We start from the raw sequence: 279851 nt of genomic DNA, 5'->3' as shown, positions 1-279851 counted from the left end.
TGTCAATCTAGAATACCCAAACTAACTTAACCTGACAGGTAAGCCTTTTTAAAAAAGAAACATTTAAGCACTTGAAGAGTATCAGCTGGAAATTGTAATATTAACAGCATAGAAAGGGTGTTAACATAAAACAAATATTAAAAGCTTAAATGACACAAGTAATTACTATGTATGGCAAGCCATTTTAACATTTGATCACTCTAGCTAATACAAAATATAGATATCCATAATTAATTTATGACTAGTGACATTTCCAGGAATATCATCCCGCTGGGACAGCATATTCTTACTGGAACTCACTCTCTTGGATCTCCAAAATCAGTGCAACTCAGCTATGTAAACTGAACATTCATCCCACCACCATTTCTGCCCATGCTAGCTCAAGTCTTTGTACTAAAACTACACAAATGCTGGTATAAAATTAAAATTCTGCAGGCAGATGTGTCAAATGATATTTGATGGGGCTGCCATCTGCATTTATCAAGATATATCTCCAGTGGTGCTTCAGAGACAGAAGCCTTTTGTGAACATAAGTGCGGAAAGGGGGTTGGATTGGATTGGTTGGATTAGTCTTTTTGGCTTGTCTGGTTGTACAAGACAAAGATGGATACCATTCTTTCAAAACTGCTGCCACAACTTGACCCAATGCTTCAATGGGGAAGGTTTATGACTGAGCAAATGTCGACAACTCGGAGAGTTTACCTGTTAGAAGAATGCTAAACTCACAAGAAGACGTATGGCTTGACAGCAAAGTGGATTGAGAAGCACAGAGTGACAGCTTGTTAGTCATCAATGCTGTTTTGGATATACCACAATTTTTTTCATTCATATGTAAGCAGATCTTTAAAAAAATGTGCTTTTGTGTTTTTGCGCTTATATACCTGACCTGGGTCAAATATGTATTTATTGTATTTGAATTATTTTCAAATATAATTTGAAAGTGGTATATAGTTTGTTTTTGGAATGTGTTTGACAATACATTTGGAAAAACATTTGCATTTTCTGGACAAACATGAAAATAGTTACAATTCAAAAAGTACTAACATATTACATTTCAAAGTCATAAGGGTTTGTCTAACATCAGCAGCAGCAATTTGGCCTGAAGAAACAGCTGCAGAGGTTACATGCTGGTATATAGCAACACTTCTGCTCAGTTTTGGGTATGCACTACAGTGTGTCTTACAGAATTGTAGAGGATCAGCAGTTAGTGACGGATGTCAGTTGATGACTAAATTATGATTACATCTTGGTTGATAGCACATCCAGTTGAGCTTAGTTCATTCAGGAAACCACATAGCACATTCAATTGACTTTTCTTTGCTGGTGGCTCCCTAGATTGGACATTATCTGTTGTGTTGCTTTAACAGACTGTCTACAGTAAGGATAGCCTTCTCAGGGATCTTGTACTATGCCAGTGTTGAAATATATATCCAAAACTGAGATTATTTGGTATAGCTTCTTATGCTTGTAAACAGGTGCTAATCAGATACATCCTTTAGGCTTTTCGCAAACTTGTCATTTTGCCTGGTAGGACAATGACTGACATTATTAGCACGTTGTCTAATGTATGGGATGATGTAGCTGGTTATGTCAGGTCCTTGCACAGAACTGGTGACAACCTTGAAGGAGACATTCATAGCATCAGTGAGAACATATATTTATCATAGATGGACAGCTTGAGGATAGACAGTGTGTCCAACCTTGCTTCATCAGCATTGAGAACTGAGCAAATAATTCATAGTTCAGAGTACCACCTTGTGATGGCTGTAGGTAAGATGCATGAAGTTGAAAAAAAAATCATATTCCAATGTTTTTGCAAAATATTTCAATAGCAATATGACTAGTGATATACCTAAACACTTATGTGAAGGTTTATTTTAGCTATTTTTATATGAAATATTTTATGCCAAAATAGAAGACAGCACACTTAGGATTAAAGATAATAAATAATCTGCTGTACTGAATTAGTGCTGACATTATTTTATTGAACTATTTGGAATCACATTGAGAAAGTGTCTATTTCTAATATCACAGCTGCCACCTTTTTTTAATATAAATTTCCTTGGCTATGATACCAATGTAAACTGAGAGTGAAATGATTTTGAACTGTTTGTTTATGCTTTTTTAAATGTCCTCATCCAAATTCCTTATCGTGTGACAATGCAATGTTGGCGATATGGCAGCAATTTCATTTGAGCAACAATCTGTAATTGCAATCTTTTATGATTGGTTGCAGCATTTGCTGTGCACATGGACAGGTAAAGCAACTATTGAAGGGTCTTGTGATACAGCTGTTATATACCCCTGTCAGTTAATATCAGTAGTTATATTTAGTTTTGCAGAAATGCTTTGGCTTCTGTAAGTTAAAATATCTGTAAGAAATTAAATTAAGAATTATTGCAACTGATTTGGCTACAATAGAAAATCACAGTAGTTAAAAACCACATTGTCTCCCCTTCAATGGGGGCAGCAGAAAAACCTCACAAAAGCAAGCAAATCACACAACTATGTAGCAAAAGTAACTGCCACTGAGAATGATGACATGATGACACGTGTGGTGAGGTGTCAGATTCTTCTAGGGTACAGATGATAAAGAATATTTTTGTCTTGTTGAGGTCGTCTGAAAGTTAACCTTTGACAAGATTAGGTCTACACATGACATACGACTACTTATGTAAAACCAAATTCTGTTTTTTGTTGTTTGTTTTATGCCAAAAAGTAGGATGTTTTTGGCTCAAATGTTAACACAGCTGTCTAAACAGAATTTCCACTTTGCAAAATAACCAAAATCCACTTCAAAATGAAGAATGAATTTCTGATAATACCTGTCAAAACTATAAAAAACCTATTGAGAAAATTGTACATTCATCTATATCCACACAGGAAAACTAATGTTAAAACATGTTTATCGGAATGTTCATCAGTCCCATCTCTTAATTGTGTGTGTGTGTGTGATGAAATTTTAGGTTTTGCTATATGTAAAATATAACCCATAAATTTTTCATCTCAGAAGTTTGTTGATTTCAGGAGGGTGGCCATGTGATATTTTTAATTCTGTTGACCCTACAGTGAGAGAATGAACAGTACCGATGATTTACACATGAAATTACAATATACTTCAAAAAAGACCACTAAACATGTTTACTGTAGTAAACAATGAGACATAACAGTGTGCTGATTAATGAGCAATTCAGCCATTTTAACAGCTGACCACTTTGCTCACCCACCTGACATCCCACCAGACCTGATATGATGGACATTTAGCATGTGACATTATAATGTGACAAGGCCAAATTTACTTGAATTTTTAACTTAAATCTAGAATTTAGTTTGAGGTGCTTGGTAAAAATTCTTTATTTTTAAAATTTTTTTAGTTTTAAATTTGTCTGAAAGCAATGAAAATGTACCAGTAGTACTGAAAATGTACTGTTCTGTGAAAAAAAAAAATTATCAAGATTTTAGACTGTTAACTTTTCCGAGCAAGGACTTCAGTTCAGAAATGTACTAAATCAATTGAGAAAAACTAAATGCAGAATTTGATAGAGCAAATATTTAACAGGGAGATTTTACCATCATTCCATTGTCAATCATTGTGCATAGAGTTGTACGTGGTCTTAAACTTTTCAGTCAATGGTTTTTGCTTGGCACACTTTTGAAAGTTAAAACCTGGGTCTCAACATAATTCTATTACTGCAGACAAAATAAATAAATAAATAAATCAATAAACAAACTTTTTTTGAAAACAGTTTGAAATTTCTTTTAAGGAAGTACTTGAATATAATACTATTTGGTGGAATATATATAGTTTAACCAGACGTTAATTTACAAACACTTATATTCTCAAGTGTCAGATCCAGGTCTGTTATAATCAGAAGGTCTCGTAATTATTCTTTATGGCAAACTAAAATCTGATTTTAATGCTTTTTCTTCTTTATGAAAATGCCTTGGGAATAATGAATTTTCTACTCTTACTCTAATTCTTTGTGTTGTTTGTGTGTAAATATGTAAATATCTAATTGGGAAAGAGCAAATCTTGACAGCCATACTTCAAACTTCAGATAACCATGAGAAGTATTTAATGTTAACAGTGTTATACTCTTGTAATGTCTACATTTTGATTGGCCCAGTTTGCCAAAAAGATGTTAACATTGATTTTAAAAATGTAATGCAAATATAGTTTAACTTCAAGAGACTCAACTGACTGCTTGGGGCATACCAAGTACAGAGAGACTGGGTATCTTAGACTTTCCAATCCTCTGATGATGAATTAAGAAGTCTGCTTCCTCATTAAGTAAAAAAAAAAAAAAAAAAAATTCACAACTAACATAATTGCAGACCCTAATGTCATTGCAGGAGATATTTCTGAAAAGTTACTTTAAATCATTTTTAAATACCAGGTTCAATTGTAATTGTGTGTGACAGACATTGTTTTAATGGAGGCAGATGTGTTCTTGAGCTGTCTACCTACAAAAGACATGTTCATACAAATACATCAGAAATCACATTCACATGATCACATGATTTAGATATGAAACATCTAAATCATTGGCTTGATCTGGCCTGACTGATGATTTCTGAATACTTCATGTCTGGCAAGTGATGCATCTGGGGGGGAAGGACTTCACATTCCTTTCACATCCACATAAATAACTTTCTCACATTGTCTACTTGTTTGTTAATATACTTTTATTTCCAGTGTTACTAGCTGATAAGGTTGTAGGATTTCTGTTCCTGGCCATTCCATTGTTTTGTTACATTGTAACTCCCTAACTTAGTTTAAAAATGAAAAACATGGTGGTAAAGCCCTACAGCACTTGGACCCAACCAAATATTTGGGACAGTTTTACCCAGCTGTGGGAAGAATTGAAGAATTGAGTCTCAAGACATTTGCCATACTTTTAAAATGAATCAAATTTTTGGTAAGAAAATGTCACATAATGTTTTCTTCCTCTTTTCCCTTCAGTCACTCCAGTGTCAGCAGATCATATGGCATGTTTTGTAATGTAATCTTCTAATTTAATAAAAGGATTCATTTTTGTACCTTCACCAGTGGATTTTAACTTGTGTTACCTGTGTTTAGCTAATGTACTAAACTTTCATGTTCAAGTTCTTCTTGACATTTAAACTAATTCTCCTTGTCCTGAGTAGCTGAGTTGACAAGGCGCTTACTTTGAACACAGGCTAGGAACTGGGGCCAAAACCATTGTCATTTGGTGACAGTGACCAGGACAGCACATAGAGGTGGATAGGTCCACCATGGTTTCCTCATCGCACTGCTCCCAGTAACTCTGCTATTTGTGAGATGCCTGCAAGTTGCATGGAGGTCAGTGAAATTGTACCTATCCTCCAGAAAATACTATTCCAAGTAACACCCAGGCAAGATATAGCATTAGGCAGTAACATTTTAGAACTGGCTAGTAGAATTTGGTATTGTATAAAGGAATTTATTTTGGCTTAGATTTTTATTTTCAGGGGCACCCTTAATTATTACAACCTTACATATCAAACACATCATTTGTGGATTACAAATCATTATTTCTCAAACAGATCATTCTTCAGAAAATTCAATTCCATCAAAAACCTGACCTACTCAATTGTTTTCCAGTTACAAATACAGACACAGTATCATTTATATATTATTTCTTAAACACAGGTGCATACTATAAAGAAATTTGTTGTAAGTACTGTAAGTTATTGTAAGTACTTTTAAATAAGAATTCTCTTACATTGTGCAAGCTCTTGTTAGTAGTTTCCTTATTCATTACTTACTTAGGTCCTGATTCAGACTTGAGATAGATTTGTGTAAACCCCACTTAAGTGCTTCCACAGAGAGTTACACACCTCTGTTGCCCCTAAGTGCATTCAGACATTGACCACTTAAGCATCTATGTGGGAGATGTGCGTTTTGGGTAGAGTTTGCCCAGAATGAGGGGATGTTGCTAAAAATAAACCTTACATATTCTGACTTGACACTTGCATCTGTATTCTCTTTGCAACCCTTCCCTGGAGAAAAAGGACAAAGTCTTGCAGACACAGCGGTGATCATGTGCAGCAACAGCAGTGTTGGTGTCTAGACAGGCAAAGCCAAGTTTCTATTTTACACATACTGAATTTTACATTTGAGTCAATTCACCCCATTTGAGAACCCTGCATTATTTGTTTATCAACAACATGTTGAGTGCTTACTTTCTTTAAGCACAGCATAATATATTCTCTGTCATTTGAAACTTGGAAGCCCAGATTGCAAGATACATTCATTCATGAATGTTTGACTCAACCAATGTGATAATTTGGTTTCCTTAAGGTGCTCATTGTTCATACATGCATGCACAGATAAACACCTGAAAATAACAACTCCTGGTGTTCTAGAACAAATCTCAATTTTCCCTGCAAGTCAGCTTAGGTATGTAGTACCTGAGGATCCTGAGATCAGTGAGGGTGCACTGAGGTTTGTCTTGGGGTGGAATGCACCCTTAAGCACCCCCTCCCTGACTCCCTCTCTCTACAGTAGTTCCACCTCAGCCTCTTATAAGCCTGAAGCCCCTCCCACATGGAAAAAACCTCTTAAGAAAATAACAAAAAGATATGGAAATAAAATAATAATTTAAAAAAAATTAATATAAATTCAAATATTTAGATTCTTAACCAAATTCACCAACAGAATAGTTAGTATACACATTTTTAACCACTACTTATCTTCTCTAATCAAAAAGAAACTACAAATAAATAGAGTGTGCCATACAATTTCTGTCTTTACAACAATAAAAAAATAAGAAGAAATTCACTGACAATACATAAGTATCTATTTGCCTTGATAGAGGTATGCTACCAGTATGCCTTACCCAGGAGAAAACAGGTAAATACAGTGCACATTCAGACACATAATGGCAATAGCTAACATGCACTTCCTCACACAACACACACAACAGTCTTTGCCAGAAGTTTTTTTAAATGCACTTGCATTGTGGAATTTTCAGTGTTATTGCCACACAGTGTTAGCCTATGACATTACCCACCTCCCTTCCTCAGACACCGCTTATGGTGTCCTAGACAGAAAGCCTGCCATACAGTTAGGCTTTCCTGATCTGTAAAGGACATCAAAATCAAGGCTAAAAACCATCTTGTTATTATCAAATTTATATCACACATTTGTCCCAGCCATGATAATACCTGATGGTCAGTCTCCAGCAGAAGTTTTCTCCCCATGAGGTAGTAACACAGGGAGTCCAGTGTCCACTTTATAGCCAGACACTCCTTGTCAACAGTTTTGTACCTTGTTTCGCAAGAAAAGAATTTCTGACTGATGTCGTCTTCAGCTGACCAGGCTCCCCTTACAACAGCGCAGCCCCCAGGCCGTGCTCAGATGCATCTGTCTGGATGGTAAAAGTCTTCTCAAAGTCTGGACTCTGCAGAATTGGCTCCCTACAAAGAGAATATTTCAAATCATTGACAGTCATAGTTCTTAATTTCCCACTCCCCATTGTATAATTGTTATTGTTGCCATCTCGCTTGACCAAATTGTTAAGGTATTGGCAGAGGTATGGACCATCCTGTTGGGGTCTCTATGATCTCAAGCCCTTTGGGATGCTGCAGCTATTCAAATTAGATCATGCCTGGTGGAATACACATTCTGGGGCAGAATGCTGTAATTTCTTACAAGGCGCATGCTTTTAGTCCCGTGAAGCCCATTCACTCACATTTGTTTGTTTCCTTTCTTGCCACTTCTTTTGAAGAACTCATTTTCCCAGTATGCTCGTTTTTCATATTACCCTTTAGTTTTTATGGCAATTGTAGATTACTCTCCATGCAAGCCTCTCCTAAGATGTACAGCCCAACCTTTTAGTGGAAGAGCCAAAGGTGTAGCTTCAGTGTATAGTCTCATGTACGACAGCTGCACAAGTTTAGTTTAGTGTTATATGGTTATACCATATACTGCACCATAAGAATTTACTAATGTATCTATCCATTTTAGAATTCAACCTCTACTTGAATGAGAAATTATTACGCAAGGTAATTTAACATGCATATATGCCTGTATATCTATTGCTACCTACCTTAGTGCGCTTTAATTTATTTATCTATTATTTAATTTATTAATTTCACCCTAGAAGCGCATTTTCTGTAGTGTAAATCCACCCGCCTGGCATGCCTGGTAGGCAGACAGATGGGCATAATCCATTAATCACTTGTTTTAATTATGCTTTGTTTTTGTGTTTTGTTGTTTTGAATTGATTTTAGTGCTGTTAGTACGTTTTCTTTGAGCGACGGTAGCCACTGATAGCATTTGGCTGTATTTCTACACAATGTATGGGATGTGGATTGAACAAATTACTTGGTTACCCAAGGAGTTGAGTGAGGTATTAGGTAGGCCCTAATTATATTCTATCATTACAGGGCCTACTACAGTGCTGGGTCATTGTGAGACACGTAGCCACTGTTTTTCCCACTTAGTATTACAGTTTTTTTTTTTTTTTACCAATGCTTAGACACAATTTCTGAAACTATGGCTCATTTTGTCAAATCATTTTGTATTTTCACATATATACAGGCTATGTGTGCATATTCAATACATGTACACTATAAAACACAAATATAAGGGGAATGTTTTTTTTATTTTTTTTGCCATGAACAGTAACAGACAACATATGCTGTATATACTGTAATAGAAGATAACAAAATTAGGCTTGTTACTATGAACTAAAGGAAAAATTAGAGTGCATCCTGTCTCCTATTTGGGTCTGGCCACAGCACTTCATCGACATCACAAGCAATGTTCTCTCTGGCCAGACAGTGGGGGAAGTACTGTCTGGAGTGGACGTATCCAGTCCTGGCTGGCATGCTCCCGCATCAATGTCACCACAGGCCTCCTCCATCACCTGGAGAAGGGATATGCATTGGTGAGGTCAGCGATCATAGCCCTTCCAATGCCAAGCCGAAAAGAACTCTTCAAATGGTTTGAGGAATGGAGACTATGGTGTCAGGTGAAGTACCAAAAATTGTGGGTGGTCAATGAACCAATTGCATACCAGAGCAGCCCAGTGAAAACATACATTGTCCCAGACGACAACAAACCTGGACTGCTCTGGTCCATTCCCCTGGTAACTGGGAATAAGTACAGTTGTCAGGAACGGGGATCGGGACACAAGCGCGGACCACCGGGTAAGCGAAACCAAGCGTTTAATGGAAATCGTCAGGCAGTTCGTAGTACAGGGGCAGGCAGGGTTCAGAGACACGGGAAGGCAGTCTGGGGGCAGATCCAGGATCAGGAGTCGGGGCAGGCAGAGTCGGTAACCAGGTGGTCAAGAATCAGGCAGACGGAACCAAAACGGCAGGCGAAGGGCGAAGTCGAGAATCAGGCAGGAATCCGAGAACAGCGATCAAACGTCAGGTTAGCTAGAGCGGGGACGAGACAGGAAACAACTCACTGCAACGAACAAGCAAACAGACAGGGACACGCAGAGGAGATATAGGGCAGGGGTGACGAGGTGATGGAATACAGGTGAGCAGACAGGCAGCGGGGCGGGGCTAAAACACAGGGGAAACAAACGAGAACACCGCGGCTAAGGGGGCGGAGCCCTGACAACAGTATGTTGTGTAGTGTGTCGAGGAAGGTGATGATGTGGACAGTGTTGTAGGGACCAAGAGTGGCATGATGATGAATGACACCATTCTGGTTAATGGCTGCACACATTGTGATGTTGCCACCACACTGCACAGGGACATTGATGATGGCACGATGTCCTATGATGTTCCTTCCCCTGCGCTTTGTTTTGGCAAGGTGAAGGCCAGCTTCATCAATGTAAAGGAACTCGTGGTCCACTGCAGCAACATCTAGCTCCATCACTCTCTGAAACAGGCAAGACAAAACATTACAGTATTGTATGACAGTATGAATAGACATGAAGTAGTCAATATTGTATTGCACAGTACACTGGAACAATAAGATCATAGCATAGCTTACTTGCACATATTCATAGTGTAGTTTCACTCTGTCAGAGTTGCACTGAAATGGTACCCTGTATAGCTGCTTCATGCGTAGGTGATGCCTTTTCGGGAGACGGCCCAGTGCAGATAAGCTCACCAAATGGACGTTGCTGAATGTTATGTTGTCAGTAATTATGTGCTGTTGCAGTTGTCATAGAAGTACACTATTGTCTGCTCTGACCACCTCCGTGAAGCTAGCCCCCCATGTCATCAGAAAATTAATGAAAGTATTGCTGTTCGTTTGTGCTGGTTTGTGCCATAAAATCATCGTTTGTGCCATTAAGGGTTTAAAGTAGCCTAATTAAACTTTACATTTTCTGGTCAGTGACGTCACTCAGCCCCCCATCATTGTCCAAATCGCTCCAAAATGGTCTCAGTCGATTGTGCTACGTTTGTGCTGATTTGGGCCGTAAAGAGAACCTCCGTGAAGCTGGCCCCACATGTCATCAAAAAAGTAATGAAACTATTGCTGTTTGTTTGTGCTGTGTTTGTGCTGGTTTGTGCCGTAAAAATCATTGTTTGTTCTGTTAAGGGTTTTAAGTAATTAAACTTTACATTTTCTGGTCAGTGACGTCACTCAGCCCCCCCATCATTGTCCAAATCGCTCCAAAACGGTCTCAATCGTTTGTGCTACGTTTGTGCTGATTTGTGCCGTTAAAAGAAACATTTGTGCTACTAGGCTTCTGATGCAATAAATGCATTTCATCCACAACTTCACATATTTCCTTTAAAATAAACACACTGCAGGATAAAATTGACATTGGTAGCACAAACTCCCCCTTTCGTTTCAACAAATGGAAACTACGTTACACGTAGTTCTAGCCTATATAATTCCCATGACTAGCGTTTGCACCCCTTTTGCCTGTTTGTTCCCGGCAGCAGTTCTAACCCACAGGCGAGTCGTTTAAACTTTTAATTACAATTATCACATTTCGTCAAAAATGACTTTTTTGCTTCCACTCAACAATTTTCAGATTTTTGGTTATTTTGCTTTGTCTTCTGCAACACTGTTGTATTAAAAATGTCCAAACTGCACACAAATGTTTATTTTACTACATTTTGTCTACTTGAGTCCTCTAATTTTTTGTAACGTGAGCCAATGTTAGCATTTTTGAGCACGATATAGCTCCGTGATCTTTCATAAAACCATATAGTGTAATACCTCGTTGCAAAGCTCATGTCCTGAAGCACGATGCTGGCTGCTCCATATATGGTCATTTTCCTTCTAGTGACTCATAAACAAACTGAGTGATGAAATGGCTGCTTCTCGAAATATCATTGGCTCATGAAGTTTGAAGATCATTTCTGGCTACGTGATTTGCTGAAATCCATCACCTGCTCAGAACTTCCGCCTTTGCGTTCGACACCAAATTTGCAACCGGGAAGCAGAATGGGCAAAACACGCAGAATTCGTGTTAAACCTTCTCAAAAGAGACGTGATCAATTATCAATTGCCAGAAAAAGCATAACTGCCAGGCTAAGTAAGCCTGATCCTAAAATTGATGACGAGTCTGCCAGAGAGTCACGAGGGGTTAGCGTATCAAGGCGCAAAATTCAACAAATGGGGACAGCTCAGGATGATGACAATGTCAGACCAGCCACACAACAGTGGCCTGTAATGCATATGTTTAAATGAGCTGCTGGATGGATTGCTCTGTCCAAATTGGCAGACGGTCTACATATAAATACAGATCCGCAAAACCAAGGGTTTTGTAGCAGTCTTCAGTTAGAATGTAGAGAATGCAAGCAGCAAGAAAATGCGTACAGAAAAAGCGCGTTCTCATCCACACGACTTCAGGAGTCAACCAGGGGCAATGTAGCTTTTGATGCTAATGTCAGAATGGTCCTGTTGGCACATGAGTTAGGACTGGGATATGCCGCCCTGAGGAAGATCAGTAAAGTTTCAGGCATTCCATCACTCCACCTAAAGACATATCAGAGTCACGACAGGAAAGTGACAGATATAGTACAGAGATCTGAGAAACGAACAGCTTTAAGAAAGTGTCAGGCAATGCAATACGATCTTTTTGCTGCATGTATATTTGTGCTGTATAATGAAATGAAGTTCCGTGGCAGAATAATAATTTCATGAATTCAGCAAATTCTGCTTAATTAATGTCGATACCTGTTTGTTGTATTGATACCGTATAGTCAACTTTTCCTTTTAGTAGCATAGACAGAGCCAATATTGGTGATATTGATATTGATACATCATTTTGACACAGTGCACAATTTGTCCTAGTGGCAGAGATAGAGAGGACTGGAGTCATTGGAAAGGACCAGGGAGCAGATCAGAAAGGCATATGCTGACATCGATCCCGATGTAGCAGAAATTCTGAGAGAGGATAAAGATGCAGTCATAAACATCAGTGTCTTTTGATGGAATATGGCACAAAAGGGGCTGCACATCAAATTATGGAATTGGTGTGTGTATTGACATCCTTACAGGTCTGGTAATTGACTTTGAAGTTTTATCTTCATATTGTCACTCGTGTGTATTGAAAGACAGTGCAAGGAGAGAGAATAGGATCACACAGGAAGAGTACAACAACTGGAAACAATCCCATGATGATTGCGCCAAGAACTTCCTTGGTTCAAGTAAAGCAATGGAGCAGGAGGCAGCTAGACGAATATGGGCTCGATCAGTTCATTGCCACAACTTACGCTACACTGAAATGCTCTCTGATGGTGACAGCTCAGCATATAAGGGGATTGTTACTTTGAATCCATATCCAGGTTTTGCAATTACAAATTAGAATGCATCAACCATGCTCACAAGCGCATGGGAACGGCACTACGGAAACTCAGTGCAGATGGAAAATTGTGTGGCAAAGGGGTGGGAAGGCTCACTGCCTTTAAATGTAAAAAATTACAGAACTACTACAGAGGGGCAATAATTGACAACCAGGGGTCTCTTGAACAAATGAAAACAGCGATATGGGCTGGTCTCCTCCACTCAGTGTCAACTGATGAAAATCCACTCCATACGAGGTGCAAATCCTCCTGGTGTTGGTACCTGAGAGCTGTAGAAAATGGTGAAAATCCAGGTAGTCACAAAGAACACTCAGGGACCTTTTTATCTCGTGAGGTTGGCAAAAAACTTTTGCCCATCTACCACAGAATGTCAAGTGACAGCCTGTTGCAATGCAACATGGGGGCACCCAAAATGCAAATGAATGTCTGAATTCAGTTATATGGTCTAGATGTCCAAAAACTGTGTTTGTATGCAAAGGCAGGGTTGAGGCTGCAGCCAGTATGGCTATTGCCACTTTCAATGAGGGTGCCTCTGCAATGGCAGCACTGATGGAGAAGTTGTGGCTTGAGAGCACTGCCATCACAGTTGATGCAATTACAGACGAGGATGATCAGAGAATTGCAAAAGCTGATGCTGTCACTACGGCGTGTGCCAAGCATAAGAGAAAGTCCTCTGATACAATTAAAAAGCTCAAAAGACACCAGCAGGAATTAAAAGAAGGTCTTACATATGGGGCAGGCATGGCAAATTAATTGGGGGATAGAACAAAGATAATGCAGTTCAGCATGAGAACATGTGATAGACAAGACCAGAACAAAAGGGCTGTGCAGTAATTTGAAGGTCCTGTGCCTATGATCCTTAGTTGTAGTTAATATAATAATACAAGTATATATACAATTTAAATATATTTAGTTGTTTGATGGGCAGTTGGGGGTATCATTGAATGGGTTGTTGTTGCTATAATCATTAAATACTACTTATTGAATATATGAATTCACAACATATATCTTTAACGCTCATTTTCTCAAAATTAGTTTTTTCCATGCTCTGAACCAAAAATCTCAACTTCTAGAGCACTTATATAAACCAAACTTTTCATATGCATTCATAACCGTATTCTTGCGGATGTACAGAAGGATTTGTTTATACATTTCTTATTTTCTGATTTATTAGACATTTTGTTCTTAAAAATGTGCCAAAAAAGCATTTTTAATACCTGTACATAGTATTTTCTAATTTATAAAATGAAAAATGGATGTATCCAAAATCTGTTCTGTAAAAACTTCAGTCTACACCATGTTGTCAAAATGAAATAAATATTTTAAGTCTGGCTTTATTCATTATCTAGATTTCTGGTTTTTAAATATATGCAAATTAGCGCATATTTAATGAGATACTGCCTAATTTGCATATTTAAATGTGAATTTCTGGAAAACTTAAAGTAATCAACTGGCAAAGTTTCATGGTGATACCTTTTAGTTAAATTTTTTCCCCTATTCACCTGTAGTGTCTCGCCTTAAAGTGAAAATCTAAGTTACTTGGTTGTTATATTGGCTAACACAACTGGTTGTTTTCGTGTGCACCCGAAAACAAAGCGGTCATGTTCACTCCGTTATAGTTTTAGCCTACACAATCCAAACAACAACAAAACAATGCTACAGGCCTACATTGTCATATCATATCTTCTCTCCTTCTACATGACTGAATACAACACAGCTAGCCAGGCTGATTTGCACCAACGAAATAAATGGATGCAATTTAAAACTGAGTCTGTATAGGCTATTATTTTACAACTTGCGCAAATAAATCTATTGCCGCACTCCCCCCGCTTCCTCATAGCGAGGCGAATGCGCACGTTTGTGCAGAGTTCTTTACTCGTTAAAAGAGTCCCCAATTATTATTTTAATAATAATAATCAAAAGTGTATTGTAATCACGTACACACTTATGAATAAGTTAAAGCCTCATGTGACATCTGAACTCAGCTGGTCACATATACGCCTAACACTCTGTAAGTGACAATATCAACAGCAAGTAGCCTAACATAAAATAGCCTACATGCCTAACTGTACTGTGAAGTAAATACAAATCAGTCAACTTATGTCAACTTTGTCCATATTGTGTCTTGCCTTTCCGTTCCAATTTCTTTATATTACTGAAATGACAATTAATAACTTGATGTTTCACCAGTCTGATTCGCCTCGCTAGGAGGAAGCGGGGGGAGTGCGGCAATGGATTTATTTGCGTTGTAAAATAATATACAGACTCAGTTTTAAATTGCATCTGTTTATTTCGTTGGTGCAAATCAGCCTGTAGCCTGCTCACTCCCAACCCCTTACGGGCAGCGTCGTTGTCAGATGAGCTAAAGGCAAATTGCTCTTAGCTTGTCGGCGACGCTAGTTAACCAGGTCTCAGGGAGTGACGTAACCATTGCAACCGCTCGGCTCCTACTACCCACTATCAAGGCTTTTACGCAGGGCACACACAAGCTACTCACATCAGCTCTGCCACATTAGGGTAAAAGTTGGGCAAGTTCCAATAATTAATTTGTCTTCCAACAGAGCTAACATAACTCGTTCAGCTCTGATTCAGTCTCGGCAACACAAATCTAAAATCTACATATAGAAGGAAAAGGCAAAACATTAAACCGGTAGTGCCCAAACAGAATTTGGAAGGCAGGCAGCTAATGGCTTTCCACTGTCAAGGGGACCTACCAGTACCCCTTACATAGATCTAGAGCACTGAGGTACATCCACAGCTACTCCATCAGGTCAACCACTGAAGCACAGTGTAAGGGCTCAGGCAGGGACTCAGTCGCAGACCAAGAGATCTTCAGGTTGCAGGCGGGTTTATAAATGACGGCAGGAAAGTAGCGAAACCAAAAGCAGGCAGGGTCGAAAACCGGAAGGCAGTCCGTGGACAAAAACAGGGTCAGTAACAGAAGCAGGCAGGATCAGGAACCGGGCAGGCAAACAATCAGGCAAAGGGACAAAAACGGCAGGCAGGAAACGAAGACGAAGGGCAGGCAGAGTCAGGCACGGAGAATACAGAAATCCAAAAAACTGCGGGAACGAAACAGGTACGGAAACGCTGAGACGAACTGGCAAACAAGACAGGAACAAGCAGGGTAGAAGTAGGGCTGGGCTGATGAGGAGATGGGATGCAGGTGAGCAGGCAGGCAGGTGAAGGTAATGGGGCAATCAGGTGGGCGGGGACCAGGCGGGGAGCGGGGCGGGGCTGGAACACAAGGAAAAACAAAAGCACATGGACAGGGAAAAACAAAAACACCACAGCTAGGAGGGCGGAGCCCTGACAGTACCCCCCCCCTACGGACGCCCCCAGGCGTCACAGCGGGTTCGCCAGGGTGCCGGTGGTGGAAGTCCCGGATGAGGTCGGGGTCCAAGATGTCCCTGGCAGGGACCCAGCACCTCTCTTCAGGACCGTAGCCCTCCCAATCAACCAGGTACTGGAGTCCGCGCCCCCGTCGCCGAACTTTAAGCAGGCGGCGCACGGTGTACGCCTCCGATCCGTCGATCAGGCGGGGTGGCGGGGGCGCCCGGGGTGCAGGACAGAGCGGGCTGCGGAAGACGGGCTTGATCCTTGAGACGTGGAAGGTGGGATGTATGCGGCGGAGCGAGAGCGGCAGCTTCAACCGGACCGCTGCGGGACTGATCACCTTAGCAATGGGGAACGGCCCGATGAAGCGGGGGGCGAACTTGCGGGAGTCTGTTCTGAGGGGAAGGTCTCTGGTGGAGAGCCACACTCGCTGACCCTGGCGATAACGAGGGGCTTTGGAGTGGTGGCGGTCGGCGAAGCGCTTAGCCTGGGCTGAGGCTCGCAGCAGGGCGAGCCGTGCACGCCTCCAGGTGCGGCGACATCGCCGGATGAATGCAGCTGCCGAGGGGACGCCGACTTCCTCCTCCTGGGCAGGAAACAGAGGGGGCTGGTAGCCCAGGCAACAATGGAAAGGGGACAGCCCCGACGAAGAAGATGGCAGGGAATTTACGGCGTACTCCACCCAGGGCAGGTGCTGGCTCCACGCCGACGGCTCCTGGGACGTCAGACATCGCAGCACTGTCTCCAGTTGTTGGTTCGCCCGCTCGGTCTGGCCGTTGGACTGGGGGTGGAACCCCGACGACAAGCTGACTGATGCGCCCAGCAATCTGCAAAATGCCCTCCAGAAGTGGGAGGTGAACTGGGGACCCCGGTCAGACACCACGTCAGAGGGCAGGCCGTGCAGCCGGAAAACGTGAAGAATAAGCAGCTGCGCTGTTTCTTTGGCGGAGGGAAGTTTGGGCAACGGAATGAAGTGGACAGACTTGGAAAAACGGTCGACGACGGTGAGAATGGTGGTGTTACCATCTGACGAGGGCAAGCCAGTGACGAAGTCCAATGCGATGTGGGACCAGGGTCGTTGGGGAACTGGCAGGGGTTGCAGCAGACCGGCAGGTGGCTGGTTGGACGTCTTATTCCGGGCGCAGACCGAGCAGGCGGAAACGAAGCGGGGAATGTCCTCCCTCATGGTGGGCCACCAGAACCGCTGACCGATGAACGCCGCAGTACGTCGGGCGCCAGGGTGGCAGGCAAGTCTAGACGAGTGCCCCCATTGCAGGACCTGGGATCGGACAGACTGAGGGACAAAGAGGCGGTTAAGGGGGCAGGAGCTAGGACCCGGCTCGGTCCGGAGGGCGGCGCGGACGGTGGTCTCGATGTCCCACTGCGCTGCCGCAACCACGCACCGGGTAGGCAGGATGGTGCTGGGTTCTGGGGTCTCGCCTGCTGACGCGAACTGGCGAGAGAGAGCGTCAGGTTTCCCGTTCTTGGTACCCGGTCGGTAGGACAGGGCGAAGTCGAACCGGGAAAAGAACAGGGACCAGCGGGCCTGTCGGGGGTTCAGACGTTTAGCCGACCTGATATATTCCAGATTTTTATGGTCGGTCCACACCAGGAACGGCGTCTTTGCCCCCTCCAGCCAATGCCTCCACTCCTCCAGTGCGAGCTTCACCGCCAGCAGCTCCCAGTCGCCGATGTCGTAATTGCGCTCGGTGGGCGTGAGGCGGTGGGAGAAGAACGCACAGGGATGGAGTTTGTTGTCTGCAGCCAAACGCTGAGACAGGACGGCCCCCACTCCTATGTCCGAAGCGTCCACTTCCACAATGAACTGACGGGCAGGATCAGGCTGTGTCAGGATGGGCGCAGAGGTGAAGCGGCCTTTCAGGTTGCGAAATGCTGCTTCGGCTGCCGGGGTCCAGGAGAATGCCCTGCTGGTAGATGTCAGAGCCGTGAGGGGAGCTGCTACAGTGCTGTAGTCACGGATGAAGCGGCGGTAAAAATTGGCAAAACCAAGGAAGCGCTGCAGCTCCCGACGAGAGGTGGGGCGGGGCCACTCCTCCACCGCACGGACCTTCCGCCGGTCCATTTGTATGCTGCCCGCTGAGATAATAAAACCCAGGAAGGAGATGGTGTCACGGTGGAACTCGCTCTTCTCAGCCTTGACATAGAGGTGGTTCTCCAGCAGGCGCTGGAGAACGCAACGGACATGCTGGACGTGTTCGGGCAGGGAGCGAGAAAAAATGAGGATGTCGTCTAGGTAGACGAAAACAAATCGGTTCAGCATATCCCGTAGGACATCGTTCACCAGTGACTGAAACACAGCAGGAGCATTAGTTAATCCGAATGGCATAACCAAATATTCGTAGTGACTGGTGGAGGTGTTGAAGGCTGTCTTCCACTCATCCCCCTCCCGGATACGGACCAGGTGCTAGGCGTTGCGGAGGTCGAGTTTTGTGAAGACGGTGGCCCCCTGCAGCGACTCAAAAGCAGAGGACAGGAGCGGGAGGGGGTAGCGGTTCTTCACGGTAATGGCATTGAGACCCCGGTAATCAATACACGGACGAAGAGAGCCGTCCCTCTTTCCAACGAAGAAGAAGCCGGCCCCGGCAGGTGAGGAGGATGGGCGAATAATTCCAGCTGCTAGGGACTCCTGGATGTAGCGATTCATGGCCTCAGTCTCCGGCAGGGATAGGGAGTACAGACGCCCCCTAGGTGGTGAGGAGCCGGGCAGGAGGTCGATCGCACAATCATAAGGACGATGAGGGGGAAGCGAGGCTGCACGGGACTTACTGAACACGGGCTTCAGGTCCAGATACTCCGGCGGCACTGCCGAGAGGTCCGGAAACTCCTCTGGTGTGCAAGCGACAGGTGACACAGGAGCTAGGGCCTCATGCAGACAGTGGGAGTGGCAGAACGGACTCCAGCCCAGGATCTTGTTGCCCTGCCAGTCGATGTGGGGGTTATGTCGCGCCAGCCAGGGATGACCCAGGACTATGGAAGCTTGCGGGGTATCAATGACGTGCAGTACTATCTCCTCGCGATGGTTGCCGGAGATGAGGAAGCCCACGGGGGGAGTGGCGTGGGTGATGCGGACCAGCGGGGCCCCGGTGATGGCATGGGCCTCCAGAGGCGAGTGCAGCGGGACCCAGGGCAGTTGCAGCTGGGCCGCCAGGTTGGCATCGATGAAGCTCCCATCGGCCCCCGAGTCAATCAGGACGGAGACCGGGTGAGGCTGATCCTCGACGAGCAACGTGGCAGAAAACAGAGGGCGGACTTCAGAGGACTGGCTTAAGGGGGTGACGCTCACCTGTAGTCCCCTTGCTACAGGTGAGCGCTGGCTTTTTGCTGGGCAGGTTGCCACGAAATGCCCAGGTTGACCACAGTACAGGCACGCCCCGGCGCTGATCCTCCTCTGACGCTCAGCCGGGGACAGGCGAGTCAGGCGAGTGCGGTCGACTTGCATCAGCTCCGGGAAAACAGGCGGCGGTGTAGCAGGGCTGCGCGTTGCTGGTGTGGGTAGGGCCTCACGGGAGGGGCTCCGTGGTTCAATGGCTCCTCTCTCCTGCTGCCGCTGTGACAGGCGCTGGTCAACGCGGATAGCCAGATCCACCAAGGCGTCAAAGCTGACCGGCAACTCCCGAGTGGTCAGCTCGTCCTTGATGGTCTCCGAAAGGCCGTGGAGAAAGGTGTCATACTGTGCCTCCGTGTTCCACCCACTGGAGGCAGCGAGGGTGCGGAAATCGATCGCGTAGTCAGACACCGACTGGCGCCCCTGGCGGATCAGGAGCATCTCCCTCGCGGCTTCACGACCGTGTTTGGAGCGGTCGAAGACCTTCCTCATCTCCTCGGCGAAGGTGGCGAAGGAGTGGCAGAAAGGGGCGTCGGCATCCCAGACCGCAGTGCCCCACTCCCTGGCACGTCCCGTCAACAGGGTAATCACGTAGGCGATCCTCGCCCGGTCCGTGGGAAACGTGGAGGGTTGGAGTTCGAAAACCAGGGAGCACTGGGAGAGGAACGACCGACAGGTTCCGGGATTCCCCGCGTAACATTCTGGAGGTGGCAATCGGGGCTCCCGGCATGGGAGAGCTGGCGGGGCAGACGGGGGAGCTGCCACAGGCGGTGCGGGGCGGTTCTCCTGGCTCAGCTGCTGCAGTTGCAGCAGCTGGGACGTGACGCCGGCAAGGTTGGTGGCGAAACTCTCCAAGGACCGGCCTATGGCTTCCAGCTGGCTTTGACGGTCCCCCAGTAATGCGCCTTGCAGCTCCAGCGCAGTCCTCAGCTGGGGCAGGTCTGCTGAGTCCATCGGGGCCAGTTCGTACTGTAAGGGCTCAGGCAGGGACTCAGTCGCAGACCAAGAGATCTTCAGGTTGCAGGCGGGTTTATAAATGACGGCAGGAAAGTAGCGAAACCAAAAGCAGGCAGGGTCGAAAACCGGAAGGCAGTCCGTGGACAAAAACAGGGTCAGTAACAGAAGCAGGCAGGATCAGGAACCGGGCAGGCAAACAATCAGGCAAAGGGACAAAAACGGCAGGCAGGAAACGAAGACGAAGGGCAGGCAGAGTCAGGCACGGAGAATACAGAAATCCAAAAAACTGCGGGAACGAAACAGGTACGGAAACGCTGAGACGAACTGGCAAACAAGACAGGAACAAGCAGGGTAGAAGTAGGGCTGGGCTGATGAGGAGATGGGATGCAGGTGAGCAGGCAGGCAGGTGAAGGTAATGGGGCAATCAAGTGGGCGGGGACCAGGCGGGGAGCGGGGCGGGGCTGGAACACAAGGAAAAACAAAAGCACATGGACAGGGAAAAAACAAAAACACCACAGCTAGGAGGGCGGAGCCCTGACACACAGAGTACGTGATGAACATGCTAACACTATTCAGTTTCCGGATGTCCAAGTGGAACCTTAGGCTGCCACCCTTTTTGGGCACCATAATGTCTGGACCGCTTCGTTCACTGGTTGACGGTTCAATGACCCCCTAGGTACAGCATTTTCTCCAACTCCTCCTTCAGCACAGGAAGGAGACTTTCTGGAACATGGTATTGGATGACAGATTGGTTTAGTCTCTTTCAGGTTAATGTGATGCCTGACCATTTCTGTGCATCCTGGTCTCTCCATGAGCAGCTGACTGGATAGACACTGCAAGAGCTGTCACTTTTTCTCTTCTAACAGATGCTCCAAGTCAAGCTCACCCCCCAGCTGAACTTTGTGACTTCCTCCTTTTACATATATAAGTTTGCATTCAGGAATGAAAAATCTGTTTTGTGACTTTTTTGGAGCATTCAACATTGTGCAGCTGTACTTACTTTTATATGATAAGATATTTCCAACACAATTCTTGTTTTTCAGACTATAGTCTGCATTAATTATTGTTATTGTTAATATCTTTGCCATTATTGTTCTGTTTTTGTCTGAGTGGCAAATTTGGAAGCCAAGGTGGGAAACAGCACACACATACACACACACACACACACACACACACACACACACACACACAAACACCCTCTTTGTGTTTTCTTTTTTCTCCCTTCACTTCTCAATCTAAGACTTGTTTCTCTCTGACTGTCTACTTTCTTTCATGCAAACATTCACTTTCCTGAAACTGATCTAGTTTAGTTAATAAAGATGTTTTGTTTTGATGAATTTTTTGACTGTTGAATTTAGCTCGAATTCTGTCTTCTTTTTTGTACATTTCTGTGAATTTAAATTTACATTCATGCAGGCATATGGAGACAATTTCCTAACGTACACATTCAGACTAAAAACAGAGGAGGTGGAGGTATATTGCAACTTAGGTTCATAATTTTTAATAGTCCGTTTCCAGACTATACATGAAATAGATGCATCACAATCTGAAGTTGCATGACAGAGTGGTTCCCATTGACAACTTTGACATCACTTGTAACTTTGTGCTGGTATGCTTCATTGCTTTTTTTCTTATAGGAATTACTCTAACACCATATGCTAATTTGGGACTGATGACTGAAGATGGGAAAGGTAATTTGGTAGCTGGTCATGAGCACATGCGGTATTGTTTCAGTCATTGCTTCATTTTAATAATGTTTTGTGGCCAAATACACATAAATTTTGCATTTTTTCCAAATAATTTCACTCATAGCCCTGAAATTGTTTGGATGGGTTAATAAGGAAGGTATAATTTTGTAATTGTTCTCTCCCTGAGTTTACACAGAACAATGTCAGTTCAGCCTACACAGGGTTGTGTTGGATACTTTCTATTGATGTAATTTCATATCAGGACTGACACGTTAGCTTAACTTGATTTACATTGGATTTTTTTTTTGGCTGTGAAAAATAATTGGCAATACACTTGTACACTTGATTTCTTTCTGTAATTATTTCTAGTTATCAATTTGTGTATGCTGTAGAATAAGATAAATATGCAAAAAACTTGAATCAATGAAAACTAGCCTACTGTCCTGCTTTAATTAAGTTTACACTTTACTTTGACTTTGTGAATGCTAAAATAAGTCAAGATTACAATGTTACATGTATAGGTTGATATGGCATTTAGTATATCATTATAAAAACATTATCCCAATTTTCAAAACACAGTTAACACTACCTACTATGTGTTATGGAAAAAGTAAGCGTGACCATAAAAACAGGTTGAGACTGGTATTATAGCGCAGTCTTGGCTATCGTAACAGGTTCCTGGTTAAACAAGACCTCTGAAAATGATGTGTGCCTATTGTTAACTAAAAAAACAAGTCTTTTTTTTTTTATTTTGCTACTGCTGCACTGTTTTTGCCATCCAGACTCCTATGTGAAATGCTTTCAGACATGATTGTAAATTGCGCTATATGTAGGAATACAAGCTAATTTACCACAAATCCCATTAATATTCCTTTTTGGAGATGTAGCTATTGAAACAGGATCTGCAAGTTCAATTTTGTAAATATTTTCACCTTAATTTTCTTAGGTCTGTTAAGGTAGATGAGTACCTTGTTTTTGTTTTGAAAATTCAGTATCTTTTGACATGTTTAATGCCAATAAGCTGGAATACAATGTGTTTATGCGTTGTTTTAAGATATGGCAGTAAACTGCATTTCTGTGGCATCTTGGACATTATACTAATATCAATTTGGCTAGGATCTGCTTTAATTTCCTCCCCAACTTTTAACACTTCTAGTTCTCAATCAGTATTTGGTATGCAGTTTCCTCAGACCATGTGTCATAACATACTGAAAAGGGGTAAATTCAACGTTTTTTGTGATGTTACCTATTAAATGTCAGAAACACTTGCAAAGTGCACTATCAATGTGACTCTGATATTACTTTCGGAGAACTTCATTATGGACCTACACATCAATTATATGTGTTTTAACAGCTTCTTTTATCTGCAATAAATGACTAAATTCAAGGTTGCAGGTGGCTCACATGAAGTGGCGGCACTATGTTAAACAACCTTTCACCAAGATCAAGGACTGCACCTTTGACGCACTTTTTGACAACTACACACCACCACTAAGCCAATAATATAGAAAAATGTTCATGAACACGCAGCTAGCAGATGTTTCGTAATAGCCAACATTTTAGCGGCTAATGTTGAGGTTTTGCTCAACCGTTACTGTTCGTTTTGCTTAATCGTAACTGTTCATTAAATAGTCAAACTGATTGAGGTTGGTGTCATTCTTTCGTCAACCTAAGTGTACATTATATTTGCGTTTGTAACATAGACTGTTATTGAAACGTGACCGGTAAGTTTCAAATTTGTCCGGTAGAATAAATTCTTTCCGGACCGGCAAGAGAAAATCCTAGTGGAAACCCTGAAAAATTAAATAAACATCATGGATGAGTTAAAACAAAAATTAATTAACTCCTTACCGCTATGTGGGCCGAGGCCAAAACTCTGGCACCGTTTCTGTGTTTTAGGGTGTTCTGACCCCAGTTACCTGTCATCACTGCCTTTTCTTTTTTTGCAGAAGGCAAACGTAACAGCTCACACACGTCTTATGACTGGCACTGTTGCTTGCTCCACAATTAGGGCAGCTTCTCAACTTGGGCTTCGTATAGAGAGCAAAATGGATGAAAATGCAAATAAGAGTGTGACACATAAAAAGGCATAGTGATGATGAGCTAAGTTACATTTCGGGCAAAAGACTGTGTCAATTCAGCTAGCAAGCTAGATAGCATGCACCAATTGCCAATTAACTTGCATAACACCAGATCTAGCATGCTTTAGTTAGCCAACAGTAATGTTACATTTTAGCTACACTTTTAATGTGTTATGCATTTATATACCACAAAATAATACTACTGCATCTCTAAACGTAACAAAAACCTGTTTGTTTTTGGTTTTTTACATTTTATTCCAACTACATGCTCAAAATCTGCACCCAGTCTTTCTTACCGCCTTCAAGTACCAAGTAGCAGGTGCACCACAGATTGTCGCATAGAATGACGTCGACACTTTCTGCGCTCGCACTGTTTGATTACAGCAAAATCGTTTAAAATAAATTAAACATAATCGAATCGAACATTATCGTAGCCTACATATCATACGTTATCAGTTTGAACTCCAGGAACTGTCATGGTTATGGCGCAGCTGGTAACATAACACCATGAAACAAGTAGGTTGATGGTAACCTGCTGTGCTGTGTACGCCTAGTAGCCTAACTAGAACAATAGCCTATGTACAAGCGTTCGTGTTTCTTTGGTCTTTGTTACTAGTTTTTTTTTTTTTTTTTTTTTAGTAATAGGCTGCCAGCAATTATTTAAATATGGCTAGACTACTTTATTTTATTAATTAATTTATTTTTACATCGACTAAAGGAACGCTCATAAACTACATCAACCATGATCCTGTGCTGTGCTAGCACGTATCCGCATATGAGCACAGTCTAAGAATGACGTCAAGTATAAATTTGGTAAATATGTCTTAGTGGTAGGAAAACACAAAATGCCATGATATGTGAATGAAGAAAAGCATCATTTCATATGAAACTTGATGTCATTCTTATGTGAATAAAAGCATCATATCATTTCTATTAAATTTGATGTCATTCTTAAGTTAAAAAAGCATCATGTTTAAAAAATCTGTCAAGAAAAGCATCATATTGACTTAGATGAAACATCATTTTCCTTCAACCTGAGGTCAAGTATTTAAGAAAAAGCTCAGTTTAGTTAAACTTGACATCAAATTGAGTTATGTAGCCTAATGTCCCTGCCATTGACTTACATTGCCTACAATAAACATTAAAAAAACTTTGTATAAATTCAACAGAGCACAGCATGGTCTTGATGTTTTGCACATGTCATCTCTGGTTCACATAGTCTTTGTACGCCAGGTTTGGGAGCCGTAGCTCTTTTGCTTCCCATGTCCAGGAACTTACAAATGTCTTTGTGACTGTCCCATTGAAATTGCCTACTGGATCAACTAATGTTTGATTGCATCTCCTGAGAGAAAGGATGAGCACAGACAGCCCAAAGTATACGCATGGGAGCATATCAGGACTCTCTACCACATATCTGAAAAGCGCATCCCCCTGCCTGTTTTTGTCTGGTGCTTTGAACTGAAACAGGCCCTAGAAGACTCTAACAGAGACAGGAGGTCATCTTTTGTCAGAGGGCAAACATGACGTCGGCACCTGAATGTCCGAGGACCACGAAACTTGGCATGCAAAAGTGTCCCGGGAGGCCAAAGCAATCCGCTGAGTTTCAGGCGGCTGGCTGCAACAGCCAGCCTGTAGCGCCCCCTAGAAATGCTGGTTGTGCGCACATTTGGAAGGTCGCCACGTGAGCTAGGAAAGTTCGATCGGGCCGAAACTGTAGATTCTGAGTCGCCCCCATGACAGGTCCAACATAAGTGTGAGCCAGATGCGTAGCTCCCTTGTGAAGTGAGTTATAAATTCTGACCACAGGGGGCGCCATGCTGAGCTGAGCTGGCACTCCAATATGCGGTAGCCCCAGCCAAGCCGAGTCCAGGGAGGTTTGTTCGGTGTCAGTTGGACACTCAGATTGACTGCAGCGAGGGTTTGAGCTAGTAGGCCCGAAAGCCTGTTTCGTAGTACTTTCCAAGCCCTGTTGGCCTACCGCATGCCATTTTTGATGAAGACGACCATGAGGGCCACCTGACCTAGGAAACGTCAAGGAAAATGCCACTCAGATGAAATGGGGAATTTTTGACCTTTGCCTTTTAACTAGAGTCCGCTGTATAGTTGGCAATGCAGATTTTTTTCCCCCCAGTTTCGTCTTGAACATACTGTAGATTAAAAGCTTCATACCGCGTTGATGTATAAACATCATATTAGCATTGACAGAAACCTCAAAGTGTTTTCTTTTAAAGAAATCTAATGAAAAAACTAATAATCGTTTGAAAACTATCTAAAATAAGAAAAATATACAGCTATGCAGATTCCACAGACAAAGTTCCGTCAGGACAGCACAAACCCAACCCCCCTATTTGCAACTCTATTCACGTGTTAACGAGTTGCAGATTTGTTTCGGTAATGTGGGAGGAGCTAAGTCACGCTGGAGAACACCCATGATGAACAAGATAAAATGCCAGGTAAAATGCAGGTTCAAGCATAATTCATTTGGAGACAAGCTTTGCGTTTTATGTAATTGTAAACATTTCTCACTGTCACACTCGGAGATTTGCGTATTGGGTAGGCAAACGTTAGCTGAAATTAGCTAAGTTAGCTGCGTCTTGTGTGGGCTAACGTTTATTGAAATTCGCCAAGGTGCTGTGTAGTTGGAACTCTTGGGCTTTTTGAGTGAGAATTCAGCATATAAACACTGTAATTTGAATAGCCTTAAAGTTGATCGTGTTGAAGTGACAAAATTGTACTCTCCAAGTCTAGCAGCAAGTCTAGTCCAGGTGGTGAAGTAGGGGTACTGCAAGAGAAAAATATAAATTAGTTAAGAAATGAGTCAAAATTTTAAAAATGATGTCAATATTTAAGAGCAAATTTCCTGCATGCACGTAGTTAGACCATGCGCCATGCACCCATTTTATCCTCTGTTAAAATGGCAAAATTGGTGTAACCATGCCCTAAACGCACTTGCACCATGTGCATTAGACCATGTGCTTTGAATTGTTAAAATAGAGCCCATAGACCCTGTGGTCCCACCTAGGAATGTAATTTTTCCAGTCTTTGGCTCCGCCTCCTGGTAACAAACAGCCAGAGGTCTCAAATTACACGAATAAGTTTATTTTCATCACGTGTTATTTGGTGGTTTACGTAAAAATGACTGATATGACCCAATGACGTTAAAAAGTATGGACAGCGTAAGCTCATTTCAGAAGTGAAGCACCCGGAAGGAACTAAAGAATGGAGATTTAACCAAATATGGGTTGATCAGGTGGACCTGACCAATATTCTGTTTACTACGCATGCCTTGGCTCCAAAAAAGCATTTATTGTGCAGAACCTGGCTCCAATTTGAACATATGGTAGCTCTCATTTTGATGAATTTTGTCTTCATTTCTGTGTAATAAAAGGGTATGTGCTGTCCATGCTTTTTACAGTCATTGATATGACCCCTACCAAGGCATATCTAGCCCATGCAATTCATGGATACAAACATAAGCTTATCCTTTGGGTCAGCATTTCTAACAGGCACACGTCATAGAACAATGAAATTTGGCATAGAATATCTAACTGTGATGGAGAATACTGGAGAAAAGTGAAATCACACCTCACACTCTCACAGAGCCTGTAGTGCCCCCTTGGAATGTAATTGTTCCAATCTTTACATAAATAAAGACTGTTCGCAAGTTTAATTTATTCAGTGATCTCTTCAGATACAATTTAATCAAACAATTACAACACAGGTGCAATGAAACAGAATGAGGACAATTACATTACATTGAGTCAACATCTGACTCTGAACTTTCAGAGGTAATCTCAAGTTCATCTGAACTCTCCATTGTGTCCAAAACATGACTGCCATCTGCTGATGACAGGACATGCAAGTATAATTTCCTTGCATGCCTCTGCAGCTGTCTCATTTCCCCCTGCCTTCTGCGGATGAGGCAGGTGAGACCCTTCCTCGCATTCTCTGTGAGATATCCTTAAGAAGGGACACAATGTGTCACTATACAGGTAAGCAACAAGTCTTAACATAACTTGGTGAAACATATGATATAAAAACTTCAAGTAGAAGTGCACATTTACTTTGCAGGGTGTCTTCACTCTGATGGAGAGACAACTCGGACAAGACACTGACACGGGCCTTGAGAGAATCCCAGTGCTGCTTCATCTCTTTCACAAGGAAATTTAATTGAATTGAAAAGTATGTAGCTTCAGAGATAATTTCTCTGATTCATGTGCAATCTTTGCCAGTGTGCAAGCATGCACACCGGAACACCCACATGGAAGAATACACACAAGTACATAAAATGTGTACCACTTCGTGTAATTTGCCAAGGCCAGGGATGTTCTGTGTCCAGGATACGATCCATGCACACTGCTTGCTCGGGTGGAACGAAACTGTCTTACTCTGCTACCATGGCCTTCAAAGTGGTGTTCTGTTGCCTTATTTTCTGTTCTGTTGCGAATTCTATGTTGACCTTTGTTGCTGTTTGTTGTTTGTTGTGGATCATAACAGATTCACTAATTAAATGAACGCTTATGATTGTGGAGAATCTACTTAGGGGAGGTACAACACATGAAACACTACTTTTTAGAACTGTATGGACATTGTAATTGTAACGTGAATATGGAAACGTTTCGGACTGTGGCCTTAATGGGCCTAAAATGTTAACATACCATTTTTTCGGTAGAGGCGTTGAGATCTTGTCTTAATACTGGTCGTGAGGGTCTCAATCTTCTGACACAAAGCCTGCGGCATACCTTGATGGTCAGTTTCTCCTGCCAAAAAGTGATTAACACAGTGTCAATTTTGTACAAAAGACAAAAATGTTTCTTCATGTCAGATAATGTTTATCATTTTCTTACCATCTGCCCATTCTTTCACTTCTTCCACAAATTCTTCCACGGTGTTTTTTTCTAGTTGAAGCTGGGCTTTCAGGGTTTCCAGGTCCCTCAACTGGATTTTGAGAGCTTTAGAAGTCTAAAATGTTAAGCAAAATCATTACAAAAGCCTGCAAGCCATTAGAATGTGTACAGTGTATAACAGCAACTCAAGTCATGCAAAAGTTGTAACACGTGTGGCAAGGCTATAATCATGTGCACAAAGCTGTACATGCATTTCATTTACCCACACCAGGCCATAGCAGCAAAATAATATTGCTTCTATCTAACTTATGGTATCTCTGGGAAAGTAAATTAGCCAGGTTTTGACATTTCTGCTGGTTCCATCTCATGGACAGAAGTGTCAGCATGTCATTGCGTCCTGCAAGTACACAGAGATGAGTTCTGCAAAAATTCCCTTGAAATTATAGTAATGTCATTCATTCTATATACAAAGGCACAATTATATAGCACCTGCTTTTGACATGTGCTTAGACGTGACTGCTATCCTGGAGAGAAAAGCATTACACTGTTCCACTTCCTCCCCTAGTGTGGAACCAGCACCACCTTGATTTGCTCCACTCCATTTCACCTGGACAGAGGGACACAAACCTGAACATCAAGGGTATTCAGTACAGCGAATACCTCCAACAAGGCACAACAGTCCCCTTTAATTCAACTAAAGCCTAATCAAACTTCAAACTGCCACAATATTTAATAGGTTCTTCCCTGGCCGATGCCCCACCCTTCCACCAAGTTATGTGCAAATTAGTGCAAACCCTTACGAGTAATCCTGCTTACACACATACACAGACACAGACAGATAAACACAGGTGAAAACATAACCTCCTTGACAGAAGTGGATATATCAGTTACTCAGGTATATGATAGTTAAAGATCATGCAGGATTGCATGTCATTTGATAACAATGTATTGCACTACACCACCCTCACATCTGAAGTCATGGGCTTTAGCATGTGCAACTGACAGGAAGGGCCTCATGTTCTGAAGGGGCTGGAGCTCTGGACAGTCAGTACAAACTGTTTGTAGGTATGGCTAGTATTTGCAGGCAAAGTCCATACAAAAGAAGGTGATGTCATGCTTGGACGCCAGCTGGTGCTGTAAAAACATGGGGTATGCAAATATTTCACCCCTAAACATATTGAGGGCAGCCAGCAAGACACCGTGCCTGCAGACTGCCAGCTCCAGTCCCTCCACATCCTCCTTACTGCAGGATCTGTGGGAAGTCTCTCTGGCTGCCGACCACTCCCCACAACAAATGCCCCTTCCAGTGACCTACATTGTAGAAAATCATAACTGACAAATAATCTCCTCGACAGTCATTGCTGGGAACAATTCTAAATGACTGAGGACAAGGAACAGATTAGCGTTAGTAGATTTTTTGAGCTATTAAGTATACAGGTAGATATCACAATACATGTCAGTATTGATAGACTATGAATTATAATGTTATTTACTTTAAATATTCAGATAGAAGTGCAAATCTGCAATTACATGTTTGGTTTTGCTGTGTATGTGATCCACAAATCTGGTCACATCTTCATCATTAGCAATGAAGACACCATCAAAGATGGCCCACTCCTCAGATCTAAAAAAAACAACATCAACAAAAAAAGAGTTAACAGTTTAAGATGTGGTACAGTGAAAGGTTACTTGGTGTAAAATACATAATTGTCTATTTTGCCATTCATTGATATAAACAGTGTGAATGTGTACATTCTTGAATACCTTGCTGTACTCTTGAAACGGTAATGCTTGCGGTTTCCGTCAACTGAGACCACAAGCATTGCCAGGGTGCAGGCAGGACAGCTAAATTGCTCCTCCTTGCAGATGGAATCAACTTCATATTGAACAGCAGCCCATTCAAAAAAACTTTTTGAAAGCTGTCTGACGAGATCCTCCCAGTCTATTAAAAAAAGAAACAACAGCACAAAACACATTTTTAACAAAGAACTTTTCATATCAAAACACCAACAAATTTACGATGCTGCAGAATGAAGAAAAATACTGACACGGCCAAAGTGAACAGTCCGCTTCTCAAGCATTTGTAGAAATGCCTGACAGAACATCCTTGGCGATGCCATCTTCATGTCCTCAAAAGCATAAAATAAGTCTGCCTCATAAATTGTTGAGTTGAGGGTGGCAGGCCAGTAGCCACTTCGTATAAGGTCATCCACTTCTGCATTCCAAGTAGCCTGGCATCCCTCACAGGTCAGCTCTGGCATGTTGAGATCATACCGTCCTACAAAGTAACATTTACATCCACTGTACTGTTATGACTGACAAGATTAGAATGCTATGTAGTATGTGCCATATATATCTCAGTGGTTCAGTAAAGCCCGCTGACTTAGTGGGCACTATCATGAATCAGTCATTTATTCATACCATTTACAAATAAGTGCCAACTCTCCATTCCCCCCCCAAAAGTTTGCATGACAACCCTGATGTGTTCATTTCTTTGAGACATTAAATTCTTGTGGGAGTTGTTGAATAGGGATACATCTTTTCTGAAACTGGACAAAGGAAATCTTTCACATCATTACCATTTATTGTGACCAAAGCAACTGCCTTCCCTTGGATGACCCTCAATGCCTCTGGTGGACAGCCACAGATTTGGACAGGCATCTCAATAGGCAAAAGTCGCATTGAAAGACATTACACATGTGAGTTAGGATAATTGATCATTAGTGACACATATACATACACAGCGGTCCCCCTTATTCACGGTTTCAGTTACCCGCAGTCAGCCGCAGTCTGAAAACATTAAATGTAAAATTCCAGAAATAAACAACTCCTAAGTTTTAAATTGCGTGCCATTCTAAGCAGTGTGATGAAATCTCACGCCGTCCCGTCCAGGACGTGAATCATCCCTTTGTCAGGTGTATCCACGCTGTATACGCTACCCTCCCGTTAGTCACATATGTATAGGAAAAAACATAGCATATAGGGTTCGGTACTGTCTATGGTTTCAGGCATCTGTTGGGGGACTTGGAACATATACCCTGTGGATAAGGGGGGTCTACTGTACACACTCACATAAAGCAGTCCGTAACTTACCACAGTGTGTAAGAGCCTTATCCACAACACAACTGGTTGGAGGCAATGGCTGGGAGAAACCAGCACACACGGCCTCCCGGTTGTGGAGGACGTACGTTTTGTTGTGCCTATTGATGTCGCATTCAGCACAGAGGAATGGACTCGGGAGGCAGTCTCGGCATCTGACAGCCGCCCAGTTGTTCCCACACTGGCTGTAGATGTTTGCTGCCACGTTCCCCTGTGCCAGCATACTGTTGACAAGGCAAGGTCTCACTGCCCTCCATCTCTCAGAAAAGAGAGCATTACGAGTGCTCCAATCCAAGGAAGCCAGAGGAGCTCTTTGGTCTGCCGCTGCTTCTCCTAACTCATCATCAGAGCCACTGAAGGAGTGCTGCAGATCTTGCAGACAACATTCTATTGCAACTGTAAAAGAAACACATGGAGTGGTTATTAGAGGAGGAGAAGAATGTTTTGCCCACTGTTTGATCATTTGTATACAAACTAGCCAAAAACATGGAATTTACATTGTAACACAGTGTTAGATAACATACAATTGCAATTGCTGATCAACAGCTTCAAAATCTCATATCTCAAAAAAAGTTCTTTCAGTGGTCATACAGGTGCTGCTGCCTCTGTCCAAAACCCCCCAAGGAGGTCATTAAATTCTTGGTGGACAACAAGCTCATCCAAGCTTTTGAGGTCATGGCCACTCATACTGACAAACATAAATACACACAACAGCCTCTATAAGAAGGGGTGGAAAAATAAAGGTTTAGCTTGCTAGCAATGCTGCTTGCTGTGCTAATGCAAGGGAATGGTTATGGCTAGCTGATATTAGGCAACTTTGGGGGTGCAAAACTAACGTTAGCTAGCTAAGTTACTTCGCTGTGACTAGAGTTAGCTCACTAGTAGTATAAAATGGCATAAGCAAAACAACTAAGAATCGTCGTTCCGAAGTGTTTGATTTGTGGCTGAATTTTAAGCGAAAAGTTACCTTTCACCTACCTAGTAATGTTAAATCAATTCAAATCACAGCAATGAGCTTGTCGCAGAAGATGACGTCAACACATCAGACGAACTAACGAGGATCCTACATATTGTGTAGGATACGTAATATTACAGATGATATCTATTGAACAACACAATTAACCAAGTTTAATCCCAAATTTTCAATTATATTGATCAACGTTTCTGGTAGGCCTTTTCCCAGTTGTATCCTGCACAGCTGTAAAGCCAGGAAAGGACTCCTCTATCTTTACTTCTTTATTTTCATTCTAACAAGAACAAGCACATCACCCCAGTACAAGCCATCTCCATTGGCTACCTATCAAATACCACATTGATTTCAAAATACTTCTCCTTACATTCAAAGCTTTAAATGGGCTTGCCCCTCCCTATCTTAAGGACCTTCTTCACCCATATTCCCCAAAATGAACTCTACATTACCAAAGTGTGGGACTTCTCAAAGGTAGAGCCCCTCTTTTGTGACACAATTTACCCACTGAGGTTCAGGGAGCAGACTCTCTCTCCACCTTTAAGTCTAGGCTAAAAGGATTTAGTTGAGGGACACAGCACGGTGCTGGCATGGATTGTCGAGTCTCTGGCGGACCAAGTGGTCATTGCTGTCACTACATCATGACCTGGTTACTCTCTGTTCAGCCGATCTGGCTGTGGTCTGGTGTTCACTGCCTTAGGGTCGTCCTGATGATTGTGCTGGCCCCTTGCCTCTTGTCACATAGGTATGCTGCCATAGCACTTATCTGCCGGGATTTTTCCTTATTACACATAGGCATTGCTTTTCCCCCCTTGCCTTTATGTTTTTCATTCCTGCAATTAACATCCACTAATCACTATTTTCATTTTGTTTCCTGTCCCTGCTCTGGGCTACTGCCTGGAGCTGCAGCCCAAGTGCCACATCCCAATTCCCTGTCAGTACTCCGGCCCCCTAGCTGTGTGTGCTGTCATGTTGGTCCATGTGCTTTTGTTTTTCCTTGTGCTCCAGCCCTGCCCCATTCTCCGCCCTGTCTCCGCCCACCTGATCATCTCCACCTGCCTGCCTGCACACCTGCTTCCCATCACCTCATCAGCCCAGCCCTATATCAACCCTGCTTGGCTCTGTCTTGTTTGCCAGATTGCTACAGTGTTTCTGCATGTCTTGGTCCCGCCTGTGTTTTCCTGTTTGATTTTCTGGTTTTGCCTTGCCTGCTCTTCGACTTCGTCTTTGCCTGCCGTTCTGCCCTGATTGCCCAATCTGCCTGCCTTCACGGTTTGACCCTGCCTGTTCCTGTTTTGATCCTTGCTTTGCCTTTGGACTGCCTGCCTGGTTATTTAACCCTGCCTGTTTACGACTGCCCGGTTGTCTGACGATTCTGTTAATGAACGCCTGGAATCAGAGCACTCGTGGTCTGCGTTTGAGTCTGTGCCTGAGCCCTGACATTCCCAGTTTAGCTACCTCGCTGCCCTGCTTATCAAGCCAACTGTTTGCCAAGGACCGGACATTCCAGGAATACATTTATAAGTAATCTGTTGCGTAATTACTATTGTCTATAAAATTCAATTGTCTTAAGCACGTTATACAACTTTAGTATTCTCTGTAATTTTGTTTCCTGTACGCACGCACGCATCGTAAGATGGAGGCGCCCTGTGGAGTGCAGCTACTCTAACAAAAACAAAGCGAAATAAACGAAACCGAACAAAACGAAGACGAAAACGGAACGAAAATGCCACCGAAGAAAGCCAGTACTGCAGTTGAAGAGTTGGAGATCAAAAAATCTCTGAACTTTATGTCGGATGAGCTGAGCAAAGTGGTCAAACAAGCTATTGCTACTCGATCTGATGGATGAAGTTAAACAACTGAAGAACCTTGTTAAAGAGAAGGATAATAAAATTGATGCCCCAGAGCAGCGTTTCTCAAACCTCTCCTGGAGTACCACTTGTCCTGCATGTTTTAGATCTCTCCCTGCTCCAACACAGCTGATTCAAATGATCAACTTGTAATGAACTCCTGAAGCTGCCTAATACAAACTGATCATTTGAATCAGCTGTATTGGAGCAGGGAGAGATCTAAAACATGCAGGACAAGTGGTACTCCCAGGAGAGGTTTGAGAAACGCTGCCTTAGAGTGAAGAATTGATGACCTGGAACAATACACAAGAATTGAGGATTTGATCATAAGCGGACTGGATACGACACACTGAACTTATGCCAGGACTACGGCCGGAGGTAAAGACGGGGAGGATGCCCCGACAGAGGAGTTACAGACGCTGGAATGGCAAGTCATAAAGTTCTTTGGAAGTAAGAACATCAGCATTAATAGTAACAATGTCGCGGCTTGCCATACCCTTCCCCGAAAGGATAGCAAAACAAAGCCTGCCATAATAGTTCGGTTTGTGAACCGAAAGCACAAGACTGAGCTACTGAGGCAGGCGAAGAAGCTGAAGGGGACAGGGGTGTACCTAAACGAGCATCTTACAAAAAAGAACGCCGACATTTCCAGACATGCACGCATCCTAAAGAAACAAAACAAGATACAAGCAACATGGACAAGAAACTGCAAAGTGATGATACGGCTAAATGGAACACCTGACGAAGCCAAAGTAGTCACGATAAAAGAACTCAAAGCCTTAGACCAATACAGATAAAGAACTATGAACTCTTGCCTGCTTGTGCGGATAACATGGGATTTTTTTCTGTTTGGAGACGCCGATGCATGTGGATTTTGCGGTCATTGGTTTGGACTATTGTAAAATAATGACATCTTGATGAGGACTATTCGTTCCCGTTCAGAGACTGTGATGACGAGGAGTTTGAAGACATTGGTAAGGACTGTGTGGGTGATCTTATTCACGGACTATATCGTAAGTATTAAAATTTGAACTTTTGACCACATAGACCACAAAATGTATGAGATTGAAAATGATATTGACCCGGAAAAGCACTTTTGCAATAACATCAGTAACAATTGCGAGTACTACACAGATGAACAATTCAACGCACTTCAACAGTAGCCTCTATAGAAACTTCCCTAAAATTAAGAATTATTTGTGACAGTTCAATAAATTTAATATAATCGCTATATCTGAGACTTGGCTTGACAAAGAGAAAGTTTGTGATGTGGAACTGGAAGGATACGAGTTATTTAAGATTAATAGGATCAATAAAAAAGGAGAGGAGTTGCCCTGTATGTTGATCCATTCAACCATGCTGCACCTTAAAGCTGTATGTCAAACACCATAGAAAATATTTTGGAATGTTTAACTGTAGAAATTTGATGTTGAAAAATTTAAAAATATAATTATTAGCTGTGTATATAGGACACCAGGAACCTGCCTTGATACATTCAAGGATAAATTAGCTGGTATGTTTGATAAATTGAATGACAAAAAGGTGCTAATTGTATGTGGTGATTTTAATATTGATTTGTTAAACCCAAATGATCATACTTATTTAATACAATGTACTCCAACAGCCTATTTCCTGTGATTATAAACCCAAGCAGAATAAGACACTGCTACACTGATAGACAACATATTCACAAACAAAATCAAAAGCAAAATAGTAGGTGGACTACTTATAAATGACATAAGTGACCACCTTCCTGTTTTTGCCATTTTTCAAGATTTTTTTTTTTTTTAAGATAAAGAAAATGGGTCTAGCACTTGCAAACTGATTCGACACAGAACACCAGACGCCATCGCTCAAGGTGGACCTAAGGAAACGCAACAGGGATGAGGTTTATGCTAATGATCCTAACAAAGCCTATGAGGCTTTTTTGTCCACATTAATTGTGCTATGTGGGGGAAAAAAAACTGTCCATTAAACTCACAAAGAAGCAAAAATATGGATTACCAAGGGGATAGAGAACACATGTGAAAAAAGAAATGTATTATATAGGAGATTTTTAAAACACAGAACAAAAGAAGCAGAAAACAAATATAAGATATATAAAAAATAAGTATTAAAATATTTAACAAAAAGGAGCATTATCACAAACTATTGGACCAGTATAGGAACAACACTCAAGGAATATGGAGAGTGCTTACCAGCATAATTAAAAAGGGTACTGGAAAAGCAGACAGTTCAAATTACTTTGTAAAAGACAATACAATTATAAACAAAATAAGACATTGCAAATGAAATTGATATGTTGTTAGTGAAAGATATTCTAGAATGTATAGTGAAACCATTGGCACAAGCACATCTGCAATCAATCCTTCCAAACAGGTATATTTCCCAGCAAAATGAAAACGGCAAAAGTCATTCCTATTGAAAAAAATGGGGATAGACATCTATTCTCCAATTACAGACCAATTTCTCTGATTTCCCAGTTCTCAAAAATTTTTGAAAAACTATTTGTAAAAAGGCTTGACAATTTCATAGAAAAGCACAATTTATTGAGTGACCATCAGTATGGCTTTTGAGAAAATAGGTCCATTTCAATGGCAGTGATGGAACTGCCAGGAATATACAACAAGGAATATACTGTGGGGCTGTTTATAGACTTAAAAAAAGCATGTGATACTATTGGTCATGGCTTATTAATGAAGAAACTGGAGAGATATGGTATAAGAGGGATAGCATACTCATGACTAAGAAGTTACCTTGATGACAGATCATAAATGATGTCAAATCTGATTTGCTGAAGGCCACTTGTGGGGTTCCAGAAGGTTCAGTGCCAGGCCCTAAACTGTTTATATTGTATATACATGATATTTGTAAAGTGTCTAAATTGTTAAAATTTGTTTTATTTGCTGATGACACTAACTTATATTGCTCTGGGAAAAGTTTGGAACGAATTCTGAATACAATAGAAAGGGAATTGAAAGTACTAAAGAAATGGTTTGATATTAACAAGTTATTATTGAATTTAAGCAAAATGAAGTTTATTGATTGCTGATTACCAAATATAATCAAGCTAAAATTATGATCAATGATGTTGAAAAAGAGTGTATGAAAATAAATTTCTGGGTGTAATGATTGATCATAGATTATGTTGGAAACCACATATAATGTAAAATCAAAAATGTCTAAAACCATTGCAACATTAAATAAAACTAAAGATATCTTGAATCAGAAATCACTATATATACTGTATTGTTCTCTCATAGTTCCATACATTACCTACTGTGTGGAGGTATGGGGAAACGCATACAAAACCAACACACAAATTTTCATGCTACGGAAGAGAGCCATAACAATTGTAAGTCGATCGGACTATTATGAACCAACCAACGCATTATTTACTAACTTACATACTTTAAAATTTTGTGATCTAGTTGTTCTTAAAACTGCACAGATAATGTACAATGCACAAAATATTTTTACTTCCCAACTGTATTCAGAGGTTGTTTGAAATTCGAGAGCCAATATGAACTTAGGGGAATATGTATATTTAAAAAAATAAAGGTAAGAACAAATATAAAAAATAGATGTATATCTGTCAAAGGGGTAAACTTGTGGAATAGTTATGACGAGTTAAGAATGTGTAGCTCACTTTGCAAATTTAATAAAATGTTTAAAAATAAGGTGGTAAACAAATATATAACTGAGATAAACCCAGCAGAGAAAAGGGGTACGTGAAAAGGGTAGGTATAATAAGCTAAGGCTTCAGCCTACACCTTTTTGGTCAATATTTGTTGTTTTCCTTTTAATTTAATGACTTATTGTTTATTTCAATGTGTATTCATTTTGTAAAATTAAGAACCAAAATAAACTATTACTATTCCTACTAATTACTACTAATTCTAAATGCCCAGCAGATGGGCCCCCCCTCTGAGCCAGGTTCTGCTCAAGGTTTCTTCCTGTTAGTTAGGGGCTTCTTCCTTACCACTGTTGTCAGGGGGTCTCAGGCCTGGTAACAGCTGCTTTGTGACAACTTGTTGTAAAGAGCACTATACAAATAAAATTGAATTGAAATTGAATTGAATTGAAATTGAAATAGCTGAGTGTCCTAATTCAGTTTTCATGGCAAATTTCTCTGCATGAAAAAGCATGCAGTCAGTTACTCAAATCAGAACTTGTTTCCAGCGTTTTTTCTTCTGCTGTGATAGCATTTTGCAATTCTTTGTCACTTTTCCCCCAGCCGCAATCGAGTGTGTAATTCCTTCCATGACAGGTAAGCATCTATGTGTCATGTTTATTTGAAAGGGACCAGTTATTGTATCTTAGCACAAGACATCTGTCACGTGCTTTAGATCATCCAAATAATTTGCAAGAAAAGCAGTAAACTTTTTGTGTACACTAGCCGATCACGTTTAACATTTGCTCCCCATTTGATATGATGCAATGGCAGTACGCTTTAGAAAAGTGTCTATTACTCTTGTCTGATCTCAGTCACCATTTGCCTGAATGAGTAATTTATTTCATTGGGTGATGGCCAGTCCGATGGATCAGAGTACGGTGCTGCACATCTCCCCTCTCCTTCACTATTCTGGACGAGGCTGACAATATCACAGTGCTCGCTATACTCCTCTGCCCTGACGTCACTCTGTATTGCCTTACTATCCTCCTTCCCCAACACTGGAAATTAGCAAGGCACGTGTAGCTAGTCAGTGTCATATCCTACTTCAATTTGCTACCTAGCTATATTTGATTTTTAATAAACTTAAGCTATATTTGATTTTGGTTGAGTGTGGGCTTACACGTACCTCTCCACCTGCTCTGAAGTCCACTAACATAGCCTCTCTGTTGCTTGTTCATCTTCACTTCTGAGAGACCTCAATAGTAAGTCAACATCATGTAGCAGCTAACTGCTCATGTATATAGTTAGTTAACTAGTCAACTTCCTACCTACCTATCAAGCTAGTTAAAAACTAGCCACCTACCAGCCTTTGGTACGACCCAACAAATTTTAGGCTACACTAGCTAGCTAGCTAGCCATTTAGCTAGGTAAATCTATGCCCTGCCCTCAAGAAAATTCTTAATGTTTTCCTACCTCTTTTAAGATGTTTCGTTTTGCATAAGCCAGCTATCAAATGTTTTCCACTTCAACTGGTTGAGTGTTTCACTGCTTGTCTTGCAGTTGCTCCAGGTCCATGGAGCGTTACTTTGTTTTCTGTCACCATTGTCACCCAGGCACGCTTTGTCCCATCCTCTTCGCCAATCTTTGTTGCACACTTGAAGAATGAGGCCATTCCTGAGCTACAGGAATTTCTGGCAGGTGCCGGTCACTCCTTGCATGTGACCACCATCTCTCGTATTCTGCACATGTCTGGGCTATGGGGTAGGGTGGCAAGACGGAAACCCTTTCTGACAAAAAGGAACGTCCAAGCCTGTCTAAATTATGCCAAAAGATTCATTCAGGCACCCCAAACCATGTGGGGAAAATGTGCTATGGTCTGATGAGACAAAGGTTGAACTTTTTGGCCTAAATTGTAAAAGATATGTTTGGCGCAAAGCCAATAAAGCTCATCATCTAAGGAACACCATACTGACTTTGAAGCACGGTGGTGGTAGCATCATGCTTTGGGGCTGCTTCTCTTCAGCTGGGTCAGGGGCTCTTGTCAATATAGTTGGGTAATGAATAGCTCCAAATATCATGATGTTTTGGCACAAAACATGCTGGCCTCTGTCAGAAAGTTGAAGATGAAGAGGAATTTCACATTCCAACATGACAATGACCCAAAGCACACATCCAAGTCGACCAAGGCATGGCTTCAGAAAAGGACAATCAAAGTCTTGGAATGGCCCAGTCAGAGCCCAGACCTCAATCCCATCGAAAACCTGTGGAATGACCTAAAGAGAGCTGTACACAGGAGATCCCCTCGCAATTTGAAGGAACTTGAACTTTTTTGCAAAGAGTGGGATAAAATTCCAAAATCTAGATGTGCAATGTTAATAGAGACTTATTCACAAAGACTTGTTGCTGTAATAAATGCAAACGATGCTTCCACAAAGTATTAGATGGGTGGGGTGTGCAGACTTATGCAATCAGGGTGTTGTAGTTTTTTAAATTTTATTTTTCCTAATAAATAACTTTTCTTTCTCTGGATTTTTGTTTGATGGAAGGTCGCATTAAAGATGGAAAGTGTGACATACTGTTATTTCTGTCTTTACATTTCAAAAATCTGCAATTTCATAAGGGTGTGTAGACTTTTCATATCCACTGTAAGTAAACAGCAACATCAGGAATGAGAGGATTGTAGAAATGCTACTGTAATGTCAAACATCCATACAAAGCCATAGCTAAACAACCTCTCTGTAATTCAGATACTGAACACAATACTGTTCCCCTTATTCCCACTTACTGAACAGCCCTAAAGAACAGTAAAACTAGAATTAATAACTGTCAATACATGGGATGTTTTCTATGCACTGATTGAGATATGTTCATTAGTGAGCCAAACTTGGACAAAGCAGAGTTTATTGCAGACTACATTACCTCTTGTGTTGATGTTTTTTTTCCTGTTGAATTTCACAACATACTTGACAGCATTGCTGCTGAAGTGGATAAGGTTGATACTGAACTTGTAAATGGTATGAGACTCTTTAAAACCTCCAATGTCATTAAGACATTGCATACCCTAATTGCATTTATGTATTTCTATTTAAAACACATGCAGAGGAATCAACAACTGCCTGGTACTCTGTTTTCTGGAGGTCCATGGATTCCCTCATGGTCCCAACTCTATGGAAAAGGTCCATAAGTGTGACACTGATGACGCAGTCCACAGCACAGTGCACCTGGTGGTTAAACATCTGGAGACCCCATTGGCCTCTGCCAGGTTGTTTCAGTTCAGTTCTGCATTTAATACCATGCATCCACATCTCCTTTAAGACCCTCCATTCAGTGGTACCATTCATTGCTAACCATTTGCACCCACCAAGTCAAAGTGAATAGGACCTTGTCAGAGCCTATTCACTTTGTGCATCAATGAATGTACTAGTAAATGCTGACCACAACTACACAGTGAAGTGGTCTGAAGATACAGTGAAGATACAACTTTTGTGCTACTGTGTACGAGTCTGTTATCCAGAGCTTTGTTCAATGGTGTGATGAGCATTTCCTCATTCTCTGTCAGTAAAACTGATGAAATGGTGTTTGACCATTGGTGACCATTTACCAGTGGGTGTGCATATAGACAAAAAACTTGACATGGAGCCTCCAGGGATACCGCATTTGTTCAAAGGCCCAACATCGCTTATATTTTCTCCAAAGGCTGAGAGTATTTGGTATGAGCCAAAAGATGCTCCTCTTCTACCATGCTGTAGTTGAGAGTGTACTACAATATGGCATTTCAGCTTGGTTTGGTAAACTCTCTGTCCAAATGAAGTACTGTGTGTGTATTGTTTTAATGTTAGTATGATGGGCAATGTGGAATTTGTTGGTATGCTGCACTGGTGAGCTACTAACTACTACCTATCTAAATGTTCTGTTCTCTTCACACAGCAAGCACCATGTGCCTAAGACAGATTTTCTTTAGGACAACAAAGCAACAACAAAGCAACATAGCAACATAATACCACTGTCTCACTGTAACACAATGTAAAGTATTTTACCTTGTGTTACAGTGTTACAATATTTTTTCATTTTTTAATGATATCATTTACTTAAATTATATACCTACTCCTACCAGAGAAAAATATGTGCCATGATGTAGCTATTGGTTCTAGGTCAATTGTAACAGTGTTACATTTTCTCCCTACCCCAGCAGCCATGACAAAGAATGACCTGCTAACTAGCAACAGCAACATTGACAAATGGCAATCATGTCCATTTTTATCTAACAGAACAGTGATCAAAATGAGTATTTTTAGATTCATTCAAAGGCCTAGGCAGCAACCAAGTAGATAAAGAGATTTGCTTCTCTTTCAGCAACAGAGGGAGAATGGGGCATGTGCAGAGCAAGTGTCATCATTCTGTCTTGTGTCTGATCTGCTAAGTTTTATGTAATAACTACAGACTGTACATTAAGTACAGACTGTAATTAATTACGTACATATTCCTCTGAGGACTAAATACCTTGCCGTTTGAGATAAAAACTTACATGATATGTGAAGTAACCCAATATAACTAAAGTGCCATAGCATGCATCTAATTAGTATGCTGAATAACCTTATCAGTGCATAGGCCAAGTTTAATGCAGAGGTAATATCATGAGCTCACCAAGCCCAGCCCTCCCACTAACACAGGATGAACTCACCTCTAGCCTACCACAACACTAGAACAGGTAGGTGGCAATGAAACCAGCTTTATTATCACAGGAAGTTGTGAGACACCAGGAAATAATGCTCTCCCCCTTACACTGCCCTGCCCCATCCCCAGTGTGTGCACTCCATGCACATGCCACACTCTAACTCGAACAAAAGAAGTGTCCATGCTGCACCCACGTCTCTCCCCTCCCTCTGGGAGGAAGGCACTACTCCGTCTTCCTGTCCCTATCGCATGCTTCACCTCCTGTAAATGGGAAATCAAATCAGGCACACTGTCACTCATCCCTGCGTTTCACCCACACTAAAGGCCATTACTGGAGTTGCGTTCCTTAGTTGACTGGGGATGACTCCCTGAAGCCGCACACCACCTGCTCAGCCTATCTGCCAAAATGCCAACTTAAGAAAAAGGAAAAAAGAAACAAACACCCTGCACTCCCTGCTCAACCTTATAAATGCAGCGGCCCAACTCAATGAAATTAAACTCCAGTGCAACTCATTAGCTAAGCTGGTGACTATTATTCGCACGTGCCATGGCCGGTGCTCCCCGGCAGATTCATGCCTTACGTGACTTTTGCCAGCATTAGTCTTGAACTCAAAAGCAGTTTTTTGTTAATGCTTATTAAAGGCTTTGACTGGCTGACTGGCTGGTTTAGCACATTCTGGCTTAGTGCATGCACTCTGTCATGCATACAAATAGTGGCCTAGTGACAAAACAGTTCTTGGTTACAACTCATTTAATGGCTGTCAAAATGAAGGAAGACTTTTTTTAGTGTCTCCACTGAGTGATGTCACTGTTGCTATCAAAGAAGTATCTATGTTACCACAACATAGTTTCTCAAGATGATGTCCTTTTAGCATGCATACTCCTTCCTGAATTCCCTACCAAAGAAAAAAAAAGATATCAGTAGCCTAGCCTCACCATGACCTCAAAAGTCTAGCCTAGTCTAGCATGATATTTTAAGTGTTTTCAACACCTCACAGTAAACCCTTGATTCTGTTGCACCTCTGAGGAGCAAAAAAACGCATTAAGAAATAATGGGCCCCTCCTATAGCAAACATGCCACAAATATAACGCCAGTAGTGCTCATTCCAAAACTTTTTTTGAGTGCATGGACAGCCTTTTGACCTACAGACATGCCCCTTTTCAGCATATGTACCTTAACCTAGGAAAAAAAGTCATAGATCCTTTTTTAATACCAATTCTAAATTAACTAACACCCTATCCACACTGTGTCCCTTCTTGAAAAACTACCCAGTATCTTGAGTCTTTCTCTCACAATGAGCCGAACAACCTGGAGAGAGTGATTACATCATCTAGTAAATCATCCAACTGTTCACTTAAACAAATACCAGCTAAGCTTATGAAAGGTCTTCCTGTGCTTCTTCAGGTCATGATAAATAGTCAACCCTATTTTGAAGGAACCAAACTGAAGCCTAATAATCTTAAGAACTATAGGCCTCTGTGAAATCTCCCTCTCCTCACGAATCCCTCCTGGCCTCACAGGCATTCCTAAATTCTTACAATTTCTACAAGGTCTTTCAATCAGGTTTTAGACTTAGTCATCACACTAAGACAACTCTCATTAATATTTTCAATGATATACTCTTGTCCTGTGACTGTAATTGTTTCCCTACAATTGTTGTGTTTTTTTTACACTATTACATTATCGGCACTTAGCAGACACTCTTATCCAGAGCAACTTACATCAGTTACAGTTTTTTTTTTTTTTTACAATATTATCCATTTATACAGCTGGATATTTACTGAGAAAATTGTTGGTTAAGTACCTTGCCCAAGGGTACAACAGCAGTGCCCCAGCAGGGAATCAAACCAGCAACCTTTCGGTTACAAGTCCTGCTCCTTAACCAGTATGCTGCACTGCAGCCTGAGTCCTGCTAAAAGGAGGCACTCTGTCTTAGTTCAGATCATACTTATCTGAAAGATTTCATTTTGTACAATTTAATGAAGACAATTCTGGTTTATGTAAAATTAAGTATGGCATTCTAGTTTGGCTTCAGGGCCTTTACTGTTCTTGCTATACATGCTGCTGGTTGGAGATGTCATCTGTGAACATGGACAACACACAGCCATATGTGTCAGTGAATCGTGATGAAAATCTCCAGATCCCCAGACTAGGGCATGTCTTAAAAACATAAAATCTTGTGTAACACCAAACTTCCTGCTTTTGAATACAGACAAAACCGACATGGTGGTCCTGGGTCCAAAAAACCTTTGTAGCACCATGTAAATTTCTGTGCTTGACACAGATTGTCACTTAGCAACTCCAAGTGTGTGACTGGCATTTTCAGCCAAAATTAGGCCTTTTCTTTACCAAACATATGCAGAAAATCTAGTTCACACATTTATTACATCTATACAAAAAACTGAACTCCATTATATCACCACTAGAATCACTCCACTGGCCACCAGTAACACAGAATTGATTTCAAACTGTAATGCTCCCCTACAACTCCCTTTGATTTCTTTGTTCCCAAAAGTCTGACTTTCTGGTGAATCCAACAATATGAAAATTGGCAGTAGAACTTCATCACACAGAATCCCACTACTTTGGCTTTTTTGTATATATGTGTACATAAGACAATATGGCTACCAGCCTACTTATTCACTATTTAGGTCCTGCTGCGGGGCAACCGATCTAATATGTGTAGAAATGGATGACTTAATGGTCATCCTAATCTTTGAATGTGTGCTAAAGTATTTGTTCCAAACAAGGTCCTAAATGGCTGCACCTCAATTAACTTAGGACATTAAAAAATAATACTTCCTACTGAAGAATGTAGTTTCTATAACATTAAAATGTAACATGATTCCCATTTTGTCTCACTTATCACAAGTTCACCAATATTTTAAATAATGTAAGAATGAGTCTAATTTGCCAAATAAACTAATTTCCTCTGTAACAAATATGTAAATATTTCCATATTGAATAAGGTATTTTGATTTAATTATAACGGTGATGTGCGAAATTGACAACGTAGGCCTACTATTCACTTACATAGTAGTTTGGTATATTCTGCATGCACATGTGCGTGTCAAGCTTTGCAAATGTCAACGTATTGTTCTTAAATTTTTAAAAAGGCACCACATCAGCAACATCCTGCAGATGGCACTCGTAACCAGAAATAGTAAGGCACAAATGCCCGACTCCTTGAAACCGAGATATGATATCCAAGAACGGACATTTTTAATACAGATTTAAGTATTGTGAAACATAAACTGCTGTGGTTGTATAGGAACTTTTTATACAGATGGATACATTTAATAACCCAAACTGATCCTGAGCATTTTGTTCCAGCAATACCTAGATTTAAATACCACGATGTTTTCGTTTGTTATCAATTTGGAAAATGTTGGGTATATGAGGTCAACGCTATGACATAGCTGTTCATTATAAATTGTTGCGCTGTTTTGAGGTGCAATTTAGTCAAAATTCTATCTCTACATGTGTGCCGCTTGTAAATAACGTTTTGAAATATCTTATGAAACAGTACCATGTTCGGCACTGAAATAAAGTAGCCTAAATGTTTTCGGTGGCGTTGAATATTCGTTTTTCATACTGAAAGCAAGGTTTAAAGCCATAATATTCGCTGCAGCTTTAAGACTGATTATTTCAGTCTAGACTTCAGACAAGCACACACACCTGTCACTGTCTAGACAGAGGTGGGGAAAAAACAAAAACCATAACCCCAATTGCTTTAACTCAGTGTCATTCACGGTATGCTATAAAATTATTGGAGAATATAGCGATCCAGTTTCAGTTTTCTCAATCTGATTGGCTCGCTAATCTGTCAGTACTTTTTTTAAGTTGGCTTGAGGTCAGGTCGGGTCGTTGTCTTAAAAAATAAATAAATGAGAAAATAGAAATGCGTAGAAAGTAAAACGCTTGATAGGCAATCTAGCTTGATAGTATTTAAAAATGATAGACAGTGATGTCACCCAATATGAGAACGATATGGAGCCTCCTGTTGTAACTGACAACGTGTCTGCCCAATGCAAAGTGACAATAAATGATCGACATGTTAAGTTTACAATGAACTGCTAACATATGAGTAGATGGGACATACAGAGGATCATGGAGTTGGTTCAACAATACTGGTATTTTGGAATAAAAATATAGTATGACACACTAGCCGAACAGCTTTAACGGCAAAGTCGGATAAAGACAAAATCCGATTCCAATACATTGCTGTACCGGACCAGTACAGAATTTCCCAGGCTGAAGTAAGCGAAGCTTGTGGATTCTGCTAGGAAACTGTAATACTTCGATCTCCATGTTGGTTACTGCTATTCAATCCGCTTTGCTTAGAAAGTCCTTTCAGACTCGGAGCCCCAATGGAGTCTGTTTCAACGCTCCTAACGTCTATGCAGAGTGGGTGTGCGATGTGACGATTGGGTCGCTGTTCAGATGAACGATTTATTTCCCAACCTACATGTTTAGAGAGACCTGTTTTTGTTCCAATCGTCGAAGAAAAGGCGTGTCTATAGAAAATATTCAGCGAATGGTGAAAAATGGGCGGGCATGGAGGAGAGCTGGTTGAGGTCCTTTACGAAGGTAGGCTGCAGCGTGTGTTTATTGATGAGATGAAAGAAGATGGAAGTGAGAAATGAGACAAAGTAAGGGAAAATATTGAAAAACGCAAAATTCTGCCGGTGAAAGAAGTGGAGTGGCTGTGAACCCCAGTCGTCACGAGAGCACGAGACCAAGAAGAGAGTAGAAGGTAAGAAATTATTAAAGGAAGAGGAGGGGGCGGGTATTGGTGGAGTGTCTGTGTTATTTATAAGAACAGAAATGCCTGTTATTCCCCCCAAAAAGGGAAAAAAAACTTTTCAATAAGTCTAATCAATTGCTAAAATCAGGACGCAGTGGCGAGTGTTCAGCATGATTCATGTGACGTATGCCAGAAGTACTGTTTTCAGAAACAGAGTTATGACAGTTTGTTGTATTTTTAATAGATTTGGCATAATTTATAATAGCTTGTAAGTAAAAATGTTATATATTCATTGCAGAATAGCCGTGTCAATCGCAAACTATCGATAAACTTGAAAAAATGATGTGTAGCTGATTGAAGCAGCATTTTGTATGGGTATTTGGGTTTAAAGGTAACGTTTAAATGGGAGTAATGGTTCTTTTTTAATTACTTCAAGCCTGCATGAAACATAAACTAATGGTTCAGCGAAACATACTGATTTAGGCTATTGATGCGTTAATAATTTTGGCCATTATCAGTTAGCTAAGTGCGTAAGTAGTCTTGCCCCTAGGAAGTCTGGGACTGGCTCAAATCAGAAAAATGTCAAAAAGAATTTCCCCCCTGAAGCGGTTAACTAGGATAAACTCGAGGTTTTTATAAATGCATTCTGTCAGACTGATACATTAATCAGGGACGAATGTTTGAAGTAACAGAAGGCGGCCTATAATAATTCTTGCTACCTCTTCATTGCCAGGGGTTGTGCTTACCTGGTTGTAGCTCAATTTTTACACTCTGCTTGCAATTTCATAGACTGTTGTTTGTTAAAAAGAAGAAGAAGAAGAGAATGAAACTTTATAACCTTTAACAAGATGTAAACCTTTCATGTTATAGGCTTGTGACAGTAGGGTATATGAAACTACGATTCATCTCTTTCACCGCCATAGTTCATGTTTGTGTCTCAAACTGAAAAATAAGTCATTCTGTTTTACCCAGAGAAGTGGTGCATGTTGCATAAACGCAAAGACGTATTCACAGAACTGCTATATGGGAATATGATTAAGTTAAGACGTACTTGTAACTGTTAAACATAAAGCAGTTTGCCTTTCGGTATGTATGGGCACATGGAGAGGACAAAACACAAACTAATAAACCCATATTGTTTCAGCAGTGAAAGTAAAGGTTCTTCCAAACGCCAGTGATTTGTGCCATTTTAACAAAATGAATGCCCTCTTTTTGTCACAAGGTAAGTTGTTGCGCAAACCTCGGCTTTGCCAACATAAACGTTATATTCTTGAGCCGAGGCACTTTGAAACTGCAAAGCCCTGTCGGTTCTTGCGGCGGGGGGCGCTTCACGTTCTGTGACAGAGAGCTACGGCATAGGGTCAGATCGGTGTAGTGATTCCGTTTCGGTACTTCGCTAATACGCAGTCCGTCATTCTCGCGCAATCTGTTGACATTAACCAAATAGGAGAGAGTCTTATATCGGCCAGTTAACATGCATCGTGCTTTGTTTTGCCCTATCATAAATTAATAGCTCGTGGAAAACGGAGAGCTAGCCAGCTTCTTTTATCACCATTAACCAAGGATGTCATTTTCTTACAACACTCAAAGTTAAATGGGCAGCATTGAATTCATACATTTAACGGAGACGTAAAAATGTGAGGATGAGTTATGGCAAAAGCTGATTTTAGACAACAAACAAAGTGAGGTATTTTAGAGTCCCATGTTTATGATTTTATGAATCTTCTATTTTAATATGTTATTATCATTATCACGACTGAACGATTGATTATCTTACCTCTGTGAGACACAGGTGGGTCTGGAGTTTTCTAATGAGCCAATATAGCACTGTGTCCGGGCATCATTATTTAACCATTCCTGTGCACTGCTTTCGAGTGCAGCCTGCTTTGGCAAACAATTACCATTTGCCTCTCGGTACCTCACAAGCATTATTTGTATTTTGGCACGAAATGGCGGAGTGTAGGACAGGAATCTGGTGTAAATATTTAAAGTCACAGCTCAGATGAAGAAATTGTAGATAATCTTTCGTGGATGCCTATCTTTCTTTCAGGTAACTGCTTTATTCAACTTGCGTGTTTATAATTTCTGTTCTTTTTAAAAACGTTTTAAATAACCTATAGTTTAATGTCGGGTTCATATAAAAGTCGACCAGAAAGTTTACTTGATTTTATTTTATGTTACTTTTTGAATTTCATATGAACAATATGACCCCAGTTATTGGTTTAACATGGGATTTTAAAGCAAATGATTAGTTCATTCGAATATCATTTTAATTTGATGGGATTATCAGAAATCAGAATGATAATTTCTTCGATTTTCTGCAAGACTTCGCTACGTGTATGATTAGATACACAATGTGAAAGAATGACGATGTGGTGTTTTTTTTTAACTTTATACCGTGAAGCACGCATAGTATAGCTTATATGCGTTTATAAAGTACGGGGAAAAAGACTAACCACATTTGCACACAGATAAAGACTTTGTGCAAGGTAAGGCTTTACTCAAGTCAAGTAAGCTTCGTGTGACTACTTATTCTCTCAGTGATTTATTTTGAAAGGCCGCACATACGATTACAAGTATGAAACCGTTTTAAAAAGAAAATACGATTTGAGAAATTTGGTAGTGTCCAAACATGGTTTAAATACAACTTATTGCCAACCCGATTTTTTCATGCTCACTCCGAAGTGAGCTCCTTAAGATGCAGACGGGCCTTAAAATTTGCGCTAAACCCATTTTTTGCATCACAGAGGACAGGATACGCATAATGCGATTGAGATCTCACTTTTATTTAAGTCTGTCTCTAAGACAAAAAATCAGCCCCTTTTAAACTGAAATATTTTGCCATGCTTGCTTTTTGTCAGTTTTTGTTAGTGAGAGCTGATAAATTTATCTCCGTGAGCTAAAACAGAGACCGTTTCGTCTTGTCTCACTTGCAGTATTTAAAAATGTTTTAAAATGAGATAGCTACGAAAACTGCTCTTTGAAACCTGGAAGATCTCAGTTTGGTCTTGAATCAGACGTTTGCTTTGCTTTTTTTAATTCAGAAAAAATACTTGACATACTTGACATTGTGATCTGAAACAGTATGATAAAACTGATGAAATGTGACCACATATCAATCTGCCAGACAAGAATACATACTGAATAAGGCTAGTTTATCAAAAAGTAATTGACAACAAGCTAGTTTTGATAAACTTTTATTTGTAGTATTGATATTTTGCAATAAAAAAGACAGTTTTTGTTAACTAGTACAGAACCTTAGAGAATCACAAAATGACATGTAGCCATGCTTTTACAGTTTATTATTTTTGGCTTTATAGCTTCAGTTGTTTTACAACCCAAAATCCATGTCAGGTTTATAAAAAGTTTGTCTTGGAAACATCAAAACAGGTGTCAGTAAATGATCTGCCTGTTATGTTACTGTCTATGCCTTTTTAGTAAAATGTTTGTGAAGAATTTAATATTTGGAACTGAATGTACCACATTTTCCTGAATACATCTACAGTGGGTTGCATGAAGTTTTCAGTTTTTGCACAGAGACAGCTTTAGCAAGACACCAGGGTAACAGTTATCCATGCAGTTGTATAGCCAACACTAAAATAACCCAAATACAAAAAAGAACAATATTTTGCTTCATGAAAATATCTGCAGTTTCACTTTAACTGTATGATTCTTTGAAGTAAAGAATATGGAGCATTTCCACACTGTTGTCTTTTGTAGGTGAGGATCTGATTTGTTATTTTGGATCTAGCCCATTAAAGCAATATGAAACATGTTATGATGTCTGAATGATTCAGAAAAATAATTGTGTTCAGCTGCTGACACGGTTTCTCAAGTTTCATTTCTGCCCCAATATCTGTTATAGGATATATAAATCAGAAGTATGAAGCTTTCACTAGATTCAATGAAAATGTCATATTGTACTCGAGAAAGAGAAGATAACGTTGAGCTGTTTTTCTAAAAAAAAAACAAAAAAAACAAAAAAAAAAAACTTTTAACTCATTCCTACTGGCATGACAGCCTTGTTGAATGGCTAAATGTGTAACGTGAATAGGGGATTATACTATTGTCTAACTTTGTAACAATCCAGAGGTCTATCATTTTGCTTTCTTGTAAAAGTATAAATAGGAACAAAAATATGCTGCATGCCTGTTTTGGGTCATTTTTCTGTGTAAACATGTTACACTTTCATCTTAAATGAAAGTAGTCCTATTGTTGATAAATAATTTTGTTTCAGAGAACAAGCAGGTTAAATTTATTTACACCTATGTGGATAGTGTGGGGCATGGATTTTGTATGGTTCTGGGGAGGGGCTGGTTTGGGTGTTGTTCTTTCCTTCAGTCTGGATCTAGGTCCCTCTGGTCTTTTGCTTTTGATTATGAACTGCTGTCTTTAGTTTGAACCACAAATATTCAATTGTATTGAGGGTTGGAAATTGAGATGGCCAGTTTGGAATGTTTACTTTTGCAGTCATTAAACTATTTATTTATAGATTTGGATGAATATTTTAGATTACTTGATTGTCCATTTTGGCTAAGCTTGAGCCTACTGGCAGAGGGAACAAGTTTTTGTCCTGGTGTGTGTGGGAGTTTATGAATACTTTTATCTTAACAAGGGCACCAGTACCCATAGATATGAAATAACTGACAAATTTAATGGACACAATTGACATCAACTTTACCTTTGTCATGCTAAAAAGAATGGTGATGCAGTATATTCTTTTTATCTGACCTAAAGAAATTCTTCCTGTTGCCATTCAGATTTACTTTTCCAAGGAGGCTTCTCTCATGCCACCCAGCCATGAATGCCTTGTCATGCAAGTGCCTTGTCATTTGGCACTTTTTATCTTGAGCATGCCAGTTTGTACTGGTGATCTCCAGCTTTTGACTTTGGATTCACATTTGCTCTTGTACAAATGTTGTTTTTAAGCTAAAAAAAAAACCCCAACTTTTTTCCACAGTGTCACAGCCCTGGTGGCAAGAGACACTAATAGATACACTAGTGGACATATCCTCAACCTGGCGTTTCCTGGAGTTTCCACTGTATCAGTTGCCCTAAGTTTTCTTAATAATGGATGCTACAGTATTGGCTTCATGTTCTTGCCTCAACTTGTGGAAGTCCGTATTTGTTAATTTGCAGTTTTTGGAGGGCTCCCTGACCTTAACCATGATGATGCATACTACTAATTAATTTCTATGTCACCTCCTTGAATACCCAGCAGAAACAGGAAGCCTTCAGAAGCATATAGTTTCACAAGCTCCTCCCACTGAACTTCAGACATCTGGTGTAGATTTGTTTTCGTTAGACCCTACACAAGAGATCATGTTAATGTGTGAATAAATGTGACCTTAATTTATATAATGCACAAAATAATAAGACAGCTATAAGACTTGTCATTTTATGTATATAATATGATATTGGGACAGATAATATATATGAATTATTCCATTATATTGTGATTTTTATATAATTATTAGTAATTATACACATGATATATTGTTTCCTTTTGTTACATTTTAAATCATCAACCCATTGTGATCAAATTCTGTCAACATGGAAACTCAAAAATGTATAAAATGTAAAATTTTCATCTTCTTTTAGTATTGAATCAATTACAAGGGAAGAAAAACTTGATTGTCTATAAACATAAAAAAGATAAATATGTACTGTATAGTATAATGTGAAGGGTCATGTAACCCATTATTGTAACATTGTAACAATTTGCTTAAACATCATAGTTTGTCATATTTTACATAACACTTTCTTATTACTCCAATATTTACAGTTCTCTAGACTGTGTTACATGAATGTTGTTCTTGGGGGCATCAGGATGAATTGTTTGATTCACATCTGAATTTGAATGATTTGTGTATGCATGCATCCTTTTTCAAACAATGATTGCACTGGGGTTACTTTATTTTATTTAAGGAAAGGTTTGCATTTGTGGTGAATTATATTGGTGGAAAGTTTTAATAAGTTCTCTCAACATGGAAGACTTAACCTAGGTTAACCTAGATGGTGAGAGCTAACCATTGCCCTGTCTTTGCAATTATTATATTCTCTAATCTTACCATGACACTGGTACTCAGAGTAGTGTATTTGAAATATCTTCATGGTGAACTTGGGCTGAATTGTGTGAGGCACTCATAATCCTATAAATAAATTGAAAATTTACCAGTGAGAGTGTATGACATTTATAGCATAACTAACATCCTAGTTTGCCTCACCTTATTCAAATTATGAATCTACATCAGTTTTATAAAAATGTGTGCTGGGAAGGTTCCACTGACAACACATCTAACTAGAGGGTAAACAGTAAACCTACTAAGATAGTCAACTGAAACAATTTAAAAGCATTCTTTTTTTGTAAAACACATTTTTATGAACCCATCAGCATGAAATTTGGTGTTGTGTAATTCATGTTTGAAGCTATATGAAAATTGTGTAGGAATGATTGCTACATAAAATGCATGACTGTCAACTATCATCTAAAAAAATCAATTAAATTGTGATGTTTGCAAGAAAAAGAGGGAAGGGTCATTCTGATGTGGGTCGACTGCTGTAAAATTTTCTGAACATAACACCATGATCCGTACCTCAATAATGTTCCAAATGGGGAAAAAATATTGTAGCAGCGATTGGAAAAAACACTTTACAGTTGTTTTGCAAGACCCATGAGTTTGACTAGAGTGAAATTTGGTATGTGGTGTGTTCTGAACTCTAAATCTAATCTAATGTAAATTTAAACTCGATCTAAATTCAGAAAGAAAAGTTTTGTAAAAACATGGCTGCCATGGGCCATATGACATATTTATGCAGATCAATGATGTATCATCACATGTTGGCATATTACAGTTAGTGGTAATTGGATATGTGGGTCCAGTATTGGGTAGAATATTATATAACTGGCTTCTATCTGGGTTACAGTGGCCACCATTTAAAAATCTACAGCACCCAGTTTTTGCCACAGTAAATCTGGAAGTAATCTAGTAGTTTGCAAACATTCCAAAATTATGTCAGCATTACTTGCTTTATATACTTATATAAAGTAAGTATACTGTGAAAAGTTCCATCTATCAGCGAGTTAAATTAAACTAGTAAAAAGAAGGGGGGTAAACAAGGGGGAACAATGAAAAGAACAACCCTACCCACATGTTATACCCAAATAAACACAAAATACAGCACAAACATGCAAAGAACTCACTAGCAACTCCTACATTTGTGAGGGCGCACATCTTTTTGCTTTTGTTATGCAAAGTCATAGTAATATATGCAACACTGTTTGCTTATATGGCTGTGCAAATTGTTGTGTTTCTGGCATTTTCAACAAGTGTTTTTTTTATGGTGTTACACCATGACAGTGTCATGTGTTGAGAATTTTCTCCCTTTATGGAACCAAGTCGGGACCGGCAAAGTTACACACTGATGACCACTTTTCAATTGAAAAGATTTATTTCGATGTGCAAAGGGAGACTCGCAGGGGTGCAGTGACAATGCATTCCAACCGAATCTCGATATAATAGCCACAAGTGAGGGTTTAAGTAGCTTGTCCGCGGTATACCAAATGGCAGGTGTGAACATTCCCATCGGGAAGTGCATATCACACCTGGGTGTCCTGGAGACACCCATTTGGTCAGCTACCGGGGACATTCCTTTGAACCCTACATGTGGCTGGCTGTCTCTAAGGGTGTACTCACACTAGGCCCAGGTGCCTTGTACCGTGCCCGAGCACGATTGTCCCCCCTCCCCACTCCCGCGCTGGTCTATGCTCACATTGCGCTTAACGCTCTGAGCACGTTTACGTCATCATGATGCAACTTTTTGTGTTGAAGAAAAGCGCTCTCGCACAGCACAATGGAGTTCATGATTGTACTTACTTTGTGGCTTATTTGGAGTGACACACGGCCCTCTCACATGCCTTATAGATTTATCGATTATGCAATGCAGCGGTTTTCATTTAATCGTGCTGCATGTATAAGAACATTTTTACAGAGGCTGCTGACGTTTCAGTGATTATACACAGGGACAGACCAATATTTTGTGTCAGACTACAGTAGCCTAATCATAATAATGTTAGCTAATGTTAACCAGTTAGGGCTACTACTTGTGTGTGCACTACTGTCATCATTAGAACAACAAGCATCTTCTGTAGTACTTGGATACTACACTTTTCAATTCATTCGAGAATATTTGGGTTAATAACGGATCTGGTTCTCACCTTATTGGTGAATGTGAATTGTAGTGTGCGAGTAAAGCAGCTCCAAATTCCTCCCTCAACGTCAGCTGCCTCCGTAAAAAATCTTCTTATACATGCAGCACGATTAACTTAAAATCGCTGCGTTGCATAATCGATGCTAACTGGCTGGGGAGCTAACATTAGCTATCTAGCGATAGATTTGACAAATATAGGTATCCTGTTAGATAACTAGCTATCTGAACGATTGTTGACGACTAGCTACCTAAACAGGTTGGCTGCTTCCTTTGTGATACTCTGACTAAGCCCCTGACAATAGCAATGCTTACATCGCCACGTAAACTATGGTTAGTTTTATTTCGCTTGCTAGTAATCAAGCTAATGTGGGGATCCACAGAGTTGTTTTTAGGTATAGATCTACAGAACTAACCAATTGAATTTTGGAGGTAGCCAGCTTGTTATATTTAAGGAAGTCAGCTAGCTAATCAAATGATGGTTTAAAGGAATGATTATGACTGGGCGTGTAACTAAGAGATATCCAGCTAACTGTTGCTATAACAGATATATTTGTTAAATGGGGCAGTCGCTTCGTTGACATCATGTTCAAGCTCCGTGCTCGGGCACGGTTAGCGATCACACTGATGTGTACTGTGCCCTAGTCTAACTGAACCGTGCCCGAGCCCACCTCTTCGCACGGTACGGAGCAATCACACTAGTCAAACGAACTGGACTTTGGGGGTCAAACGTGCTCGGGCACGGTACAGATTGCCTAGTGTGAGTACTAGGGCTGGCCTGTAATAGTCAACTAAGCGTTAGTCGATGAGAAGAGTCTTAGTCGACCAAGTTTTCATTGGTCGGTTAGTCGCAGAAAAAAAACCTCCTCAAACTCCATTCGGGAGCTGCGCCTTGTCGTTAAAAAGTTATCAGACTATGTCAGGCAGGAAATCATCCAAAGTGTGGGATCATTTCCAGTGTGTAAAGGATGACCCCAAAAAGATGAGATGCAAACTCTGCATGCAAAGATTCGCCTATCATTCGTCTACCTCAAACATGACTTATCATCTGAAACATGTAGGGGAGAGCCGGTACGAAAATAACACGTGACGAAAGTAACACGGCAATTTTCTCCAAGCCCATAAAAGTCTGATATGCCTCACTGTATCAGCATGTACAGAATGCAACACTTACCAGAACCCTGAAAAATCACATATTATGCATCATACTTTTGCAGAGTTATACCCGAGAAGCTGTTTGCGATCGTGGAAAGTAAATTCACTCAAGCGGTAATTTTTTTTTTTTTTAATGACAAGTTGTGTCCATATTGTTTCGTGGGTCATAGTCATGATCATTTGACAGATTAATTAGTACTTTAACACATCCTGACGTTTGACATGTCAGAGTTTTTCGGTTTAGAAGCAAGTCAGGTTTAACTGTCAGAGGTCATTGTCGGGACGATTATAGCAGTTGTTTCTTTTGTCCCTCTACAGTAACAACGATGCTTAGTAGGCTATATTATTATAGTTCCACATTTGTGCAAAATAGCACCTGGTATTGATAGAACATACATGTGAGTTGTTGATCACAACAAAAATTAGTTTCTAATGTTATCTTTTTTCATTAGCGTTATTAAGCTTCTCATAGTTTTCAGTTAGCATTTGCTATATTTTTAATGTTAAATCACTGTTTCCTCAAAGCTAAAATTAGCTAGATTTTTTCCAATCTAGTGTTCTAATCGCACCGGTTTTGGCATACACGCTAAACGGCTAATCACACCGGTGTGACCGTACGTGCGAAAGGGTTATTCCATTGTGCTAAATAGTTAATGGGCTAACTAACATTAACAAATTGCAAAGTTAAGGCTATATGCAGCTAAATAAATATATTGTCCTATGCGCTATTAGGCTTATCCATGTTTTCGTGGGGGCTGGGGAAGCTAAGTTACCTCACTTACTGCATGTTTAACTTCATGTTCTGTTTTTTTATTTATCATTTATATTCTAAGTTAATGTGTTGGTGTTACAAGTTCATAAGTTGTGTTATGTTATAGGCTACTGTGTTGAAATAAATTAACAAAATGTTGTCTCCTTGCTGGTTGTTCTGACATATTCAGAATCATTACTGCTTTTCCCGTTAGCATTGTCATTAACAGGCGGCTTCATGTGTGCGCTTGTAAAATTTATATTTTAAAGGCTCATTATTACGGTTTTGTATTTCTCTGTAACACACACTGTTAACAGTGTTACTTATAACGTTCTTTCTCAGCCCTGGAACTCAAACCATTTTCTGATGCCCCCAAAAATAATCAATATATAGGCTATTTAAATAATTAAATTAATATCATAAACGTGCGACGACTAGTCAACTAATGGCTTGAGCTAACGACTACTAGTCGACTAGGAAAATCTTTAGTCGGGGGCAGCCCTAGTGAGTACACCCTAACAGTCAGTGGGCTATTGCAGAGTGTGTGTGGGAATGTAAATACAAAATATAGTTCAAACAAAAGGCAATTTAAATAGAATGGAACTGGTTCAAACCTGTCATTCCCTCATTTTGTATTGGGGGGAGGAGACATCCTACCCATCACTGCTCAGGCTCTAACTATGCTACTGTTTTCAAGAGAATTATTGAAGTTGGAGTAGGTGACATCTTACGACACACTATTGATCAGACTATGTAATTTATGATACATGCAAAGAACTAAAACAAAGGTAACAATATTCAGTCCCCAGATACCCTGAGTTATTACCACCCAAAGCCACCTCAAAGGGTGCTATTCCCAGCAAGTTCAGTACCTTTGAGCCATTGGTCACAGTTGCCTTTCTAGCTGCACTATGGTAGTGGTCATTAGAGCATAGGGAGGCATCAGCAGCCTCCCGAGTAGAGATGAGAGCGTGCTTAATTTTTGCATCAGTTTCTTTAATTAATCTCTCAATTCTATCAGAAACTGCCATAAGCACTCTCTCAAAGGAGTTATTAGGGTCCAACACCCAGCTATGAGTGCTGGAACAGAAGTGTTAGCGGTGACATCCAGAGCGACTAGAAAAGAGCCGATAGTGATAGAAGTACCAGTTGGGTTAATGCAGTAGGAAGTGTCAGGCATTGCACAAAGTGTTTTGCCAGAGTACAGAGGTCCAAACCCACACCAAGTGGTAGCATTGGTTCTCACTGCTATTACTTCAGGAGATTCGGGCAATACTTGTATTTGTAGGTCAGGTCCCATACTATCTGGCAGGGCTTGTCCCGACTCAGTTGAAGCAATACACAGTACCCAGCCACCAACGGTAGAGCACTGGTACTGTGAAAAGGCGGTGTGTCTTTAGCTGTCGGAGATGATATACTTGACATTACGCACATGGCACACATCACCATTACAGGGGAAAGGAAGTGGGTGTATGGGTTGTGCCTTAACTATAGGTCTCCAGCCTACTGGAATCAGCACCCCACCCCGAATGGTCTTGCCATTGTGGCAAGCCCCCACTATTGACCGGGAGCCCTCCCTGGCTGCCACCCAGGGAGCCGGCTCTATATCTTTAAGGACAGCTGACCACACCCAGCCTGGTACACGTGACGTGAGCAGGTCACCTATCAAGGCTGCCACCTCCATGCTGAATGCCATGCCAGTCCTGTAACACATCTCCTCCACCCTCATGTGCTTGTTTTCTCCCACCAAAATTTCTTCATAAAATTTACAGTTTTAGGCCAAATGCTGGAGCAGAACAGTGATCACCTCCCCAGTACTATGCGGAAGCAAAATGATGAGTAGCTTGGTTAGAAAGTAGTCCTCCTTTTGCCACCGATATAGTACCTGTTGCTAACAGGTTATCAGCTTAGTCTTGGTTATTAGACTCTAGTGCTATTGAAATTGTGTTTACTGTTGACCCAGCAGCTCCCACCCATCCTGCAATATCTGAGAGCAAATTCCTACATTTCCTAATTGTATCATTCCTGAAACACTTAGGTAACCTTTGTAACATAGTGCAAATCAATATTTGGATGGATTCTTCTAATTCTGTGAAAACAGTACAGTTTTTAGGCCAGATAATATGATTCACTTTGACAATTAAACAAGAGTGTCTGATACACCTATTAGGCTGGGCAGAGGTTCTCCTTCGGAGGACAATCTGATTTTAGGTCCATTGTACAATTTAGGGCATGCGCCAGGCTCCTCTGGAGGACTGTGCCTCACATTTTTGCTGAAGGGCATGCTCATATATGGCCTTCGGAGTGGGACAACCATCTTCCTCCAGTCCTGCAGCAGTTTTATTCCAATTGATATTAAACATCTCATGTATTCTAATTGCCTCTCCCTAGCCCATTCCTGAATCCACCCACACTTTCGGATCCTTCCAAATCAATATACCCAATCCATTACCATTCCAAACTTTACAACAAGGGTCTTCTATCACTTTACCAGGGTTCCTTATACCCTAAAAATGACAGTCTCTCCGGGTGTCGTCGTTGCATCCCATGGAGCCCCATCCGGTGCGATTGACAGTTGCAAGTCCATCCCAGGTCCAGCTGCAGCCTGCAGGGTTGGTGCACATTCTCATACTGCGGATCTGTGTGTCTGCCTGGAGACACACGAACGAAATGGCTCCCAAGAGTCAGAGGGGTAGACGGGGATTATTGTGCCCCATGTTGGGTCTCACCCTTGTATTTCCTTAGTCTAGTGATATGGATCCACATTGGAATTCCAGTCACTCGGACAGTTGATGGGGTTGTGAGTAAAACCGTATGTGGTCCGGACCAGTTGGGATCAAAGGTCTCCTTTTGCTATGTTTTTACCAGGACTTGGTCTCCTGGTTCAACTGTACAGGTTTCCTCTTTGTCCTCTGCCTGGTCAGGTTCGGTTCTGTGGTCCTGTGAAATGCACTGTGACAGGAGTCTGCAATATTCCAGCAAACGGTCACCCATAACATGCAGTTCACCACCACCAATACACAGATCACCAGGGGTCCTCATGGGTCGACCTGTAAGCATTTCAAAGGGTGAAAGTGAATCTGGGTTAGTTGGCCCCGCTCTCATAGAGAGGAGCACCGCTGGTAGATTTGTCACCCAGTTGTTTCCTGAAATTGAAAACAGCTGTTTTGTTAATTTGTTTTGTGCGGTTTGCCCACTCAACCATCCTGGAGCTCTGAGGGTGGTAGGGACAGTAAAATTTCTGTTTGATACCCATTGCACGACACACGGTTTTCATGACTTTCCCAGTAAAATGTGTACCCTGGTCACTGTCAATGTAGCAAGGCAATCCCCACCTTGGGATAATCTCTGTAAGTGCTACTCTAGCTACATCAGTTGCAGTAGCATTAGCTCCTGGAAATGATTCTACCCATCTTGTGAAGTGATCAGTGATTATCAGAACATGTTTCTTTCCTCTGCAACTGGTTAGGGGGCCAATAAAGCCAATCTGCAGTTGTGCAAATGGTTGGGTGGGTTGGGGCTGTTGTCTCATTTTGATGGTGGGTCCCGGGGTGCATCGAGCATGTCATACACCTGCAAACGTAATCATAAAAGTTAACGTTTAATTTAAGATGCCACCATGTTTGTCGCATCCTGTGTCGCATTAGTTGTGCTCAGTCATGCCCTAGCGAGTGGTACAGTTGAATCATGGTTCCCATTAGAGAATTAGGCAAGACATAAGCATTCCCATGGCCTCTCCACGTGTTGTTTTTCCCCAATTTCCTACCATTCTCCATCCATAACCATTTTTCGGCTCTAGGAGCTGCGTGTTGTATCTGTTCTAATTCAAGAAAAACTTGTTTGCCTGCCTGCGTTGTCTGCACAGCTGTCACAGAAGCAACTTTCCCTTCAGTGGCTGCAACTTTTGCCCACTCATCTGCCTTCCTGTTACCTTCTGTATGGGGATCAGTTCCATTGGTGTGGATCTTCACTTTCAGCACTGCCACCTGTCTTGGTTCTGTATTGCTTCATGGAGTTTCTTCACTACTCCCCCATTTTGTATTGGACTATTTGTATTGCACTAGTCAGGAGCCCCCTATTCACCCACAAGCTCAGATAGTTATGTATTACACCAAAAGTGTATTGAGAATCTGTGTAGATATTTACATCATAGTCAGTCATTGCTTCACAAGCTGTGGCTAGAACATATAATTCAGCTACCTGAGCAGACTGGCCTGGCAGTTACCCATGCCTTATTACCTCACCTGATTGTGTACACACTGCCCAACCAGTTTGTCTCTTTCCATCTACGTAAAAAGAGGAGCCATCTACATACAGGTTCAGTGCTCCATCTATAGGAGTTTCTTTTACCCGGTAAACGTCAGCCGAATCTTGTTTGACGTAACATATATGAGGCTCTCCTTCGTCTGGATTTGGAAAGAGTGTATCGGGATTAAGAGAGGAGGTCCGTCTTAGGTCTACTGATGGTATTAACAGACTTGTTTCCCATCGTGGCCAACAAGCTACATGTACTACAGAGGATTTTATTCCCGACAAAATAGCAAGGACAGCATGAGATACAATTATGTCAACATCCTGAGCTGCTATTAGTGGCAGAGCTTGATTCAAAGCAACTGATGCTCCTTCAATGGCTTGCAAACATTCCAGTGTTGCTTGAGCCACTGAATGTAGTCTGGTAGAGACGTAAGCCACAGACCTGTGTATATCATCGTGTCTCTGCGTAAGTACTGCTGCAATGTGGGCAAAACTTAAATGAGTATATAACTTGTAAGGGAGTGAGGGGCTAGGGAGTTCCAACCCAGGGGCCGTGCACAGCTTCTGCTTCAGGGTTGTAAATGCCTGTTCACATTCTGAGGAGCAATCTATTGGATCATGTGGACCCCCAGCTCCTTTCAAAAGATCATTCATTGGTTGTATGATCTTAGAATAGTGTGGTAAGTAATGTCAACAAGAATTAAACAGCCCAAGTAGGTGAGTTGTGATGACCTTGACTCAAATGAGTAAAGGTAAACTGCTGGCCTTCAAATGTAAAAGCAAACCAGAACTGGCTATCTCGGTGCACTGGGATTGAAAATAATCCATTACTGGTGTCTAATGCTGAAAATACCGAATGATCACTTGGAATATCAGAGAGAATCGTATTTGGGTCAGCCACAATTGGATTCAGCCTATCAGCGTGTGAATTAATGTTGCGGTAATCTACATTTAGACGCCACATCTGATCACTCTTCTTAACAAGCTAAATGGGAGAATTACATTTTGACTGAGTTTCAACAATGATCTCTCTATTTTTTAACTCTTTGAAGCCCATCAGAGAAACTATCAAAGCTTCAGATTTGATCAGGTAGGGTTTTGTTGGAGGGGGATGGTTACCAGTGATAATGACAGGGGGCACATCCATGAATCCACAATCAAGTTTGTTTACTGCTCACACCTCTGGGGGTCCAGGGAGTGGGGAGGGGGCAGCTATAGAGGCACAAAGGGCAGCCTCAATGCTATTGGGAGCATATACGAGAGGAGTTACAGTACTATTCTTATCAGAGATTATTTGCATAGAGGGGGAATCCCCCAGATTCAGCTGGCACCGCAGTTTGTTCAGCATGTCCGTGCCAATTGAAGCCCCTTCAACTTTCGCTGTACAATCTACCCAGCCAATACCGATTTTCCGTCTCGAAAAGCACTGGTTTTGTTAAACGATCTCTAACTAGAGTTCCCCATAAACCTCATAAATCAAGGGATTTACGTGTGAGTGGCAAACCAGGAATGTTTGTAAATGATACCAAGGCTCCCGTGTCTATCAGGATATTACACAGTATGCCCCCTACCCTCACTTTAAGATATGGTCGTTTATGCAAATCATCAGCATCTGTTGCAATGGGGGCCAAAAATTCCTATTCACTAGCCTGTAGCAATCTCACTAAATGGGCTAATTCCTCCTTTGTCATGTCTTTTGTCTGGGGCTTCCTAACGGAAGAATCCTTCCTCTCTTTCCGCTAAGGGCAGTCCTTTGTCCAATGTCCTGTTTTATTACAGTTTATGCAGCTGTTTTCCATTCCCCCCCTTTCATGTAACACTTTGCTTTATAATGCCCAGACTTTTTACAGTTTTTACAGTTAGTGCAGGTTGGCTGCGCTGGTGCCACGGGGGCGTGCTTGTGTCCTTTCTTAGCCTGTGGTTTCAGTCCCTCTCTGCCTCCCTCTTTGTTCCTAGCAGTGTACCATTTGGTTATACGTACAGCTCACGTGAATAGGTCACTACAGTCTCTTGGGGTATAACTCCAGCTTTGTCTTTAAAGATTGGAAGACTGCCCTTGATTACAGCACTCAGGAAATTGCCGTTATCTCTACTGAGTTTGTTTCCTGGTTACCATAAGCTGCATACTGTTTAAATTTCTCCTCAACGTATCTCTCAAAAGGCTCATTCTCTCCTTGTTCCCTAGTGGAGAGCACAGAACAGGTTATATCCCGTACCAGCGGCTTGAGTTACAGCTCTTTTAAAAAGTTCTACAGCATCGCTCATTGCTTGGGTAGACTCAAACATTGCTGTAGCCCATGCTGAGTCCCTGTGGTTGTCACTCAGACTGTTTCGGGACATTTAGCTCTAGCTAGAGTATACACATCAAAAGCATGCAAACCGCCCACAGCCATGTACTGTCCTATCTTACTCCGAAATCCTAGATTTGGGTCCTGTCTCTGTAGTTCTGATAACTCTTTAACCATAGCTTCTCAATCAGAGGGGCTAAGAGGTGTATATTTTAACACCCCGATTGTTGCAGGTCCCCCTGCCCCTGGTTGCAGGTTAGAAACTGTGTCAGTGGCCACAGGTGCTAATGGGGGAGTGATTGAGACATGAGGGGAACTATCTTCAGCTATCTCAGGGTACAAGAGGGGGTATGTTGGTGGAGGCTGACTAAATGTCTCTGATTTACGTTTTAAATCATCCAGACATTGTTTCAGATGACTGCGGCACTCGGTCAATTCTTTAGTTCGTTCCTGTAGTTGTCTGTCATGCTCTAACTTTTGTTTCTGCCATAACTTTATTGTGCTCTCATACGACAGCACGACACACATAACAGCTTCTTTCTCCTTACCATTTTTACGACCGTTCCACCATTCACTCATAGCTTCAGCTAGAGTTTGGCTGTTTTGTGCTGTCAAAGGGAATGGTGGTTTAGCCTTAATTATGCCACTGTATCTAGGTACAGTCGCTTCCATAGCAGCTTTCCTAATCTCTTCACTTAACGTCTCTTTCTCCATTCCCAGTCCCGCAATCGGGAACGGTTCAGAAGTTATAGGTAGCTTGGCTTTTATAAAGAACATTACAGCTAGCGCAAAGGTACTTAGCATATACTTGTCGGTACCTACATCCCCATGTGTAAAACAGTTTCTAAGGGCAGGGAAAGTATGTGATTTGTTTTTATCATATGGGGGCAATTTCTATGTCTGTTAGTATTTTTAACCTTACTCCCTTATCTCAGGCTCATAGACTGTAACTTCCTTACTTTGGGCTCATAGAATCAATTATATTTAGGGGCACATAATCAAGGTTCCGGTCCGATAGCATGAGGACCGTGGACAAGTTTATAGCAATATTTATGCATATCACACAGGCCTAACACAACAAATACAAATTATTCTGCCGGCATACAAGCACTTCAACTCATGCACATACAACACAAAACACAGAGCTCAGAACAAGCAAACAATAGTGCACTTTCTCTCACACATTCACTCACATGGGCAAACAACCAACGTTCTTCTTGCACACACTTGGCACACAGCCCAGTTTCTCACAACTCAGTCTAGTTACCAAAGCAGTCTTCCTCTTACCGAAACAGTGAAAAAGGCCAAAGCATTACCCCAATTGTAGGCTACTTCCTACAGCTTTAATGCCAACAACAACTGCAGCAGTACTCGGCACTCGAAAGCACCCAGCTACTGCGGAAGCAACCACTAGCCGTAGCTGAAATGCCCAAACAGTAGTGGCACCCAAATGTGTCCAACTATGGGTCCGATCTGACCTCTCGATCATCCAGTGGTTCAATCACAACGCTGTCCCTTTCCACTCTTTCTTTACCAAAAATAGGAGTCATTCCACTATTTGGCTCAAGAACAATCAAAAACCTAAATGAGGGAGTAGACAAATGCTCAGAAGTCCAGGGTTTGTGCTCATTACACCAGACTATGCATTGTTGCATATTAGCTGTGGTTACATGTAGTTTCAGAATAGCAACCTTACCAGAAATACCAGCTTTGTGAAGCTTATGATGTAGTTTTTGTTTAGTTAGTTTGTAGACTGTTACAGCTGATGTAATTAGTTTTTACTCTGGGACACAGAGATGTATATTCAATTCTGTGGTCATTTGTGGTTTTTAGCAACTATCCAGCTTAGTGTCTGTCAATCCCTGTAGGTGAGCAACCACTGGTTCTCTTTCCTGATGCTGTTTTTCTTGTTTGATATATGGCGTTATGATTTTCGACACTGCTCTTCATGACAAATTAAATTATTTAGCCATTTCTGTGTCTGATGCACCAACTTTTTGACCTCTGTCAAAATCTGTTTGCTCTCTCATTTTAAGATGACATGACATAAAATGACATTAAACTGATCTGAAATGATTTGTTTAAAATGTCTTTTATAGCGGAAACATATTGGTAAAGTACTGACATTCAGATAAGATATGTGCAATATCCTTTTTAATTTTACTTTAGTTACTTAAAAAATGTGAGCCCTTTTACATTTGTGTTTTTTTTGTTTGTTTTGTCTATCAGGACAGTTTGATAAACAAACAATTTTTAGCTAGATGGCCAACTTGGGAGCTAGAGGACTGGCCCTCTGCTATGGTGTGTTTGTCAATGTTCACCAATTGAGCATTGTCGTCTCTAACTGCAATGCAGGACCATAGGGCATGGTCAGTGTAGTCCTATGATACACATATACCGACATGCTGGTGCAACTGTTTTTCATGTTGCAAGTTAGAAGCTGTGGCCTCACTGTTGTGTGAGCAATCCTCAGGCACCTGATGTGTCACCCTTGTGTTGGCAGAATGATTTGTTTTGCTGCTGTGGGCTCCCAGTTATCAATCAGCTTATGCTATGATTGGGGTCAAATCTGGGGCGTAGAGCTGCACTCAAAGAGAGGGTCTTAAACACCAAGTTACTCTGGAGCTCTTCTTATAGCTTTCAGGAGGTTGTCAATATAACTAACAAGCAGCATTCTTTTTCATGCTTTGAGCTTGCTATCTTGTTAAGGACAAAGTAAATTCATTGTCTAATGGTAAATTTTTCAATTATATATAGCTAGCTAGTTAATACTGTCTGACACAAACCTAGCTAGTAACCTAGCAAGAAGCATCAGTTCTTCTCTTTGGGCAAATAACACTTCAGAACCTATAAATTAAGAGTGTCCAATCAACCTGAAACTGTTTCAGGGCAAGAACAAATGAGGTTTATAAAGTTTTCTCTTCAAGATCACATCTCCTCTTTACATTACAAATCAAGGTGACAAGATGGCAACTGTCTAACATTAAAAAGGGATATATAGCTGTATATTTAGGGTTTTTCTATTGTAGCTTGTGAAGGACAGCCTTCACCACCTCTCCCTAATTGCTAATTGTCAACTGTGTATTAATCATTGGTTAATTGTATGCACATTTTGGCAATTTGTAAGGGAACCAGTTTATTGGCTAACGAGCCACACCTCACTAAATGGAAGGCAGATTAAATACAGGTGTGGATTGAGAGCAGGGAGGAGGCTCACTTTTGTCCCTGATTTTGGCCATGCATCGGCTGGTCTCCTTTGTTTTGTTTTAAAATAAGTTGTTTTAACCTTTTTTTCTTTTTTACTCATTTATGTATTAGGCTAAGTGAGTGGGAAAACAGAAAATAATACGTGTAAATAAAATGTGTAGTGCTTCTCCTGTCCTGTCCTGTTCTGTCTCCTGTGTTTGACTGAAAATAACCTCATCAGCATGCATACATATTCAGTTGAAAATTAACAATGTCTGATCCATGTTTAATGTAAGGTATAAGAAATAAAACCAAGTTAGCGAGTAGGGGTGTAACGAATAATCAATGTAGTCGACTAAAATCGATGACCAAATTAGTTCCCAACGAATTTAATTGTTGATTTGTTGGTGATGTCATCGCGTGTGTATTTTGTGCTGACTCAGAATGGTCAGACATGTAGCCTAAGCTACATTGCTTTACTGGAGTGATCAATAGAGATGGCAACACCGTCAAGACCAAAGACCTCAGAAGTGTGGCAGCATTTCACTCTTAACCCTTTTGCACGTAACTTATTTTTTATGCGATGTAGTGCACATATTACATGGCTCGTTATGTTTCCAGCAGCATTATTAAGCTTTTCATAGTTTTCAGTTAGCATTTGCTATATTTTTTAATGTCAAATTGCTGTTTCCTCAAAGCTAAAATTAGCTAGAATTTTTCCAGTCTAGTCTAATCGCACCGGTTTTAGCATGTACGCGCTAGATGGCTAATCACACCGCTGTGACCGTACGCACAAAAGGGTTAACTCTGCCAAGAAGGTTGTGAACTGCAGCATTTGCAAACCTGACCTTGCCTGGCATGGGAGCACATCAGTTATGCTCGAGCATCTGTAGAGGTGGCACGCTGGCTCTCTGGATGATAAAGGCTTGTCTCGTTAAGTTAGTTAGCTAGCTAGCATAGCAAATGTTAATGTTAAAAGCCACGTTACTTCACGTTATGAGCTGTAACGTTTTCTATTTTGAAATACTTTAAAATATTTAGTATTTCAAATACTACTTAATATTTTCTCTTGATCAATAAATTATTAATGATGTTGAACATACGGTGTAGCAAATAATAACCTATTATTCACAACGATCCTGTTCATATTCCAAATGTGCCCTAACTTTACAATGTTAAACCAGAGCCCGTCTGCTATTTAGAAATTCTCTGTTTAAACGTTGCATTGTTGTCATGGCGATGTTTATGGCTGGAGATAGTGATGCTGCCAAGTGCACAAGTTTAGAGAACACCAGAAAATTTGATACTTTCTGGATGGCAAAAGATAGACTCGTGTCTATGCGTGCGTGCCCAGTGTGGGTTGCATTCGAATGAATTCGAACAAGCTATGGGTTTGCTGGATCTCATAACTACCATGCATGGCTTTGTTCAAAGGAAGCAGACTTGTACTCCCCAGCAAGCAACTGCCCTCACTGAATTAGTCCTAGTAACCATTCATTAAAAGACGTATTTTTGAATGAAGTTCTCATCTTTATTGTCTTTATTGTTAGTTAGCATATGCCTAAAACAACCTCAAGCTAAATTTAAGTCTATAGATAAATAAGAGCCATTGAATAATTGTGCGATTCATAATCCAAATAGTTGATTATTTGTTTCAGTAATCGATAGATTGTCCGACTATCAAAATGGTCGTTAGTTGCAGCCCTGTTAGCGAGTTAACGAAATAAAATGAGTTCACTGCGTCACAATGTGGGACAAAAAAAAATCCCTGCTGCCCGTCTCTTGGGAGGCAATAAACCTATAGAGACATTTGCTACGTATTGGTTGACAACAGTACTATCAATCACTGATTTGCAAGATGAAGCCATTTCAATGAGAATTTTGAATGTGGAAATCATAAGGTGCTATGAATGCTGTAGATTTTTCCAGATGAAAATGGCTCACATATTGTTGTGTGGTATGGAGAACAGGATGAGGTAGATTATCACGTTTCTGCAATGGTGGGAGATAATACTGTTAAGGTGGGCCACCACTGCAAGGCAATGAGAGGGGAAACAGTTTTATTTAAAGAGGAAAGATATTTTGACATTTTTTATTATTTATTTCTCCAAGATGGGCAAACAGGCAACACAAAATACATTAGTTGCCAAAACCTCTTTAGTTGCCCCAGGCAGTAGCCCAACCTTGACATCGAGCCCTGTAATGTGCTTACATTACATTACATCACATGTATTTCGCAGACACTCTTATCCAGAGCGACTTCCAGCACAATAGAAGATGAGTATATCCATTCAAGTAAAGTGAGCAACAGTGTCAAACCAGGCTAACCACTTATAGACTAGTGAGTATGAGCATAACATCCAAGCCCTACCACAAGTTAACTTGCTCAACTTGACTAGGCAATGGAAGCCAAGAACACTATGATCTGTCACTAGAACAGATAATGCACAATACACAATACTAATAACATAAAATAATCATCAAATACTAGAGGTAGCAGATGTTAAGGGGTGGGGGAACTACCTTGTATGCCAACACCAAGGTTTTGAACTAGATGACAGCAAGCCAATGAAGTGAGGTGAGGAGGGGAGTAACTTGAGTATGTTTATGAGATTGTAGACAAGCTGTGCAAGCTGCATTAGTTGGATTATTGTAGGGGTTTGATTGCACAGGCAGGAAGACAAGCAAAGAGGAAGTTGCACTAGTCCAGGCGTGAGAGGACCAGGGCCTGAACTAGGACCTGTGTTGAATAAGTAGTGAGATAGGGGCGGATCCTTTGGATGCTCTACAAAAAGAATCTGCACACCCAACTCACTACTGCAACCTGAGAAGAGAAGGACAGTTTGTTATCGAGTGTTCCACCAAAGGTTTTGACAAAAGCATCGGTGAAAAGGCTTGTGCTAATATACAATACCAATTTATGGTTGCTTGTTACGCATTTTATTGTCCCTAGAGTTTCAGGTCAGTTTAAAGATACTTCTAACAGCTGTCTACCTTGCCCTGGCAACCGAATTGCTGTTGATTTTCTTTTACAGGTTATTTTCTACCTAGCTATGTGTTTTGTGAAACTGGAGATTCACAAAACACCAGCTAAACTAGCGTCATCCTAACAAGGATCACATTTATCATATTTGATTAGTAAATATTACAGAAAATATTAGTAGTAAATATTACATTATAAATAGAAGAGGAGTTATTTTACATGACAGAAGTATTTTACTGCACATGTTCAGGCTATTTGCAAAAGCTGCCAAGGTAAAAAGCCAAATCCCGATCATAGGAGGGGACAGCATACCTTACAGGTAAGTACATGGGGGGCAGACACAGGCAACAAAATTCTACTTCCCAACAATCAAAGCAGTCAATATCTACTGCTCCCTCAGAAAAATAACCCCACAAACACAACAGGCACAATCATGGAAAGGTGTCTGGGATGTCTGAGTGTTGAAGATGAAGTTGAAGAGGCACACAGTGCTGTGCTCAGCAACAATAAAGTATTTGTCTAAATTTATTGAAGCAAGAAAGTCCCAGCGTGCCTAAACGTTTCCTATATTTGGTACTGCAAAGTTTATGCAACTCCTGTTATACTTAGTGGGCTACAATGTGTACATGTTACAATGTATCTTTGAATGAGAGCATCCTGCTCTGGTGCAGTGTTAAGCAACAATGCAGTGAATCCCAGCCCTCTCAAAAGAACTCATTCAGAGATAGCAGTGGTAAAAGTGTCAGTGCTTGTGAAAGATGTCCAGACTTGAAAACTAACAACGCAACATTTATTTAGAATAATTGCGTGGTGGGAACTGGTTTTATTCTTTGAAACTCTTGGACCTCAGCATCTGTCCTAGAACATGCACAGTTCAGGGTTGCAGCTCCCCTCTAAACTCCCCAGGGAGGCATGCCCCACACTTTGAAAATCTCTGGCTTATTATCTAGCAAGCTAATTATATTATTGCTAGCTGGGTCCAAGGTACCAAATGCCATCTTAGTAAAGAGCACTGTCTATTTGTTTGGCAAGACCAATCTTGAGCACACTTTAAACAGGAGTCTACACCTACTTAGTAATATCTTGTTGCACAGTACACCTTGTCCTCTGGGAGTGAATTTACTCCTATGACCCACCACCTGGGGAGTGCATTATATATATATATATATATACAGAGACATGACAGAGACGAGTGCAGCCTGCATTTAGTGTTTCCAGGATCTGTTACACCGTCCACTCTACACATCCGTTTTCAGTCTGTGTTTGTGAGTGCTCTTGGACAATGTAATAAAAGCAGTGTGTATACAACAGAGTGACTCAAGAACCGGACAATGAGGAAAATGAGGGATAACAAAATGGATGACAGAAGAACTAAGGATTATGAGATTTAATAAGGTCATTATATGATGGTCAGTTGTGACTTTGTGTAGCACAATTTCAGTACTGTACAGCGCTTAGAAATAAGGCTAATATACTTCATAAAAGTTAGTGGAATCCAGGTAACTTTGAAGTTGGGAGGGAAGTACACTGTTGAATCTTGCCAAAGAAGAAGAGGTTAGAAAATGTGGTGATTAGGGGCAAGACCTGGTTTCTTTGGTATAGGAGTAACCGCAAATATTTTAAGAGTAGTGGGTGCACTGTTTGTTGACAGCAGCATTGAGGAGGACAATGTGCACACTTTAATAAAAATGGAGTAGATGGAGTCAAAAGTGATCTGGATGGCCACGTCTTTGTTGTCAGGTCAGTAGTGATGGTAGTACTGACTAAGCAAAATTAATAATGATAATAAAAGACAGATTCACTGTCAACATAAACTGGCAAGACTGGCAGCAGGTGGTAAAGCTCATTTTGCTTTAGAAGAAAAATAAAGAGATATTAATTTTTAAACAGTATAAAATGAAAATCTGTTATTTGATGAAGGATTAATTTATAGTGGAAGAAGGAAGTGGGTTTTCTGCAGCTGTCTTTAAAAATGATGCAATAGTAAGAGAAAAGAGCAGTGTTTAACTCTTTTCTATTTCACTGCTTTAGCATTCAGATTTCATAGCTTGTAACACAGGGGAGGATTTTGATAAAAACCAGTCTTGGCTTGGGTCGCCATCATTAGTTATCATAACTAGTTCATTTGGTGAAGGTGACTGAGGCCTACAGAGTGAGAATTAGATTGCTTCAGTGAGTGCAGGAGGATAAACAGATTTTATACTCTGAAAAGTCATAGTATATTTATGTTGTAAATGTTACCTTAAGGTCTGATGAACATATCAGATCCAAAATGTGACCATGAGTGTGTGAATTCAATTACATTTACATTTCACATTTTTGTCATGTAGCAGCTGCTCTTATACAGAGAGACTTAGAAAGTGTGGGCACAAAGTACATCTGAGAAAGTGGCTTGAAAAGTTATACAAATGGCACTATCAGCCATATTCAAACATGCATCAGTGTCAAACAGTGCTGAGATCTGAAGTGTGTGCTTGGTCCAACATAGAAGTGCAATGAAATATACCCTAGAGTACCTCACCATTCAGAACAAAGCTACCACATACTCCTGTATATATAATAGAGTAAAACTCCCACATATAAAATGACCCAAGTAGAATGAGAGATCATGCTTGGGTAGGGGGGCTAAGATCAAGAGGTGGGTCTTCAGTTGATGACAGAAGGTGGCCAGCAACTCTCTAGTCTAATGATCACTAGGGGAAGCTTCTTCCCCCACATTGGAGCCTAGATAGACATGGTGACTGAGACGTGCAGTTGCGAGAGAGGGGACAGCCAAATGTCCTGAAGAAACCAAATGCAATGGCCTGGCTGGTGTGTAGATTCTGATGATGGACTGAAGATGAGGAGGAGCCTTCCCCTCGCCACCTGGCAGGCTAATCTGCGTATTTTGAAAGGGATTGGGGGATTTTGGGGACACTGTGGACCAGCTGAACAGCTGTATGCAAGGGTCTGATCATGCACGTAATAAAAGAGTTCCAGCCCAGGTGTTGGAGAACTTGGGCCAGAGGTTGGATTGAGTAGCTTGTGAGGAAGGGATTCTTCTGATAATATATAGGAAGAACGTGCAGGCTCTACTGACCAATGAAATATGGTCTGCATATGTCAATCTACTGCAGGGGTTGGCAACCATTGGCACGTGGCAGCGTAATCATTGGCACGCTGGCGATAAGCGCGCTAGAGAAGATTTTTAGTTTATTTTTTTTAACCCTTTTGCACATAACATATTTTTTATGCTATGTAGCGTGCGTGTTATGTTACATGGTTCGTTATGTTTTCATTAGCATTATTAAGCTTCTCATAGCTTTGAGTTAGCTCCCACAGCCACGTTCTTCCGGATAAGATGACGCGCCCCTTAAAACTGATGTTCCACCAATGACCAGAAAGGGGCAGGGGCGTAGCGAGCGCTGGTTGAATAGGAAATAAAATGCACTAAAGAAACGTGTCTTTGTGATAAACTACAGCCTTTTTTGACAGGGTTGCCAGTCTGATTTCAAGAGACGTCACATAAAAAGCTGAAATCATGTTACACACTATCAAAACCGATTCCCAACAAGGTTTGCTTTGGAAAAAGCACTAAAACACCACTCTGCCAAGTGTTTACTTACAATAAACTGCTAACCATGGAAACAAACTGTGGCTATTTCTGCGCAGGAACGAGTGTTGAAGTTGATGGCTAAAATGCATGTTTTATTTTTAGTTTGACCCGATCTCAGTAAGGAAACCAAACTATTGCCATTTCAGTCACACAAGTCAGTGCGAAATCACTACCAATTAAGCAAAAATAATTATGCCAAACCTGGCAGCCTGGGTTAGCGAATTCTGTTGTATTTCTGACCAATAATCTGTTGTTGGTGTTATTGCCAAATCGTTCTGAATGACCCTGTGAATGAGAAGCTAATTTTCGTTAATATGTTTGATATTGTGGCTCATTAGCTACCATATGGGGACATTTTATGATGTTATGTAACTTAAAACATTGCTCAATGTAAACTTAATATCCAATATTGATTTGTTATTCAGTACTATCACTATGATGTTTAACTTTATATTTTTGTCAATTTTTCAAACTGAAGTCAAATTTCTGCTCTTGATTACAAAGGTGGACAATACAGCTGTTTTCAACTTAATTTTCTAAAGCACCTTGAGTTGTATTCACTTTCTGTCAGAAAGGTGTCTTTTAAATATGTTTATGCTCCCAAGAAGAAGCATATGGATGTTTTATGTTTTTGACAATCATTGCTGCAAATTAATAAAATTACTGTTAAGAAGATTAAAGAGTAGTGTTTTTGTTATTTTGAAATTTTACTTTAGATTTAGAATGTTAATTTTCTATAAAATATATTACATTTTAAAGTAATTTCACATAACATGAACATTTATTTTTGGGCCGCGGCCCTCCATCCAGATTAATTTTTGGCCCTTCATAGGAAAGAATTTGGGAACCTCTGGTTTAGAAAAAAATATTTTAAAGGGGGCAGGGAAATTAAACTTTAATTTCTTATAGTTATAATGTCTTATTTAAATTAATGTTCTATTTAATTGGTTGGGCATTCATGTGCAATTTGTTCAATAAAAGAATGTTCGAAATAATTTGTCATTTCTTTATTCAGTGGGCATAGGCTATTCAATGTTTGGAGTCTATGCTAGCAGTGTACCTATTAAAGCAGAAAGACATAGGAACTGTATAGCTAATATGCACACTTCAATATTTGTTTATTTATTGCAAGTCATATCGTCATCACTATATTGAACAATATTATTGCACATCGCAGATTTTCCTCATATCGTGCAGGCCTAATGTTAAACTTAATGTTGATATGGCACACTAATTAATAAGAACATTTCAAACTGGCACTTCATGTCAGAAAGGTTGCCGACCTCTGATCTACTGCTAAGTGTCACCCGCAGAATCTTCACAGGCCATGAGGCTGACACTGTGGTATTTCCCAGGGTCATGGTCAGGTCCCAGAAGGAAGAAGGCTTGAATAGCATAAGCAGAAGTTCTGTTTGGTTTTGATTAACCATGCACAATGGGAGGAAATGGCAAAGCCAAGTGATATTATGTACAAGGAAAGTGGAAAAGGGCCGAAGATCAAACCATAAGGGATTCTAGTCGATAGGCTCCAAGGGGTTGAAACAGCACTTCATCCGGACACCTGATAGGTGTCCCCCGAGAGCTAAGTTTAGATCCAGCTAGGAACAGTGCCTGAGATGCCCACCACCAATGAGGTAAACAGGAGGATATGATGGTTTGATGTGTCAAAGATCACAGATAAGAGGATCAGACATGAAATAGGGAGCCAGCCCTTGTGTGAATCGCGGCTGTGTCAGAAAAATGAGCCATGAGGTCTATGTATTCGTGTTTGTTGAGACTGGATAGGGCAGGAAGAACAGTGGCAGAGTGGTTGGGTCGTGGGAAGCAGCTGTACAATACAAAGTCATCTGCAGTTAGAGAAGGAGGAGGAGTTGGAGATGGGGAGAGTAAGGAACAAAGCTAGTAAACAGTTTGTGGGGGTTAGTGGGTGACTGAATTTGGTTATAAAAATAGGATGCTGCAGATGAGAGAGTGAATGAGAGGATAGTGTCTGGGAGGCAAAGAAGTGAGCTAGATTGTTAGATTTTTCCAATTTCCTTTCAGCAGCCAGTAGTTTGACTGTATGAGTGTATCAGACAACCACACATTGGGTGGAGGTGCTTGCACAGGCCTGGAATTAAGGGGACCAAGAAAATAAAGAGGAGATGACAAGGAGGATAGGAGACAGCATGCAGCAGGGATCAGGTGATATATCTGAAAAAGTCTCCATGCGTGAGAGTCAAGAAGTGATCATGGAAGGAAGGATGGGGAGATTGATTGTTTATGGTGGTAGGTGTCTGACTGAGGGAGGGATCTGGTCACAGGGGTTTTTTTGGAAAGGGGAAGAGTAATTGAGAGAAAGTTGTGATTGGAAAGGTGGAGCGTAACTGACTAGAGGTGGTGCAGTTCCTTAGAAATGTAAGGTCAAGACGGTTGCCTGCAGTATGTGTGCCAGATGACTGTTGCTTGAGGTCAAATGACTGAAACAGGGAGAAGGAAGCAGTAATCTCAGAGTTCTCAATTTGGATGTTGAAGTCGCTTAGAAGAATGAGAGGGTTAATGTCATCAATGCTGAGGAGAACTTCCAGCTCATTCATGAAGCACCCCAAAGAATACGGGTGAGATTTAGAGGACATGTTGAGAAGATTTAAAACAGTCCTTAATCTCCATAAACTTGGTGATAAAAGTTACATTTATAAACATGTAGTATGTTAAAACCACACAACTAATGTAGAGGTTCATAAAGAGAATAACATCTCAGACAGTTCTAGGAAAAATCACTGCTTTTTCTTGGAAGGTTGGTAAATAAACAATCAAAGGCAATCCTCTAAGCGTCTAAAAAGCTAGACATTCAAAGAGGACAAACACTATTAAGGTTATTTTCATTTTTCAATTTTCAAATGTAAATTCCACTGAAATAATCAACCATTAAAAATGGGGCTTGACAAAATCACATCACAAAAAACAGCATACTCGCTTGATGTTCATGGACATCAAGAATGGACTATGAGGTCATTGTACATGATGCTTTATTACAAAAATTCACACAATTAAACTCAACTGGAAGTTTTTTTTCCCCACGTTTTTGTTGCCCCTTTGGGTAACCACACTAATTCACTGCAATGTCTTGTACTCCAGTTTGCATTCACAAAAGTCAAACATTAAAAATGACAGAGGAACAGTGGTTGTAGTGCTCTGCTTTGAATACTTTAGTTGTCAAAAATATTTGGTTAAATTATACTATTCAAAAATATATTCGAAGAGGGAAGTGAGAATACATTATTTATTAAGTCTTTAAATCTGCTTTAAAATTTAAACTAATTATGTCAGGGTGATTAATTTACCATAATCCATCATGATTGTTGATACATCTGTTTTAAATTATGATAGTGCAGCATCATAGTCAACATGGTCTGCTGTAGTTAAAGGTAACAGAACTGTAGTAACTCAGAAATTGTTAGTATTGTTGCTATCATACTAAAACTGGAGATGAAAGGTTGTCATCGGTTCCGTATTCCGTATGATTAAAATGCAGTAGCTTTTAGAAGAAATCAGGAAGTCATAGGCATTATGTGACCATTGTTATCATGTTTATACTTGACATTTGGTTCACATTAAGGAAATGGCTAGCTGGAATGGGTGAACATGTTATCATGGAAGCTAGCTAACAAGATAGCCAGTGAAGTAAAAGTAGAAAGAGTTCAGCTGACATGCATAGCGAGCTAAGTTATGTTTTTGCCAACCAAGCAAATTAGGTTGTCCAGTAGCAAGCCAACTGGCAAGTTAGCTCGCGAGGCTTGACATCTAGCTAGCTGTTTCGTAATGATAAATTAGCTTCTTAACTAGTTATCCAAACATTTTCAAACTTCAGCTCAGCCAAGCTATATATTGTATAATTACCATTTATATGCAACTTTCATTCCCTATCACATGTCAAAAGAGTTTTTTTTTTCTCATTTGTTAACATTAGATCTAGCTTAGATCTTATTCAAATATTTGAATTGCAGGTTTTGGTCCAGGTGACAGCCCTAAAGGATACCAGGTTAAACTTAATGAATGCAAAGTAAAATGGCAAAACCCTCACTCCAACCAGCTAAGACTTTCATGTTTGTGTAGAAGACCACAATTTTCGTTTTTCATATTATAACTGTAATAATGTTAACAGACATTTTGGGGGGATGCTTGTATGGCAGATTCCCTGAGTTGATTAAACACCATGACACATATTCATTACATTAGTTTTATTTTACAGATGCTCTTATCCAGAGCTGTAAAACTGTAGCCTATGTATCTATTTATACAGCTGGATCTTTGCTGAGGTATTTCTGGGTTAAGTACCTTGCCCAAGGGTACAACAGCAGTGCCCCAGCAGGGATTTGAACCAGCAACCTTTTGGTTACAAGTCCTGCTCCTTACCATTATGTTACACTGTGGCCCATGAGATGTTACAATTGCTTTTCCCTTGTGAGGCAAATAATATAACATAGAAATTGGCCACTTTATCATATTACTATTATATTATTATTAGTAATCCCCCTTTGGGAAAAAGTATGTGAGAGTGAAAGAGAGAGAGAGAAGGGGTGGGCTGCCTTACCATAAAAATTGCTTAACTTCTCTGGTGTGTAGTTGTATGAGCGAGGGAGAAAGTAAAAACTGTGAGTCCCTGGAAATCACTTGGGGTTAGGTCACCCCAACTTGATTATCCAGGAGCAGTGTTGATTTTCACCATGTGATATTTAAGATTAGAATTGGGGTTGGAAAATCTGATCCTAGATTCATTTATTTACTTCATCTGACTTCACATTCACATAAGTATTCAGACTAGGGCTGGGCGGTATGGCCTAAAATTTATATCATGGTATAATTTGAAGCACAGATGGTAACAGTATGTATCATGGTATATTTGTTTTTCTTAAAATTTCAATATAAATGCTTCTGAAAGCACTGGTATGGCAACTGCATGGCAGCTATTACTGTACTCTTAACTGTATTACTAGGACATATTTCACATAGTACATTTATTGTGAAAACCTGCAATAATAAATGGTAATATAGCTGCAAGCAGCGATACAGAGGCCAAGCACAATGAGGGCCTGTTTTGCAATAAGGCAGACATTGAAATCATTAAGTGTGCTGAACTTGGCATGACTGAGGGAATCACAAGAAGAAAGAATTATGATTTTAGGCCATGCAATTCAAAAGATATGTTAAAATATAAGTATATTACAAATTATATGCAATATTTTTTATAGCGCCACCTAGTGGTCAAACGTCACTAAAACACTTGGACACCCTCAGGGCATAGTCGCAAACAGAGGCACGCAATTTGGTGTCAGTACACAAAAGCACTGCTTAGATATGGCCTCACTACCTGTTTGGCGTCTTCGCTGTTGACTTTGTTAGCACATTACTGGCGAATGCTTTCCATAAACATAAAATCATGAATAACTTTTGTGTGGCATGGTCTCAATATGCACTGACTCAATTTTTGAGAAGATTGGAGAAAATTTGTGGGAGGAGTAGCAAAAAGACTGTTTTCATTAAAATTCAAAATAGCGGATATCCAAATATGGTGGAAACAAAAATTTTACATCTGTTCAACTTGACATGACTCAAGGAATCAAAAGAAAGAAGAATCATTCTAAGCTAAAGACATGAAAAGTTATGAGCAGAAATTCAATTGTTTGTTATAGCGCCACCTGGTGGTGAAATGACACAAAACTTCTTGGACACTCTCAGGACTGTGTAGGAAGTCAATATACCAAGTTTGGTGTGAAGACGCATTGCAAAAGCATTGGCGAGATATGACCTCACTTCCGGTTTGATGTCTTCGCTGTCAAACTCATTTGCATGTTATGAGCGAGTGCTTTGGAATACCTAAAATATTTGGATAACTTTTGTGAGGCACTGAATTGCTACAAATCAAATGTTTGGTGACACTTCGAATTTTTCAAGAGAGACGGACAATTTGACAAGACGCATGCAATTTGCAAAATATGCCATGCCGCTATAAAGTACACAGGCAGCACGACTAATCAAAGAAATACACTATATGGACAAAAGTATTTGGCCACACCTGTTTTTCAGGGTTTGGGCTAGGCCCCTTCTCTCCAGTGAAGGGCAATCTTAATGCTTCAGGATACCAAGACATTTTGGACAATGCTATGCTTCCAACTTTGTGGCAACAGTTTGGGGAAGGCCCTTTTCTATTCCAACATGACTGTGCCCCAGTGCACAAAGCAAGGACTACAAAGACATGGTTTGATGAGTTCTTTTGTGAGGCATGGTCTGAAGATGATATGTACCAAATTTGCTAAAGATTGGACAAAATTTGTAGGAGGAGTAGTGAAAAAACAGTTTTTGTAAAAATTCAAAATGCGGGAAAATCCAATATGGCGGACTTTGACGGCAGTGGGTGCGTTGGACTCGACTTGACTTAAGGAATCTAAGAAAAAACATTTGAAAAAATTCCATCAGGGTCAGGAGTTATGGCCAAAAATGTCAGCTGAACTTTGACCTAATGGTGGCGCTAGAGGGCTTCATTGACTGACCCCAAAATTGGTGAGTGGACAGCTGGGACTGTCCTCTGTAAGTGTGCCAAATTTCATAAAAAGCATACGAACGGATCTATGGGCTGTCATAGACTCCCATGGCAGATATATAATAATAATAAGAAAACTAACAATTACAATAGGGTTCCAGCACTTTCAGTGCTTGGCCCCTAAAAAAATACAAAACCTTTTCTCAAGTAACTTCCATCTCTGAAAAACACCTTTTCACGAAATACAATAAAATCAAGCTATACAAAGTGACAATAAAAACTGACTCAGGGATTAAAGTTCTCCGGCGCTACGATGGATTTCCATCAACTGGATTCCAGAGAGGCCATGTATGAGATCAGTGTAGATCCAAAGGGGGAAAAAAAGCGAGGGGGGGGGGGGTGTTACGGGACTTAGGAATCGCACTAACAGGTGATAGGTAGCTGATTTGTATCGGCATACAGTCTACTTGGATGTCAGTAATATATACATTACGTACTATATACACTGGGGTCCAAAATTATTGGGACACTAACTTTTTTTTCTGAAAACCCACAATATTTTTGCTGCATATTCCATCAGATATTGGGAAGTCATATTTATGTCAATGTCAATTTCAGCTTTATCTTCTGTGACCATGTTCCAACCTTGTTAGGTTTATATAGGTTTCAGTATGAGCGTTCAATTAGGGGGCAGGGCAACATTCAATCAGGCCTAATTGAAGTGATGGTCATTTTTGTTCACTTGTCTGCACTCAATAAGTATGTGGGTACCTTATAAAATTAAGTTAATGTCATGGAATTGTCAGTTTGTTTGGCAGAATTAATGTCATATGTATTATTAAAATGTTGGAAATAAGGGTAGTCATCAGGCAATCGTGTGCCAACCCCATAAAGAGATGTTTTGAAAATGTTAATAGTTGCCAAAACATGTAACTGTTTTCGCCACACCATAAATTAGGTTTGAGTGATAAAACTAATAGCTACATGGACACATCCACACTTAACCACAAAATGCCCAGGTGACCCAATAATTTTGGACCCTAGTGTGTATGTATATATATATATATATATATAATGTACATATATCGAAACAATCGGAGAAGTAGGCTGATCAATTAATTCACCTTTAGTCTACACACAAGACGATGTTAGATTAACACTAAAATAGACATTTATAACTGTGACAGAATACCCCAAAACCCCCAAATTACAAGAGTCTTAATGCCTAGCAAGCAATAGAAATAGTAAAAAATACGAATAAAGTTAAAATTTCAATCAAAGTCAAAGTTTGTGACGAAGAAGGAGCGAGAAGCTGCAGTTCAAAAAGGAGCAACCTGCAATCTCACCACTCCGACAAACGAGAGGAAAGCAATCCTTTTGCAACCACCCACATCTTCTGACCAAGAATAATCCACAAGGAAAGTTTATTCCAGCAGCTAAAAATAATGATAGTTTGCAATTAGATGAGCCCGAATGCCGTGTTCACCTGCATTCGCACACTAATTTCCCCTCATGCCTAGCACTTGGCCTGTGAGGACGTCCTATAATCAACTGATAGCACACACAGTGCATGGCATAATTCAAGAGTAATAGAAAGAGAATAACATGTTGTTATTAAAACATGCAGATAGACTTTTAATGGTTGGCCATTATAGTGGGACATAGGGGTTTTGAAGGGTTTTGTCACGTCATTGTATGTAGGCTACAACCTCACATTTTGTGAGGTTAGGCTGCTGCTTTGTGCGTGTGTGTGTGTGTGTGAGCGAGAGAGAATGGGTGCACGTCTAACAGTAGTGCAAACTCACGGTGTCCCGTAGGCTATACATCCGCTGGGCTCACGGTGTCCCGGGCAACAATATTTTAATGCTTCAGAAAAGATTAATCACTGTCAGGTCAGCAAAGATTTGTGTATGTAGTAGGGATGGTAAGATTGACCGATTCGTGTCGGTGCACCGGCATAAAAGCTCATGATGCAATTGCCCCAATTTAAAAAGTGTGCACCGGATACAATTTGAGATGAACTCAGGATGCATCATTTTCTACCATCGTTACATTGGCAAAATCTGATTTATTTATATATAATTATTAGCAGAGCCCCTGTGCCTTTATTATTTAGAAATGTGACCAATAATTTGTGATCAATAATTTTATATTTAGATTGATTCCTCCTCTCTAAACTGTTTCTCAGATGCTCTCTCTCATCTCCACTGCTGTCAGTGGCCAATTCTCATCAAGTTTCTCAGCCAAGTCTCGCGCGGGTGGGAGGCGTGTCCGGGCGAGTCACAGATTATCATGGAGGAGGAGGAGCTACACGTTCCACTGAATTGCTACAAATCAAATGTTTGGTGACACTTCGAATTTTTCAAGAGAGACGGACAATTTGACAAGACGCATGCAATTTGCAAAATATGCCATGCCGCTATAAAGTACACAGGCAGCATGACTAATCAAAGAAATACACTATATGGACAAAAGTATTTGGCCACACCTGTTTTTCAGGGTTTGGACTAGGCCCCTTATCTCCAGTGAAGGGCAGTCTTAATGCTTCAGGATACCAAGACATTTTGGACAATGCTATGCTTCCAACTTTGTGGCAACAGTTTGGGGAAGGCCCTTTTCTATTCCAACATGACTGTGCCCCAGTGCACAAAGCAAGGACTACAAAGACATGGTTTGATGAGTTCGTTGTGGAAGAAATTGACTGGCCCGCATAGAGCCCTGACCTCGACCCCATCGAGCACCTTGGAACGGAGATTGCGAGCCATTATTCTGCAGTATTTCATGGACACAATGCTAACGCGTTATGATTTCGTAATGAGTTTTTGCATTTCGTAGCACAGAAGCCATTCTGTCTACGAAAAAAGGTCTGTTACACTTGGCGCCTCACAGTTTATTGGCAAAATTGTTTGTTGAAATTGCTTATTATATTATTAAGTAATGGTAGAGCTAAACAATAAATGAAGCTCTTTTGAAAAAGCAGCCTTTGTTAGGTCAGAAAGAGGCATGGGGGGAGGCTCAGTTGGCTGGGGGCTGGGAGCTTGGGCACTCCATTGTGTACAACACATTGTACTTGAGTGTAACTGGACCATTACGATATTACGATGATCATCAAAAGAGGATACAAAAGATGATTTTGATGATATGTCAAAAAATTTATGCAACTTAGTATATATGTTATGTACGGAGTGGTGGCAGATGCTCAGAGAAAGCAAGGGAAGCCAAGCACTACTCTAAAACTAAGGGCGGCAGCGTAGCATAGTGGTTAAGGAGCAGGACTCGTAACCGAAAGGTTGCCGGTTTGATCCCCGCTGGGACACTGCTGCTGTACCCTTGGGCAAGGTACTTTTGCCTCAGTAAATATCCAGCTGTATAAATGGATAACCTTGTAAAGAACTGTAACCTGTGTAAGTCGCTTTGGATAAAAGCATCTGCTAAATGAATAAATGTAAAACTTAATTTTCAAGTATTTTCAATTTTCCATCTTTTTTTTTTTTTTTACATAATTTAAAGTGTAAACTTAAAGCAGTATTGCATGAGCTAATGGCTGTTGCTCTGACTTGAAATATTTGGCAAAATGCCAACCATTGAACATTGTAAAAGGTTGGCCCATGGAAGCTGGGCTTCCATTGAAAACTAACCGAAAACTAAATTTCAGTTGAAGTCAATGAGATGTTTTTTTTTCTTACTAACCGCATTATGAGAATTTAGACCCACCTGGAAGCCGGGCTTCACGTCTATTTGTTCAGAGCTTAGCCGACAGGAGTGTTAACACAGGACCTTGCTGATGATCAGTGAATCATAAACCAAGTTTAGACACCTAATAGTAAATGAATTTAATCATCTCCATAATTTTGTCAGAGCCAGGGCCGACCTGATGCATAAGCGAACGAAGCAGCTGCTTACGGCCTCCATGGCCACCAGGGGGCCCCCAAGAGCACTTGAAATGTCCCACAAGAGGAGAGCTTGAAATGTTTTTTTGTGTGATATATTTAGGGTTGTCAAAACAGCACATTAATTTTGATTAATTAATTATAGAAAAAAAGTAACACGCCAAAAAAATTGGCGTGTTACTCACACTCTGTGATGGCCCTTGACCCCATACGTCACTGTGTATTTAAGCAATGTCACACAAGAGGGAGTGCTGTGATTTGGTCGTAGGTATGATGATGCAAGCCAAGTGCCAAAGATAATCACAGCCTGCTGATATTCAGTATAACAGCACGACCTCAAGTGTGATATTGCTTTTATACAACTGTTCTACATACAAGGCTGTTTATCAGGTAGTGATAATTTGAGACAACAAATTATGTTTTTTGTCGTTTATTGAGCTCCGCTGACAAAAATAGTTCCTTCAAGATTACATTTACACGTGTTGTCAAGCAACACATAAACAGTTTCTTGCTTGCAGGTTAGTTAGCTAGCTAGCTGCCTGCTTTTTATCATACACAAAAAGGCTAGCTAGCTACTTTCTTTCATACCTGACGGCAGGCTTGCCAGCTGTTGCCTAACTAATTTTAGTTTAGTTTTTTGGCATCTAAAATATGACACATTGACAATCATTACAATGTCAAGGATAAAATGAAAAACTTAAGAACTTATTTCCATCATTGTTTTTGCTGAAACATTTCTGATTTTTTTTTTTATTTCCTCAATTCATTAGATCATATTTTTGATTGTTATGGCCATTATTGCATATGAACAGTGAAAAAATGTTCTGAATGTGTGGGAAATAAAAGAGTTGATGACCTTTAAAGTTTGTAATGTCTTATAATTGATGCGGTCATCTACCAAAATCCATTTGAACTGAAATATTTTTAAATGCTTCTCACGGCAAATATTGCAGTATGTGATTAATTAATCACAAAGCATGTAATTAATTAGATTTTTTTTTTTAATCGCTTGACAGCCATCATTATATTATGTCAATGGTAATCATACAAAAATGCAATATTGTGTTAACAATTGGGGGGCCCCCTAAATCAAATTCTGCTTAGGGCCCCATAAAGGCTTGGGCCGGCCCTGGTCAGAGCTTAAAAAATGCATGAGAATATAACAGAATGTCAGTAGAAGTACTTGCTAGGTCTGCTGGGTAGAATATGGTTTTAGCATGCAGTAGATGAAGGTACTCGTTTTCAAGAGGGAAAGCATAGGGAAAAATAACAGATCTGAAATATACTGTTGATGCATCCTCCTCACTGGGTTGACAGGAACTTTTGAGGGCTGATGAGGTCAAAGATCCTTGCAACCACTGGACTTAGTTGAAGTAATTTCCAGGTAGAACTGTACTGGCTGAGCATTTTGAACCTTCAGCTATGTTCTGCATTATGTGAAAAACAATCCAGAGATATCTAATTGCTAGAGGAGATTAAGACTGAAGTTGACATAGCTCCTTTTTTGCATGAAAGATATATTAAACTACCTACATTGCCTGTCATGTTTGACATTCCGGGTGGTCATGATGCTCAGTCAGTGCCTACATTTGTGGATGCATTAATTGCCTCGTTTGTTTTCATACTTATATTCCATAGTTTTTGGCAGCAGAGAGTTTGAGAGAGGACAGCATTCTTTTTGAGTCCATGCATAAGTCCATGAGACAGACAGTTTCCTTATTTACAGCACAGGACATTAGGTAGATAGGGAATTCCAGAAAGCTGAAATGGTAAATATTTTGAATACACATCCAATGCAATTATTGAGGAGAAAAAGGTGTTTTTAAATTAGTTGAATCCTGTGTTACTGTCCTTCGTCGTCTGTGGAAGGGAGTTTTTCCTTGCCACTGTCACTCTGGTCCTGCTTACAAGAACATACTTCATTTTTTCCTGTGTTAAGCATTATTGGGAAATAAGTATGAAACTTAATTAATTTGATTTGATTTGTAGGCTGTGAACTTGCCATATTGCACTTGTTGCCCAATTGTAGAATTTAGTAATGTCCTTCCCTATAAGTCACCAAGACAACCATGATACAAGGATACAAACACATGAAAAAAATTAGCTAGTTAGCTGGTTATTTACATCAGTTTAACATTCAATCCCTATCAATTTGTTCCATTAATTCTGCTCATGTTCTCTAATTGCTAGGTATGTAGCTAAACAGCTATAATTAGCTAAGCTACATGTATACCAATGGAGTAACTTCCTCCTTATTATTTGCTGCCAAGGATATGCAAAGTAGCAGGCACTACTGCATAATGTTAAATACAAATTACTGCCGTACACCCTGGTGCCAAAATGATCCAGTGTGAGTGTAATAACAAATAAATTATGTCTGTGAGTGGGCAAAAAATCAGAGGTATGAAGGCAAATTTGGTGTGATGTTCTCACTGACACCACCAGCACTCCACTAGGTAATGTTAACATGAAAAGGGGAGGAACAGTGCTCAGTATCACCACTGACTCAGCTGAGCAGAATGGAAGTTTGTTCATTCTTACACATTCTTTCACTTCACCCTGGCTACCTGCGTTGTATTCTGGTGTAGTTTGCTTGAATGAAGGATGACTCATAGAGCTGCTTTTTGCCAGAGAATTCCTTTATTATGAATGAGAACATGAAACTGTACAATAAATGGTAACCATCTATCCTCAGCAAGCATTCCAAGTGAATTACCTTTAGAATATAAATTATCCAGTAAAGAAATTACAGATTTTCTTTTTTCTATATCATCTCAAATACATTCATACATACATACATACATACATATCTCATTCCAAAAATCCATTCTCTGTTAGAGTAGTGTTATTTAAAGAGATCACCAGCAACTAATTTAAACTTTCCAAAATTAGCCAGCAGGTGGCGTCAAAGAAAAACGTATAACAAAGTGCAAAACATAAAAGTAGTTGATAAAATACATGACAGGAAACGTACAAAATGGGAACTAACATACATGAATGAGGGGATGAAATACCACAGTAAATGTTATGGTGTGGTCTCAATGATAAACATCTTTACACAGAAAGAAGAGTACTGTGAATGCATGAGAGAGATCAGCCACTGCATTGTGCTCTTATGAGCCTCTAATATAGCTAACAAAGTAAAGCTACACTCGGTTATAGCATTCTCATTTCAATGTAAAAATGTACGAACAGTACTTGGTTACATGTATAATATTTATAAATTGTGAATAATACTGCTTTGGTGCAATTAAAACCATTGTAACAACATAAACACTTTAGCAGGGCCACTTCAAAATACATACTATAAGTTAGCATCCAAGCAAACTGAAGAGAAAGCATAGAAGACACTGATGATGTCACAGAATTGACCAAAACAATAAAATAAAATTATCTCCAAAACCATGCACATTAGTTGTTTTTTTTTTCAGAAAATGAGAACTATAATATATATAATTACATGAAAGGATTTTTTGTGAAATGAGCAGCAAAGCACAAAGGTATTATTTTTAAAGTCCCATGTCACACAATTAATGGAAATGGCCAAATAAATATAAATAAATACAGCTATTTAATTGCTGAAGCAAGAGTTGTTATAACATTGCAATAGATGACACACAATATGGCCAGTGTTAGCTGTATTACTAGTTCCACTGTGTAGCATTATAGCAACTATTTAGGCAGGTGTCTTGATTGGCCAATGTACAGACACCTTTCACATCCTCTGCTCATGAAAAGCATGCGCTGTTAGATGAAGCCTGTGGTATAATAGAAAGCCAATCCTATCCATATACTCTTTAAGATACTACTAAAAATATTCTCAACCAGCACTGACTAACCTGAATGAAACGGACAAAGTCTGTACGGCTAAAAACCTCTTTGCGAGCATACCGTTTGAACTGATATTTAAATGAACATGATTTAAAGACTTAAACAATTGAAATTATGTAAACGATTGATTTAAATATTGAGGGAAATAGCATGGCTTAGTGGTATGGAGCACCGCTTCTATCTCAAAGGTTGCTGGTTCCCAGCTGGGGCACTGCCGTTGTACAATTGGGCAAGATACTTAACCCACAATTGTAAATATATTCAGTTGTATAAATAGATAAAACTATACACTATGTAAGTCACTCTAGATAACAGCGTCTGCTAAATGACTATAATGTAATGTAAATGACTGTTGACACATTTCACAGAGTCAAGGAACAAATTAGGATGTTTATTTTGTAGCTAGGTAATTTTAAGAAACTGGCTCATTTGGCAAAAAGGCTACTATTAAAGAACAGAACCTGCATACACAGTATATTTTATGATGCACAAATAAGACAAATAAAAATAAACTATATCAAACTACGGACATACATGACTGATGTTACTGTGAGTTATTTATTTAACATCCTACATAGTGCTAGACTTCGGTCCAACCCATGAAGATCTGGGTTAGCTGCTGGATAGCTGTTGTCTGGTGAGCTGGAGGTCTGATGCCAGCATAGGAGAGACAGGATTTTCCAACAAGTTCTTCTTCACACTGATCTTAGTCAACCAGCACCAAAAAAAATAAAAAAACTCAACATTACCAGCAGTTTCACCCAATGAATGGATTTCAGCCTACTGCTAGGACATAAGAATTTTAATTTTCACATATGCTCCTAGCCAAGCCAATATATTATGCCACAACAAACAGTGGAGTTCTGGAGTGAGGTGAAGGGGTACAGAGATGCAGCTGGTTTTAATCCAGCATCTGATGGTCTCTGTCCTCTCCCTCCCACACTCAAATGTGGTGGTCAAATGACTCTTCACTCAAATGTATGTGGTGAAAACCAGACTTAGAAACTGCATATCTCTGCAGACAGTGAACTCCATTCTGTGTATTAGGTTTGGCTTGAAACTGGCTGGGGATGCATGCTATGAGCACAGGCTGCCAGGCAAGATGCTGCAGTTCTTGGACTATTCTGCTGGCTGTTCATGTCCCTCAGGTTCAGGTGCAGAGCTAGAGCTTACTAGCCCACAGGAGAGCAGTGAGGCTGTAGACCTTGAGAATAATGATGAAAGACCTGTTCTGTGCATGTAAGCCTTGTTGAAGTTCTTGTCGTACTTTTCTATTGGTAAGTAAATCAGTGCCTCTCCCACGTGACTGTATTACCCATGCCCTCTATCTGAATTGTTTTTGATTTTAAACATTGATTATACACTGATTCAGTCTTATTGAAGAAAAGATTGATCTTGTACATTTTTAAATCTCTCTCCCTATCCATCTTATCTGTCTAACCCCTGTCACTCTCTGGATTTATTAAATAAATCTTTATGTCTCCAAATCAATCTTGTAAACATGTAAAAAAGCTTAATTCTGTTTTGATTTGTTAAATATGTTAACAATTAGTTTGATATCTCCCCTGTTCCAAACAAAGAAAAAGAAAAAATATTATGGTTTGATGTTGTAAATATGAAAGTATTTAGTTTGATTTGAAAAAATTGTTCTTGTTCAATCTTGCAAATAGGTAATACCTAACACACTCTTTACCATATGCAAATAAATGCAGATGGTATCATTAATATGCAAATTATGATGTGATGTCATCTGGCAAATTCTAGCAACTTTTCAGTAGTTAATTGCTACTTTCATTGTAAAAGAAATGACAAAACTATGTTTCAGTGACCCAATAGCATTTACAGGAAGTTCACCTGTAATGATTTTCCAGCTTTTCTCTAACAGATGATATGATATTGATACATTGTATCAGGCAGATTTTCACACATTCACAAACACTTGTGTTGTGATCAGTAGTTGTGTCATGATAAAGAAAAATTAAGTTGATGGTTCACTACCTCTAACAACTCAATGCAAAAGGATCACTCCCTTCCACACATGCATACATATATATTTGTCATGAACCAATAGCGTGAGTGTTTTAAAATAATCTCTAATCTGGTAGGGTAATATGATCATTTAATTTAGGACAAATTCATTATTTGCGTTTAATAATCAAAAATTCGGTCCAGCATCAAAATTTGCGACAATCTCTGGTACATTTCAGGCAGTACCGTGCGGTGCAGTCTCTGCCAGGGTAAGCAGTCATTAATCAGAAAGCCAATGTGAAAACAAAAAAAAAACAATTCCTATCATTAGTTCCCACAACAGCTTGTGCCTTGATGATCACAAGTAGGCCTATATAATATGCTACTTCCAGAAAATACTCTAGGACTACACAGTGCATATCACTTAGGTTAAAAGAGAGAGCCTGACTGCAGAGGAAAAAAAACCTGGTGCAATATTAATAAACAGCCATTACAGCCACCAGTTGTCCATCTTGATCATAGTATGTATAAGCCTTAGACTGTTTTACCGTATAACCATGACTGATTTATTTTGATTTATTAGTTACGACAACCAACAGCCTGTTTTGATTATCCATTCTGCACATACATAGTAACGTATTACCATCTTGGTTTGATTCATTCAAAAACCAAAATACTCATTGACAATGCAAACCCATACCCACTGTCAATATTAGCCTGTCCATTCAGATAAATGCCTCTTCTGTCACCCACCTTTCAGTGCATCAGAACACTTCTTTTGTCTAATGAAAAGCACAGCATAATGTAGCCGGCATTTTTGTCATCCAGTGGAGTCATGATTGAAGCTACAACATGTGATAAGCATTTACATAAAAAAGTCACTCAAAAGCCGCAGTAGGCTATAGTGCCACAGAACATGTCTGTATATCAACAGCCCACCAAACAGTCAGCAACAAAGATACAGTAAAGACAAATAAATCACTTTATTTAAAGTTAAAATATATGCACCTGTCTTTCTCCAGGAACTTGCTATTAACAACATTGTACAACTCTTTATTGGGCTTCAGTGCCATCAGTCTGTCTTTTTCCATTGATATGAAGGCTAAGGATGAAATCCTGTCTTGATCTGTCCTGTTATGATCGTATGTCTTTATTCTGTTAAGTGCTGAGGAAGTTCTCTCCACGGCTGCTGTGGTGTCTGGTATTGTTAAGGCCAGTTTCAGTAGTTAGCAGTGAGTAAACATACAGTGCTGTGCAAAAGTTTTTGCCCACTTACTGATTTTTTACCTTTTTGCACCTTTGTCCCACTTAACCTTCTCAGATCATCAAACAAATTCAAACATTACACAAAGATAACCCAAGTATTAAAAAAATGCAGTTGTCCTGTTGTGATTTTATTTGTTAAGTGAAAAATCCTATCCAAACCTACATGATCCTCTGTGAAAAAGTAATTGCCCCCTTGTTAAAAGGTGAGGTAATTGTGATAAATCCTATTATTGGGGAATGCTGAGTTCAATTTCATGGCCACACCCAGGCCTGATTGCTGCAAGACATTTCCAATCAGGAGACCACTAACATAAAACCTGTCTGACAAGGTGAGGTAGGCCATACTGAGCACACATCATCATGCCGCGTTCCAGTGAGCTTCAAGAGCAAACAAGAAAGAAGATTATAGAGATGTCTCGGTCTGGAAAAGGATACAAAGCTATTGGTAAATGTTTGGGACTCCAGCGGAGCACTGTCAGAGCCATTATCCATAAATGGAGAAGGCATGGCACAGTGGTGACCCTTCCCAGGAGTGGCCGACCTAGCAAAATTACTCCAAGAGCACGGCGCAGACTAGCTGCAGAAGTCCAAAAGGATCCAAGAACCACATCTAAACAACTGCAAGACTCACTTACCACAGTTAATGTCAATGTTCATGACTCCACCATCAGAAAGACACTAGGCAAAAATGGCATCCATGGAAGAGTTCCGAGGCGAAAGCCACTGTTAGAATATCAAGGCCCGACTCACTTTTGCCAAGAAGCATCTTGATCATCCCCAAAGCTTTTGGGAAAATGTCCTCTGGACTGACGAAACTAAAGTTGAACTTTTTGGGAGAAATGCATCCCGTTACATCTGGCGCAAAAAGAACACTGCATTTGATAAAAAGAACATTGTGCCAACAGTGAAATATGGTGGTGGAAGTGTGATGACCTGGGCTTGCTTTGCTGCTTCAGGACCTGGGCGACTTGCCATTATCGATGGAACCATGAATTCTGCTCACTACCAAGAAATCCTGGCAAAGAATGTTCGGCCATCAGTTCGACACCTCAAGCTAAAGCGCACCTGGGTTCTGCAGCAAGACAACGATCCGAAGGACACCAGCAAGTCCACTTCTGAATGGCTAAAAAAGAACAAAATGAGGGTTTTGGAGTGGCCTAGCCAAAGTCCCAACCTGAACCCTATTGAGATGCTGTGGCATGACCTTAAAAAGGCTGTTCATGCCCGAAAACCATCCAATCTGGTTGATCTTAAACAATTTTGCACAGAAGAGTGGGCCAAAATCCCATCACAGCGATGTGAAAGACTCATCACCTCTTATTGCAAACGCTTGACTGCAGTTATTGCTGCAAAAGGCGGTTCAACCAGCTATTAGGTTTAGGGGGGCAATTACTTATTCACATGGGCCTATGTAGGTTCAGATGTTTTTTTTTCCTTTAATAAATGACATTGGCACTGAAAACTGCATTTTGTGTTTACTTGTGTTTTATCTTTGTATAATATTCAGGTTTGCTTGATCTGAAATGGATGAGCGTGACAAACGTGCAAGAAATGTCAGAAATTGGTCAGGGGGCAAATACTTTTGCACAGCACTGTAGATTCTGGCACTCTTTCTTTGATTTTTTTTTCCTGAGCCCCATTGAGCTCTGATGTCATCACAGATGCTGCATCATAAGTTTTAGCAACCAGTTTCTTCGTACAAGCAGCCTGTAGCTGCTCATCTGTCACTGCAAACATCGTCAAATCCCAAAATTGCATCTTTAACCTCACTGCTGGTGGACACATACATTTTACATTTATTCATTTAGCAGACGCTTTTATCCAAAGCGACTTACATAGGTTATAGTTCTTTACAATGTTATCCATTTATACAGCTGGATATTTACTGAGGAAATTGTGGGTTAAGTACCTTGCCCAAGGGTACAGCAGCAGTGTCCCAGCGGGGATCGAACCGGCAACCTTTCGGTTACGAGTCCTGCTCCTTAACCACTATGCTACACTGCCGTCCCACAATGAAATTACATTTACATTTATTCATTTAGCAGACGCTTTTATCCAAAGCGACTTACATAGGTTACAGTTCTTTACAATGCTATCCATTTATACAGCTGGATATTTACTGAGGCAGTTGTGGGTTAAGTACCTTGCCCAAGGGTACAGCAGCAGTGTCCCAGCAGGGATTGAACCGGCAACCTTTCGGTTACGAGTCCTGCTCCTTAACCACTATGCTACACTGCCGCCACATACTGGAAAAATACTGAGATCTGTGCTTTCAGTTGATTCTTAAACCACTGCCACAAATGATGCTCTGATATATTTTGATGTGTTGTCTAATCATGTCGGCAACTGCTTCAATCAGATAATTTTGGATTATATTTAATGTGCCTGAAATCACTGTAGAGAATGCTAAATGTGTGGCTACATTGCTGTCTCTCTCTCTGCCAGTACATGCAAAACTTGACATAATTTCCCTGATTGTTGGAGCAAGAGGTCTCATTTTAGCTCTTGTTTAGCTAAAAAGCAAGTTACAAAATGAGGCTTTTGAATATATTCCTACTTTCTTTTATCTTAGCATTACGCATGCTGACATTCAGCCTGTGCTCCTCAACTGTCACTGGTTTACTAACTTCTCTCAAATTTCACATAGATAAAGCCCACATTTTCTAAATTAACCTGCTAAGAAGAACACCCTACCTGTACATATGCAGGATGTTTTTGTTGCTTTCACTCTCAGTATCTAATCATGTCACATAATGTGACATGATGTCCACCATAATTTAGACAGACAGACTGCCTCTACATTTGCCAGGCCTACACTAAATTCATTTCAAAACTGAACTAATTTGAGTTTTTGGTGTGCAAACAAACAATGAGGAATACATTATTTTAAAAAGCAATGCTAAATGATGAGTTTAGAACTAATGGATGCAATATCAAATGAGATTATGTTGAAGACCAACATGTGCTTGAATATTAAATGCAATTAAAATTTTATTTAAATTGAATCAATGTGAATTGTTGTAATGGTGAAGTTGTGAGTAATAACATCATATGTAACTAGTGTATGCAATTTTATTTACATGTAAGTTGCTTTGTGCAACATCATCTTAAGCGTGTAGTCTTTAAAGCAGTGCATACAAATATAGTATTAGGTTTAGCTACAGTACATGATGTATGTTCACGGCGAACTTTCATCTTTTTAGCAAATATGAGCATTCAAGTATACACTGACTGTCCAATCTCATTATGTACATATTCCCATCATATTAAACAAGTAAGACATGGAGCAGGTTAACTAATAACATCAAAATATCATGTTTAGATTATTTTACACATGATCATCATATGTACCATCAACAAATTACCTCCCCCAAGAGAGCAGTCAGCCCTGATTTTGAATGGCAGTTTGATAATTGGATACTTTTGTTTTTCCAGTGTGCATTTAATGAAAGCATGATCTGTACAATGATCCTCTTTCAAAATGTCAGAGCTCAGGACATGCTTGTTCATAGAACTTTATGAGCGAAAACAACTGATAATCTAGCAATTAGGGAACTATTTTAGTCATTTGAAATGAGCTTGCTCACATATTCAGTATTAATAAAAAAAGATAAATTCCCAGTTTTGCAGACAATTTGATGTGAATAATGTCAGGCAGAAAATACCAATGTTAATGTATTTGTTAAGTAGAAACTACTATATTTCACCCTTATACTCTGTGGGAAATGGATGAGTCCCTGCGTACTCGTCGCCACATTGACTGCTTCAAATCCTGCAGTACATTGTTGGTGTATTCAGGTGAGCAGTTCAATCAATTATCTAGCTAGCAAACAACAACATACATTATTCAGAAATGTGAACATTGTAATTAGTTAGACTGCCTTGAACAGCCAAGCAAGTTCATGGAAAGTCAGCTTTTTGTTAAACTCTGCATTCCAAGCAGTTCATTTTGAATGTATCTAAATGCATGTGCAACCTGTCTTTGTTGATTTAGTTTGTAACCTTGATCTGCATTCGGAATACAAATTAATGTAAAATCAGTGTAAATATCAATAAATGTCTGACTTTTTAAGGAAAGTGATTTCTAATTTGCATCACATGACTACCTGCAAGAGAATTTCACTGTTTTAATTGCATAGAGAGGATGTTCTTTTCATTAGGGCTTAGGGGAAAATTTTAATAACACAATTAGTAATAAACTGCAATCATCTTCACACACATTTGAAACAGTAGTGATTTGGTAAATTAATGTAAACTCACCTTTCTTAAACTCTAGCAAAGATGCATGGTGTGTGGAGACGACTGCAGGTGTGTAGGTTGAACATTAGGAAAAGGAATCGTCAACCTTTCACCCTTTTCACTTAATTATCTGAATTGTATGTAGTTTTTTTTTATCAGAATACTATTTTGCCTTTTCTCAAAATATTTTGACTTTAGTCTTGACATGCATTACATTATATTACATGCATTTAGCAGATGTCCTTATCCAGAGCGACTTCCATCCCAGTAGAACATAAGTGTATCCATTCAATTTAAATGAGCAACAGTGCAGACCAGGCTCACAACTCTCCCAGACCAGTGAAAGTGAGCATAACACTATTCAAGCCCTACCACAAGTTAACTTTTGCACTCTGACAAAAGCCAGGTATACTACAATACAACAGTCCATAGAACACAAATTCATAACACATCATAATACTACACATAAAATTAACGTCAACAACAAGAAGTAACAGGTGTTAGAGGGTGGGGATAGACATGGAACTGAGATGCGGGGGTTGTCCCATCCACTGTCCTGTATGTCAGCACCAAGGTTTTGGACTTGATGTGAGCAATAACATGAAGTCAGTGACGTGAGATGAGGAGGGGAGTTACTTGACTGTTTAGGGAGATTGTAGACAAGTCATGCAGCTACATTTCTGGATTAGTTGTACAGGTTTGATTGCACATTTATTGCATGCATGTATTCTTAACAAAATTCATAAATAAAATTCAGATGTGTCTGTATTTTTCAGATTATCAGGAACACACAGTGTCTCTATATATTTGGTATCTGCACTCTACAGGTGAAGCACAGACACAACACTATTGTCACGGAAAAACCTTTGTCAAAAAGTAAACAAACAATCTGAAGTGGTGGTCTTCACAAGGTACGTGGTAAGTATCATGATTGTGAAAGCTGGAAAGCCATTCACATATTTGCTAGAGGTTTCTGAAATTATGTGTCCGGAAAAGAAAAAACCTGTTTAGTAACTTCAGCCTATGTACTGACAGGTCACAGTGAAGGAGCTTAGCCTAGTAACTATGCTGGGTTGGGCAACAGCAGATTTCATGTTTAGCCAGCTTGGAGGCAATTGACCAGGCTGGGCTGCTATGGAGTGTATTAGTCAGCATCAACACTAACCATGCCCTGCCAAAGACAGGGGAAAAGAACAGTTTAGTGGTACTAGTACAATATAAATTGGAAGAGCAAGCAGTTGCGTTGCACTGAATCATTGATCAACAATCCCTGCACAGCCATTGCCTAAAGTTTATACACATGATGTCATTTGTCAATTACTGTGTCAATTACATTCCCCTCCAGGGGCTTGTAGCATCATCGATTCCATGCATTTTTGGAAGAAACTGAATCGCAGCTGTTATCTACTGTACCTGACAGAAATTGGGTAGCTTAGCGGAGGAGATATTTTAAACAGGTTTTTTTGCCATGAGAAAGGAGGAACAGAGATTCAAGGAGGAAATTAATCTGCCAGTACATGAAGTGAATGATAAAACATGTATGATGGATGTCACCTTCCTTGTCAACATCACACATGAGTTGAATCTCCTGAACCTGAAAGGCATGTTTGACATGTCTGACCATGTGAAGTCCTTCGCTACAAAGCTGAAGCTGTGGAAAAGTCAACTGTCACAGAACACCACCATTCATTTCCCAGAATGTCAGTTTATTCGTTTTACAGGTTACTGCAACACTGTAGCTAAAAACCTATTCAAAAGATACTGTTTTATAGTGGTTGATATTCCTGCCCTTCCCTGTGCTGTAGAGGGTTGAGCACTATTCATTCTTGCTATGTTGTGTTCTAAATTAACAATAGTTTGTAAAGTATTTATCCAGTAAAATTTTAGCAGTAACATTTTTTGAATATCCTGGAAACGCAAGACAGTCATAATAAAAAGAACTTTTAACCTGTGAAATGGCCTCAGAGGTCCATAAAGGTTATGAAAATAGTTGTCGTTAGTTCAGTAAATGAAATTTTTACATATAACAAATTATGTTTAAATGCCCCCCATGAGTATTTCAGCATTTAGAAATGATGCTGCTAAACCTTAGAGTAAGATTTCTACATCCTATCGCTGTGAACGGCAAATCCTCAAGTCTGTGTGGTTACATCTTAGAGACTAAAGTGTCTCTCAGGAGCATTTAGAATTTACAGTAGATATAAAAAGTCTACACACCCTCATGAAATTGCAGGTTTTTGAAATGTAGACAGAAATAACAACAATGTAAATGTCAGACTTTTTCCATCTGCAGTGTGTTCTTCCAACAAACAAAAATCCAGAGAAAAAACAGTTAATTATTAGGGACATTTAAATAGAAGAAAACTACAACACTCTGATTGCATAAGTCTGCACACCCTTTCATAACGGGGGCTCTAGCTGTGTTCAAAGTTAACCAATCACATCACAATCAAATCATGCCTGTAGCTAAATAGCATACACCTGCCATCAATGAAAGTCATTCTGATTAAACCCAGATTAAGCTGCTGCTGTAGGATTTGCTTGAATGTTTGGGGTTGCATCCTACTGGGAAAGCCAGGGTCCACAAAGAGTTGCCAAAGAAACTGGGAGAGTTAACTGTTGAAAAGTACCAATCAGGAGAGGGATATAAAAGAATATGGAGGGCACTGGATGTACCACGGAGCACTGTCAAAACCATCATCAATAAGTGGAGAAAATGTGGCACCACAGAGACATTGCAAAGATCAGGACGACCCTCCAAAGTTGATGAGAGGGCAAGGAGAAAAGTTTTCTCCTGATAAGTTATCAGGGAGGCTACCAACAGGCCAACAGCAACGCTGAAGGAGCTACAGGAATTTCTGGCAGGTACCGGTCACTCCTTGCATGTGACCACCATCTCTTGTATTCTGCACATCTGGGCTATGGGGTATGGGTATGGGGTGGCAAGACGGAAACCCTTTCTGACAAAAAGGAACATCCAAGCCTGTGTTGTATATTGTAGAGTTCAATTAATTCTACAGAGGAGAGGTTTAGTAATGTATTTTCTTCCTGAACACAATTTTTTTTTTTTTGCAATCACAATATAAGGTCAGCATCTGTTTTCTGGCTTTAGGATTTATAGGAATATTTATATTCCTGTGTCAAGGTTTCTTAAAGCACTTTGTAGTGTGGTGCTGTGGCATGGTTGAGTAGGGTTAATCAGTAATAATTATATTTCCCCAATACAAAAACATATAATGCCATACTGCACAATTCATTCTTTGCCCACTAGATGATGCAGTATGCTCTTCCAGCTACTTTGGGGGGCCAGATTCATTTCACATATGGTGAAGACTGACTTTACACTTCCTATTCCTAATTTATTCTGCAAATCAGATTAGCATGTATATGTAATGAACAGCAAAGACACATTGTAAAATTTGTACCGCAGTTATTTTTTATTTTCAGAAGCCAAAGACCATGTGCTGTCATGGGAAAAGGATGATTATATTTACTCAAGGTGGCAGTGCACTAGGCATTTGGAATAACATACTGAATTTACAGTAGCAAAACATCCATTTATAGTAACAATTGACAGCTAATCATTTGAATATTTCATCAGTAAAATGTATGGACTTTAAGCAGTATTATGTAGTCTAATACAGAACAAGTTCAAGGTTGAAAACACATTTGTAATATTACTACTATGATAACTTTGCTGTGCATGACAGTATGTGGAACATATTTACAAATCAATAATGAACATTGTCAGGGTCTACTATTTTTTCCCAGATATTTTGCTGGGATGCCAACACATTTTAACCATTAACTTTTGCAGTACTTGCAGACAGTAGTGAAAATTATTTCTTTTGGAAGTGGAGGGACAATTATCACTTCACTCACCCCATTTTCTACCAGATGCTATGCAAATGGAAAGAATAATGCTGCTTCTGATGAGACGTGACCTGAGGGGATGCTAGCTCCAAACTGGAGAGCATACCATACTTTTCATATCAGGTGCTGGATTTTGGAGGTATTGTGGGTGATTATTTCCTTTACATGCCCAGACTTGGAGTACAGTGATCAAATATTCAGAAGCTCTGTTTTCAGTGATGTTGTGTTATCACAAGGTATTTCAACTGGTGATTTAAGGTGTCCATTTCTCGTACCAGCAATCTCAACAATGTAATTGCTTGCACATTCAGAGAAGCTTGCAGACATCAGTATATGACTACATTGTCTCCCCTTGGCTAGTGTTCTAATTTGTCAGCTGTGTTCACAAAGACTATTAGTTACATGAATAAGTCTATATGTACTAAATCTTATCTAGAAATAAACCTAACAGTAGCAGATCTAAAAGTAAACATATCATACTGTGAGCAAACAAGAGTGGAGCCATTACTTACATTTCTTGCCAGGTGATTTCAGGTGTTTGTGGTTGTCCAGTACAGGAAAAAAAATTCACAGGATCCACATCAACTCAATTTGAAATATGGGTTTGTCTCTCTGGGACAGTACTCAGTTGCTTTAAATCTTATTTAACATAGATATTCTTCTGTATTCTTTGTATGTACTCCCCTTGGCAGTATAATTAGAAAAGACAGTATTAATTTCTATAACTGTGCAGATGACATACAGGCCATTTCAGCAGAAAACAAAGGATATGATTGTCATATCCTTTTGTACATCTTTTTGAACATCCTCATGATAACATCGGCTTTACCGCTTAATCAGCTCCTGCCCAAACCGTTTTCATATGTTCAATTTGAAATCTTTTTTTTAAGCTGTAGTCAGTGGTATTTTACTGTGATCAGAATTCATGTTGTGACACTTTCAATGCTTTTTGGTTTCAGGAAGTCAAGAGTGAGACTGCATTTCCACACCAAAGAACTACAGCTAAGGTAATTTACCTTTCCACTATATTTATGAGCCGTATATTGTCCAATATTTGTGAACCCATGTCATGAATGATTTTATTTCTATATATCCATTATATTCCTAATATTGTATACATACAGAAAAAAGTTAAATCCAGTAATGATAACACACCAAACTGCACTTTCTTTCTATGATAAATACTAAAAAGCTTTTAATTATTTTTCTTCTGTTTATCTGTTATCAAGTAACAGATTTTCTCACCATTTTCCTCTTATTAGTTCATTGGCCTGATGCTAAAGACTGTAATTTAGTTGGAATTTGGCAGATTGATTTCTCAAGGATTTTTGACCTGACCTTTTTGCCAGTTATACATTAAGTACATCATCATGTGATGCTTCTGCACGCATGCAGGAATGTGGGGCACTGTGAATCCTCCAATACACACACATGTGTACCATATCTATTTTTCACAAGTCTCTCAGTGCACAACAAAGAGAGGCAAGGTGAATGATGCAACTCCTAGGCATCTGTAATAGTTGCAGGGTGCTGAGAGTGCTGCAGTGAGAATCCCCTAGTTGGCATACCCACCTCTACCCCAACAAAGCAAAGCCTATTTGCTCTGCTGCTGTGTTCTCCTAGTCTTTAACAGCAGATGATATGGCAGGTTTTGGACCTGGGCCATAGGCCTCAGCCTGCATTTCAAATGTGCACCTCAACTATCTGAACCTTTTGAGGGTGCTGGTTTTTTTTTTGTTTGTTTTGTTTTGTCTTGATTTGATTTTTTTTTAGGATTAACAAAAAGGTTTATGATTTAACCATCCTGTGTGAAAATGTTTTCTGTTGTTGTAATACCACAAAGACAAATACATACATGTTTTGGCTTACATATCAGATAATAGAGTATGAAAGTTTGTTCTTGGTCATAAAGCCTGGTTTATGTAGTTAACATAGATGTTTTCTTTAATTGTAGTCAAGGTCTTCATGCTGTCATATATAAACTGGGGTGTTATTTTGTCACTTGCAATGATTAAATTACAGGCTATGTTATGATTTATTCATACCAGCTGTGTGTTTGTGTGTGTGTGTGTGTGCGTGTGTTTGTGTTCAGTGGTAGTCACATGTTCATTGGTAGAGAAATATTTCAGCATCTTGAAATATTAATAATCTTGCCTATTATGTGGAGGCCTGCAATTTGCCAGCTTGCTAGTTCTTATTTACAATAACTCATCTTCTCTAGTTTGAATAGAAAATGGCATAGGTTACCATTTGGTAAACGGGAGTCATTTAAGATTTTCTGCATATGTATGTGTGAGAAAAGGGTATAGAGTGACTGCACTTAATAACAAGAATGTTTAAATCATCTGCTGAACAGAAGCAAATGGTGGTGAAGGAAGAGAGAAAAGGACAGTTAGGGAAAATGCCTATTGTATACCTTAATTTCATTTGTCTTTTGGCATTTATTATGACTGAATTGCAAGGGATGATTTCAAAATGCATAAATTAAATACTTTAAAAAACCCTGCATGGATTTGATATGAGAACTATGTCCTTGGTTTGAAGTCTTTGGTGTTTAAAAGTAATTTATGCTTTTTGGGTTTAAATTTTTTCAGGTCTATTGTGCAAGGTCATTAATTGTGATGTTGGTGTCATTTGATCACACTCTGATTTTTATGAAATCTTGTGACTGGTACTTCCACAGGCCAAGCTATAGTAAATAATATACAGAAAAGTATCCATTTCTTTACACTTCCCCGTTTAAATTTCATTTTTGACAGTGCATAATTCAGTGAGTGGTTGAGGAATAAGTCCAAAAGTCTGTTCGATAGCACACCAACAGTATCTCTACAAAGTTGATACAGTAAACATAGATGAAAAGGTTTTGGACATTTGGGGAGGTAGGTAGCATATCCAAAACCTCCAAAGTGTCCAAATATTACCCTATATTATTTTCTATTTCTGTTGCTATCTAATCTGAGACCTCGCTGTGCAGGAATAAAAACAAATCAACATACAGTATGTGAATTAAAACTAACACTAGTATGTGAACTAAGGAAAAGCCATATTCCCATCATACTTCCCAAGATTGCAATTCCAACCAGAGAAGATTAAATGGTTATATGTGTGCACATTTGGAATGCCGAGATTTTTCAAGCATTGGAATTGGAATTGTTTTTTTTGTTTTTTTTTTTAATTGACCCCAACCATGTCTTTTGCCAGCTTTCAATGAAAACAAAGCCAGTGGACAGAAAGTTTTTGTTGCTGAGGTTCTGGTCACTCGTTTGCATAATGCTTGTTACACTTTTATGCATCTCCTCTCTCGACCTGGCCATCATGGATATAGAAAGCTTGAAGGAAGTTTAGGCTCCTCAGTTTTCAAACAGTGGAAGTTGTATTGAAATCAATATATAAGATACATTGGGTGTATAAGGTGGCAGAATCTCTGTCCTCTCCTTTTCTGGTGCATGATGCTCCATGCACTGGACCGACTACAGAAGGGGATGGAAACACCAGAATTTTATATACAGGTACGTGGCCTCTTTTTGGTTGGAACAACCCAACAGTCAGGACAGGTAGATCCATATTGGGTGTTTGGAACACATGTAGTTAAATACACCAAAATGACAGTGATTGGAGGGGTGAACAGTGAGATACTTGTTGTATATTCCTAAACTTGTAGCCTAAGTGTATGACTTCTCTTCTGTTTGTTTTGTGTGACTGTTTCAAACAGAGAATATGTGCCTGTAGGCACAAATGCAGAGCAGTGAGTGACACATGATCATCAAGTAAGAGGTTTTACACACTTTTCTTGCTTGCGCGATTGGACTGAAGTGATTTAGATAGCCAACCTGGCTGGTCTACTTTATGTAGCTAATTAACCCAGCCTAGGATATGTGTTAGCCACTATAATGCCTGAATCTTCTTTACGTTTTTGTATTTAAGAATCAAGACTGCTTACTTTGTGTTAGCTAAATAGTTATCTAAATTGGGGGCGGGGGGGTTGGGGGGCTTGTTGGCTCAGGGTCTAGGTGGAGTGACCAGCTGTCCCTTGCTGCATTGCCTGGGTACATGAGAGATTACTCAGGCAGAGAGGTTAATTGTGGGGTCCCTGGGAAAAAGTGGTGTGTTGGCAGGGCAGTCAGGGCCTACTGAATCTTGAGCTGGTGCCAGGAGTGGCCATGGGCATGGGGAGGTGCTGTGGCCCAGTGCGATGGTATGGAAAGCGTGCGGTCAACATGTAGCAAGTGGTTACTATTTTGACTTGCTCCTTCTCTTTTACTCTCTGCTGAAGGCTCTTGGACTTTGCAATCAAGGTTAACATTCCAGTTCTTTCAGCCTTAATGCCAGCTTATTGGCTCATTCTTTTAAGAGTCTTGACATTGTCTTCTTGTCTTTTCATCTTTGTTTGTAGGTCCTGTATATCATCAAGCAGGCCTTTTGTCACACTTTTCTGCATCTTCTGTTTAGTGGTTCTGTTTGTCCAGCTGGGCAAGGTGTTTCTATTTTGCTGAAGACACAGACAGAAACAGACTTCTGTTTAAGATCAATTGTTTGATCCTTCTTAAGGCCATCTTGGTTAACTGAAAAACCCCTTCTCACCGAGCTGTACTCATGTGACAGCAACAGATGGTGATTGAATACCTACCACAGTCTTTCAGGATGTTTGTCCTTCGGCGTAAAGTCATGCATCAGGGTGCCCACTCTGTCACTTACTGGCTTGAAATGTACAAATACTGAATGGTTGCTTTAGACATGATTATCAATGAACAGTGAATACTGAGGAATGATAATATTACAATCTCTCTCATTAACCTGGTACTGTTCTACAAAGAAAAAGAGAGCTTTTGCTAACACATGATTAATTTTCTTGGGAGTCTGCCATCTTGTGCTGATTGAAGAAGGATTGATATGAATGCTGAAGAGTATTTCAAAGGTGACTTGTAAAGCAACTTCTCAACAATAGTCAGTAAATACTTTCTGCAAACTATACCATTCTGTTATCCAACTTTCTTCTCTGCAGGCAAATCTCTGTCACTTCCTTCAACGACATATCTAAGGTCTACCTTTTGACAGTAAAGGTGATTAGATAGGTGATTCACCTCATCATCCAGAGGATTGTCAACAGTTATGATTGTTTGTGATTGTTTATGATTGTTCTGAAGTATTTTAAAGGCATATGAGGGTTCTGTATTTCACCAGCTTGGAAGCAGTCCTCCCAGTGGGCAGGGTGTATATTCAGGGTGTCCCTGGATCAGCAAAGGGTCTGTAAACTGTGGAAGCAGTATGCTGTTGTTCCCATAGCTAAGATGGTGGAAGATGCCACAGTACCTAAGCTAGTATTAAAACTTCTGTTGAGTCTTGTAAATTCATAAACCCATTTATTTGTTAATATTTCATCTCCTTTTAAAATGATATAGCCACGTACACTATATGGCCAAAAGTATAATTATTGAGTTCAGGTGTTTCAGCCAAACTGATTATTAACAGATGCATAAAATCAAGCCCATCTCCATAGACAAACCCTGGAGGTAGAATGGGTTTTACTGGAGAGCTTAGTGACTTTAAACGTGGCACTGTCATGGGATGCCATCTTTGCCACAAGTCAGTTTGCAAAATTTCTACCCTGCTAGATCTGCCCTGGTCAACTGTAAGTGCTATTATTGTCAAGTGGCATCTAGGATCAACAACAGCTCAGCCACAAAGCGGTAGACCATGCAAACTTAGAGTGGGGCCGAGTGCTGAAGCACATTGTAACTGTCTCTGGCTGCAACATCAGCACAAGAACTGTGCATTGGGAGCTTCATGAAAGCAGCTGCACACAAGCCCAACATTAATATGCGCAATACCAAGCGATGGATGGAGTGGTGCAAAGCACGCCGCCACTGGACTCTGGAGCAGTGGAAACTTGTTCTCTGGAGTGATGAATCAAGCTTCACTATCTGGCAGTCTGATGGACAAATCTGGGTTTAGCAGATTCCAGGAGAGCGCTACCTACCGGAATGCACAGTGCCTACTGTAAAGTTTGGTGGAGGAGGGATAATGGTCTGGGGCTGTTTTTCAGGGTTTGGGCTAGGCCCCTTAGTTCCAGTGAAGGGTAACATTAAGGCTACAGCATACAAAGACATTTTAGACAATTGTATGCTTCCAAGTTTGTGGCAATGGTTTGGGAAGGCCCTTTCTTGTTCCACCATTTGTGCCCCTGTGCACAAAACAACATCCATAAAGACATGGTTTGACAAGTTTGGTGTGGAGCAGCGTTTCCCAAACCTCTCCAGGAGTACCCATTGTCCTGCATGTTTTAGATCTCTCCCTGCTCCAACACAGCTGATTTAAATGATCAGTTTGTTATAAAGCAGCTTCAGGAGTTCATAATGAGTTGATCAGGGAGAGATCTAAAACATGCAGGACAAGGCGTACTCCAGGAGAGGTTTGGGAAACACTGGTGTGGAGGAACACCAGTGGCCTGCACAGAGCCCTGACCTCAACCCCATTGAAGACCTTTGGGATGAATTATAATGCTGATTGCAAGCCAGGCCTTCTCGTCCAACATCAGTGTCTGACCTCACAAATGCTCTTTTGGCTGAATGGGCACAAATTCCCACAGACACACTCCAAAATCTTGTCGAAAGCATTCCCAGAAGAGTGGAGGCTTTTATAGCCGCATTATTTAACTGTTTTATAATTAACAACTAATCATGCAAACCAAACATCTGAGTAAAACAACTATCGAAAAACTTTTCTGCATTCATTAAAATCAGCATGAATTTTTATTACTTTTTTAAATAGAAAAAATGATCAGTTTTAAAAATGAACATTTGATCATGCACATAAAATAGCGTAGAGTACAAATATTCAGTAGAAAGCCACAGAAAGAATACAGTAATGTAAAAATATCTGCATGTATTCTAAATATTCTGAGTTCTAAAGATTTCTTAATTCTGTGTTATTTAACAATTGCTTGCTAGAGTGAATTTTTACTGTTGAATTATATCAAATACCTGGATAAAAATCAGCATGTTTGGTTGGTTGCATTTCATTAATTTTATATGGATGCCACAGGGCTGTTTTTTTCTAGCATGAAACAAAGGTACCCTGCACATTTCTAGCATCCCACTCTTATCTGATCAGAGCAACCTTCATTTTTTAGGACACTTGCTGCACTGTGACAAATTTCATCACTTATGACCTTTCAATGAGGTATTGCTCCTCTCACTTGGTGGCATTTCTTCTGTATTTGCATTCATTCTGAACTGGGTCAGTCATGTTTCCCTTGATTGCTTGTTCGTTTCTTGCAGAGCACCTCTGCCACTGATGTCTTGAGCTGCAAAAGACATAGCTCTTCTTTCTGATAAATTGCCTAGTGGTATCTTCTATATAGCAGCCAAGCTATCACACAGAACATGCCATGACATAAACTGGTACTTGTGTATCTGCTTCTTACATTTGCTAAAGGGCAGTCAAGTCAGAGTGAGCCATGGGCTTATATGCCATGGTTGAGGATGTACATTTCACACCTGTAATCTTTCTTTACTTCTTGTCCCACCTTTGGACAGTGGATGTGAGGTACACTCCAGAAAAAAAGTGCTGACACTGACAAATTATCTTACCACTTACTCCCAAGCTACATACCCTCACGTAAGGCATTTTCATCCTCATGCCATTGTTTTCATTGTATTCCAATGAACATCTCAGTGACCTTGTTTGATCTTACTGTGCTCAGGCAGTGGATCCCTCTCTTTGCAGTTTCAGCTGAAACACATTTCCATTGTACAACTTGAAATTCTAATCCTGAGGTATGATGCATGCTGTTTTTTTTATTTATTTCCTTCAAATTGCAGAGAAGGTACAACTCTTTACCCATTTTGGGTCTGTGCTACTTCAGGCCAGTGGCCCCTTAGAATGGGATGATTTTTTTCATTCATTTACAGATGTTCATCCATTGGAATGTTTCCACTTGTCTCAGAGCAAATGTGAAAAGTGGACTTCATTTGAAGAGAGGATCTCTTCTTGGGTAAGTGGTGTCCAAAATGTTCTCCGAAAAGTGGAGGTTAGATTTTGTGTTCCCACTTCTTCATTGGAATGGTCTTGTCTTCAGTGCATGCAAGTGGCTCAAATTGGAGGCTTCAATTAATTGCTCAGTTTCATATACGGTACAGTTAAAAGGACAGCTGATATTCTTTTGCCAGACAAAGATATTGAGCTGCTTGACAACATGCAGGATATACTCTGTGGTAAACATATTCTGAGAATGAATATGTGGAACGCATCTCTCCCACCAAGGCAATTTTTTGTTTCCAAATGGGCTGGGTTATGAGCAAGGACAGTATTCTTTAACAGCAACCTATGATTAACCTTCCCTGACTGAAATACTGTTGTCTCATTCCCTTACTGACTCCCTTCTTTTTCTGTTCTTTAATTTTTCTCCACCACATTTTCAACAATATATTCATCTGAACTTCTTTTCTTACTACTCAAACTCAAACTGCTCTCTTACTTTCTTTTTTTTTACCTAAAATGTATTGACATCCACCTAAAACAACAAAATGTTATAGCTCAAATGTGCTTCCCGTAGCCATAAGAGTATACAGACACTCCTTCCACATGTTACCATGGATACCAATCAAATTGATTACCTCACAAAAAAATCAAAGCTGGGCTGGAAATTGGTGCAGTCAGAAGACAAAGGGAAAGTAAGAATTGGTGAGATATTTAAAAGCCAACAGAGCACTGCTTTTCCATTCTTATCATTGCACCATACTGGATTAAATTGTGCTCACTCCATTGTCCAACTTTTATTACCATGTAAGGACATCTACAGACAGAAGATATGGCAGAACTTCCTTAAAGATTTTGTCCTTGCAAATGAGGCTGTTCAAGACATCTGGGGTGTTTTTTTTTCCCCAGAAATGAAACAAATGAAACAGTTTATGGTAGCTAGTAGTAGAAAGTTATGTGGTTACTTTTGAAAAGACAGCTAGCTAGACACTGGCAGTCACAGATTATCAGACAAGTAGCTAATCATGTAATCTCTCTGTAGACCTTTTTTGCTTCAAGTATGTATTAGCTAGATATTTTTTACATCTCGGGTTGAGACAATGACTCATATAAACCAAATAGTAATCCATGTTTTAGTATAGTATTAGTTTAGTGTTGTTATTTATATGTTCATGAATATGCAACTGTTGTTCCTTAAGTTGTGTCTTGTATGCCCACTACCTTGTATCCAATAGCCACATTGTTTTGGGACATTGTGGCAATTTTATTCCTGAAAGTAAACTATTAGTTCACTCTTTGCAAACTTTGCAGTGATATGCAACACATTTTAGTGGTACAGGTTATAGTAGTTGAGCATGTCAAGATGGTGAAGATATCTGCTGGTGAAGTGTGTCATTAATTGTGATGGTTGCTGCCCTGACAGGAGACAGGGTGATAAGACATTCGGACTTGATAAATGTAGTTAATTTTTTCAGTTATTTTTCTTCAGACATTGTGTAAATAAAAATGTGACTTAAATTTGTCACAAGTACTCCTTATTGATCCAAAATGACTCATAGAAAATCAAAATGGAAGTGCTGCCAGGTTTCAGGGGGCATAGTTTTTAAAATTAAAATAAATGAAATTTCTCGATGGAGAAATGAACTCATGGTCCTCTTGGGTGGAACTTCGCTGCCACATATTGATAACATGACAGGTTTTGTACTTTGATATAGTTCATAATATTCAAGTAAGCATGTTGTTATGCAGTTAAACATGGCTTGCTTCCATTTTGATGTGTACATCATTTAAAAAATTACATTTATCTGTCAGAATCTGAGCTGTTGTGAAATTTATTAAAGGCTTCAATAAAATTCAAGTCTTTGTCAGTCACTGTGGCTATAATTTTTGCATGCAAGCCATATGCAGAGTGGGTCTCCTTTTTTCAGTGGCAAATGCATCATTCTGTGGTGCCCCTTACTTTTTTGTGATGCAGTGTGAAATTGATTCAGCTTGCTCAGGAGGTGTTTTAGGATCACATTCCATCTTGCCATAGGCTTCATTCAGATGCTTTGGAAAGGGTTTTCAGTCAGGTGGCCCTGCTCTTTAGGTCAATGATAACTTATTAATAAGCCCTCTGAAAGCTGGCAATTCACTCACATATATGGGTTGCATATCCTCCACAATGTAACACGCTATCAGGTGCTACATTTCTAACACCACCGTCTTGTCCTCATGGAAAGCCTAACCTCATTTGTTTTGCTGGTTTTGAGCTAGTTATTTTGGGTATGCTTTCATGGTGCCTCTTTAAATTGAAAGTTATGTTGCTGGTACTGGACAGGTGTTTATTTGGACAGAATTTGCACCTAACCTTTGTATTTTTCTCCTCAGTGTGAATTAGCTCAACTTCCAAGCATTAGTTCTACTTCCAAGCAGAAAGAGTTGTTACTGTAGCTTCTCCTGCTTGCTCAAGCATTTCATCAACCAGGAGAAAGCAGTTCACACCCAGAGACATGGGATATGCTGAATGCCACTTTATTTTACGTTTTTAGAATTCACAAATATTGACATCCTTGTATTTTGTGTATTCACCTCTGGATGACAATGCCTCACAATAATAAAGTGTTTTATATTATTCCAGGTGAAGTATAACTGTAATATGAGATGCTTCAAAATTTTACAAATAAACTGGGGATGACATTTTAAAGGGATGCTTTTTGGGAGCTATAAAGAAAGGCAATTAGTCTGAAATGGATAGTCCATGACTTAGGTGAGGTTGTAAGGTTTCAAACAAGCCTTCATTGGTCAGTACAGGCCAGAGCTATAAGTCTGACAGTCAGCTGATTCTTGACAGAGACAGAGGAGCTGATGATTTAAATTGACAGCACTTGACAGTTTTTAGTATGCTCTGAGAAAACACCCAGAAAATATTCTTTAAAAACTATTGCAAACAATAAACAGTTTATGGATTTTAGCACTCTAAAATATTAATCAAAAATAGGATAAAGTTTCTGGTAACAAATGTCTAGTTTTGGACATAGTTTTGGAAAAACTAAAACTGAAATACACTGCCTGGCCAAAAAAATGTTGCACACTCTAATATTTTGTTGGACCGCCTTTAGCTTTGATTATGGTGCACATTCGCTGTGGCATTGTTTCGACAACCTTATGCAATCACAAGATTTATTTCCAGAGTTGCATTAATTTTTGGCTGAGATCTTGGATTGACAAGGGGAGAGATGAACCACTCAGTAAAGTCTTCTCCAGCACATCCCAAAGACTTTCATGGGGTTAAGGTCAGGACTCTGTGGTCGCCAATACACGTGTGAAAATGATTCCTCATGCTCCTTGAACTACTCTTTCACAATTTGAGCCCGATGAATCTTGGCATTGTCGTCCTGGAATATGCCCGTGCCATCAGGGAAGAAAAAAATCCATTGATGGGACAACCTGGTTATTCAGTACATTCAGGTAATCAGCTGACTTCATTTTATTGTCACATAACATTGCTGAGCCTAGACCCGACCAATTGAAGCAACCCCAGATCATTTGCTTATTTAAATCCAAACGGCGACTTTTTTTTTTTTTTGGCCAGGCAGTATATATCCCTTCAGCTAAATGCTCAGCCTCTTGCAAACTCCTTGTCATGTGTATACTGGAGAAGTGTTGCATAGGCAAAAAAAATACTATCTACTATTGGAAATGTGAATATAAAATATTTTTTACAATCAATTAGTTGTTTAGTTGATTTTCTTATTTTCTTATTTATTTTAGTAATTGAACACTGAAGATGCCAGGTTGCACCAATAATAAATTTTACTATAAAATTGTAAAGTTACAGGTGTCTGGGTCACACCAAGCTTTGAACCATGTCTTACATATAAAAGTTGATTTACTATCATCAAGTTTTGATCACATCAACAATTCAGGTTTGGTGATGTGTACATACTTGAAAACTCTTTTCAGACTTGTTCTATCAATTTTACTGTGCTGTCCATATTGTACAATGAAATGTGTGTCTTCAAAGGGTAAGGAGAGGATAGGCTACTAGAACACATCCAGTTGGAATTATTGGTAATGTGGTAGCAGGACATACATCAGAATGTGAGAAGGATAAGTTAGGCAACAGGTATTCTGTACAAAGTTTTCTCGAGTGAAATAAAATAAGAACATGCGCACTTCTCTTACATTGCTACCATCTGTTATGTATAGCTAGTAAAGCTTGGCGTCTGACTAATATCACTGCCTTCTAAAAGCGTCATGGTAGAACAGCTAAACTTATAAACAGCTAACTTAATCTATATCTATATATACTATAATCTTGCTAATTGGGAACAACACTTGGTAAAAATCATTATATTGTATACAAACTTAATTAGCTATTACAACCCACCATTGTTTTTGGTGTTGGTGATATTATTGCACATAAAGGAAAACATCAAAAAATGTTTTCTCTTCCACTTTCCTCCAGCATAGTAGAACTTCTTCTGCACTAAAAATGCACAGATCACCAGTTGCAGTGCATAGCCAGCAGGATTATACCAATTATACTAATTATACGTAACGGTTACAATTTTGATAAAATGCATTATTTTGAAAGTAGTACATTTTTAACTTTGTTACAACAGCTCTGTACTTTTCATATGTTAATGCAACATTACATAAAGAGAACGTATGACAAAAATAAGAAAATAAATGTTATGTGCAAGAGGGAGTTTTAGGGTTTTAGTGCTTTTACTTTTTAGTGCTTTAGTGCTGTGTTTGAGGATACAGCATCAGTGATCAAAATGTGAGGTTGGTTGAACCAAGATGTAGTTTGAAAAGATGCCTTTCAGTCTGTAATACTATTTATTAACACTTTTCATTCCAAGGACTCATTTGGTATCATTTTTTGATGTGGACTGTGCAAACATGCAGCTCAGTCAGGGAAAAAATAAAACTCACCCCTTACAAGTTTATCTCTTTGTAATACCTGTTACGTGTTTCCTCAAACAATAGGCCAGTGAATACTCAAAAATATGTAATGTCACATGCTGTTTTCTCCCCCCAAACCATCTCAGATTTGTCATGGGCATTACAATGTTTCCAACTCCCACACGACTTCATCTGCCCTGCCTTACATGGACAATTCAATTCAATTCAATTTTATTTGTATAGCGCTTTTTACAACACAAGTTGTCACAAAGCAGCTTACATTGGTCCCAGGCCTGAGACCCCCTGAGAGCAAGCCTAAGGCAACGGTGGCAAGGAAAAACTCCCCAATTAACAGGAAGAAACCTTGAGCAGAACTCGGCTCAGAGGGGGAGCCCATCTGCTTCTGGCCGGCACTGGGCAGATAGAATTAGAGAGAGTCTTAAAGTTGTATAATGTACTTTAAGACATTTGAGTTTGATAGACAGCAGTAATTAACGACATAGTAATTATAAAATCTATCCTATAATGTCCGGTTGGCAGTTTGCTTGATGGGCAGGGCAGTGAGGTAGCAGGACTGTCTGGTTCTTGGCACGCAGTTGGCTTGATGGGCAGGGCAGTGAGGTGGCAGGACTGGAAATCGGGATGTGACGCTTGGGCTACAGCTCCGGGCAGGAGCCCGGAGCAGGGATAGGAAGCAAATAGAAAACGGTGATTAGTGGATGTTAAGTGTGGGAATGGAAATAAAAGGCATAAAGGCAAAGGGGGGAACAGAGGGGGGAAGAGGGATGCACGTGCGTAATAAGGAAAAGTCCCGGCAGATAAGGACTATGGCAGCATACCTAGGGGATGAGAGGCAAGGGGCCAGCACAATCATGAGGGTGACCCTAAGGCAGTCAACCCCAGACCACAGCTGGATCAGCTGAACACAGAGTACCCAGGCTGTGATGTAGTGACAGCAATGACCACTTAGTCCACCAGAGACTCTGCGATCAATGTCAGCACCGTGCCGTGTCCCTCAACTAAAGGATTTGAAATAAAGATACTTTATTCTACTAGTTTTAGTCTTAAAGGCGGAGAGAGAGTCTGCTCCCCGAACCTCGGTGGGTAGATTGTTCCACAAAAGAGGGGCTTGGTACGAAAAGGCTCTACCGCCTATAGTACTTTTATCCACTTTTGGAATGGACATGGACAAGGCTGCAACAAATAATTCCCTTTGGCTATCTCACACATTAACTGCTACAGTTACACTGATTATTTGGTGTCTCTATGCAAGCTGCTTTGGTCGTAAACAACTGCCTTATACCAAAAACCCCTTGAACCCTGTCCTGTTTTTATCAATGAAATCAAATGAAGTGTTGGATGGCTCAGTTTTAAGCAGGTTACTCAAGATCTGTAATAACTTTCTACACATGCCATATACCATTTGGTTCACATGTAATTTGTTTATTGTAATAAGACAGTAATATTTGATATCAGGCATATAATCTTTTAAGGCAAAGTCATTTTCACTTGTTGAAATAAAAATGTGTAACCTCAGTTATCTATACAGAGGCTGATATGATAAATTGTCTGGAATGTGTATGTATAAAAACCATTCCAGAAGGCCATTCCATACCTTTGTGTAGTGAAAAAGTATTAGCTGAATGTCAGGCATAGCTATACTCTAAATAGCATAGCTAAATTTTCAAGTTAGATTAAAGTGTTTTCTATTGTTTATTTCTTAAAACACTAAAGAATTATCAATAAAGAACTTTGGCTGTGGCTTTGTCTCTGCGACTAATAACACTTCTTTGGCTCTTTTCTGTATCTTTGCTAGGAGGAGGGAGGAAACTAATGAATTCTTTTGACTTGTAGCCATTTGTTTTACTAGACTTCTAAGACCACTCATCTGTATCGCCCGCCCTATTCCCTTGATTAAATGAAAGAAAAAAAAACATGATGCAACAGAAATTGTATGTGTTGAATATTTTTTTGTAAAATTTAGTCATAATTTAATCTTGACAAAAACATCCTGGTCACATTAACTCACAGATTATTTTTGTAAATCCTCCTCTGGCTTGAATTACACTGACAAGACGCTATCTGTAAGTTTCTGCACCTCTGATGTTTCAAAAGCAAAGCAAGAGGACTGAAGAGAATGAAATGAAGAGAATCAGATAATTTCTTTACATATATACACATCACAGTGCATGAAAAAGTATTTGATCCCTTCCTGATTTCTTTTATTTTTGCATATTTGTCAGACTTAATTGTGTCAGATTTTCATGTAAGACAAAGACAACCAGAATAAACACATAATACAGTTTTTAAATGATCATTTTATTTATTGAAGGAAAAAAAGTTAGGCTATATCACTATATCACCCATGTGAAAAAGTACTTGCCCCCCCCCCTACACTTAAAAACTGGTTGTGCCACCTTTAGCAGCAACAACTGTAACCAATCGCTTCCGCTGACTGGAGATCAATGTTTCACATCACTGTGGAGGAATTTTGGCCCACTCTTCTTTGCAGAATTGCTTTAATTCAGCCACATTGGAGGGTTTTCGAGCATGAACTGCCTGTTTAAGGCCCTGCCACAATATTTCAATGGGGTTCAAGTCAGGACTTTGACTATGCCACTCCAAAACCTTAATTTTGTTTCTTTTAAGCCATTCAGAGGTGGACTTGCTCCTGTGCTTCGGATTGTTGTCTTGCTGCATAACCCAACTGCGTTTCAGCTTCAGATCACAGGCTGATGACCGGACATTTTCCTTCAGGATTTTCTGGTAGAGAGCAGAATTCATGTTTCTGTCAATTATGGCAAGTCGCCTAGGCCCTGAAGCAGCAAAGCATCCCCACACCATCACACTACCACCACCATGTTTGACTGTTGGTATGATGTTCTTATTGTTGAATGCTGTGTTAGCTTTACGCTAGATGTAACGGGATCCATGTCTTCCAAAAACTTCCACTTTCGACTCATCAGCCCACAGAACATTATCCCAAAAGGCTTGGGGGTCATCAAGGTGTGTTTGCACAAATGTGAGATGAGCCTTTGTGTTCCTCTTGGTTAGCAATGGTTTTTCGCCTTGCAGCTCTTCCATGGATACCATTTTTGCCCATTCTCTTTCCAATGGTGGAATCATGAACACTGACCGACAAGACAAGTGAGGCCTGCAGTTCCTTAGATGTTCGTCCAGGTTCTTTTGCAACTTCCTGGATGAGTTTTTGATGTTCTCTTGCAGGAATTTTGGTTGGCTGGCCACTCATGGGAAGATTCATCACTGTTCCAGGTTTTCTCCATGTTAAGATAATGGCTCTCACTGTGGTTCGCTGGAATCCCAGAGCCATAGAAATGGCTTTGTAACCCTTCCTAGACTGATATATTTCAGTAACTTTCTTTCTCATCACTACGGAATTGCTTTTGATCATGGCATACTGTGCTGCTTGTTGAGACCTTTTATCCTACTTCACATTGCTGGAAAGGTTCTATATATGCGATGTTTAGATTCAGCAGGGCTTGCAGTAATCAAGCCTGGATGTGTCTAGTCTAATTAAACCCAATTATCAATTGGACTTGGTTAATTGGTTGAGTAACATGATCATTTAAAAACTGTATTTTGTGTTTACTCCGGTTGTCTTTGTCTTACATTAAATTTTGTTTGAAGATCTAACACAATTAAGTGTGACAAATATGCAAAAATAGGAGAAATCAGAAAGGGGGCAAATACTTTTTCATGGCACTGTGGCCATGTGTGTATGTGTATATATATATATATATATATATATATATATATATATATAAATAAATAAATTCCACACACACGCTATATGGACGCCTGACCATTACATTGTAATGACATTGTATTCAAATACATATACTTTAACATGGAGTTGGTCCCCCTTTTGCAGCTATAACAGCTTCCACTCTTCTTGGAAGGCTTTCCACAAGATTTTGGAGTGTTTCTGTGGGAATTTGTGCCCTTTCATTCTGTAGAGCATTTATGAGGTCAGGCGCTGATGTTGGACGAGAAGGCCTGGCTCGCAATCTCCGTTCCAGTTCATCCCAAAGGTGCTCGATGGGGTTGAGGTCAGGGCTCTGTGCGGGCCAGTCAAGTTCTTCCACACCGAACTCATCAAACCATGTCTTCATAGTCCTTGCTTTGTGCACTGGGTCACAGTCATGTTAGAATAGAAAAAGGCCTTCCCCAAACTGTTGCCACAAAGTTGGAAGCATAACATTGTCCAAAATGTCTTGGTATGCTGTAGCATTAAGATTGCCCTTCACTGGAGATAAGGGGCCTGGTCCAAACCCTGAAAAACAGCCCCATACCATTATCCCTCCTCCACCAAACTTCATAGTTGGCACAATGTAGTCAGGCAGGTATCGTTCTCAAGGCATCCACCAAACCCAGACTCGCCCATCTGACTGCCAAACAGAGAAGCATGATTCCTCACTCCACAGAACATGTTTCCACTGTTCCACAGTCCAGTGTCGGTGTGCTTTACACTACTCCATCCGACGCTTGGCATTGGACTTGGTGATGTGAGGCTTGCATGCAGCTGCTCGGCCATGGAAACCCATTCCGTGAAGCTCCCACCACACAGTTTTTGTGCTTACATTAATGCCAGTGGAAGTTCTGAACTCTTCAGCTTTTACGCTCCATGCGCCTTAGCAGTCGTTGACCCCGCTCTGTGATTTTACGTGGTCTTCCGCTTCATGTACTGAGTTGCTGTTCTTCCTTCCACTTTCTAATAATATCACTTAGTTGACCGTGGATTATCCAGAAGGGATGAAATTTCGCAAACCGTCTTATTGCAAAGGTGGCATCCTATCACAGTACCACGCTTGAAATCACTGAGCTCTTCAGAACAGCCCATTTTGTATCACAAATGTTTGCAAATGGAGACTGCATGGCTAGGTGTTTGATTTTATACCTGTGGCAACGGGTCTGATTGAAACACCTGAATTCAATAATTAACAGGTGTGGTCAAATACTTCAATTCAATTCAATTCATTTTTATTTGTATAGCGCTTTTTAGAACACAAGTTGTCACAAAGCAGCTTTACATTGTTCCCAGGCCTGAGACCCCCTGAGAGCAAGCCTAAGGCAACAGTGGCAAGGAAAAACTCCCTATCAGGAAGAAACCTTGAGCAGAACCGGGCTCATGGGGGGGCCCATCTGCTTCTGGCCGGCACTGGGCAGATAGAGTACTTTTGTCCATATAGTGTATATATCAGTACCCATAGATGCACATATGCTCAAAACATAATAGACACCATCTAATATTTTGTAGTAGCTAAACGTAATGCTGATGAGCATGTCTAACAACTTCAGTTTTCATTTCATCTGACCATGAGACGTGCTTCAAAATGCCATTCAGAGTTTGTTATATTCAAGCCTCTTTGTTCTAGTGTGGTTCTTTCCTTGCAACCTGGCCTTGGATGCCACATTCATACAGTTGATGCTGAATGATACTTTTTGACACTTCATAGCCAGTTCATAGGTTGTATTTGTTGTACAATTGTCCTGGAAACCTTCCTCTTCCAGCCCTCTGGTCTCTTGCACTCATGCAGACAGGGATAAAGTGCATCCCACATTAAGAAAGTGGAAAAAATCAAGCCTGCCTACTGACCTGGTGGCTTACCAGTGTTTTCTTTCATCTTCATATTCAAATCAAAGTGGAAGCCACTGCAAACAACCCATGCAGTCAATTTGTTTCCTTCTCAATGTACTCAATCAGACAGCAACAACCTACTTGACTCCAGTGAGTCTGGTTTTCATGCTTGCCACCCTCTGTGACATTTTCATTTTGAAAAAGCAGCTTCCTTGTCATCAGTCCTAATCCATCTTGATTTCTCTGTGTTCCATACAGTTGACCATCAACTCCCATTGGCAAACCTGACAAAACTGTATGTCTCAGGCGGTGCTCACAACTGGTTCTCCTCTCACCAGTCTAAATGCTCCTACTGATAGAACTAATCTCATGACCTCATCTCTCTCCCTCATCAATCTCTCTATTAATTGAAAACACAATGTTGTTTACATCCAAGATTGTCAAGAATCTTGGTGTAATTGTAGACAACAACCTGTCTTTTACTAAAGCACCTGGAGCTGTTGATTCTTTCTTTACAATATCTGCAAAACCCATCCTTTCTCACTATGTATGCTGCTCGGCTCATTGTCCAGGCACTTGTGCTGTCCCGATTGAAATTGCAAGTCTTTTCTTGTTGGTCTTCCTAAATGTGCCATCAGGCCCCCGATGGTGCTGCTTGTCTTGTTTATAACTAGCCAAATACTCTAATAGTAATTCTCTTCTCCTCATGTCCCTCTGCTGGTTGCCAGTTGTGCCCAGAATAAAATACAAATGTCTGGTTATAGCCTATGGGGCAGTGTGATGAACTGCACCCTTTTACTTACCTTCAATCCATTATCAAACCATACACGCCTGCCAGAACTCTCCACTCCACAACCTCTGGTCACCCCATCATCCCTCTCTGAAAGTGTTCTTCATGGTGACGTCTGTTCTCTACTCTGGCCCTCTGCTAAATGAATAAGTGTAAATGTAGCTTATGTTGAAGATATTTTTGAATTTTGAATTTTTGAATTACCACAGGGTTTGGTCTGATACATGCAACAACGTACAGCAATAATGAAATGGGATGGTTAACTCCTAGCTAGAGTTGTCCATCCCCCCCCTTAATGTTGCTTAATGCTTGATGTTGTCTTACAGTTCCTCTGTTCCATTTTGCATCACATTCTTTGTGATAGTCAAGTATATTTATACTATAATTCATTTTTACATAGTTACTATTGTGTGACATTTTAGATTCATAGCCTATATGTTCATTTGATTTGTGATAGCTGATTTGAAAATATGAATAGTGATGAATTTCTTTTTACCCCCACCTCAAAAGCCATAAACATATTTTCAGTATGTCTTCATAAAAAATAAACAGATGTATATATGTATCATTTTTATTAACTGGCTGTGTTCATTTGTGTCAATGTAACAAACTCAGAAAACTAATAAGGCAGTCTTAACCCACAATTAAAAAACAGAAAAATAGACTAAAAAGGGGGTTTGACAATACCATAGGAATGGAGCTTTATTAAAAATAGATTGTACATTGTAACTGTGGTTAGTAGGATAGGTAGATGGCATTTTATCAGGTTCAAATTTAAGAGAGTAAATAGGCAGTAAATACAACTTCATTGCAAAAAAACAATTATTTTTGTAAAATGGGAACTAGCAACAATGTATTCCCTACTGGATCATTTCTGACAGATTTTTTTTTCCACAAATTTCGATTCCTGTTATTTGCCCACAATGCAATTAATAATGTTCCTAGCCATTTATAATAGGGTTTCTCAAATTGATAAAATTAGTCAAAAAGGCAGTGGCATGTTTTCTATTTTAGAAATCCTAGGTTTTTATTGTTTACAGAGCTATTTTTTTTCTCAATTTTATCTGAACATTTGTCTGAGTAAATGTTCCTATATATCACTAATCCCAGGTATTTATAGTTGTCACATCTGTGTTTTGTCCCACAATTTCAGCAAGTAGATGTGGGGTTGCACCTTTCCTAATGCCTACCAGCATTTTACTTGTTTATGATGTGTTCAAATTTAAGAGACTGGTCGCACCTTTTAAATAATTAAGGACAGACCTGTGATTCTGCTTAAAGTCATGAGGAACTAGCACTTTCTCATCAACAAACTTGGTAAGATACTTGTATGTTACTTAATGTTTACTTCTGCAGTCATTTGTGAAAAGGGCAACAACACACAACCTTGTGGTAATTGTTTTGATTTAACCCATGTGTCCTACAGCCACTTGCCTGTTCTTACTTGCTGTTGCCTATTAGTTAAGTCCAGAATCCCCCAAAACAAGTATGCATTCAAGTTGAAATGGCTGGGTAGTGTCTGTGAAATCACAGATGGCTGAATGGGGTTAAAAGCAGAAGGAAAGTCCACCAATAAAATCCTACCATGTGACTGTCAAGATATATTTATGCTGTTTAAAAGAGAGTGCCTACAACTTTCTGTGTATGAAAATTGGAACAGGTTGCAAAAGCACTGAGGGTTGTTAATAATTTATGGATATCCACTTATATTGTGACTAGTCAAAGAGGATAACAGCCAATGTGCAACACCACAATGTCAACAGCTTTCCCTTAGAATACTTTTCTTTACCCTTCAACACGATGCAGTTAGAGGTTATGGTTTTACAGAACTCATCCAAAATATCAGCAATAGGCCAAAACGGTTTGTTGCTCAGCTTCTGTGTCTATAAAATGTTTACTTAGAGACCCATCCATTAAAGGTAAACCAATGACTTAAATAAAAGTGAAACAATTTAGATAATTGTCGATGTTTATTTAGAAACCCTTTACCCTCTACAGGCTGAGTCTAGACATTACATTATGCCATGGCAGGCACACAATTTAATTGGCATTAAAAACATAGTCCACCACAATAACAATCAGAGAATATGGTGCATATAGCCATAAAGAGGCTTCACATTTAATTCAAGTAATTTTTTTTTGAAATTGAAAGAGTACTATTTAGTAACCTGACCCCAGGACACAATTTAAGACATTTACTCACATCATATTGTGTTGTATATCAAACCCTTGACAACGTCAATTTTGGAGTGAATTCCTTTTGTGGAACTCCTTTAATTTTTTACCCTGGTAATCCCCAAATATCAAAACAGAAAAAATGTGAAAATAGCAGAGGACTCCAAGAATTTTAAACACATTTTATTTTTGTTTCCCACCAGTGTTAATGTTTCCTCTTCCTTGCTTTCTCTGATGCTTCACCTAGTCCAGGCATTTTTGGTTCATATTGGTTCTTATCTGTGGCCCAAACTAGATGCTGATGCATCTCAGAAATGCATTCTTTTTCCTGTGAACCCCTTGTGGCATTTAGCCCTAAGCACCAAACACATGTGGAGTTGTGGCATTATTTCCCAGCCAGAGGTCCTCTTATAAAAATCAGGACTTAAGGTTTGGGAAACACAAACCAGTTATGGAGTCATTCCAGCAGAACTTTGTGAATTAAGTCAAAGCCTTGCTAGAATCCTTCTACAATAGTCTTCTATGAGGCCAGTTGGTGCAACCACTAACATCGCACATGAACCCCATGGCATCGCTCTCTCTCTCTAGGCTGCATGCTTGGCAGATACGAAATCAACTGAGTGTAGGTGCACAGTTCACAGGTTGTGTTGTACTGTGCTTGGCTTCACTTGGCATCCTCAGTTGCAGAGTTCTCCACAGGGTGGTAGGTTCCAGGTGCAGTAGCAGCAGACCCAAACTTTCTGTTGGTATTTGCGGACACTCCAACGTAGGCAATCTGTGACACACTAGATGGTTTTGCCAGGCCTAGGCTAGGTAAAATAACAGGACTATCTTCACAGACAGGCAAGTGATCACAGAACAATAGATAAGGATTTAAATAATGATCAGTAAAATCTAAAGCAAATCAAACCTGGGGAAAATGCACATTTTCAAGCAATAAGTAAAATGGATATAAGTATAAAATGAGAGTTTAAATAACAACTCTTTCCAAGTATACAGAGAATGAGAATACTTGTTGAAGTGGTAAACAATGCAGTGTCCTGGGCTGTACTGCCTGTATTAAAATGTCAGTTATTTAGCCATAATTATAGAAAGCTTATTAAGTAGCTAGATTAACATGAAAACTGCCAACCTGTGTAAATCCAATGGAGTGCCATGCATTCTCAATATCCACATGGGACTCATACAGCTAGATTGCTACTGTCAACTGATTTACTTTTTTATTTTCTTAAGTAGGTAATTGCCGATGCATTATGAGACACATAATACCAAATTGATCAAGCACAATTCTTCTGTCTTGTAATAGCTGGGGCTTTCTACAGAGTTGTCTTTGCCATCTGATGGCAACTAATAATTGCAACATATCGAACTAAACTCTAAAAAAAAATTAATAATAGGGCTAGTATCTGTAATTGTAAATGATCAGATTTGCAGATCTGCCTGCATTACTGTACCTGAGTGGCCTACACAGGGAAACAGTTTGCCAGCACCTCCTAGTACTGCATCAGATTCAGTTTCTTGACTAATTCACATTACCCCCTAAGGTACTGAACAAATGTTATACTTTCAACGGTTTGGTGTGTTTATTTACATGCTCTCAGTCCAAAAGCATGCAACTTGAAATTAGCTTGTCTATCAAAAATGGTACTGTTCTTCCAAAAGGTGGTTAGCCAGGTGGTTAGGTGGTTATCTGTCTATGTTTCTATTGTTTCTATTTATCTGCCTAGAGTCAGTTGTACACAATGTTTCAATTGCAGTGTGGCAAATCTGAACATGTCACCAGACTACTTTGGACAGAAAAACATTCATTTCATCTGTTTCATTGATTAGAAGTAGGACACACTGATTTCAAATGGCTTTTGTGTAATTATGAAAACAGGACTTTTTAGACAAAAAATTTGTACCCTATAGGAAAGACATGGCTTTGTCAAGGAGTCACATTTGATGCATTTCATGGTTATACAGGGTTGCCATCACAAAGATATATAAATGGCCTCACAGGGTGTTCATTATTTTGTGGAAAATGAACACATTCAATTATGGGAAATAGAAAAAAACATGCACGTAATGCAGTGTAATCACACTTAAAAATTCTGTTCTATAGTAGCTCAGAGGCTGAGCCATTTGCTTTGAGTGCAAGCTGAGTGATACAGCTCAGGTGCATCCCAGCTGTGGCATCAGCCAACGATGTCAGGGAGCCTGCAGGAGAGGAACAAACTGGCTTCGTTTCTTTAAAAATTGAAAATAGCGGTGAGTATGTCGGCAGGGGCTGCTTGTCTTGCTGCTCTCAGACACTCATCACATGCCTGAAGATTACTAGGATTACATTACAAGTCCATCTGCCACTTTCTGCTTGGCATACTGTAGTGTGCTGTGTGAAAAATAGTCAGATTGGTGTGTGAGTGTATCAGAGGATTGCATTCAGCATATTCCATACTCCTACATGAGTCCAGTGGAAAAGAAAGAAAACAATGTTTAATTGATAATTCCAAAAAATGAAAAAAATCTGCATGTTAGTAAAACTCTCTCTTTCTCTAAAAAAAAATGGAGCTTTAGAGAGTGTCTTATTTAGAATTCTATTTGAGATTAACTAGTCCAAATCTAACATATTTATTTGAAAATAATTTACAATAACTTTTAATTGGAAAATTTTAATCAACAATGGTTTTCATGCAAGAGTCAAGATGTCCTACTGGTAGGATATAACATCCCAGTATAGACTTACTTTCACCCTTGGCTGTATTGTAATTTTTTATAAACTGTTTGTGTCTGTCAAATTAAACTAAACAAAAGCTCTAACAATTAGTTACAATTAGGGTTCGTTTCAGTTTTGATTCTAGTAATTGTTTTTGTAAGTTTTTGTAAGTACTTCACAACAGGTATGTTGAGCACTCAATTATGAAGAGATATATTCAAGCTTCAAGCTCCACAAATTGGTCAAAAAAGCAGTAGTAGCAGTAAAAGTCAGCATTTTTGTTGGTTCATGCACACATGCGTTTGAGCCAGTGCTTTACCTTTGTAGGCCAGAAAGTACATAAAAATGACATTGTATGTGACAGGATGAAAACTGTTTAGAAATTATCCATTATAAATGAATTAGTCCTAGTAATATATTTATGTGAAATATTTTATGTAATATTTATATAACATTTTGAATATGAATATTTTATACTTTGACATTGTGAAAAATTTATCTACAGTAGTTACCATGATAATACCATAATACTGTACATATGCAGCAGTTTTGTAACATTTTATTTTCACCTTTAGTCTATATAAGGGGCTTAATCCTCAATGATGAAATTAAATTTAGGTAAAACTGGGTATAGAAAATATATGCCAGTAATTCCTGTGGTAATGACACACAGGGGCTGATTCAGACTTGAGAAATGCATGTAAGCCTCATTTAAGTGCTTCTATGGAGAGCTGAATGCCTCTGTTACTACTGTATTTTAACTATGTTTTGTGACCATGTTACTGCCATGTAGTGTAATTTTCAAATATGAATGAAACTTTACTGAAAGCTATAAAAAATGAAAAATTCCAGTATAACTAGAATGGCCTTATAAAAACAAAGCTCGCCAAAGCTGCACATAGCTGTAAAGTATCCTCCTTGCAATAGCAACTTTCAGTGAATTTTCTGTCAAAAAGTGATACTGAATTTTGTCATGAAAATCCCTAGGTATCATGATTCAGACACTAAACATATTTTGAGTATTGACTGTATGCACATTACAAGAAGTACTTCGTAGTTTACATAAATGTGGATAGTTAGATAATGTGGCAGACATTATTGACTGTATTTAGTGGGTGCACTGTCAGCAAAGTGTTCTAGCCGAGAATGCTAATGCAGAATTGCTGTTCTTCACAAAACATGAAAAATAACACCTACACCAAATTTACTATTTTACAGTTTGATTTTCTTAGCAAATACACTGAGTGACTGTGACAGGAGTGTGGTCATTAGCTTTGGGGTATGAATTGGCAGAAATGCAGTATGAAGCAGTATTTAAGTAGTCCAAAAATCCATCAAACATGCATATTTAGTTTAAATGCAGTTGCAAAGTGAACTGAAATCAAGAATATCAGAACATCTGACAGGGGCAAAGAAGAAAAATGAGTGAAAATAGTAGGCTTCCAAACATGCAGTGCTTTAAGACATAAGACATAAGAAAGCTTTATTGTCATTGTTCAGGACAACGAAATTACAGTTACTCCCCAGTGTCAATGCTGTGACAACATATAACAAGAATTAAAGACAACAAGAATAAATGCAGAATGTGTGATATATAGAATATGAAGAGTAGTATGGAACATAAATGGTAATAGTAAAGTGTCTGTGCATTGGCAGGAAAAAGTACTCCTAGCTGTTACGTGTGAAACAGATTTTTACAGTATGTTATTATTGCACATGCCCGTATTGTTGTATAACATTGTACTGTATTAAAGTGTGGTGTACATGGTGTCCATAGTATTGTACAAAAGGAAGATTTGCATTGCATTTATTATCTATGCTTTATAAATCTTACATGCTGTAGTTAATTTGTTATTTAATTTGTTAGTGCTTTTCTTTGTATTCAACGTATAATGTACATTTATGATTAAAATGCATATTGGTAAACATATGGTGACAGAAGTATTTGTATCTGTAAATCACAATGCATACTAGAGAAGCTAAATTTTTCCATGTGTGGTACAGTTGTGCTTGTATCTTCCAATCCACACGCATAAAATAGAATGTTGTAAGGTTCAATTGCACACAAAGCTCATCTTATGCTAGGTGGCATGTACAGAAGCACTGTTTCACTACAGAATTCTCAGTAGAAGCTGTGTTAAAGTTTGATTTACGGAACTCATTGTATGAAACGTTTTTAGCATTGCTCTTTGGCATTAGCCGTGGTGGCGGCTCCCAGGGGCACAGCCTCTTGATGCCTTTGGCATAATCCATTACCACCTTCATATGCAGGTGTCCACAGGCAGATGTTGGCAGGGGCTCTACCAAGGGCCCAGCTGATGTGTTAAAATGATGTGCAATGGAATGTGATGGGTCAGTACTGGTCATGCTCGGGAGATAAGCTGGCACCTGGGGAACGCCCAACAGTAATCTATTTTGTATCAGTGTCTGTTTTTTGTAGATGCACAGAATGTAGTTTGTAGGTTTTTTGGAATCATTTGCTGTATTACTGGCTGCTCCAAACCTAAGTTCCAAAGTGTGCACAATACAGGCAAAATGACCATAAGCAAAGTGCATTTTCCATTTTCCTTTTTTAGAAAATAGGCTTTTTTAGTTAGTTTTGCTTATATTACAAGCAGTAGTGAAGTCACTACTCCCTTCCCCCCAAATACATAAAAAGTATGTATGTTGTAATTTTTGCTTGCCTTCTCCATCCTAAGACTGACAGACATACAGACAGAGAGATGGATGGACAGACAGGCGTGTGTGTGTGTGTGTGTGTGTGTGGGATTACATAGAAAGCAAATTCCATCATAAATTTACAATGTTGATAAAGTGGGCCCAAATTTCTTTAAAATTTGTAGTTTGATTGTTGAGATGCTGTCATTTTCTCTGTTGATATGTGTCCTGTGTGGTGTCATGTTTAGTGTGTTGTTTTCAAGAGGATTGTTTCCTTGGCAGTAGTTACATGTCTGGTGATTTGGGTTGGTGGGTCGATTGTCAAGAGGCCCCCAAGTTAACAGAGAGACGGAAATGCTGCAGTTCAAAAGGAGGGACATTTTGTCTGTGATTGCCAGCCAGAAACATTCAGTGGGTGGGCAGAAACAGGTAGTGAGAAAATAGTTATCTGGGGCGTCCAGTGTGCAGTGTGAGCTTGTGTCTGAATCTGTTCATGCCATTTCATACAACTTGTGCTGGGTGATGTACAGTGAGCTCCATAAATATTTTGACTGTGATACTTTTTTCGTTGTTTTTTCTCTGTGCTCCAGAACTTTGGATTTTAAGTGATATAGTGATGATGGGGTTGATGTGCGGACTGTCAGCTTTAATTTGAAAGTATTTTCATCCATGTCTGATGAACTTTTTAGTAATTGCCTGACTTAGTTGACTGACTGTAAGTCGTATCTGAGTTATATATATATATATATATATATATATATATATATATATATATATGTATTTGAGATCTTAGTTGTGTATTAGTATTGATAGTCATTGAGAATGTAGTCCTGCAGTTTTGTGTCCAGAAGTCCAGAAGTGTTGGGGGAGAATAACAAATCTTTTTCCCATTTGGTAATTGGGAGGAATATTGCTGAGTCAACATGGGACAGTGTCTAATTTTCTTTGGAATTTTCTTTGGAGTTGTATGATACCTTTCTTTTCCCATGTGGCAAAAATAAATGGTGCTTTGTTGAATTGGAAATCAGGGTTATGGCAAATTGGGGTGTATTTATAGAGAGTTTGTTGAGAAAGGCTTTTCTGTATCAGATAATGAAATTATTGTTTTCATATTGTTGGTTTGATAATTTTTTAATTAAACAGTCTGTGCATGTTGTTTGATGTGCAACTTCCTTTGGTGAATTCAGTTTGATTGGGATAATGTGTGAATAGAGCTATGGTTTCAATTATATTGGCTAATGCTTTACTGATAATTTTGACATCTGTGTTGATTAAGCATTTAGCACCTGGATTCCATACTACTGAGATGAGGGCTGTATTCATTCATGTTTTATTTCAAGTGCCATTCTGATGGGCAATGGTGAAATTGCTTGCAAGAAGTGTTTAACGAATTCAGTATGGATGCAATAAGGTCCTGGAGCTTTGGTTTTTTTGGCATCTGATTGAGTACTTTTCATTTGGTGTTCTGTTCTGTTCTGTTTATTCATTAGTTAGTTTTGGAAGATCTATATTATTTAGAAAGGAGTCAACAGGTTTTGACTTTGGTTGGTCTCAGGTGTATAATTTGCTATAAAATGTCCAGAAGGTGTGTGTTCTTGTGGGCATCTGCATAGCCTTCCCTGTTGAATCCCTTATGAAGGGAAAAACAGATCATTTTATTTGTTTCATTTTTACTGATTTGTCTGACTTGTTTTCAAGTTTTCCTGAGTGTCTGAGTCTCTGTATCAGGTTGTTTTTTTAATATAATTCCCCTGAACTGTTTTCGAGTTCTTGTTCCTTTTTCTTGTGTGATACTATTTTAGCCTCTCAGTACTCCTTTGCTTGTTTCCTAGGGTAATGTGGATGTGATTTCCAGGGGATTGCTTATTTCTGTGAAGGATCTTTTGTGAAAAAAGGGTAAAATTCAGCATCATAAGGGGAGAACTACTGAAGCACCATATGATGATAGGTCATTGGAAGTGTTCACTGTTTAAGTAAATAGGGACATGATCACTGATTATGATATGGTGATCTTTTGGTATCTGAGGTGTCAGATATAAAAGAATTACTGATAAGGGAGAAATCAAGGCAAGAGTGATTGATGAAGAGTTGAGCAGTAGGAATGTTCTCTTACTGATAGGTTTTCAATTGCCAACTATTACCAAGACAAAAGCACATATGTATTATTTTAGTGTTTCAATGGAGTGTCAATTTGTTGAGGTACTTGATGTGCTTGATCTGTCCATTGATGGGTTAATGACAGTACTGAAGGTACCTCAAATTATAATTCAGGTTGTAGGCTTGTGTAGGCCTAGGTTTGCATCATGCATCAAGGCTTGTAATGCATCTTAATAGCATGATCAGCAAACATCTCAAACTCAGTCTGCTTGGATATAGAGAAGTTTGGTTTTGTATAAAGTCATCTAGTCCACAAAATGACGGTGCCATTATCCCAGAGAAAACAAGAACCTGGGGGTTGTGCTGGACACTAATCTTTTCTTCTCTGACACTATAGCAACAGTAACATAGAGGTGCAGATTTGTAATTTAAAACAACTGTAAAATCCATCATACCTCAGCACAATTCTTGGTTTAAGCCTTGGTGCTTTCCAAATTGGACCATTGTGACTCTCTTTAACTTTCTTTTGACTGACCTCAAAGTCAACTTTATTGTCAATTCTCCAATATGCACAGGACATACGGAGGATTGAAATCGCGTTTTTGTCAGGCCCACGGTGACAATACAACAGTTCGACATAACACAGTGACACTGAGAGACAAGAACAAGAATTTTCACAGATATACAATAAACACAAATGGCTCAGTAACACAGACATAAATAAAATGTGTGACATTAGAGACAGAACAAGCTACAAATATTTACAGCAAGGGCATCAAGGCACATGGTAGGTTTAGAAATATACAAATATAAATATAAATTCCACAGGATATGATGTAGACAAGTGCCATCACACCCTTCCAGGTGATCCAGAAAGCAGCTGTTACCAGATCCACAATTTACCAAAATACTCTTATGCCACATCACACCTCTCCTCATTTCTCTATAACGTCTACTTTGATTTTAGCACACCAAGCTGAGACAGAAACTGCACCCCCATGCCCCCCCACTTTGCTCTGCTACCTGAAAGGGTCACTCATCAAGTTCACAACACTTTTTTTGACTTTTTCTCCCAAGCGGTAGAATGAGCTCCTCACTTCTGTCAGAATTGCAGGATCACTGTCCATTTTCCATCATAAACTAAAAACCCACTTTTTCAGAACACATCTGGGCTCTCTGTTCTCTGGCATCTCCCCCTATTAACACTAATATGTAGTTGTAACATAATATTTTATGTAATAATAGTAGTAAGGGTAATAGTTATGTTTGTATGTCTGTCCTTTGAAGCACTTAATCTCACTGTGGCAATGTATCCCGCAATGGTGCTACATTTTAAGGTTGGCACTAATGTTTTAATATCTGTACAGCCTAACCCTATTGAATGCACATTTCTTAGTGGCTTGATAAGAGTAGCAAAGAATGACTAAATAAAAACGTTATGTAAATATAAGATTGGACAGTAATGAGAAAAATGTATGGATGGAGAAGAGAGAGTCATAATTCAGACAGTACATGTTTGCAAGATTAGGTTGTCGATGGAAGCATTGGCGCTGTACTGCCCATAAGGATCAGCAGTGGTAGTTTTATGTATTAGAAGTATTCTTTTATTTATTAGAATGGAGATTCATCATTGCTTAGAATTGTAGGTTGCTGAAAATATTTTACTCAGTTTTGAGTTTTTTTTTTTTCATTTTTGATGTTCTGACACTGGTGTGAGTTTATTGTGATAGGCATGCCAGCCTGTAATTTGATTAGGTGATTTAGAATTTTAGTCCTTTTTTGCCTGTGAACTGCAAATGTTCCAGGTTTCAAATTTGAGTGATAGCATTGTTATAGGTTTGAGTCAGTTAAAGATCTATATGTGTTAATCTGATAGATAGATAGTTTATTTCTCCCAGAGAGGAAATTATTTTCCTCAGCCAGCGCACAGTACATACAGTCACAAAAATACATTACATAGTAACACACACATAATACGCATAATAAACAGTGACGCATTCTTCAGTATTATGACTGCGAAACATGTCACAGTCAATAGTAAAGGCACATATTAAGCGGAACAGTGATCTAAGAGTCTAGGGTGGGGATCACAGGATCACAGAAATGTGAAGTGGGAGTGGAGCAGATGATCTGGGTCATGGGCTGTTGTACTTGCTTTGTGTGTAGTTGCTGTTGTACTTGTTGTACTTGCTTGTGTGTAGTGATGAGGTCAGGTAGGATGGGAGTGGGGAGACCAATTAATGTTGAGGTTCTGTGTGTGAATTTATCTTTATTTGTGACCAGAAGCATTGTATGAAAAGACAATACAATAGAGGAGGACTGGTGCAATATATGACAGGGAGAAGGCTGGGTTGAATTGAGACAGATTTTTCAGTTTGCAAATGGTGGAGAGTCTGTGGTGTATTGGTTGCAGCTGAAATTATTGTCCAGTGTGATGCTTAGGCATTTGATCCTCTGCTATTTCTTCTATCTCCACAAATATGATAGTTGGGCTGTGTCTGATCGGGTGCGGTGAGAGAGGGTTGGTGAGCATTTCATTTTTTTTGGAGATTTTGAGTTGGAGAAAGTCATTATTACACCAGGTAGTGATTTGAATTAGACTGTTGCTAGGCAGAGAGTGAGTTATTGTCAAGGATAGTAGTGTCATCTGACATAGTATTTGAGGTAGGTGGTGACAGGGGAAGGGCTCTGATAGGCATTTGTGCTGAGACTATAAAGAAATTGACTAAGCACACAGCCCTGGGTGCTCCAGTGTTGGTGACGATGCCAGGTGAGAATATCTTGTGTCCCTTTTTTTCCTGGAGTCTGTTGCTGAGGACGTTGTGAGCTGAGTGGATAAGCAGTGCTAAGATGTTGAGGTCATGGGGTTATTGATCAGCTGATGTTGTATGGTATGGAAAGCAGAGCTGAAGTCAATGAAGAGTAGTCTGGCATAGTAACTGGGTGTCTCCAGGTGCTGAAATAAGGGGTGTAGGTGGCAAGCCACTGTGTCTTCTGTGCCCATCTTCTGTTTATATGCAAACTGCAGAGCATATAGGTATGGGGTGACAGAAGGTAAAATGATGTTAAGAACCAGTATCTCTGAATACTTCATGACGAGGAACATGAAAGCCACAGGTCTATAGTGTTTTAGCTCAAATGGATAAGGTTTCTTTGGTGTGGGGATGATGGTTGAAGATTTCCATGTGGTCACTAATGTTGCAGTCCAGGGAGATTTGAGGAACAGTGAGTGGAAGATGGATGAATGCTCCAGGGCATAGGATTCCATCTGGTCCGAGAGCCTTGTAGATTTTCACCTCAGTAGCTGGAGGTGGACATCCCTTCTGTTGAAGAGGATGTTGTGGTCCAGTTCATTTTCAGTGCATGGCCAGTCAGTGTACTTACTCTCTGGAATGCTTGTTTAATGTTCATGTTGGAAAATTTCTGTTTCAGTTAGTTTTGTATTTGAGTTTGGCTTTTAGTATTTTATTCTTGACAGTGCAGCTTATGGCTTTGAATGCTGTCCAGTTCCTCTGTTTGAAGGCCTACTGTTTTCTTTCAAGAAGTGTTTAAAGGTGGAATAATCCACGGTTTTGAGTAGGGCTGGGCGATATACAGTAGCTGTCGTGATGTATCGGATAGCTATTTTTAGCACAATAACAGCTATCCCCAGCATGTGGTGTTAGGTTTTTTTCCCCGTATTTTGTCCCGTTAGTCATACCTGATGCAGGAGCACACCTCCAAAGTTCAGTATAATGCTTCTAGGGCAGAAAAATATCACTTGTATCTATATGTTGGTTAACTTACCTATTAGCTTTGAAAAACACATAGCATATGTTTTCACTAGGGTTGTCAAAATAACGCGTTAATTTCGATTAATTATAGAAGAAAAAAACGCGTCAAAAATTAACATAGATTAGAACATAGAATTGCACTCTATGATGCCTCTTGAACCCATACGTCACTGTGCATTTAAGCATTTATCATACCCTACTGCAGGCTAGCTAGGTTCTTTTATGTCATACACGAAACATGTCCACATTTGCACTGTCGGTGAGTGCAAATTAAGTTCGCATTGGTGTAATCAACGCTTGCATCGGAACATCTGTAAAGCGGAGTGATACATGTATAGTTAAAAGTGCCAGTGCCATTATATTGAATATCAGCACTCATGGAATGCCTCTTGTCCAATCAAATTACTTGGTTGGAACTAACTGTTGTATAAAGCTCAATTTGAACATAAAATGCTTCCCACGGCAAATATTGATATATGCGATTTATTTAGATTAATTAATCACAAAGCATGTAATTAATTAGATTATTTTTTTAATGGCTTGACAGCCCTAGTTTTCACTCTTTATCTTTATAGCCATATGTTTCGATCTACCACATGGAAGCAGCATAGTGCTGTTGCTGTGATGTCAACATTGAAATGATATGAGTGGCATTTTTTTCCCCCGAAACATTTCACATGGCCTCGGAAAACCGGAGGTGTGCTCCCGCATCAGGTGTAACTAATGGGAAAAAAATACTGGAAAAAACCACATACCAGGGATAGCTGTTATTGGGCTAAAAATAGCTATTCAATATATCGTGACGACTATATTGCCCAGCCCTAGTTTTGAGTTTGAGTTTCATGTAACCGTCTTAACTGGTATTGTTATGTCCGTGCAGAAATTGATGTAATCCATAATGACAGAGGTCTGCTCATCCAACTCACCCTCAAAAATGTCCAGTCAGTACATACATAACATCCCAGGAGTCATGTAATGGCATCCTCCAACTACTGGTTGATGCTGTGCATTGAAGACCTGTGCTATTCTAGTGTATGTTTGTAATCCAGAAACAGGAAAATTACATTGTGATCTGCAAAACTGAGTGGCGGCTGAACTTTAGCTGAGTAGTCTTTGGTACTATTACCATAGCAGAGGTGTAGTCCCCCAAAATCAGAGTGTCAGTGTATTTACTGACCACACTGCACAACTAATTCAACTGCTGCCTTATGGTTAGTACTTGGTGGAATGTAAACACAGCTAATCACTACAAGGGGGATTCCCTCAGGATAAAAAAAGGGTCATCTAGACAGGGTGAACATTTCAAGGTCTGGAATACAAACCTTTCTGTGTGTCTTGGTGCACCGGTGGGTGTTGAAATCCATGCACACGTCGCTACCACTGTTCTTACCCTGGTCCCTGGTCCTGTCTGCTGAAGATACTGAAATTATCCAGGCCAACCTCATTGTCCAGAAGAGTCTCATTGAGCCAGGTCTCAGTCACTCTCACTCAGGCACGGAGTATATCCACTTTGTTTTTGAGTGATTGGACATTTTACAGAATGATGGGGGGCATAGGCATGTTGGGCATAGGTTAACCATGCATTATGAAGAAAGGTGCATTTGCTTTGCATTTTGAACGCACATGAAATCTTCAAGGAAAAAGAAATGCAGATGTTGACAGAAGTTTGACATTGACTGAGAGTAGGTGAATAGGCTTTGTGATGAATAGATAAAGTGTTAGTTTGCTTCTGAAACCATGAGCACATTGTTTAATCTCTCAGTTGTTACCCACGGTGCTAAAAGGATGAAGACACGTAAATTGAGTATTGTGCTAAAGTGTGTGTTTTGTGGCTAAGCTGCTAAGAAGCTGACTATGAGGGTGCTTTCACACTAGAGCTTTTGGTGCGGACTCGAGTACGCTTGAGCCATTAGTTTGGTTTGTTTTGTTGATGTGAAAGCTGTTTTCCAAACTCAGGTGCATGCCAAAGGACCGTACCCGAGTCCTCCAGAAAACAGGGGTCTGGGGTACAGTTCACCTGAACTCCAGTGCAATTTGCATTTGGTGTGAAAGCTATCCGATCTAAAACCAGGAAGTAAACACTATGTGGCATTTCACGCTATTTGGGAAATAATTGCAGGTAGCCACACTGTTTGCTCACCTTGAGGGTATGCATGTATGCTCTGCAAGCAAAGCTGCAAATTCATTTCGCATTGCCGCCTGTCTCCGCAAAAACCTTCTTATCCGAGCAGCTCGCATCACTCTCAGACAGCGGGACGCATAATGCCAAACATGGTTATTTTGGTGCTGACACCATATTAACAAAAAGATGAATAAGAAAACAAATATGGTGTGGCTTTCCATTTTGCCTCCCTTTCACTTCGTTGCCTAGTGACATTGGTAAATAAAAGCTGCACGTTCCTTACGTGTTTATGACGGAAACGGACCAGGGTTTGAAACCAAAAAATGTAGTGTGAAAGAAGACCATGGGGAGGGGGGAATACAGTTACTCCTAACTATGGTACAATATGGTTTATAAAAAACATCAGAAGTTATAAATATAATATAAATAATTTTTTCCCCTCATACTTGGATGGTTTCAATTGGTTGATAAAAAACTTTTTATGTCAGTACTGCGGCATTGTAGCCGGTTTGTTTTTGTTTTCCCCGACCATGTGCTTTTGTTGCCTGCCCCGCCCCTTGTTTCTCTGCCTGTGGCTTGATTGCTCATCTGTTTCACCTGCCCGCTTGTTCACCTGTGTCTCGTTTGCTTGTTAGCTTGTGCATTTGTGTACCCCATCTGTTTCCTAGCTCATTGCCAGTTCGTCTCAGTTTATCTGTTTTGCTACCAGCAATTGCATCGTGGTATTCTGCCTGTGTTTTGATCTTGTTTGTTTCCCGACCATGAATTTTGCATCCAATTCTGTACCGTCCGTTGCGCTTTCCTGGTTTTTTTACTTTGCCTGTTTTGACCCCGCTTTCTGGATACTCCTTGAGGACTGTAATAAATCGCTTGTGCATCCTCACCCCTGTCTGTGCCTGAGTCCCTGTCCCTGAGTCCTGACATTATATCCTGTTTCAAACCCTTGTTTACTTCCTCCAGGATTTAACTTTTTCTCCTCCAGTTGTTCATTTTTCTTCATTTTTGGGAGGTGACCCTTTAACATTAACTAATGAACATACATTTATTAAGCTTTTAGTAAAAAGAATCTCTAATTACATCTCGTCAAACAACATTAAAATTATAAGACATTTAATGGCGTGAACAGGCCATTCAGCCCAGCTAGGTTCATCATTTTGTCCATAGACAAGTGTGCATCTAGAACTGTGTCAATCCTGGTCTTGAACACTCAAAGTGTCTAGTAGTACTAGTATCAGTATGAAATTTACCTTTAACTAATTTCCAACTTTGTCCCCATGTTCTGCTGACAAAACTAACCATAAAGTACTTTCTATAGTGCACTTTGGAAAGATTAAAAGTGGAACCAGTCTTGTTGCCCTTCTCTGTATTTTTTAAGAGCTTGCGGTGCCTAGAACTGGACATACGACTCTAAATATGGTTTGACAACATTAGATGTTTGTCTGTATAACACTATTATAATCTCATTTTATTAGTAATGTGTGCTAGCATCCTATTTGCTTTTTAACTTTTTAACTAAAAACATGATGTCTAGATCCATATAGGCTTGCATCAACTATTACTTCCAAGTGTTTTTCATACTGCATGCACCCTAGTTTTGGATTACACATAAAATGATTCTGCCTTACATTGTTACTGCCCATGTGACGAGTCTGCATTTGGCAATGTTAAACTTCATTTGTTAGGTGTCTGCCCACTTAAGAATTCTATTTGAATCTGAGCCACTTAGGTAGCTTCCAAACTGATGGCTTTTCCTTGAGTGTTTAGTGTCATCAGCAAATTGTTAATTAATTCATTGTTTTGCTTTTAATGTCCTTACCAAGGTCAACCTGATGCCTTCTCAAAGTCATGTATCATTCCTTTCCCAAAGAAGGCTATCTTCAGCTGCCTCAAAACTATAGAGGTATCACACTCTGTCCCATAGATATGGGACACCTGGAGGCTCCAAGTGACTTCCACCTCAGCTGCATCCAAAGGACGATGATGATGATGATGATGAAGGTTGTCCATGTAAATAAGGAATAGCAGAGGCCCAAACACCAACCTCTGCAGTTCTACAACTCCCTGTTCAGATTACATCCCTCTTGTCATTAGTTTTTATATTCTACATATATGCAGAACACGTACACTACATATTCTACATATACATACACTCAGTGACCACTTTTTTAGGTACACCTGTACACCTCCTTGTTGATGCAAATATCTAATCAATCATGTGCAACTGAATGCATAAAATCACAAAGACACAGTCAAGAGGTTCAGCTGCTGTTCAGACCAAACATCAGAATGGGTAGGAAATCTGATTTAAGTGACCTTGACTGTGGGATGATTGTTATTGCCAGATGGGGTGGTTGGAGTATCTCAGAAACTGTTGATCTCCTGGGATTTTAACGCACAACAGTCTTTAGACTGTATAGGGGATGGTGCGAAAAACAAAAAACATCTAGCGAGCAGCAGTTCTGTGGGCGAAAATGCCTTGTTAATGACAGAGGTCAGAGGAGAATGGCCAGACTGGTCCAAGCTGACAAGAAGACAACAGTAACCCAAATAACCACACGTTACAACAGTGCTATGCGGAAAAGCATTTCTGAACATACAACACGTCGAACATTGAGGTGGATGGGCTACAGCAGCAGAAAACCCCTCTGGGTACCACTCCTGTCAGCTAAGAACAGGAAACTGAGGCTACAGGGGGCACAGGCTCACCAAAACTGGACGGTAGACGATTGGAAAAACATTGCCTGGTCTGATGAATCTCGATTTCTGCTGCGACATGCAGATAGTAGGGTCAGAATTTGCCGTAAACAAAATGAATCCATGGATCCATCCTGCCTTGTGTGAACGGTTCAGGCTGATGGTGGTGGTGTAATGGTGTGGGGAACATTTTCTTGGCACACATTAGGCACCTTAATACCAATTGAACATTGTTTAAATGCCACAGCGTACCTGAGTATTGTTGCTGACCATGTGTGACGGGACAACCGCAACAGCAACACAAAAAAAGTATAAAAATGGAGCCAAACAACAAATGAAGTGGCAAGGGTGTTTATTGGTTCCCAGGCGTGCAGGTGAAGCTGAAGGTTATATGCAGTGCAAGTGGCAAAAGCATCAAAATAAACAAAAACAGAACTCAAGCAACAAAGATGCAACAAAAAACAAAAAAATAAGGTAAACAAAACTATTTACAGGGTTTTCCAGTAATACCCACTTACTGTATACACATTGCCTCTGACCAGTCTTCACTTCCATTCAACCAACCAACCCAAAATGAGGGCAAAGACTCCTTTAAATACCCTCCTAGCTGGCTGGGATGATCCAAAACATTTTTAATTTTTTTAATCCAACCTGTTAATATTGCAATAAATAACAGAAATAATTTACATTATAAGTAGCGTTTCAATTATACCAGCCGTTTTACACATTTTCAGATTTACCCATGTTCAGAAAATAAACATATATGATAGGATATATGATATGATGTTAGCTGGAATATACCACCTGATGTACATTTTAGTATAAATACAGTCCCAGCGCAACGAATCATCCTTTGCTTCCTGTTGCCCCAGAAACAATGGCTGCTGACTGAGACACAAACAGACACGCGAAGAAGTTTGCTAGTTAGCACACTAACACAGTACCATTAAACATTTAAAACAAAGTTAAAACTGTTTAGATAAGTTTTTAAAACTTTGTTTTAAAAACTTTGTTTTAAAAACTGTCATGTGCTGTCATGTGCGCAGTGCGCTCGGTTGTGTACTAACAAACTTATGTTGGAATTCTGCAAACTGCTTTTGTACAATAAACGGGTAAGTTATGAACAGTCGTACACATTATTTTTTATTGTCCCAGTTATAGATGCATTCTGTAACGGGCTAGCAGCTCTGTGACACCTTGTGCATCCCTTTATGACCATGGTCCACCCATCTTCTAATGGCACACGTCATCTCAAACTGGTTCCAAGAACATGACAATGAGTTACTCCAGTGTACTCCAGTGGCCTCCACAGTCACCAGATCTCAATCCAGTAGAGCACCTTTGGGATGTGGTGGAACGGTGACATTCACAGCATGAATGTGCAGCCAACAAATCTGCAGCAACTGCGTGATGCTATCATGTCAGCATGGAGCAGAGTCTCTAAGGAATGTTTGTTGCACTTTGTTGAATCCATGCCATGAAGAAATTTAGGCTGTTCTGGGGGCAAAGGGGGGTCCTACCCAGTATTAGACAGATGTACGTAATATTGGTCACTGAGTGTGTATTCTACAAATCCAGTTTAATACAACTCCACTGTTTTCTACTGATTTCAGCTTGACAATAAGTCACTCATGCACTACTTTTGAAAGCCCAGATATATAATATCATAAGCCTGATTTCAGCCAGAGCCTTTTTGTAGTGTGCTCAAATAAGACCAGAATTGTTAAGCTTGATCTGTTTTTCCAGGAATGGATATCAAAACATCCATGCGATACAAGTTAAACTGCCTGACCTGTAGTTCCCTGCATCAGAATCGATTCCTTATATTTTTGTATTACACAGCCTTGCTTCCAATCATCAGGAATTTCATCAAATTCACCAAATAAAGATTTTTGTTAAGGGTTTAAAAATAATCTCTCCTAGTTCTTTAATTACTCTTGGGTGTATATACCATTAGGGCCTCCTGACTTACTTGTCTTTATGAAACTTGACATTTTTATACAGGCTTATGGGATGTGAGCATATCAAACATGGTGGCTGTTATTGACATGATGTAGATGAAATATTAGATTTTTCTTTAACTTAAAAAGTGCTCAAATATAGTACTAAATTAAATCAAATAAACCGAATGTAATATTAAAATATGACACTTCCATGTCACCAAATTATTTTACTTACTATGTCAATAATACCAGTCATGACAAAAAAGAAATTGTTTTTTTTTTTTTTGAGAGACCCATGGAGTAATAATAAAGACTATAACAAGTCCCACTTTTTGTGTTCCAGAGGAAACTACAACACCTGAAAGACATTTGGCATCAACAGAGAAGAATGAAATTGCTCACTTTGGCCGACTTCTTCAAACTAAGCTGGGCCATTACCACCATCAACCTGTAGCCTGCCCAGTGCCACGTTACTAGCCTCACAAATTCATACTTAACACTACATCATCTAACCGTAAGTATACCAGTCTTTCCTCACAAAATACAAAACTTTAAACTGTACTGTTGCTACCATTATTGTGGGTGGGTTATGGAATATTGCACCAAAAGATGTCCAATATCTTTGGTTTAAAAAATTATATCAAACATATCTGGGCAAAATTATGAAAGCAGTTAATTGGTAGAATAATGTTTACAAGAGGAGTCGAAGTGAGTAATGAAGTTCAATGTATTAACCAATCAGAAGTGATTACTTTTTAACAACTTAAACAGTTAAAACATTTTAAAATGTATCTGACTCATTTAAATATTTGTATTCCTATCTTTCATGGTAGCAAAAATGTTAATGATACTATAGTACAAGTGACTACTGCCCTTTTGTTCCTGTCGTAATGTTTTCATTGCAGTTTTTCTCAGGACAACTCATATGGTCATCTGTTGTTTTAGTAAGTGTTAAACAGGTGTTGTAAATGCATAAATGATTTAAAAAATACCATTTAAAAATGCATTTTAAGCCTTATCAACATTTACCTTTGACATATTAACTTGAAAATCAGTCTCCAGGGAAGAGTGAGGATGATACCTATGTGAAATTGTCACTGTTTGATCTCTCAGTACCCTTTTAAGCCTCATTTTACAATGTGACCTGAAATGTCTGAACTAAACTGAAAATGTACAAAACTGTGATAGCAAAATTTAATCAAAATACAAATGTAAATGGTCAACTTAGAAACTGAAACTCTGAAAAGGCTTAATTTCTTAACTTGGAGTATTCAAGCCTCTGTGATTTTGTCCTTTGACCTAAAAATCAAGAAGGCATTGGAGAACAATGAAGACAACATTTAAGTCATCAAATATTCTTAGAAATTCATCAAAAAATTATGCACAGTACCATGGTGGAGAGGTGTAAGAATTGAGAGAATGGGAGATTCAAAGTTATCACTCAGTATTTGTAGTGTTTGGTATTGTAGCCAACACAAGCACAAATATGGCCCACAACCAACTTGTCTTGCATTAATGCATATGTGCCCATTTAATTTCACATCCTGATGCAGTTTTAGCAAATATGTCAGTATAACTGGCACACCGTGGTGTCATGTCAGAACTCTGTGACCTTTTGTTTTCACATGTATTAGTGTTATTATTATCATTAAAACATGGGTAGTTGCTTTTACTGGTGCTAATGTTATCAATTCATTTAATTAACACATTTTTAATGGTCAATAATGTTTATGTGATACAGATTTATATGTTGCTGATGCCAGTTTTTCCCTACACATGTCATATTGACAATCAATATAAAAGGAGAATAAACTTAAGATTGTTTAAAACTATTTGCAATCTACAACAGATATAGGTTTTACAAATTCTTATATTAAACTATGGTAAGTTTTCAATTAATGAGTCTGTTTCACAACACTATGTTTCCGATTTATTGATTCATGCATGTCAAAACTGAAATCATGATGCATACTGATTAGTGAAATGGGATTTAAAGGGAAAGCAAGAAAGACAAGGGAAATAGTCCTAGGCTGGCATAACCATAAATGTAATAGACAGGGGTGCCAACTGCTATGGCTTGGCCATTGAAGCTTTGATAATGAGGCTCTGCTAAGGTACTATGGCCAAAGGTCATAAAACTGTTTGTTTTTTTTTTCTCCAACTCCTCCAGCTCCTCGCTCTTTTTTCCTGTTTCTCTCATATTTTTTGCACTGAAAAGTTTGTCATTGGTTGTTTGACATAAATTAATGTATTCTTCAAGTTGGGCCAGTTGAGAGTTTTTGCAATACAAAAAGTCCAAGGTGGGATTCTAGCCAGTCTCTTGAGGAGAGTGAGCATTCTTAGCCAATGTGAATTTTTAGTCGGCTCATGATCCATAAATTAAGAAGCCTAACATTATGCTAGCTCAGAGCTATAGACAGTTAAGGATAGATATGACAGTGTTAGTGTGATAGTGTTGGATGGGATTGTTTACCGTAAACCACTAACTAGCTTTGGTAACTAGCTGGGTAGAAAGTAGTACGTCAGCAACAGCGACAAAGAAGCCACATCCGAGCAAGCAAGAGATCATCCTCACCCTGGTTAGGGATCACCACTGATGTACTTTTGAATATATATAGATATATATTTTAATAGAATGCAATTTGCTGATCTTTGTGTTGGATCATATTGGTCTGCCCATTAACGCTGCCCTCTCCCATAGTGAAACTGCTGAGAAATATGCTTTTGCAAGAACAAAGATGATCACAGAAATGTTGGAATGAACATTTTTTGCCTCTCTGGCAAGCAAACTAGAAACTATTTCATTCTCTCCTGCAACAACAAGCAATTATACAAACAACTCTAGCCTGTTGTTATACGCCTATTTGAAGCATACCTCAGAAGTATTGTAACACAGCTACTAGTATTAATGAGTCATCTCCTCATGGTTGCTGTTTTAGTCAGAATCCTTGTCTCCTTGTGTGTTCACAGCAGGCCATGATTCATCTGTCCTGAAGTTACATCTTGGCAATTAGAATGTAAATGGTGCTCAGTTAAATTTGAAGAATCCTACTTGAAATCTGCTTCTACTGGTGTATAACAAGGCTCTTTCCATAGCTAGTTCATCTTAAAATTCTTCAATGATGAAAAAACTGGAATTGGAGGAAATATTCAAGATACTACACTATAGTTACTTACTTAGACTAACTAAGACATGGATAACTTGGATATCTTAAATTTATCATTCTTATGAGGTACTGGTCTTACATCCTTTAAGTTGGCTGTAATCAAGCCACGGTTTAAGAAGTCCAATCTTGTCCCAACTACCCTGTCAAACTACAAGCTTATCTGAAACTTAAAATTTTATCAAAACTTTTAGAGAAATGTTTTACTCAATAGCGTTCTTCCATCTTGTAAGCCAATAATGTTCATAAGATTTTTGAAACATGATTTGAAAAGCACCATATCACAACCATAATTCTCTGTTTGTGACTGTATTTCCATACTTGTAGTCCTAGACTTGAGGGTTGCTTTTGATAGCATAGACTACCATGTTCTCCTGGATTGATTAGAAAAATTAGCTGGTATTTCTGATAAAGCTGTTTCTTGGTTGTAAAAATACTTTTCTGACCGGCATCACTTTGTGAGGGTAAACGATGAGTCATTGGAATGCTAAGTTGTCAGTTATGGTGTGCTACAAACAATTATGTGCAGCTTTGCTCTACTCCCTTGTGAGCACTGGGAGTTGTTAAAGGCAGACATGATGTTAGCTACCGCTGCTATGCACGTGACAAGCAACTGTATATATCAGTTATGGGTCCAAGGTACTATCCTTGCCTTTCTTAAAGATACAAATTTCTGGATGGCCTAATCATTTCTTTTATTGAATTCTGAGCTGAAGACTGTTTTTAGTTGTTAGTCCAAAGTCTCTAGGAAATACATTTGCACATTTTTCCTAAATTCAGATAACTTCTTAGTTACTGCCAATGAAGTACTTTAAAATGTTTGACAGTTTAGTTCATTGAAATCTCATTTCATCCAAATGTTAATCATATCACACAGGTAGCTTTTCTCCACCAAAGAAAAATTTCAAAACAGAAGTATTTGTATTTTGTCAAGGTTTATTACTGCAAATGCTTTCCTCTCTGGCTGCCCCAACTCAGCATTGAAAGGTCTTCAGCTAGTCCAGAATGCTGCCACTAGAATTCTTAAAAGAACTAAGAAATATGATCATATAAGCCCTGTGCTAGTTTCTTTACCTGTCAAGTTTCATTTGGTTTGGTTGCCAAGTTTATAATTCAGAACTGACTATAAAGCCCTTCTTTTAACTTGAAAGGTTTCAATTAGTCTATCTCCAAATTATCTCAGTGAGCTACTAATCTCCTACACTTCACCACAATTACTATGTTCACCAGATGGTTGTCTTGAAATTCAGAGAATAAAAAACAGCCATGAGAGAAAGAGAGTTCATGCACAGAACTCTGTTGTGGAGTAGCGTCCCTGCAAAAGTCTGGGTTACGTTACAAACGTACCATTTTAGTAAGTCCTACTTTTAATATTGCATTGTATTTCATCCACTGCATTTTATTTGACTTTATTGCCTTTTATGCCTTTTATTTTATTTCCTTTCCTGTTTTCCTTTATGTTCTTTGTAATACCTCTTCTGTTGTTAAAAGTGCTATACAAATTAAAAGTGCTATACAAATAAAATTAATTTGGTTTGATCTTACCGGTGTGAAGAAATTTCAGCAACAAGCAAAAACATTTTCAGGACTCTGTATTATAAACTCTATATTACAGACATTTGGCACACCATGAAAAAACAACAGATAATGCTGCCATGATGATGGGTGCACATAAAAATGTTGTGTCATAATTAAGGCATCAGAACAGATAAATTCATACCTAAGGTTTGCCATTTAATCCATGTATCTGCTCAGTGAGCATTGTAAGCCTTGCAAAAGTTGACAACAAGAGCTAACAAACTCCTAGAGTGTCAGGATCTGTATGGCACCAAGATAAGGAAAAGGCTTGCGCATGATAACACAAGGTTCTTAGGTGCCTAGCTTTTTGATGCAATGCATGGCTAGCTAATTATGTACAACTAATTGAAATAGATTTTGCATGCAAAGTGCAAATAGAAACATGGTCTTATCATTTGTAGGATGAGTTGAGGCTTGTGCCTTGAAAGACAGTAGAGCAGTGGCTCACACTCACAGAGATCTGAATTGTAAACAAAGGTACCATTTAGTAAGCTATAATGCTGCCGATTGAATAATTAGTGTAATATTTTTTTTTGGATATTTTTTTGTGCTTGTTGTTGTTTGGGCCAAGCAAGATGATGTAAGACCTAGGTCTTGTGAAAATGATAAAGAATCAGCTACACAGTCCTATGTAGTATTACAGCATGTGGTAAAAGTGTAAAAGCCAATTTCAGCACCTTATTGCATTAATCTGTAAGGTCGTGTTTAATAGCAAATTCATGGTCTTCACTGGTCGAGATCCAGTGTCTGATAGGAAACTCAGTCTTGCACCAATCCCAGGTGAAATACCAGGCAAACTAAAATTCTAAGAAATGTTGGTATTAGGGATGAATTCCACTAATGAATGAATGACCTGGCGCACTTAACGCTACCTAGTTAGCTAACTAACGCTAAGTTGCTAGCTAGCTAGCAAACGATACTTAAGATCAGAAGTCAATACCTTGGCTTGCAATGCGAATGTTAAAATTAACATTAAACAATTATTTGTTCATAAGAGACATGATGAAGCTGTATTGTTTGATAGCTAGCAAAGTGCGTGAAAGCCAAATTAGCTAGCTATCTACTTGCACATTCAGCTGAAAAGTACAAATACTACCTTACAAAGATCTACAAATCTAGCTAGCTAGCTACAATACAAACAAAACAATACACGTAAATAGCTAGTCACTATCACATTCTGCTGACAAATACATTTACATTTATTTATTTAGCAGACGCTTTTATCCAAAGCGACTTACAAAAGTGCATACAGTAAGCATAGTGACAGTACGGGGACAGGATGTGTATAGTTCCACAATGAGACAGTTCTCAGCTGAGAGCAAGGTCTGTTTGAGTCTGAAGAGGTGCGTAGCAGGACAGGGAGTTCGTTCCACCACTGGGGAGCGATGTAGGTGAAACACCGATGTCTGGCAGAACGAGCACCTCCTGCCTTGACCATGCAAGGAGCGAGGCGTCCAGTTTCTGCTGAGCGCAGGGGTGGGGCTGGTGTGTAGGGCTGGATGAGTTCTTGGAGGTAGGCAGGGGCTGTCCTGTTGATTGCAGAGGAGGCGAGGGTCAGGGTCTTGAATCTGATCCTGGCAGCGACAGGAAGCCAGTGGAGGGATTTAAGCAGGGGAGTAACATGGGAGAATTTGGGGAAGTTGAAGATTAGTCGGGCAGCTGCATTCTGGATGAGCTGGAGAGGCTGGGTGGTACAGGCTGGGAGGCCTGTGAGGAGAGCGTTGCAGTAGTCCAGTCGAGGGAGAACTGTGGCCTGGATAAGGAGCTGCATCGCGTATGTTGTCAGGAACGGACAAATCCTCCTGATGTTGTGGAGGAGGAATTGGCAGGCCCGTGACGTGCGAGCAATGTACTCCTTGAAGTCCAGGTTGCTGTTGAGGATGACGCCCAAGCTCTTTGCAGACTGAGAGGATGGTATTGTAATGCCAACGACGGTGATGGAGAGGTCATGCAGGGGGGAAGGGCTGGCTGGGATGAAGAGCAGTTCTGTTTTTCTGAGGTTCAGCTTTAGATGGTGGGATGACATCCATTTGGAGATGTCAGCCAGGCATGCAGAGATTCTTTCGTTGACCTGGGAGGTAGAGTGAGGGAAAGAGAAAAAGAGTTGGATGTTGTCAGTGTAACAGTGATAGGAGAAGCCATGTGATTTGATAACTGAGCCAAGAGAGTTGATATAAATTGAGAAGAGTAGGGGTTCCAGTACTGAACCCTGTGGAACTCCTGTAGTGAGGGGGGTGGGTGCAGAGGTGGAGCCTTTCCTGTAGATCTGGGAGGATCTACCAGTCAGGTAGGACAAATATTAGGACAAATATTACCTTGCAAACAAACACATAGCTAGCTAGCTACAATAAAAACAATGTAGAAAGCTAGATAGCTTGCTAGCTAATTTGGCTTTCACACACTTTGCTCAGCTGTCATATTACTAAGAGCTAGCTAGCTATCAAACTAATAAAGCCTCATATATTAAAGGTTGTTTCATAAATTTGTATGATTGAATTTGTGCTCATTCACATTAGTGTGATGAAGGGCTGAAAGACTAAAATAGTTCAGTTATTTTTTATAATGAAGATTTCTTTGTTTTCCTGGCACAAAAGGGGGAAGAATAACAACAAAAACAAAGCAATCAAACAAACAAAAAAAAAAAATTGGCATCGGCTATCGGCCAAATTGTTATTTTAAACATCGGTATCTGTATAGGCCCAGAACTTCACAATCGGTGCATCCGTACTTGGTATCATTGAATATTGTTTTATCAAAAATGCATGTTTAGACATATTCATTATTTTATCTGTATCTCTATTGTGCAGGCTGTTATGCTACTCGTTGTTTAACTATTTTTTTTTTTATTTTACTGCTGTATTTTATTATTTGTTTATATTTTAACTGCATTATAGCAGCTTTAAATTCAAACATCAAGATTTTACACACCAACCCTAACCATAACTAGAAACAAATTGCAACCATGGTAAATAAGACAACACAAGTACATTAGCATTTCATCGGTGCAAACTTTGCTCTCAACCACCGAACAATTCACTGAAAAGTTTACTAGTAGAATTTCAAAGGAATGCCTTCAAGTGCCTTTTAGTCAGAATCCTTGTCTCCTTGAATAATGAAAGGAGCTGTAGATTGTATTAAAATTAATGAAATTTTGACTTTACTCACCCCTGGATTTAATGCCTTTTGCACTGCAACATGCTAAACATTTTATAGCCCCTCAGTATCAATTAAATGTAGCAAACAAAAAAAAAACAAAACTGAACTGATATGGAAAGGAAGCTTCACAAGTTGAAGCAGCTAATTTGGAGATAAATACACTGGAACTTGTGTATTTCTCATTGACTATAATAGAGAAACTGATCGTGTTTTCTACTAAACTAGTACAGTCACATTACTAAACATTATTCCATTAAATAGACCCTCATTTTGGGGGGGGGGATAGACAGTTGTCTAAAATAATGGTTTGGGTGTCTATTTCAAGAAGAAAATGTTCAAAGTGACCATCATGCAGCACAATCACACTTGTGTTAGAAGAGCTAATTCATTCCCTTTTCTGTAATTTACTGAGGCTTATGTGCATGGATATGTTTTCTGACTTAAGACAGAATTACATGAGAAAGGACCTTCCAGTTCTGACGCATACAAAAAGTCAGGGGTTATTATCATGGTAAACTTGCCACCAGTATTTTCAAGCTGATCATAAAATAGGAATAGTCATGCATAAGTAAACTGTTCCTGGGATGATGAACAAGGCACAAAAGAGTAAATAGGGCCTATCAAGGATGACTTAGAAACAAAAGTTGTAAACTGACCATGCTCGTAAAAGTTTAATAATGATTCAGTGGGTAAGTTTACCAGAACTATATGAAACCTACTAGGCTTCATCTGGGTCTGGAAAGCTGGCCTATTGTTTTTGTGTGTAGTGACTCAAGCAGTTTAGAATGTAAATCTTGTAAATCTATACTAGGAAATGTAAGAGTGCCACCCAGACTAAGCTGGACACCTGAGTGTGCAATTAAGCCTATTTATTCAGCTTGATGGTGTTGTTACCCAAGTCACCCCTCTGTAAAGTGTATGGGAAAGAGATAGTGAAAGGACAAGAGGAAGGGGGAGGAAGAAGAGAGAATTTTGTGTTGTTTACAATTGTGCTGATATAGTATGGTTTAATGAATCTAACTACTTTGAAACATTTTAACTACATTCAGAATGCTCAGTTGTCGCCCCCTTTTCTCAGAATCTAGAATGCTTAGTTGCATGACTGAGATGCTGCTCATCACGGCCACTCAACTTCACTAGTTTGGAGATACTTTGACTATTTACAGTCAGACACAAAACAGAACAGTTTGCCCTGCAAACTGTCCCGAAGACATGTTCCATCAAAGACAGCCAAATAAGTGTTGTTAGTGGACCCTCGACAAGCACCAGGAAAGTATCCAGTGCGACTACCCAGCAGCAAACGATCGTATCAGCATTTTCCAGCACCATGCCTTAAGACAAAAAAAAAAAAAATGAAAACACACAAAGACATTACAAATGCAATTGCATATTGCATTTCAAAAGACATGTTTCCCATTAGCACTGTTGAAAATGAGGGATTCAAGAAGCTTATCAGAGTCCATCAAATCAAACATACAGTCAGTCGAGCTAAATGCGTTTACTGGGTTATATAATAACAATATACAATACACCTTCGGCTATTTTATATAGCTTCACCAGCTCTGCGTTTTCTTCAGATACTGATCACAAAGTCCATATTCCAATTCCACTACATGAACAAGAGTGTGTATAAGTCAAGCAGATAGGACTAGATGTTAAAATCCCTGAGTAATCGGCAGTCTTCAGGTGTTGAGTCGGGGATCAGGGATAAAAACGTCATCGGGGTCATCAGGGTCATCAGGTGGGCACCCTCTTTCCTTGATGTTTCGTTGATGGGCCCACAACATCTCCAGAGGGCTCAACGGTGAACCTTGCAGCCACAGGTCACCCCCCTCTATTTTTCCCCTTTTTCCGTCAGTCAGTGTGCAGCCCAGATGTTATCCTCTCTTTTTAGGCATAGCCAGTTGCTGCTTGTATCTGCAGCTTCAGAAAGGCATCTGATAGCCTGCTGTTGGGTGCATCCTTAGGCTCCCATTTTTTTCATTAGCCTGGTGGTGGAAATAGCTACAAACCCCCTGCAGCCCACTTCAACTGGGAACATGTGCATTTTTCAGCCCTTCTGTCTTGCCTCCTCTGCAAGGTCTGCATACTTGCATTCTTGCGTTCATACGCTTCCTCAACCGCATCCTCCCATGACACAGTCAGCTCGGCAATATATAGGAGCCTGCAAGAGCTGGCCCACAGGATCAAGTCTGGTCTGAGCTTGGTGGATAGGATCTCTGGTGGGAAAATGAGTTTCCGGTCCAGATCTACTTTCAGTTTCCAGTCTCAGGCTGGGTGCAGCAGGCTTGGCTCCCTTGTTGTTGGTGGGCTGCTGGTACATTGCCCAGCTGATATGAATGCCACAATGTGTGTTTGGGATGGCTGACAGGGGAGTAAGGCATTGGTGGTGGTCCGCTTTTCTTCCAAAATGGAGCCTAGCTGCCGAAGGACTTGGTTGTGTCTCCAAGTCAAGCGTCCTTGCGTGGGTCTGGTTGGGCATGCATTCAGGATGTGTTTCAGTGTTGCTGGAGTTTTGCAAAGGGGGCATGATGGATCTTCTCCCATCCACTGTTTGAGATTCTTGGGATTGGGGAAACATCATAGGTGGCTCTAATGATGAAAGTCTGTTCCCTTCCATCTCCCAGATATCCCTCCAGGTGAGTGTTCCATATTCCAGACTCAACCCACAAATAATTAAGATAAAAAGTCTTAAAATAAATACGCATACCTGGGTAATATACAAACAATACACCATTGGTCAATTTATACAGCATCTTCAGCTCTGCTACATAAGAAAATTACAAAACGACTCACCTGAAATGTCTAGCATGCCAGAAGAGTGTTTCATTGGGTGTGGAAGGAGCTTCTGGAGTTCTGGTAGATCAGGTTAGTTTCATCGCTGGCAGCCAGTCAGTGTTTGCAACATTATTTGAAGTAAATATTTAGTTTGTTGCTATAGTTTGTAGTTTTTTTTTTTTTTTAAAGATTAGCACAAATTAATCCGAGGTGATGCTTGAATGATGGTGTGCGTACATCCACTGGTCTGGGAGTGTTGTTAGCCTGGGGTGACACTATTGCTCATCTGACATGGGTGGATAAACTTCTCTTCTTTTGTGCTGAAAGTCACTATGGATAAGAGCGTCTGCTAAATTAATGTAATCTAATGTGCACAACAGTGGCTAATCACATTAGCTAACTAACCACATTAGCAAGCTGTAATAGCCAAGCTATTCACTTAATCAAAGCATGCATATAATGCGATTTATTTGACGTTACTATCTTACTTAATGTTTCATACAGTGTTTTAGCCATTTTGGTCATAGTCATCAGCTAAATGTAATACTAAAACAGAGACCACTTAATGCGCCTGTGAGAAGATGGCAACTTTAGTGGCAATAGCTATGTGAAATTGCACTCTCTGGCTACTAGGCCACATTTTATCTTGAAATTCAGTAACTAGCTAGCTAGCAAGTAAATACAAATAATATTCATTTTATTATAATACATTAAATTTTAACACTGTCATGTTTGAAAAGGGCGTGCAGATGAAGAGTAATGAGGCTGTGGAAAAATTTATGTGGTTTTGATGTGGAGATGTGGTTTTCACTATCTTTTAGCCTCAGTGTCACTGGTATCTGTGTCTAGATGACTATCTTTTCAGAGTAGAGAAAACACAAAATAGGCTAACTCCGAGTTTTTTGCAGAGGAGCAGGTTTACAATATATGTTTAAAATACATTGGTTGCATTTACTTAATCCTATTGAACATCATTTTAAATTATTTTGATATGAATTGCGCTACAGCAGCTAAATGTGTTATAGCAGCATGGACTTGCAGCAACGCAGGTGCTGCTACATTGCTCTATGCCAAAATCTCAACTTCTGTCAAGCTAAAATCTTTGAACTGTGACCATGGCTTCATTCGTATAAAAAAATCCGCAAAACGGCTTTATAAAAGTGGCCGTTTGTAGAGCTCATTCATAGAGCTTTGTTTTTAGGCTAACGAGTTTCCCTATTCTTTTAATGTGGGCCAAAAGGAGTCATTATAAACATTTACAAGAAAATCTGTTTAGTCATGAGTACATTAATTTCAACAGATGGTCAGTTTTCCTCCTACAGTATTATGTGTAGTGTTGGCTGGGCCATGGTACCGACTTAACCAGTTAAGTCATGTGAGGAGCTACCTGGCTGCCTAATGGCTACCCTCCTACTTGCAGGAGATGTTCAGCTGAATCCTGGACCTGGCCTCATTCACTGTGGTCTACAGTCTTCATCTGACGCTGGACACAAGAAACAAGGTAACCTCAATTTGGAGAGGATTTCAAATCCACCCAAGTCACACCAGAGAAGATGGAGATGAAAAGCTTATATTGAAATACTTACATGAACAGCAGCTATTGAATCCTGGTGACAACAAAATAACTTTTTAGTTAATTTCTTATAAACAATGAACCGCACAAATGTTCTATGGGATCCATGGGCAAAGCCTAAAGGAGGGGACTTGAATATAAGAACTGTCATCTCTAAAAAAAGACCAAATACAATAACTATCACTTGGAAATTTCTCTGCTGTTCTTTGCACAGAAGAGAAAGTGTGCACTATTTTAAGTAAGTATAGCAAAGCTGAAGCCAGAACTGTATTTGAGCTACATTCTACCATTTGATGGAGGCAATGTAATTATGCTGCTGTGGCTAAATTATAGGTTTAAGAAAGCCAATCGACACTGCTAATCACGAAGTTCTCCTTTCCAAACTGTCCAGCCTTAATTTTTGTTTACTAACAGTAGAGGGCGGTCAATAGTCAATAACATGTCGTCATGTGCTGACTGTACAATCAAAATTCCACAGGAATGGAGCCAGTTTTTTCCATCTAAATGTGTTCCTCTTATCTGTTCAGAAGTTGAAATTTTGATGTATGGTAACACAATTACATAGATATAAGCCAAAAGTAGACAACAAACTGGTTAATAACAATCAGCAGCAGTGAAAAAATATGACACTGGCTCACACGTGCTTGGTTCACTGTAAATGTAAACAAAACTGCATGCACAAAAGGTTCCCATGTGGCTCAGATGGCAAGGTGCTTGTCTTAAGTGCAGGCTGAGCCCAATAGCCTGGGATTGAAACTGGCCATGGCATTTTCTGACAGTGAAAATGTGCACACATTGGTGGAACAAATTGGCTTTGTTTCACTAGGAAGAGGCTTGGGTAAATTCCTGGCACTGCTCCCATACATCATATGAGTCCTCATGGTCTCTGAGTTGCTTTGATGATGTCAGTGGAATAGTGCCTATCCTCTAATTGGTACCCACTTCACTGTGGTACAAAAAACTGTAGCTTGCTTACATGTATGCAAGCATATTGGAGGATTGCAGTCATCTCCTTTCAGTGCTCCTGCATCACTCTGAGATTATGTACAATTGGCAATCTGAGAAAAATCCCACTATGATATTTCATATCTAGACCATACTTTTATGCTAGCCTAAGTGAGTGCTATTGTAAAATGTACATCCAGATAGGCTGTTACTGGTGAGACTGGTGGCTGCAAGTACACCAGGCCAAAATATATATGCCAAACATTTAAATATACTGTACTTCTAATGAGGAAGTATTCTATAACAATTTATCAAAAGCAAGGGCAAATCAACTCTGTGACCAGTAAACTTCATTGTGGTTTTAACTATATATATATATATATATATATATATATATTTTTTTTTTTTTACAATGAATTCATTACCAAAATCTTTTGTAATGATTTGTCATCTTATGTGATTTTTATAGAAAAGATATTGTAGTGTGTGTAATGTATAAGCATCTTAGCAATGCACTTGTACAGTATTTTGTGCAGTATAATTTTGTGTTCTGTTTCCTGGCCACAGAATTATCTCTTTTTTTTACCTCACGCAACAAGGTAAAGTTGTACAATATCCCTGTCAAATAAATGAATGAATAAATAAAAATGATGAGAGTTTAATGGTAGATAAACTTCTCATATGTCTTTATATTCACTTATGTTAGTATGGCAGATTTGTAGTGGTTTTATGTGTCTTGCTAGCGCCTAAATTTAATTTGTTACCACCGTCTTTGGCCCTAGAGATTTTCCTGACCACATGACCTGTGAGGCATCGTATTTCAATTGTTATTCTCAGGTCATCACTGGAGGCATTCTGATTGCAGCAATCATGTTAACTACCTAACAAGTAATCAACACAGAAACATGACCAATTATACAAAAAATACTAGAAGAGAAAAAGATACTAGAGAGAACTTGTCAGTACAAGTAATAATATTATGCACTTTAGGGGAAGTGTTACCAAAATGACACATGGATACACAACTACATCAAGAAGAATTACTTTAACTGAAAGAGTGCAACAATACACACCTGATACAGTGTCCACAGTGTAAAAGATACAGTGTAAAAGATATGATGTGTCATACCTGTATCAGTAGACCACATACAGGAGACAAAAGTTTACTGGCAACTAGATTTGTGTGCATTTCCAGAAGAAAATGTGATGTGTCATTGCCTGTTTGCATTATTGACTGTACATGTGAACTATTGGAGTTGCCGTCTCCCTCCCTCCCTCTGTGTCTGGTGCTGTGAGTCCCCTGAGATTAAGGAATGTGTACATGTGACTTAGAGCGGTGGCTGAACTAAGCAAATATTTTGGCTCATAGTTAAAAAACCGTTCATCACAGCACTGACCCAAAGACATTGAGAGATTGTGTTGTTTTCCTCCATTTTGATGTATAATTTATTCACGATAGAGCAGTTTAAAAAAACATATTTTCAAACGTGGAAGTGAAATCCTCCCTCTGTTCTTGCCCATGCTTTTGAATGGGGGTAAAATTAGAGATTTTTAAAAATATTGTTAAAAATATAAAAGTATAAAATTATAAATGCACAAGCACAACAATGGTGAACAAGCCGGTTGATTTGGTCTTGGTTTGGTGTCTGTAGCATGAACGGTTTAGGCACAGTTAGAGCTAGAAGAAGAATAAATAATAATAAGCCATACGATAACAGTAGTGTGCTTGCCCTACCGGCAACCACACAAATAATAACTAGGTTTGTGTTCATTATTGAGCATACACGCTATTCAAGTTGCTGTGTGCCGTCTCCCTTCCCTCTCTGTGTCTGACACTGTGAGCTCCCTTTGACAAAGGAATGTGTTTACATGACTTAGAGCGAAGATTGAACTGGGTGCCTATTTCGGCTCATACTTCAAAAACTGTTCATCACAGCACTGAACTGAAGGCATTGATTACACATCAAAATGTAGGCACACTTATCTGCATAAGCGTGCCTACATTTTGATGTGTAATTTATGTGGAGAATTAGTGGAGATACGGCTGTTTAAGAAACATATTTTTCAAACGTGGTAGTATAATACTCCTGCTGTTCTCACCTATAGTTTTGAATGGGGGTAAAATTAGCAATGTTTTTAAAGCTGTCATCACTGAACTGACATGGTTAGAAACTTACCCTCTGTTTTGATGTATGATTTTATGCATGTAGAGCCAGAATTCATGGCAATATGGCTGTTTAAGAAACGTATTTATTAAACGCAGAAGTGAAGTCCTGAATGTCAGTGCATTGGGGTTGCCGTCTCCATTGTCCCCTCCCTCTCAGAGAAGTGACCTCACAGGAGCTGTCTCTCATTGGATTTGTTGCAACAGAAGTAGCTTGACACTCACTGTGTCTGATTGGCTTTGTTCAAGATATGTAAGTGTCTGAATGCAAGCAGGAATGTCAACACCTCACTTATAGAGCGGAGAGTGATGTTGGTGACTATTTCAGCTCATAATTTACAAACCGTTCATGACAGCACTAAACCGAAGACATGGTTAGAATGTGCACAACCCGCATTTGGTGGGTGGCGGGTGATTCCGTGTAGTGGCGGGCGAATTTGCTCAACCTAGCAGCCATGGTGGCGGGTAAATGAAAGCAGTATATACAAATAAATAATACAATTGCAACGGAGCGATTTGTGACATTCCACAACGCAGATTGAATCGCGAGTATGCTTGTTTCACTCGGACACTTTAACGAGGAGACAGGGTTAGAACGCTAGAAACTTGAGCATAGAACGCTAACTAGCGACCAACGGTTAAAAAGAATCACCTGAGGGCTGTACTATGAAGGGAGTTCAGCCTACTCAGACTTAACTGGAGGTTATCAAGCAAAGTCAGGGTTGACAAACTCTGATTGCCTAAATTGGTGTTAAACAATACTACGATGGTGATTAAGATGTCGGTTAGGCCACGTTCACGATACACGATTTTAGCCCTGATTTTCCACTTGCCGACAGTTTTTGGAGATCGCCAAGAAAAGCCTCAGATCAGAGGCAAATCGGCTCTCGATCGCTATGTGTGAATTGTTCAAATACGCCATCTGAGAGACTCGTCGATGTCTCGCAGAAGCCCGACAGATATCTAACAGGCTAAACATCTGGACCTGTTGGGGAGTCCGAATCCTGTAGTGTGAAAAGTGCTGTGACTGGCAGTGAATGCGACGACGAGCTACAGCCAATGAGAGCGCAAGACACGGGGTGAGGGGAAACCCGGGGGAGGAGTTGTACAACATCAACAAGCATGGCTACAACAGAAGTTCCGCGATCTGCTTGGACCCAAGAAATGGAGGAAAATTTGATTGAACTTTGACAGGAGCAATTACAATTGGTTACAATTGTACTTACATTACAATTTAATTACATAAACAATATCAATAATAGCAGTACCCCGTCAAAATACAAATATTGTGAGATGAGATTTTGGCCATATTGCTTACAGAGCATAATATCTTTGTCTACAGTAGCCATTTTCGGAAGAAAAAAAATCCCTGTCTCGCGCATGGTGTCGTGTCATTCCCCGTGTCACTTCTCGCGTGTGTTCTTGTGACAAAACGTTGTTTGGAGACCAGACAGACTCGTCTGAGATTCCTGTCGCTGATTAGTCATGCAGTGTGCAAACCGCAATGACTTCAAGATTTCCCGATTACAAGACAGGAAGTTGTGTAGTGTGAACATTACAGCGATCTGACGACTTTGAAAGTCATGTAGTGTGAACCTGACTGCAAGAGTTTTTGCATAATGGCTCGTACTCCATATTTTCCCCTGTATGTAAGGACACGTAAAACAGTCTATCTAAATATGTGAAAACAATTAGGATAATTTAATTATAGCCTACATGTAGCAGAGCTGAAGTGATTAGCTTGTGTGAGTCCTGCGTAAAAAGCCTTAGGTAGCGGGTAGCAGGTAGCCGAGCGGTTTCAGCGGCTACGTCACTCCCGAGACCTGTGCAATTTGCCTTTAGCTCAACTGGCAACAACGCTGGCTGTAAGGGGTTGGCAGCGAGCAGTGAGAACCTCGGGTCGAAACTCGCTTGCCCGCTGACCCACACCCGTTACATACACATGGGCTACATTCCTGAAATTGACCCGGTAGTTGCCGTTAATGAATTAAGATCTACTACCTAAAGCACCTAGGCTGTAGGGCGACCTGTATGAATGTAATGCTATTGTGTTAAGAATAACTTCATTCTAACAGTCATTTCAGCTGCAACCCCAGTGGAGAGCGCACCTGAGAAGTCAGGATGAAATATAAAAATATTCTATCAAGTGGTGTACATTAATAGTTCTCATCATTAATACTGAGCACAGATGTGGTGTAGCCTATAGCCTATTCATGTGTTCACAGCAAACAAAAAAAGCAGAGATAGTGAAAACTGGAGGAGGGCCGCTTCTTGCTACATTGGGGATGAGGATGGGGGGAGGAATGTTTTTGTTTTTTGTTTAATATGCCCAACTCATCAAATGTAACTTCCATCAGTTCATGGTTCGAGTGTGTGTGTATGTGTACTATGTGTGTGCATGAGAGAGAGAGAATGTCAGTATTTTCCTTAAGAGTTTAAATATTTACCTTAAGAAATAAAATAGCCTATTTACCTAAATAATCATGCTTGAATATTGTAGCTCTTGTATTATATTTCACATGCAATTACACACTGCTGGTTAAAACAAGAAAGTGGCTGGTAAAAAAATTGAGTGGCTGGTAGATTTTGGAATCCACCAGCCACAGAGGCAGGTGGACAAAAAAAGTTAATTTCCAACCCTGCAGCACATCCCTCTGATTGGCTCCGTTACAACAATTTAAATATCAAATGTTAATCTGGTTAGAGCGAGGGGATACCAAACACGGAACAAAGGCTCATAATTCAAAAACTATTCATCATCGCATTAAACCAAAGACATTATTAGAATCTGCATAGCTGTAGCTTTTGATGTGTTTTTACATGTGTAGAGCCAGTATTCACAGAGATATGTCAAAGAGTGCGGGCCTTATTTTCATAAAACTATGAATTTATAAAAATAGAAGCACACCAATGGTGAACGAACCAGTCAACTGGTGTTGGTTTGGTGTCTGTTGAGCGCAATTAAATTTAGGCACAATTAGAGCTAGAAGAAGAATAAATAATAATAATAATAATAATAAAAGATAACCGTCAACCATACTAATAATAATAAGGTACACAAGAACAGTAGAGTGCTAGACCTTCAGGCAACCACACTAATTAAAATCACAGAAACACCAAAAGTGAAAGCTTGTGTCCAATATGGGTGAGAGGTGTCCTTTGTCAAAAAACTAAAGGCCTTGACAGCATGACGTCATTTACACTTTGACTTTGTCAACACAAATATTACTCCTATTATCCAAAAATAAGATCATTTTTGAACAAATACATAACAGCAGGGTAGTTCCATTTGCTAGTCACCTTTGAAATGACTGTTTACTGTGCACAGTTGATACGCAGTGTTACATTATTACATACAGTATTACTTATTCACTCATTCAACGGATATGTTTGAAATGAGGAATGAGGTTGCTAGATTTATGTAGCAAGCACAAATTACATTTTGATTGAGTAAACATGATTTAGCAAGTTAAAATTCTTGCAGTTGTGTAACGCACTACATTGTCATGAAATACTTCTTCATTATCCTGCATTTTTTTACATTTTGACAATCTCCTTCATTTTACTCAGCAGCCACCACTATGATTTTTCACATGTTAAAATAGAGTGCTTCTATTGTCTATATCCCTGTTAAAATGTATGAGTGTGCAAGATTATAAGCAGCTCTCTTATCCTGACTACATTCCTTTAAATCCATGTTTACCTGTCAGTGATCAGTATCTAATATGTAATACTACTGTCTAGTACTTTTGCTAACTTGGCAGCAATTATCTGAGCTACAATAGGATTAGGATACATTGTCCAACAATTACAATTTGGATATAGTTTTAATTGTGTGGTGAGGGTGTTTGTTGGTTGCAGTTACATCGGTGAGTTCTGTGTTTATGCTGTCCAGATTGCCAGTTGCTCCTTTTAAAATGCTCAGATTAAGAAAATTTATTTTTCATACTGAAGTCACACTTTTTAGATAATGATTTGTCAGATTAATGTATTTCACTGCTGTTTTTCAAGTCATTGAAAAGCTGAAGGTCCTTGGGGAGCTGTTTAGTAAGTTTTGAGTCAGCTGAGTTGGAGGATGTCACATAGTGGGGTTTTTAAATTTTGAAATCAAACTTACATATGGTGCATTGTGGCAATTGCCCAAAATGCCATATTAATTGATTGTGTCAGGTGATCTCATTTACCAAGCTCCCTCTTTAAAAAGAGACTCTTTGGATCCTCATATCACGTAAGTTGGAATAGGGGAGCACAGGGAATGCATTATTTATTTATTTATTTTATAATTTATTATTATAATAATTATTCGTTCTGCATTATTTTACCTTAATCACTGTAAACAGACAGAAGAATCAAAAAGGATGAGGTTCTCATTTTAAGACATCATTAATTACACTTTTAATTACAAAGCTCTGCAGTTATGGTATTTTCTGCCACTGCCTCTACAACAATTTCTTGGAATACACCTACATTTTTGTAGGGATGCACAATGTATTGAAAAAGCATCAAAAGTTGCCATTGTGACATGTGCAATAGCCCTATTGCAAGACCCTGTAATAGGAGCGTTACCTGTCCATGTGGACTGCAAATGCTACAGTCAAACAAAATGGGCTGTATGATGAGTCCTGTGATTGCTGGTCTTTCGAGTTAAATTGTTGGCTTATCACCAGCATTCCGTTATTGCTTGACTTGGAATTAGGACACTTGAAAAAAAGAAGAAACTCTTTTTGAGCAACAATGGAAATGTGACGATGCATTTGAGAAACACCCTTAGTATAATGCAGGCACAGTAAGTTATGCAGTTTGAGAAACAGCTTCCACTGAAGGTTCCTCCCATGTCCTGTTGTCAGCATAGAGGTTTGCTTGCTGAATAATGCACCAAAACTTGGGTGCTAACTCACATAATACTATATTATTACTATATGGATGTATCAAGGTAATGTTACAGAAGTTCAATTAAGATCATGTAGCTAACTTGCTAGCTAGCTAATGTGGTTAATTAAAGATGTTGACTGATGGATGGAAAATCATTATCTGTGGTCGTTGGATGGGTAAATATCCGATTTATTAATGTATTTATGCTGACCTGAAATATACCTAGTTCACTTGGGTGGATCATTTGGGCCACCTTATAGCATACCAGTTAGCTTGCCTAGCTAGCCACTACTTGTCATTGCTGGCTGGCCACTGCTGCCCGGGATTGGTTTTATTTTGTAATAGTATCATTGTAATCTGATCTGTCAAAGGCATAAGTACACAGAAAGACAGTGTGCCCCTGCACTGGCAAGTGTGCTGCAGCTCAAGGGTACATTGTTCTGTACATATCTCACAGTGTAGTATGTATTACAGCAGAAACGCGTGAAATGCATTTTAGCATATCACAACAAATGTGATGCCTGGACCATTGCTGCAGCATCCAGTCTCAGAAGGAGGGTCCCCACTCATAACCTACCTTAGGCTAACATTTTTATTCCCTGTCCACCTCACTGGCTGTAGAGTGGAACTGTGCTGATGAACTGTTGAGATAACTGATGCCTTCTTATGTGTTGTGCCAGTGTTACCTTTTCTATTATTATTTCCCAGGAGTTTCTCAACTGCCTTCTCCTGGGCTCAGGGAATACTCTTCCAGTTTCTCCCCAATTGGCCTTGGTTTTATGTTTTTTTTTTTATTCCCTCTGAAAAATACACTGTGCTAGTGTATGTACAGAACTTTTGACAATCTTGATTATAAAAATGTGCTATAAGAAATAAAATTTAATTTATTGATAGCTAAATAGAAATGTAATACTCTCCAAGCAAAGGTACAAGCAATAGCTTTAAAAAAAGTAGTTATTTCTTCATTTTCAGTAATGGAAAAAAATCCAGCAAAAAAAACAACAAAACAAACCGCATGCATGGCCTACAATATCGAGTGTCCTCACACCCCTGCCCCTCCTCTGTGCTGATAATGGTTAGCTCCGATTGTTGGGGCGCATAGATTGACGGGGCACAACGCTGTTTGTATGACTCGTGATGCAGGCTCTTTTGATTGTACATGTTCTGTTTGTTTTAAGTTTATTGTATGTGACACTACCAAGGAAGAACATCAGCACCAGGTCCATAATGTGCACAGCGAACTTTCTTGCAACTCTGGGGCTTCTAACATTTACTCTGCAACCAGTTTTGGTCCTCTGGGAAACACCGGCTGAAACATGCACGCTAACCGCGGAAAAGCTGTTGTACTCGCAAAGATTCCTGCTGGACTTGCGGCTGTTTGCTTCATCACCAACAGTGCCCCCAGCACTTCTACAAGGTGTCACAAACTGCCTTCTAGTGGGCGTACTCCACAAACATATCATACGAATAAGGAGGAAAAGGGGCTCAAGAGGAGGAATCTACAAAAGACTATGAAGACGAGGTAGTAGACTGCCCTTACCTGCCATCACCTTGTCAAATGTTTGATCCCTGTGGAATAAAACCAATGAACTGTCTGCGGTGATCAGATATGATGCAGATTATCGCACAAGCCTCTTTTGCTTCACTGAGACATGGCTTTCTGATGGGACAATGGACCTAGATCTTGATGGATTTACCCTCATTAGTTATGATCGGGACACTTTTAAAACTCAGAGAACAATCGGCGGCAGGCTTTGCATGGCAGTCAACAATAAATGAGCAACAAACTTCACAGTGAAGGAAATGGACTGTTCAAATCACGAAATAATGGTTGCTTCCTTCTGACCACATTATATCCCTCGTGAATTTGCCCAGATTTTGGTGTATGTTCTGGGACCAGGTTTCACGTTTGCTGCAGAACGCATAGCTGACAGCTCCAGCAATACTGTCAACAGAGTTGGAGACCAGCCGGTGTTCCTGCTCGACGATTTTAATCAGTGTGACATCACTGCACTTCTGCTAAACCTGGAGCAATATGTTACATATGCCATCAGGCTGGATAGAACATTGGACTTATGTTATGGAAACATAGCAAGTGCCTACATCTCCAACATACGCCCACCCCTTGGTCGAACTGACCACAATGTTGTTCTCCTTGTACCCCAATACAGACAAAAACATAAAACTGAGAAAGTACAAACAAAAAACATACACTACATGGCCAGAAGTATGTGGACACCTGACCATCACTCCTATATGAGTTTATTGGACATCCCATTCCAAAGCCATGGGCATTAATATGGAGTTGCTCTTCGCCCCCTTTGCAGCTATAACAGCCTCCACTCTTCTGGGAAGGCTTTCCACAAGATTTTGTCTGTGTCTCTGGGAATTTGTGCCCATTCAGCCAAAAGAGCATTTGTGAGGTCAGGGACTGATGTTGGATGAGAAGGCCTGGCTCGTAATCGGCGTTCTAATTCACCCAAAGGTGTTCAGTGGGGTTGAGGTCAGGGCTCTGTGCAGGACACTGGAGTTCCTCCACACCAAACTCGTCAAACCATGTCTTTATGGACGTTACTTTGTGCACAGGGGCACAGTCATGCTGGAACAGGAAAGGGTCTTCCCCAAACTGTTGCCACAAAGTTGGAAGCATACAATTGTCTAAAATGTCTTTGTATGCTGTAGCATTAATGTTACCCTTTACTGGAACTAAGGGGCCTAGCCCAAACCCTGAAAAACAGCCCCAGGCCATTATCCCTCCTCCACCAAACTTTACAGTAGGCACTGTGCATTCCGGTCGGTAGCGCTTTTCTGGCATCCACCAAACCCAGATTTGTCCATCAGACTGCCAGATAGTGAAGCGTGATTCATCACTCCAGAGAATGCGTTTCCACTGCTCCAGAGTCCAGTGGCGGCATGTTTTGCACCACTCCAGCTGTCGCTTGGTATTGTGCATGGTGATGTTGGGCTTGTGTGCAGCTGCTGGGCCATGGAAACCCATTTCATGAAGCTCCCGACGCACAGTTCTTGTGCTGATGTTGCAGCCAGAGACAGTTTGGAACTCTGTAGTGAGTGATTCAACAGAGGATAGGCGGTTTTTACATGCTACGCGCTTCAGCACTTGGTGGCCCCAAGTGGTCTACTGTTTTGCGGCTGAGCTGTTGTTGCTCCTAGATGCTTCCACTTGACAATAGTAGCACTTACAGTTGACCGAGGCAGATCTAGCAGGACAGAAATTTCGCAAACTGACTTGTGGCAAAGATGGCATCCTATGACAGTGCCACGTTTAAAGTCACTGAGCTCTCCAGTATGATCCATTCTACTTCCAAGGTTTGTCTATGGAGATTGCATGGCTATGTGCTTGATTTTATGCACCTGTTAACAATCGGTGTGGCTAAAACACCTGAACTCAATAATTAGGAGGGGTATCCACATACTTTTGGCCATATAGTGTATGACCATCATCCTGTCAGTGACTATTTTATATTATTGTGTTATTTCCATTGGTAGAATGAAGCAGACAAAGTTAGAGGCATTATATGGATTAAAATGACAGGACAGGACAGGACAAGGCAGATTTGGACCAAACAGAAGATGTTCCTGAAGCTTCATGCTCCAGCAAGTGACAGCTACTGTATGTGGTAGGCTATTGAGGTTATGAGATTTAAAAAAAAAAAAAAAAAACTAAATTAAATCTTTGTGTTAGTACGATTAAGTCTAAAAATTTTTTTTGTTTTTTTTCCCCATTAGATAAGGATCCAGATTTCATAATTCCCACAGACAGGCTTGCAAGAGATCAATATAAGAAAGAGTCCTATACAGTCACATCTAGAAGAGTACCCATTTGTTGCATGTGGCAAGATACAGAGGAGTTTTAAAAGCAGCTGGTTCAAGAGCTACCCATGGCTGGAATATAGCAAGTTAGCTGATGCAGTATTTTGCTTTTGTTGTCAGTTTTTGAAGCCAGCACAAAAAGCCAAATGCCATTTGCTGCAGAAGGCTTCAGGAATTGGAAACAGGCACTGGATAAAAATCATGGCTTTCAAAAACATAGTTCCAGCCAGAGGCATGAAGAAAATATGCAAAAATGGCACATGCACTTAGCAGTTGGTCAACTGGTGTGGTGGCTATCAGCACAGAGGGCTAAACAAATAAAGCACTGGACAAAAGAAAGAGAAAACAGATATGAAGCCACTCTCAGACTGACTGACATTACAGAAACCCTTGCTCGGCTACGTTTTCCAATTTTGTGGACACGATGAATCAGAAGAGTCAGAAAACAGAGGAATATTTAGAGAGATAGTCTCCTTGGTAGGGCGCTATGATCCAGTCCTTAAAGAACACCTGCAGCAAGCAAGTAAGAACCCCAAAGGCTATCCAAGCTATCTCTCAACTCAGAGCCAAAATGACTTCATTGAATGTGTAGCAAAGGACGTTAGTGCTCAAATCATTGAAGAAGTAAAACAGGCAGAATTCTTCTCTGTGTGTTTAGACACAACACCTGACTCGTCTAGCCAAGACCAACTGTCAGGTGTTCTCCGCTACATCAACAAGCAGGAATCCATTGAGTCGAATCCAGGAATGTCTGATTGATGTAGTTATGTCCACTCAGACAATTGGATTACAATTGGCAAACTACTTGTGTGACACTTTAAAGAAACAACATTCAATTCAGTGTAACAAACATTCGAGGGCAAGGCTATGATGGCTGTGCCACAATGGCTGGTGCATACAGTGGTGTCCAGGCTGTCATCAAAGAAAGATGCGACAAAGCCTACTTTGTTCAATGCTATGCTCACAGATTAAACCTGGTGGTGGTGAAACTTTTTTTGAAACTTTTTTGGTGTTGTAGAGCAGCTGTGTACCTTTATGGAAGCCTCTGCAAAGAGAAGTGGGTTCTTTCTGTCTGTCCAGGACGAACTAAATAAAGACGGCTCTCACACTACCTCCCTGAAGTCTCTTAGCACTACAAGATGGTCAGCTTGTATTGACAATTGCAAAGCCTTGGTGAGAACCATAGAATCTGTTGTGGAAACACTTTCTAGGATGCAAGAGGATGGGTCTTTTGGCAAAGAGACATCAAGCATATTGCAGTTGACACAAGACGATCACGGAAGATATCCAGGAGGCTGGATGAGAGATGGCAAACAGAAAGTCAGCTATGCCCAAAAGATTCATTAAAGGTCAATTTCTACTATGCTGCCCTGGATCTTTGCCTGCAGAGCATAAATGACTGCTTTAGCAAAGAAACCTTACCTTTATTACTGCATACACATTGCCTGAGCAAACCTGGAGGAGCAAAACTTCAAAATTTGCAGTCTCTCTTGCCTTTCTACAAAGGAGATGTGAACGAGGAACAGGTTGTTCTAGAGTACAAACTTCTGTTCAGAGATTGGAAAGAGAGTCTGAGCAGCCAAGCACAGTATCAGGCATCAACAGATTCGTTTGCAGTAACTCACTGCTGGAGGTTTATCCACAAATATCAAGATTTACCAGCTTGTACTTACACTACCTGTCTCCCCCCTGCAGTAATGAGTGAAGCTTTTCCGTGCTCAAATTCATGAAGAACAGTCTTCAGAGACAAGACCGCTTGAGTGACCTCATGGTCATTGCCATGGAAGCAGAAAGATCCCATGCATTAAATCTCGAAAGGGTTAGAGACGCTTTTTGGGCATCAGCTGATAAAAGATGAGTAGCAGTGGTTGTCATTTGCCGGACATGTATGAATGTACAATAGTTATGTAAACTGTCAAGAACATTAATATATGCGTATATGTATTTTTTATGTCTTGTGTGTGGTTTTGAACATGTCTGAAAATGGTGCCCACCCACAAATTTGGTTGACGCCCCTGCCTCTGGTTTCCTTGGCTGAATTGTTCTGCTTCTCATTATGCTTGTCAAAAATAGTGGGTCACTCTTTTGCAGGAGGGAGTATGAGCCCCCCTCTGACATCACATGTGGAGAAGCTGGCCACCACTTCTCACAAAACATGGTACAAACATACAAAAAAAAAAAAAAAAAAAAAAAAAAAAAAACCAGAGGCATATGGGGAACCTGAAGCCATAGCTTTAGCAATCTCACAAACTGGGGAAGGAAATGTCCATTCGTGCATAATTGTGTATGAATAGAGGTTCCCCTGTCTTGCTTTCCAAATATTTTATATTTAATCTAGCAATTTCATTGTAAGCTTGTTCATTGCAGTTATCATTGTATGTGTGTGTGTGTGTGTGTGTGTACTTACTACTTCCCACAAAGAATAAATGTAAATTGCCCTGAAAAAGCAAGTCTCCTTACCTGGAACCTGGTGGGTAGACACTCATTTTAGAGAGCCAAGCAGATAATTCAGTTCTGGTAAGCCTTTTCCATACTTCTGCATAAAATGGTCATACTCATTAAAAATGTCAGTATATAAAATAATGTCAGTTATAAAATATTTTTTTAAAAAAAGGAAATATGTCATTGTGTGCCTAATTTGAAGTTAGAAGATAATGTAACAAAATCCACAGAAAGGAAGTTTGTAAATACATATCAGCCATATGAATTACAATAACTAAAAGCATTGTTGAATTCTTTAGTTGAAAACAATTTAAAGTTGAGTTTAGGGGATATTTGTGAAGACACCTATGTGCCATAGCATCTTGTGTGCCAGAGTGCTATAGCATTTTGACCAATAACTAGCTACCTGTGAGAGTGGAAGATGACTACATTGACCACGTTGTGTCTGAGTGCTGCTAGGCACTACCTTGCACACTTTTCACAGATGTTTATGGGTTGCCCTTCTGGTCTCTCCTTGCAAGTAAATGCTCTGCAGTTTCTCAACCACTGGGTCATGCATTGGACTACAACATTGTTCAAGTTTTAATTAAGTGATTGAGCACCAATGACAACTACAATTATGTTCACAGGACTCGCACATGATTGAAAGTTTGCTGGGTAGGTGGTGATAGAGACAGAACCATGGAGAATGGCAGTTTTTTTTACAGTGACAGGGAGAGTGTAGGGACCTTGTTCACCAGCCTCCAAATCTACCTTATCCAGGCAACAAATGTCAGGCACAAGGTATAATTTAAGGGGACAGTTTGAGGAAAGGGGAAATTGGTCACGTACGATTTCAGCTTCAGTTTGATCATGATGGTTCATCAATATGCTTTCCACATTGATCCTTAATAAGTATAAGGATGTGTTGGGACCATAGTCGCAAACTACAGATATTGACAGGGAACTCCCCGCCTATGTCACTGATGACGTAGGCAGTGCCACCCCTCACTGTAAATTTTATGGACAGTCAACCAATACTATATGCGCTGAAAACACGCAACATCTGGCTGCTATAGAAAAACCACAGACAAACTGTACTTCTTTCTCTCTTGCTGATGGCACCACGCTGTTAGCAGTAAGGGGAGGCTGTAGCTACAGTAGCAGTTAAGGTTAGAGTAATCCCTTTGTGTCGGAACCCCTGATCAAGGTTTCAATCATTGGACTCTCAAGCTCTAAATTAAGATATAATATACCTGCAAGGACTCGATATTGCATCGGAGGCTGCACGCAAAGTGCCACCAGAGACTCGCCTCTTGAAAATGGTCAGACAATGCACCATCATTGGTCACAAATCCACTGTTAATAAACCAAGTAAGGCTGTGTATCTGGGCATTATTTTAACTGAAACTTTGTAACTTCTGAGATACCATTTATGCTCTGTTACTTTGCACAATATGGTCATAGGGCATGAAACACACTAGAAATGAACGTGAATGAATGCTCATTTTGTTAACTGTGTGGGGATACGGTTTCCTGGCTATTTTGGTTATCACCATTTAGCTGTAGCGAAATTCTTTTTAAATTAGTTGATCCTAGGAGGGATGTGGACGCGCTTCCTGAAACCTAGGCGCCCGCATGCTGGGATAGGATTGATTCGAATTGGATTGATCTGCACGTTGCTCCACTTCTCCCTTGAGACATGCATCCCTGAGATTCCTTTCTGCCACTCCTTTCCTCTCGGTATACTCGAACCGTATCTACCTCCCATCCATAACGAAGTTTTTAAACAGATATATACGAAATATATTTGTATCTAATAAACTACCTTTTGTTTAAGCCGGTGTTTTTGTCTTAATGTTGTTTCTTGAGCCAACTCACTACAAAAGAACTCCAAGGTATTGCTACAGTGAATTAAGTTACGACATTAGTGATTCAGAACATACGTTCAGATGTGGAACCATCGTTGAGTTACTACATCTAACTGAATTCAGTGTAACCACGAAATTAATTTTTAAACGAGATTGATTAAATCCCCATTACTTTTGTGAACCTACAGATGCAAACACATTTTCAAACCAATTTGATCTTTCTCTTGATGCTGATACCATGACCTGACGAAAACTGTTAATTGGATATGGCACATTAATGATGATGACAATTTTATTGCCCTACTCCATTGGGAAATGGAATACAAAATGTATGATCACTGGCAGTTGTGTACATTTTCCACCTAGTATTACATGAAGTATTAATTTAACAAAAGCATGGCATGCTATAACTTTTGCATTGAAATACGCTTGAGTTACAAGGTGATTGATGAGGGCATTAGATTGATGCTAAGTTGGCACGAAAAGATCACTTTTCACTAGCCCACACCCATGTTTGCACCACTAATACCCTCTCATCCTACACCAGGCAAGCAAAGGGAATTTTGGATACTAGCTTTATGTAAGCAAGGCATTTCTCACATAACTTTTTTTTCACAGCAGGAATTTAGCAACTCTCAAGGACTTTATAATAGCTCTCACTTGTGCTGGTACGAAATTAAGGCTCTGCATATTTGGACTTTTATTAAGCTTTCAACGAAATACCACATGAGCAACTTATGATCCTACTGAAAGCTAGAGGAATTAATGGAGGTATATGAAAGTGGATAAAAAGTGTCAGCATCATGTAATAGGAAGAATAATGATCTTGTGCAAACAAGTAGTTAATTAACCACATTGAATGTGCCACTAAGGTCCAAAATATACAATCCATTTGAAATCAATGATAGGTCATTAGTCATTCTAAAGGGGAAAGTTTCAGTTCCATGATTCAACTGGAAACAGGAGTGAAATTTTTCAAAAATCATTTTTAAATGTATTTTTTGCATGTGTAACTTGTGTAAATTGGTTTCATTTATATTTATGAATGTCTGGTTTTGTTTCTTTGTGGTCTGTTTTATGTAGCAGGTTACATCAGTTGCAAGGGGATGACCGAGCGCATTCACAACATCAACCTTCACAACTTCAGCAATTCTGTACTTGAAACCCTCAATGAGCAGCGCAACCGTGGGCACTTCTGTGACGTGACTGTTCGGATCCATGGGAGCATGTTGCGAGCCCACCGCTGTGTGCTGGCTGCCGGGAGCCCTTTTTTCCAGGACAAGCTCCTTCTTGGTTACAGTGACATTGAGATTCCCTCAGTGGTCTCTGTACAGTCCATTCAGAAGCTGATTGACTTCATGTACAGCGGAGTGCTACGAGTCTCCCAGTCTGAAGCTCTGCAAATTCTTACAGCTGCAAGCATTCTACAGATCAAGACCGTAATTGATGAGTGCACCCGTATTGTCTCACAGAATGTGGGCTTGGGTGGGGCCAGTGGCTTGCCATTTATTCCGGGGGACTCTGGACAAGAGACACCTAGAGGAACACCAGAGTCAGGGACCTCTGGTCCCAGCAGTGATGCAGAATCTGGCTATATGCAGGCTTCCTCCCAGCAGAGCTTGGAGCGTGTGTATACTTCACTTTACTCCTGCTCTAGTCTTTCATTGCAGAATGGCACCAGGGAACGCTCCTACTATGGAGGGACCATTGTAGGCAGCTATGACTCAGCCCTGTCTGTGCAAAAAGACCAGCATGGTCAAGACCCCACATGGATCACCCGCATTCATGAAAGGACACAGCAGTTGGAGCATTTTCTTGCAACCCCAGAGACGACCCATTGTCGTAAACAGCCACGGCCAGTGCGCCTTCAGACAAGTGGTATGCAAATAAAGCAGGAAGCAGAAGATGACTATGGCTGCTATGGCCAAGAACGCAATGAGTTAGAGGAGTGCACAGAGGACACTGATCATGCTGAAGGTGTGGAGAGTGAGCCCAAGGGGGAGAGTTTTGACTCTGGTGTGAGCTCATCAATTGGCACTGAGCCTGACTCTGTGGAACAACAGTATCTGGTGGGATTTGGGCGGGAAGGGAATGGGGAGGGGACACAAGGGGAGGAACCCTCAGTGCAAATAGAAGTCAATGATTCCTCCCCCGAGCAGAATGATGCTGATGACAGAGGTACATCCCAGGGCACAGGTGACCTTAGCATGCCACAGCCCCCGGCAAACCACATCATATCGCCTTCACTGCCCAGTGCCCATCTCTATCTGCGTCAACCGGACGCTCTCACCAGCAACTTGAGGATGCCCCTCACTCTGACCAGCAACACCCAGGTCATGGGTACTGCAGGAAACACCTACATGCCAACTATCTTTGCTACACAGTCAGCTGGCAGCAACAAACCCTTCCTGTTCAGCCTACCGCAGTCTATGGGTGGCCAGCAACCGCAGTTTGTGGCAGTGCCACCTCCCAGCATGCCTCCTTTCTCCAACCAGTTGTCAGCCCAGCAGTCCTCGGCACAGCAGCAAACCAGTGGGAGCATGGGACAGGGTGAGAAGAAGCCCTATGAGTGCACTCTGTGCAGCAAAACCTTTACTGCCAAACAAAACTACGTCAAACACATGTTTGTGCACACAGGTAAGTGCCGCTTCTTCTCCCAAAGTAAAGCTCACATCTACACTCATACAGTTAACCACCTGAGTCTTTTAAAAAATCTGTTGTGATAACATTTGTATTATAATGAAATGAAAAAGCTCTCCAGGAAATGCATATGAAAATGCATATGACATGACCCTCCCGGAATGTCTTGTCCAATGGCTCATCATGTGCTGATTTTGAAAAGTATATATTGAAATTTAAAATATACTTAAAATTTTGAAATTTTGCCCGTGATAAAATTCAGTTCAGCTTAGTATGACTTCATTCATCTCCACTGCAATTAGTAAGCAGGTAAGAATGCAGTATTACAGGCAACTTCTTTATGGGTCGATGATTCTCATATTACATTGTCTTCTTAATTTGTCATAGTGGGGATAACTATAGTCATGCTGAATTCAATTGAAATTAATTGAATTTTAGCATGGGCTATATTTTAATTAATATCATAAATACATTTTTGTATATGCTTAATTGGGGGAAAAGTACCTGTGGTGTGTAAGCACCCTATTGTCATTTGTTGGTTTTGCATGGATTGTTTTTTTTTTTAATTATTCTGACACTTTTTCAAAGAAATATAACTTGAATCCAGTCCATTGAAAAGGCATGAAATTCGGACAGTTACTTGGGACCTAAGAAAACTCAGTATTATGGTCAAGGACAACCATATTCGCCCAATTTTATTTTCTTTGTCATATTCTCAAATGGTCCTAATTCGTGAACCATATATAGTAGAGATGTGAAACATTTCTCTCCCCCCACAGGAGTAAATTAGCATTATTGTATTAGTATATTAGCATAAATGACTTCTTAAAAAGTCTGTGTGAAACATGATACACATCATATATAGCCTACCACAAATCAACTTTTCTTTTAAATTCTGATTTTAACTCCAAAAACATGCTCACAAAATATTATCATGCAGTATGCAAATGACCACATCTCACGAATCGATTATTCATTTGGCTTCACATTTGTTGTGCACATACACCACACCATACTGTAAAAAGGAGCAAAATTTCAAAGCAGTCTCTTAGAAAGAGTTGCTGTGACAGCCAATCATATGTTATTTTCTTCCCCATTTTTCCACTACTTCCAACACATTCACAAAATCAGACTTCCACAGAGCTGGTGTCTACATCAGGGCCGGCATGACGCATAAGCAAACTAAGTGCCTGCTTAGGGCCTCGTGGCCACCAGAGCCAAGAGCGCTTGAAATGTCCCACAAGAGAGCTTGAAATGTTTTTTTGTGATATATTATGTCAATGGTAATCATACAAAAATGCAATATTATGTTAATATTGCTGGCTAGCTAATACTACTGGTATTAGTACATACTACTGGTTTAATCAATTCCTGCTGCCTCTGTCAGAGCTGGTGTCACGTTCATGCGCATGCGCACTGTAACGGACGTTAACTGCATTTTGATGCAAGCACCCCTGTAGCCAGCTATGAGGTCTCTGAGGTCTGGACATTGATAATGATTTTTTTGTGAACGAAAGTGTTTTGACATCGTTATAAATCCCCCTGCCACTGCATCTATTAGGCTATGTTAGAGCATAGCCTAGGCAGAACGGTCAACAAATCTGAGCGAATTCTCTGTAGGCCCTATGGTCATATCGATCCGCCAAATAAGACTTATTTCAGCTAGTTAGAACTTATTCCTTATTCCAACTGTGTTCCTGTCACATCTGATAGTCGGAGGAATAAGAACAACGAGAGCCTACCAGCAGTGAGTAACATTGTAGTGTCTACTAACTAGTATCCTCTTTTTTGAAAACCAAAATAGGGTCACCCTAGTAAATATTAACATTACATATTTTATGTTACATGTTGCATACATATTAACATTACCATGTTCACATATCTGTTGAACCGGTCTGTTTACTACCTGTGGGACAGCAGTGCTTCCAAATGACATTTTATATCATTTTGTATCAGCTAAACGTTATCGAGCTAGCTAGCTAGCTAGCTAATGCTCACTGTTATCAAACGCTAAATATAAAACTGCATTGCATGGTTTACTAATTGATGCTGTCTTTTTTAACCCATTCATGTCCATAACAGAAACATCTTTGCTCACAAGAAGGGACTAGCCTACTAATTTTATAGGAATGGTTCAAAATGCCTTAAAAGTGAGTTGGTGGTAAGAAAGAAGGGATGTTTGTTTAGCCTACATTTTTGGTACACAATAGCCTATTAAAATAAAAAAGTACAGATGTACAGCTATGAAATAAACCCGCTCTAATTATGCTTCTGGACCTTTTGCCCTGCCTACAGCCCATCATGCAAGCACAGTCAGTCAGACTAACGTTAGGTTACAGTCCGTGCGAATGATCAAGCATTGACAATAGTCAAAAGTATTGGCGGCCCCGAGGTGGTGGGGGGCCCCCAAATCAAATTCTGCTTCGGGCCCCTGTAGCGAAGGGTGAGAGCAGTCACCCCATCTGGCCTCGGACCCGGGTCTACGGGGTACCAAACATGCGACTTTGACTGCGACGCCAAAGAGCCAGGCTCGTTGGTATGGCAGTCAGAGCGCATACTCAACTGTAGTGAGAGCACTCTGTCACACTGCCCTCCCCTTCGGGAAGTGCCTATTCAACCGTAGTGACAGCACTCTGTCACAGCCCCATAAAGGCTTGGGCCGGCCCTGGTCTGCATGATCCATAGGATGGTCCTTATCAAGTTTGTTCAAGTTAAGTTTGAATCAGTGTTGAAAGGTATGGCCACCATGACATAATCAATTTGCATATGACATAAAAACAGTCACAAATCCAATGGAAAATTGGAGAGGATATATCTCTGAAACTCATACCTGGCTCTTAACAAGAATCCAGTGATATAACATAAGCTGGATCTGCCATATTGCATAGCAGCAAAAATGACATCTCAAAAACCACTGGGCTGATCTGCACTAAGCTTGTTAAACATCATCCATGGCCTCTCCTAATTTTGGTGATCTTTCTGTTCAAGAGGAGTCCAGAAGTCACAAGATGACTGCTATCAGACAATCAGGTTTTACCATTCCAAGTAATGTCATGCGCAAAATGTAAATGAATGCATTTTGGATTACGATTACATGCTATATTTGACATCTGACATGTTGGCACAGAAGTCTATGCGCTAACATTGTCAAATGTGATACAGTAAAAAACAAGATAAAACCAGTTGAAGTTCAACATTTGGCCCCTATTTTGCTATAGCTATATTTATTTTTTAGACTTTTTTCCTTTTTTCCATTATTCTGCTATTTTTTTGAAATGACTGTAAGTCTGCAATGGTACATTAAATATGCATGAAATTTGGACAGCATGTATAGGACAACTGTATTGGACCAATTGTTCATATGGTAGTGATGCTGTATTTAAACATTTAAGATTTTTGAATTGCCATAACTCATGAACTATACATAGTAGGGAGATGACACTAATTCTGGCTCCACTCATAATACCAAGTCCATTACTGAATAACATCAGCTGGGTCCTCTATAATGGATTTTGAGTTAATTTGCATATTAAACATGTTAGTTCCAACAACATCTTTTCATGAACCAGTTGGCTACTTGTGACACAAAACTTTAAACGATCTGTTGATTAGCTACATGTCTGTCTAAAATGTGAAGAAAGAGTTGCTACCTGGAAAAACCGCCACAGGCAAATAAATTGTTTGTTGAAATTGTTTATAATTGTTGAGAGTGACTTCTCTCAACAAATATACAATTAGCTAGGTGTTACCTATTGATTTTTTGCTACTGAGGGTCATTAGTATATATTTGAAAATATCTTCTCAGTAGGGCAATTTAAATGAAACTTTCACCAGTCTGTTAATTAGTTTAGTATCTACCTTAATTAGTTGGTACATGAAAAAAAAGAGCAATGCATAATCAAACTGCAAGGTTATTGTAAAAACAATGTTGTACTGTGCCAAGGTTTAGATTATGCTGGTTTTTAACCTTCTTGCACCTGTGTTTTGTCATTTTGCAGTATTGTGTAAAATACTTCATCATTTCAATTGCTAGCTAGTAAGTGAATTGCATTAGTAATGTTAGCTATTATGTCACTTTTATAGTATGCTGTACTTTCTCTGGGTCATCAGAGGGAGGTTCAGAAGTAGTTGTTACAATTTTACTGTTTTCTATATTGGACAAGCAGAACAGGCATGGGCATTCTAAAATAACCCCCATTCTCCTCGCAGCAGTGTAAAATCTGGTAATGGGTAATTAATATAATATTAAAAAAAAAAAAAAACATTCGACTTTGTATTTAAAAGTTAAAATCTATTGTGGCTCTGAGAACATTGCATTACTGTGACATGTTGGAGAAAATAGCTCTTCATTTGGGTTGCTGAACCCTGGGCAAAGTGAAGACATGCTAGCTAACTAGCAGTGCACAAGCACCTACCACTGAGCTCTTACAGTATTTAGCTAGCAAAGAGCTGGTACATGATATTAGTTAGTACTATTGGTGATTGTATCAAACTGAGACGCATGGGCAGAAGGAACTTAAAAGTTATCATGTTGACCCACCACATCCTACTGCACTTGAGAGTGTGGGTTTGGAACATTCACAGAAGCTACAAAGAGTAGAGTTGATCATAGTAATATTTGGGCATATTAAACCTGTCTATGTCATATTCCGTTCAGTGTGACCTACAAGAGATAACGCAGACCATAGACAGATTGGGACTAAAAATAAACCTGGGCATATCTGGTGTACCAGTCCAATAAGGCAGGAAGAAAACAAATTCTAATACAGCCTATCTGAAGTCGGATTGTAAAACACTTGGTATTTTGGTTGTGTGCATTGTAGCCAATGTGTGTCCTCACAAATAAACATCAACTAAGACTTTACTCGCAAATGCATTTTTATTATCGCCCGATGTCCTCGTTGTCACATAATGACTAACATACTTTGTTGATATGACATACGATTCACCAAAGTCATGTTTCCCCAGTAGGGTGCCATCAAAAAGCTTTGTTTTCAGTATATCTGTTAGCTTCTTTACCTTGCTCTCAGTTGAACAGCCGCTCAGAATGGGCTTGTCCTATAGACATTTTCATTGACCAAAACAACAACATTGCATATGCACATGTGCAACTTACACTAAGTTAACTTCCACTGCACCAATTTTCAATCCCTAATTCACTAGCTAGCTAGCTAATGACAAGTATATACACCTTAAGACCATTGAAGTCACAACAAAGGAGACACAACACATATAAAAACTGAGAAATTTAAATTTAATCTAAATTCATCACAACCAGATCTACTGTACAAAATCATCCAACAAAATTTACTTCCAGAAGATTTAGCTAGCAAATTTACTTCAAGTAATAGCCCAGTGTGTAACTTGCCATCCCCTTCCAGTTACACACTCCTCTGGGAGGGGGGGAAGGAAGGAAGGAACAAATGAAGAAAATACACTGTAAACTAGGCTCCTATGCTATTGATAGCCATATGATTCTGCAACTACGATTCTGCATTTCTGCAGTTTCCCACCCAGAAGTTACATTTAGGTATTCTAATATGTCACTGCTAGCTAGCTACATAAACTGTTGTTCATGATGTCAATTTAGTTAAGACCATTAATGTGTTAACACTGTTAATGTTAAATACGTAATGAGGAAGGGGACATTTGTAGTTACACAACCCTGCAAGTACACTCTGTTGCTTGATTACAATGTAAGGAGATCATCAGCTGGCCACAAGACAGAGAGCTGCCTTCTGAGCTACCGGAAGCTATGCCTTGAGAACAGAAAATGCTGGAGCAACATAGCCAGGACCTGGACTCATATTTCAAAAATTGTGCCATTAATGCACAAATGAATTTGTAGAAAAAGAAGTTACCTAGTTAGCTGTGTTATTTGTTTTTATTTAAACGACATAAAATGCCTTTTTGTCTTTAACTTACATGCATACAATATCTACATGTGCATCATGCCTTGAGGCATTTTACTTTGATAGATTACAGTAATTTGCTCCATTCTCAAACTTTAAAGGACTCAGAGGAGTTTTGACTTAATACGACCATAATACCATTCACCAGACTCAGTTACATAAAGGTCATGAACTGTTTATGTAGCGGAGCTGAAGTGATTAGCTCGTGTGAGTCCTGCGTAAAGCCTTAGGTAGCGGGTAGCAGGTAGCCGAGTGGTTGCAGCGGCTACGTCACTCCCTCTGAGACCTGGTTAAGTAGCGTTGTCGCCGACAGGCTAACGGCAATTTGCCTTTAGCTCAACTGGCAACGACGCTGGCTTTAAGGGGTTGGCAGCGAGCAGTAAGAACCTCGGTTCGAAACTCGCTCGCTCGCCGACCCACGTAACATCACATTAAAAAAAAACACAACGCAAGAGAGACCACCCGTTACATTTACAGTTTTGGTATGTGATGTGAGGGATGGTAACTTGCTCCAGGCTGAATTCTCCGTCGGTCACAAATTTTGTGTGTGGTTGTGGGCAACTAAACAGGTGAAACACAGTTCAGCTGAATTCAATCCAACCCAGTCATTGTAAGTTTCATGTCTCACATGACGGTCATGAATGTAGCTCCCCAATAAATTAGTTTGTAGAACTGTCAGTAATGTTACACATCCCTGCTGTACTTCCTCTTTTGGAAAATGAAACACTTTGATTTCAGGTATCAAATTTGTTCCAGGTCATAGGGAATGGTCCATCACTGTGCAACAAGCATCTGGTGTTACAGATTTACAATTCATCACAAAACCAATAACATTTTTGATCAAGGACTGTAAATATTTGAGTGTAAAAAAGCACACCCACCCAACTGAAAACTTAACAAATGGACAGCATGTTGTGTGTGTAATCAAACACAGAAGTACAGACACTTACGGTAGTAATGCTGTTTACTTCCACTCATTTCAAAAAACCACACTGCCTGGAAGAATGTCATCCACTCATAAACACACGGTATTGTCGCAAAACACAACACACAGTAATATCGTGAAACTACTGCTGTAGTAGAGACATAACACAGCACTCTATGGGGGAATAGGAATTAGTCACAAAACGGTATATGATGCTACATTAGGAGCTTCCATTGAGTATGCTACTCAGGTGCAGTGATGTAAATAGATCAGTGATGCAAATTTGACCATTTGAACTGCAAATTTGACCATTTATGATTGTAGGTAACTAGCTATGACCCTATGATTGTCATTCTTCTTTCAAGATTAGTTTGATATTTTTCAGTTATTAGTTGCAACCAAAGGGAAAATATAACTCTGTAGAAAGCCATAGCTAACTAGCTCACTATGTTTCAGTACAAAAGTTTACTTGCTCAACAATGTAGCTACCCAAATTTGATTTGTCAACAAACATCATCTGCATTAGCCTTATAAAATGGATGTGCGGTAGCTGGCTAGCTAGCTTAATGACTAGGACAGATAACAGTACAAAAAAATCAGACACTTGCCTATATCACAGAAGACTGTGGTAGCAGCACTGGGTGTATGATAGTGTACAAAGCCAATGTTTTATGAGAAAAGAAAAACGGCATCTGTGAAATTTCCAAAGACCACTTTACAAAATGAAAAAGTATTGGGACATCTGTCAATTTTATAGGTTCTATTGCAATTCAGTAGCCCATTCGCAGTAACTCTGAACTCATTTGTGTCCAGGTGCATAAAATACTAATGCTACAAGCAAGGTAGGCAAGGAGTAGCATATTCTGACAAGATAGCAAGATCCTTTCCTTAGCATGTTGGATTTTGCTACGGTAGTGACTCCTGATGACGTTGCAAAAACAACATTACACCATCTAATTTTAGTACACCTTTTGTTGCTTAAATTTCTCATCTAGCATGAGGAGCTAAGGGTTAATTTTGTCACAAGTACACACCTTTTGAATGCTTCACTCCATAATGCCATTCATGTCAACAGTATGTTTAAGGTTTTAATCATCTGACATCAATGTTACATTGTATCATTTAGCAAATACATAATACTTAAAATGCGGATACTTCATCAGGCCAGACTTAAATTAAAAAACCGAACTTTCTAGTAATCACTGGCATTCCATATATGTCAAGCTGTGTGATGTTGTTTCTCTTCATGTACAGTGCTGAGTGAGGGGTTTGTCAAGCTATACCTGTACATAGAGAACATCATTCTTATGTGATTTCTCAGGGTCACTTGAACTGCACTTGTACATCCCTTGAGATAGTATCTTGCAGGGCTAGGGTTGCGTAATTGATTGGCTGAACTCTGAGGGACAGAGAAATAGTTAACAGATGACACAACAAAGGTTTGACCCTTTAATTTTACATATTGTCAGTGTCTGCTATTTTATATCTGTTTACTGATGTACACTGTCATGTCATGTCTATTTGTTATAGAAGATTTTTACAATTTAGATCGTCTCAAAGCACTTTACAAGTAGCATAGCGGATTTTCCATAGGGAAAAATATTCAGAGGGAAATTTATTCTCTGACCTTGGGGAAGTGCAGTCAAAAGACTCCTGGAAAATAGTGGAAATGCTAACATAGGGAGGCACATGAAAGGCACTGTCTACATAGCAACTAATCAAACATTAAACACAATGCAACAGAGCAATTCTATTCAATTCAATTCAATTCATTTTTATTTGTATAGCGCTTTTTACAACGCAAGTTGTCACAAAGCAGCTTTACATTGTTCCCAGGCCTGAGACCCCCTGAGAGCAAGCCTAAGGCAACAGTGGCAAGGAAAAACTCCCTATCAGGAAGAAACCTTGAGCAGAACCAGGCTCAGAGGGGGGGCCCATCTGCTTCTGGCCGGCACTGGGCAGATAGAGTTAGAGACAAGTTATGCAATGTACTTTAAGACATTTACGATTGACAGACAATAGTAGTTAACAGCAGAGTGATTATAAGAATGTCTCCTAGGATGTCCAGTTCTTGGAACGCAGTTGGCTTTGATGGGCAGGGCAGCGAGGTAGCAAGACTGGAAAACGGGATGAGACGCTTGGGCTACAGCTCCGGACAGGAGCCCGGAGCAGGGGTAGGAAGTAAACAGAAAACAGTGGTTAGTGGATGATAAAAATGGCATTGATGTAGAACAGAGAGGCAGGAGAGGAGGGGCAGAGAAAAAGGTGTGCAACAAGGAAAAACCCCGGCAGGCTAACATTATGGTAGCACACCTAGGGGACGGGAGGCAAGGGACCGGCATAGTCATGAGGGCGACCCTAAGACAGTCAACACCAGATCACGGCACAGAGTCCATGAAAGCAATGACCACTTAGTCCACCAGAGACTCTATGATCCACGCCAGCACCAGGCCATGTCCCTCAGCTGAAGGATTTACTATATAGATATGTTTTGAGCCTAGATTTAAAGGTGAGTCTGTTCCCCGAATCTCAGAGGGTAAGCTGTTCCACAGGAGAGGGGCTTGATAGGAAAAGGCTCTACCGCCTACAGTAGTTTTGCCCACTCTTGGAATGGTGAGAAGCCCGGCATTTTGGGAGCGAAGGGCTCTCTGCGGAATATATGGGTGAAGAAGGTCCTTAAGATAGGGGGGGCAAGCCCATTTAAAGCCTTAAATGTGAGTAAGAGTATTTTAAAAACGATCCGGTATTTAATAGGTAGCCAATGGAGAGAAGCCAGAACTGGGGTGATGTGCTCAAAGCGTTTAGTTTTGGTTAAGACTCGAGCAGCTGCATTTTGCACCAGCTGAAGGGGTTTTAATGAGACGTTTGCACATCCTGACAAGAGGGCATTATCTAATCTGGATGCTACAAAGGCGTGGATTAGTTTTTCAGCGTCGTTAATTGATACGATTTTCCTGATTTTAGCAATATTTCTCAGATGGAAGAAGGCAGTCCTAGAGGTGTTAGTTATGTGAGTTTCAAAGGAGAGCTCGGGATCAATAACAACACCAAGGTCTTTGATGGCTGCACTCGGGGCAAGGGAGACACCATCAAGGTCCAGTGTAAAATGAGTGAGTTTGCTCCTGATTGAATTTTGGCCTATGACCATTCACCAATATTTCGGTTTTGTCCGGGTTAAGGAGGAGAAAGTTTCGGGCCATCCAATTCTTTACATCTTGTATAACTGAGTGTCATCTGCATAACAGTGGAAATTAATGTCATGTTTACGGATGATATCGCCAAGAGGCAACATGTATAATGAGAAGAGCAGAGGCCCAAGCACAGATCCTTGAGGTATACCATATCTTACTCTGGAATGAGCGGAGGATTCGTTGTTAATGGAGACAAACTGATATCGTTCTGATAGATAAGACCTAAACCAAGATAGGGCCTGTCCACTTATGCCAACCAGGTTTTCGAGGCGGTCAAGGAGGATACAATGATCGATGGTATCAAAGGCTGCACTTAGGTCTAGCAGCACAAGAAGAGAGATACAGCAGTTCTCACAGGAGAGTAGAAGGTCGTTGAGCACTTTCAGGAGAGCGGTTTCCCTACTGTGGTGAGGCCTAAATCTGGACTGAAAAACTTCCAAAATGTTGATAGAGTGTAAAAAGGCACAGAGTTGCTTTTTCCAGAATTTTTGAGAGGAATGGAAGGTTCGAGATTGGCCTATAGTTTGACAGGTCATTGGGATCAAGATAGGCTTGATAACTGCTACTTTGAAGGGCTGAGGTATGTGTCCAGACGTAAGGGAGGTGTTGATAAGATTTAATAGCGGTGTGCCAATTGCAGGCAGTAGCTGTTTTAGGAAGCCAGTTGGTATGGGGTCAAGTTAGCTGGTAGAGTTATTAGATGAATTGATAAAAGAAGAAAAGTCGCTAAATTCAATGGGTATAAAAGAGTCAAAGCGTGAGGCGGGCCTAATAGACATGCCTACATAATCTGAGCAGAAGCAATATAAATACCAGCTTTACATGCAGCATAAATACAGCTATATCATATTGCTACTCTAGTTGTGTGTGAGTGTAGTAGTCTCCTCTGTCTGCTACATAAATTCTTATTTTCTCATAAATGTCCCTTGTTAAATGCTTTGGTACTACCGCTTTGCGCTTTGCCTTTTGTCAGGATTATTTTAGGAACTTTCAAATATCACTACACTGAGCGGAGCGGGCAGGGGGGCAGAGGCTGTGGCTGCCCCGGGCCCACAGTTCTTCCAGTTACAAAGGGGCCCACCTTGGGCCCAATCTGCCTAACTGAACATGAATTTTTGTTGTTTAGTTCAATATTTTGAATAAAGTTTGTGTGTCTTGATTGCGGCAAAAAAAGTCAGGCTGAGGGCATAATGGTTTCGACCGACCCCTAGCTAAGTTTGTCACGATATTTATTTTGAATGATCAGAGACACAATAGAGTTACAGAAAACTTTATTTGCTGTCCAGTGTCCTTGTGTAAGTGTACAAACAGAAAAATTCCGCCCTCTGTTCGAGTCCCAAAGTATAGGAAATAGGCGATCGCCGGCTGTATTGTTTTATTTCCCATCACTCTCACTGCTGACGGAGCCGCGGTATTTAAAAATGGTCTCACACAATGAGGTGTGCTCAGTAAACATTGTTGGCTCTGTTGAAATCAAGCTCAGAGAGTTGCTATCATGCAATGGTGTGTGGATGGTACGTGTTTCCTGGGGTTTGTTCCTGTTTGTGTGTATGTGTGTGTGTGTAGCCCTCGCCACTACAGGTCCTCGCCCCCTCTGCAATGAGCCACTGGCTCTGCCCCTGCTCTGAGTGTTTGCACCAGCCCACACCACAGTACTGGTCACCCGAAGTACTGGTTACAAGAAAAGCAAGGGGTAAAATGGCAGCCAGCACAAACATGATTTTTGTTTGTGCCATCCCAAAATAACAAAATAGCTCTTGCCCTCTGAGTTTGATTGTAGACCCCTTGTTCGAACTTGACACAACGTACGTCTGAAGGTTATATGGACAAAGGTGTTTATGTTGTTGAGTAGATGCTACCAGTACAGCTGTGGTCTGGGGCCTGTTCCAGGAAGCATACTCAGTTAAGTTAAATTTTTTTCAAGTTTGCTAGATAAAGTTAGCAATCTAACTGAATTCAGGTTATTTCCATTTCACTTAGACAAATACAGGTGAAGTGGCCTAGGTAAGTCAAGACAGACTTGAATTATCAGGCTAATGCTGGCCCCACACTAGAGGATAATTGGGCCGATTTTGGGTCCAATTCGCCCCTCCCGACAATCACGGGGGTGTTCCCGACTCGAGGCTGGTCTGAACCAATTAACTGCCCAAGTGATCCTGTAGTGTGAGGGGTTTACAGAAATAATCTTAATGTTACCGACTTGATTGGGGACTCCCCGATTTCGTATCGTAAATATCAAACATGTTTGATAATTACGACTTGAAATCCTGTAGTGTGAAAGGAACATAGATGGAATATTGAGCAGAAACCCGCAATAGCCAATGAGAGTGAGCTGACCAGGAAGCATCATTAATCCAGAAATTGACAGTTAACCTTCGTACAAGCCCAGAGCACAATTATATTAATAAGGAAGGCATTTCCATGGCAGTGGAAGGTCAGAGAATGTATAAAAATGACTACATTTCTAATGATCACAGGTTTCACTCTCCCCTCCACCTGTGTACAAATAACAATAATGTTAGCTTGTAGCAGTACCTTGCACTAGCCCTGTTTGAGACTAACAATAAAACTTTATTTCCAACTCAACTCCAGCTCGTGCTACAAAATGTATAAGCCATGCTGATTCCGTCTTCTCAGCCATGACTTCATCCACAGTTTTTTTCTCCTATTTTTTTTCGGTCCAAAACATAGCACGCACAAGTGCAACAAGCTGAAGACGATGGTCTGCCTCCATATTGGTTTTGCTCTTAAGTCACTTTGACCACAAGTTTCTGTGAGATCCCAAGTCCCTGGAATCGCCACTGTGAAATCGTTTAGTACAGGGGTGTCCAAACTTTTTTCAAAGAGGGCCAGATTTGAGGGCCGACAGTCCCTCCTGATATTTTCTGAACCATAAGTAAGTTACACATAAATGCACTGTTCTATAAGAATTCTGTTTTCGATGACAAAGCAATTATAATTTCTTCAAATGGCAATGTAACCAAATGTAAATCACTCAGATGTAAACAGGTCTCAGTAAAATAATACCTTTCTTTCACATCTGGAGAGTCATAACATAAAGAACAAGCTGTAGGGAATATACCTAAAACTGCCACGAAGTCAATATTTTTACCTCTGGTTTATTTTAAACATGACTTATTATGGGTAATGACATGATTTCTTCTAACAATTAAGTTCAAAACATACAAAACTTGCTCTGACCTTTCACACAAGACTGTTCATAATGTAGTAATTTGTGTCACATCTACAGTCACATAACACCAACAGTTAGAGGTAAATCTTGTTCAAAAGTTTAATAAATGCCATAAGTTCAAGCAAGGCCGTAGCCAGGATTTTTCAAATACCCCCCCCCCCCCAGCAGGCCATCAAAAACACCCACCATCATCCCCAGGTCAAAAATAAATAAATAAATAAAAACAAATGAAAGAGTAAAGTAAACATCTGAGGATGTTAACTGTTGAACTGTCTGTAACCTATATTACTCAGCTGCCAAAATTATTGGCACAATATTTTAGCTTAGATTATTGTGTGTGTGTGTGTGTGTGTGTGTGTATGTGTTGGTAAGGAAGGAGAGGACATGTTCAGCTGGCCTGTAATCCAAAGGTGGAGATCCTGTTCTGGCTTCACCTGTTCTGCATTCTTTGAAGTGGATTCTCACCACTAACTGTAATGATATAAAGAATACACTAATATTGAATACATAGACATTTTTCCATTATCAATTCAGTTGATACTTAGTACTTAGTGCAATGAATGCATGTAATAATAAATACAGTAATACCTTTAGCTTACAGGAAGTCTTACCTTTTATCAAAACAAGTGACTATTCTTCTGTGGCCAGAAGCATCCCACCTCTGAAGGATTCTCATGGGATCCAGTAGGTTATCTAACCTATTGCATCTGTATTGACCCTATTTCTCATTCTCATATTAGCCTACTTAAATTCTCACCTTCCTTTCTTTGCCTGCTCTTCTGTTGGCTTTCCTGTTCCAAACGATAATTTTGATCGTTGCAGCCTTCTACGCATCTTTGCTCCGATACTGACACTGCATTACGTTCATTCATTTAATTTACCCGGGACCATTCTAAAAATAGAACTCTCGGCGACCATGTTTAGCCTTCACAAGTCAGAGGAAGGCTATGTGGAACTCCATGTCACGTGACACCGCGTTGATGCAATGATAATTAGGTCGGCTTTATTTATTTTCCCTTGCTAAATAAAAGGAAACTTAAGAAAAAAAATGGACAATGAAATGAAAAAAATACCAAGGACATGACCTTGGTGTCCTCAATGGTAGATACGGCCCTGAGTCCAAGTGCATATACACTATTTGGCCATTTCAGTATTTGGCCACACCTGTTTTTCAGGGTTTGGGTTAGGTCCCTTATCTCCAGTGAAGGGCAATCTTAATGCTTCAGCATACCAAGACATTTTGGACAATGCTATGCTTCCAACTTTGTGGCAACTGTTTGGGGAAGGCCCTTTTCTATTCCAACATGACTGTGCCCCAGTGCACAAAGCAAGGACTATAAAGACATGGTTTGATGAGTTCGGTGTGGAAGAACTTGACTGGCCCGCACAGAGCCCTGACCTCAACCCCATCGAGCACCTTTGGGATGAACTGGAACGGAGATTGCGAGCCAGGCCTTCTCTTCCAACATCATAAATGCTCTACAGAATGAATGGGCACAAATTCCCACAGAAACACTCCAAAATCTTGTGGAAAGCCTTCCAAGAAGAGTGGAAGCTGTTATAGCTGCAAAAGGGGGACCAACTCCATGTTAAAGTATATGTATTTGAATACAATGTCATTACAATGTAACGGTCAGGCGTCCGAATACTTTTGTCGATATGGTGTATTTATAACTGTGTTTTTTGTTTTTAATGGTAACAAATGTTATCATTTGAAAAAGCTTACACTGCAGATCAGACTAGAATTTATTTATTTCAGATAACCAAGGAACAGGTAACTTACTGACATTAATGAGAAGGGTGATGCTGAGATTTAGACTGCAGCACACAGGCCAGATCTGGCTTGAGAGCAGTGGATGAGATGCTTAAAACGTCACGCAGGTGGCCATCACTTAGCCTTGACCTCAAGCGGTTCTTGTTTAAGTTCATAACAGAAAATGTCTTCTCACACACATATGTGGAGCTGAACAAGCTCAGCATCTTCTTTGCAAATGTTCGTATTTCTGGAAACCTGCCTTTATCCAGCTGCCGGGAAAAGGTCACAAAGGAAAGCTGCTGGTGTCAGCTGCGCTCCTCATTGTCACACTGCAGGTCAATGAGCTCCAGCTGCAGCTGATGCGGTGCATCATTGGGGTCCACGGAGAAGGGAGAAGAGAACAGGATCATGTCCTTTATAATAATTGCAAAATCGTGAAAGCGTTCATTAAACTCCTCAGTAAGAGATGCAATGGCTGTTGCATATCTCCTCATTTGCGCTTGGATAGTGTCCTGTGAAAAGCTTTCCATGACCTCGTGCAATGCTGGGAAATGTACGGTGCTGGGCTCCGTTTGTGACAAGTGTCTTTGGAAAAATTGCAGTTTGGTTTTAAAGGCCTTGATGTGTGCATATAACTGGCTCACCAGTGCGTCTTTCCCTTGAAGGCTAACGTTCAGCGCATTCAGATGCTTTGTTACAGCAACCAAAAAAGCCAAATCTGCCAGCCATACAGGGTCTGACAGTTCTTGAACTGGCTGTCCCTTTTGGGCCAAAATTGTCCTATTTCTCCCCTAAGAGAGAAAAATCGCTGCAGTGCGGACCCCCGACTCAGCCATCTCACATTGTTGTGAAATACTATATCTCCGTATTCAGCCTGGATGTCGAGCAGGAACTGCTGAAACTGATGGTCGTATAGGGCTTTAGATTGAATGAAATTAATTGTCTTTACCTCTGGTTTCATAACATGATCAAATTTAAGATGTTTCGCGCAGAGGACCTGCTGGTGAATTATACAGTGGAGTTTAATAGCTTTGCCTCTGTTTTCTCTGACTTTGTTACAGATGAGTATGGATAATCCACTTCGTTCATCAGCCATGGCAGGTGCGCCATCAGTAATGATCCCACTAACTTTATTCCATGGTAGTTTCATATCATCAACAGCAGAACAAACAGAAATGAATAAATCTGATCCTCTTGTTTTGCCTTTAAGGCTTTGGAGGTCAAGCAGCTCTTCTGTTATATTCATGTCATCATCAACTCCTTTCAAAAATATTAGCAACTGAGCAGTGTCAGATGCATCTGTGCTTTCATCGCAGGCTAACGAAAAAAATCAAAACCTTCTCCCTCTGCCCCCCAGTTGTCTCTTAATATCTGATGATGTCTTCAATTCTCCGTGCTACAGTGTTACGAGCCAGGCAAACATTACCAAACTCTTGCTTCTTCTCAGGGCAAATGTTTTCCACCATTTTCATGACACAGTCTTTGATAAACTCACCCTCCGTTAAAGGTTTGCCATGTTTAGCGATTAACATGGCCACTTCGTAGCTTGCTTTGGTGGTATTTTCGTTTGACTCCCAGGCCCGCGTGAAGAAGCGCTGTTGTGAGGCGAAGCTAGCCTCCAGTTGCTTGACTTTTTCAGCACGGTGGCGATCTGATAGCTTGTCGTATGCTTGTCGTATTACATTGAATTCTTTATGCACGGCAACAATCTCTTGGCAAATTAGGCAAACACAATTGTTTCCGTTTTCAGTAAAAAATACTGCAGTTTCCATCTCGCTTGGAAGCGGCGGCCCTCAGAGTCCACTTTCCTTTTTTATCTGCAGTCGCCATGGCCGTAATGAACTGACAGAGCTACTGAGTGATGCTGCCACCATGAGGTGCAAAGAGAAATTGCATTTTGAACCTGTATGATTTATTAACCCTGTTTGACAGTGCTGGCAGGCCATAAACGATTCATTTTATCGTGGAAGCTGCGGGCCATATGAAATCTCACCTCGTGCCATGATTGGCCTCCGGGCCGGACTTTGGACACGTCTGGTTTAGTATAAACGCCAAGTGTGTGGTCCTGCGTCTTGACTGAATCGTCTGGTGTGTGCATTCTTAAGATTAAAATATTAAAAATCGGTTAAATCTGTCGTTGTGTCTGTGGTATCCCAAATTGGTTAAGATTTGAAAATCCTCTAGTGTGCACTAGGCATTATTGTGTGTGCATTTCACTTCAAAAGGCATGAATGCTGCAAATTGAATCCTCCTTATGTGCCCATAAGTTCCTGTGACACAGCCTCACATCTTGATCTGGGTGAACGGAATGATCTGGGTGATGGGAATCAGCTCCTTCGCCTGTAGGTGATTTTTTAGGACTTGATAATGGCAAGGGAGCTGATTCAGACCTGAGATATGCATGTATAAACCTTGTTTAAGTGCTTCTGCAGAGAGTTCTCCTCTGTTATTGCTAAGTGCATGCTGACATGGGCCACTTAACCTCCTATGTAGGAGATGCATGTCTGAGGTGGAGTTTGTTTGAAATGAGGGTGTCTCATTTGTCTCATTGTTTTCCAAGATAAGGGAATTCTGACTTGACACTTAAGTTTGTTTTCTCTCAACAACTCTTCCATGCAAGAAAAGGTTGAATACGTCACCTGCCGCAGTGGCCACTGTGTGTAACAATATCGTTGGTAACTAGACAGGCAAAGTCTAGTGAAAATATATTATAAAAAACTACATTTCTATTTGGTACATATGTAATCGGTGGGCTCTACACTGCGTTGTGTATAATATGCTACGGGGGTCAGCGAGCGAGCGAGTTTGCGAACCGAGGTTCTCACTGCTCACTGCCCACTGCCAACCCCTTACGACCAGCGTCGTTGCCAGTTGAACTAAAGGAAAACTGCCCTCAGCCTGTGTAGCAGAACTGAAGTGAAGAGCTCGTGTGAGTCCTGCGTTAAAGCCTTGGTAGCGGGTAGTCGAACGGTTGCAGCAGCTACGTCACTCCCCGAGACCTGGTTAAGTTACGTTGTTGCCGACAGGCTAGGGGGCAATTTGCCTTTAGCTCAACTGGCAACGAAGCTAGCTGTAAGGAGTTGGCAGCGAGCAGTGAGAATATGGGTTCGAAATTCGCCCACTCGCTGACCCACGTAACATCATATTAAACACAACGCAACATACCACTCGTTACACCTGTCAGCAACAACGCTATTTAGCCAGGTCTTGGGGAGTGACGTAGCGACAGGCTTTACGCAGGACTCACACCAGCTATTCATTTCAGCTCTGCTACACGTACTAGCCTATCGTGTTGAACGTGAATGTTGAATGTTTACTTTCTGTAAACATGGCATAATATTCTCTCTGTAATCTGAAACCTGAAGGCACAGATGGCAGGTCACATTCATTAATGGAAACTCAACTCAACCGGTGTGATAAATCAATCTGGTTACTCTAATATGCTCGTCTAATATGCTCATGCAAATTGACATATGACTCTGAGATTAGTGAATCGTTCGTAAAGTGTTCAGTCAAGCACGCAAAAAAAAAATTCTCATTTCCGTTAAGTGTAAGTCTGCCACTAAATGAATAAGCATTTAGAAATGAAATTCTGCAAAATGACTTAACTGAATCAGGCAACCGCAATGACAGGCTGCAGTAAATATCCATATAGAGTAAATAGGCTGAGATCACACAAAAAGACACTAAAATGAACTATGAATTGTAACATAGTGTATTCAAATATGCATTTGTTGTTATTAGGGTACACAATTAAGTAATTTAAGAATGTCATTACATGTAGGCTAAAGTTGATTTTCTATGCATGTAGTTCTAATCCATTGATTATCAAAAGAACCCGGGTCCTGTAATGTAACTTATAAATAGTGCATACAAATACGAAAAAGCGTCCCGCTGTCTGAGAGTGATACGAGCTGCTCGGATAAGAAGGTTTTTGCGTAGACAGGCGGCAATGCGAAATGAATTTGCAGCTTTGCTTGCAGAGCATACACTCATACTCTCAAGGTGTGGCTACCTGCAATTATTTCCCGAATAGTTTTTAGATGCGATAAGCAAATACATTACACGTCATCAATAGCGTTTACTACCTGGTTTTAGATCGGATACCCCAGACCGCCGTTTTCTGGAGGACTCGGGTACGGTCGCTGGTGAGTAATTTCCCCTTGAAACAAATACCAAATCATAATTTCTACATTTCCTTTACGACAGTAGCATATAAATATTATCAGGTTTTAATATACAATGTGGTGTCACACCATAACATACTAAATTCATCAGCATGTCCTACTAGGCTATTATGTATTGACTTCAGACGTTTTAGTGCCTGTAAAACATGTTTTCATATCCTATAACGCAACAAGACTTAAATGATTTTTTTATGTTTTTATGTTTTATTTTATGAGTTTTTAAATTGATTTGCTCTCAAAAATGCACTTACAAAAGGTAATATTTACAAAAAGGGAAGTTGAAAATAAAATGAGGCAACAGACTGATAAAGTTGACCTGATACTAAAATGACATCAAGCTTTTAATATTCTGTTCCGAGAATGAATCAGATGTTGAGAACACAGGGTAGATCTTCTCTTAAATCATTGAAAACTGTCAGTGAAAGTGACTTTACAACCAAACAATAAAGTCCTTGATCATATGTTAACATATTGAAATTTACACATAACTACTCTAACCCTTACCAACCACCTCAATTTATCCTGGCCATTTTCACTACTCAAAACAACCAAAAAGGTACTCTTTCTTTTCTCCTTACAAGAAACAAAAGAACAATGGTAGCTTGATGGGACATTTCTATGATAGGAAAATGCAATGGTGCAAGAGATGGCCCAAAAAGATGGAGTTACTCACACTTTAACTTGCTAGCTAGTTGTGACATTTCTATCTAACTAAATAAATCCAAATACCATTGGCCAGCATTAACATTAGCTGGCTAGCTGGCTCACATTAGGGATGATTGACCTAGCTAGCCACCTCGTCTAGGATACTTTATTTTAGGCTATATCTTCCATGGATAATGTTAGCTGGAATGACTAAGCAAGACAACATTGTGACAGTAAATTCTACATGACTAACTATCTACATAGCCTAATGCAGTATAGTTTCATACCTCAAATATGTTGACAGCTTCAGAAGCCCTTTTCTCACTGATTGGCTGGATGGCCGTTCAATCAATCTAACTTGACCTCTGTGTGTATGAATGTGTGTATATGTGTGTGTGTTTTCAGATACAGAACTTCTACTCTGGAGTAGTTTTTTGCAGATTTTAGTTTTGTTTAATTCCACAAAAAAGTGGGGGGAGTAGAATCATGTTTCAGAGAAAGTGGGGGTGTTACAACACCCGCATCCCCCGCAGTTGCAACGCCCATACCCTCATTCACAGCTGTTATGCATTAGCTTGCTAGCTAGCAATCTGTATAGACCGCAAGTTCTTCAACTAGCCCGTGTGTTAGTTAGCTGGCTAAGGAGCCAAATTCAAGAAAAAAATCTGCCTAGCTAGCTGATGGGCTTGTGACCCTTTTTGACTGAGAGATGATTTCAGTCTAGGTTGTGGATATTCAGCCAGTGATTAATCCTTGCCTGTTGTTAGTTGAAACTTGAGGCAATGCTGTTGTTAAATTGGAAATTTTAGGGACTGCCTGCTAGTCAAGGGGGAAAGTTTTTTTCATAGATATACGCTCCATATGTGTGTAGCACCTTTATGTGTATCCCTATGCTAGCATATCAACTATGTTCCACAAAAGGAGTCTACCGACTGCCCTTTTCTTGGGTCAAGGAATGATTTTCCATTTTTACCCAATTGATCTGATTTTTTTCTGTATTTTTTTTATTCCTTCTGGAGAATCCATGATGTAAAATTCTTTGTGACGATCTAAATTGTAAAAATGCTCTGTAACAGATGAACTTGACATATGTATATACCTTGTGAGTCCTGCAAATATTATTGTGATGCTTTTGAATTTTTATTAAACCCGAAGACAATTTTTTTTTTTCACATTCCCAGATATCTTCTCAGTAAAGCATTTAATATTGTGGTTTAGTACCACACTTCTGAAAAGTGACTTCTTGATTTAAACTGTGAATGGGTATCAATTTGTTAAATGCCTGAAATGACAAGATTTTGGTAGGTGGTAGAATGTTTTTCCTATATTTATATTATAGTAGTAAGGTCCTGTTTACTTGTAGACAGTGGCAGCTGCTCCAAGTTTTTTCAGGTGGGGCTCTGACCATGAAAATATCATATATGATATATGATTTAAATTCTAAACCCCAATTTGAAGTCAGTTCATTTGGGTGTCTACTACATTGGTTTTCATCACAATGACAGGCAAGCTTGAAATTTTTAAGTCAATATGAAATTTTGTCCAACATCAACAGGATGGCAACATGATACAGACAGATTTTCCAAACTGTTAGCAATTCTGCAAAATTGACATTCTCCTGAATGAAATTTCCATTATACTATGACCATTATACTATGAATATTCACTAAATTTTACAGTGAGTTCTGTAAGCTCTTTAAAGGATAATAGAAGGATATTAAAAAATATATAGCTGCAAGTAGCAATGAGGGGGCCAAGCAGCCAAGCAGGCCAGAGTTGCCATGGCAATGTGATGTTTTTACGTCAGGCATAACTATAAGCATTCACAAGCAGTTTCATGTGAAATATAAATCCCAACTTATAAACAGTTGTCCTAAAATACTTTTTTGGTAATTACAGCGCCTCCTGGAGGCAAATACCACCAGATTTCGTGTGCATCCCCCCAAGTCCATGTACCAAGTTTGTTTTTGATACGTGAAGGTGTTGCAGAGATATGAGCTCACTTCCTGTTTGGCGGCTTCAAAGCTGATTTCGATTGGCTGTGACAGGCCATGATCACAACAATAAAAAATCCATTTGATAACTTTTGTAAGGATTGGTCTGAAGATCACGTGTGCCAAATTTTCTGAAGATTGGACAAAATTTGTGACCTGTGAAACTTTTTTCGCATTTCTGACTAAATCCAATATGGCGGCTGAACCAAGAAGGTTGACGTCACAAGTTGACATGTGTCAGCCTTGAGACCTTAAATAGTTTTACCAGCCACAACTAGTATGTTTCAAATCCCAGTCCTTCAACACTTATCAGGCAAAATGCATTTCTGCTAATTGAAGCGCCCCCTAAAGGACAAATGCCACCAATTTATTTATTAAATGCCACCACGTATTTATTGTACGTCCCCCCAGTCGGTGCCTGAGTCCATGTACTAAGTTTGGTTTTGATATGTGAAAGCATTGCAGAGATATGAGCTCACTTCCTGTTTGGCGGCTTCACTGCTGATTTCGATGGCTGTGTTGGGTGAACGCTTTTGAAAATGAAAAATCCATTCAGTAACTTTTATGAGGATTGGAGTGAAGATCATGTGTGCCAAATTTGGTGAAGATTGGATAAAATTTGTGACCTCTGAAACTTTTTTCATTTTTCTGACTAAATCCAATATGGCTGCAGGATCGAGTAGGATGATGTCACAAGCTTGCTTGTGCCGGCCTTGTGACCTGCCACAGTTTTATCAGACACAACTAGTATGTTTCAAATGCCAAAAATTCAACAGTTATCAGCCAAAATACATTTTTGCTTATTACAGCGCCCCCTAGAGGCCAGATGCCACCATATTTCTTGTGTGTCCCCCCATTGGGGTCCCGAGTCTGCTTACCAAGTTTGGTTTTGATATGTGAAAGTGATGCAGAGTTATGAGCTCATTTCCTGTTTGGCGGCTTTGCCATCGATTTCAATTGGCTATGATGGGCGAACGCTTTCAAAAATGAAAAATCCATTCAATAACGTTTGTGAGGATTGGTCTGAAGATCATGTGTGCCAAAATCCAATATGGAGGAAATCCAATATGGCGAAAATTGACATCATAGGGTGTGTTGAAGATTCTTGAAAATTGGATAAACGGTTCAAAAGTTACGTGTGTAAACAACTTTGACCTGTTGGTGGCGCTACAGCGCTCGTGGTGCAGATATAAAATGTGGTCAAAAGACTCAGGGGAGGGTCCCAAACTTTTTACCAGACAGTTCTATGGGCTGCCATAGACTTCAATGGCAGAAGAAAGATGTTTCATAATAATAATAAATATAGCTGCAAGCAGCAATGAAGGGGCCAAGCACCTCAGGGCCACCAGGTAGACAACTATTCAGAACAACCCCTGAACAAGACACCAGTCCATCACAGGACCCCTCATTTTTCAATACCCTTTTTGGCCAAAGTCTTTTTGAAGATCAAATCTTATTTATTTAAAGAAATCATTTCATTTGATACCACCAGACTTCTAAATAGCAGCATAGCCCAGGCTGTGAAGATCATGAACACTCTTGCTCTGAATTTGAAATCAATTTAACAAAACATACTGAATAAAACAAGGTACTCAAGGTAAATATATTTTCTACATCTTTTAGATGAAATTGCCACATTTAAATAAAAATAAAAATAACCTAGTCTACTGGGATTTCTAATACCACTCAACAGTGGTCAACAGTGGTCAACATCTCAGATAAATGGCACCATCTGCTGTTCTTAATGTATAATGACATTTATTAGTCTAGTCCTCCCAAGTAAGACAACCCCACATATCAGATGTAATTTCTGAAGTAGAAAAAAAACACCTGTCTTACATTCAGGCCAGTATGGAAAGTCCAAGTGTTTCTTCAACAATTTTTAGTGTATTAATTGTGGCAGTAGGTCAAAGGAGATCTGCCTATTTTAAGTGCTACAAACTGATTGTGTCTTAGCAGCCATGCCATTTGGACATTGAACTATGTGTTCATTTTCCAGTTAAGACCTGATATGTAATGATGTAATGAGCTACAAGAAATTGGTTGCAATATCTGCTTTTCTTTGTGTGGTCTGTGCCTTCTGATGTTCATTAGAGCAAAATGTCATTAAAATCTAAGTCCATGGACACATGGGTGTTTAAACCTGTTTTTCAGTATAGCACCCCAAAGTGGCCAAACTTCACTAAACTTGCTGTGTGGCACCCAGCCTTAATTGTAAGCATGTGTATCACCTTTTATGCCAATGAACAAAAGCATTGCAGAGATATGGCCACTCTTCCTTTATGGTGCCTTCACGGGCGAATTTGTGGGTACACTGCGGCCACATTGTTCAACCTGGCAACTATCCTTTACCAACTCTTAAAGACAATGGTCCAAAGAGGTGATACTCAAAGCCTCATTGTGCCATAACTCTAGGAGGAGATGGTTAAATGTGTTTTTGATAAAATCAAAGATGGATGAGACACAAAATGGCTGATGTGGAGGTTTCATAAATTCCCAGATAGGATCCTTAACTTTGATAAAGCACAAGAAATTTAGTAGATATATCTGCTTTTCTGCCAGAGTAATGGGTATTTTAATGATTTTTAATGGTACAGCGCCCCCAAGTGGCCATATTTCATGAAACGTGGTGCATACCCAGTGTTGCTAATAACAACAGAGTGTACCAAGTATGGCATCACTCCAACAAAGCATTGCTGAGATATGGCTTACTTCCTGTTTTGGTGTCTTCACCATGGAATTTCAGTGGACAACAGCGGCCACATCGTTTGCCCTGGCAAAATTCTTTGAATAAGATTTTGGTCAGAACCCTCTGTAGATGATACGTACCAAATTTTGGTGATAGGGTCAACAATCTAGGAATATTTCGCAAAAGTAGGTTTTCGAAAAATTCAAAATGGTGGAAAATCAAATATGGCAGACTTTAATGCCAATGGGTGCATTCGAATCGAGATGAGCCAAGGATTCAGGGGAAAAAAGATCACAACTCTAGGACAAACAGTTCAAAAGTTATAAGCAAAAATGTACCTTGGAATCTGACCTGTTGGTGACGTTACAGAGATGGATGGATTGACCCCAAATTTGATGCCTGGATAGTTTGGACTGTCCTCTATCAATATGCCAAATTTCATAAACATCGACCAAGGGGTTCTATGAGCTGTGTGACAGAGTGCTGTCACTACAGTTGAGTATGCGCTTTGACTACCATACCAACAAGCCTGGCTCTTTGGTGATGCAGTCAAAGCTGCAGTTTGGTACCTGGTAGACCTGGGTTCAAGGCCGGGTGGGGTGACTGCTCTCACCCTCTGCTACAGGCTGCCATAGACTCCCATGGCAGAAAGTATAATAATAGTGAAAAATTCTAACAATTACAATATGTGCCTTGCACCTTTGGTGCTTGGCTCCTAATAAATGATAATTCTGAATGTCAATGAAATTTCTCATCTAGTAATATTTCTGCTGCACATCTGATAACCTTAACAAATGTTCCCTACTATGCAATGTTTAATGTATTATATCCACTCAGAGATTTGTTTGAAATTATTCACCCCAGTCTTAGTCCCTGCCAAATCCAAACCACAAAATAGCAGATACAACATATATCCACAAAGCAGTGTTGTTTTTTTCATCTCAGCTCCTAGAACACTAGCTTCTAGTGTACTGCTAGCCTTGATTGCTGGAGACAGGCCCGACCCTGGTATTTTTGCAGAGATGGACACCCCATCTTCAAGAAAGTAAAACTCCTGCCATGTATTTGTTCTAGCCATTCATTACACCAGCTGAATTTAATTAGCACAACTCTTCAGCCAGGTAAAGCAGTGTTTCTCAACCCTCTCCTGGAGTACCCCCCTGCCCTGCATGTTTTAGATCTCTCAGAATCTGGTGAGCTAGTGGATACATGAGCATTATGTGTATTTCGGCTTTTCCTGGTCAGCTGCACCACACTGCCTGATGGGACTACTTCTCTTTGCTGTCCAGAGCTGGCCAATTTAGCCAAGCTCGCTAGCTAGCAGGCAGTGTATCATGTACCCAACATTAGGTAGATAACGCATCAGATGAAATAAGTAAAACTTTAATTAAAATGGCCATTACCACTGTTTTGCGATAGCTTCTCCTCCTCTTTTTTCTGCTTAGCAATGGTTGCACTCAATGGTTTGGACCTTTCTGTGATCAAATGTTTCCATGTCAATGTTTTGCCACTTTCCACAGCTGTTTGTCTCTGTCTCTATTACTGTCCCTGTCTCTGTCATCTGTTTTTTTGTGTTTGTGTGTGTGTGTGTGTGTGTGTGTGTGTGTGTGTGTGTGTGTGTGTGTTGAGTCCAAATCCCTCAGTAAGTACATCATATCAGTTAAAACAGCCCAAATTATTCTGTACTGTGCTACACACTCACTGCCTTTGGCTCCAGAGTCTCCTGTTAGCGTGGATCAAGGATCAGATTTCCCAATCCCAATCTTAGCCTTCACCATTATAAACTGAACATCAAACAGATTGTTGATCAGTGGCTGTGGGTAACTTCCTCACTTGTTCATGATCTCCAAGGTCCAACATGTCACTTTTTTTTTCTTCTCAGAAAGTCTTGCCCACTCAACTTTTTCTCTTTTTAGAGGGTAGACAAAACGATGGAAACACAAAACAATCAATAAATATGTGCTAATTGTATATAATTACAGTGCAATTAATTGGCCATTATTAATATAATTAATAGTTATAATTATTAACTGATGATAATATATAATTGTATGTCACTCTGGGTAAGAATGAGCAAGAAAATGTAAATGAATATTTATTAACTAATAAGGAGGTGAGCTACCCTTGGGTTGAAGGCTTCCTTTGGTTTTCTCATAAGTCATTTCATCAATAAAAGACAAATCATCACACCATATTACTGTCTTCCACTGCTCGGGAAGTCCAGGTTTTGTGCCTTTTATGTGGGGTTATGCATTGACTTTGGTCACAAGCATTTTCCAAATGGCAGCTCTGCTATGAAAATCAGCTTTGTGAAGCTTACTCCATACCGGTTTAGTTAAGACTGAGTCAAATAGGTGCAGATTCAGTTGTGTGGTAATTTTTGAAGCCATTGTTTTATGATTTTTAGCAACTATCTAGTGTCCGTCTTTACCTGTTGGTGAGCTTCAGCGTGGGACCAATGTTCCTCTTTCCTGATGGTACTTTGTTATCTTGTTTGGCATACATTGTCAAGATTTTTTGACATGGTTTCCCTATTTCTGTGATTAATGCACCTGCAGCTATTTCACTGCTTTCAAAATCTGTTAGATCGGTCATGTTGCTTTAGAAACTTCTGTTGAAGTGTTGACTTTAAAAAAATCTTTTACAGCAGAAACACATTGAAATCTAGTGTTGACATTAATGTGACATTTGTAGGCTCCTTATTACTTGTGATTTAGTTATTTCAAAATATGAGACTGTTTTTTTTTTTTTGGATTGCCATTATTTTGTCTACCCCCCTGGATACATAGTCCCTTACAAAGGTATTCATCCCCCTGACTCACGTTTTACTGAATTACAAATGATACTTTACTTAAAAACACTGAAACTCAAAATTAATTATTGTAGGTGACTTAGGATTTATGTTCGAAAATATTTTTAAGAAAAATTAAATATGCTGTTTGCATAAGTATTCAACTCCTGTGCTCTGGAAGCTCCAAATTTACACAGATGAAAAAATTGTACTAATGAGGAAACAACTGCCTTACCATTGGCCTCCACTTGTGAACCAATAAAGTAACTCATGTCCTCTGGATAAAACCCTACTCTGCTTAAACATCGTTGGTCAGACTGTGAATCTAACAGATAGGTGTGAAAATGAAGACTGAAAAGCATTCTGTGGAAGTTAGAGATAAAGTAATACAAATGCACAAATTAGGAAAAGGGTACAGAATAATATCCAAGTGTTTGTATATCCCAGTGAGTACTGTTGGATCAATAACCAGGAAGTGGAAGCTGCATAATCACCAGTCACTGTCTAGAAAAGGGTGTCCCTCAAAATTCAGTGTCCAAGCAAGAAGGAAACTCATGAGATGCCATAGAGAGGCCAACAATCATTTTGTAGGAGGTACAGAGTTGAGTGGCTGAGAGCAGAGTAAAAGTACAATATCAAGAGATTTGCATAAAACTGGCTGATGTGGGAAGGTGGCAAGAAAGACGCCATTACTCCCAAAAGAACCATCTCAGAGTACATCTGGAGTTTGCAGGAAAGTATGTGAGTGACCCAGCTAAGCTGTGGGAAGACTGTTTTGTGATCAGATGAGAACACGATAGAGCTTTTTTGGCCTAAAGTGAAAGCACTATGTGTTGCGCAAACCTAACACTGCCCATGACTCAAGAAACACTATGCTCACAGTGAAGTATGGTGGTGGCATGCTGCAAGGATGCGTCTCATCAGCAGGGACTGGGCATCTTGTTAAAACTGAAGGAAGAATGCATGAGAAAAATACAGGGCAATGCTGCAAGAGAACCTGCTACAGTCCGCTGAAAAACTGAAGCTTTCAGCAGGACAATGATCCCAAGCTCAAGGCCAAAGGAACATTTGAGTGGCTCAAAAACAAACAGGTTGTTCCGGTTTTGGCCATGCAGGAATGAGAGGCAAGAGAGATGGGCTACGACCTAAGTTGTCTGTAACTTTCCTTACAACTAATTTTAACGACACAAAAGTATAATAAAATAACGAGTATAAGTCCTGTATCACCATGAACATACAATGAGCAGCTCCAAACACAGACTGGCCACTGCTCCGCTGACAACACGAAATACTATTGCTAGCAAGCTAGCAGCGATGGCCTCCCCTGCTAATACTAGCGAGTGGACCTCCAGAGACGATGAAGGAATTTCTATGAGCCAACTGGTGGAAGAACTGTCCAAGCAATGTGTCAGTCTAAGAGAAGACATTTCCATCCTAATCCAAGAATCAGTTGGCCCTTTGCAAGCCATACAAGAGACTGTGGATATCTTTCAAAGCCCTCTGACTGCAGTGGAATCCCTGGCAGGGATTGACTGAACTGTGTTTAAGGAGAAGGTAATAACCCATCTCCACCAAACTGCAATGGCAACATAAAAGGACAAACACAAAGCTCTAAGGTAAAAATGTGTAATTTAAGTGGACAGCCTACTATGACAACTCACTCACATACTAGATTGATTGAAGTTGGCATACTTTAAGAAAAAGATGACTGACTTGGTAGGTTTGTGTTGTAGTGGTGGCTAGCTGGCTATAACTACCTTGGCTGGCTAACATTAGCTATCATTTATTATAATTATAGGCTACGTTACCGCTCATGTTCATTATCTGAGACGGCTATGATTAACATGACTGATGTTAACTGTTAAAACTGGTTAATTCAACATTGTTAAAAAAAATACTATAACTGTCAGGAGGTCGGAGGCTCTCATTAAGTAAAGTTAAGAATCAGGAGTCGTGGTCTACCGGAAGATTCAAGATTTGGAAGGGGGGCTGCAGTTTTGCCTACATTCAAGAGGCAGACATAGGAGACCTGTGTGTGATGTTGTGTGTTGGGATGGGTTTATTTACTGCCGAATGGGGTTTTTGTTTACTCAGTTTAATTATTTTGTTGAATTTGTTGACAAAGTGCCCCCGCTCTGTCATGGGACACACACTAAGTGGGCTGAAACTGTATCTAACTTTGCCGTATGCGTATAACTTAACAAGGTGACAACTGAAACCAAAACTGATGTTAGGGCCAAATTAGGAGGGTCATCTGTCAGGTTTACAAACTGGAATGTTAAGGGTATGAACAGACAGATTAGAAGAGCATGAATATTCTCTCATTTGAAAAAGCTAAACAGAAATTTTTACAAGAAACACATTAACCGTAGCATACCAAGTCAGACTCAGGAAAAATTGGGTAGGACAAACTTTTCATTCTAACTTTAATACTAAGATGTGGAGAGTGGTGATATTAATCCATAAAAAGATACAAAAGTATTTGGCCACACCTGTTTTTCAGGGTTTGGGCTAGGTCCCTTATCTCCAGTGAAGGGCAATCTTAATGCTTCAGCATACCAAGACATTTTGGACAATGCTATGCTTCCAACTTTGTGGCAACAGTTTGGGGAAGGCCCTTTTCTATTCTAACATGACTGTGACCCAGTGCGCAAAGCAAGGACTATAAAGACATGGTTTGATGAGTTCGGTGTGGAAGAACTTGACTGGCCCACACAGAGCCCTGACCTCAACCCCATCGAGCACCTTTGGGATGAACTGGAACGGAGATTGCGAGCCAGGTCTTCTCGTCCAACATCAGTGCCTGACCTCATTAAATGCTCTACAGAATGAATGGGCACAAATTCCCACAGAAACACTCTAAAATCTTGTGGAAAGCCTTCCAAGAAGAGTGGAAGCTGTTATAGCTGCAAAAGGGGGACCAACTCCATATTAAAGTATATGTATTTTAATACAATGTCATTGCAATGTAATGGTCAGGTGTCCGAACACTTTTGTCCATTTAGTGTATTACTTACTGCATCACAAACCATCTCAGACCCCCAGGGACAATTTATAATAGTATATCTGGTTATCTCTTTCAAACCCCAGTGGTTATTGCAAGTATATATGCTCCAAACTGGGGGATTTGGCTTAATCAATAAACATGTTTCCCTATTACCTAATTTAAATTCACATAGTCTGATTCTTGCTTGGAGATCTGAATACTGTGATTGACCCATCCAAAGATAGTTCAAACCCTAAAACTATAGCACATTCCGAAATGTCCGAGCCTCTTTGCAACTTCATGGATCGAACTGGTTGTGTAGACCCTTGGAGGATTCTCTACCCACATAAAGAAGAATTCTCTTACTTTTTGCATGTTCACCATACATACAGCAGAATATATTATTTTTTCATAGATAAAACACTCCCCATTGCAGTAAAGAAAACAGAATATACTGCCATTGTGGTATCAGATCATGCACCCATAATTCTTGATCTTACCTTTTCTCAAAATCGAACACAGCACCCTACCTGGAGACTGAATGCAGCTCTATTGGCAGACAAACAATTCTGTAAATTCATATCTAAGGCAATTGATGATTTTTTATTAACAAACAGATCAGACTCAATTTCGCCATCCATTTTATGGGAGACACTGAAAGTTGTAATAAGAGGAGAGATTATATCATACTCCATATCTCATAACAAAGCAAGAAAACAGAAGGAGCAAGAATTTTATAAGGAAAATAGACCACCAGTACTCCATAACACCAACACCAGAATTATACAAAGAAAGAATCAGTCTGAAAACTCAGTATGACTTGTTATCAACTCAAAAAACTGAGTAACAATTACTATGGTGAGAAGGACACTACTGGAGAAAAGGCAGGCATGCTTGTTAGCTCACCAGTTGAAATGCATATCAGCATCTCGTATGATCCCACAGATTCGCAATGCCTCACAGTTACCAACAATAGATCCATTTGAAATTAACGATACTTTTAAAAAATACTATACAGAACTGTATACATCAGAATTCCCAGACGACAATTTAAACATGTTAAAGTTTTTAGACAATTTAGATACCCCTACAATAGACACTGCATTTAAAGACAACCATGATGAACCCTTACAATTATGAGAAATATTGACTCCTTTCAGAAAATGCAGAGTGGTAAAACCCCATGGGCCGGATGGCTATCCATTAGAGTTTTATAAAAAAAAATTCTACTAAACTTGTTCCTGTCCTTTTCGAAATGTTTGAACATTCGCTGAGTCAAACAAAATTACCATTAAGTCTAACAGAGGCAGCCATTATACTTCTCCTGAAACTAGGAAAGTATCCACTTGAATGTGGGTCATATCGGCCAATCTCACTTTTAAAGGTAGATGTCAAAATACTGGCCAAACGCCTCGCCTCGAGACTGGATAATGTAATGCCCCATGCAATTTCAACAGACTAAACAGGTTTCATGAGAGACCGTCATTTTTTTACGAATATCCGTAAACTTCGCAATGCAGAGCATTCCTTCTCATCCAGGGACATTCCAGAAGTGGTTGTCTCCTTGGACGCAGAGAAGGCATTTGACAGAATTGAATGGAGTTATCTATTTGCAGTACTTGAGAGGTTTGGTTTCAGTTCCCAGTTTATTTCTTGGATTTGCCTGTTATATATCTCCTCAAAAGCATCAGTGATAACCAACAAATTAAGTTCACTCTCTCCCACTGTCAAGGGGCACGCAGCAGGGATGCCCTCTCAGCCCACTTCTGTTTGCCTTAGCTATAGAGCCCTTATCAATTATGTTGAGAACATCACAATCTGTACATGGAATTCATAGGATGGGAATGTGACACAGAGTTTCTTTGTTGGTGGATGACTTACTGTTGTACATATCAGACCCAGTGTCGTGTGTCCCTGATATTGTGGGAATGCTATATGAATTTGGAAGTTTCTCTGGTTACAAATTAAACCTTTCTAAAAGTGAATGTTTTCCAATTAACAATCTTGCTCTTCAGATTTCAGACAATGAGTTGCCTTTCCATTTGTCCAAATCTGGCTTTAAATACTTAGGAATATGTGTCATTTGTGCCTTCTCTGATCTCTACGATGAGAATCAGACTAAACTAAAATCAGACTTCCTGAGATGGATGGCACTACACTTATCTCTTACAGGCAGAATTAATTGTCTAATTAATTGAATGTACCACCTAGATTCTTGTACTTGTTTTAGTGTCTTCCAGTCTTCCTGTCGAAATCCTTTTTTCAGTCAATAGATAAATTGATTTTTACATTTCTATGGGATGGTAAAAATCCTAGGATCCGCAGAGAGTTCCTGGAAGGACCTAGGATTCGGGGGCAGCTTGGCAGTCTGTAATCTTAGGAATTATTATTGGACCGCAAATTTACAAAAAATGTTGGTTTCAGTCTCCAGAAGTGGAATGGTGCAAAGTTGAAGCAAACTCCTGTATGTCAACATCCCTCTCTGCTCTAATCACAGCGAAATGACCTTTTCCATCATCACAGCATACCTCATGCCGTGTAGTAATTTCCACTCTCAAAATATGGGCACAATTCAGACAAAAATTCAAACTTACTGACTTCTCTACGCAAAGCCCTATCTGCAATAATCACCTCTTCCCTGCGGCCAAATTAGACCACACTTTTACACAGTGGCAAAGACTTGGTCTTGCTAGGTGTAAAGATGGTCTTTGTGCCAGCTTCAATACTCTTTCTTTAAAAGAGTATTGAAGCTGGCAATTTCTTTATTTAAACTACAACAATCAGATCTATTCCCGATACTTTCAGGTCCGTCATTTTATTCAGATCTTGAATTCAACCTTCCCCACCTTACCATCAATTTCAGGTTTGGACAATATCTTGCAAATTCCTGTGCAACAAAAAGGCTAGATTTCAAATATATCAAATACAATCATCTCTCTCCAAAAGGTGTCATTAGACAAAATCAGAACTGAATGGGCTGAAGAACTTGGGGTCGAAATTTCTGATGCAACCTGGGACTGCACTCAGAGTAGAAGCAATGGAACAGCCTCCTGCGCCCATCTCAACCTGATACAGTTTAAAGTCTTTCATCGAATCTATCACACCAAATCAAAACTATCCAAAATATACCCTGATACCGATGACAGGTGTGACCATTGTCACACTGCCAAAGTGGACATGGCCCATATGTTTTAGACTTGTTCTAGATTGAGAGGCTTTTGGTTATCTTTTTGTAAAATCTTGAATGAAGCATTTGATACAAATGTAAAGCCCAGTGCAGAAATGGCCATTTTTGGAGTATCAATAAATAAGGTCATAATGACAAGCAATAAGAAAAATGCATTTGCCTTTGCTTCCTTTTTGGCTCAGAGAAGAATACTGTTAGAATGGAAATCTCCTAAACCACCAAAAACATCACTTTGGCTTAGTGATCTGATGCTATTCCTAAAATTAGAAAAAAATAAAGTATTTCATTAGAGGATCAACTAAAACATTCCTGAAAACTTGGAATCCCTTGATATTGTACTTGGAAAGGCTTAAGACTCTCCCCTTGAGACTGAGAGCGGAAGATAATGCAAGGCCCTGACTGTTCCACCCGCTGTACAAAATTATTGATTCTGATGCTGCCCCCCCCCCCCCCTTTTTTTAAATTATGAGGCAGTATGGGGGGTGGGATGGGTTTCAAAAAAGAAGGGTGGGGGGGATGTATCTTGAGTGAATTGATCTGTTATGTTATATCATTCTTGAATAAAAATATGTTAAAAAAAAAAAACACAACTGCCCAAAAAAAACAGGTGAATGTCAAAGATGAATGTTGTGAATCTGTGACACTATTTAAAAGTTGTGGTCCACAGGCATCATCCAACCAACCTAAACAACCAGGAGAAAATCTGCCAAGACGAATGGGCAAACATCACTTCCAAACAGCATGCAAAACTGGATGTTATTGCATTAAAAGGGAGCTTTAACAGATATTAATGTGTGTGTGTTGGCAGGGGGGTTACTTATGCAAACAGCATATATCTAATATAAACCAATACCAACTTAAAGTAATTAATTTTGCATTTTGGTGTTAAAATATCACACAGAGCTAAATTCCAATGTATCATTTGTAATTCAGTAAAATGTGGTAAAGGGTCCAGACACTTTTGCAAGGCACTCTGTGTGTGCGTGTGTGTGTATGTGTGCGTGCATGTGCATGTGCATGTGTATACAGTGGATCTAGAAAGTCTACACATTCTTCTAAATTTTCTTGTTTTTGGTGTCTTAAAGCCTGAAATCAAGACAATCTAAGCTAGACTTTAAAAAAAAAAAAAAAAAAAAGTCAAAAGAGTATTAAACATTAAAACATTTAATGCCTTGGATACGTAAGTCCACACACCCTTAAAGTATCACTTGGTTAGCAAGTCTGATTGGATAAGTCTACCATCTTTTCTCCCCTTCATCTTTGCAGTAGAGTTTGAGTTCACTTAAATTGTGAGGGGATTGTTTGCGAACAGCTCTCTTTAGTTCAGTCCAAAGATTTTCAGTGGGATTAAGATCAGGGCTCTGACTGGGCCATTCCAGTACATTGACCCTCTTTTTTCAGCCTTTCCACTGATTTGGCTGTGTGGGTCATTGTCATGCTGAAAGGTGAGATTCTTCTCCATCCTCAGCTTTTTTGCAGAGGGTAGCAGGTTTTTCTCTAGAATCTTCTGGTATTTTGTAGTATTCATTTTCCCCTCTATCTTCACCAGAGCTCCTGTCCCTGCTGAAGAAAAACAGCCCCATGATATCCCCCATGATGCTGCCACCACATTGCCTGACAGTAGGGACTGTGTTCTTAGGCCTACGGGCTGCATGGACTTTGCACCAAACATATCATTTGGAATTGGGGCCAAAAAGTTGTACCTTAGTCTCATCGGACCACAAGACCTTTTTCCACATGGCAGCAGGAGATCCAGAGTGTCATTTTGTGGTCACACTTTCTTCACACCTACTACTCATGAAACACTGTTCTCCAGGCCATTTGTGCTTCAGTCTGCACCAGGTTTTCCTTTTTGTGCTGTCAAATATAGCTCTGTTTAGCTTCCTTGATATTTTGCACTAGAGTTATATTTATGACATTAAAACTGGGTCCTTTGAGTGTTAAGAGAAATACATTATTAAACATTACTAAGTTTTGGTAAGGAAAAACTCTTAAAGCTTAATATCGCAGAACCCTTTGTAGAACCTCAGAATAGGACCGTTTAATTATAATTCTCATCTTTTCTAGGTTTACAAACTTGGTAGAGTGTGTCTATGCAGTGAGGTTTTAGTAAATGAGGAAAAACACAGCAGCTTTTGGAATATGATAAACTGGCTGGAAAAGCCTTGTTCCATCCCAGCCTTTTCTCAGAATGTGTTTTTTTCTTGAATATATAATTGTTTTTAATCTAGAAAAATCAAGTCTGTATTTGTGCTGAGGATTTCTGAAAACATTTAAATAATACACATCCATTCCTTATGTTTCCCCTCCCCTGAACTATTGAAATCTTAATTTTATGGTTGTTCTCTCTCCAACGTTTTAAAGTGCTTCTTAAGTAAATATAAGTCTGAAACCATTTTTATTTTAAAATGTAGCCCAGACAATTTATATTTATATGCATAATAATAAATTTACAGCCCAACAGTACTATTCTTACATGTCAGTTAAAACATTAAGTACCATTGCAGCTGTTAATACTGTACAGTTAATATGATATGAGAGTGGATGTTCTGGTAATTTTATTATTACCGTATTACTACCAATTTCTTGAACAAAAACTTACTTGTCGGAGAGAACAACAGTGGTTTATATTTTTCTTAAATCACAGCCCAAATGCATTTAAGGTATTGATAGTGTGTGTGTGTGTGTGTGTGTGTGTGTGTGTTTGTTTCAGGTAAGTATATCACACTAAAAGTGGCAAGTAGGTATGCATTGAGTAGTGCTCAGTATGTTTGTTAGAGCCTTGCCTATACTGTATATTGGCAGGTAGAGTAAAGGAAATATTTAAGAAGAAGGCTTTTTTTCATGTGCACAAGTGGGCTTTGAATCCTTTATATCAGGGAATGCGTAACTCCAGTAATTATAGAACGTTGTCCTGCAATTTAACTTTGGAACTTTTGAGTAAGCAAGTGTTTATGGCTTGCTGTAATCTGTGGAAGGAAAACCAATATAGTCTGATGTCTGCTGATTTTTTAGAAGTAACCACTGATAATAGACCAATTTAAGAATTTTCAAATTTTTAGAGGGCTGATTTCAAGAGAGCCTGAAAACATGCATGTGACCAGTCAGAATAAGGGTGGAGTTAATGACTGTAGAACATGTTGATTAGACAAGGTTTTGTCTCTGCGTTGTTTATTTGTGTCTGTTCTGCTAATACATTTGACTTTTGTGCATGTTTAGGTGAGAAACCACACCAATGCAGCATCTGCTGGCGCTCTTTTTCCCTGAAGGATTACCTTATAAAACATATGGTGACGCACACAGGGGTGCGTGCCTACCAGTGCAGCATCTGCAACAAGCGGTTCACCCAGAAGAGCTCCCTAAATGTTCACATGCGTCTGCACCGAGGAGAGAAGTCTTATGAGTGCTACGTCTGCAAGAAGAAATTCTCACACAAGACCCTGCTGGAGAGACACATGGCACTACACAGTACAGGTGGCAGTGGAGTTACAGTAGTCACTGGTGGAGGGGCAGGAGGCCCTGTCTCCATCCCAGTGCCCATGGCTGTTCCTGAGCCTGGAGCAGGAACAGTGGCTCTGGCTATGCCTGTGAGTGGTGGAGCAGGGGGTGGGGCTGGAATTGGCACGGGAGTAGGCGTGGCAGCTGAAGCAAGCTGCCAGGAGGGGACCACCTACGTGTGCTCCGTCTGCCCGGCCAAGTTTGACCAAATTCAGCACTTCAACGACCACATGCGTATGCATGTCTCGGATGGATAAGTACAACAAAAAAGAAAACAGAAAATAGCACTAGATTTTTTCTTATTTTGGGGCATGAAGAGTTATGAGTATAGACACTGGCACATTAAGTTTCCCAAACAAGATGCTCTTTTGGTATTCTTAAAGAAAATAAAGATGGTGGCCTTAAGGCTGTGTAGTTAGAAAATGGTCCACTGGCTGGACTCTTGCTACAGGCCTCTAAATGTATGCTTTCCTCTGATTATGTGTTGAACACTACCAAAAGGCCTACTATCTCGAGAGAGCAAACACACAAGCATACGCACACACACATAAAATGTAGATTTTCCCATATAGACCGTTTTGGACAATGTAAGAGTCCAAGATTACTGTGGTATAATGGCCTCTTTCAAAAAAGGAAAAAAGTACCTGGCTTTAGCTTTTGTTTTGTTCCAAAATTAAATGATGGTCACAAGTTTGCCTTTTGATACTGGATAAGAAAAGGAGAGTTATTCATATGAAACTCTGTTATTGTTTATTATAATGATACTGAGGGATTACAATGCAGCTGTTGTTAGTCAATATTCATATATAATGTGACTTCCTGCAAGGGGATAAAGTAGTGATTTTTTTTCTCCATACATTTTGATGGTTCAGGTAAAGTTTACATAATAGGGGTTTGATTATCCAACAGTATTTGAGCAAAAATGTAAGGTTGTTAAGGTTTTTTATTATTATTTGCAAACACTGCCACTAATACCCTAGAAGACTGTTAAGGTAATTTGACCTCTTCCACTAAGAAAATGTGAGTTAAAGTAAAGTAGAAGGTTCGTTTTAAGTAATTGTTTTTGTTTGTTTTAACTTAAGGATTATAAATTTGCAGTTGTGGCAGCATTAGACCTCTACATGCTGCTCGGTGTGCTCTCCAATTTGATTGCTGCTCCTTTTTCACATTGCTTCAGACTGTTATCAGCTGCGGTTTCCAACCACCTTTTTAAATAATTACTTTGATTATGAAAGGCTTACCAAGGATGATGATCACAGCTGTAGATTGAATTAGAAGAATACTGTTCATTTTTCAATTGTCACAATAACCTCCGATGGCCTTGTTCCCTCAAACCTCTGTATTTCCTGTCAGCAACACCGTGACTCAGCTGTTTGAGCCGGCTGTCCAAACAAAAATGCACTACTTTTGACACATTAGCCCCATCTGGTGGATTAAATAGGACTCGTTTTCATTTACAGGAATTACAGGTATTTTAAAAGACATGAGGCTAAAGAAACAACAAAACAGCAGTTTTCCAGGTCACTTCAATCATTATCAACATACCACAACTTCCAGATGGATAATGTACATTCCCAATTCCAGAAAATGAAATAGATATCCAGTGTGTAAAATCAATCTCAGAATAGGTGAATAAATCATGATAAATGGTATATTATGGTGTCATCCATATTTTTGGCTTGTTGTATGTTATTGGGACTACGAAGCAATTGTTCTGATAAACACAACTGCCTACAACTGCAATCTGAAGATTTTGCTCATTTCTTTGAGTAGTGGACATCTGTTGTAGCATATAACAAAACTCAACAGACCGTATTCAGTGTGACTTTTCCTCATTGGAAAGAGTCTCAGAAATTAGTTGCAGACTAAGGCCAGATTCAGTCTAACCATACTGTGCAAGTAGTATGTTAGGTAACATTGTAAGTTTAGCAGTCACTGAAATTAAAAAAAGAGTTGCAGTAATGCAAACAGAGCTAACACTTCTTTATTCAAAGTTAAGGACAAACCATATTGCAGTTAAATTGAATCAAGGCCTAAGTTGCACACTAAAAGAGTGCTACTTTGCACATTTACTTCAAATGCCTGTGCTTAATATTTAAATATTCTACTTAAGATATGAAATTCTATGGTTATCTTTTTTAAAGGATTTTTTCCTTAAAGCTTGAGAAGAGGACTGCATTGTTTTCTTGCATATATGTTGCACTGCTTAAACCAATAAGTGCACTACTGTTACCAGAGTTATTATAGTTTTAGAGAATGTTTTTTTTTAATCTATTGTAAGGTTTAGAGTTCACTTTGTGTTAGAGTAGCTTTGTTCCATTTTTATAATGTAATTAATTGTTTCTTAGCTTTTATCTCTTGCTATGTATGTATTGACTTGTGCAGTGTTTGTGCAAGCATTTGTTTTATTTAAATCCGAACCATTGGGTGAGGTTTTTTCCACTGTATTCTTTTTAAGAGTTAAGTCCCTCTAACAGCAGTTATTTCCGTGTATTTCCGTGCATAAAGTAGGACAAAAGCTGTTTTTTTCCATATAGAAGCATTCTTACCAAAAAAGAAAAAAAAAAGTTATGTAGTGTACATGGGTAGAGCTGCTGTTTTTAAATGGTTTATGATAGGCTTTTTTGGTACACGTTATTATTTTTGCATACATACCTATCTGCAAATTGTCTGTGTGAGTTATGTGATCCATTTTTACTTGTCCCAAGTCAAGCTGAACACCTGAACTGTTGGGCTTCCTTTGCAATACGCAATGCAGGTACTGAATGAAAACAGCAGTTTCTATACCACACCATCATTACCAGCTCAAAAAACATACAGCATCAGAGATAATGTGTTATGCCCATTCATCAGATATCCCTTGGACAACTTTTTAATGAGATTTTACTGAAATATGAAGTAAACTTGTACAAACATTTGGAGAACAGAGTTTTCATTGTTACTTAAGTTTTTTTCTCCTGTAGTGACCTTCAGTTAAATTTTGAACTCCTGTGACTACTTTGCAGATATATGAGCATTTAGGCTGACTTGATGGTACTGCCAATTCAGGCAGCACATTCTCTTTTCACTAGTGCTGTTGATTACTTAAAATGCAAAAGGAGAAAATTTCCAGGACTTAAACATCTGTTCAACTACCATTTTGCAACTTAGTCTAGCCATGTTAGAGGACTGGAAAATCACCGTCTCTGGGCTTTTATTTTACACATATCAGAGACAATAGTACAAACACACAGTGTAAAGATGACACAAGACTGTAACCCCTAGATGCTGAACAATGTTTATTATATACTTTTGTGTAGGTATTTGTGTGTATAGTTTTTGTTTTCAGAGGGCTTTCCAATTTTTATAAGTTCAACAGTAAGTGAGATGAACTCCATATACAATAATTGCCTTCAGTAAGAGGTCTGGGTTTGTTGTATATTGTAAAATAAGTTGTGCTTGGGAACCAGATTTGTGACTGTGGTTTTTGATGTCAGTACAGTCTTTGCAGTTGCATTGCGGCATAGTATGGTGGGCCAAACAAAAAGCCTCTATAAATTCTAATGTTAACTGAAGAGAAAAAAATATGCAATGGTGACTAGTTTATTTACCTATTACAATATTGAGCATTTAATAAATGGTGCCTGTTTAGTAACATCTTTTTTTCAGCAAGTGAAATGCTAAACAGAGCTTTCATATAATGTTCATTAAAAAAGATATGTGTCTGACAAAAGAAAATACCTAGAGGTTTTTAATAATATCTTTATCTGAACAGGGAGTACATACAATGGCTTCTTCATTCTCTGTCATTTTGCTACTGGAGGCAGTAAATCGTAGCAATTATGAAGGACTGCAGGCAATGTGTCATCAGATACGGTTCCAAGTTAGTTTTGAAACATTTTGAAAAGTTTTCTAGTCAGACTGAACAATAGGTAGTTGATAGGTTATTGGTCTTTTAAGACTGTGTGTGTGTGTGTGTGTGTATATATATATATATATATATATATATATATATATATATATATATATATATATATGTGTGTGTGTGTGTGTGTGTGTGTTCTGGGTTCTGGTTACCATGGTGCCAGGGAACATATCCTACCCATAGCAGACCAAATATCAAATTCTTCCCTGCAATACTGCTCAATAAAATGGACCCTAATCATTTTTTTCTGATGCTATGTCCTTTGATAATAAAACAAAAAGTTCATTGATAATAACAGTATTTTTTAAAGCTGGGCAAAAGTATTTTCTTCCCCCCTCTGATCAGCATAAATGTCAGGTGGCCTTCACCAGGTCAATTTTTTATTTAAAAATTGAAACAGTTCTTATACCTATTTAGTACAATTAATACAGCTAGCACTGGATCACTCTTGGATTATTATTTTAATATTACTGTCCAAATGGATTGTGTGTTAATGTCAACTTTTTCTTCAATCAGACAACTTATTAATTTGCATCACGAGTATAAGAACTGTCAACAATCCAGTTAGCATTAGGAATTCTGGTATTATTTATTGAAGAAATAATCAGGAAAATAATAGCTAACATGGTCAAAATGACTTTACTGTGTTTGACCACTAAATCGAATCATTATGGAATACCTTCTTATCATTTCACTATCATGTTTGTTAAATTAACTTTGTGGTAGTTTTTCCTGTGCTACTCTTAACCATCTTTTTTACAGTTAAATATTTAGTGGAGTCAGCCCTATCATATATATATTCATAACTGAAACCAGTAATACCAGTGATACAGTGTCATGTTTGCATCAGCATCCCCTCCTGTCTTGACCTGCAGTCACAGCTGTATGGTTTTTACTCCCCTCAGCATTTCAGTCTCCTTTGTGTGAAGTTAATTTCTCCATGTTTAATGTAGCTTCTTGCAAGGATGTCACTCTTCAGTAAAACAAACTTACATTTCTTAAATTTATTCCTTAAGTTTATTTACAGAGTTTAACTTCAATTCTTTTATTATCATAATTCCCATCCCTGGGGAAACAAAACCACAGCTAACCACAACAATTATGTGTAAAAACAACTGCCTCAAAAGATCTAAGTCTCTTATGTTTCAAGGTGTCAGTACAACACTGCTTGATGTCAGAAAAGACAGATAATGTTACAGCTTACACATGGTTTCTCCACTGCAGTAGCACATACATGCCTAATTGATATTTGATTACACCAGTAAAACTTGTATTTTCAAAAATTGAAAATATTCTACAAAATGAATGCCAAGATATTGTACAGAATTCAAATACTACTCTTATGTGATTAGCATGATATGAATTGAACATTACCTTGCACTTTCCATAAAGTGTTTTGGAAGAGACACCAATACATTAGCAAGTGTAAAAATAACTTACCTTTAAATTTTGTTCATTATTAGTGTCCATGTCCAGAGCATATATCTTCACATGTATTTACAGTGCATTTCTTAATATTATTGTAGCTTGCAAAACATATTTTGGATGATATTTTAATAAAACATTACCTTCTCCTGCATGTTTTATTTACAGAAGCTATACAAACAATGTAGATACATAATTTGTATTCATTTTGTGCAAAACATTTAACTCATTAGTATGTCTTTCTTTTGCTTTGTTGTTTTACTTTTAACTTTTCTCTAAAACAGCTCATTTTATGTAGTTCTTTCTGTCATTTTCATGATTTATTTTTGTGGCAAAGGAAGAACAGCCATTGAGAAAGTCACTGTAGTTCTCTGTAGTTGTGCCACTCTGAAATTCAGTATTGTGAGAAGTTACTGAATGGACTTGAATTTTTGGTCAAAACTGGAAATGAATGAACGTCAATACATGCACAAGGTGCAAAGTAAGAAAGTAACATGGTTAAATAAGGTCAGGAATAAATATGGAAGTGGGTGCCTTTCAAATGTTTTAGATTTCTGTATAAATTTTTGGATTATTATAGGATACCATGAAAAGATTCTGTTGATGTGACTGAAGGTATGCCACCACACAAAAACGTTGCAGTTTTTATTATTTTAAAACTAAAATGCCTGAAGCACTTGTTCATAATAATATTCTAACAAGAACAGCAATTTTTTCTTAATTGTTATATATATATATATATATATATATATATATATATATATATGTAAACCTCATATTTATGTGTTGAAAAACACCCCACATACACATACATGCACACTATAAATACTTGGAACTGGGCTTTGATTAGTAGCCACACTTTATGCTTAAATTTATTCAAGGCAAAAACACAAATTCAATGTTACTAAGCAAAAATAATCCAAAATTAGAAGTTTATTGATGGACAAGAACAACTATTGTCACTTTAATTATCTGGGCAGCAGCATTTTCACCAGTGCTCCAGTGGTGTATTTCCGTGCTCCTGTCAGTTGAAAGTCCCTGATGTACATTTACAGGTACATATATATCAAGAGAACAAATAGGTTGGCTTGCTAACTGGAGGTCATAATTAAAATGTTTTTAAATTAAAATAAATTTGTTAACAAATACATACAGTTATAGAGCCATGAATTTGTTCAAGTTAAATATCAGTTTTGCCTTCACTCGCTAATAACTACCATCGCTACAGTAACTAAGCGGAAACACTAGCTGCTACATGTGGCATATGTGTACTGTTTTATTTTTAAGGTTTTAAATGTTTTTTTATTTAAAAGTTTGCATTTATTTCTGCTGATAGCCATGATATAACAGATATAAATCACTCCGTACCAGTGCATATACATTTATATATAGCACTTAGGGTGTAGTTAATACCCCAGAGGCCAAATGACTATGTCAGGCATGCCATCATCTTGTATGTGCATGGCATGTTGTGAATTATATTATGTGTGTATGTATGTGTATATATATATATATATATATATATATATATATATATATATATATATATATACACACACACACACACACACACACACACACACACACAAATACACACACCTTTTTGACATGTATGTTATTTAGTAATTGGTAACCTTTTGACTAATTGGCAAATTCTAATGTCACTCTCCAGAGTATCTTTAGTTACTTTAAATGTTTTGTCATGGTTGGAGTCATAGTTTTACCTTTTCTGTGTTTCATTATTTTGTTTTTAAATTTTGTTTGGCATTTGCATTTAATCATACTGGTAAATATTATGCTCATTGTACAGGCTAACATAATAACTTTAATTTTTACTACTGCACATTGACCAAACATGGTATTTTTCATTATTACGACTGCTTTGCTTCAGTAATACACAAATTTATAATTAATCAAGTAAACATGTCTTCTATTTATACAGGAATTTTACTTTTTTTTTTTTTTTTTTACAGGCAATGATACTAGAGCTTTTTAATCATCAGTATAACACAAACAAAAGAAAGTGATTAAAATTGGATACTGACTCAAAATTCTTCTTAACACAAAATTGTTTTAAGGTTTTAATGTTAATATTTTTGTGTCTATAAAGTGCCTATTTGTACAGTATAAAAGTGCATCTTGATAGCAGTAGTTCTGTTTTAAAACAGAACTTTAAAACACTTTTAAGATAATCCTTTAACGTCATCTAATGTGTCATTTTATATATAGCAGAACTTCATAAATAATGGGTAACTTTAAGCTTCTATCAAAACATCTTATCTAATTATTTTCATTCATGCAATACTAGCCCAAAACATCAGTCATCCTATTACTCATTAAGTGGAAGATGGAAAGCAGCAATAATAAATTGTATTTGTGAATCATTAAGAATTGGTATGCATAGTGAATATTATGAAGAAAATAATTTAAAATGAAAAATGTGATCATTTCCTCCTGTATTTCACTTTTCACAATTAATACATACACATTTGGTGTAGAGGAAGAGGATAGTACGTTTTAAAATATCAGTTTTGGAACTTTACAATATGACCATTTTCATTTAGAGGACTTTGATTCAAAAGCTGTGATATAATTTCCACCAATTAAGATTTTATTTTTTCCCTGTCAAGTAAGTTCACTTCATACCCTGCAAGGTTGCAGCTGTGCATCATTTTATATAAAGCGTTCCCAGTAGATGCTGTTGCATGACCTGACTTAATCACTAAAATCATCACAGAGTCTTTCATCAGGAAGAAAAACAGTGCTGGTGTATGGTATGATGAAACACTATGTATGTTTGCTTTGTTGTGTGTGAAAATAAAATCCAGACCCCTGTGTTAAGGAAGCATCTGTAACCTCATAGGCGTACATGATCATTTGATGAAAATTTATTTATTTATTTATTTATTGTAGAATTTTTTTCACCAGTTTCTCTGGGTCTGTAGTCTAAATGGATCCTTCCTTTTCCAGTCCTGAATATGTCTCAAGCAATTCAATGGCTCTCAAGAGTACACAAGTAAACACCACTCAGACATGCATTGTAACAGTTTGTTTGTTTACTTTATGGAAGCTTTTATGTCATGAGATACTTCTATTTTAGGTAACAAGTTACTTCAAGCAATAATTTCTGAACCCCAGTCAAAGATGTCACTGGACGAAACAGATTAATCACTGAAGAAATAGTAATAAATGCAACTTCCTTTAATAGAACATTTTTTCTCTGTTACCTGATGTATTTGCATGGTCACATTTATTTATTATTATGGTTGTCCACCTGTTCATTTACTCTCTTGTAGAGCTGAAATGCCATTATTTCACTTCAGTTCCAACAATATTTTTTCCCCATTCTAATTTACATAGAAAAAATTGCATTTTGGTACATCTTGTTCTGTAACATGAAATAATGTTATCTCCTTTGATGATGATTGTCAGTTTCTAAGGCAGAATATGAGAGAGCTAGGTTGGGTATTACATTGAAGTAAATGTTATAGGGCTATGTCTTCAAATTTTGATTTGGTATTTTAAGTTTGTGTGTGTCTTTTCCTCTAAAGGATCGTGGAAAGAGGTCTAATGTGTTTTAAGATACCATCTGGAAATTTTGTACGTCAGACCATATTTTATTATAAATTTAGGTTGAAATTCTAAGGTATATTTTTCAAAATTCTGGAATTTGCTGAGTATTTTGATTCAGGGTTTCATAAAAATGTTTGTAGTTCCCATGACATATTTGTGCAAATAATGTCTATTAAACAATTTCTATCACATTGTAGAGAAATTACCTAGATATTACAAACACTTCTGTTTCATATAGGTTCAATGTGTAACAAAGATGGGAACAGTTTCTGAAATACTTTGTTGTACATGTGCAGATCAAGAGCAGTTTCCTTAGCATATTCCTGTATTTCATTCCTGATATTAAATTAGGTTGGTATGCCAAAGTCTTACTAATAATATACTATTCACATAAACCAACATTTTGAACATTAAAAGGAAAGCTTAATATGGGCCAAGCTACCCTTTTGTAGATGTATCGTATTTTAATTTTAAAATATTTCCATGTGCATAATACAAATGTAATTTGCAGTCCCATATAGTTGTTAGATATATGTATACAGCATTTCAGACACCAAGTCATAAATATAAAGAAATCAGGAAATACAGTAGTGAACTGTCTGCCAATACCCATAGTTTGCTTAACAGTTTACGAGAGAGCACGTATGTACAATTTTAAATGTAACTTAGAATACTCCACACACTTGTTTGTTGGTGTTTCAGTTTCACAGTTCAGTAGTAACAGCCTTATACTATTTTTATGGCATGTTAGATATCATGCAGTGTTACTGTGAAGACCTACCATGCTCACACCTCATTGCATTGTCTAGCATTTTCTCTGCAGATGTGAGAAACTAGCATGATGGCTGACATTGCAATAATATTTGAAGCTTTGGTCTTTGTTTTCCATGGCTTTTGATTATTTTATACATAGCACAGTCAGTACAATCAGTGCAAATATTGTCTTCATCTATTATCTAGCACCGGGTTTACAATCTGTTGTTGAGTTAGAAAACAAAAGGCACTTCCTGAACATCTTATAAGATCTTTATAATTCATTGCAAATTCTACAAAAGTATAAAATATATTGTCAATGTGATTCATATCAGTAAAACACGCTGATTTATATTTAACTTGCTACTATTTAACTAATTAGCAGCTACAGCAGGATTTTAAAAACTCAAAAACATGTAAATACCATTTATATTTTTTCTTTTGGCAAATAAATTCAAAGGATACAGATAACTGAATGGTATAATTGCCTATGCATTATTCCTGTATTCTAGATAATAGACAATTTTTAAATGCTGATTTATCCAAATATGGTTACTGTTAACTGAAGAACATTCAGTTAACCCCCCTCCTCCAGTAGTACTGATGATGGAATTCATTCACCCTAATAAAAAATAATAATAATAATTATTTGTATCAGTTCTTTTTTTTTTTTTTTGATCATGAAGGTAGACCCATAAAGGTACCCCCCCCCCCCCCCCCCTTCGGGTCTTAAACCTTATAAACAGGTGATAGGACTTGTCAACTTCTTTTAATATTGTTTTTGTCAAGTAAAATCTCTTTTGGTGCAAATATCAAAATGAATAATGTCTTTAATGTAGTGCATTAAAATATAAACTCAATTAGTCACAGATCATATGTACTGTTTTCATCTATTTATGTAACTAAAGGCACAAGTTGCAGTTTTTGTCTTTATTCAGAATTGGGGTTGATTTGGATAGATTAATAATCTTCAGGCAGTATACATACCACACTGTCTCCCACTGTATAGAAACAGAATTGTTAAATTAGACTATAATGAAGTAGAAATGCCCTTCCTAACCCTGAATTGCAATAGTTCTGAAAACACATAATAAAAGTACATAAGACTTAATACATTATCTACCCAAGCTTATACTTGGATATATATGCATGGCCATTTCTTGTTAATTACAGTAGTCAGTAACCAAAAATAACCAGTGACTTATATCTAAATTAATCTGTGCCTTTTAAAATATTTAATAAAAATATTGGAGTCATATCAAAAGAGTTTTAGATTTACAACAGATGTGGTGAAATATTTGAAGAAAAAAAAATCAATGGCCAGTCTTAGTCAGTGTACAGTATGAACCCTCATTATCTCATTGCTCTTTTAATGAAAAACTAATAATTTATTTGTGTGCTGTTTTATTAATAAGAAAATGGTCCTGTGGAATATCTAATTTTGCATACAACTTTCTGAAATTGCAGTTTTTACAGATAAGTGTTTGAAGATGTTTTAATATTGGATTGGTTAATTATACACACACACACACACACACACACACACACACACACACACACATATATATGTGTGTGTTTGTGTGTGTGAGATACTGAGATACATTTTATGATATAGTAATTGCTTTCTAATGAATGAAATGATGGCTTTTTTTAAATTTGGATTTCTTTAAGTTCATAATTTATCATTTTTACCATTTCTTTAAGAGTATATAGTGAAATGTGATCCCAGACCAGAGAGGAACAATATTAATATTAATAAAAAGAAGAATGTGTCTAGCCTATTTGAATGTGTCATATAAGAAGAAATCATATTGAAAGGCATCCATTTTACTGTCTATCTGCTTGTAAAGCAATTGAGATGAGGAATGCTTGATTTTAAGAAAGCCAGTTGTGAAGACAAATTTTGGAAGTGTAACAATTATGCAGTATGTCCAGCAGTATGTCCAGGAAAATATTCATTTCATATTCATGATAATGCCCTCTGTTTATAGTTGAAGTAAACAACTGCAAAAGGCATATACATTGAAGGATGAAAACAAATTGTAAAATTAATGAAAAAATTCCCAACATAATTTTAACTTTATTCGTATTGCCTTCATAAATGTCCAGTAAAAGGTAAAATTCCCAGAAAGAGCACATCCCAGCGATAATCTACTTACATTCCCTCTAATGTCAATTTGATTATATTGCACTGATAATAGTGAGGTGCTAATGATTTTAATTTTAGATAGAGGTTAGATTCAGGCAAAGCAATCGTTTAATATACTTCCAGTCAAAAGTATGGAAATCATGTCTTTTTTCAGCTACCAATTTGGTTGTATTTACTGGGTATACCTTATACTGAAATATAATTAAACTGACTGCAACTGTTGTTGCAGTGTGTTGTTGAATAGGTTACTCTCTTTTGCCCTGTACATATGGGAGAAGAACATTACAATATAATGCTTTCTTTGTAAAGTTAGTCCTACACCGAAAGTTGACCCAAGTCCTAAAAATAGATAAGGCCATACTGATGGGTATCATTATTTTTTCTGTTGTTTCGTATAAGCTCTTGTAGGGTAGTTTCTTGTGACATATGTATGTGTTTCAATTGTACTGTATGTGTTCACCATTACAGACAGACACACAGTGTGTGCATGCCTGTATTCTGGATCTACTCATTCAAATGTTGAAAGAAAATCAGTTCTTTTAAAACTAATTAATCAAAAAACATACTGTCTGACCATATTCATCCACAGCACAGTGCTTCATTGTGTAGTATACATTTGTGTTTCTATAATCAGACAGAACATAGCATATATATGTGTATGTATAGAAAATATTGAAGAGGCACCTGAAATGGTGGAAAGAATGTTTCTATTTTACATGGTTGAGAAAGAGTCATTTTGCTGAGTAAGTCTGGTGTGAAATCCTCTCATAAGTAGTTTCCTAGTTGTGCTCATATACCTGTTGTAGACCAAAACTAATAAATTTAGACAAATTCAGTATAAGTAATAAGTAATAAAAGATCACAGTTATAAAAATTATAAATGTAGCATTTCTTATTATGTGAAAAGTTTATTTAGTGAAAAAAAATTATTTAGTGACTCCAACTTAAAAATATGTCTACATCTGCATTTCTACACCTGCTTTGCACATTCTTTTGCCCTTTCTAACGCACTGTGTTGGTGTCATAGGTTTTTTTCCCCCTTTTATTTCCATGATAGCACATTTCTTTTGAAGGCAAGATTATTTTAATGATATCTCTAGTTCTTTGATGAATGGAACACACTGTACTGCCACGTGCAATGAGTTTTTTTTTTTTTTTCCTGAATGTTGCTCTGTAGATTCCTGTTGCAAAAATGTTATAACTCTTCCCTGAAAAGAAGATTTCCCTACTGTGGACTTTTATCTTAATTTGTCTTTTTAAATTTGAATAGGCCATGCTTTTATGCTATTGTTTAAGTGAATTGAGAGACACCATATAAACCTTAGAACTCCCTAAACTGGACCAATCTAAGAAGTCGAATTTAGACTTGGTTTATGCCAAACCATGCTCAAATGACATCCGTGATATATTTACCAGGTAGTTTATGGAAAACACAGTGCCTGCTTATTTGATAAAATGGTAACTTTACCCAAGCAACATAGTAATATTGCATTGCTGGAGTGTTTCAGGCTAACAAAAACTTAACATAAAAATGTATATACTTTGTTGGTATAATTGTTGTGTCAACATTGCTACTGTAAGGACCAAATTCCCTATTTCTAGTTACAGTAGCACATGTTTACTGTAGATTTTTATTTCTTTACCTCCAAGGTAAATTATTAGATAATGCTACGAAATTTTCCATATATTATAGGCAGAATGTAACCGCTTGATAATTACATGTAGAAAAAATACTCTGGCATTATAATTAAGCACAGTCTTATTTATAATTGATGTTGAATAGCTGTTCTGAGCTAAATGTTTGACAGCATTTATCACTAAATTTAATTTAGTTGACTGTTACAGAAATGAATTTTTATAAATGTTTCCCATTAATGGTTTCTGGTCACCAGCCGGACATGTAGTTTCTAATAGCTTACTCAGTGTCTCTGTTTAACACATTGCAAAATTCGTTGCCGATGTGACAAACCACAGATTCATGTGTGCCCTTATGACAATGCAATAGCCACTCTATGAACATTTGGTTTTCTCAGATTAAATTTAAATGAAAAGTGTAGATGCTGTTTGTTTCCACATCTTACATGTGGTAAGGAAAGATACCCTTTTAATAAAATATTTGAAAAGTTTTATACTGTTTCAGGATTTTAGTTCCTAACTTTAGGTTATGTTGTCTGAAATCAGTTTTCACATATTTTCATAGTTTCATCCTAAGTTATCATATACTGAATAACAAGACATATAACAGTTTGAAATTGAGCTGTTGTGGTGTTTGCCCTTACAGATATGCTGCAGTAATATTTTTTTCAACTGGTGTTCTTCAGATGTGCTCTAAGTTAGTATGTGTTTTTTATTATTATGAAACAAAACATGTTTGTATTATAATGACTGCTGTTGTAAGAGAGATAGCAAGGAGATTTTTTAATATACAAGGGCGTTTTATACTCTGACTTGTCAAAGACACTGGACTGTGAGTGTGTTTCCAATATATGAAAAAGCAGCACGGAATTCAGCCTTTTTACACCCATTACCTGAGAGGGTTGACAGGTTCACCCACTTCAAAGGAATGAGGTTCAGTAATAGCTCTCTCTCTAACTGTTCTAATTTTGTAAGCTAATCAGTTTGGGGAAAACAATATTTGATTTTAAACTCAATGCCAGATTTTGAGGGGGAAAAAAGCTAATACTAATCTATTTCCAAACTGCCCTGTTGAATAGTTTTTTTCCTTCAGATGACAAAATTAGTTTTAAAATTCTAAAAGGGAAACCACTCAGTAGCAATTAGGAAATTAGTGACCACTTAGTATATTATTGTTTTACTTTTTTTTCTCCAGAACATGATGGCTCTGAGGTGACCTTTGGAAGAAAAAAAAAAAAAAACAAAGTTAACTGAAGAGTCCATTCCCACATTTCAAACCAGAAGGAGATTTGCACTAAGTTAGTTTGGTTTTCTTGGATACTAGCAATATACTTCAGAAAACAGACACACTGTTAAATATGATCAGGAAAAACAACAAATAAACGCTGTCTGTGCATTAAGGTAATGCTGTGTAAAAGGTGATATTTGAGAAGGATTTTTAATAGATAAGTGTTGAACAGCAAAGGTACAGATTTCAAGCATAATACCTCTGGGATGCATGCATATATATATATATATATGATATATATATATATATATATATGATAACTTGGGCACATTTCATAAATCTGCAATGATTTTAAGTAAACCATCAACTGTGTCTGAGTCTTAGGCACATAATTCTTCTAATGTTTCCTCTGAGAATATTTTCGACAGATAGAGTTGCACTGAAATGTGCACTTGGTCAATATAGACATGGGGAGTGAAACAAAAAGTTACATTACTATTGGCATTGTGGGCAGTGTCCTCTTCATCCCTCTGGTTGCAACATCTGTTCAACCATCCAAAGAATTCCAGTCCACACAAATATACTGCAATTTAAGTTATTTGTTTGTATAGAAATAGAGAGGGGGGGTGAGAGTGCTAATTATTTTGCTATCAGTATATTCATTATAATCAATAATATGCCTAATAAAGATTATAAAATTTAAGTAGCAATAGTACCCATCATCCTCTCACAGCTTTGTGGTGTTGTTGAAAGACAATGTTTGTTTGTTGAAATCTGTCATGCGTTAGAGGAAGCATAAGTATGTGCCTTGTAATTTCCTTGGTGAGCTTGTTATTGTTGAAAAGCTGAAGCCAGCCAATTGTGTTTGCACTAAAACCAAATGCTTTTGTGGTGTAGAGTATTTACGCAAGCACGTTGCGTCACTTTAACAGTATGCATGAGTGTGAAGTTGGTAAGTCCCAGGGCTAGAGCGCTCATTTGTCAATCAGTGCAGCATAGAAAATCCCCCCAAAATATCTCTGCTTTGTTCCGTGTTGCTTTACAGTTTGATACCATTCCAACTGTCTTGCAGTCTCAAAATTCGCAGACATGTTCCACAGTACAAAATTTAAACTGAATAAAATTAAAAGTAACTCATACCACATTTGAACAGAGCTGGTACAGAAACACAAACATTAAAAGAACACACATTTTGATTTACTTTTTTATATAGAGTCTTGATCTTTTGAAGATGTACAAGGTCGCCTCGAGACTAATGGCCAGTCTGTTTGGGTTGTTTTTGTTAAGTTTGAGTTTTATTTTGTGTTTTCTTTGAGGAGAAGATAAAAGGAAAACTAGAAAAAGGCACACATGCCTTGTCTTTAAAATGCACCTTATTTATGCTGATCTGAAAGAAAAAGATTGGCAGTGTAATATCTAATTTAGCACCTTACTACACAGCATGTTTTCACTTTACTGTGTACTCAGTTTTGTGCAGCATTATGCCTGGTTTACTATACTGCCATGCATAGTATGTAAAATGAGATCTTTCATTTCTGAAAATACTTAAAGGGATGTGCCAAAGTTTTGAGGTGATCTCCCAAGTTTTTGGTTTGTTTGTTTGTTTTTGCTTTTGCATTTTCCTGCCCTCCATCTTCAGCTATGACAATGGTCTGACTTTTCCTATAATGTATTCAAAAAAGTATGGTTCATTTCAGCTAACAGTATCCTTACTTGCCATTTACAGTAAGCCCTGTATTTCACGTATATTTACCAGTGATGTGTATTTGTTCTTATAAAGAAAGTAGCCGTAATGCTTCATTATGTTACATATTATTGTGACTTTTTTCAAAAATACTGTGAAGACTTATCTTGCATATACTTTATACAGAAGTATTAAGCCTTAATACAAAAAACTAAAAAAAACTCTGTGTGGAAGAATAAACTGATTGTTGCTAAGTAAGGATGATTTTTTGTAAATGTTACCAGCACTTTTTTTTGTAATTTTCACTTTCTGAGGTATTGTACAAGTTCACGCTGTTTGTGAAGTTTGAATATGAAGGAATAAAAACTCTAGTACTTTCCTGTACTTTACCGAATGAAAGTGTGTTTTCATTTTCCAATGCATTTTGAAACACTGGATTTATAATTTTGATTCTACTTAACAAATGTGAAATATATCACACTTTAAATTTGGGTGGGAGGTCTCACTGCAACTACAAGATACGACTTGTTATATGTTATGACTTTAACATATAATCCTCAAGTTGAGATCCCAGTAATTCAACACTATTATGGTGCTATGGTTTCAAAAATAGTGATGGGGGGCTTGACTCAAAGTTCAGATCGGTGCCCAGCCTTTCAAAGCAAAATGGATAATGAAGCAAAAGTGTGAGTGTTCAAACTAAATAATGTCCTTGTCATTCTATCCATGTCATAATGTTTTATCTTTTCATTCTGCATGTGAGTTTGCCATATCTCAACACTGAAGATTTCTGGAATAATGGCACTTCCTGAAGAATGCCACTGCAACTGCTGACCACATTATGAATTTAAATTATTAACTGGCATCTGAATGGTGCAGATGATACATTTATTTAACACATCTAATCTGCACAACCTTTCCCATGCTTGTGGTGGAGCTGTTTGATCTCCATGTTCTGCAGTAGTATATCTCACCTACTATTTGTGAATCCAGGGCATGACATGTGAGCATGTTACATTCTGCAGATGCTTTAAAATTTAATTGGTTAAAATTTAACCAATTGACAAAAACACTAACATTGTTACTGTTCAACATTTTCAACTTCATATTAGCTCACATTATAATTCTTTCAAAATGTAATTTGAAAAAGAATACCTTTTTTCAGTTACATGGGACAACATTCATTGTTACACTATTACCAAGAGAAACACACCAACAATAACACCATATCACAATTGATCAGGTCATTCTCAATCCTTCTGGTCTTGGCCTTTTGTGGTAAATATCACAAATACAACACAAAACTTCAACAATGTTATGAAATTATTTCATGCACTCCAGATATATAACTGAGAAATGTCAATAAAGAGCATGTCAGTAAATGCATTCATGTATATTACTACAGTGAGTGCTACTTACAACACTAAAGTAAATGTATGTTTGGTTTTGATTTTGCACAAGAATTAATTACAAGTGATATAGACATACATTGACAGGACAATGTAGAAGAGGCAAGGAGCCCAAAAAAGAATGATACAGGACTTAAAAGACCTTCCCGTTAAATTGTATGAAAAATATGTCCTTTCACATGAAGTAAAGGACTAATGCAAAGACTAGTGACTAATTATTGATAATCATACAATAGTTTGAAAAAAAAGTATGGCTTGTATTCCAAAGTGAATTTTATGGTAAACTGACTGCAAGTTTGAAAGAAGCACTGGAATATATTTAGTACATTTTGCTTAAGACACATACATTTTTACATAAATACATGATCAGGAGAAGATCTTTTTCTTAATTTTTTTAATTAAAACGATCCTTTAGGACTAAGATTGTCTCTTAGTACCTATGTTACAGTATGAGATATATGAATATTTTAAACTGCAATGGAATGTTAAAAAGCAGTATTGATATCCCAGTGAAGAAGCTTTTCTAATAATAGTTCAAATACATTTTATATATTTTCATATATTTTTATATACATAATCAACGTGACCTTCAAGGATAGTTTCTCATCCACCAAGATGCCTTAGGAATTTTGTGGAAGAGACCTGGGTAATTTCAAAACCATTAAAAATAATTTAGTGTCAGACTAGGCATACTTTTTATATTTCGAAAGATGAAATTTGATTGTTTGAATTTAAAGACAGTTTGTTCTTCTGGTACCACTGAGAAATACAAGGCAGATCATCATTTGCCTCTCTGATCAGTATGTCAAAATTTGAAATAGCAAGGTTAGTGTCATCAGCAAACAAAATAGAAAATATGGTATCAGATGACAAGTCTGTATCATTCATATAAATAAGAAATAAGTAGTGGCACTAGAATGGACCCTTGAGGTACATATAGCTGCATTAGCTGCATTTCCGATAGTAGCTTTGTCCCATTGGAAATATAGCCATTATTGGAGACATATTGTTCTCTGTTATTTGATAACAATATCCTAATTACTTCTTTTGCAAGACAATCAGTAATTTAGTCATGGCTTTCTGGTTTTATGGTTGATAATAATCTCCCACACTTTTTTAGAGTTACTTGGCCCAAAGGTATAAAAGCATTCAGCTGTGTGTTTTATATTTTTAGTGAGAGATTCCCACATTTACAAAATAATAATAATAATAATAATAATAATAATAATAATAACTAGAAAAGTGCATTTCCTGAAGAAAATGCAGAGTGTGCTTGCAACCCGGCAGCGAAAACGTGGTAACATATATGAGACGATCGCTAGGATGTGATTGCTAGGCTGTTGCTAGGTGGTTGCTAGGATGTTGCTAAGTGGTTTCTTGGTTGTTGCTGGATGGTTGCTAGGCTGTATCTAGGTGGTTGCCAGGGTGTTACTAGGTGGTTGCTAAGGTATATAAGGTGGTTGCTAGGGCGTTCTTAGGTGGTTGCCAAGGTGTTGCTAAGTGGTTGCTAGGGGGTTGCTAGGGTGTTGCTAGGTGGTTGCTAGGGTAAACAATATGATCGCTGGGCATTGCTAGGGAGTTGCTGGGTGGTTCCCAAAGTGTTGCTAAGTGGTTGCTAGGTGGTCACTAGGGTGTTGCTAGGCAGTTGCTAGGGTGTTAGTACGTGTTTGCTAGGTGGTTACTAAAGTAAACAATATGGTTGCTAGGGACACACCCACCTTTGGTGAGTGTTGGGTCACATGACCCAAAGCACCAAATCAGGTCCCGTGGCTATTGGTCAAATGGTGACCGAGTGGTAAGACATGGCATGGCTTTCAATGAGTGTTGGGTGATTTGACCTGAGGCTGCATATGTGGTACGGTGTCGGGCCAAAGGTGACCGCGCGGTAAGATTTTAAAAATGAACTGAGGTGAATGAGAGGATGGAGGGATGAGTGAACGACAAAAAGACGAGTGCAGGTCAATATGGCTATAAATGAGTGTTGAGTGGCATGACCTGAGCCAGCATGTGAGGTACTGTGACCATAGGCCTAAAGGTGACCGCGAACAGTAAGCAGGCACGTTATCCCATGAGGTGTCATCAATCAGAGCCTTGAAGTGATTTTGTGTACAACAGCTCATACTTCTCATCTAAGTCATTTTTTACTTCCATTGGAAGTAAAAAGTGGATTGAAATATTTGGAAGTGGATTAAAATGTCTTCATATAAAAACCCTGATTCAGAAGGATTTTTTCAAATAGACATACAGTGCCTTGAAAAAGTATTCAGCCCCAGTACTGTTTTCACAATTTATTGTCTCAGATTCCAAATAAAATATATTACAGTAAGATTTTTTCCAGATGGTCTACACACTATTGTACATCATGACAAATAAAAAAATATCCAAAACCTAAAAATTTCAGAAAAAACTAAAACTTACAGATTTAAAAAGTATTCATACCCTTCATAATTATAAGGCTAACCTTGCTTAGGTGCAAGGTATTGTTGATGGTCTCCACCTGGGTAGGAATTACTTCATGAGCATAAATGCCTTCCCTCTCTATAAGATCCAAAAATATGGCTGGATTTTCCATACAACAAACCAAAATGAAGAGAAAAGAACATTCATCAACATTCAAAAGAAGTGAGGGATACAATTGAGGAGAAGCACAAATCTGGGGAAGGATACAACAACATTTCAAAGGCACTGAACATACCTTGGAGGTCAGTGCAGTCCATCAAACAGAAGTAGAAGAAATATGGAACTACAGCCACACTGCCTAGGGCTGTCCACCCCCCTAAACTAAGTCACGGAACAAGAATGGCACTTGTCAGAGAAGCTACTGTGATGTTATCTGTCACTCTAACTGAGCAACAGAAGTCAGTGGCTACAACTGAAAATGATGTCCATGTATCAACAATCACCAAGCTATTGCACAAAAAGGGCCTCTATGGAAGAGTGGCAAGGAAGGAGCCCTTGCTGAAAAAAAACCACATGCTTGCTTTGACTTTGCCAAATGTCACACGATACTACAAAGATATGGCAGCAGATCTTGTGGTCTGATGAGAATAAAGTGGAATTTTTTGGCTCAAACTCGCAGTTTGTGTGGCATAAAGCTAACGCTGCACATCAGCCAGGAAACACCATCCCCACAATGAAATACACTGTTGGTAGCATCATGTTATGGGGGTGCTTTTCAGCAGCAGGGACTGGCAATCTGGTCAAGATTGATAGGGAGTTGAATGCTGCACAATACATAGAGATTCTGGATAAAAACCTACTCCCCTCTGCCAGAAAGTGTAAACTAGGGAGGAAGTTTGTGTTTCAGCAGGACAACAACCCAAATCACACTACCAGAACAACACTGGATTGCCTTAAAATAAAGAAAATTGACGTTCTTGAGTGGCCCAGCCAGATTCCTGACCTTAACCCCATCAAAAATCTGTGGAAAGACCTCAAAATTGCTGTCCACCACCGCTCCCCAACTAACCTGGTACAGGTTGAGCAATTTTGCAAAGAGGAATGGGTTGCACATTGTGCAAAATTAATATCGACTTAATCAAAAAGACTGTAAATACGTATAGGTAATCACATACAAATACTGTCTACAGTTATTGACCGTTTGTTGAGCAAGCCATGTACAATGTTGTATTCAGCCTCTATATTCCCTGCTTTCAATTCAACAAATGAATGCAAATTCATAAGGCAAGTATAGATAGCTTTGATATTTGCAGGCTAATTTCTTGTGTCCTGCCAGTTATAAAGTGGAATTCTCTGAAGATCCTCAGATGTCTTTCATGAGTCTGATTGAATTTCACTAGAATGATCTGCACAAAGTGTTATGTTGTAACTATGACATACCTTTTCATATCCGCATAATGCTTCATTGACTCTAGAGGGGTTGCAGGTAGTTTGCATGTTTTAATTTAGTTTTTTTCCATTTTCTCCTCAATTTGGAATGGCTAATTCCCCGAATTCTGGAATGTCCAATCTGTCATGTTTGGTCCCATTGCACAACCCCCACTGTCAATCCGAGAGATCGTGGACAAGCACGTGCTCTCCTCCGAGACACATGATGTCAGCCACTGCTTCTTTTCCCACTGCGGTCCACAAGCTAAGCTAGCACAGAGATAAGTCGGAGGAAGACATTTCATCTGCAGCTTTGGCATGTGGACCACAGGTGCCCGATCGACCAGCAGGGGTCGCTGTTGCTAACGGGACTGAAGCCCCTGCCGACGCACTCACCCCTAATTCCCCGGCGGAACAAAGCCAATGTGTTCTACCTGTGAGCTCCCAGTCACTGTCGGCTAGTGACACTGTTTGCATGTTTTAGGTCAATTCAATTTTATTTGTACAGTGTTTTTCACAGAGTGAGAATTTGTTACAATGTAGTTTTACAGAAATCCCAGGCCTGAACCCCCCAAAGAATGCCTGCAGGTAAAGGTGGCATGGAATAACTCCCTTACTAAAAGGAAGAAACCTGGAATACAACCCGATTCAAAGGGGGAAGCCTTCTGCCTGTGGCTGGCACTGGGCAGTTGAATTATGTAAATGGTAGAGAGGGAAAAGTCTGTGGAGGCTGGAATGGTGTGGACACAGTCAGGCAGGAGAGCAGGTGAGGCATCTGGAGCTGGACCTGGGGTGGGCTGGTGGGCTACACCATCATTGTTTTGTGTTATGCAAGATTGAGGTTCTTTGCCCTTCAACACTCTTCCTCACTCGCTTCCACACATCCAGGTACGTGTTCTTGCCATGAAACTCATGAACCAATGGTGTTAAAAACTGATACATGATATGCATGCTACAAGCTCACAGTTTCAATGTTTCCCATTCTACCCAACATTAAGAAAATAAAATCGTATTGAGTTAATGATCATATGTCCCAGACTGTTATTATTTGTCTTAATTGAGTAAACATGAACAGAAATATATTATTTTCAACAGGCACCTTTCATGTCTTCATGAATTATTTTAGAATTTGCTCATGTAGGGATGTTCTTAGGTCAGTCATTACTGTATCTACTGTGGTACAGCATCACGTAAGATTACACAACATCTGCCTTTCTTAGAAACAAAAGTGCATTGACTTTTGTTCTCTTTTAGACATAAATGACAGGTGGACATTATCACATATGATTTTTTTTTACTTCTCTTTTAACTATCCTATAACTCAACTATTCATTTAGCTGTAAACATAACACAGCCTCTCAATTTTTGCTTCTCAAGTCCAGTCTGTGCTCACTGTGCTTGGTGTCTTGGTGTCAATAGTCAACACTACTTATTCTGATGAATGTTGATTGAGATCCTTCACAGGGTGTCTCCTGTTGAAGGATACTTCATCCTTCTGTCTACTCTCCCTTCCTTTAAGAGACACGGTCTCTGTATTTGAAAGAGCTGTGACCAGTAAAGAAGTTGGGGCACTGTGGTGCAAATTCTGCACCCCATCAGAAGCTGTGTAGGACTATAACCATTAGACAATGGTGTGGCTCTATAAACGAGGAGTGCAAGATACACGTCAGGAGCTTTTTTCATCAAGTTCATCAATGTCTGCACTCCATGTTTAGCCTTGCCATTTGTTCTGGACAAATTTTGTACTCTGAAAGAATACATTCTGAATCCTGTGACTGTTTTTAATTTTACCATTTTAGAGTGATTTTGCTTTATTTCATTTATACCCTGTTACTTTCCTATTTTTAAGCATTTTCTTTAGCTTCACACTTTCATCTTTGCTTTTTATTTCACCACTTGAAGTCCCTGCTGTCCAAGTGTGAAAAAACTCTTGTTGAATAGCATTCTATGAATAAAATTTGACAAGATCTTGTCACTGTCATGTGGATTACTTGTTTACACCTGAAATAATATTTTAACATGGTTGACTTTCTACATTCCACTACCCCCTGATGTCCCTCATGGAGCTTCTCCAGGACATTGCTGTACATTGCTGAGGGGACAGCTAACCTGGAGCCTTTGAGGAATAGGCCGTGGTGAGCTGTCAGCACTGCCCTTTCAGGCCAGTATTGCTTCAGTACTCCATTCAATCTGTTGTGGTCTGGCCATCCATCTTGACACAGCCCCATCACCTGTCCACTTGTCCACTTTAAGCAGTCCTATCTACCGTCAGGTTCACATCTGATATATTCCCACTCTTGCTGTATTTCAAAAATGCATGAGACAATGTTTCTGTTGTCAGCACAGTTGTTGACCTGTGAGAATCTCAGGCTCAATCAAGACTAGAACCTCTTTTTCTATCTGCATGTTGCTCAAAAAGGGGTCAATGACCAAGATACTCACTCAACAGACCTGCATTGTTCCTCCTCCTTCTGCAGGAAGACCACATTCAGTTGATATGAGGATGCATTGGCTGACATCTTCAGCTCTTTGCCTAGGTCATTAAGTGCAGGCACAGGGGTGGATGAGACTGGATGAGAGTGTGTCAGCCTATTGAACACCTTTTGTCAGGCACTGCTCCAACACCAGTCATTTTTTGTCAGTGCTCCGCCTCCTTAGCTGTCGTGCTTTTGTTTTCCTTGTGTTTTTCCTGCCCCGCTCCCCGCCCGGTCTCCGCCCGCCTGATTGCCTGCACACCTGCTTTCTATCCCCTCGTCAGCCTTGCCCTATATGTTCCCTGCTTTTCCCTGTCCGGTTGCTAGTTCGTCACAGTGTTTTTCGCCTGTTTCGTCCCCGCGTTTGCTTTATGCTTCTGTCTGCCTGTTTCCCGTTTTTCGACCCTGCTTGTACCCTGACCTCGTTTTTGCCTGCCTCCTTGCCTCGTTCGCTTGATTGCCTGCCTGTCCGGTTCCCCGACCTTGCCTGCTCCGATTTCCCGATCCTCGCTCTGTCCACGGACTGTCTCCCGGTTTTCGACCCTGCTTGTTTTCGGATTAGCGATCTCCCTGACGATTCCGTTAAAGACGCTCGGAACCCGACGCTCCCGTGGTCCGCGCCTGAGTCCCTGCCTGAGCCCCGACATTTTTCTTTTAGAGCAGTGGCTTGTCCTTTTCAGCCTGACATGGAATAAACTAAAACACTCTGGACTGTACTTCTTTTTCACTGGTTCAGATTTCAGTCAGTTGGATCAATTGTTAAGCCAAGGAATTTCACTTTGTGGTTCCCCAGCTCACACTTTCCCATGTTCAGAGTAATTCTTGTTTTCTCAGTCTTAAGCACAATTTGTTGTCCAACATCATGCTCTGACTGTGTTTCTCCCCAAATAAAGACAAAGTACCCAGGGGCAGAGGTTCTTAGTCACAAACACCACAACTGAACACCAGTCAGTTGGCTCCTCCACTCTGGTTAGTATACCCAGGCTCTCCATTCACCCCAGCTCCTCCTTGACTTTGCCTAACAAGGGGAGAGGAACCCTTCTAAAGAGTAATTAAGCTGTCATATCTGGCTTAGAAGTTTGAATATTTATAGCTGCTGTACTGTTCCTAGGTCATTAGACAGCTTGTCCCAGTCACTTTCAGTGTTACAGCATCATTGCTGTATTGACTGGATGCCAGGTTTAGCGTGACTACAGTGGTCACACCCAGCAATGCAGTATGTAGATTGCTGACTACATAAATGTTGTCCTTGATAGTAAGCTGACCCTCCCCTAGTGACTAATTAACCATCCTCATTAAAGACTGATTTTGGAACACCACCTAGCCCAAACAGTGGTTTCTTACCTTTGGATAATGTCCTTGTGTCACTCTCCTTCATGATGTCTCTGTTTGTGCACTCTGTCTGTGCACACTATAAGAAAAAAAGAGGATGGAGAAGAAGAATGCAAGTTGGTGTGAAAGTCTTTAATTTGGTAGAAAACAGTATCGAAGCACGTGAAAAACAGAGTCAGGGTGAGCCCTGATCGTTCAGACTAATTCCCATATATACAGTTTAGGTGTGTTCTTAATGTAAATGAACCGGACCTGTCACCTGTATGATAATAAAGTCAGAGTGCCAGTTTTGAGTAAGCCAGGATACCATTGTTTGAGTTGGCCCGGATACCCCTTTGTCTGAGATAGTTCTTGATTGCCCACTCCCGGTCCCATTGTATAATTGTTTGCCATCTCACTTGACCCAGTTGTTAAGGTGTTGGCAGAGGTGTGGACCATACTGTCAGGGTCTCTATGATCTCAAGCCCTAGGATGCTGTGGCTGTTCAAATACACATTCTGGGGCAGAATTCTGTAATTTCTTTCAGCACTAAATGATTGTAACATCCGCATTGGTGTCCATCTTGAATTTTACTTTGTTGTTTTTGAAGAACAGAACATTTGTAATATGCTTTTAGTCCAGCCTGCTCCTTTGCTGGCACTGACACATGTTAATGGTGCACATGTGGCTTTCCTGAATGACTTTTGCTTGTCACTGCAGCTAAAATAACATCAATCTCAGTAGCATTTTTGTTAGCTCACACCTAAAGCCTTTCTGTTGTTTTTTAACCTATTCAGACTGTCTTGCCATGCTCATAGAGTCAAATCTTTATCCAACTGAATTTGCTCTGAAAGAGTGGTATCCTTCAGTCCAGTCTAGTAAAAGTTCATTGTGAGGTGGACCATAATGGCAATTTTCAGCAAGCGCATATATAGATGTAATAAAAGACTTAACCTTCTCCATGGCTTGTTGCACTCCTTGTTTAAATGTAGCCCTCTCATTGATCACATTATTATTTGGTACAAAACAGCACTGCACTGTTGCCTTTCAGCATTAGCTAGATTTTTGCCCTCTCACAAGGTCATGTGCCTCTTCACCTATGCAGTAAAGGGCTCAATATAATTAAAGTATCACAGGATATATCAAATCAGTGTGCTAAAAAGCCCTAGTTGTGCATAGACTTTAATGCAGAAGTAGTTTCATTAATTTCCTGCCATCTGCGTCTTTTGCAAGCATTGACCTCAAATGTAGTAGTTATTTTTATTTTTTTATGATTTACAGATGTGTCAACCCAAAGAGTGATTTTACCTTATAATAACAACATGAACAACAACAATGCTACAAGTTGCAATGGTAATACGCCTACAGTGTCGTTGAGTTATTTACTATACCCAAGGTAGTTTTATGAAATTTGTAAATCTATTTGTTCAAGCAAAACTTCCAAAAGCAGGTTTAAATAAAACTTGCTTTCCCCTATATTCTGCATCTTTACTCCACAAATAACTATCAAATAAAACAAGTAATGAGACAGTGATTGGACTGTGATTAGACTGACACATTCACCGGCTAATCCTAAACTCATAGCCCAAATGTTTGGCTTTCTTATTTCTGCTTGAAATCTTGGTATTAGATGGGGAAAAAGAGGAACAGTTGAGTGTTATCAGCATACCAGTGAAAAGGGAATCCATGAGAGGAAATGACAGGGCTGAATGAACTTGTGTATAAGGAGAACAAAAGAGGGCTGAGGACTGATCCCTGAGAGACTCCTGTACTAAGACAGAGGTTGACATGGAACCTCTTGCAGGTAGGCAAGAGAATATGGTCATTTCCTGTATCACAGACTGCAGAAAAGTTTAGGAGGATCAAGACAACAGATTTAGAAGCAGCTCATGCAATGTGAAGTAGTAGCCAGCCTTGAAACCAGACTGGTGGAGATCATGCAGGTTATTCTGTGTCAGACAGTTGATTTAAAATTGCACATTGCAGGGTTATGGAGAGGTAAAGGAGCTGTGAGACAGTGAGGTTGGGGAGGAGGTTGGGGTAGAGGCATAAGTAAGAAAAGAAGGAGAACAACTTACAGGGATTGGTGGATAACTTCTGAATAATGTTAGAAACTAACATGCTTTAGCAGATGAGAGAGCAGATCAGGAGGTAGAAAGAACCTATTTAGATTTGGATTGGCAGATTTTTTTCTTTTAAATATTACATGTAAGACATGAAACGACAGCAACAGAGCAAACATAAGTCAAACAAACAACAATAACCACATCAAAAGTAAAAAAAAAATAATTAAGAAACATCTAAGACAAAACAGGAGTATTACAAAAGGGTAGAACAGACAAAATTACTCAACCCTCTAGCCACCCCCCACTCTTCCTCCCTCCTCTAGTCCCCCCAGCCCTTCCTCCCCCTTACCCTCCCTGTAGACAGGGTGGAAAGGACAAGCTATGTCTGGATCAACAAATGGGCAAAATAAATGTATGTATAAGTACATGTGGAGGAGGAAAAAAAAAAAAGAACAAACACCCCCCCCCCTCCCAGAGGAGGACAACGTCTTGTTCTGTCTTCTCCGTTATTATACAATATATTTCATTATTCTTTACCTTCTTTGTTTAAATATATTACCAATTCCATCCTTCAGCCTCTCTAACTTTATCCCATCTTTTGGCATAAGCTAAAGCTCCTTTTTCATGTGCCATAAGACACTCGGTTCTACAATAATAGTTGACAAAGTTCTTGAATCTCTCAATTCTTAGAGTCTCCACTGATGTCAACCCAAAAATAAATACTTTTCCCAGCAATATAATTATGTTGTGTATTGTGTGAGAGTGTTTTGATATATCGCCCAGTATCACTGTAAACAAGTTTAATTGAAAACAAACATTCTGCATTGATAACCATTCCTGAACCTTTTTCCAAAATAAGGCCACAATCGGACAATACCAAAACAAATGCTCTACAGATTCCACCTCTTCTTGGCAGAATCGGCATATGGGGGATGGGTCAATTCCCCAGATATTTAAGGTGTTTTTCCCCGCTGAAAGGACATAATAGATAGATAGGTAAAGCTCATTTTCTGTAATTAGGCTTTCACATGATTCTTTCTGTTCGTCAGATATTTTAACATGAGTATGAGGAAAGAATAATTTGCAGTTGTCTTTATTTAATTGTACGGGTGAGGACTTAAATGAAAATATCTCTGTAAAATATTTCTCTACTTCATTCAAAATATCAACTGGTGTAGTGAGGATTTTTGAATCATTCCTTTTTAATTTTAGTATATTTTTCATTGTATTATTTCTCTGTTGAAGGTTTAAAAAGAATTTTTTGCATTTCTATCTCCTTTTTAATTTCTAGTTCGTTTAACCTAAACTGTTTCTGTCTTTGTGAGGCAAATTTAATTGAGTGTCCTCTAAAAGCGCATTTAAATGTGTCCCAAACTGTAAGAGGGTCTGTTGATCCTATGTTATGTGAGAAAAAGTCTGTGATAAATTCCTTTGTTCTTTCTACAAATGTTCGATCCTCTAGTAATTTTTGAATGAATTTCCAATACCCACGACCGCGGGGATATTCAGTCATTTCTAAATGGAGTGATACAAGTTGATGATCAGATCTTACTTCGTCTTCAATTAAAACCTTTTTTACTTTGGATATCAATGAGAATGAAATAAGGAAATAATCTATACTACTTGCCTGGTTTTGTCTTCTCTGTGTATACCTATGTGATTTTGGGTTTTTTAATCTCCAAATGTCTATCAGGTCCATTGTGTCCATTATAGATGTAATTTCTGTAGAAGCATGCGGGTGGTAATTGATTGAGTTAACTACCTTTTCGATCCATAAGAGTATTCTGAACTATGTTATAATCTCCAACCATTATATAAAAATCATAAGTTAATCAAACAGACTTGCTTGTCTTCAATAGTTATGTTTAAAATGATTCATCTTCCTTGAGAATCTATTTCTGAAGCTTGAGAAGGGATTTTGAAGTTATTTTTAAATAAGATCATCACTCCCCTTGAGTTTTTTTAAACTGTGGGAAAATAATATTGGACCACCCCATTCCTCCTTCCAAACAGTTTCATCTGAAGGTACTGAGTGTGTTTCTTGCAAACAGATAATCGGGTATTCTTTATGTTTTAACCAGGTAAATACTTGTTGTCTTTTTTATCTGCTAGGCCATTACAATTATAGCTCGCAATAATAACTTTCTCACTTCCCATTATTTAAAGGCTTAAGTTTAAAACTTGTAATGTTTTTATATCATGGTCAAATCTTGGAATGTATACATTGTGAAGAAGATGGAAGATAAATGCTACCTTAAGATGCAAGAAGTTGTCCCTCCCCTGCCCTCCTATATCAGCTAGAAATATGCATTCTCCCTCAATCCACATCACCCTCCCTTCCCACAACACTGGCCTCCAAACCCAACCCCCTTTCTCTTTGAAGAGATGAACAGAAAAATAAAACAAGAAGCAAAACAGCAAAAACATAAGGCAAAAACAGCAACAACCAAAGAACAACAACAGTCTCTCAACACTACCTTCTCTTCCAACTGGATTAATAACCTATACCCAAAAGTGATGGGCTTGCCCGAAGACTATGGTGTAGATTCACATCTCATCAAAATTGAAGGAAAAAAAAAAGAAAAAGAAGAAGAAGAAAAAAGTCATCTACTCACAACCATGGTGTAACTTTTGAGTCCCTGTACAGCTGATTATTGATGTATAATTTGTCCACAGTCAAGCGCACTTTGTTGTTTTGTGCCCTGTTGCTCTTCATTATTGGGTAGAGGATGTGTCTTCTTTCCATAATTTCACTAGGGAATTGCTCATACATCGAGAATTGTGTACCTTTTAATTCTCTTCCGAGTTCCAATACATCCATCTTTGTTTTGAAGTTAAGGAATCTGGCCACAACAGGCCTGGGTTTTCTGCGGCCAAGCCTGTCTGCTCTTTCAATTATGGATTCAGTCGCTTGGTCCTCCAACATTTTGAGTTCTTTTTTCATGAATTGTTTCACCAGGTTTTCCGTCTGTGTAATTTTCAGAGTCTTCCTCCTTTATTCCCATGATCACAATGTTATTTCTCAGGCTTCCACATTTCAAGTCAAGTATTTCGGCTTTTACTTGTTTATTATATCAGCTTCTCCGCCTCGTTTTGTAAGGTACTCACTGTTTTTTAAAGATTGCGTTTTCCTCCTTTAAGTCTTCCATTAACAAAGTTCTGCACGAGAGGCTCATATTGAAAATGAAATCTTCAGGAATTACAGGAGCTATCACTGAGTGGGTTCGAAGTTGGTTGTCTAACAGAAAGCAGACTGTAACTGTGGGAAGAACTGTATCAGAGCAGGGTCCTGTACGAAGTGGAGTCCCGCAGGGATCGGTGTTGGGGCCTTTGCTATTTCTTATATACATAAATGATCTTGATGCAGAGGTTAGAAGTAAAATAGTAAAAATTGCAGATGATACAAAACTAGGGGGTCTAGCCAACAGTATAGAATCAACTAAGGTAATACAGGAAGACCTAAACAGCATCCAAAAGTGGGAAGATATCTGGCAGATGACATTCAATTTAGATAAATGTAGATAAAAGTCTTGCATGTGGGAAATAAGAACCTTAGACAAGACTTCATGGGTGGAAAAACACTAGAATGTGTTCAATTTGAAAAAGACTTGGGAGTAATAGTTGACTCAAGCTTAACAGGATCTAGGCAGTGTGCTGTAGCAGTAAAAAAGGCCAACTGGATGCTGGGATATATAGCAAAAGGACTCAATGAGGTTAACTATGATATATTTTTTAGGGTGAGTTGAGTCTGTAAAACAAGAGGACATAAATGGAAAGTAGTTAAGAGTAAGTTCCGCACTGATAGAAGAAAATATTATTTTACACAAAGAGTTATCAATACATGGAATAGGTTGCCAGGTCATGTAGTTGAGGCAGAGACCCTTGCTGTGTTCAAGTCTAGATGCAGTTTTGGATACTCTTTAATTAAATGGCAAGCTTAGTTGGGCCAAATGGCCTGTTCTCATCATAATATGTTCTTATGACAACATCTTCTTATGTTCTTATGACCTTAGTAACCATCTAGCAATGCCCTAGTAACCACCTAGCAACACCCTAGCAACCACCTTATATATCTTAGCAACCACCTAGTAACGCCCTGGCAACCACCTAGCAACAGCCTAGCAACCATCCAGCAACATCCTAGATCCTAGAAACCGCTTACCAACATCCTAGCAACCACCTAGCAACACCCTAGCAACCACAAAAAAGACAAACTTGATTTTTGATTGCAGTGCGAGAAATTTGCTCTCAAAACTTTCTTTTATGGTTGCAGTAAAAAGACACAAAAATAACTTCATAGGATACCAAAGTATCACCTGATTCTTCTGCATGCATGTCTTCTCACTCATCTCTTCTTGATTCTCTTTTTCCTCCTATTTCCAGACCCGTGCCACCATCTCCTCAAAATCCGGGGCTGTCTGATACACTCCATGCCCACAGACAAAAAACTAAAGGAAAGGAAATGGGAAAAAAATCTGCCAAAAAACACATCAGAGTGCGGACAGGAGAAGATGGCGGAACATGCGGAGTGACTAGCGCAGCGCAGCACAGCTCTCAAACACTTCCCATGAATGTTGATTTAAATACAGCTTAAAATTCCATACAATACGGAACTTAAAAGCACCCTGGCTAACGAAATTGAGAATCTTGAGTCGTTTATTGACAAATACTATTTCGATATGTCTGCCAAACCAGATCACAAGAGATCGAGAGAAGAATTGTCAAGTGCAAGCGAACCAGAAATTGAGAGGACTACCGCGTTAACAAAAACAGATCGCGCAATGCTGGAAGCCATGCACGAACAAATAAAACAACTGAAGAAACTAGATCTCTTGCAAGAAATGATAAAAGATATAGCTGAACTCAAGTCGGCGGTTGACTTCACGAACAAGTTAACTGCCTTTTGAAAGTCCAAATAGATAATATCATAAGCTTGGTTTGAGTCCAGACATGCTGTAGCCTCCTCAAAGAAGTCCAAGAGGTTTGTTAAGCACAACCTCCCTTTGTGAAAACCGTGTTGGCTATCATTTAAGACACCATTTTGTTCCAGGAATAATTCCAAATTATCCCTAATGATGGATTCCAGTATTTTGCATGCGATACAAGTTAAGCTGACAGGCCTATAATTTCCTGGATCAGTCCGGTCTCCTTTCTTGTAGATAGGTACTACACTGCCATGTTTCCAGTCATCTGGTATTTCTCCAGTTTTAAGGGATTGCTTAAAAATAACTGTCAGAGGCTTGTAAACCACCTCTGCTAGTACTGTGAGAACTCTTGGATATATTCCATCAGGGCCTGCTGCCTTATTTGTTTTAAGTTTTTGAAGTTTATCTAGTACTTCTGCATCATTTAAATCAATTTCCTCCAAAGTCTCTGAGAACTGACTGCACCTGAAGGCATATGCAAAAACACTTCACTAGTGAAACTCTCCACAAAGTAACTGTTTAGTGTATCAGCAATAATTTTGTTATCATAAACCATAACTCCATCCTTATTTTTTATACCTCTTATTTCATCCTTAACTATCCTTTTTTGACCATAATATTGAAAAAAGCATTTAGAGTTGTTCTTTGCATCTAGTGCAATCTGTCTTTCAAAACACGTTTTAGCTTCTCTTATTTTTTGTATTTATTTTTTATATAATAATATTACTGTATTCAGTCTTATTACTATCTGAGCTCATCAACCTGTGTTTTATAAATAATTTCCTTTTTTGTTTCAAACTGTCCCGTAGCAACTTATTCATCCACTGTGGGTGCTTCTTTTTCAGCTTCCCTTTTCTCACTTGCAGAATGAGTTTACGCTGTACATCCAGAATAATCGTTTTAAATATGCACCACATTTCTTTGACAGTTTTACCATCTAGAAGAGGTACCCAGTTTATATTCCTTGTATAATCACGTATCTTCATAAAGTCAGCTTGTCTAAAGTTGAATACTCTAGTATTGGAAAATGTGGGCTTAACTTGCTAAAAAACTTCAAACGTAATTGAAATATGGTCACTTGTTCCAAGTGGTTCCCCTACCTCAGTACTGCCGATTCTATCAGGATTATTACACAGAACCAGATCTATGATTGTGTTCTCTCTTGTGTGTTGAGTAACAGACTGTATAAAAAAAACAGTCATTTACAACATCCAAAACCTCTTCCTCACATTTACCTTGACCTGACACAGCTACCCAATTAACTGAAGGGTAACTGAAGTCTCCCATTACTATTGTCTCACCCTCCTGACATGCTAGTTTAATGTTATCAAAGAGCATACTGTTGACACTGCTGTCTGAGGCTGGTGGCCTATAGCATAGTCCAACATTCAGACCTTTTTCATGTTCCCCCAATATTTTAATCCATATGCCTTCACTAACACCAAGGGGCTCTATTCCTGGGATTTCCTGAATATTAAGATTATCCTTTACATAGAGAGCTACGCCTCCTCCTCTTCTATTGATTCTATCTTTTCTTAGCAGCTTGTATCCCTCTACGTTGTACTCATCCCCATTCCCTGCACGAAGCCATGTCTCTGTAATCCCAACAACATCATAATTACTATTAGTCATGACGGTTTCTAGATCCAAAATTTAATTTTTTATGCTTCTAGCATTTAAACAGAGGAGTTTCAGGGTACCATGTGTGCATATCCTGTCCTTCACCCCTGCCCCCAGCTGCTCAGAACCATCTCTATTACAGTGCTGCTCTGACTGATTTATAAGCATCGTTTCCTCACTACTAACAAAATATTTAGCCACGGTGTGTTCTATTCCGGCAGTCTGTCTATCCCTACCCACCCTCCCTGCCCCCCCAGACCCTAGTTTAAATAACCCTCTGCTACCCTAAGCATACGCTGGCCCAGTGCAGCTGTACCCCTCCGGTTCAGGTGTAACCCATCCCGCTTGTACAGGTCACCCCTGTTCCAAAAGGAGTCCCAGTGCCCCATAAACCTGTACCCCTATTTCCTACACCGGGTTTGTAGCCACATGTTAAACCTCCATATAAAGACTTTCTTCCCTTTGCTTGCACGTGGTACTGGTAGAATTCCAGAGAAGACTACCGTGGAGGTTGTGCTCCTAATCTTCCCTGCTCGCTCAATAAATTTTTATTGCAGAACCCTGAACCTACCCTTTCCTATGTCATTGGCTCCAACATGGACCATGACCACTGGATCCTCCCCTGCTCTGGCCAGGAGCTTGTCCACACTCTCCAGGAGGTCTCCAACCTGGGCACCAGGCAGGCAACAGACTATGCGAGACTCCTTGTCACACGAACATACTATGCTATCTACCCCTCTAATGATGAGTCCCCCACTATCACTAGCTCCCTTTTCTTGGAGGATGAGGCCACCTGGGTGCCCTGGGGCTCTTCAGTCCTCCCACTCTCAGGATCGTGGGCCAACTCGTCCTGCTGTGGCACAAAACGGTTGGTCACCGCGATCTCTGAAGATGCCGCCCCTCTTGGAATTGTGCGCCCCTTTCTATGCCTACGCCCTACTGTAACCCAGCTCTCTCGCCCTATCTGGTCTGTATCTTCCCCCCTACCCAGCTTTGGTGAGCACTCTATCTCCTTATAGGGCGTACTAATCAGTTCCTGGAACTCTAACAATTCAGGATTACTGTGGGCCTCGAGATCAATAATCTTGTTCTCCAAGTGCTCAACAAGTCGGCAACAGTGGCAGATGAACTCATCCTGGAGGTCTCCCTCCAGAAATCCAATCATCCGGCAACTCTCGCACAGTTTTGGCCACATTTTTTTTCCCCTAACTGGACATGCTTTCCCTAAATAAAGATTTACTGCCGAGACAGAAATACCACCTAAAAAGTACTAAAAGCACCAAGATGGCTCAGCACAGTCAAAGGCAGAATTCAAGCATATGACATGCCACTTAGCTCAAATACAATAAAACTACGTTTACAGTTCAGCAGACACGCTAACACAACCAGAATCAGAATATTCTAAAATCTGACGCTGAAAAACAGTAGAAAAAATTAAACAAGCGAAACAACCTAGCTAGCTAAACTACGCGACTAGCTAGCTAAAGTGTGCTGCTTAAATATTTAAAGATTTGCTCCTGAGAGGGTGAAAAACCACAAGAAAACCTCTCGTCGGCTAGAGCCGAATTAGCTGTGTTTGCCAATGAGCTAACTCGTTGGATAACGCTTCGAAGGAAAAAAGTGGAAAATTCCCTCTCTGTCCCCTAATGGCAACAAAAGATTCAACTTTAGGAGCAGATCACACCTACCTTATGTAATAGCTAGGTAAATAGCCCCAATTTTTATTTTTATCCTATTGAATATAATAGCAAAGAGACCATTCCAAAAACACAGCACAAACACAGCAGAACTTGTCCAGGCTAGAGCAATCGAGTAAGAGCAAGAGGTATATGATTTGGTTGCTAGTGCTTTGTTGGGTAGTTGCTAGGGTGTTGCTAAGTGGTTGCTAGGGGGTTGCTAGGGTAAACAATATGGTCGCTGGCTGTTGATAGGGCGTTGCTGGGTGGTTGCCAAAGTGTTGCTAAGTGGTTGCTAGGCGGTTGCTAGGGTGTTACTAAGTGGTTGCTAAGGTAAACAATATGGTTGCTAGGGACACCTTTGGTGAGTGTTGGGTCACATGACCCAAAGCACCAAATCAGGTCCTGTGGCTATTGGTCAAATAGTGACCGAGTGGTAAGGCTTTGAGAAATTCACTGAAGTGAATGGGAAGATGGAAGGATGAATAAACGAGTAAAGGACGAGAGCGGGTCAGTATGGCTTTCAAAGAGAGTTGGGTGGCATGACCTGAGCCAGCATATGAGGTACGTTTGCTGATGGTCTAAGTGTGACTGCGTAAAAGGGCTTTGAAAAATGGAAGTCAATGGGAGGATGGAGGGATGAATAAATGAGTAAAAAATTGGTGAAAAAAGACGAGTGCGGGTCAAGACAGTCTTGGATCAATGTTGGGTCATTTGTCCGAGGCAACATGTGAGATATGGTGGCTATGGGGTGAGAAGTGGCCGAGTGGGAAGGCCATGAAGTGTGAGGGGGTGATTTTGAAAATGAATGGGAGTCTATGGGAAAAAAAGGGATGAAAAAATGACAAAAACCGGAGAACGAGTGCAGGGAGGGCTCAGCTGTATACAAGCAACCTGATCGGGGTCAGATCGGACGGGTTACAGTTGGTTTGGGGTCGATATCTCTAAAACTGTGCGAGGGGAAGGGGGACAAAATTTGGTGGAATAAGAAGAAAACTATCGGATAACAATAGTTGTGCTTGCAATGTTTCGCACTGATGTGAAGCATTGCAAGCAGACTATTGTTATCTGATAGTTTTATTAGTCTGCATGTGAAACATGCAAACTACTGTTCTTTCTCAGGATCTTTCTTATTATTATTAGTTTGCATGTGAAGCATGCAAACTACTGTTCTTTCTCAGGATCTTTCTTATTATTATTATTTTTCTCTTTCTTCCCATTTTGTAAACACTATCTCCTCCTACAGTTTTTATACTACCCATACAAAACGCATACCATATTATTCTACTATATGTGCGGATGTATGCTATTCAAAATCGTAATGATACTAATTATAATTTATTAATTATTAGCAATTAAAAATGCAAAAATTGCCATTGACAATGAATGGAGCTCATTCATTTCCTATGGATAAGTTACCCTCCCAACATGTCCTCCAAATTTGACCATGCTTTTTGGCCAATCAGAGTCATTCATCAACAAACATGGCGGCGTTTTAGTATGTCCTATTGGCTGAAACAGCATCACATGTACTAAAGCGTTTCAGCCAATAGGATTACACTGAAAAAAAATGAAACGCAACCATCTTCGTTTCGCTGGCGAAGCGAGCGACCAAGCTGATTAATAATAACCAAATACATATAATAATACTAATTTAACAATAATATCACAACAGACCGATGTCATACATTTATAAAACATGACGTTCTAATGCAAACTGAAAAGTGCATTCAGCTAACGATTTCGTGCACTACGTGCTACAGCGACGAGCCGTGTCAGTATATATATAGTAATCGCTATGCTGCGCAAAAATGCTTAGCTAGATGTAACCTGACGCAAAAAGTATAAGGTAATAAAAACGCTTTTATCATCATGTTTAACGGTAAACGAAGCTCACTGGCAGGCAGCGATCGCACTCTGACATCGTCAGTATGACTCAGCATAGGAGAACTACGGTTGCTGATTGTTCTAACCTCGAGGAATGATTTTGCTTGTTCCTTAAAAATCAATGCAACTTTATCTGTGTCACTTGTCCAGTTAGCTAGAATAATGCAAGACAGAGCTAACAAGGCAGAGAAAACAATACAATACATAATATATGCTGTCAATGTTGTAAATGTACTGTGACCATTGAGCTACATTGACATGAATTACGGGTCTGCATTGCTGACTAGACGTAACAAGACTATGCTACGTTAATGTTTCAAAACTTCAATAAATACAGCACCCCTATCCACAAAAATGCTTAGCTAGATATAACTAGATGCAACTAAGATATCTGCCAGAGAAAACAACTTTTATTTAACTTTAACTATTGTTTTTGTGAATCAACCGTTATACCAGCACAACGGAGCTCACTGGCAGGTAGCGATCTCACCCTGACATCGTCACTATGATTCATCATAGGAGAACTACGGTTGCTGATAGTTCTAATCTAGAGAAAGCATTTAGCTTGTTACTTAAAAATCGATGCAACTTTAACTGTATCACTTGTCCAGGTACCTAGAATAATGCAAGATAGAGCTAACCAGAGAATACAATACATAATATATGCTGTCAATATTGTAAATGTACTGTGACTATTGAGCTACATACTGACTAGACATAACTAGCCAATGCTACTTTAATATTTCCAAACTTAATACACACTTCACCAATGAGCACAAAAATGCTTAGCTAGATGTAAGTTGTTGCCACTAAAATATTCATTGGATAACAACACATTGTATGATGATATTATTAATAGCCTACTATTGATATGGTTGTTCTCAAATACATAAATATATAATACATTTTACATTAACAATAAATCAGTAATGCATTAAATACTACTTTTATTAACAGGATGACCATAAAACAGTTACATGTATGATGAAGCACAACTAGGTAGACTTTCAATAGGGGAGAACGGGGTAAATTGAGCATAGGGGTAAGATGAGCTATCCCTTGTTTCTAGGAAACAGTAAACAAAATTAATCATGTGACAGCATTTTAAGGAAGAGGAAACCATGCCTTACAATCTGTGGAGAAGGTTGGGATGTGGCAAATATGGTTAGAAATCTATGTGTAAAAATATGTTTTTTTTTTTTTTTTTTTTTCTCTCCTAGTGAATTCTATTTATGTCCAGAGTTAAGGTGATTTAGAGAAAATGTGAATAGAACAATATTACAGATGTATTACACCTCAGTTGGTACCCTTATAAACTATGATGTGAAGGCTATACAAAATTGTGAATGTAACCCTAGCTTGCTGTGGGAAGTATTTTTTTCAAAATGGTGGTTGTGGGGTAAGATGAGCCACCAGGGCTGGGGTATCAATGACACATTCAGTTTTCACTTTTATTGTTAATATTACATAATAACATATAATTGTAAGTTATGTGATGCCTCCATCTCTTATATTACAGAATAGATTTCAAGATGCCACGCTGTTATAAGAGAAAGACAGAGAAGGCTTCAAACCCCTGTGAGGATTTGGACAGAGCAGCTGAGGAAGTAGATTAAGGGAGGTCCATTCGATCAGTTGCAAAGGAGACAAATGTGGACAGAATGACTCTCAAAAGGTTTATTGAGAGAAGAAAGGACGGAGAGTTAAAGACAGGATATGCCAGGTTGTCAGTGATGCACATGGTATTCAGTGAAAGTATGGAGTCAGACCGTGCCAGCCATATTAAGAAACTGTCTTTCCAGTTTCATGGGTTAAGCCCTCTGAAATGTAGACAGCTTGCATATGAATATGCAAAATTGAATGGTGTGAGAATACCCGAGAGCTGGTCCAGTCATGAAAGAGCGGGTCAGTTTTTAAAGAAATATGATTTTCAATATTAAACTTCCTGTATGAAATTTTGCATTGTATTAATTAAGTCCACATCTGTTGACAGGAGTGGACTGGTTGGCATCTTTTATGAGACGTCACCATTTATCATGCCAATCACCAGAAGCCACATCATTAGGGAGGGCCACCGCCTTTAACAAACACACTGTTGGTGAGTTTTTTGATAACCTCTCCTCAACGATGGATAGGTATATCCTACCATAAATAATTTTACAGTTTTGTAGTTTTATAGTTTTACATTTTTACTCATCAAAACCATTCACCATGTTTATTGTACTTAGTTTAACATGGTATTTTTTATTGTAGATTTCATTTCGCACCAAACATGATCTACAATATTGACGAGACAGGCATCACCAACGTGCAGACTCCCAAGCAAATAGTAACAGAGAGGGGAAAGAAGCAAATTGGTTCAGTGACATTTGGAGAAAGAGGGGAGCTTGTCACCCTTATTTGTACAGTGAATGCTGTGGGGAATGTGATTCCACCTATGTTCATCTTTCCTCGTGTGCGCTACCATGTTCATTTCATCAGAGGTGCTCCTGTTGGTTCAATAGGCTGTTCTTCAAAGTCTGGTTGGACAAATCAAAATGCATTTGTCCAATTCCTCCAGCACATCATCAGTCAGACTCATTGCTCACCAAGTAACCGTCTCTTGCTGATCCTCGACAATCATGATTCTCATGTCACACTGCAGGCTGTCAGTTTGGCAAAGGAGAATGGCATTGTGATGCTGACACTCCCTCCACATACCTCACATCGACTCCAGCCATTGGACAAATCTGTGTTCGGCCCACTCAAGACATACTACAACCATGCAGTTGATGGCTGGATGCGATCAAACCCTGGAAAGACCATCTCACTTTATGACATTCCAGGACTGGTCAACACAGCATTCATGCCTGCAGTGACCCACAAAAATATCTTATCAGGGTTTGAGTCAACTGGAATCTTCCCTTTCAATAGGAACATCTTTACTGATGATGATTTCAAGCCATCTGAAGTGACAGACAGGCCTACCAATGAGCAGCCAGCCACATCTGCAAGGCCTAACCCTGAAGAACCAGCCACATCTGCACCTGCACTTCCTCTCTCAGTCACACAGCTCCAGCCACTCCCTGAAAGTACTTCTGATGACTCCTCTGCATATTCCAGCGGATACATGTCTCCTGAGATCATTCCCCTGCCCAAAGCACTGGAGAGAAAAACAAAGCAAACAAGAAAGAGGGTTAGAGACACCCCAGAAAAGCCCAGGAAGTTGTGTTGTGTTGTGTTGAATGACAGTTCTAATGACAGCCCAGACCTTACCTCTGATGAAGACGATCTTACATTAAATGTTGATGATTTTGTGATCGCCAAATTTGCGGGGAAAAAACAAATCTATCACTACATTGGTCAGCTGGTAAAAATGAAATGAATGAAATTGAGCTTGAAGCAAGATTCCTTAAAAGAAGCCGCACAACTTATGGATCCGATCAGAGGCCAACATTTACTTTCAAAGAGAGAGATGAGGCTGTTATACTGTTATACTGTTATACTGAAATTTCTGGGGGAAAATACAAAAATACTTTCGATGCCTTCGTCTCATATACAATAAAAGCTTCGTTTACTGTTTCAATTCAACTACTTCCTTATTATTATCTCAAGTGGAGGTGACATACTTCCTGTTTGAGAGTGGAGCGCCACTTGCCCCATGGTCTGTAGCAAGACCCTTTTCGATATTTACCTGGCTGAATTACTTAAAGGCGTGGCAAACGCAGATGTGCTGAACGGCAAATTTCGTTTTAACCCTTTCGCATGTAAGTTATTTGTAATGGTATGTGTGTTATCTTATATGGTTCGTTATGTTTTCATTTACGTTATTAAGTTTCTTATAGATTTCAGTTAGCATTTGCTATATTTTTAGAGTTAAATCGCTGTTTCCTCAAAACTAGAATTAGCTAGAATTTCAATCTAGTGTTCTAATCGCACCAGTTTTAGCATATGCGCTAAACGGCTAATCACACCGGTGTGACCGTACGCGCGAAAGGGTTAAAACGAAATTTGCCGTTCAGCACATCTGCGTTTGCCACGCCTTTCAGTAATTCAGCCAGGTAAATATCCGCGTTGCAGTCAAACTTGATAATATGATTAATTTGTGTTAAAACATTAAGGCGTGTTATGTGTTATGTGTTATGTCGAACTGTTGTATTGTCACCGTGGGCCTGAGAGTAACGCAATTTCAATCGTCCGTATGTCCTGTGCATATTGGAGAATTGACAATAAAGTTGACTTTGACATTACACAATGAATCATGCTATCACATGCAAACTCAGAGTTTCTTCAGAAACTCTAAATTCTAGTTCTTTTTCTTCTTCTTCTTATTTCACCAAATTTTGGACCAATTCTTCTCCCGCAGTTTTCAAGATATCGACCCCAAACCAACTGTAACCCGTCCGGTCTGACCCCGGTCGGGTTGCTTGTATACAGCTAAGCCGTACCCGCACTGGTTCTCCGGTTTCTGTCATTTTTTCATCCCTTTTTTCCCATAGACTCCTACTCATTTTCAAAATCACCCCCTCACACTTCCATGGCCTTCCCACTCGGTCACTTTTCACCCCATAGCCCCCATACCTCACACGTTGCCTCGGGACAAATGACCCAACACTCAGGAGACCGTCTTGACCTGCACTCGTCTTTTTGTCACTTTTTTCATCAGTTTTTTTACTCATTTATTAATCTCTCCATCCTGCCATTGACTTCAATTCATTTTTAAAAACCCTATCACACGATCACATTTAGGCCATCAGCAAAGCTACCTCATATGCTGGCTCAGGTCATGCCACGAAACAATCATTGAAAGCCATACTGACCTGCACTCATCTTTTACTCATTTATTCATCCCTCCATCCTCCCATTGACTTCAATTCATTTTTCAAAGTCTTACTGCTCGGTCACCTTTGGCCTGACAGCCACCGTACCGCATACGCTGCCTCGGGTCAAATCACCCAACTGTCATTGAAATCCATACTGACCCGCACTCGTCTTTTTGTAGTTCACTCCTCCCTCCATCCTCCCATTGACTTCAATTCATTTTTCAAAGTATTACCGCTTGGTCACCTTTCGGCCTACGGTCACAGTACCTCATATGCTGCCTCAGGTCATGCCACTCAACACTCATTGAAAGCCATACTGACCCACACTCGTCTTTTTGTCATTCACTCCTCCCTCCATCCTCCCATTGACTTCCATTCATTTTTCAAAGTCTTATCGCTCGGTCACCTTTTGGCCTACGGTCACAGTACCTCATATGCTGCCTCAGGTCATGCCACCCAACACTCACTGAAACCCATACTGAAACTGCACTCGTCCTTTACTCTTTTATTCATCCATTCATCCTCCCATTCACTTCAGTGAATTTCTCAAAGCCTTACCACTCGGTCACCATTTGACCAATAGCCACGGGACCTGATTTGGCACTTTGGGTCATGTGACCCAACACTCATCAAAGGTGGGTATATCCCTAGCAACCATACCCTAATTTTGCAACCACTTAGTAACACCCTAGCAACCACTTAGCAACACTTTGACAACCACCCAGCAATGCCCTAGAAACACCCAGGGACCATATTGTTTACCCTAGCAACCACTTAGCAACACTCTGGCAATCGCCCAGCAACACCCTAGCAATGCCCCAGCGACCATATTGTTTACCCTAGCAACCCCCTAGCAACCACCCAACAATTCACTAGCAATCAAATCATATACCATAGTAACCATCTAGCAATGCCCTGGTAACGACCTAGCAACACCCTAATAACGCCCAGCGACCATATTGTTTACCCTAGCAACCCCCTAGCAACCACCCAACAATGCACTAGCAACCAAATCATATACCTAAGTAACCATCTAGCAACGCCCTAGTAACCACCTAGCAACACCCTAGCAACCACCTTACATACCTTAGCAACCACCTAGCGACAGCCTAGCAACCATCCAGCAACAACCTACAAACCGCTTAGCAACGTCTTAGCAACCACTTAGCAACACCCTAGCAACCACCTAGCAACAGCCTAGCAACCACTTAGCCACATCCTAGCGATCGTCTCACATACATTACCATGTTTTCGCTGCCGGGTTGCAAGCTCACTCTGCATTTTCTTCAGGAAATGCACTTTTGTAGTTTAGAATTTCAGCTTCTGTGAGTTTCTCCAAAGATTAGATGTTACATGGTTCAGTGAGCAAGCGAGTTTCAAACTGGGGTTCTCACTGCTCGCTGCTAACCCCTTACGGCCAGCATCGTTGCCAGTTGAGCTAAAGGCAAATTGCCTCTAGCCTATCAGAAGACACAGGCACATACACATGTCGGGAGTGGACAGTATGCCCAGCCCCACCCCAACCGGTTTGTTCCCTCCTGGGGATCTGCCCACCACAAGGACACCAGGACAAGGTGAGTAAGAGAACACTTTATTTTACAAATGAAAGCAAAAAAAAAAATACACACAAATTCATAAAAACATGGAGATGCTGTCACATTTTCCGCCCACAGCTGTTCTCTTTCCCCCGCCCTGCTATCCATTCCTGTCCTCCCCTTCCTGGACCCAGATAGCAGGTGCACAACCCCACACACTTCAAGCCCACACACCACACACTTTCCTTCCGCACACGTGCCCACTGCAATACACTCCGTGGTCTGGTGCCCTCCGCCGCCCAGGCACACAGGGAGAGGGAGAACTGCTCTCGTCTACTCTGGGGGGGGGGGGACTCCACACACACACACACGCACACACACACACACACACACCACTTAAGACACACACAGAATGCAAGGGAATATAAGGGGGGGACGTAGCTCGGCCTGCACCACCGTGCCGGACGTTGCCTACGTCTCAAAATAAAATAAAAAAATAAAGAAACATAAAAAGACAAGCCCTCCGCGTCGCTCCTGTGGACGGGCTGGCAGCTCCAGTGGCGACCCATGTCATCGTCTCACTAGCCGCTTGCACTGGCACACACACAGGCACAAAAAGACACAAAAACACAGACACTCACGCATACACACGAATAAGCACAGACACAGATACACACACAACCAGATGCACGTGCGAGCAAACATGAACAGACATGAACAGACTCACACACACAAAGACACAGACACTCACACACACACACAAACATGAACAGACATGAACAGACTCACACACACAAAGACACAGACACTCACACACACACACAAACATGAACAGACTCACACACACAAAGACACAGACACTCACACACACACACAAACATGAACAGACATGAACAGACTCACACACACAAAGACACAGACACTCACACACACACACACACAAAAACACAGACACAAAAACCCAAACACTCACAGAGACAATTTGTCACCTTGAAGCATCACATTCCTTAGATTAGCCAAGGTATTTGAAAATACATGAATTTGTATTAAAATTGTCCCTCAATTCACTAAAATGACCAAATATTTTAAATTATTGTCTCCCCGTTTTCCAGGGTCATATAAACCATGGTTTCTCAACCAGTGGGTCGCAGATCATTCTATAGGGGGTCACGAGAATTTCTCTGGTGTGTTTTAACCGAACGCGACACAAAATTTACGAGCAACGCAAATGCATGAAAGGTCAATGGCAGGAGGCGAATGGGTGGAAACTGCGAGTGACGCGAAATGGATGAAATGAGAGTTCCTTTGAGATGAAAATGTTCAACTCCAAAGCCAATCACCTTCAAGTCGAGCTAAAAGCCATGCCCATTTTCCAGAAATCTCAAATCAAACTTGCTAGCAGCATGGTGTAGTCAAAAATGCTTGCTGTGATGTGGCGCAAAATTCGCTTGTTCATTTTTCAGGCCAGCGATCAAACCTGCGTGAGGAAATTGAAGCTTAGTACAAATTGCCCATTGCCCCAGGAGTATAGAACTGGGGATTGCCGGCGCAGCCCATAAGTGCACTTCATAAAAGGCTCATTGCGATATTTAGGCGACAGTATTGTCGAATCGTATTTTCGAATGTAGTATGTCGCCCTTTCCCCAATTCCACAATTCCACATATCATTTCATAGTGGTAGTCTCAAGTGTCACATTAACGTGAGTAAAAAAATCAGTTTGCCTCATAGTTTGCTTAATGATTGAAAGTGTTTGTATGTTTTCATGAAATTAATTATAATAAGCATATACTGTAGCCTAGGTCTAAAGAGGCATTTCAGTTATTTATTTCTTTATTTCTCCCTTTAGTGGGTCGTGGATGACTGGCATACAAAAAAGTGGGTCGCAGTAGGCAAAAGGTTGAGAAACCTGTCCAAAATGAACCCTTTTTCTTAAGTTCTGGTTCTGTTTAATTATCAAAATTCAGCTATAATCAAAGACCAGCTATTGCTTTACTGTTGACCTGTCTGATTGCTATTTCTAAGAGCAGTATGATAATTTTAAGCATTGTACAGCCCTTATTTTTTCCATAAAATTTGAAATGTCTAGTAATATAGATATCACTCTGACATTGTAATAAATTGTGTTACTATCAGTGTCCAGACACAACTGTTATAAATAAGGAGTTGTCAATCTTTCTTTTATTTTGATCACATTTGTTTATTAGAGAATTTAATTACTCTCATATAGACTACATTGTGAATTGTCTTGTCAATGCATGAAGGGAGGTGATATGGGAAATTGGTTTGTCGGTGTAAATGTACAGTTTGGTCGACATGACGTGTCACGTTGTATTCAGTAGATCAAACCTTTTCCTATTTTGAATGTAATGGAATTATTGAATGGAATCTTTTTGTCCCCAGAGTTGACATAACTAGTGTGTCCTTTCTGCCTATTACAGAATCTGTGTCTGAGTTTTAACCTGTCCGCGTCTATTACCTGTGTCCTGATGGCTGCAAGACTACTGGTCATACAGCAGGATGAAATACGCAAGCTCTCCTTGCCCTCAGGTATTCCTCTGACAATGGAGGAAATGAAACAAATTGTACAAGAGACATTTGTGATTGAAAGAGATTTTAATCTGCAGTACATGGATCAAGATTTTGATAGTTTTACACTCTGTTGGAAACTGATGAAATAAAGGACAAAGACACCATAAAGGTGGTACTTGTTGACCATGTCCCAACCAGCATGTTGGAATTTGAAGGCACTCGCAATACAATAGGGATCCAAGAGAGCTTCGATAGCAGTCTTACTGAGCTGTCAGAAGATATTGCTTCTGTGGAATCCCACGAAACCATCATTCTGTATTCTCCTGAGAGCACCCCCTTCCTTCGTTCCCAGTCATGGCCAGCTGAGTTTGAGATTCCTACCTTCTCTCTAGACACTGAGCTCATTCTGGAAGCTGCCTTTTCAACAATCCAGGAGTGAAATCCCAGATTTTGGATTAAACTGCCAGAGAACATTTTTCTCTACACTGCTTGTCCTTCAGCTGCTCAAAGGGAGCAGGCCTTAGTTGAGAAGCACCCATGTTTGAGGGACCCAGTATCTTTCAATGGTTTATATCCAGGGTTGGCAAACTTTTTGGCTCAAGGGCCACATTGGGTTTTCAAAATTGAAGTACGGGCCACTAGTTGATGAGGGGAAAAAATAAACTAGCTTGAACCGAGGTATGCTACTTACTTTGGCACAGATGCACACAACAACACAATGCTTGGTCCCCAAGGGCTTGGTCTCCCCAGTTCTTCACTCTGCGGGTATTGGTGTGGTACTGAGGTGGAGGAGGTCACCACCACTTTTATATTGTCCTGTATCCTTGGCCTTATTGAGGCTCTGATTGGTGGTCAAATGATACAGACAGGTCAGAGGGCAAATGGTGACCTGGGGGCCGTCCTTGGGGGTGCGCCTGTGCCTCGGGTTACCTTCGGGGGTCCTGCTGATAAGGGGAGCAGCAGGACTGGTTTGGGCAGGTTTCAACTGGGTTGTAAACAAGTGCCTGTGAGAGATGGGGGTGGTGCGCAAACAAAGACAAATACAAAGACAAAGACATGACTAGGGAATGTGGCCCTTTCCTACACACCTTGTCCTGGATTCTTTTCAGCAGTCTGCCTTTTTTTCTGTTAAATTTGGCGATCCATCTGTGGTGACATTTTCCAGTTTACACTAAGGTAGCTTCAGCCTCTCAATGCAACCAGACACCCTGTCGTATAAGTCCGATCCTCTCGTGCCTTTCATGGACTCCATGGATTAAAACTCCTCCATGATTTCAAAATTGTCATGAATTCCTCTGACAAAAACTAAGAGCTGTGCAGTGTCCTTTATGTCACTGCTTTTATCCAGTGCTAACGAATAATATGCAAAGGACTCTGCTTTTTGTTTAACCCACAAGCCAAGTCTTCGTCACTTCGTCACAGTTCTATACGGCAACTCACTGTTCTTATGTTTTCAAATTTGCTTTTGCTCTCGGGACACAGAAGACTTGCTGTCTCTACCATACATTCCTTCAAAAACTCTCCTTCAGAGAAAGGCTTGCTCACTTTCTCTAATTTATATGCCAGTAGATAACTTGCCTTTGTGCTGGACTCCTGAATTGTAGACTGTCAGGTAAAAATATTTTGCTGAGCCTTTAAATTGGCTGCTAACCTCGAAGCTGTACTCATCCTTTCTTGGAATGACAAATTGCTAGCGCAGTTAGCATGCTTGGTAGAAAAGTGTTGGCTGATATTGTATTCCTTGAATACTGCAACATTTTCTTGACAAATCAGACATATGGCCTTTGATCGGACTTCAGTGAAAAAATATTTTGCTGTCCACTCTTTCTTAAAAACCCGGCACTCGCTGTTGACTTTTTGCTTCTTTAGTCCACTCATTTTGTGAAAGTAGGCGATTGCCACATGCTCAATGCAAGAGGAAAAGGTGAAGGTCAGGTCAGGTGAAGAAATGAGTGACTCTTGGCCTCTACATTACAAAAGGCTGGTTGTATTTGCAGCGCGCCATCTAGCGGAACCAACCGTAACGTATTACAGGAAAAAAATAGCGTTATGAATACCAGTCATTTAAATTGATTAAATAAAAAAATTGTATTAATTTAAATGTATTAATTTAAATGCCTGACAAGCCGGATTAAACAGCCCAACGGGCCGTATTTGGCCCATGGGCCGTAGTTTGCCCACCCCTGGTTTATATGGTTTGTGCAACAGCCTCAAATACAAGATCGGTAATTACAGGGCGAAGATCAGAAATCTCGGACTACCAAAGCTGAAGGTAAACTGTCTGAAGAGAAAGTCAGGTGAAGACAGAACTTGAAAAAGGCAAAGAAGTCAGAGGTCAACAACCTCCCTCCCCATCTTAGAGGTGAAACTGATGAGACCCTTGAAAAGAAGCGAGTGGCTCTTCTTTATGAGTCTAAGAAGAAAGACAACAACAAAATCATCAACAAGAAGATGGCAAAAACCTTCTCATTGCATAGAAAACATGTAATCCTCCAGAAATCACTTGTAATTGACTTTAAAGCCATGCAGTGAAGCTAAATTTCTCCATAGGGGACATTTTTCCATCATACTTACATCATAATTGCTTCATCAATGGCCAGCATCATTGCCATTATTGTATCTAAAGTGACCTCTTTTTGAGTGGACTAAAGTAATGCGTTTTATTTAGGGCTGGACAACATATCCAATTCTCTGTTATGAAAAAATGTTTTAATGTACAATATGAAACATTTGATATTGACATTAAATATTACTTCCATAGCATAATTTAAAAATGGCAGGTAAAATTATTCGACACATTTTTTTTCCACTGTATGTCTTCCTTGCTTCCTCTTTAACCTGTGTTAAGAAGTCTGATTTCAGCCAATAGACATATAAAACATGGAGGTACAGTGTTGAATTGTGTAGTTAAGGAACTTTAGAGAAAATGAGACAATATCAAGACATTATCTAATATTGACATTTAATCCATAAATACCATATCATTTTTAATTCATACAGTATAGCACTAGCTTAATTCCATGTTTATTGGTCTGTCTTTAATTTTCTCCTAATTTATGTTTGTTCTCTCTCAGACTAAGGAGGAATTCAGGAGGATCTCATTGAAGCCATTGCTGTCTACATTCATGTTGAAGCTGGACCACTACACACCCAAAATGTTGGTTCTGTACAGGAAGAAGGGAGGAGCTGTTGGGAAGAAAGTTGCTGAGACCCTAGAAGTGCTGGGTGAGGCATGCACTTGTAACACTGTTGTCAGTTACTGTGGTAGCATCACTGTGTAGTCTTTACTAAACATTACTTATTTTGGAAGAGCAATAGCATTGAAGAGGAGGGTCCCGAAGAGAAGCTGTGATCCGAGGCCTCATTCCTTACCTTGGAGAGAAGGTGGAGGACTTGATCATAGATTATAAGGTAAAGACAATGTAAACGTACTTCATCTAAGAATGTGCACATTTATTTAATACTCTGAATACAGTACAAATGAATTGATATAGCTTGCTTATGGCATGAGGGAAATCCTACACCTTTCTACCCTTTTGTCTTCACCATGATGCCCCTCCCCTACCTTGGTAAGCATTAAAGTGACCCTCAAATGTAGAATCCTTGGCTAAATGGTGACTACATTCATGTTTGGTTTTATCTGAAGGAGATTCAGATGACAAGCCCCTAATATCTGGGTAAATCTAAAAGTTACCTTTATATAAAAGGTAACAACAAAAGATGGGCCATAAACTGCAGGGGGGGTACCATCTCTCTCCTCCTCTTTCTCCCCTACAGGGCAGTTTTACAACATTTCTCATTAATGTGAGCACAAAAGCCAAGTCATGTAATAGCACATGTCTGAATATAACAGCAAAACTGTTTGAGGAACTGCCAATTCCTCTCCACCAACTCTCCCCTCTCAACCGACGTATATTAATGTTTGGTGTCATTGTAATGCTCATAAACAGCTGATGTAGAAAATGACAATTTTGAAAAGATATCTTGTGTTTTCACATTTGGATCTTGAGTATAAATTTAAGCCCTGAATAAACTTTCAGGCACTGCCCCATCATAAAATGAATTATGCATGGACCAGGGAGGAGGAAGAGAGCCTCTTTTTAGGTTGGGCCTCGATGGTCAGTATTCCCAGAAGCTCAGTTTTCTTTTACAACTTTTGGATTTTTCCTTTTGGTGTTTTGCTGCTGTTGTGGGTGATTCCTCTGTTGTTCCTCAGGAGAGACAAGCAGTTGGTTTGGGTAATTTTCATCTCACTCATTCATTCACTTTGTGATCCATGGTCTGTGTACCAGGTCTGTAGCCTCAACTCTGAATTTTGTCTTTGTCTTAGTGATAATTGTCCAATAAACCTCTCTAATTTATTCCAGTTGAGTGTATATTTGTGACAAAGGTTGATCCACCAGACTGCTTGATTTCTAATAACAAATTTGGTGATTTAGTTGATATTGTAATCGTTACTATTAAAAAGATTAATTAAGTCAATTTCTATTATTTTACATGTTTAAGTGACGAGTCTTCGTAATTAGGTCTTAGTCATTTGGGTTCAGTATTCGGAGTGCCGGATGTTAAACAAGGGCATTTATTCCTAAAACCACTGGATTCAAACCATTTAATTTTTATTAAATTCTCACTTCCCCGGTACCCTCCTAGGATTATTCTCTAGTGTTTGTCATATTTTCACTCTGTCATCTGCATTTCACAGGTTGTTGACAATGATGATGTCACCACCATCCAACAGGATCTCATTACTCTGATCCTCAGTGTTTTTATTATCAGCAAAGGCAGCGATGAAGGCATCAACAAGCAGGCTGGGATAGTCATCGAGGGAGAAGAGCTCCTTTTTGGGAATCTCTGTGAAGCACAGGCATGCACCTACCTGATGGGCCTCATCTATACTTTAGAACTAAGCTACCCCAAGAAACTGAAATATACATTTGAAGAATTTCAGAAAGTCTTTCTAGAGCTTGAGAATGTGAACAAAAATGTCTTCAAAGGTCCATGAGCTCAAAATCAGTTTTAATATCTTAAGAGCCATGCAGATTGCCATTTTACTTTGCTTATTATCATAGTTTTTAAGTTCAACCATCGAGGTTACTGCAGTTGCCAATTTTGTCTGTGGGGATTCAGTCCTGCAAAAAGTTCTCAGGATAAAAGATATGGTTAGCTTTCTCAATCACTGTTACTGACCTTTTGTAGCTAATCAAAGTGTTTGCTTAAATTTCTTTACACTGTAAATATCCTGGAGTTCTAAAAAATGCTATGTAGCTATATGCCCTCTTCTCCTTCCTCTTACAGTTTTTTACAATTGCTTACACACTAAAATTAAAAATAACACACAGTTAGTGAAACCTGACACACAAGGAGCAAAACCTCAACCCGCTTTCTGAAACAGGGCCCTGGGCTTAGTGAACACTCAGAGTTAGTTGACTCAGAGTTGAAGGAAACTCTGGGTTTTCGGTTTCAGAAAGCCAGCTCAGCTTAACTCTGAGTCAATTACTATGGCAACATACTCTGTGAAGCTAACCTGCTTTCTGGCAGTTTCTCCTCTTCTTTAGCCGAAGCCTGCAGACTGAAGGTGTCAGACATGGCGTGTCCTTTTCTTGAAGAGCCAGGTGATATTGAAGCACAAATACTCTGCAGAAATCTCCATCGGGAGACGGTGATCAGACCCCGCTTGGATGTTTTATCATTCCCTGATGATTATCTGTTTGAGCGTTTCCATTTTTCTGCACAATCGATCATTTATCTGAACAATATTCTCAGCCCTCATATCGTTCATACAGTGTGACACATCGTGGACATGCTCTCAGTTCAGAACAAATTCTTTGTGTTGCACTTTCTTTTTTTTCTTTTTTCCAACGGGAGTTTTCTATATAACATTGGTGACGCTGAGCATATTTACTGTTTAATTAGGCTAAACATCACAATTGCTTGTAATGAAATTATACCTTAACTGTTTGAACTATATTTTTCATTTTTTTCAGGTTTTGTGCCTGTTGGGTTGCACCTGCATAAATATTAAACACATGCATGCGCGCACACATTTACATTTATTCATTTAGCAGATGCTTTTATCCAAAGTGACTTACATAGGTTACAGTTCTTTACAATGTTATCAATTTATACAGCTGGCTATTTACTGAGGTAATTGTGGGTTATGTACCTTGCCCAAGGGTACAGCAGCAGTGTCCCAGCGGGGATCGAACCGGCAACCTTTCAGTTACGAGACCTGCTCCTTAACCACTATGATACACGCACGCACGCACGCACACTGTATATCAAATACAATCTTTGGGACAATAAAGTATCGCCATGCTACCTAGGCAAAAATGTGCTACAAGTACAAGGTAAGAGATAGAGCTACACGTACATGCCAAGAATCTTAGATTTACAAGGTCAAAATGGCAAGGGTGTCAGTCCAGGTAGAGTCTCAAGAGGTGCGTCTTCAGCCCACGTCTGAAGGGTTGGATTGAAGGGGTTGTTCTTAGTGGGGTGGGGAGTTCATTCCACCATTGGGGGGCAATGACAGAAAAACGACGTTGTGAGGAGCATGGGCCTTTCGTTCTGATGGTGGGAGGAGCGAGGCATCCGGATGTAGCAGAGCGAAGTTGTCGAGCAGGTGCGTAAGTTTGGATGAGGTCCTGGAGGTAGGTTGGGGCAGTCTTTTTTGCAGCAGAAAAAGTGAGAGTCAAGGTTTTAAAGCGGATCCTGGCTGCGATCAGGAGCCAGTGGAGTGATCTCAGCAAGGGGGTGACGCGGGAGAACTTTGGGAGGTTGTAGATCAGCCTAGCAGCTGCGTTTTGGATGAGCTGCAGCGGCTGAATGGTGCAGGCTGGGAGGCCTGCGAGGAGGGCATTGCAGTAGTTCAAGCGGGAGAGCACGGTGGCCTGGACAAGCAGCTGGGTGGAGCAGGTAGTCAAAAAAGGGCTAATCCAGGTATGTTTCTAATACACAGAATGCTGTGGTATCAACTAAAAGCTGCTATAGCAGATAAACATACCCCATATGAAGGATGGTACAGTAGGCTATATAAATGTAATCTATTGTTTGTTATTACTGTCATTGAAGGTGTTGTTTAATGATGCAGTGTATGTTATTTAGGTTAGCCCATGTTTAATGAATTGGAGACTTCAAACTTTCTCTGAGCATATCTTAAAGGACAACATTGACAGTATGGCAATTTGGCAATGTTTCACTTGTTTGACATGTAATAAATGCATTTATGCACCTTTATAGTGAATCATGTTGTTCTGAAGAACTTACCAGCGCTGAATTCCTCCCCAGCAGTTCATAATGCCAGCTATGTTATAACAAACAATTGCAAACCTCCAGTGCTGTGACACATGCCTTCGATTTTTTAATGTATATCTGTGACCCGATAATTGTTTGAGGCATGTGTTGCTGCACTGAAGGTTTGCAGTTGTTTTTAAAAAGGGTATTTCTTATGCTTTGGAGACTCTTCCACTCAGCACCATAGCTGGCATTATGAACTGCTGGGGAGGAATTCAGTGCTGATAAGTTCTTCAGAACAACACGATTAAATGCATTTATTACATGCCAAAATGACTGAAATATTTGTGATATTTGCCAAAATGTTGATGTTGTCTTTTGAATTAATATTTTTCAGATTAGTGGAGCAGATAAGATTGTATATGGAAGGTACTGTGCATTTTATGACTTAAGCATGAAACTTTCTCCAGTGTTTCTATAAACCATGAAGTTTATTGTCAGCCGTGGAGGCATTTCAGATTGGACCTTTGGGACTAGGCAGACGGCGAACAAATTTCAGGCTGTCAAATTTCAATTTTTTTCACTTTTTCGCAGGCATAAAGGCAGCATACATCAATTATGTTTTATTTTTATGCTCTTATTCTACATAGATTGCACAGAACTGCTGTAAACTATGTTTTAATAAAGTAAAACATGAACAAATGGGGGAAACCCCCCCCCCCCCCCCACACACACACACACACACACACACACACACACACACACAAAAACAAAAAGGGGACTTCACACAAGGTAGATTTGACATGTTAAATTTGACTGAGTAATGTTGTTGTCATGTCGGCATCTCTTAACCCACCCTACGATAACATTATCAGTTCAGTATGGTCATGTGTGTCCTTTCTAAGTCTAGCAGTCTCCTGAGCATAAGCAAAGGGCAGTGCACTTGAGGGCAGTCTTTTTGCACTTGCAGTGCGTAGTACACCCTTTTTTGCAGCCACAATGGATAAGTTCGTAGCAGCTCTGTGAGGCTTCTGGAAGGGTGGTCCACAGCGGCTGCCATCCTGTTGTTTCCTTCACCCAGCCCTAATCAGAAGGGCTTGGTAGCTCAGGGTCAGGTACTAAAGCTAGACATTGGCCTGATAGGTGGCATGCTTAATGTGCTGCTCTAGCGCAGCCTTCGTGGGTGGGATGTTCTCCAGAGCTCTGGATTTCTGAGTGAAGAGCTGTTTTCTAGCTTCATTCCCCTCCATGGTGTCACTTGTCCTATCGTACATCAGCACCACAAAGCACTCCAACAGTGACTTGGACAGCTCACTCACATCACCTTGCACCTCATTGAAGGCCTTGGTCACTTCAGGGAAAGCCTTCCAAGTCTCCCATGCAGTTTACTTTCCTCTTTCAGCAAATGCTGAGACTGTGTCACATCCCGTAAGTATGTGGACCAATGAGAGAGTGGCACAGGTACTTGGATCCAGCTTGTTGGCCACTTCATGAACCCCAATGTATCTGAAGCACGTGCCTGTACCAAGAGCAATCCACATTTCCTGTGACTCGATCTTCCTAAACATGGCCACGGTCAGGACAACAATGTCAGTGTCTACAGTACATATAGTCACCTTCTTGCAACCCTTCTGAACAGCATCTGACAAATGCAGAAGCAAGCATGTTTTGTTCTCATCAACACACAGGAAGTCTTTGGCAGTCTTAGGCCAGTGCTTTGGCAGTGCAGTGATTGGAATCACCCGTCTCCTGATTCCCTTCCCTCTCCTCTGTCGGGTGGTGCCTTTCAGACTGGGATGTAGACATGCCAGATAGTATCAAGACAGCTCGTTTTCTCAAGATGGGATTTTGCATACGGCACAAAGACACTGTCTGCATAGTCCTGGAAGGTCTATGCTGTACCAGGAATCAGCATCTGGACCACAGCTGCACCATCAAGGAACACAGCATGAACCACAGGAGCAGGTTGTGAGTCAGTTTCATCAGTCATTATGCAATGCAAGAGGTCTGCTTTTGTATCAAGTCGCATCTTCTCTCCCTGAGACAAAGATGGTGGTGCTGCCTGGTTTTTGTGGCTGAAGAATTGATCCAGATTGCCATCACGTATTTGGCAAGACACATACAGCCGTGAGAAGAGATTGCAATCATGCTTCAGTGCTTCAAGTTGCATATTCTGCTTTGCCTGTGTTTTCACTGGCGGGTGGCTGAAGATAGCAATCTTGTTCTTGGTCAGGGTATCTGTGACTGGCTTTGTTTGCTGCTCAGGCCGTTCTTCCACAAAGGTCTTGTACTTTTGTGCACTCAAGGACACCTTCCTCACTGTGTCTGCAACTGATGAATTCATATCTTTGGAGTCAAGCACCAGAAGATCCTGACTCTCTTCAAGAAACAGGTTCCCCATCTCTTTGATCACTGCTGTGAGGGACCTAACATGCTTCACAAAGGCTTCTTGCACTGCTGGCTGCTGCTCATGGTAACGGTTTTCACTTTGTGGGGAGCTTTCATTCTCGAATTATGTAGTCATTCTGGCAATTTCTGGACCTGCCACCATCCAGCATTGCAGCACCCTAGGATTCTCTGTCAGGCCAACTGCCCCACCAGATCCTTTGGTGAGTGCATTGTTCTGTTCATGGTCTCTGTCAGGCCAGCTGCTCCACCAGATCCTTTGATGAGTGCATTGTTCTGTTCATGGTCTCTGTCAGGCCAACTGCTCCACCAGATCCTTTGATGAGTGCATTGCTCTGTTCATGGCAGTGGTCAATTGCCATGGCCAAGAACTTGTTGCTTGTTTTATGCACAACAAACTTCCCAGCACAGAATTCTGTAATTCTGTCTTCTACGTTCTTGCTAATGTAGCTGTCAGTCAGAATAGAAGCACTTGATTTCTCAATTCTCAGTTTTGTTACAGGGCCATGGCTGAGGCAGCTGCAGCAAATAAGCATCTTTATTAGAACAAAAATGCAATTTTGGCAAAGAAATACATGATTATAATGAAGAGTGATGGAGCAAAAACTGAAAAAAATGCAATGTCAATGCAATGCAATGAAGGTCAATGACTTCTCAAGGTCACCAGAGGTCAGATACAAATTGCCTCCATGTCTGACATAAAACCTTGGGTATGTAGATTATATGCTGAAACTTTCATGCTTTAATCATAAAATGCAGTTAGTTTGCCTATCTGCCCTACTATCAGAGCCACCGAGGGCTATGCTGCTGTCTACCTAATGACATTGTTGTGTACACCCACACCTGGGAGAAGGATGTGAGGAATCTCACTGAGATGCTGGCAAGGATCAAAGTAGCAGGGTTGTCTATGTGTCCTGACAAGTGTGTTCTGGCAACGGGGGAAACACAGTATCTGGGCTTTGTGCTCGGCATAGTGTGAGGTTGGAAAAATTGAGGTTGTAAGGACTGATGGAAGGTGTCTGACAAAGAAGCAGGTAATGTCGTTCTTGGGGTTAGAGGGGTGGTGCAGACATTTTCAGCCCATGCAGCTGTACTAACTGGATAAAGATGAATAAACCAAACAAGGTCCGATGGACTACAACTTTCCAGGACCTAAAAGTTTCTCTGTGTCCAGAGCCTGTTCTCCAGAGCCCTGACTTTGAACAGACTTTGAACAGAACAGATACAGTCCAGACTGATGCATCTCAGCATGGACTCAGAGATGTGTTGTTGCTGTGGGAGCCATGACAACTTAGATCCATTGCATACATCAGCAGGAAGCTCCTCCCATGGGGAATAAGGTACTCACCCATAGAGAAGGAATGCCTTGCTATTAAGTGGGCATCTTTGTGGTGGCATCTGGTGAAGGGGGGAGGGTATCACTGTGGTGATCCTGTGGTGAGGAAAGTGGGAGTTGTCCGAATGCAGTCAGCTTGTGACATGATGTTTTGATGTCTTTGTGATATTTGTGTTTTTGAAATTAACAGTGTTTAAAATACCTCAAATCTCATTGCCCCTCACATGAAATAATAGGCCTATCTTTTTGATGCATTGTGGATAATGAATCATGAAATGGAATCAAATTGTGTTGAGGGTACAGGTCTTTGAAAAGCTTATGATAATCAACAATGAGGTTCTTGAGTGATCACAGTGATTTTGGTGATCATGCCCTCAGCAATGACTGGGGTGAATGTAATTTGTAACAAGTCAAATGCTCCAATGTTTCTTTAATTTCTTTCATTTTCAATATCCCCAAAGATCAAAGGAACATTGCAGGTCAAGCAGAACATCTGAATAGCATTGAGTACAATCCTGTTGCCAGTCTTTTCCATGTAAGTTTGGAGGATTTAACTGCCACAATTATAGCTATGGCTATCATTTGCATCTTGCTTGAATATGAGATCACTAACAGAGAGGTACCAAAAAGCAACTTGATTTCGAGCTGCCCCACTCCATCCAGAATATAGTACAAAAGAATGTATTTCATCAGTTGTGGAAGGCGCGACTAGCGTTCTACTACATCAGGTCAGTTTCACTGTTAAGTTAGAGGTGGGTTGAGCCGCTGGTTAGAAGAGTGTCTCCACAGCTGCATTTTTAATTACCTGTAGTATTTAAGTATCAGGGATGATGGGACAGTGGCAGCGGCAGCAGCAGGCTTGGTCAGATAAGAACTCAGTCACACAAAGACTATCTGCGGGAGTCTGTCAAGGGAGAACATAAGGGAGAACACCATTAGGTGCATCATGTGTCTCCCAATTCCTGTCACCATCTCCTGCAGAAGATGTACTCCCCGACACTGTCCTTTTCGGTCTTGCAACATTTCCAACGTCTACCTTTCATTGAGCCCCACCAACAAGCTGTCTGTTGCAGCAAGCCTGGGGAATTGTCAGTCTACAACCTAAAATTCTGACTTCATCACAGCACATGCCTCCCTCCTCTCCCTTCAGTTACTCACCCTCACAGAGATGTGGATCACCCCAAGCTTTATGCTGCAGAACAGAAGTGGAGAAAATCCAGCCCCTCTGCCGATCTGCTGAACTATGAAGCACTCCTCTCTGCCCTCTCTTCAAGTGTGACTTCTGCTAAGGTTTCCTTTTATGAACACAATATTGACTTTGTAGATTACTTGTAGATGTACTTGTACTTGTAGATGCCTGGACTCATGCCTGGATTACTGTAACTCCCTCTTTGCTTGCCTACCTGCCTGTGCAATCAAACCTCTACAGCTAATGCAAAATGCAGCTGCACAACTTGTCTACGATCTCCCTAAACTTAGTCAAGTTACTCCCCTCCTCATCTTACATGATTAGCTTCCTGTTATCACTTGCATTAAGTTCAAATCCTTGGTACGGCCATACAAGACAGTGAATGGGACAGCCCCTTTATACCTATGATCGGTCTTCAAACCATATGTTCTGCCAAGATCACTACGCTCTGCAACCATGGGGCAACTGACTGTCTTGTCATGATGGGGTCACTCCTTTCAAACATGATCCCTGTCTGTATTGGTCCCTCAGTGGTGGAATGAACTCCCCATGGGGTTTAGGACAGTGGAATCACTGGCCATCTTCCGAGACACACTGAAGACTCACCTCTTCAGACTGCATCTCTGGATTTAGTAACCAATAACTGATGTATGGTAGTATACTTGGCTTCCCTTGCCTAGTCAGGTTGCACAATTTAACTTACGGTAGAGCTTGAATAGTGTTATTCTCACACTCACTGATCTGGGAGTGTTGTTAGCCTGGTCTGACACTGTTGCTTATTCAACTTGAATGGATACACTTATGTTCTATTGTGGTAGAAGTCACTTTGGACAAGAGTGTCTGCCAAATGAATGTAATGAAATGTAGTGTAATAACACACATGGGTAAGTTCTTAATTTATTTTTGTATTTGTCAAGCTTTCAGCTAATTCAGCAAGCTGTCAGCTAATCATTTTTACCTGATACCTCTTCATCTGTGTCAGCAGACTGGACATGTTGCACATCACATGCAAAATGTTTTTTGATCAACACTTGATGATTGACACGTTATCACGCAAATGTGATACTAACTCCTCAGTAGCAACTGTTTCAAATCACCTCTTTTGCAACTGCAGAATTCCCCTCATGCATGCTCTGCATCTGAAGTATCTCAGATGTTTGATTAACACTGTCAACATTATGTGTGGCAATAATGGGAATTTAACACTGGGATATTTGCTTTGTAGAATGTATGAATTTCCTTTCAGATATTTTGTTGTGTATGCCATTATCCTTCAATTACCTGTCTCTCTGTTTTTTCTTTTGTTATCAAAACAAAACAAAGGTAAAGGAGAAAATGGGAAAATATAGTTATGGTTACATTTATTGAGTTCTGGATATTTAATTTCATATATGATGATATCAAACGCGTCTGCTAAATAAATGAATGTAAATGTAAATATAGTCTAGGTTAGGGCTGTCCCGAATACCATTTTTTGGGCTCCAAAGCTTTGATAGTAATTAACAGCAAATATTCAAAGCTTACGGGGGTTGCTGAGCATGACTCGGGAAGGACTCAGCCAGACATTTCTCTGTTCTCGGCTGAGATGGATAGCATAGCGCTGCAACACATGTCTTTTGGTTTAATTGAAGGCATTCATTTTTAAGGATTCTGTTATTCTACAGTACTGTTATTTGTTAATAATAATAAAAAAAATTCCAAAAGGTTTGGTGTTTTATGCATGTTTGTAATCCCGAGGGGTTTGGTCGAACAAGGTCCTATCTATGCACTTTTTGTGACAGAATAACAGGTTGTGACAATTTTTCTTATCATGGATAAATTATAGACCTACATACATGCTCATAATAATAGACTCCAAATCCGAGACAACACCTGACAAAGCGCTGTGAAACAAAAGCGCAGAAACAGCATACTAGCTCCAACAAATTTAAGACTTGAGAGTTATATTTATTTATAATTTCTTTATTGTCATTTCTCAGTACTCGCATTCATTGAAAAGAAATTTGTCCTCTGCATTTAACCCATCCTATACACTCATCACCGTCACTGCTTACAGACCCGCGATATTTAAAAATGGTCTCACGCCCCTCCGGAAGCAGAGAGCAGCATGGCATCACTGTAGCTAGCATCCTTCCAGGGTGAGAAACATAGCTAGGGGTCGGTCGAAACCATTAGACCCTCCGTTCAAGTCCCAAAGCACGAGCTCAGCGATCACCGGCTACTCTCCCATCACCGTGACGTTCACTGCTGTGAGTGAGAGGGATGTCAGGCGCCCAAGCTGAGATTGTATATATTTCCACATTTTAACAGTGCAATTAGAAAGTATGAATATCGTAAAAGAATGTGCTGACAAAATGTATTTTGCAGTTTGCTTTTATTGATAGCCTACATTTAGCAAAAAAAAATATATATATATACACTAGAGTCCAAAATTATTGGGACACCTGGGCATTTTGTGGTTAAGTGTGGATGTGTCCATGTAGCTATTAGTTTTATCACTCGAACCCAATTTATGGTGTGGCGAAAATAGTTACATGCTTTGGCAACTATTAACATTTTCAAAACATCTCTTTATGTGGTTGGCACACGATTGCCTGATGACTACTCTTATTTCCAACATTTTAATAATATGTATGACATTAATTCTGCCAAACAAACTGACAATTCCATGACGTTAACTTAATTTTAAAAGGTACCTACATACTTATTGAGTGCAGACAAGTGAACAAAAAATCACTTCAATTAGGCCTGATTGAACGTTGCCCTGCCCCCTAATTGAACACTCATACTGAAGCCTATATAAACCTAACAAGGTTGGAACATGGTCACAGAAGATGAAGCTGAAATTGACATTGACGTAAATATGACTTTCCCAATGTCTGATGGAATATGCAGCAAAAATATTGTGGGTTTTCAGAAAAAAAGTGAGTGTCCCAATAATTTTGGACCCCAGTGTATATCTGAATGAATCTGAATATCCGAATCCCAAAATTGAAAACCAAATACCTACCTAACGAACAAATATCCGAATAGTTGAATATTCGGGTCCAGCCCTAGTCCAGTTAATACTTGGGTGACCCAGGAGACATGGTTACAGGCAGGGAGCAACAAATAGGTTCAAGCTTCCCTATGGTGACAGGCTGGGAAGGAGAATGTGCTCTGGGTCTTTCTTTCTTGTTATTTATTTCATAATTTTCTGATTCAATATTTCATTTTTTTAGTTAATTTTCTTACATTTGAAATAATTAATTCAGACAGGGTTATAAAAGTAGCATGAAAGAAAGAAAAGAAATGCAAAGTGGAGACAGAAATACTTATGTTGTCAAACGGCCCAGCTTTACCTTATGAATTTGATGTTTCCCATGATCCAAATGATTTCATCACCATTTTTATTATTTCTAAAGTCAGCCATGGGTACTTATAAAATAATGGCATGGAATGTGAAGGATGAACCATGCAGTCAAGAATAAGAGTATAATGTTAATCTCACTATTTCATTGACACTACAGTGAGACATTTTTAACTCAGCTTCACTTCACCCCCATGCACATGCATATTACTTACATTATCTTTCCAAAAATTAACTTACATTACATTTCTTCCAAAATGTACAGTATCAGTCAAAGGTTTGGACACACCTGATTAAGATAATGAGACACATGCATTCAAAGACATTTTGATCTAAAGACATATAAATAAAGGAATAAAAACAAAGAGAGAACGATGTGTCCAAACTTTTGACTGGTACTGTACCAGTCTTCACTTTTCAATAGCAGAACTGCATTAGCTCCCATTAACAGCCAAATTGGGGGGTTCAGCATCGGTATCAACGTGTGGGATGTTGAAGAGGTCCAGTTGTCTTTGCATCCATAATAGCCTTCTTCCCCGACCGTCTCCATGTTGGGTTGCGCTCATACATAAAGCACTATACAATACCAGCAGCTAGCTCTTCTGGCTTCCTTGCCAGGTACAAATGTTGTCGACACACAGGAATGATGAGATGTCTTTTCTGACAGCTTCCAATTTTGTTTTTGGGGCATTTCAGTCTCTAAGGGTGTGTTGTTAATTATCAAGGGACCTGCTTCCAGAGCTGGTTGTGGATTCATAACAGTGTCTTGGAAAGATCTTGGCCGTCCAGAGCTGCAGGTGTTAAAGTGGGATTTGGCAGGTGGGGGAACCCTAAGATCCGGTGTAACAGTGCAGCGGGGAAAAATGACTCACCTCAAAATAACTCCCAAATTGATTTTTACTGTGAGCTCCGGTGGTCTTCTTTTCTTCGTGGCTGTGTGATCAGCTGACCTTCTTTTAAGCACCCATTTCTTGACATATTTTTCTGGATTCCACTGGTCCAAAGGAGGCCCAACCAAAGAAATGAACATCAGTGCTGAGACCTTGTGTCCGTAGTGGCGTTATTGTATTGTTCATTTCAGAGAATCCTCTTTCACAGTCAGCACTGCTAACAGCAAGTGATTTTACTGCTTGTTGCAGTTTCAGCAGCCTGACAGTCACAGGAATTTCTGGATGCTCTTTGAAATCTCTGTATCTCTGTCTGACACCAGAAAAGCTGATGTCAAAAAGGTCACAGAGCTGTCTTATGTCCTCCTCCCCATAAAACATTGGTAAAGGTGATGGCCATGCTTTTGGCATAAGAACGTTGATTTGGTCAAAAAGTGATGTTTCATTCTCAGTCACCATTCGTGTGCGCATGCTGTCAGTGAGTGCTTCATAAAATTTCTGGGGGGTGATTGATTTCTGCCTTGGGTCATTTTGCACATGTTCAACAGCTTCAGCAGCCTGTCTGTAGTGTGGTCCAGGATTGTGGTGTCTGGCCAGAAAAACATCAGTATGCCCCTTAATCATGTTCACAGCGTGAGATAATGTTATGTCTCTTGTAAGGGTGTACGGTATAAACGATATAGACAGTATACCGGTATGAATTTGTCCTATGGTATGGATTTTGACTGTTTTTGACTGATTTATACTGTGCTGACCGGTAGCCCTCACAGATATAGGTGTAACTTCATCGAATCACACGATACTAAACTTTATCTACATACACAAATCTTTGCTGACCTGACAGTGATTAATCTTTTCTGAAGCATTAAAATATCGTTGTCCGGGCCACCGTGAGTTTGCACCACTGTCAGACGCACACCCATTCTCTCTCACTCACACACACACAAAGCAGTAGCCTCACCTCACAAAATGTAACAACGTGACAAAACACTTCAAAACCCCTATGTCCCACTATAATGGCCACCCATTAAAAGTCTATCTGCATGTTATTTTCTTTTAATAATAACATGTTATTCTCTTTCCATTACTCTTGAATTTTGTGCATTGTGTGTGCTATCCGTTGATTATATTGTGTTATGAAGACCGATAGGACATCCTCACAGGCCAAGTGCTTGGGATGAAGGGAAGTTAGTGTGCACATGCAGCTGCTGGAATAAACTTTCCTTGTGGATTATTCTTGGTCAGAAGATGTGGGTGGTTGCAAAAGGATTGCTTTCCTCTTGTTCGTCGGAGTGGTGAGATTGCAGGTTGCTCCTTTTTGAACCGTGGCTTCTTGCTCCTTCTTTGTCACAAACTTTGACTTTGATTGCAATCTTGATTAACTTTATTAACATAATTTGGGGGTTTTGGGGTATTTTGTCACGTTTATAAGTTGAAGTTATGTTGAATGTGCGCGCATCCGGCGAGACATGATTAATTGATTAGCCTACTTCAATACACTGTGGGGCTATATACTAATTATCATCTCCAACTGTTTAGCTATATATATATAATATATATACATACCGTAAAATCTCAAATAAAAGCCGAGTCTCAAATAGATGCCGGTCCCTTATACTGGCCGGGTCTGGCTACAGGTTTGAGCAAATAAAAGCCGGTTTCAATTAGAAGCCGGGTCTATTTTCTGTGCAAGTTCTTGTGAATGTACAAAACCTCTCAAAGCCCACTAGATGGCCCGTTTGAGCAGTTTCTAAGCTGTTTCATTCGTGCATACAAAAGTTAGGTTGACGGCACTGCTTAAATCGCTCTTTTTCCCTCGGTGCCACTGTTATAGCCATCTGTTAAAACTTTTGTCAATGTGGACACGCTACACATCGCTAGATCAGTTAGATTGTCCACAATTCAGTCGTTCAGTTCATTGTAAAGAAACGAACTGGTCCTTTATGACGACTGCTTACCTTTGGTGAAGTCCGAATAGCATTCCTCGATTATTTATATTCATTTAGTCTCAGGGTCTGCTTATCAAAAGAATCAAATAGGCTACCAATAAACAAGATTTTGAAGAACAAAAAGGTTCACGAGCTTTGTTTAATCTTCATCACTGTGCCACCATGGCTGCGAAGAGGAAAAGCTACGATTTGAAATTTAAGCTGTCGGTAGTAAAATTTGCCGAAGCAAATTCGGGAGAAGCAGTGGCAAGACATTTTTCCGTTGATCCGAAAAGAGTGAGAGAATGGAGAAAAAATAAATCTGAACTTAAAAGTCTGCTTGAGGAAGACAGCAAGAGGGCCAGACTGCATGGCAGGGGGAGGAAGACTAAACCTCTTCTAAATGAATGCATGCTCCGGCTCTTTCCTTGGGTTAGTCGGTTGAAGTGGCACCAAAGGCTAGAGTGAAACTGTTGTTACATTCACTTCAGAAGTAATATTCTTACTCTTTTAATCGATTTGATAGTATTTTCCCATCTTTGCTGAGCAAAAGTTTTGTGCGAAATGAATTAAAAGCCTGTCCCATATAGACGCCTGTCTCAAATATAAGCCAGTTAGATTCAGCAGTTGAAGCAAATAAAAGCACAGGCTTTTATTTTAGATTTTACGGTATATATATATTACCGTCATCCAAGTAGATTGTATGCCTATACAAATCAACACCCCCCTCCCCTTTTTTACAGGGCATGGCGGGATATTTGAGGTGCTGCCTGTTGAAGAATGCTCTTTGAAATATTATGCATGCCAGATAACCTACATTGATTGATTTTATTATTATTTATTTTTTGTGGTGTATCACTTTTATTTATTTATTTTTTTATTGTATTTTACCTTTATTTTAACAAGAAGTCCCATTGAGATCAAAAATCTCTTTTACAATAGAGACAACATGTTAAAAATACAACATAAAATACAACATATACAACATAATATACAAAAATCCACAACAAAAAACTATTTAGCTATTTAAACTCAGTCATCTCTCAAGAAAAGCAACCACGTCTCATTCACCACATTCTTTATGATGCCCTTACATTTGCATCCATTGATAAATTTATCTAATTTTAAATCTTAATGAAGATTAAGATCCACGGCCAAGGTGCATAGTAAGAAAATGCAGTTTTCCCCAGATCTGTCAAAACCTGGGGTACATTAAAAAGCAACCTCCTGGAGAAGCGTAGTTGGTAACTACCCGAGCTGAGGCAGAGAAGGGTACAGAGGTAAGCTGGAAGTTTACCCAGTATCACTTTATAGATGAAAATAAACCAGTGCTGTTGTCTGCGAGTAAATGTCCAGCCCACCAAATCATAAAGTGGTGAGTAAGAGACTTTGCATTTGTAATAACGTATCGATGCATGAATCAAGGCTCCGTAAAATGGAGGAGCCTACATGCATATACAGTAGTCCCCCCTTATCCATGGGGGATATGTTCCAAGACCCCCAGCGAATCCCTAAAACTGCGAATAGTACTGAACCCTATATACAGTATATAAACAGGCGGGTAGCGTATACAGCATGGATACGCTGGATAAAGGGATGATTCACGGCCCAGGCAGGACAAGATTTCATCATGCTACTCAGAACGGCGCACAATCAACTTAAAACCTATGAATTATTTATGTCTGGAACTTTCCATTTAATATTTTCGGACCGCGGTTGACCGCAGGTAACTGAAACTGCGGAAAGCGGAACCGTGGATAAGGGGAGAGCACTGTACAATATATCACCATAATCGATCACAGACAGAAAAGTAGCTTCCACAAGTTTTTTCTTAGCGTTGTTACAGCCAGACTCCTACAAGGTGACTACAGGCAGTCACAGGGCAGTTGGCAGGACAAATACTCCGCACATAATAATACAATAACCCGGCTACTCACTCTTCCGAGTTTGGTCCAGCCGGGCAGAAGACGCAGCGGCGAGTGCTTCGCAGTTGAACTGGCTGAACAGTATTTATACAGATTGGAGAACAGATAGTTGGAGAGATAGCAGTGCACAGGAGTTTTAGAAAGAGTGGTTTGAGAGAGGGACGAAACTAATGTGGAGTAAAGAAAAGTGGAGATCCGGAGATCGGTGCGCAAAAGAATGAAATAAAACAGTGGGGACCGGCCAGTCTGCAATAGACCGTCGGACCGGCTCCACCGTCCTATCCAAAACAACCAAAACAAAACTAGAAAATAAACTCGACAAAAAAAAAATGCTCCACCGCCTCACGAACTTTATACCTAAAGCTGCTCTTAAACACAAAGTGAGACAACAACTAAATTCGCACAATATAGTACGCTGGTACTCACTCAAATTCCCCCGACTGTGCTTGCCGCCATAGATGTTTAAATTACCCGAGGTGCACAAGTTCGTGCCCCCCGTGACCCTGATGTCATGTGACCCCTAACCCTTACTTCCGTGCACCCTTTTCCTGACGTCATGTGGCATACCCGTAACACCACCCCCCTTAAGACAATAAATAAACAAGAAAACAAATTTCCAAACTCAAGCTTATTTATTTATTGTCATATCTAAAATTTGTCTACATATGGCAACGTGACAGGGTATCAGCAATAATATTGTCCTTACCCCAAATGTGCCTAATCTCCAGGTTATAATCCTGGAGGAACAAACTCCAACGCATCAACCTTTGATTTTTATTTTTCATGCGTTGTAAAAACACTAGAGGGTTATGGTCTGTAAAAACAACCACTGGATGCACAGTAGCACCTACATACACCTCAAAATGCTGTATTGCTTTGACCAGAGCAAGAGTCTCCTTTTCAATAGTGGAATAGTTCCTCTGGTGCTTGTCAAACTTTTTTGAAAAATAACAAACAGGATGGTCAATTCCTAACTCATCCTCTTGCAATAAGACAGCACCAGCACCCGCATCACTAGCATCTACAGCGAGCTTAAAGGCCTTCTCAAAACGAGGTGCTGAGAGCACAGGAGAGCTACTCAGGATCGCCTTGACCCTTTCAAAAGCCTCCTGGCACCCCTGGGTCCACACAAAACTGACCTTGGCACTCAGTAAATCTGTCAAGGGGGCCACCACAGATGAAAAGTTACAGCAGAAACCCCTATAATACCCAACCATGCCAAGGAATCTCATTAATTCTTTCCTGGTTTTAGGTACAGGGAACTGATCAATGGCCTCTACCTTGGCTCTTACTGGGCGGACCTTACCTTGGCCCACCTCCTTACCAAGATAGGTGACGGTAGCCTTTCCAAATTCACATTTCGCCAAGTTCACTGTAAGATTGGCCTGCACCAATCTCTCAAACAGAGCCTTCATTCGCTCGACATGTTCTTTCCACGTAGAACTATACACTACAACGTCATCCAGGTATGCAGAACACCCCTCCAGCCCACACAAAACCTGATTTATCAGTCGCTGGAATGTTGCTGGGGCATTTCGCATCCTAAAGGCCATGACTGTATATTGGTATAGCCCCTCATAGAGAGATCTCCTTTGCCCTATCCGTTAGGGGAACTTGCCAGTAGCCTTTAAGGAGATCCAATTTGCTAACATATTTAGCCGGGCCAACCTGGTCAATGCAGTCATCCAACCTGGGTAGAGGATAACAATCTGCTTTGGTCACCGCATTCACCTGCCGATAGTCTGTGCAGAACCTATAAGTTCCATCTGGCTTGGGAACCAACAAACATGGAGAGCTCCAGCTACTGTGACTGGGTTCCACAATACCATGTTCAAGCATGTAGGACAATTCGTTCCTAAGATTTTTCCCTTTTTCTGGGCCCGCTCTATATGGATGTTGTTTTTTAGGAACGGCACCCCCAACATCAATGTCATGGGACATAAGTGTGGTTCTGCTGGGGACATCAGAAAACAGCACGCAGTATGAACAAATCAAATTTGCTAACTCCACGCGTTCTTGTCGTCCTAAATGTCTTAATTGTGTGTCCAAGTCACTTAAATATTCTGAATTTCGTAACCGACCCTCCGGTCCTCCCTGAACCACCGGGGCAGGCTCTTGCTCCTCCATGCCACCATCCATCACTACAGAGGATATAGTGACAGACTTTACAGCAGGACATTTTTCTTGTTCATTCTCCTCTCTCTGACAGTAAGCTTTCAACATGTTTACATGGCACAGCCTACTCTTTTTTCTCCTATCAGGAGTGGCAATCAGGTAATCAACAGACCCAATCCTTTTCTCAACCCGGTACGGACCTTGGTAGTGAGCCTGCAGGGGAGAGCCTTGAACAGGAAGCAAAACCAGCACCTGATCCCCTGGACTGAAAGTTCTCAACCGAGCCTTACGGTCATACCAGGTCTTCATTCTTTTTTGGGTCAATTCTAAGTTTGACCGTGTCATCTCACAGGCCTTAGTAAGCCTAAACCGAAATTTGCTTACATAGTCCAGCAAATTAGCAGGGGTATCGTCAGATAACCACTTCTCTTTAAGAAGTTTCAACGACCCACGTACAGTGTGACCAAACACCAACTCCGCTGGGCTGAAACCTAAGGACTCCTGTACCACCTCCCTTACTGCAAACATCAAGAAAGGAATGCCCTCATCCCAGTCCTTCTCAAACCCACAGCAATAAGTTCTTAGCATTGACTTCAGGGTCTGGTGAAACCGTTCCAGAGCCCCTTGGGACTCCGGGTGATATGCACTGGAAGTAATTTGTTGGATGCCAAGTTGCTGCATCACCTGTTTAAAAATTCCAGACATAAAATTGGACCCCTGGTCTGACTGAATGGACTTAGGAAGACCAAAAACAGAAAAAATTTTTAGTAGGGCTTTCACCACCACTTGAGCAGTAATCTTTCTTAAGGGGACAACCTCAGGGAACCTGGTTGACGCACACATTATGGTGAGCAGATACTGATTACCACTGCTAGTTCTGGGCAAAGGACCAACACAGTCCACAATAACTCTGCTGAAGGGTTCCTCAAAAGCAGGAATGGGCTGCAAAGGGGCTATGTCTACCCTTTGATTTGGCTTGCCACTAACCTGACAAATATGACAAGATCGGCAGTATGACACCACATCTCTTTTCAAGCCAGGCCAAAAGAAGTGCCTCAAAACCCGATCATACGTCTTCGTAACCCCTAGGTGACCCGCCATTGTACCATCATGAGCTAGACTCAGGATTTGTTTGCGGTACAATAGTGGAACCACAACTTGTTCCACAATGTTCCACTCCTCAGAAACTGGAACATCTGGTGGCCTCCATTTTCTCATCAACACTGCATCCCTCAAAAAATAACAGACAGGAACCTTCTCAGCTTCCTCTTCTGTCAGGGCTTTTTCATAGAGGGGTGCTAGATCTGCATCCCTCTTCTGTAGGCTAATTAACTCCTCTCGGGCTACACAGTTTGTACCCAACCCCTCCGTAGCCCAAGCGAAGCCACTCTCACTCTGCTCACAATCCACATCTTGGGGACAAACCAGCTGAGGGGGTGATTCTACTGGGGCAAATCCATCCATGCTACCCAGAAATGTTTCCCCAAGGTCAACATCATCCAAATCATGAACAGACCCATTCCTTTTATCACCTGTAGGGGCACTAAACCTCTTAGACATTGCCCGCGTTACTGCTCAATGACATGCAAAGGAACTTCCACAAAACACATGTCAAAACCCTGGACCAGTACACTAGTGCCTGTCATGGTCTGCTCACCCAGGGGCAAAATCCCCTCTAAAATGAAAGACTGGGCTGCACCAGTGTCTCTTAATATTTTAACTGGGCACCAAACAGCCTCCCCTCCACCAGCCAAAGAGACAAAACCTTATGTAAGAAAAGGCTCATATTCCCCCAGAACCCGACTCTTCTTAAAGGAAGCTAGCTCTGTCGAAACCACCGTCTCAACTACAGGTGCTTGTGAATTTATAAGAGCAACCCCTTTTGAGGACTGATTCTTTTTCTGAAGGATCCAGCAGTCAGCCATTTTGTGGCCTTTCTTCTTACAGTAAAAACAGACAAGCTTCTGCTTTGCCCCCAAGCCCTTCTCTCCTGCTACTGACCCAGCCTCAGCTGGTCTCTTGTCAGTGGCGTTTGAGACTGTTACAGGCTTCTCTTGGCTAGGTGAACTTTTAAGTCAACCTTTGGCCTCAAATTTTAACTCTCGGGAGGACTGTCTAAAACCCCCTTTGTGAGTAAGGACATATTCGTCAGCTAAAACTGCAGCATGACTCACCACCAGCACCTTTTGCTCATTTAAATGTGTGGCCAGATCCTCAGGAAGGCATCTTTTAAATTCTTCCATTAACATCATTTCTCTGAGTTTCTTAAAATCTGCCTGAATGTCCTGAGAATCGCACCATCTATCAAAGAGAGTTTCTTTCTCCCTAGCAAACTCCACAAATGTTTGGCCCTCCGGTCTGCTATAGTTTCTAAATTTCTGCCTATATGCTTCAGGCACGAGCTGATATCTTCTTAAAATGGCTGCTTTCACCTCATATTTCAAGCTCTGCTCAGCAGGTAAGGCAGAATATGCACGCTGGGCTTTCCCAGTAAGCACACACTGTAGCAATAGAGCCCAAACATCCTTTGGCCACTTCAAGCTGGTAGCCACCTTCTCAAAGTGCTGAAAATATTTATCCACCTCCTTTTCATCAAAAGGAGGAACCATTCTGACGTGCCTACTCACATCAAACCCAGTGGACGGTGATTCGTGCGCTCTCACGCCTAATTCCAGCTCTCGCATACGCAAAGTCATTTCCATCTCCATTTTCTTACTTTGCAACTCCTTCTCATGCTCCAGTTTTAGTTTCTCCTGTTCCAAACAGAGTATCTCTAGTTCTTTCTCCCTCTGTTCCCTCTTTTCATTAAACTGGAGTTCAATTTCCTTTTCAGCTAACGCAACCTTTCTTAGCTCCAACTGTAATCTCAGTTGCTCAATAGCTATAGGTTCCTCAGATTTTACAACGTCAGCCGGTAATATTTCCCGTTCCACCAACACCTGTGCAATGCTAGATTTGATTTCCTTTTTGGTCTTAGCACGGTTTATTTTGATTTTATAAAACTCCGCAATCTTTTGAACAACTATCGAACACCTCGATTGTCGGATTAGCAACAAACTCACCAATTTCGAAAACCATTTTCATTCCTGCAAGCACACTTTCGAAACAGAAAAAAAGTAACAGATTTCAGAAAGAAATGCAGGCGACACCCCAACAATACTGAGATCCGGCCCCAACTTTCAATGTCAGCACCCGTCAACAATCAAAACCCGCAATACAAAATTAATGCCGCACACTCGACATTGAGTCGCACCAAAACGCGACTGAAACAGAACAAATCCTGGACGAGCCCCCAAATTCTGTTACGGCCAGACTCCTACCAAAGGTGACTACAGGCAGTCACAGGGCAGTTGGCAGGACAAATACTCCGCACATAATAATACAACAACCCGGCTACTCACTCTTCCGAGTTTGGTCCAGCCGGGCAGAAGACGCAGCGGCGAGTGCTTCGCAGTTGAACTGACTGAACAGTATTTATACAGATTGGAGAACAGATAGTTGGAGAGATAGCAGTGCACAGGAGTTTTAGAAAGAGTGGTTTTAGAGAGGGAAGAAAGTAACGTGGAGTAAAGAAAAGTGGAGATCTGGAGATCGGTGCGCAAAAGAATGAAATAAAACGGTGGGGACCGGCCAGTCTGCAATAGACCGTCGGACCGGCTCCACCGTCCTATCCAAAACAACCAAAACAAAACTAGAAAATAAATTCGACAAAAAAAAATGCACCACCGCCTCACGAACTTTATACCTAAAGCTGC

General features: G+C 39.7%; 1 protein-coding gene across 4 annotated transcripts; it reads left to right on the top strand.

The window, feature by feature from the left end:
* The first annotated feature begins 47785 nt into the window (after positions 1-47785).
* zbtb20 (zinc finger and BTB domain containing 20) lies at positions 47786-247166 on the top strand. Of its 4 annotated transcripts, XM_036523949.1 has the most exons (7): positions 47786-47956; positions 100914-100961; positions 139714-139884; positions 151467-151547; positions 168807-170360; positions 246858-246962; positions 247118-247166. In XM_036523949.1, exons 5-7 carry the CDS (start codon positions 168830-168832, stop codon positions 247138-247140), a joined length of 1659 nt encoding a protein of 552 aa, XP_036379842.1. In that variant the 5' UTR covers positions 47786-47956; positions 100914-100961; positions 139714-139884; positions 151467-151547; positions 168807-168829; the 3' UTR covers positions 247141-247166. The 4 variants fall into 4 exon arrangements, with proteins under 4 accessions (XP_036379842.1, XP_036379840.1, XP_036379841.1 ...); XM_036523947.1 differs by lacking the exons at positions 246858-246962; positions 247118-247166 and adding an exon at positions 207039-208930; XM_036523948.1 differs by lacking the exons at positions 151467-151547; positions 246858-246962; positions 247118-247166 and adding an exon at positions 207039-208930.
* Positions 247167-279851: the final 32685 nt, after the last annotated feature.

This window comes from Megalops cyprinoides, chromosome 3 (assembly GCF_013368585.1).
Source record: "Megalops cyprinoides isolate fMegCyp1 chromosome 3, fMegCyp1.pri, whole genome shotgun sequence".
In the NCBI taxonomy this organism is placed as follows: domain Eukaryota; kingdom Metazoa; phylum Chordata; class Actinopteri; order Elopiformes; family Megalopidae; genus Megalops; species Megalops cyprinoides.
Note: the sequence above shows the minus strand (reverse complement) of the source record. Positions and strands in the feature narration are given on the sequence as shown.

Excerpts from the sequence above, each read along its gene's own strand:
- zbtb20 (XM_036523948.1), top strand. The coding sequence starts at position 168,830 with ATGACCGAGCGCATTCACAACATCAACCTTCACAACTTCAGCAATTCT. Across the intron at positions 170,361-207,038 it reads ACACATGTTTGTGCACACAG|GTGAGAAACCACACCAATGC; the intron begins GTAAGTGCCGCT and ends GTGCATGTTTAG.